This window comes from Hyaena hyaena, unplaced genomic scaffold (genome assembly GCF_003009895.1).
Source record: "Hyaena hyaena isolate Hyena2069 unplaced genomic scaffold, ASM300989v1 scaffold_645, whole genome shotgun sequence".
NCBI lineage: Eukaryota > Metazoa > Chordata > Mammalia > Carnivora > Hyaenidae > Hyaena > Hyaena hyaena.
Genome location: NW_024081272.1, coordinates 894,505 through 1,153,302, shown reverse-complemented (window position 1 = coordinate 1,153,302; position 258,798 = coordinate 894,505). Strand labels below are relative to the sequence as shown.

Genomic DNA, 258,798 nt, shown 5'->3' with positions numbered 1-258,798 from the left:
CCTCTCTCCTCAACATATTGCTGAATTCTATTTGCTAATATTTTGTAAAGATTTTGCATCTATATTCATGAGGGGTATTGGTCTGTAATTTTCTTTTTTTGTATTGTCTTTGTTTTCTTTTGTCAGGGAATACTGGCTTCAAAAAATAAACTGGAAAGCATTGCATCCTCTTCTATTTTCTGTAAGGCATCCTGTAGAATTGGTGTTAACTTTTCTATAAGCGTTTGTTAGATTTCTCTAATAAAACCATCTTGCCCTAGAGACTTTTTGGAAGTTATAAAATTTATAAATACAATTTCTTTAATAGTTACAGGAGTATTTAAAACATTATTTAGTTGGGTTTTGGGGGGGAAGAAGTCCATTTTACCAATGATATTAAATTTACCTATACAGAGTTGTTCATATTATTCCTTTATTTTCTGATATATGCAGAATCTGTGGTGATCTCCCCTGTTTCATTTATGATAATGGTAACTTGTGTCTTTCTCTCCTTTCTTTTTTAAGTCTTCCTAGAGGTTCTCAATTTTATTTATATTTTCAAAGAATTAGCTTTTTGCTTTATTGATTTTTTCCTATGGTTTTTCTGTGTTCAGTTTCATTCACTTGTGCTCTTATCTTTACTATTTCCTCCCTTTGCTTGCTTTGGTTTTATTTTGCTTCTTCTTTCCTAGGTCCTTGAGATGGGAGATTAGATAATTATTTGAGAATTTTCCTCCTTATGATATGCATTCAGTTGCTATAAGCTTCCCAACTGCTTTAGTTGCATCCTATGTATTTCGGCATGTTGTATTTCGAATTTTATTAAGTTTAGTGAATGTTTTTTATTTCCCTCTTTTACCCATGGATTATAGTTAATTTCCAAGTGCTTGGATATTTTTCTGTAATCTTTCTATTATTGACTTCTGTTTGACTTCACTATGGTCAGAGGACACACTTCATATAATTTCAATTCCATTAAAACTTTTCCAGGTTCATTTTATGGTTCAAGATATGATCTATCTTGGTGAATAATCCATGCACACTTGAAAAGAATGTGTATTACATTATTGTTGGATGGCGTGTTCTAAACATGTCTGTTATGTGCTATTTGTTGACAGTATTCTTGAGTTCTTCCATATCCTTGCTGATTTTCTGTCTAGTTTCTCTAATCAATTGCTGAGAAAGGGGTGTTTATTATTTAAGAAATCCAACTATAATTGTGGATTTGTCTATTTCTCTGTTCTATCAGTTTTTTGCTTCACATGTTTTGCAGCTCTGTTGCTTTGTGCATACACATTTGGGATTGGTATATCTTCCTTTTACCAACTTGCCTATGTCATTATATTTGAAGTGAGTTTCTTGAAGACATCTTTTTTTAAAATGGTTTAAGAAGTAGAATTTAGTGATTCGTTACTTACATATGACACCAAGTGCTCATCTCAACAAATGCCCTCCTTAAGGCCTATCACCCATTTATCCATCCCCCCACCCAACACTCCACCAGCAACCCTCATTTTGGTCTCTGTATTTATGAGTCTCTTACGGTTTGCCTCCTCTGATTTTCATATTTTTCCTTCCCTTCTATGTTCATCTGTTTTGTTTCTTAAATTCTATGAGTGAAACAGACATATTTTAAGGCAACCTACTAATATCTGTCTTTTAAATGACATATTTAGATTGTTTTCATTTACTTTCATAAAAAAATACATTAGGGATTAATGCTGCCATTTATTTTTTGTTTTCTGTTGGTTCTTAAAATTTTTTTTCTCTATTCTCTTTTTCCTGCCTTCCCATGCGTATGTGGATGTTTTTAAGAAATCCATTTTGATGTTTCTATAGTGATTTTGAATGTATAGCCTTAGCATTTTTTAGTGGTTGATGTATTACATTAAATATACATAATGAAACTTTAGTAGTATCATCATTTACCAGTTTAAGCAAAGTGTAGACACTTTAGCTATCTTTACATCCTTCTCCCTTTCCCTGTTTAGAATGTTTGTCATAATACCTCCTCTGCATACGTTGAGAATGCCAGATATTATTATAATTTTTGCTTCAAGTATCGAACATAATTAAGAAAATTCAAGAGAACAATGAAAGCCTATTATATTTACCCATAGTTTTGCATACATACCTATGTATTTCCTTTCTTCCTGGTGTTCCAAGGTTCCTTCTTAACTTGCTTCTTTACTGTTTAAAGAACTTCCTTTAGCCATTATTTTAGGATGAGCTTTTTGACAATAAATTCTCTTAGTTTTCCTTCATCGGAGAATATCTTGATTTTTCCTTAATTATTGAAGGGTATTTTTGCTGGATACAGGGCTCTTTTTATTCAGCACTTGAAAATACTGTGTTACTTTCTACTGGTCTCCATGGTTTCTGATGAAAATCTACTGTTCTACTTGTTTTTCCAGTATAGGTAAGATACTGTTTTTCTCTGCTGGTTTCAAAAACATTTTGTTTTTAGTTTTAGTTCTCAGAAATATAATGATGATGTATTTTGGAGTGGATTTCTGTGCATTTGTCCTATCTTGCTATTCTTCCCCTTTCCCAATCCTCTGGCTAAGAGGGCAGACTTTTTGTTTGGGTTTCCTTTGTCTGTGCTTTCTGGCATTTCAGATTTCTGGCTACTTCTTCTCCAATTCTGGGACTTACAAGACCAAAAAGAAAACAGAGGAAACTCACCATCAATGTTGTTTCTTGGGTCTCAACATACCTAGCTGGTCTGTCCTCTTCTATCTACCTTTCAAAGTCTTCTTATGTTTGTTTCATATTTAATCTCCAGAGGTTTTAGTTGCATTTAGTGGAAGGAATAGGGAAAAGTACCACTGCTGTATCTTCCTGCAGGTGAAAATATATATCTCTTCATTTTTCATTAAAAAAATAAAAGTAAAAATAAATCTTGAAGGTCACTTCTAAGAGCTGGGGTTCATGGGAGTAGTCTCTCCTACCTCTACATCCATTGCACACATCCTAGAAAAAAATGTGTGGTTGGGTCATAAAACATACCAAATGAGTTATCAGTCAATATGGTCAATGTGAGGAATACTGGGACTGAAGTAGGAGAGACATGGAGTGGAGAACTTGAGAGCCTAGATAGCAACTCAGAGTCGTGAATAGAGAGTGGGATGGCTTAATTTTGAAGATGGAAGACAAGCTTTTAGGGGCTTCAAGTTCTCCTTTCATGGATAGGCAAGGTGTTTTTTGTTTTGTTTTGTTTTGTTTTTTAAAGATTTGAACAGCAATAAATGCAAGCCCAGGCTCCGGGAAGCACCATCCATAATGCTGCCTTGACTCATCCTTGCCAAGAGCCAAACACACATCTTAGCCTGGTCATTGTTCACTTCTAGCAAAATCATATAATCTACATCCCCCAAAGAATGAAATCAGGTATCCCAAAGCACACTTGGGCTGTACCTCCCTGGTTTCCTCCCACCTCTCCCTGGCATCTTCATCCAACCTCAGTTCAAAACTTGACACCTACTTGAATCCCTTCTTTTGGATTGAGAGTTTTCACTATATCTGTTTTTCTAAAGAAACCCTAAGTATTTATAGTGATCTACTGATCTCAAGATACAGAAAACTCTATGAGAGGGCAAACAAGCAATGTTCTTGTTAGGCATTGTTAAATGTATTTTGGGGACTGCCATGCATCCTGATTCACACTTATGGGCATTCCACTCAGCTTAATTGACCAGTTCCCCTTCTTAGGTTAACCCTGTGACCGTTTCATATTATGAAATGGAAAGATGAGGTGCAGAAGCCAGCCAGACATCTGACAGTGCTTGCAACAGCAGGTCTTTAGAACATTACTTCTCATTCCATGTTTTTCCTTGGTATTAATGGTTTTTCCACTGTCTTCTCTAGATGTGAATACCTCATAATATCACCATAACATGGCTTATGCTATCTCAATATTTGCCTTATTCTGGAAGTTTCTTCATCCAAGTGTTCTTAGTACCTACAACCAAGGCAGCTCTTGCTCTAGAAACCTCTGCTGAAGAGATGGGACCTGGTTAATGCATTTATTGGCATTCCTCCCTTAATAAGCCAGGAAACATTTTCCCTCTGAACCTGGGATGCAGGCATGGAATCCTTCTCAACACAGTTCTCAAAATATACTTTGCAAGTTGATCTGCATTGCAATTCCTGCCCTTTGAGAGCTACAGTCTTCTGCTTCTAACAATATCCTAAGAAAGTGCCCTATTCATTGATGTCTAAGCTTCCAAAATATCTAATCTTTTTACCATTCACTCCATTTGCCATATCCAAATTGTATTTATCAATGGAGATCTCTCCATATGGAAAGATATCCAAAAAGCTCTCCTAGGAGCAAAATAAATACTGATGTGTAGAAGAAAGTAAAGAATTCAAATAGATAAGTAAGTCAGTAAACAAACAAACAAACAAGATTAATTTATTTCTTCTAAACCATACTAGGCTGTTTATCTACCTTGCTTATTGATTAGACTGAGTTGGGATAGCAGATAATAGCAGGTATTATGGATGGAGACAAGGTGCTATTGTGGACAGGGACAAACATTCTGCTAATGAAGAAGGATCTAACTTTCTATAATTCTTCCTTGCATTTACCAAATGTATTCTTATTTTTATTTTTTAAAAATTTTTTGATGTTTGTTTATTTTTGAGAGAGAGACAGAGCATGGGGGAGGTGGTTGGGACAGAGAGGGAGACACAAAATCCAAAGCAGGGTCCAGACTCCAAGCTAACAGGACAGAGCCTGACACAGGGTTTGAACTCCCAGACCATGAGATCATAACCTGAGCTGAAGTTGAATGCTTAACTGACTGAGCCACCCAGGAGCCCCTGTATTCTTAATTAAAAACAAACAAACAAACAAACATACAAAGATTTTCTTATTAGGTTTTGTATACACTCTATAATAGAAACAAATGTTTACATACTGTCTTAGTTCAGGCTGAATAATAATATACTGTATGGACATGCCACTGTTTGTTTATCCATTCATCAGCTAATGGACACTTAAGTTGTTTCCACTTTGGGACTATTATCAACAATGTTCCTATGAATGTTCATGTACACGTTTTTGTGTAAACATATATTTTCAGTTTTCTTGGATATATATTTAGAAATGGAATTGTTGTGTCATAGGATAGCTCTAACCATTTGAAGAACTGCTAAACTGTTTTCCAAAGTGGCTGCACCGTCTTAAACCCCACCAGCAGTGCAGAAGGTTATCCACATCCTTGTCAATACTTAGTATTTTTTTTGATAGTGGTCATCCAAATAGGTGTGAGGTAGTATCTCATTATGGAGTTTTTTTAATTTTTAAAAATTATTTATTTATTTTGAGAGAGACAGAGTGCTAATGGGGAAGGTGCAGAGAGAGAGAGAGAGAGAGAGAGAGAGAGAGAATCCCAAGCAGGTTCCACGTAGTCAGTGCATAGAGTCCGGCTTGGGCTCGAACCCACAAAACTTCTGGATCATGACCTGAGCTGAAGTCAGAAGCCCAACCAACTGATCCACCAGGCACCCTTCATTATGGTTTTAATTTGCATTTACCTGATGGCTAATGATGTTGAGCATCTTTTCATGTGCTTTATGGGCCATGTGTGTATTTTCTTTGGAGAATTAAGTACTCAGATCTTTTGCCCACCTTTTAAATTGAGTTGGGTTATTTATCTTTTTATTATTGAATTGTAGGTGTTCTTTCTATATTCTAGATGCAAGTTCCATATCATATATGATTACAGCAATTTTTTCCCATTCTGTGTCTTTCCACTTTCTTGATGGTAATATGTGTTTCTTAGGTAATTATCCATTTAAACCAAATTGTTATTTATTATTTGATAAATTTAAAGTTAGTGGAATAAGCTATATTAATAAATTTAGCTTAAATAAGCATTAATTAAATATATCTAATTAAATATTGGCATAATCTTCTTATGAAGATATTATTGATCAATATAGGATCTGTAATGATTACTTCCCTTTCTGTCTCATACTGGTAATTTTTGCCATCTCTCTCTTTTTTTAATTAGTCCTAAGTGTTTATCAATTTTATTAATATTTTCAAAAACTTAACTTCTTCAAATTACATTTGTTTTCTATTGATTTCTGCTTGTAGCTTTATTTCCTTCCTTCTACTTTCTTTAGGTTTCCTTTGTTGTTCTTTTTTATATTTCATCGGAAGTTTAGAAAATTGATATTTAATCTTTCTTCTTTTCTGAAATGCATTTAAAGTCATGAATATTCTCTAGGCACTGCTTTAGCTACACTCAACAATTTGGGTAAGTCATGTGCTTGGAATTTTTTTCTCTTAACCATAGGTTTCCCTTTCACTGCCTAACTCTTTTTCTCTCTTTTCTTCTGCTATATTGTCACTCTTTATTTTCCCCTCCAATGGCATTATGGCATTTGGCATATTGCAAGATAAATTTTTACCTTTACATTTTTTAACATTTATTTATTTTTGAGAGACAAAGTGAGACAGAGCATGAGCAGGGGAGGGGCAGAGAGAGGGGGAGACACAGAATCTGAAGCAGGCTCCAGGCTCTGAGCTGTCAACACACAGCCCAACACGGGGCTCGAACTCACCAACTGTAAGATCATGACCTGAGCTGAAGTTGGATGCTTAACCAACTAAGCCACCTAGGCACCCCCAAATAAAACTTATTAATATATTTTTTTTGCTTTTCATATTATCAGAATTTGTCCAATAGGAATATTTAAAAGACTCCAGATTTTTGTGTTTAGTTTTGTTCTCCAATAAAATTAATCAGGAAATCTTGGAGAAAAGGAAACATCAGGAAGAGTCTGATACCACTTATTAAAATGAAATGTCTAGTCATTGCTTAAAGTACAAAAGAGATATTCCAGGTCTATGTGGAAGTGGTGGGGATGCTAATAAATGACTGATAGAGGAGTCTAAATGTCTGGCTCCCTAAGCCTCAAGTTGAGAAAACTCTCAGTATGATTTGTACCCTAGAGCGCCCACTTCCATTATTCAGGCACAAGTCAGATTTAACCTGAGACCACATCACTGAACAGTCTTTCCCTTTCCCTAACCTTCTTCCTTCTATTTCTTTTAGGTTTTTCCTGAAGTGCATTCTTTTATTTTTTTCCCCAAGTTTTTATTTAAATTCCAATTAGTTAATATACATTGTAATATTAGTTCCAGGTGTAGAATTTAGCAATTCATCACTTACGTACAAGAGTAAGTGCTCATTACAAGTGTACTCTTTAATCCTCATCACAGATTTAACCCATCCCCCCACCCACCTACTTTCCTTCCAGTAACCATCAGTTTGTTTTCTATAGTTAGGAGTCTGTTTCTTGGTTTGCTTCTCTTTCTTTCCTTTTTAATTTTCATGTCTTTTCAAAAATTAATTAAATTTTTAAAATTTACATCCAAGTTAGTTAGCATATAGTGTAATAATGATTTTAGGAGTAGAATCCAGTGATTCATCCCCTACATATAACACTCAGAGCTCATCCCAACATGTGTCCTCCTTAATCCCCCTTGCCCATTTAGCCCATCTCCCCACCCAAAATCACTCCAGCAATCCTCAGTTTGTTCTCTGTATTTAAGAGTCTCTTAGGGGCGCCTGGGTGGCTTAGTCGGTTAAGCATCCGACTTTCACTTAGGTCATGATCTCGCGGTTCGTGGGTTCGAGTCCCGCATCGGGCTCTGTGCTGACTGCCAGCTCAGAGCCTGGAGCCTCTTTCAGTCTGTGACTCCCTCTCTCTCTGACTCTCCCCTGCTCACGCTGTCTCTCTCTCTCTCTCCTAGAAATAAATAAAAAACATTAAAAAAAAAGAGTCTCTTATGTGTTGTCTCCCTCCCTGTTTTCGTATTATTTTTGCTTTCCTTCTCTTACATTCATCTGTTTTGTATCTTAAATTCCACATATGAGTTAAGTCATATGACATTTGTCTTTCTCTGATCGACTTATTTTGCTTAGCACAATACACTCTAGTTCTATCCACGTTGTTGCAAATGGCAAGATTTCATTATTTTTGATTTCCAAGTAATATTCCATATACACAATGTATACATGCACACATATACACACATACACACACCAATCACATCTTTATCCATTCACCAATCAATGGACATTTGGGCTCTTTCCATGCTTGGGCTATTGTCAATAGCACTGCTATAAACATTGGAGTGCGTGTGTGTTTTTAAATTTACTTTGAGATGGGGTGGGGAGGTGGGAGCAAGCTGGGAAGGGACAGAGAGAGAACCCCAAGCAGACCCCCCGCTGCCAGCCCAGAGTCCTACGGGGGGCTCATACTCACAAACTGCAAGATCATGACCTGAGCTGAAATCTAGAGACAGAGGCTTAACTGACTGAGGCACCCAGGCACCCCTCTGGCAAGGATCTTGACATTTGGTTCTAATAAGTTGCTGGCATGGTCCTTAGAATCTTGGAAAAAGCAATAGCCTGTGCTAAATGAAGTGGAAAATTCAACAGCTAATTATGTTCCTTGTATGGCCCCAAGGACATTCAATTTACCAAGATAATAAGAAATGCATCATTGGTGAGGTGGCCAGCAGCAGTAGAGAGAAGCCCAGTAGTGTCTGTCCTTAATAAGAAGGGGCTGATGGCAAGAGACTGATGCAATAGGCTCTTTAATAACAATGGTATGACCAGGGGTGCCTGGGAGGCTCAGTAGGTTAAGCATCTGGCTCTAGATTTCAGCTCAGTTCCTGATCTTGCAGTTTGTTACTTTGAGCCCTGTGTTGGTCTCCATGCTGACAGTTCAGAGCCTGGAGCCTATTTTAGAATCTGTGTCTCCCTCTCTCTCTGCTCCTCCCCTGCTTGTGCTCTGTCCCTGTCCCTCTCAGAAATAAACAATAAAAAATAACAATAGTATGATCTTGTAATAGTAGAGGCCAGGTGGAAGCACCTAATTGTCAGAAGCAAGGGCTGTGAGGATAGAAAGGTAGCCAGAGAAGCCTGACCATGATAATCTATGGAGATGACTAACAGAGCATGTGTCCAGGAGCAAGACTGATTGAGACCCAACAAGGGTGTTGCTTAATATATACAACAATCAATGATATACGTCACTTGATGAAAAAAAGATTGAGGTCACCTACCCCAGTGGGACGATATAATCCTTTGTGTAGTTTCCAGACCTGAGGCAGTTGTCAAACTTAGAACCTATTAATTAAAAGAGAGGCCAGGTCCCTTAAGGAAGAATACTAAACATTGCAAAATGATAGCAAATGTACACTATCGTGATCTACCCAGTCATTCTCCCAAAAGACTTTCCTCAGGTATTATAAACTGAAGAAAGGGAATACATAAGAGTTTTTGAGGGATATTGGATACAAGATCTGAATGAATATGGAGTTGAATATCCAATGACCCAAAGTGTTATCATGACACATCTGTTAAAATAAGGAAGGAGGTCAGGTAATAAGTGGAGTATTGGCCCAGATCAATCGCAGTGTGAGTCCATTAGTTCCAAAAATAAAAGTAAGTAGAGAATGACTTAATGCTCATTTCCCTGGTACCTAAATACATAATTGGAATGGACATACCCTCACATTAGCTTCCTGACCTATGAAAGAAGATCCGTTATAATAGAAAAGGCCAATGGAAACCTTGGGAATTACCCTTCCTACCCTTGGAAGACTGTAAAATCAAAACCAAAACTGCTTCAAGGGAAAATGGCAGAGATTATACCATCTTCAAAGACTTATATAAGCTTAATGGTATCCATCATAACCTTACGTAATTGTCCAGTCTGGCCTCTAAAACACAAGGTAGATAATATCTCAAATTTAACTAAGTAGTAACCTTACATTGTAGCTACTGTGATGGATGTGATACCTTTGTTATAGCCGATGAACAGTCCCGATAAGAGGTATGAAATTAATGCAGCAAATGTGTTGTTTTCAATATCTAGCAGGCAGGAAAAGCATAAGCAGTTTGCCTTTACATTGGAAAGACACCAGTACCTTTAAAGTCTTGCTGCAGAGTTAACTGTCCTATATTCTGTTATTACATAGTGGAAAATACCTGGGCCATCTAGACATTCCACAGAATACACTGTTCTATGACATTAGTGACATCATGTTAGCTAGACTTAATGACTAAGAAATGGGCAATACACACCCCTTGGTGAACTACTTCAGAGTATAGGAGACAAATCCTATGAAAATTCAGACCTACCCATGTCAATAAAGTTTTTAGGGGTCCAGTGATCTGGGCCTTGCTGAAGGATTCCATCCAAATTAAATACTGACATCTATTTCAGGTATGGGTTTAGTTTACCTGCCCAAAGTGCCTCAGCCAGTACCACTATATAAGAGGTCGCTGTATCTGCCCAAGTGAGCTATTTTACAAATGAGGTGTGGCAGCACACCCATGACCGTGGAATTTACTGGTTTTATCACATACTGTAGCACCCAAAATCTGCAGGCTTGATAGGTGGAACAGACTTTTGAAAGCACAGCATTATGTGAGGCTGGAAGACTACCTTTTGGGATGGGCTTGACACTTTAAATTAGTGACCATTGTATCGTGATATTTTTCAAACAGGGGAACCAAAAGGTTGGCAAGTAGGAGTGGCTTTTCTCAGTAGCATTCCAAGCTCTTCCTGTCACCGCAACTACATGCTTGCAGGCCTAGAGTTTCTGGTTTGCATAAAGGAAATGCTTCTGAAAGGGGACAGAGTAATAAGAATCTCATTAAACTTTAAGCTACCACCTGGTCATTTCAGATTCCTTTTGCCAAGAGGCTATCAGACAAGAAAAAGAGTCCCCATGCTGGCTGGGAACTATCTCAGACAAGGTAGAACTAACTGTTACACAACGCAGGAAAGGAAGACTATTTAGCACTGAACTGATCCACTGGAATGTCTCTTGATAACTTGCCTAAGCAATTTTGATGGCAAAAGGACAAGTGCAACATCTATATGGCAACTAGAGGCTCAGATCCCTGAAGCCCCACACACAAGCCACCCAGCCCAACAGAAGGGCTAGTTGAATGTTTTGGGTTTAAATTTTTTGTAATGTTTATTTACTTTTGAGAGAGAGAGACAGAGAGAGAGAGAGACAGAGAGAGAGAGAGTGAGCACGAGTGGGGGAGGGGCAGAAAGAGAGGGAGACACAGAATCCAAAACAGGCTCCAGGCTCTGAGGTTTCAGAGTGGGGATGGAATTCACAGACCACATGATCATGACCTGAGCTGAATTTGGATGCTTAACCGACTGAGCCACCCAGGCACCCAGAAGGGCTACTTGAATGTTAAGGGGATACAGAATGTGTGGAAGAAGAGAGAGATGATTAGTGGGTTCAAATGCAATGTCAGGATTTGGAATTTTTCGCACCAACCTTATAAATTTCTCCAGGAAAGAAAAGAGTAACCAAAATCCAGGATAAGCTGTCTGCAAATGAGGTGAGATTATGTTTCTTAGAATGTTTCTGAGACTACTCCCTTTTAAATCTCCTGCATGCAAATCTCCATCTCAGTCTATTTCCCAGGAACTTAAGACAATATCACACCCACTGAACAAGTTGAGATCATCGGGATATGATGTGTAATTTGGTACTGTTATAAACTAACAAGTGACAGGTATTCTAAGGAGAAAAGAAAGTGCTCCAACTATATAACTCAATGTGGGAAGGCATGATGGCTCTGAGCTGGAAGTACTCAGCTAAAATCCAAATCCATATTCATAAACACAAAACAATGGATCCCAAGTGGTAGTGGTGTTAAATAACACACATGAAGTTGAATGTCTGTAACCAAAGTGGCTGTATCTTGTAATAATCACAAGATATATTATAGTACTTTGAGTTCAAACTTACCTGTACTAAGTAATATTTCTGAACTGCAAAGCAAGCATGAATAATCGGCATTTGAATACATAGCACTCTTCCCTACAGTTTATATCTTGTAAGCATTATCATAATAAATATATAGTCAAGTGGCAAGTGGACCAGGTATAAATTCATTGTTCAATGAAACTGAAATAAAGCATTTCCCTTAAGAATAGCAAAAACCAGGAACAAATCTAAATGTCCAACCAGGGAATTAATTAAATAAATTATGTTATAGTATATCATCATTAGTGATGACATGAGTAGATTTATACTTATTGGCATACAAAGATGTGATATATGGTATTATTAAGATCAAAGCAGTCTGCAAATCAGTATCAAGGAGTGACATTTCTATGATAATTTATATTCAAGTAAATATATATACAGAAAAAATTCTAAATGGAAGTACATCAAAATGTTAATCTTTAATAATTATAATTCTCATTATCTTGCTTATTATCTCAGATGTTGTCAGTGTCTCGTGTAACACTCTAACCAATTTCTTTTTTTTTATGTCTATAATCCAAAACTGTTGTCAATTTATTTATTTATTTTTTTTACAAATAGTTTATTGTCAAATTAGTTTCCACATAACACTCAGTGCTCATCCCCACAAGTGCCCTCCTCCATGCCCATCCCTCCTCCCCCCCACATCCATCAGTCCTCAGTTTTTGTCAGCATTCAAGAGTCTCTCATGGTTTGCCTCTCTCCCTTTCCCCCACCATTTCCGCCCTTCTTCTCCCCCTTGTTCCTCCGTCAAGTTCCTCCTAATCCTCCTATATTTGCAAACATTTGTTATTTGTCCTTCTCTGCCTGACTTATTTCGCTCAGCATAACACCCTCAAGGTCCATCCATGGTGCTACACATGGCCAGATTTCATTGTTTCTCATTGCCATGTAGTATTCCATGGTACAGATAAACCACGTCTTCTTGATCCATTCATCTGTTGATGGACACTTAGGCTCTTTCCATGTTTTAGCCAATTTCTAATGGCTTCCACTGTCCCTGAAAGTTTTTTATTCCAGAACTATGGAAAACAGTTCTGTGAGCAGGCAGAAAATGCTGAGGTAGTAGCTCACCCCTGAGGTAGCATAATTCTGAAGCACTTATTTTGCAGCATTTTCCAGGGGTTCTTCAGGAGACTTTTCTCGAGTTTCCTACTGCGATAGGTCACTTAAAACACACCCTTCATTGGCTGGATTCTTTTCCTTGTATTACTTCTCCATTATTCTAAAATATTCTGCATTCCCCAAATAATCTGCTTACACTCAAATACTTGTCCCTTCTCTTTCTGGGCACGCTCAAACTATGATATTTATCTGTAATTTTCAAATAGTTTATTTAAAACAGATAATTTATGTAAAAAGTTAATAAAAGCTTTAAAAACATTTAAAATCAGATGTATAACATAATCAGAAGAAAAATTAAAAGTTCATTCGGTGTTCTTCAATAATGTTTTTGTTTTAATGCTATGATTGGGGGGCATGGAAACTACTTTGAAATATCAAAAGGGCTAGAGTGCTCCTGGGTGGCTCAGTTGGTTAAGCATCTGACTTCGGCTCAGGTCATGATCTTGCAGTCCATGAGTTCAAGCCCCATATAAGGCTCTGTGATGACAGCTCAGAGCCGGGAACCTGCTTCAGATTCTGTGTCTTCCTCTCTCTCTCTGCCCCTCCCTCATTCACACTCTGTCTGTCTCTCAAAAATGAATAAATGTTAAAAAAATTTTTAAAGGAAATATCAACAGGGCTAATAAGTAAAAGAAAAAATGGATGTACTCATCATGATGCCAAAGAAACCACAGAAAAAGAGGCTAGTGGGTGGAAGTAACAAAGAAAAGGATTTCTTTCAAATAAGAACTTTCTAGCAGTTAAAGTTACCCAAAATTGGAATAAATGGTCTCTGGGAAATGGGCATTTTAGTTAGTGACAAGTGACATTTTAGTTAGTGATAAGCAGAGGCTGGATGTCCCAACAGAGACAGTTGGCTTCAAGGATATTTTACACCCCTTTCGGGGCGCCTGGTCGGCTTAGTCGGTTAAGCGTCCGACTTTCACTTAGGTCATGATCTCGCGGTTCGTGGGTTCGAGACCCGCGTCGGGCTCTGTGCTGACTGCCAGCTCAGAGTCTGGAGCCTATTTCAGAGTCTGTGTCTCCCTCTTTCTCTGACCCTCCCCTGCTCACGCTGTCTCTTTCTCTCTCCTAGAAATAAATAAAAATATACATATATTTTAAAAAAAACTTAAAAAAAAAGGATATTTTACACCCCTTTCAACTTGGAGAGTCTCAGTTTTTTTAGTCTTATTCACCACGTTATGTGGCTATCACAGAACCATTTATAGTTTCTCACTCATGATACCTGGTATGTTGGATTATTTGGCACGCTATGTTCACTTCTAGACCTTTAGACATGAGTGAAGGGATTACTCTGGCACCTTATATTAAGGGTAAGTGCACATTCACAAAGCAGAGGTGGAGAAAGATTAGGACTAAATTTAGATTCAAAAAATGATGATTTACAAACTGCCATTATTCACACTGGCTGTAGGCAGACCATGAAATGGTCTTGTTTTATGTATTTTTCCAGCAGTTGAAATATCTTACATGTAAACCAGAGATCATCAGTAAGTGGTCAGTATGGACAAATGGGAAAAAATCATTATGCATCCTTTAAACAAAAGGAAACACACTTCTTCTGTGGGCTATATTATGGGAGAGTATAGATATGGAAAGAAAGAGCTAATGTGTAATACCGTTGAATCCCTCAATTTTACTAATGAGTAACTTCTTAATGTGGTTAAAGATTAGAAAATACATTATCAGTAAAGTGGGGAAATACATAAGAAGGGAGTAGTAAGACAGCTAAAACTAATGAGGGAGTTTTGCTAAAACTTTTGAAATTCAACATCTTCTGTCCTATCATCCCCAAACTTTCTAGATCACATACTTCCTGTGCTTTGGTTGGGAATAGATGGCTCTACTAATGTGGCTTTGAGACTTCTGGGTCATAAGATCCACAACATACTTCTGTCTTCACCACTAACTAGCTTGAGCATTAATTTGAGAATGTAACAATCTTTCCAAGCCTTAACTTCTCCATGTGTAACATGAAGAAGCAGACTACATGATTTTAACTGTCCTTTCAGGATTAACATCTTGTATTTCTACAAGGAAGTATTCAATACATTGAAGGAGAGATCACATACTCATCTACCAATGAACCAAAGACCTTATAAACAGACTATCTTACCTGGTGTATTTCCAAAATGACTTAAGCCGTGTGATTATTCCTGATTTTAGGCTCTATTGGAAGCTTCTGATGGTTAGAGACAAGTAGGGGTTATCAGTCTCTTCCTCTATAATTTATTACGTGGTTTTTATAATGCAATCAAGTTTTAGGTCAAATTCTGCCACGCTTAAACATTTTTATTAGTAAGCACGAATAAAAATATTTATACAACCTTAAGTGTAAGCTTTCTAAAGCCTCAGCTTTTTGTTCTTTTACCCCTCCAGCAAGTCACTTACATGAAAGACTCACTCAAGGCAAATGCAATATGATTGAGCTACTCTAGTCAAAGCCAAGCCACAAAAGACTTCTTAAGTGGCTTGTATACAGAATGAATTAAAATTCTAAGCATAGAGTACCATTTCAAGGGGTGGAGACTAATGGGTTCACCAGATTTTTATATCCTGTCCCTGTAACTGTGGGAGGACTAATACAATATTCTTAGCCAATCTACTTATCTTGAATACTACTTACTTTACCAATGAAAACTAATCTCTAACATGTGTATGCTAACAAGCCCTCTGTGTTGATTAAAGATATCAGGAATGTCACCTTTGAGGGGTGCCTGGGTGGCTCAGTCGCTTAGGTGTTGGGCTCTCGATTTCAGCTCAGATCATGATCTCATGGTTTGGGTTCAGTTCATGGGTTTGAGCCCTGCATCAGCCTCTGCACTAACAGTATGGAGCCTGCTTGGGATCCCCTCTCTCCTTCTCTCTGCCCCTCCTCTACTCACTCATGCTCCCCTCTTCTTTTTATCCCAAAATAAATAAATACACTTTTAAGAAAAAAGGAATGTCACTTGTGAAATGTGAGTTTGCTTTGTTTGGTATTTGCTTCTGGACACACTATTGATGTGTATACACCCAACTCAATGTTAATTAGCCTGCCTGGGGTGTAGATTAAAATTAAATATCAGGGGCACCTGCGTGGTTCAGTGGGTTAAGCGGTTCAACTTCAGCTTGGGTCATTTTTTCACGGTTCATGAGTTTGAGCCCTGCCTCAGGCTCTATGCTGACATCTCAGAGCCTGGACCCTGATTCAGATTCTGTGTCTCCCTCTCTCTCTATGTATCCCCCACTCACACTCTGTCTCTCTCTCTCTCTCTCAAAAATAAATATTTAATAAATACATACATAAATAAATAAAATTAAAAATCATGCTATCCATAATTTACTCTAAGGTAAATTATAGATATGAAACAATATAATGTGAGGACTTCCAGGAAGAACTACTCTCCAAAAAGACGAGAAGTCACACCAGTCATGATTTATTTTTGTTAGATAGTACTCTGTAACATTCTTCGTGTATTCCTTCTTTCTCTCCATCCTTCTATCTTCTGTCTATTGTCTGTCATCCTATTTTTCTTTACAATTCTTCATACTGTCCTCGTACCATCCTTCAAACCCTCCTCTCTTTATCATGTGATTTTCTATTATAATAGGCTTATGTACTGCACTAAGATATTAATAGTTTAGTGGGAATTATGGTAAAATTATTTTGACCCCTTTGTTCATTGCTTACACATCTCTGGCAAAACCTTGACTCTCAGTTAATTAAATCATCTTCCTTCTTCATTCATACACCTGGACTTCTGAACATTGCTAGAGAAAATGATATAGTCAAGTGTTTTCAAGCCACAAAAAATTCCTAGTCTCCAGCCTCAGCTAGCGTTTAAGTTGTATAGAAGCATTTCTGTAGGTACTATAATGTTTATTTAAGGCCCAGGAGAATAAGAAGTCCTAAGATAGTATTAAGTATATCATTGCAATGATGAGCCAGAGATGGGATTCTGGCCAGGCAAAAGAGCAAAGCTTTCCCTCTCACCCATTCTGTGCACACTGAAGTCTTCCTAAGTTACCACCATTTCTATGTAGTTGTAATGGCTTTTTGCTTCCACCCTTACCCCTAAATGTCTACTCTCCATACAGCAACCAGGACAATCTGTTATTTATTTTTATATTTTTTTATTTAAACTCAAGTTAGTTAATATATAGTGTAATAATGATTTTATGAATAGAATTCAGTGACTTATCACTTACACATAACATCCAGTGCTCACCCCAACACGTGCCCTCCTAAAAGTCCATCACCTATTTAGTCCATTCCTCAGCCAGCACCCCATTAGCAACCTCAATTTATTCTTTATATTTAAGAGTCTTATGGTTTGTCTCCCTCTATGTTTTTATCTTATTTCTCCTTCTCTTCCATTCCATTCATCTGTTTTGTTTCTTAAATTCCACATATGAGTGAAGTCATATAATTGTCTTTCTCTGACTTATTTTACTTAGCGTAATACACTCTAGTTCTATCCGTAGTTGTAAATGGCAAGATTTCATTCTTTCTGATTGCCAGGTAACAGCCATTGTATATACGTACCACATCTTTTCTGTATTATCTTTATTTTTTAATATAATTTATTGTCGAGTTGGCCAACATACAGTGTGTTAAGTGTGCTCTTGGTTCGGGGGATAGATTCCCATGATTCATTACTTTCATACAACACCCAGTGCTCATTCCAATAAGTGCCCTCCTCAATATGCATCAACCATTTCCCCTCTCCCTCACCCCTACCTCCCCTCAACCCTCAGTTTGTTCTCTGTATTTTAGAGTCTCTTATGGTTTGCCTCCCTCCCTCTCTGTTTGTAACTATTTTTTCACTTTCTCTTTCCCCATGGTATTCTGTTAAGTTTCTCAAGTTCCACATATGAATGAAAACATATATCTGTTTTTCTCTGACTGACTTATTTCACTTAGCATAATACCCTCTAGTACCATCCATTTTGCTTCAAATGGCAGAATTTCATTCTTTCTCATTGCCAAGTGGTGTTGAATTGTATATTTAAAAAAAAAACACATCTTCTTTATCTGTTCATCAGTTGATGGACAGTTAGGGTACATCAACTGTTATAAACATTGGGGTACGTGTGCCCCTATGAATCAGCACTTCAGTATCCTTTGGAAAATTCCTAGTAGTGCTATTGCTGGGTCATAGGGTAGTTCTAATTTTAAATTTTGAGGAACCTCCACACTGTTTTCCAGACCAGCTGTATCAGTTTGCATTCCCACCATCAGCACAAGAGGGTTCCCATTTCTCCACATCCTCACCAGCATCTGTTACCTGAGTTGTTAATTTTAACCACTCTGACTGTTGTGAGATGGTATCTCAAAGTGGTTTTGATTTGTATTTCCCTGATGATGAGTGATGTTGAGCATCTGTTCATTTGTGTGTTGGCCATCTGGATGTCTTCTTTGGAAAAGGGTCTCTTCATGTCTTCTGCCCATTTTTTTAGTGGATTACTTGTTTTTTGGGTGCTGAGTTTGAGAAGTTCTTTGTTCTTTTTGGATACTAACCCTTTACCTGATATATCATTTGCAAATATCTTTTCCCATTGCGTTGGTTGCCTTTTAGTTTTGTTGATTGTTTTCTTTGCAGTGCAGATGCTTTTTATCTTGATGAGGTCCCAATAGTTCATTTTTGCTTTTATTTCCCTTGCCTTTGGAGATGTATTGAGCAAGAAATTGCTGCGACTGAGGTTAAAGAGGTTGTTGCCTGTTTTCTTCTCTAGAGTCTTGATGGTTTCCAGTCTCACATTTAGGTCTTTCATCCATTTTGAGTTTATTTTTGTGTGTGGTGTAAGAAAGTTATATACTATATCTTCTTTATCCATTCATCAGTTGATGTACATTTGGGCTTTTTCCATATTTTGGCTATGGTTGATAGTGGTGCTATAAACATTGGGGTGCATGTGCCCCTTCAACTCAGCATTTTTGTATCCTGTGGATAAATACTTAGTAGTGCAATTGCTGTGTCATAGGGTAGTTCTATTTTTAATTTTTTGAGGAACTGTTTTCCAGAGTGGTTATACCAGTTTGCATTCCCACCAGTAGTGGGAGCAATCTTTTAAAAATGCACATCAGACCAGATAATTCCCCTGTTTACTCTCAGTGACTTCCAGCCATACTTAAACTAAAACCTCTTCTTAGTAAAGCCTATCAGACTTCTTATGATCTGGCTGCTCCTCACCTGTTGCCTATTCCTCTCTATCTACACTGGCATTTCCACCAATTATAAAACCTATAGTATGTGCCCACCGCTTCTCAACTTGTGTTTCTTCTGACTGGAACACCCTTCCTAAGAGCTTGACATGGTTCACTAGCTCACTTGTTTCAAGACTCTGTTCATATGTCCACTTTCCTCCACCTCCATACCTGTCCTCTTATACCATTAGCCCAAATGTCAAGAAATATCAGTACTCAAGGTTCTATTCACTACTGTGTAAGGCATTTTTTAATACTTCTACTTATTCCATGTAACTATTCCCTTTTCTATTCCTACTGTGTCTTTGGACCAACAACAGGTCTACATATAAAAAAAGACAAATATATCTTTGTACCCATCAGAAAGATATAAACTTGTTAAAGCAACAATTTAGAATGGCAAGGAGGATGTCAGAGGAGAGATTGTTTATCTGGTTTTACCTATAAAGTCCTGGATTCTTTTATTTTTAAATCTCTTATTTTAAAATTTGCATAAAATTCATTCTTTGTGATGTAGTCTTCTATGAATTTTGATATATATGTATATAGTTACATATTCACCCCAATAATCAAGATATAAAGCACTCCCCAAATTCCCTTATGCAGCTGCTTCATAATCAACCTCTTCTCCCACCTTCCCCCAACTCCTGTAATCACTTATCTGCTCTCTCTCTCTCTCTCTCTCTATCTTGATCTCTATCTCTAGCCCTGAGAATTTTGAGTGTAACCATTATTCAAAGTCCAGTTAGTCCTGATATTTGCAGGCATTATTCAAATCCATACTTGATAGCAAAATAATTGGTTGAGCATGACTGAAAAAGTGTTAACTATGGATATAGATAATAAATTATACATGAGCTTTTGTGGAAATGTGATATAGATTTTCAGGGCAATACCTTAGCTGGTATGGTTAGAAGAATAATTTCTGTCGTGGTCTGGCTTAGCCCAGATTCTTCCTCTCCTATTTTGTCAGGATTCTGCTAATTCCCTTCATCAGATCTATTTTTGCCCCTCAAACAGTTGCTTCTGTATGTAATATTCTTAATACAGATTATGATTTTTCCCTTGAATTTACAAATGCCCAAAGTTTCCTTTAAGAAATCTTTTAAGATTTTAAATCTTTTAAGAAAAAACAGAATCACTGCCACTGAATTGCTAATGATATCCATAAAAATTTTCTTCAGCCTCTGTCTCTTTCTATCTGAGTCCTGCAGTGAGTCTGTGCTCCCTAGCTCAGGCAGCAGTTCCTTCTTAATCTGAGTGCTTTCAGCTCCGCAGTTAGCTCTCTGGTTTGCCATGTGTGTGTTTAAGATGTGCCCTGGTACTTAGGGTTTAAGTGCTAACGTCCAACACAGAGCCTGGTTACTGCAGCCCTGGTGTACTCCTGTTTACCATTTCATACCCACTAATCATCCACATGCATGGAGAACCCTGGCTATGAATTACACAGGGAAATTGAATTTCCCAGGAGTAGGAATAAGAAGTAGGAACAACAAAAAAGTTCACAGGTTTGTTACTGTGCCTGCTGCACCTGTTGCATCAACTCCAGGGGTAACTTCAGGCAGGCTGATGGCAAAGTAGCTTCAATAACCACTCATCACAAATCTGCTTAGGCTTTACCCTGTGCATATTAAAAGGGCTACAATGGGTCCTAGCTCTAAATTCACCCTGGAGACCTCTTCATTTCCTACTCCCAGCCACTCCTCCCCAGACTCCAGAGGGAGATACATGCCCAAATAATAAGGACAATGGAAAATCAAGTAGCACTTTAGTTTTAGACTAGTAGCACCATATGGCCTGGTTTGCCAGGACAGTGCTGTATGTCCAGGTGTAGTTATTGATAGCACTGTTTTTTACTCTTAAAGTGTACCAATTTTGACTATAAACTATATGGCTACCTTAGTTATATGTAGCATATACGCACAACATATAACTCTCCCCTCCCCATCAGGAGGGAATATGGAGCCATTAGAAAGTAGGCAGACCAAGAGAAGGGTATAGGGTCAAAGAAAGAAATCAAAATCATTCCTGGTATTGATAAGTCAAATTGGCAGACGGAACTTTGTAATACCTCTGAGAATGAAAGCAACATACCCATAATGGCAGTTCTTAAGAGGGAGTTTGAATTTTCACAGATATAGAGATTAATCAGAAATATTCAGGCCCCTGAAACTAGGGAGTGTCATCACAAAAAAAGAATGTGGTCATACAAGAAGGAGATGCAGGAAGCCATGAAGACTGGACTAGAACAGAGACTGATTTCTTTACCAAAGTGGGTGAAGGAGGGACTGAAAGATTCTAACATGAGTAACTATATGGCAGGGGTCCTTTCATTGATAGACATTGGGGTCTATGTCACTTTTGTGAAGTATTACTAAAACTTCCTGTACATATAAAATTTTCTGGAAGACCTATCCATAATTTTCATCAGATTCTCAAAAAGGTCCAAAAAGTTAAGAACCATTGTTTTATGGTGTTTTCGGTTTTAATATATATTTTAAAATATATTAAAAGGTTATTATTCCAACACCATTCTATTTAGTCATTTTCAAAACATCTGCCATTAGTTTCACAAAACCCTGGGTCAGGGGCCACTGAGTGTCTCAGTTGGTTAAGCGTTCAACTTCGGATCGGGTCGTGATCTCAGAGTTCATGAGTTCAAGCCCCGCATTGGACTCTGTGCTGACAGCCTGCTTCAAATTCCATGTCTGCCTCTCTCTCAGCCCCTCCCCGACCCGTGCTCTGTCTCTCTCTTTCTCTCTCAAAAATAAATAAACATTAAAAAAACACCTGAGTTTAATAAGCCTTCACTGGGCTAGGTGGGCCCTACCTGAGTTTTACAATAATGATTCCAATATCCAGGGTAGAAAACAAACAAACAAACAGATAAACAGCATCGTTAACAAAATGCTCTCTTAACATAGCTTATTTCTCTCTAGGCATGTTGTATATTACAGAAGCCCTTGGTAATTCCGTAATTCCTAGGGTAACATAGAGGCAGTTTTGCAGGTTAAATATCATTTCATATAAAGATATGAGAGCTATGTCATGTATAAGAAAATAGAGTGGTTCTGCAGTGCCACTTAAGGACACTTCTGTTCCTTTTGACTTTTGGTTTAGTTTATTCCTTCTTGATACTGCATTTATGTGCCAGGTGAGCTAGGGTGTGATTGGTTTATATAGTTCTTATTTGTAATAAAATACTGAGTGGTAGGCCACTCTACTTCTGCTACAGCAAACCCCACACTTGTTCTGAATATTAAGTATCTGGATGCCCTTGTGAAAAAAATGTAACTTCTCTGGGCCTGGGGTTCCTTATCTCCAGACATGAATGAGAGTATTGGCGTTCATTAGAAGTTATCAGAGGTTTCCTCCAACTGTGTAATTTTATGGCTTTGTATTTCTAGGAAGGCATCTGTGTTTATCATTCTCAAGTTTATGCAACAGACTCCTGAGGAGGAGAAGCACTTCATGTTCATTCAGGATATCTAAGACAAAAAGTAAATAAAAGATAAGACATTGATTGGACAGCTTGGGAAAAGGCCTCTCAAGAAAGCCATACTTCTCTAGTCTCTCTACTCCATGAAAAGACTGATTGGCCAAATTCTAGGAGTCCTATCATAGTGCACAGAACCATCATATCATGCATTAATGGTCAGACACACACGTGCACAGCGCACATATACGCACACACATGCACATACACATGCATGCACACAGGTGCAGCATGAATTCTCTCTCCCTTTTTATACCTACGAGACTTATCCTAGCTGGCTCTTTTGTATCACCTTTCCCACCATGCAGAAAGAAGTGAAAAACGAAGCCAATTGCTACTTCTCACTGGCAGGAGTCCTGGCCTTTGCCCTCTTCCTTCTCCTCACCACAGAAGTTCTTCTTGCAGAACTCCGGTCCTTCTGGCCTGATTTCTGAAACATGAGAAGGTCCTGGTATTCAGAAGTAGGTCACGTCCCCCTATTGAGAGTACCAGAACATGGCAGGTGGGAGGGAGAGGAGCATGTGAGGTTGAAGGGTTACATATCGGGTAACTCTACCCTAGTTATGGACAACATGTTAGAGACAACATTCCCCTGAGTCGAAAGTAACACTTCCTGGCTACAACAGAATTGAAAATGGATCACCTGACAAGACAAAATTATGAGGCTTTCATAATGAGGCCTTAGCTAAGCAATGGCCATAAATAAGCATTATTATTTAATCATATGCAAGTTGTTTTCATTATGATGGTTGTGATGGACCTGAGGAATATTACCCCCTTTATTCTTATCTCTAATATCATCTTAGGTCATGTCTCTTGAGGTTCAAAATGCAGTATATTTCACTCTAGAAATATAAAATTTTATGTATTTGACTCATATGCAGAATTTAAGAAGCAAAAAGATGAACAAATGGGAAGAGAGGGAAGAGGAGAGAGGGAAACAAACTACAAGAGATACTTTTTTTTCTTTGTTTTTTTGTTCTGTTTTGGTTTTGTTTTGTTTTCTTATTTATTTCTGAGAGAGAGAGAGAGAGAGCGAGATTGTGAGCAAGGGAGAGTCAGAGAGAGAGGGAAACGCAGACTCTGAAACCGGCTCCAGGCTCTGAGCTGGCTGTCAGCACAGAGCCCGACGTGGGGCTCGAACCCACGAACCGTGAGATCATGACCTGAGCCAAAGTTGGACGCTCAACTGACTGAGCCAACCAGGAGCCTCTTAAAATTTTTTTTAAATGAGAATGAAAACACAACCCAAAGAATGGGAGAAAATATTTACAAGTCATGTATCTAATAAAGGCCTAGTATCCAATATATGTGAAGAACACTTACCAAACAACAACAAAAAGATAACCCAATTAAGGATCATGTATCTAATAAAGGCCTAGTATCCAAAATATGTGAAGAACATTTACCACGCAACAACAAAAAGATAGATAACCCAATTAAGGAATGGCAAAGGACTTGAATGGACATTTCTCCAAAGATGACAAATGGTCAATCAGCACATAAAAAGATTGTCAGCATCATTAGTAATCAGCATATGTAAATCAAAACCACAAGATACCATTTCATACTCACTAGGATGGCCATAATAAAAAAGATGGACCATAGTAAGTATTGGCAAGGATATGAAAAAAATTGGAACCCTCGTACCCTGCTGGTAAAATATAAAATGGTGTAGCCACCTTGGAAAACAGTTTGGCTAAACATAGAGCTGCCATATGACCCAGTATTTTCATTCCTAGATGTACAGTGAAGAGAATTGAAAACTTGTGTCCACAGAAGAATCTGTATACAAATGTTCAGAGTAGTAGTAATCATAACAGCTAAAAAGTGGAAACAACCTAATTCCTTATCAGCTAATGAATAGATATACAAATGTGATGTATCCACACAACAGAATATTACTAGGCTATAAAAATAAATGAATTACTGATACATACAAAGGATGAACATTAGAAATATTAGGCTAAGTTAAAGAAGCCAGACACAAAAGGCTATATATTACTTCCTTTACATGAAATATCCAGAAAGGCAAATTCATAGAAACAGAAAGTGGGGGAGTGGTTTCCAGGGAGAGGAGAGTGGTAAGCATATGCCAATGAGTATGAGGTTTCTTTTTGGGGGGATAAAATGTTCTAACATTGGATCATGGTGATGACTGCACAATTCTAGAGACCCTAGAGAATTATATACTTTAAAAGGGTGAATTTGCTGTGGCAGCAGGCATGTCCTTGACTTAACAGAACAGCACTGTTGAGTTCATGGACCTGTACCTGGGATCGAAAACGCTCTGCCACCAACCGCATCATTGGTGCCAAGGACCACACAACCACTCAGATGGTGGCTAAAGTGACAGGCAAGTTCAATGCCCAGTTTAAAACGTATGCTATCTGTGGGGCCACTGGCAGGAGGGGGGAGTCACATGACTCCATCCTCCGCCCAGCTAAGGCCCACGGCATCATTTCAAAGAACTTCTAACTGCAGAGGATCACAGATGTGGAATATCTGCCATAAATAAATAGCAATCAAATAAATAAATAAGTAGCAAAAATCAAAATAAAATAAAAGTGTGAATTTTGTGGCATGTGAATTATATCTCAGTGAAGCTGTTATTTTTCAAATGCCTGGCACACAGTATGAATGTAATAAATATTGTTGAGGGGCACCTGGTGGCTCAGTTGTTGAGTGTCTGACTTCAGCTCAGGTCATGATCTCACAGTTTGTGGGTTAGGGCCCCACGTCGGGCTCTGTGCTGACAGGTTGCTCAGAGCCTGGAGTCTGCTTCAGATTCTGTGTCTAAGATCTTCTCTCTCTGCCCCTCCCCTGTTCGTGCTCTGTCTCTCTCCATCTCCCAATAATAAATAAATGTAAAAAAATTTAATAAATATTGTTGGTTTCATTCCTATCAGCTTAAATTCAGGTAACAGAGCTGAGGCTATTTCCTGCCCAGGGTTTAACAACTTTTGTCTCCTTCTGCAGCATCAGGTGGGAGTGCCTGAGGGCTGCCAGTGAAGGTAATTGGAAACAGCTGTCCAGGTTGTTGCGTTGGGAGGAGGAGCTGGTAAAGAAGGAAGAATCCAAAATTAGGTAACAGATGCAGATTCTCTCACCAGAGGCCATTCCAGACAAGAAACTTAAGGGAAAGTAGAAACTGAGATAAGAGACCAGTGGCTTGGGATCAGAGGGCAACTTAATTCAATTAACAGCTTCCTATATCCACCTGAGTTTCTTTTGGCTGCCTGCTGGATTTCTCATAGAGCAAGGACGGGGATCCCACTGCTTATATACTCAAGTTGATCTACTCATTTTACTGCCAGGAAACTATATCTTTTCTTGTTTCACTGAGATGTAGTGAACATATAACTATTCATTTTAGGTGTACGACATGATGTACATATTGTGAAATGATCACTGTAATAAGTTTAGTTAACATCTATAACTTCACATAGTTACAATTTTTTTTTCTCGTGATGAGACTTTTAAGGTCGGCTCTCTTGGCAACATCTAAAAGTACAATATGTTAACTATAGTCATAAAGATGTGCATTTCATCCCCAAAACTTATTTACTTTAGATAAATAATTGTATTACTAAGCATGGCAATGAAGAACAACAAATGAGAGTTGAATTTCTACAATATTGGGTCCCCTACCCTGGGTATAAGTGAAAAACACTGTGGCAATTTATTGTGCTGTATTAGCAATAGGTAACCAGATGTAATTGGACTGCTTAAGTTTTCAATCAATGAAATCTTTTATGCAGATAAATAATATTATGTATGTATTAATTTAATTAATACCATTAAACAAATCCTTGTGTGAATAGAACTTAAATATATTCAGAATCGATTGTTTACCAGCCGCTGTGTATTAAGCACTGTAACAAATGTGATCCAGAAAGATAAAGCCTTAAGAGAGAACCTCTGAATCTTATGAATGGATAACAGCAGACTTTGAAAAGCAGTTTCATTAGAGAGGTGAACCAGAATTGGAAGGATTACAATGAGTGCAGAGTGAAAAAGTAAAAGTAATGGTGTGAGGTCCTTTTCTCAGTCTAGCAGTAAAAGGAAGAACAGATGAGATAGCCTGAGGAAGAGGCAAGGTAAAAAAAAATTATAGTAACTTATTTTTCTGATTATTTAATATGGGCCCAATATAAATAGTTTGGAAGAACAGAGTATAACAGAAATAACAGTATAACAGAAAAATAAAATAAAATTATTTGTGATCTTTAAAAATAAACAGACTACAAAGGTACATTTTCTGGGGTGCCTGGGTGGCTCAGTCGGTTAAGCGACCGACTTTTGCTTGGGTCATGATCTCACGGTTCGTGGGTTCAAGCACCACCTTGGGCTCTGTGCTGCCAGCTAGCTTGGAGCCTGTTTCAGACTCTGTGTCTCCCTTTCTCTCTGACCCTCCCCTGATCATGCTGTCTCTCTCTCAGAAATAAATAAAACATTAAAAAAAAGCTACATTTTCTGTGTAAACTCATATCAAAGAAACTTGAATAATAAATTATTTAAAAGCTAGTATACAATTTAGATTTCTAACTAATCAAAATATATTTCTATTAAAGTTAAAGAAGGAAGGGTGCCTGGGTGGCTCAGTTGTTTGAGTTTGACTTTGGCTCAGGTCATGATCTTGTGGGTTCCTGAGTTGGAGCCCTTACTGCTGTCAGTGCAGAGCCCACTTTGGATCTTCCGTCTCCCTTTCTCTGCCTTTCCCTCAGTTGTGTGCTCTTTATCAAAAATGAATAAACATTAGGGGGCCTGGATGGCTCAGTCGGGTAAGTGTCCAGCGTGGGCTCAGGTCATGATCACTGGTTCATAGGTTCAAGCTCTGCATCAGGCTCTGTGCTGACAGCTCAGAGCCTAGAGCCTGCTTCAGATTCTGTGTCTCCCTTTCTCTGCCCCTCCCTGGTTGCACTCTGTTTCTGTCTCCCTCACTGTTTCTCTCTCTCAAAAATAAAGAAACACTAAAAAAAATTAATAAAAAATTAATAAACATTAAAAAAATAAAGACAAAGAAGGAAAGGACCACAAGTAACTTTTCTTTTATGGAAGATGTTTAATTTGAAGGATAAGTATGGAAGTGACTGAAGCCATTTGGTACTGCTTAGAGATTATTTTCCTTGTTGACAACAATAAACTTTTGTTGACAGAAGTAGATCTCCTCACAAGAAAAAAAGTTTGTAACTCTGTGGTGATAGATGTTAACTAGACTTACTGCAGTGATCTTTTTGCAGTATATACATATCTTGAATCATTATCTTCTACACCTGAAACTAACAATGTTATATCTCAATTACATCTCAATTTTATTATTATTTTTTTAATGTGTATCTATTTTTGAGAGAGACAGAGACAGGGTGCAAGTGAGGGAAGGGCAGAGAGAGAGGGAGATACAGAATCAGAAGCAGGCTCCAGGCTCTGAGCTAGCTGTCAGCACAGAGCCTGACACGGGGCTTGAACCCATGAACCGTGAGACCATGACCTGAGCTGAAGTCGGATGCTTAACCAACTGAGCCACCCAGGCGCCCCTCTCAATTTTAAAAATAATAAAAATTTTAAAATGTAAAGGAGAAAACAAAAAAATTCCATTCCCATATAATAATCAAAATTATGAACTTTGTTTACATTTTAGTCTTCTCCTCCCCACATCTGGCTCAGATCTGCAGCACCCATGGCAGCCCACAGGCAGAGAAGCCAGAAGTCAGAGAAGGGAATCACTTCTTCTTTCCCTTCCATTACCCTTCTACTGCTCCTCCCACAGCTGGAGCGCAGAGAGCAAGGAGAGGAAAGCAAGACAGAAAAATTCTCTTAACTGATGCTGAGGCTGGCTGTTCCTGGCTCCTGTTAGACTTGGCAGATGTGTAAATCTGGTTTTTAGTCACCTGGAAGGTGTTTGGGGTATTCTGCAAACCCTGCCACTACTGCTGCTGGGGATCTCAAATCCATCTCTATTCCAGCTAGTCATTTGTGACTTCTTCTGAGGTATCCACTTTGGGCCTTCTGTTCCTGAGGGTTCCACTTGCACAGGAACTAAGGCTGACTTCTGCCATGTTATCCACCTAGGCCTGGGCCTCAGGAAACATGGCAACCCGTGCACTGTGACAGGCTCTAAAAGGGCAGTGCCTTCCCAATGGCCACGTCAATGACCACTTCCTCTAAGCTCTCATCCTTTAGATTTTTCAGGAATAATTCTGACACCAGCCTTGTGTTTCCCCAACTGTGAGAGACTCATATTAAGCTCTTTATGTGGTTTCCCTAAGTTCGTCTCTCTTGCCTTCAGCTGAAAAGTAAGCACCCATAATGTCACCCTCTTCCCACTATGTATGGTATCACCATACTTATAAATTTATATAAAATTATATGTGCATATATTTACATTTTAAGTAAAAAACAAATAAGACAAGGTCATAAGAGTCAAGCACACTGTGAGGAAGATAGTAAGCATGAATAGTTAGCTCATAACTCATAGTTAGCTATGAGTGCTAAATATTAGTTTTTCTGAAAGGTCATCTATACGATTGTTAAGAAATGGAAAAAAAGAGTCATCTTTAGAAGACCTGACTAGCTACATGCCAGAAAACCAATTCCCTTTGTTACATTTTTACAACAAAAATGGTATAGCATAGTTAAGAGAGATCAATACATCTGCAGACGTAAAGAAAGTTTTACGAAAACATGAAGCACAAAGAAAGAAAAACTAGACATATGTGGCACAGCATGTTGAAAACGGTTAGGATTTAAAAGAAATAATTTTAAAAAAAAGCAAAGTAGTACAGTTAATAGAGCAATTTTGGTGCCATCTAAATACTTTTTTTTTTGTAAATGAGGTGGAATATAAAGGAAATAAATTACAATAGCTCTAATTGTTCCTTGCACATTAGATAATGAACATGGTAGAGGTAATTTGGTGAGGGATTAAAATGGCTGAAGTGATCAGATTACCATGTTCTTGTTATACAGGGCATCCAGACCTAGCCAGACATATTCATTCATTCAGTATCCATGCCTTCATTAAAAAAAATATGCACCTACTACGTACGAAATGTTCTCCTTAGAGCCTGTGATGGATATAAACAACTATGACATAATAACTGGCCTTAAGGCATGTACAGTCTAGTTGGAAAAGATAAACAAAGCAGGCTGTCTTTCAATTTAGAAATTTGTGGAAAACTAAACTAGCTAGGTAGCGTGTCAGGTATTTATCATTAGAAGAAACATTTGCTGTTACTCTCAAATTCTATGTATTTTCAAATTCTAGGTGCCTGTTTTTAAGTTTGTAGCTGTTGGGTAGTAGATAAAAGATGCATATGGTAAAAAAATGATTCAAATGATACAAGAGTATTGGTTTTTAAATATCATGTTTATATGCATTTCTTACATACTAGGATACAAGAAATGCCCTAATTTTCAAAGACAGTAGTTTTTATTTCATTAGCCTATTATTTTTTTTCCTTCTCTAATTTACTTCAACCCTCATGGCATGCAATACGCAGAACTTGACAGGTTGTATTTCAGGACAGCACAACACTTGGCCAGAATTCATTCCCTGTTCTCTTTAAATGTTTTTTTTTTCTATGATATAATCTATCTTCCTTTTTTCGTTCCCTCCATCTCTTTTCTTTTTTAACTCTAATCACATAAACCAATAGAGATCTAAAAATCTTTATTTCAGCATCTTCTAAACTGCTACTGAATTCTTCCCAGACCCATGATTTAACATCTGTGTTCAATGCTCTGATCTACCAAAGATGACTGAAGCTCAGCTTAACTTGATTCTTTCAACCTTGGAGAGCAAGGGAAAAAAAAAAAAGGCAGAGTAACTGAACTCATCAGCTTCCTCATTTGAGATTTTTATTATATAGCTTCATTATTTTGACATGAATCCCCTAGACATCAGACTCACCCATATTCAAGTTTAAGGGCAAAAGCATCCCAAAGACAAATATAAATTACTTTTGGATTATTCAACTTCTGCTTCTCCTGATACAGACAATTGAGTTGACACTATATTTTACATAGTGAAAAGTGATACCTTTGGCTAGCAATTAGCTTTTTATATAACTTTTGCAATATTGTATCCCAAAGAGATAGAGTAACTCTTTTAAATGTTACATTTAAAATAACTTTAAAATTGGGTCATAATGAGAGATTCTTGAAAAATTCCCAGCTAATTTTAATGCCCTAGCTTTAAATAATGCTGAAACACAATGGCTTCATCTTGAAAATTTGACAACCAAATTGATACTAATTAAAGCAATGTGTGCAATTTTCCTAGGGCTCTAAAACAAAATAGAATTTGAAGCTCAGTAACAAACTAGAATGACTGTCAGAAAATTAGATAATTAAAAGATTTTAAAAGTAGCACACATGTAATACAGTAGAGAATAGGTAGTTCTACCTATGCAATTATGTGAATGCAATTTATGTGATTCTTTTAAAAAGATAATACCTGAATGCATTTGGCAGTGCTGACACTTGTATAAGCTTGACCCTCAGGTATAACTGGGGCCCTGAATCAAGGATGGGACAGGGGGAAAAACAGAGCCAGTCATAGAGTTGGGTCATGGGGCAGCAAGACAGTGTACAAATTCACCACTGACTCGGACTGGCATCGAAATTTGGTCCATTCCAGTGGTTAAGAGTACAGAGAGTAGAAAATAATGAAGTCAGTGGAGGCACTGGTTTTGGATTTCAGGAGCGGAAGTCTAACAAACCCTTGAGTTCCTGGAGCACAAGATTCAGTCGCTCAAAAACAGGCTGTTAGGATCCCTTTCTCATGGATTTGGTTCAGTGTTCCTGATCCAAAGGGGAGCTTGAATTCGCAAGAGTTAACTGAGGCAGAAATCCAGTCAAATGGCCTGGAATAACACAGAGGGATGCACAGAGGCTGTAGTTTGGGGGCATATAAGAAGCCAGGGTTCTCCCTAGGACACAAAACGGTGAGAATAATCCCACACTCCAATGTCTCTGGTTTGAGTCCAATAAAATATTGTCTCTTAGATACTAAGACCAAAGCAATGGCTGCATGGAGCCAGGAGGGTGGTGAGGCTAGACTGAGGATGGCTGTGACTTAAAAAGAGCAGGAGCAGTGAAGGCAAAAACGAGTAAGGGCCTCATCCTCAAGAAGTTATTCACGATATAGAAACAATAGAATACTAAAGAGGAATGGTTTGTACTTGGATACATTCAGTATATGTGCTGCCGAAGCGAGCACATGTACTTGGATACATTCAAAAGAAGGTGCAAATAGGCTTGTATTATGGAACCAGTTAACTTAAGCAAATAATAATAATAATAATAATAATAATAAAGATTGGTTTTATAGTCAAGCTTACTTTAATATATTCATACATACATAGCAAAATGACAATGAAATACAAGCTTTACTACTGTGAAGTTCTAATGCTTACTGGCCCTTTCTCATTCAGATAGTAGTGAAATGTTTAGATGTTTACTGTCCTCAGTCTCTGCCTGGGTTTTCTTAGTCCCTGCCTTTTTACTCCCCTAGCTGGTCTACAGATACATTCCCACAGTTTCTATGCTAACCCTAAGTGAAATGGAACTTTTGTTTAAAGCCTGCTGGTATTTAAATTCCAGCTTATGTTTCCTGCATGTCTTCAGATCACACCCAAATATTACCATGGAGCCTCCTCCCAGCCACTTACAAGCAACTGACATCAACTAACACCTGATGACAGGAAAAGCTAAGGAATGAGGTACTATTTTTGCAAGGATAATAAAAACTTATTTATTTTATTTTTATTTTTTAAGGAAATAAAAATTTTAAAGAAAATTACCACAGACTCTTAAAATTATAAAGAAGATTTTATGGATGCCAAGCTACATCTATTCACCAAGAAGTTTCATTATAAAGGAACATTTATAATTAAATGTAATATTAAGTAGAGAAAAATTTCCTGAGATAAAAATATGATAATTGTAATATGTAAATATGTGCATCACATAAAGAAGGCTGCAGTACTAACATTTCACTGATATCCAAGCAAAATCATGTCAGATGTATCAAATCAGAAGAGTACATTGAGCATCTGAGGGGAGAATGAAGATCAAGGTTAGGGATGGGAAGGGAATGTTCCCTGATGCAGGGAAGAGAAGAAAAAAAAGTAGCAGCATTCACAGTAATTGGAAAGGAGAAGAAGACTTTCATCAAGAAAGGGCAGATTCGAGGTCCTAGAAAATGCTGGTGACAATGAAACATCTTTTTGTCAGTCTACCCCACTAGTTTCCCTCTCTCCTATCTCCAATCAAATTTATTAGCAGACTGTGCTCGACTTATGTGACCAAAATGATGGCTCCAGATGAGGAGATGAGATACAAGCCAGGTGTGAGGGTTTAGCCAACCATATAGCTAGGAGGAGCAGTGTCCACACAAGACTACCCTCACTTATGATGCCAACTACATATTTGGGCAGTTCCCCAACTATCCTCAGTTTTGATAATTTGCTATAAGGACTCAGAACTAAAACTAAAAACTGCTATAGCCACAATTGTGGGCTATTACAAGGATTATAATCAGCCAAGAGAAAAGACGCATAGAGCTAAGTCCAGGAGGGGCCAAAGGAGAAGCTTCAAGTTCCCTCAACATGGAGCCATGGACAGCATTAACTCCTTCTAGCCACATGTGAAGATATGCACAGCCAGCAGAGAAAGCTCACCCCATATTTGATACTTAGAATTTTACTGGGAGCCCATCACATACCACCTGTGCGGCTGAACTTTCAACTCCAGACCCTCTTGGAGGTTGGGCTGATATCTTTAGTCTCCAGGCAACTTCTGGAGGCAAAACTGATACCGAGTGGCCCAAAGCCACCATCATAAATCACATTTTTAGACTGATACTGCATGGGTCAAAGCCTCCAGGCAAAGATACTCCTAACAGCAGGACATTCCATGGGCCTAGAGATCACCTCCTGTTAGTTTGGGGGCAAAAGCAGACCTCCCTTTGGGTAAGGTTAATTCTTTACTACATACCAGGTCAATCAAAATTCTTTGCCAGGAACTTTCTTTTTGGAGACAGAGGAAAAGGAACTGTCTTAGGATCTCCAGAAGCAGAGCTTGAGACAAGATTCTTAAATTGATTTGCTAAAGCGGTGTTCCCAGGAGAAAGCTATCAGGATGTGAGTGAAGCACAATAGTACAGGGGAAGATATTAAACAGAAGAAACAGTTTCAGCTGAAGTCTAGTCATAGCCTAATTCCACCAGAAGCTCTTGAGCATGACTGATTGCACCTCAGAAATCACCTACCTTGAGAAAGTGCTTTGTACCCTCATATCATGTCAGCCATTGGCTTTGGGCCACCAAGGGGGTGGGGCATTATTTCTCAGGCATTTCTGAATGAAGCAGGAACTAGTGGCCCAAGGCAGTTCTCCAAAATTTGGTGCAGCTGTAAGCCAGTATCACTCAGCCACACTGGCAACAGCTCAGAGATAGATGAACTGACCTCAAAAAGGGGGAGGATGAGTGAGCTACCCAATAGCATTTAATATAGTCCACGTCTTGCACTTGCTCAGGTCAGCTTGTCTGTCACAGTTAGTTCACTATATCTCGTCACAGCTTCTCCAGGATTCTGGCTGATCACAATTTTGGGGGAAAGTTACAAAAGGAGGGTCAATAGGATGGACTTCTGCCCCCTGCTGCTATATTTGATTACAAGGCCAGATACTCATCATGTCCCTCCTCTACTGTTTACTATTAAATATTCTCCCCATTGACAAGCATTTCCACTGGTCTAGGTCTGTGTGGTGGAATAGCCCAGACCCCAAGTGGAAATAGCACCAAGACCTTTCTCAAGCTGTGGTTGTTCTTTGTCTATTTATAGTTAGAATCAGGCAGGGTGTACCAAGAGATGCCACAGTGCATCTGAATTTCCGGAATTTCTTCTCCTTTATGTATTTTTTAAAGCCTTTTTAAAAGTTTTTTATTTATTTCTGAGAGAAATAAATTTATTTCTGAGAGACAGTGTGAGCAGGGGATGGTCAGAGAGAGAGGGAGACACAGAATCTGAAACAGGCTCCATGCTCTGAGCTGGCTGTCAGCACAGAGCCTGACGCGGGGCTCAAACCCATGAACCGTGAGATCATGACCTGAGCCGAAGTTGGACGCTTAACTGACTGAGGCATCTTCTCCTTTATTAATATGCCCTTCAAACATTGAAGGTCAGTTACCCCTTCCAGTGTGGTAATTACTTTCTTTGCTTACCAGCTGCTGTAAAGGGACTAGAAATGCAAAGTGACCAGAAAGAAGCTGTAGCTTTATGTTTAGAGGTACTCTATGTTGCTTGGTGCAAAGACCCCCACTGCCATGGAAATTCAGAACTCTCAATCCACAGATTCTAAAGCTCCAAGGACAAGAAAACAAATTCTCCAAGCGGGTCATCGGGAGTGATGTTGACTGGGGATACTGACCTGATGTATTCTAACCACTGGGGACATGGCACCGTATAATATTCATCACTTTAACAAGTATACACCATTTTGAGGAATAGTACCCCTTTCTCACATGAGAAATATCTCTAATTCTAGCACCTCAGCAGAAGCTTTGAAAAGTCATTCCAACTGATAATGATACAATCAAATGGAAAGCTATTCCATGCTCATGGATTGGAAGAATTAATATTGTTTAAATGTCCCTGTTACCCAAAGCAATCTACAGATTCAATGAACTCCCTATCAAAATACCAATAGCATTCTTCACAGAATTAGAACAAATAATCCTAAAATTTGTAAGGAACCACAAAAGCCCCCAATAGCCAAAGAACTCTTGAGAAAGAAGAACAAAGCTAAATGTACCACAATTCAAGATTTCAAGATATACTACAAAGCTGTACTAATCAAAATAGTATTATACTAGCACAAAAGCAGAAACATAAACCCATGGAACAGAATAGAAAGCCCAGAAATAAACCCACAATTATATAATCAATTGATCTATAACAAAGGAGACAAGGATATACAATGGGGAAAAGACAGTCTCTTCAATAAATGGTGCTGGAAAAATTGGACCATTACATGTAAAGGAATGAAATTGGACTACTTCCTAACCCCATACATAAAACTAAACTCAAAATGGATTAAAGACCTTAATGTGAGACCCAAAACCATAAAAATCCTAGAAGAGAACACAGGTGGTAATTTCTCTGACATGGCTGTAGTGACATTTTTCTAGATATGTCCCCTAAGGCAAAGGAAACAAAAGCAAAAATTAACTATTAGAATTTTGTCAAAATAAAAAGCTTTTGCACAGCAAAGGAAAACATCAACAAAACAAAAAGGCAATATATTGAATGGGAGAAGTTATCTGCAAATGAAATATCCAATAAGGGGTTAATATCCAAAATATGTAAAGCACTTATATAACTCAACACCAAAAACCCCCAAATAGTCCAATTAAAAAGTGGGCAGAGGTCCTAATTGGACATTTTCCAAAGAAGACATACAGATGGTCAATAGATGCATGAAAAAAATATTCTCAACATTACTAATCATCAGGGAAATGCAAATCATCAGGGAAATGCAAATCAATACCCCAATGAGATATCACTTTACCCCTGTCAGAACAGCTAAAATAAAACACACAAGAAATAACAAGTGCTGGTGAGGATGTAGAGAAAAAGGAAATCTTATACACTGTAGGTGGGAATGTAAATTGCAACAGCCACCATATAAAACTGTATAAAAAGTATGAAAATTCCATATAAAGAGAATGAAAGTTCCTCAAAAATTAAAAATGCAAATATTATATGATCCAGTAATTCCACTATATGGAACTGCCAAAGAAAAAACAAAAACACCAATTTGAAAAGATATACACACCCCTATGTTGATTGAAGCAGTATTTACAATAGCCAAGGTATGGAAGCAACCTTAGTATCTATTGATAGATGAAGAGATAAGGAAAATGTGCCATATATATATATACATGTACATACATATATGTATGTACATGTATATATGTATATATATGTATATATATATATATCACATGGAATATTACACAGCTACAAAAAGGATGAGATCATGTCATTTAAGACAATATGGATGGACCTAGAGGGTATAATGCTAAGTGAAATAAATCAGACTGAGAAAGGTAAATACCATTTGATTTCACTCATGTGACATCTAAAAAACTTAATAAACAAAAAGCAGAATCAGACCCACAAATACAGAGAACAAACTAATGGCTGCCAGAGGGGAGGGAGGTGAGGTGATAGAAGAAATGGGTGAGAAGGAGTGGGAGATACAGGCTTCCAGTTATGGAATGAATACATCATAGGGATAAAAGATACAGCATAATGTAACATTTATGGTCAATGGTATGGTAATAGCATTGCATGGCAACAGATGGTAGCTACATTTGTGGTGAGCACAGCATAGTGTATAAACCTGTCAAATCACTATGTTGTACACCTGAAATGAATTCAACAACATGTGTTAACTATACTCAAATTAAAAATAAATAAACAAGGGGCATCTGGGTGGCTTAGTCGGGTAAGTGTCCAACTTCAGCTCAGGTCATGATCATGTGGTTTATGGGTTCAAGCCCAGCATCTGGCTGTGTGCTGACAGCTCAGAGCCTGGATCCTGCTTCAGATTCTGTGTCTTCCTCTCGCTTTCTGGCCCTTCCTCACTCACACTGTCTCTCTCTCTCTAAAAAATTAACAAAAAATTAAACAAACCCCCCCAGCCATTCTACCATATTATCAGTTTGATAGTTCCTGAGTTGTGTTATATATGGTAGAACCAGTGGATTCCATTGTCACATGCAAGGTACATCATATCCTTTGCCATAAGGTGCATCCGTTGTTCTGACGAGATATTATGTGGGATCTCATGTCAGTAAATCAGTCTGTGAATCATCAAAGAGTACAGTTAGACTCTGTGAATAAGAAAAACACACCATACCCAGAACCACAATAGTAAAAATGAATCTTTGCTCTTTCAAAGGTGGACATTATCTCATGTAAGCAACTTGCCACCAAATGATGGCAAGGAAACCAAATGGTCTTTTCAATGGAGGGCAAATGCTACTTGCAACTATCCCAAGCAAAAAACAAGCATTTTGGCTCTTTAGTTCAGTACCATACTTCATGGTCATTGTCAAGGTCAACAGGACCCCTTTTCCCCTGCTCAGATTGCAACATTTCTGACCAGGAGAAATTATTTCACATATGTGTTTAGAAAAGTATCCTTGGGGCCCCTGGGTGGCTCAGTCGGTTAAGCGTCCGACTTAAACTCAGGTCATGATCTCACGGTTTGTGGGTTTGAGCCCCGTGTGGGGCTCTGCTGACAGCTCAGAGCCTGGAGCCTGTCTTTAGATTCTGTGTCTCCCTCTCTCTCTGACCCTCCCCTGCTCATGCTGTCTCTCTCTCAAAAATAAAACATTAAAAAAAAATAGAAAAGTACCCTTATCTATATTACATTCTATATAAATGAAGAATTCTAAATTTATGCAAAGCATGGAGGTGCTTTAAGACCAGTTTCTCACTTATCAGAGGTTTCCATTCTCTTTCCACTTTAAAGTTAGCTTTACCTTTTTTTATTTTTTAAATATATTTTTAAAGTTTATTTATTTTTGAGATAGAGTGGGGGAGAGGCAGAGACAGGAAGAGAGAATCCTAGGCAGCCCCCGACTGACAGTACAGAGCCTAACGCAGGGCTCAAACCCACGTACCCTGAGATCATGACCTCAGTCAAAACCAAGAGTCTGATGCTTAACCCACTGAGCTACCCAGGTGCCCCAAAGTTAGTTTTACTTTTGAATGCTATTTGCTATATAAAATGGAGGAAAATAAGAGTTACAGTCATGTCTTCTTTAGTAAACATTGCTTGTCCTGCCTAAAATAGCTAAATGTGCCTTTTCAATTATTTAATCCAATAATTTAAACATCTTAAGGGAAAGTAGAGTACACCTGAAACTAATGTAACATTATATGTCAACTATACTTCAATTTAAAAAAGCAGTAGAGGGGGCACTTTTCTTAAATTTTGCATTTTTTATTCATTAACATTCCTGCCTTCCAGTTTTATTTATTTAAAATTTTTTTGATATTTATTTATTCTTGAGAGACAGAGGATGAATGGAAGAGGAGCAGAGAGAGAGGGAGACACAGAATCTAAAGCAGGCTCCAGGCTCTGAGCTGTCAGCACAGAGCCTGATGCGGGGCTTGAACCAAGGAACTGTGAGATCCTGACTTGAGCCAAAGTCAGACGCTTAACTGCTGAGCATCCCAAGCACCCCCAGGATTCCAGTTTTAAAGATTCATGGCACATGTTGCTGTTTGTCTTTTAATTATGTGCCATTCCCTCTATTTTTTAAAGATCATTTCAAAACCTGACCTTATCACAAAGTTCCTTATGTAGCTAATTTTGTTTCCTTATGTGCAGGTTACCTCACTTTCCCAACGAAATAATTAATAATGGAATAGTGATAATTTCATATATATAAGAATATCTTATATATTTTAAACCATAGTCCTTTGCAAGTATTCTAGCCCTAGTACCATAACTCATTTTTCTGTATTTAAAGTAAAATAATTTCTGACTTTGACAATCCCATTTTCAGGTCCAAAGCCAGCGGAACCAGAAAGGACATGGTCTCCTCTTCAGAGATTCCAATCACACATTATCTTCAGCTCTTTGTTAGTGAGATTTAAATTCATAGCTGTATTTCCCTTTACTGCATTATCTACCTTATCAGAGAAGAATTTTTCTTTGGGGCTGGCATGTATCTTTAGAAATCTCTCTCTTCATTAGAGTCCATAAAAATGTCCAAACTCAAGTTATTTTCACCACTATCATTAATTTAATTTTGTTTTCTTCACACTTTTCACATAACATCATTTCCCTCCAGAAATCCTGTCCTCTTTAAAATTGCATAATATTTTCTGAAAAATGGATTCTTTGTTCCAGGAGTTTGCAACACTCTCTAATCAAAGAGACAAAATAAAATTCCAACCTGATCTACAAGCTCTGGAAGTTCAGAGGTAGGAAAAACTGGAAAGAGAAATGGCTTTGTAATTAAATCATGGATAGGTTGTAACCTAGCCATGCATGAGATGGAATGAGGAAATGTATTTCAAGAAAACAAGAAGAACTGGAAAAACTCAAGGTGTATTCAGAGGACAAGTGAACTAGTTTATTTGGAGAGTTTGGAGACTGAGACATGAGACACATCTGGAATGGAAATGTGGAGGATTTACATGCCAAGCTAAGAATTATTATCCAAAGAATTAAGATATTATTCTAAACAGAAGTTCTGGACGGTGTTTAAGAAGTAAACTGATGTTTATTTGGGGACAATGTGTGAAGGTATTAAGCAGAACTATTAGGAGTTCTGCTAATACCAGTAAAGAATTTTGAAGTAATTCCAGTAAAGAATTGTGAAGTAATTCAAGCATGAAAGAATAAACACTCATATTGATGACAGCAAAAAACGGAAATAATGTATACATAGGAAAACCATTTCAAAACACAGGACTTGTTTACCTGTTCCTGAAACAGTTAAATACAGACTTACCATATCACCCAGCAATTCCACCCCTACGTATATTCTCAAAAAAATTGAAAACAGGTATTCAAACAAAAACCTGTACACATGCGTTCATAGTAGCACTACTCATGATAACCAAAAACATGTAGCCAACTCAAGCGTTCAAATAATGAAAGAATAAATAAAATGTGGTATATTCATATGATGAAATCTTATTTGTTGAATAAAAGGAATGAAGTAATGACACATGTTACAACATGTCTGAACCTTGTAGGTATTATAAAATAAGCCATACTTGGGGGCCTGGGTGGCCCAGTCAGTTAAGCGTCCAACTCTTGATTTCAGCTCAGGTTATGACCTCATGGTCTTTAGATCAAGCCCAGCTCTGTGCTGACTGCAGAGCCTGCTTGGGATTCTCTCTCTCTCTCTCTTTCTCTTTCTGCTTCTTCCCTACTCTTACACACACCCTCTCAAAATAAATAAACAAAAAAATAGCTATAGACAAAAGTACAAATATTGTATGATTCCATTTATTTGAAATATCCAGAACACTCAAATCTATAGACACAAAAAGCAAATTAATGGTTGCCAAGAACTGAGGAAAGGGGATGATTGGGGACTGCCTATTTAATGAGTACAGGGTTTTTATTTTGTGACGATTGAAATGTTCTGGAAGTAGAAAGTGATAATGACTACGTATCATTGTAAATGCCACTGAATTGTATATTTTCAAGTGGTTAAAATGGAAAATTTTTTGTCGTGTATTTTACCACACAGTACACACACACACACACACACACACACACACACCCCCCAAAAAATAAAAAAACACAGGGCCTGCTAACTGAATGGAAATGTCAGGGAGAAGGGGTAAGCCACGATATTGTCATTTAAAGTATAGTTGATTGCTAGGGACATCTGAGTGACTCAGTCGGTTGAGCTTCTGACTCTTGATTTCAGCTTAGGTAATGATCCCAGGGTTATGGGATTGAGCTTTGCCTTGGGCTCTGTGCAGAGTATACAGCCTGCTTAAGATTCCTTCTCTCTCCCTCTGCCCCTCTCCCCCACTTGCATGCTCTCTTTTTAAGATAGATAGATAGATAGATAGATAGATAGATAGATAGATAGATAGATAATGTTTGATTGGGATATTGATGTTACCACTAATTGAAAGATGAAAATTAATTAGGGAGCTTATTTAGGAGGAAACTATGTGGCAGTTACACCCTTATATGACAAGGAGGTCATGGGCTCGACCTTAGGTTTTCTTTCTGTTTTTTAAGGTATCATTTACACATAATGTTACATTAGTTTTGGGTGTACAACTTAGTGATTTGACAAGTTTATACATTATTCTATGTTCACCATAAGTATACCTACCACCTGTCCCATTACATTGTTATTACAGTATCATTGACTGTATTTCTTATGCTCTGCTTTTTAGTCCTGTGACATATTTATTCTATAACTGGAGACTAGTTTCTCTTATGCTTGTTCACCCATTTTGTTCATCCCTCACCCCTGTCTCCTCTGGCAACCATCAGTTTGTTCTTTGTAATTTATAGGTCTGATTCTGCTTTTTGCTTGTTTATTCACTTTTTAAATTTCATTTATGAGTGGAATCATATGGTATTTTTCTTTTTCAGTCTAATTTATTTCCCTTAGCTTAGTATCCTCTAGGTCCATCCTAGGTCCAACATTTGAGATGTTGTCTCAAATGGCATGATCTCATCCTTTTTATGGGTGTGTAATATTCCATTGTGTATATATACCACATTTCCCTTATTCATTCGTCTCTTGATGGACACATAGGTTGCTTCCATGTCTTGACTATTGTAAATAATGTTGCAATAAACATAGGAGTGCATATATCTTTTCATGTTAGTGTTTTCATTTTGTCTGGTAAGTTAAGTACCCAATAGCGGAATTATTGCATCATATGGTATTTCTATTTTTAATTTTTGAGGAACCTCCATACTGTTTTCCACAGTGGCTATACTAGTTAACATTCCTACAAACAGTGCACAAGGGTTCCTTTTTCTCTATATCCTCACCAACAACTGTTGTTTCTAACATTAGATTAGAATGACTCATTAAGAGGGGGGTATAAAGTCCCCCATTTGGGTGCAACATAGGAAAACTATGACGAGCCAAACTTCTCCATGGGTTCCTTCAAGGCTATCATTAGGGACTGCCACACAGCTCAACTTCTCCATCTGCCGAATCCTGCTTCTTTGATCACAATGGCACTCCCTAATAAACATCCTGCACCCTAAACTCCAATCCACTGTGCTTCCAAGAAAATCTAATCTGCAATAATTGATGCCAGGAGAAGGCTCAGAAAACGGTTAAGGGGATTTAGAGCTAGTTCATTCACTACTGGCTTGGTAAAGAAGATACCATTACTGATGGTAAATGAAGTAATGACAGCCTCTGGCTGCAGAGAGCCATGCAATTGTTCAAATTTCCACTAGTAGTGAGCTGGAATGGCATAGTAGTGAAAAGAAATACCATAGCTGATTTGATATATTAGACATTTGAAAAATATAGATACAGTAGTAACTAAAAGGACAATGGAATTCCATAGCTAATGCCAAGTTGGATTGATGCTCTAGAAAAAGATAAATTACTAAAAGCAATTAATAGGCAATTGAAAGTCAAGTGGAAAACCTGAGGGCCTTTTGGTAACATATAAAGTGGCTCTCTGTAGCAGGGAGGCAGAGAAAACTCAGGATCAGACCTAGCACTTAATTGTCAGAGTAGGTACTTTCCAAAAAAGTTTAGCTTTCAAACAAGGTAAGTCTGCTATACTAAGGTCTAGACTCTGAGAAAGAATTGGACCTTAACACTTGGAGGGGGGACATTTGGATTGATACCTCCGAAAATACTGGATTCTTAGATTTCCCTGAGTTATGAGCCTGCCCAAGTAGCCCAACCTTCCCTTTTCAGAGCTACCACTTCCTCTTGCTGAAGAAAATGCAGATTTCTACCTCCTGTAAGACAATGTGTGCTCCTCTCAGAATCTGTGAAGTAGGTAGTTGGGGGAAATTTTTGAAGGGGGTCATAGCAGAACCAAGCTGGGGACATGTTGGGACATGAAAGAGGACAGAAAGGAGATGCAGGACATGGACAGCATGTGCTGAAAAGAGCTGGGAGTATGCCTGGGGCTGTGTTCTTTGAGTGCTTGATCAAGGAGATTAGAACAAGAGAAGAGAAGGACTTTTTTTTTACTAACTCCTGAGATACATGATTTAACACCTTTAACAAGGATCTCAAGAGAAGGGATCTCTGTGAACTCTCTGTGATCTCTGTGAACTCACCAACTGGGTAACACCTAACAGCATGGAAAAAAAAAAATAATGGTCCATAATAAGAGAGGTCAAAATGCCAGAATTCCTATGACAGATGGAAAAGGAAATTGAAAGATACATAAAAATGAACATGTTAGAGGAGGTATATCAGACAAAAATAACCCTCTAAATGATTATGTTCCATGGGAAGACCTGAAAGATGCACAATTCAGCAAGACCACAGGGATGTGCTAGGAGAAGGAAGACAAGCATCACTAAAAAATTCAGCTTTAGTTCTCTTTTGTATGTCAGGGTTGACAGCAAAAGAGAAGGTTACAGTTACGGTAACAGGAATGATAAGGCCCCCAAAAGATAGAGACCACATGGTAGCACTTAATTAGATACTAGTTAGGTGCAATTATTGTAATGAGTGGTAAGTTCAGACTGGTAGCCAAGGGGACTGACCCACACAGAGTTATGGAGATGGTTAGGAAAATATGAACTTGTATTATTCGACTTGTACCCTTAGAAGAAATGAAGGATGGCAAATTAGGAGGCTGAGTGTAGTTGTTCCAGTAAAACTTCATGATCTTTTGCCGTTTTGATCAGAATTGAACTCATTTTTTTTTTGGACCCAGAGGATGCCATTTCTTAGAAGGAAGAGCTAGCTGTACAACAGCAGAACAAATGTATGTGGTAAAATCCTTCCCCAGTGGGACCTATGGCCATTTATGCAGATACATACATACCGGGAAAAGGGGAATATCCAAACATTTCAGAGGACTATTGGATATCACTTTAAGATGAATGCAGTTTCCTAAAGAATAGTGTGTCTATCTCATACAAGATTTATGTCCAAAAAACAGCAGAGGTGCCAGCTGAGGATGAGAGACATCTGAACGAGCTGGAATTATGGAAGCTGTAGTTCATCTCATTAACACTCCTCTTCAAAGTTTTCCCCAGAAGGGCAGGCCAACCAGAATCCTAGCTGAACTTCTCTCTGGACATATTTTAAGAAGTAGATTTAAGCAACACAGTGTGGATAAGATAGTGGTAGACATGAAACTGATATCCAGACCCTCGTGCAAAGAAGGACTTGCTGTCCAGTCACTGGGTTTTTTTGGAGTCAGTTCTCAACTTCTTCCAGGATTGCCTGCAGAAAGGTCCTTCACCCAAGGACACACCCCTTCCAAATGGTACACATTCAGTGACTGATTGACACTAAGAGAAAAGGCTCCACCATTTCCACCCCCAAAAATCAACACTGACAGGCCAATTTAGCTCCAGAGCTGGCGCTGGTGTTGGCAAACTGTCATCAGGCCTGCACTGCAGCCCATCTTTTCTCTCTGCCCCAACCGGCATTTCTTTTCCCCATAGGTACTGATCTTGAGGAGATTCTGTACTAAATATCTTGCACTCTAAACTTTCTCTAAGTCTGCTTCCTAGTGAACCCAGTCTGCAGCACCCACCTTCCCCAAAAGAAAGAGTGTAGATATTTTACTGAAATTCTGGTGGAGTGTTTGGCAGTAGTAAAAAGTGTGGTATTAAATCTTTGGTTTTGAAATGTGCTCTCTTTTTTACATGAGGCTTCACTCTAGATCTTCAGGTGTTAGTTAAAAGTTCTCTTTCTTGGGGCACCATGGGTGGCTCAGTTGATTAAGCATCTGACTTGATGTCAGCTTGGGTCTTGATCTCACGGTTTATGAGTTCCAGCCCTGTGTTGGGCTCTGCGCTGAGAGCTCAGTGCCTGTTTGGAATTTTCTCTCTCTCTCTGCCCCACCCTTGCTCACAATCTCTCTTTCTCTCTTAAAATAAATATATAAACTTAAAAATCTTTTTCTTTAAAGTTCTCTTTCTCTCCTTCACTTTGAAAAGTTCCCTTCTTTTAACCTACTTTACTTCCATCTGCACATTTTGCAGCATCTGCCTCCCCATTTTGTTGGGATTTGTCACCTGTCCCTACAGCAGTCACCAACTCCTAACCCCTTTTTGGATCTTGATGCATATTTACTGCATGTGAAAAATTTATCTGATGCCACCTGTGCATCACTATCGTGGGACTTTGATGATAAAGGGGACAGATAGAAACATGAAGCTCAGGCTATCTGCTCTACCATGTCTCTGACCCAAGAGTCAGGAGTCTTGTGTCTTCTGCCGACACTCCTGAAACTGTGTCAGCCTAACTTGTGGCATGCAAGTAGGGTTCAATCTCAGATCCTTCACTGCCCTACACATTCTAGAAGTTTTGTCCTATGAAAAGTGGAGAAAGAATAGGAGTTGGAAGTTTCCATTCTCACTGTGGCTGGGATTCTTCTAAGTAGTCATAATCAAACACCCATCCACCTTGAAGTTTAGCTTTCTTTAACAGCATCTCTCTACATGAAAGCTTCATATACCTTCTAGTGGTAGAACTTTGATTTTATTTATTACAAACTTAGGCCGTGCATTTAAAGAGCATAACAGCATCCGTGACTTGGGCTACATACAAAGCATTTTAACAAGAAGACCCAATAAAGGACAGTGCTGAAATTGTTTTTCTCTATTCTTTGGTTTCTCCCGATTACAAGATGGATAGTATAGAGGTAATTGTCTCAGTTGGTTCTGCTTCAGTGGAAATATTTGTAATATGGTTATAAATATGCCAAATTTGAGGTGATGGTGGAACAGCCATCTCAAAATTTTCAGTAATCACTTTCATGGAGCTTGAGAAAAATGTCAGAGCTAGATAAAGATGAAGTAATTTGAATGTCAGTCACAAGCTTGACTAAGGTATGCCAGTTATTATTTTTTTCTACAATTCGGCTTACTTTCTGATCCTGACATATCCTCTGACTCTGTTCCATGGGACTGACAAGAAAATCATCCTCAGCCATTCTGGAGGATGCTCTTCTCCTTGGGTTGTATCATAATTTTAGGGTCTAATACAGTGCCAGGACAAGGAGAACTGGTATCATTATCACTGGGAGTCTGCTGTCCTATCTTCATAGTCCCTCCATTTTATTATTGATTTATTTATTAAAGTTTTATTTATTTAAAAAAAATTTTTAAATGTTTTATTTATTTCTGAGAGAGAGAAAGACACACAGCGTGAACAGGGGAGGGTCAGAGAGAGAGGGACATACAGAATCAAAGTAGGCACCAGGCTCTGAGCTAGCCATCAGTACAGAGCTGACACAGGGCTTGAACCCACGAACTGTGTGATTATGACCTGAGCCGAAGTCGGACACTTAACTGATTGAGCCACCCAGGTGCCCCATTGTCCCTCCATTTTAGAAGCTCCCTGCTGCTTCTGTGCCAATTTAGTGCCTGAGGATTGTTTTTAGATTGTTATGTTCTGTTTTTCTGGATGCTCCAAGAGCCATGTCTCTGTAGCTACTTTCTTTCTCTCTACTATCTCCCTGATAGCACTAGCTGAAAGTAGGACCTCCATGTCTAAGCTCTGGACCCTGCAGATCTCCTTATCTCCTACCCTCAGTCTAAGAGAATATCATTTTAGTCTGAGGTAGATATTTGTTCTTTCATATTTCATGCCATTTATACCTGGGAATTTAATTCTCCCTTTCTTCTAACTTTCCTTTTAAGTGTTTCTAAGGTCTTATATATCTCGAATGCAAAAGCCAAGGAGACTTGATTATTTCTGCTTTCCGTTCTGCTGCACACCTCCTTGGAGGCAATAATCACAGAGTCACATGCTTGAATGGGAGGTAAGGAGAGGGGAAACACAAGGATGAAACACTCCACAGCTTCATATCTCAAAATAGCTTCCAGCCACACAGATTTGATCATGGGCTGAGGAAAGGTGAATCCAATTAATGAGATATTTTTTATTCTGTTGCATCAAAATCCATTGCTTTATCCTGCACATGCGTGCGCACGCGCGCACACATCCCCCACAACCTTAGGAATCTATTCAGCTCATTCTAGAGTAACAGATGTTTAGTATTAGATTTTTTTGGTAGGTTACATAGAATGGAATCAAATACTATATGAATATTCAGTTGTAATTTTTCTTCTAATTTTTGAGTAGACAATACAATTTTATGTTTTTTTAAAATATAGTTGACACATATTACATTAGTTGCATGTATACAATACAATGATTCAACAACCTTATATATTATGCTATGCTCATCACAAGTATAACTGCCATCTGTTACCACACAATGCTATTACAATACCATTGACTATATTATCTATGCTGAAAATTCTCTTTATTCCTTTTATTCATTCCATAACTGGAAGCCTGTATCTCTCACTCCTCTTAATCCATTTTGCCCATCACCCTGCCTCCCTCTTCTATGACAACCATCAGTTTGTTCTCTGTATTTATAGGTCTGATTCTGCCTTCTGTTTATTTATTCATTTGTTTTGTTTTTTAGATTCCACGTATAAGTGAAATGATATGGTATTTGTCTTTCTCTGACTTATTTCTCTTAGCATAATGCCTTCTAGGTCCATCCACATTGTTGCAAATAGCAAGATCTCTTGTTTTTCTAATGGCTAAGTAAATTGGTACAGCCACTGTGGAAAACAGTATGGAAGTTCCTAAAAAATTAAAAATCCCAATAATACAATCCCATAATTCCACTACTGGGTATTTACCCAAAGAAAAAGAAAACACTAATTCAAAAACATGCATGCATCCCCATGTTAATTGGAGTATAATTTGCAATAACCAAGATATGAAAGCAACCTAAGTTTCCATCAATAGATGAATGGATAAAGATTACATATATATGGAATATTATCTTGCCCTTTAAATCACACTTCTGCCATTAAACTTATCAAACTGTTTCAGAGTATGGTGATTTCACTTTCTTCTGAAGTCACAGAAAACAAGTATCGCTATTTTCATGGTGGGGGGAGGCTAATAATCATGTACTATCTTGTGACTTATCTTGCTCTTCAAATAAACTGAGGTTTTTATCCCTATATTATTTTCTGAGGTGGGGGGAGAGCACCTGGGTGAATGCATGGATGTGGGCATACAAGAGGAAGGGGCAGAGGGAGAAGGAGAGAGAGAATTCTAAGCAGGCTCCATGCCCAGTAGGGAGCCCAGCAGAGGTGGGGCTTGGTCTCATGACCCTTAAATCATGACCTAAGCTAAAATCAAGAGTTGGAAGCTTAACTAAGCCACTCAGACACCCCACCCATATTTTTTTAATTACAAAACTAATATGTGTTCATTATAAAGAATTTGTTTAAGGACTTAATTTGGTGTCATGACAGGTAAGTATTTGAAGTATTGCTCTTACTAAAAACACCAAAAATGCTGAATAAAACACATATTTTTAAGTTAAGAGCAGTGAAGAACTGACACGGTCAAAAGGAACTACCAGGCCAAAATCCAATAGAAAGCTGAAATCCAGAGACTTCTACAAAATGAATTTGGTTTTGGTGAATTGACAGCATGGTGGGGAACAGATGTCAAACCCCAGGGGGGAGGTGGGGACATGTGTCAGAATGGCTAAAATCAGCAACATAAGAAACAACAGGTTTGGTGTTGGTGAGGATGTAGAGAAAGAAGAACCCTCTTGCACTATTGGTGGGAATGCAAACTGGTACAGCCACTCCGGGAAACAGTATGGAGGTTCCTTAAAAAGTTGAAAATAGAACTACCCTATGACCCAGCAACTGTACTACTAGGTGTTTTTCCAAAGAATACAAAAATACTAATTTGAAGAGATACATGTACCCCATGTTTACAGAAGTATTATCTACAATAGTAAAATTATGTAAACAGTCCAAATATCCATTGACCGATGAATGGATAGAGATGTGTTATATATGTAGACAATGCAATATTACTCAGCCATAAAAAAAAGAATGAAATCTTGTGACTGGCAACAATGTGGATGGAACTAGAAAGTATTATGCTAAATAAAATAAGTCAGAGAAAAACAAATACTATGTAAGTTCACTCATATGTGGAATTTAAGAAACAAAACAAATGATCATAGGGCGGAGAAAGAGAGAGGCAAACCAAGAAAGAGACTTTTAACTATAGAGAACAAATTGATGGTTACCAGAAGGGAGGTGGGCAGGAGGATGTGTTAAATATCTGATGGTGATTAAAGAGTGTACTTGTTGTAATGAGCACTGGGTGATGTATGGAAGTGTTGAATCACTATATTGTACACCTGAAACTATTATTACATTGTATGTTAACTAACTGAAATTTAAATTAAAACTTTAAAAAAAGAAAAAAAAATCACCAAGCAAACTGCACTAATTCCCACTGGCAAAGAACATTGCTTTGGCACTAAAAAGAAAAAGAAAAGAAAGGGATTAAATCTCTCATGAGAATTCTCCTTAATGGTTTATTATTTATTTTTGAGAGAGAGAGACACATCATGAGTGGGAGAGGCAGAAAGAGAGGAAGACACAGAATATGAAGCAGGCTCCAGGCTCTAAGCCATTAGCACAGAGCCTGACACGAGGCTCGAACACATGATGCATGTAATCATGATCAGAGCCAAAGTCAGGCATTTAACCAACTGAGCCATCCAGGTATCCCAAACTTTTCATGAGAATTTGTGACTACACAGTGTATCCTCCCATAGATGTGTTGCCTGGATTTATATCACCTGGTGGCCCAGAAAAATCTCCAACTATGAACTTGTTTTGAGATGGTCCTGGATTAAAGCCTGGCAAAAGAAACATAAATACTCCCTGAAGTGGACTGAATAATACCCCTTCCTCTCAAAACAAAAGGTATTCATGTTCTAATCCCTAGTGCCTGTGAATATGTCACCTTATTTGGCAAGAGGAACACTGCATATGTTTAAATTAAGAATCCTGAAATAGGAGAGTAGCCTGGATTATCCAGGTGAGCCCAATGTAATCACAAGGGTTCTTATAAGAAGGAGTCAGGAGGGTCAGAGTCAGAAGTAAGAGATGTGATGACAGAAGCAGAGACTGAAGTAATGCAAAGGGCTATGAGCCAAAGAATGTAAACAGCTGGTAGTGGCTGAAAAAGGCAAGGAAATAGGTTCTTCTCTAGAGTCTCTGGAAGGAAGGCAGCCTTGCTGCCTTCAGAAGTGAAAGAGAATAAAAGGTGTTATTTTATGCCATTAAGTTTGTGGTTATTTGTTATAGCAGCAATAGGAAATTTATACAGGTGCCTTCACTTTAAGTCTTAAAGAGTTCTCACCAGGGGCGCCTGGGTGGCTTAGTCGGTTAAGCGTCCGACTTTCCGACTTTCGCTTGGGTCATGATCTCGCGGTTTGTGGGTTCGAGCCCCGCGTCGGGCTCTGTGCTGACTGCCAGCTCAGAGCATGGAGCCTGTTTCAGTCTGTGACTCCCTCTCTCTCTGACCCTCCCCTGCTCACGCTGTCTCTCTCTCTCTCTCCTAGAAATAAATAAAACATTTAAAAAAAGAAAAAAAAAGAGTTCTCACCAATAATTTTCAAGAATGAGCTCTATACAGTCGAAATACCTAGCATAGAAAAATGCAAGATACAGTAAGTAAATATTAGTAGAAACAACAGAATAGATGCAGAAAGTATTCAGATGTAAGAATTATCAGACATAAATTTAAAAACCCTCTCTCTACATGCTGTGCTTGAAGAAATGAAAGATAATTTGAAATTTTCTATAGAGAATATGAAACAGACCTGCAATGACCAATTAAAAACTTCTGGAAAGAAAAAGTAAAATACCATAATTTAAAACGTAAGGGATGTATTTATCAGCAGATTATAGCCAGCTAAAGAAAGAATAAGTGAATCAAAAAATAAGTTAGAAGAGACACAGCATATAACACAAAAGGCTTAAAAATATGAAATCATTATTAAAGACATGGGGATAGCGTGACAGTCTAATATATGTTTACCTGAATTCCAGAAGGAATGAAAGAGGGAATGAACACAGGTAACATTTTTAAAGATCATGGCTCAGAATTTTCCAGAACTGATGAAAGACAACAATCCACAGATTCAAATAAAATAAAATAAAAAGAAATCACAATTATATACTTCATAGTGAAATGCAGAACACCAAAGACTCTCTTTAAGGAAACCAGATGTAAAAGATAACCTTCAGAAGAACAACTTTTATACTTATGACATACTTTTCAATAGTTCAATGGAAGCCAGAAAAATAGAATATCTTGAATATCTTAGTTAAATAATTAATAATTGAGGAAATAATTGCCAACCTAGAATTCCATGTACCAAGAAAAAACATTTTTGAGACTGATATACTTCAGACAAGAGGAAAATAATATCAAATGGAATAATACCAAATTTACGTTTACACTTGGGTAGATCTAAAGGAACAATGACTTAATAAAAAAAAGAGACAATAATACCTTGTGAGAGAAAAGAAAATTATAACATAGAATTTTAAAATTCAAAGTATACAAGTGGAGATGGGAAAATGAAGTTAATGTGTTCTAAGAAACTGGTATTGTGCTGGAGGAGAGTAAAGGTATTGATTACATTTTGATAAATAGGTATAAAACTTTTAAGTTTCTAGTGGTACCATTAAAAGAGAAACCTAATGTGTAACTTCCACTCTAGAAAAGGCATAATATAAAAAGATTACACAGTCCAAAAGAAGTCAGATAAGGAGACAAAAAAAAAAAAAAAACAAAAAAAAACAAACAACCAGACAAGTGGAAATCACAGAATGAGATGATAAATTTAAAACATATGTCAGGAATTGACATAGACTATGCTCTAGGAAAAAGACATATTGATTCAAGCTAGGTAAAATAACATAATATAACTACATGGTATTTATGCAAAACACATTTAAAACATTAAGATTCAAATAAAAATCTTAAAAAACAATATAGCTATTGCTATATTAGGGTCAAACAAATAAATGAAGATAAGATCATTTCATAATGAAAAGGTGTAGTTGGCCAGGAAGACATAAGCACTTTAAATTTGTATAATCCTAATAATATAGTCTCAAAATGTTTAAACCAAATTACTTTCCACTCACAAACATAGTGAGACATTTCTAATGTATCTCTCAATAATTTATGTAATAAGCAGACAAAAAATACATGTAAGATTTGAATAAAATTAAATTGATCTAAATAAAGAATTACTATAAAATAAACATATTTTTCAAGCACACATGAAGCATTATAAAAAATGGGCTCTATAAAGCAAGCCTCAATGACTCTAACATGATTAAAACTATATAGAGAATTTTGTTAATAGATTTTTATTTGTTTTTAGCAGTTCTGGGTTTACAGAAAATTGAAGTGGAAAGTACAGAGATTTCCCATATACCCCCCTTAATCTTCTCTCTCCATACCTGGTTTCTGTTATTATTAACATTTTAAAAACATTTTTAAATCAACACATTCATCACTTCACACAGTTATCTGTGTGTGTGTGTCTGTGTGTGTGTGTATGGTGAGAACCTTTAAGATCTATTCTCTTAGCAACATCCAAAAAATATAACAGCATTTTGAACTGTAATCGCCATGCTATATATTAGATCCCCCAAATTTATTCATCTTATGACTTAAAGTCTGTACCCTTAAGCTAACATTTCCCCTTTCTCCCCACCTCTCAGCCCCTGGTAACCACCAATCTACTGTATCTATGAGTTCAACATTTTTAGATTCCACATCTAAGTAACAGCATACAGCGTTTGTCATTCTCTGACTTACTTCATTTGACATAATGTCCATGTTGCTGCAAACAGGCAGGATTTCATCCATGCTGTTGCAAATGGCAGGGATTCCTATTTTTTTATTACTGAATAATCATAATCATCATAACCATAATATGAACATATACCCATTCATGTTTGCCTATCTATGTATCTATGTTTGTATCTATCTCATATTCTTTATCCATTTATCCAGTGACAGACACTAAGGTTGTTTCCATGTCTTGGCTATTGTGAAAATAATGTTTCAGTGAACATGGGAGTGAAAATGTCTCTGAAACAGTGAGATATCTCTGAGAAAGTGATTTCATTTCCTTTGGATATACATCCAGAAGTCAGATTGCTAAATTATATGGTAGTTCTATTTTTAATTTTTTGAGGAATCTCCATACTATTTTCCATAATGGTTGTACCAATTTAATTCCCACCAACAGCACAAAGCTTCCCCTTTTTCCACACCCTTGCCCACACTTCTTATCTCCTGTCTTTTTGATAGTAGCCATACTAATGGGTGTGAAGGGATATCTTATTAATAGTTTTGATTTGCATTTCCCTATTGACTATTGATGTCAAGAACCTTTTGATATACTTATTGGTCACTTGTATATCTATTCAGGTACTTTGGCCATTTTTAAATTGGATTATTTGGCTTTTGCTATTGTGTTTTATGAGTTCCTTATATATTCTGGATATACATATATACATATATGTTTGCAAATATTTTCTCTCTTTCTGTAGGTTGCCTTTCCATTTCATTGATTATTTTGCTGTGCAGACTAGTTTAGTTTGACGTAACCCTACTTCTTTATTTTTTATAATAAATTTATTTTGTTGCCTAAGCTTTTGGTGTCATATCCAAAAAATCATTGCCAAGACCAATGTCAAGAATTTTTTCCCCTATACTTTATTTTTAATTTTAAAAAATTAAAAAAAGTTTTTTTCTTCCATGTTTTTATTTAAATTCCAGTTAACATGCAGTGTAATATTAGTTTCAGGCATAGGATTTAGTGATTCATCATTTACATACACTGCCCAGTGCTCATCAGAACGTGTATCCTTCTTAACACTCATCATCTATTTAATCCATCCACTTGCCCACCTCCTCTCCAGTAACCCTCAGTGTGTTCTCTATAGTTAAGAATCCGTTTTATGGTTTCTCTCTCTCTTTTTCTCCCTATGTTCATCTGTTACATTTCTTGAATTCCACATATGAGTAAAGTCATATGGTATTTGTCTTTCTCTGACTGACTTATTTCACTTAGCATAATACTCTCTACCTCCATCCACATCATTGTTAAATGGCAAAATTTCATTCTTTTTTATGGCAGAGTAGTACTGCATTATATATACCCACAATTGTCTGTGTACACATGCACATGCACGCACACACACACACACTATATATATATATTTCTTTATTCATCAGTCAATGGACATTTGAATGCTTTTCATAATTTGGCTATTACTCATAATCCTGCCATAAACATTGGGGTGCATGTATCCTTTGAATCAGTACTTTTGTATCCTTTGGGAAAATATCTAGTAGTGCAAATGCTAGATTGTAGGGTAGTGCTATTTTTATCTTTTTAAAGAAACTTCATACTGTTTTCCAGAGGGACTGTATCAGTTTGCATTCCCACCAGCAGTGTAAGAGGGTTCCCCTTTCTCCACATCCTTGCCAACATCTAATTTTCTGTGTTGTTAATTTTAGTCATTCTGACAGGTGTGCAGTGATACCTCATTGTAGATTTGATCTGCATTTCCCTGATGATGAGTGATATTGAGCATCTTTTCATGTGTCTGTTAGCCATCTATCTGTATGTCTTTGGAAAAAATGACAATTCATATCTTCTGCCCATTTTTCAACTGGATTATGGTTTTTTTATGGTGTTGAGTATTATAAGTTCTTTATATATTTTGGATAACCCTTCATTAGATATGTCATTTCCAAATACCTTCTCCCATTCTGAAGACTGCCTTTTAGTTTTGTTGATTGTTCCTTCACTGTGCAGAAGCTTTTTGTCTTGATGAAGTTTCAATAGTTCATGTTTGCTTTTGTTTCACTTGCCTAAGGAGACATACCTAGAAAGAAATTGCTATGGCCAATGACAAAGAGGTTACTACCTGTGTTCTCTTCTAGGATTTTGATGGTTTCCTGTCTCACATTTAGGTTTTTCATCCATTTTGAATTTATTTTTGTGTATGGTATAAGTGACGGGCCCAGTTTCATTCTTTGGCATGTTGCTGTCCAGTTTTCCCAACATCATTTGTTGAAGAGACTGTCTTTAGTCAGTTGGATATTCTTTCCTGTTTTGTTGAAGATTAATGGACCATATAGTTGTGGATTCATTTCTGAGTTTTCTATTTTGTTCCATTGATGTCTATGCCTGTTTTTTTGTTGTTTTTTTTTTTTTTGTGCCAGTACCACACTATCTTGACCACCACAGCTTTCTAATATAACTCAAAGTCCAGAAAAGCTTTGCTTTTCTTTTTCAAGATTGCTTTGGCTATTCAGGGTCTTTTATGGTTCCATACAAATTTGAAGACTGTTTGTTCTAGCTCTGTGAAGAATGCTGGTGTTATTTTGATAGGGATTGCATTGAATATGTCGATTGCTTTGGGTAGCATGGACATTTTAACAATATTTGTTCTTCCAATCCATGAGCATGGAATGTTTTCCCATTTCTTTGTGTCCTCAATTTCTTCCATAGTGTTTATAGTTTTCAGAGTACAGATCTTACCAATTTGGTCAGGTTTATTCCTAGATGTCTTCTGGTTTTTGTTGCAATTGTAAACGGGATTGATTCCTTGATTTCTTTTTCTGCAGCTTTATCATTGGTGTAAAGAAATGAATCAGATTTCTGTACATTGATTTTATATCCTGTGACTTTACTGAATTCATGTATCAGTTCTAGCAATTTTTTGGTGGAGTCTTTCAGGTTTTCTACATAAAGTATCTTGTCTGCAAACAGTAAAAGTGTGACTTCTTTCTTGCAAATTTTGATGCCTTTAATTTTTTTGTTGTCTGATTGCTGACGCTAGGACTTCGAGTACTATGTTAAATAACAGTGGTGAGAGTGGACACCTGTCTTGTTCCTGACCATAGGGGAAAAGCTCTCAATTTTCTCCCATTGAAGACATTGGCTGTGTGGTGTTTTGGGTTTTTTTTTTTTTTTGTATATAGCCTTAAAGATATTGAGGTATGCTCTCTTTGTCTTTACTTTTTGTTGAGGGTTTTTAAATCACAAATGGATGATGTACTTTGTCAAATGCTTTTTCTGCATCTATTGAGAGGTTCTTATCCTTTCCTTTATTAACCTATCACATTGATTGATTTGTGAATATTGAACCACCCTTGCAACCCAGAAATAAAATCCCACTTGATCATGGTAAATGATTATTTTTAGTGTGCTGTTGGATTCAATTTGCTTGTATTTTGTTGAGAATTTGTGCATCCATATTTAACAGGGATATGGGGGTTCTGTAGTTCTCTTCCTCAGTGGGATCTTTGCCTGGTTTTGGAATCAAGGTAATGCTGGCCTCGTAGGATGAGTTTGGAGGTTTTCCTTCTATTTCTATTTTTGGAGTAGTTTGAGAAGAATAGGTACAAGCTCCTCTTTAAATGTCTGGTAGAAATCCCCTGGGAAGCCATCTGGCCCTGGACTTATGTTTGTTGGGAGATATTGATTACTGATTCAATTTCTTTGTTGGTTATTAATCTATTCAAATTTTCTGTTTCTTCCTGTTTCAGATTGGTAGTTTATACATTTCTAAGAACTTATCCATTTCTTCCAGATTGTCCAATTTTTTGGCATATAATTTTTCATAATATTTTCTTATAATTGTATTTCTGTGGTGTGTTTGTGATCTCTCCTCTCTCAATCATGATTTTATTTATTTGGGTCCTTTCTCGTTTCTTTTTGATAAGTCTGGTTAGGGGTGTACCAATTTTATTAATGTTTTTCAAAAAGCCAGCTCCTGCTTTCATTGATCTGTTCTACTGATGGTTTTGTTGTTGCTGTTTCTATGTCATGTATTTATACTCTAATCTGTGTTATTCCCCTTCTGCTAGCTTTAGGCTTCATTTGTTGTTGTTTTTCTAGATCCTTTGGGTATAAGGTTAGGTTTTGTATTTAAGATTTTTCTTGCTTTGAGGTAAGCCTGTATAGTCATATATTTCCCTCTTATGACCACTTTGGCTACATTCCAGAGGTTTTGGATCATTGTGTTTCATTTTGATTTTCACTTGTTTCTGTGTATTTATTAATTTCTTCATTAATTTCCTGGTTGACCCATTAATTCTTTAGAAGAATGTTCTTTAACCTCCACGTATTTATCATCTTTCCAAATTTATTTTTGTGGTTAACTTCAGTTTCATAGTGCTATGATCAGAATATATGCATAGTATGATCTCAATCTTTTTGTATTTGTTGAGGCCTGATTTGTGACAAATATGTGATCTATTCTCGAATATGTCCCATGTGCACTTGAAAATTTGCAGGTGTCTTTAGGTCTAAAATTAGTCTATTGTAAGCAGTATATCAATGGGTCTTGTTTTTTAAACCATTCTGACACCCTGTCTTTTGCTTGGAGTATTCAGTTCATTAATGTTCAGAGTAGTTAATGATAGATATGAGTTTAGTGCCATTTTATTTATTGTTTTGTCATTGTTTCTGGAGATTTTCTCAGTTCCTTTCTGTTCTTTGTCACTTTTGGTCTTTCTTTCCTACTTAAAAAGTCCCCTTCAATATTTCTCACAGTGTGGGTTTAGTGGTCACAAACTTCTTTAGTTTTTGTCTGGGAGACTCTTTATCGCTCCTATTTTGAGTGGCAGCCTTGGTGGATAGAGTATTTTGACTGCAGATTTTTCCCATTCAGCACATTGAATATATTATACCACACCTTTCTGGCCTACCAACCTTCTGTGAAAAGATCTGCTGCCAACCTTATTTGTCTTTCCTTGTAAGTTAGGGACTTCGTTTGTCTTGCTGCCTTTAGGATTTGTTTTTTTCTTTATCTCTAACTACAATAGGTCTTGGTGTTGGCCTGCTTTTGCTGATTTTGATAGGAGTTCTCTGTGCCTCCTCATTTTGGATGTCTGTCTTTTTCTCCAGATTAGCTAAATTTTCAGCTATGATTTCCTCAAATAAACCTTCTGTTCCCTTTTCTCTTCTTCTTCTGGGACTTCTATGAAACAAATGTTATCACATTTCATAGCATCACTGAGTTCCCTAAGTCTACTTTCATGATCCAAGATTTTCTTTCCCTCTTTTTATCAGCTTCCTTGTTTTCCATAAATCTTTCTTCTATATCATTTATTCATTCCTCTGTTTCCTCCATCCTTGTGGTCATTATATCTGGTCAGTTTTGAATCTCAGTTATTGCATTTTTCATTTTGGTCTGATTGGTCTTAAACTCTTTTATTTCTGTGGTAAAGGACTCACTGGTGTCTTCGATGTTTTTCTCAAGCCCAGCTAGAATCCTTATGATTGTAGCTTTAAATTCTGGATCAGGCATATTGCTTTTATGTGTTTTGATTAGATCCCTGGCTGTGGCCTTTTCTTGTTCTTCTTTTTTTTGGGGGGGGGGTGAATTCCTCTAGCTTTGCATTTTGTCTAGGTCTGTCATCCTATGTGTGTTAGGAAAACATGGTATGTTTCCTGCTCCTGAGAGTAATGGCTTTATGAAGAAGAGGTTACATAATGTCCAGGGCCTGGTACTTCAGATATTGTCTCTGGTGTATGCTGTGTGCACTCTGCTGCTGTGTTATTGCTACTCCATATCTCAAGTCAGTCCTTTGCAGTTTCTCCTTACCAGCAGTGGGGAGTGTTTGGACCTTTGGCATGTGTGGAATGTGACAAGTTTTAACTAGGTTTGCTCTGGTCTGCTTGTTAGAAGAGACTTGATGCTATTTCCACTAGAGCTGAAGCTTTGCAGAATTTTGTGATCAGTAGATGTTGTGCATGTGGGGGTTTGTGTTTATCTTCTGGGGAGAAGGCCCACTCCATTGGTCTTCTGGGGGGAGGGGCTGGTTTTCTGGGGAGGGACCCACTGCACTGGTTCTAAGGGAAACTTGTCCAAGAAAAGCATTACCAGCAGAGCACATTGGGGTGTGGCTTGTTGTAAACTATTTGGGCAGCCAGTGTTGGCGCTGAGCTATTCACTGAAGTTATTTTATGCTGAGGAGCAGGGGAGGGAAATGGCACCAGCCAGCTCCTTTGTTGCTGGAGAGGAGAGTTCATGCTCATTGCTGTCAGGGAAGCCCTCCCAGAAGAGTGAATAGATTCCTCTCATGCATCCCAGGTGTTTCTCAGATCACTGCTTACACATGTCTGGGTTACTTGTCTGTCTGGTGAAGGACACTGCACCTTGGGCTATATTCCAGTGAGGTTGAGTTTTAAAACTCCAAACTTCAGGGACCTGGTGTGGCAGGCAGGAGGGTCTTGCTGCACTGGGTTTGGCCCAGAAGCGCAGCTGCACCAGAGCTCACGAATTTGGAGTAAAGCACACTAAGCAGCCAGTGTCTGGGTTAGCCACCATTAGTAGGTGTCTCTGTGCCTATGCTTAGGGGCAGAGGAGGGAAATATCACCTGCAGGCTCCTTTGTCCCCAGGGAAGGCAATGCTACCTCTCTCAGACGCACTCTAAGAAAGGGAAACCATCTCTCCAGTGAGTCTCAGGAGATCATCAGATAGTGCTGTGCCCCCAGGTACCAACCTGCCTTCTGCACAGGAGCACTGCAGTGTCCTCAGGAGTCTATACCTGCCTCACCACAAACCTCTAAAACTACAGTCTTTGAGTCCTGCTGGTTGAAAAAAAACTCATGAAAATCAGCCCCTCTTGTTTTTCCAGTCAGTTGCTTTGGGAACATGTTTTCCTTGTGTGATCCCCTTCTCTTTCGCTCCTCTCCACTTCCCCCTTTCTCTCTCTCTCCTCTCCACAACCCAGGCTCACTCCCCTCTGCAGCACCCCTGATCCATTTCTCCCCAAACCACATCTCTGCCCCTTCTACCTTCTGCAGTGTGGCCTCAAACTCAGATCAATTTCTTGGGTATTCAGAATGATTCAATATTTATCTAGCTGTGGTCAAGGGATGAGACAAGCCTAGGATCCTATTCCTCTGTCATCTTATTGCCTCATATTTCCTATATTTTCTTCTAAGACTTTTATGGTTTTAGGTCTTACATTTAAGTCTTTAATGCATTTTGAGTTAGTTTTTGTAAGTGGTGTAAGGCTGGGGTCCAATTTCATTTGTTTGCTTGTGAATATCCAGTTTTTCAACATCACTTTTGGAAAAGATTATCCATTCCCCATTGAACATTCTTGACTCCTTTGTCAAATTAATAGTTGATTATATATGCATGGTTTATTTCTGGGTTCTTGAGTCTGATCCATTGGTCTATGTGTCTATTTCATGCCACTGTTAACACTGTTTTGAAATCAGGTAATTGATGCCTCCAACTTTGTTCTTCCTTCTGAAGATTGCTTTGGTTATTCAGAGTCCTTTATAATTCCATATGAATTTTATAAATATTTTTCCTGTTTTGTGAAAAAAATGCCATTAGAATTTTGACAGAGATTTTTGATGGGGATTGCACTAAATCTGTAGATTGCTCTGGCTAGTATGGGCATTTTAACAGAATTCTTCTGATCTGTGAACACTGAATATCTTTCCATTTATATAAGTCTCCTTCAATTTTTTTTTCCATCTATGTCCCAAAACTCAGTGTACAGACTCTTGGTTAACTTTGTTTAACCCTTCTTTGTTAAATTTATTACTAAGTATTTTATTGTCTTGATGCTATTATAAATGAGATTGTTGTCTTTATTTCTTTTGCAGACAGTTCATTGTTAGTGCATAGAAACACAGCTGATGCTTGTATATTGATTCTGTATAATGCAACTTTCCTGAATTTGTTAATTAGATCTAAGTTTTTGGTGGCATCTTTAGGGTTTTCTATATGTAAAATCATACCATCTAAAGACAGAGATAATTTTACTTATTCCTTTTGACTTAGATGCCTTTTATTTCTTTTTCTTGCTTAATTGCTCTGGCTGGACTTTCAGTACAATGTTGAATAGGAGTGATGAGACTGAGTATTTTTGTCTTATTCCTGATCTTCGATGAAAAGCTTTTAAATTCTCACAACTGAGCATGATGTTAGCTGTGCACCTGTCATCTATGGCATTTATTATGTTGAGGTATATTCCTTTCATATACAGCTTGTTATTGAATTCAGTTTGCTAGTATTTTATTGAAACTATGTATCTATATTCATCAGAGATGTTAGCCCGTAATGTTATTTTCTTGTAGTATCCTTACCTGGCTTTGGTGTCAGTGTAATGCTGTCCTTGTAAAAAAAGTTTGGGAATGTTAATTCCTCTTCAACATTTTAGAAAAGTGAGAAGGATTGGCATTAATTCTTCTGGAAACGTTTGGTAGAACTATCCCTGAAGCAGTCTCGTCCTGGGCTTTCCTTTGCTGAGAGGCTTTTGATTACTGATTCAACATCCTTACTAGTTATTGATCTGTTCAGATTTTCTATTTCCTCATGATTCAGTCTTGTATATTTCTAGTTTATCCATTTTTTTCCTTGTTGCCTAATTTGGTGGCTTTTACTTGTTTGTTGTAGCCTCTTCTGATCCTTTGTACAGCAGCCCCCACTTTATCCACAGTCTCACTTTCCAAGTCTCACTACCCGCAGTCAAATGTGGTCTGGAAGCGGATGATCTGACTTCTGAAGTATTGCCAGAAGGTCAGTAGTAGCCTATAGTTACATCACAATACCTCTCACCCATCTCACTTCATCTCACCATGTAGGTATTTGTCACCTCATATCACAAGAAGGGTAAGCACAGTACAATAAGATATATTGAGAGAAAGAGACTACATTCCCATAACTTTTATTATGGTATATAGTAATAAGTGTTCTATTTTGTTGTTATTGTTCTGTTCTGTTTTGTTTTAAGTAGGGTCCACACCCAGCATGGAGCCCAACACAGGACTTGAATTCATGACTCTGAGATCAAGATAGGAGCTGAGATCAAGAGTCGAATGCTTAATTGACCAAGCCACCCAGGCGTCCCTAGTTATTGTTAATCTCTTACTGTGCCTAATTTGTAAATTAAATTTTATCATATGCATGCATAGGAAAAAACATAGCATATATAGGGTTTAGTACTATCTGTTGTTTCAGGTAAGTATCAGTATCAATTGAAGTGTTGGTATTTTACCAAATTTGTGACAGTGCTATAAAATTGTGATTTTTTTCCTTCCAGGTTCATGTTTGTCTCTCCTTTTTTTAAATGTTTATTTTTGAGAGAGAGAGAGAGAAAGAGAGAGAGAGATTGAGAATGAGCAGGAGAGGGGCAGAGAGAGAGGAAGACACAGAATCCAAAGTGGGCTCCACACAGAGCCTGATGTGGGGCTTTAACTCATGAACCACAAGATCATGACCTGAGCAGAAGTCAGCCTGCCTGAGGCACCCAGGCACCCCTATGTTTGTATCTTAATTGTAATTGTGGTTTTCCTGTGGGGATGAATAGAAATTTTAATATTCACATAGTTAAATGCCTAATTCTTTCCATTACTTTTCAGTTGTCACCTTCCAAAAGTTTGATAAGTATTCACTTATGGTTTTTTTTCTGTTTTGATTTGTTTTTATATATTTAACTCAAGCCATCTGGAATTTATTCTGATGTTTGATGTGGGGTGAGAATCTACATGATTTTTTTCCAAACTGCTAAACAATTGCCCCAACAAAATTAATTGAACAATTCCTTATTTTTCCATTGATTAGTGATATATCCTTTGTATTGATTTCATATTATATTTAAATTTATTTCTGGAATATTTTGTGCCACTAACAGTTTCTTTCCATACTATTTAAAAGTGTCTATAGTTGTATGTTATAATATGCTTTAATACCAGATGGTTTTCAAAGATATAATTTTTTTCTTCTAGAAATATTTTCAGTGAGAATTATTTGCTAATTATGTTTAATACACTGATATAGAGAACTTTTAGAAATTGTAACCGCACAATATGGTCATAAAAATAATGCAAATGATATTGAAGGGTATACAGCAAACAGAATCTCTCTATCCCCATGCCCTATGTCCCCTTTAATAAGTGCCACTATTAACACTTTTTGTTTGTATTTTTCTGGAAATTGTCCATGTATATATTTATAAGAACCTACATAATATTTATTACCTCACCCCCAATTTTTACATAAATTGGTTCATACTATTCATTTAGTTCTCAAACTTGTTTTTTCCTTTCACTTTTCATAACAGTAGTACACTCCTTATCCAGAAAGAACTATAAAATAACTTGTAAAGTTCCAAAATATCCCATTGATGTTTTGTCTGGAATTGCATCAAATCCTATACACACTAACAGGCATACTGAATTTCCTTTACTTCCTCAGCCACCAAGTGCTTAATCTTGTTCCTTGGTCTTGTTTAGGAATTTCTCTTAGATAGAAAGAATACCCACATGTGCTTCAAGCCCTTTATTCGCATTTTTTCTTGTATTTAGTTCTTTAATAAAATCCTATTAATTCTATTTTTTTGGAAATTCTAATGAAATTTCTTGATGCCTACTAATACAATTAAAAACAATGAGATTTTATCTATTTCTGCTTCATCTTTATTAAACTAACAAGAACTTCCACTGCAATGTTAAGTAATAATAGCGATACTGGACACCCTACTATCTGTGTCTACTTTTAACGAATACTGTGTCCACTTTTAATGAGTATGTCTTTCCTCTTTTGTTTTCAAATATTGTCTACTGGTGGTTTGAAATGTGTACTAAGTCAAGAAAGTGATTATTTAGTCCTATTCTTTTAGAGAATATGGAGGAATTTTATTTTATTTAGTGTTCTTTTGACATCTGTTGAGATTATTATGATTTCTGTATGACTTATTTATATAATATACCACAGAAAAAGTTGCCTAATATTGAATCTTGATTGCTTTTGTGGGATACATTCCCTTTGTTCTTGTAGGTTAAATACGTATTATTGCTTTATTTTTCTTATATTTTGTTTAGCATTTTTGTATCTACATTAATAAAGTTAGTAATATGTTTTTATGATTTGAGAGAAGTCTCTCAGAATAAAAGAACATCAACATTTTTGTAATGTTTACTTTTTTTGAGAGACAGAGTTTAAGCAGGGGAGGGATAGAAAGAGAGGGAGAGAGAGAACCCCAAGGCAGGACTCCATCCCACAAACCATGAGATCATAACCTGAGCTGAAATCAAGAGTTGGACTCAACTAAGACATGTAAGCACCTCAGAACTTCAACATTTATAAGGTAGGTGGTCTATACTTATGTCAGAATGCCTTATATTATAAATGAACAAGAACTGGTATTCTGGTAGATAAAAAGAGCATCCTGTGAATTTGATTAGCAGAACCCATATAATTTCATTTTCCCTAGGTGAAACAAATCCCTCAACCTAAAGTGCTTCAAAGTGAATACTGTATTGGGAAAGAAATATGAAGTAATAGCCATAAGAACTGACTGGAAGAAGTCAGCACACCAATTCTCACTATAAGTTCCTAGGTCAAAGACCTTATTTTCAAAGCACAAAGACATTACAAAATAGACACCAGAGATTTCTTTTGCTTTTAAGTTATTTTTGACTCTGAGAGTTTGAACCTCTACGCCAGCCTCTGTTCACCAATATCTATTTAGGGATTTTCTTTTCATTTGCCTTAAATATGTTCTATTTTTCTCATTTCTGTTTTATGACACAAATATCTTTAAAGAGCATATCAAGTATTTTGTAGCCCTTATATTCAGAAATACTAGAACTTTTATAATGCTGAAGGTAGTATGCCAGTAACTCTAATGTCATTCAATCTCTTCAGTACAAGTTTTTGTCACACACAATAACTTTCTTATCAATCATTAAAAAAAAATCCCTAGAGTACTTTTAATATTTTAAGTTAATTTTTGAGGGACAGAGAGAGACAGAGCATGAACAGAGGGAGGGGCATAGAGAGACACACACAGAATCCAAAGCAGGTTCTAAGCTGTCAGCATAGAGCCTGATGTGGGGCTCAAACCCACGAGAACTGTGAGATCATGACCTGAACCAAAGTCAGACGCTTAACTGATTGAGACACCCAGGCACCCCCTCCCCTCCCCCCAGAGTACTTCTAAGTCCCTTTGAAGCTATAAAGGCCAACTTTGCTTTAGTTTCTGGTTCACTTACTAATACCCAAACACACATCTTTGGTTGAAATTATTTAAGCAGATCTATGTCAAACATTAGCTATTCATCTGGCTTTGTAGTAACATTTTTTTTCAAATTAATGCTCACTTTGGGTTGAGAATTTAAATGATTCAGCCAGGGGCTGACAGATGTGGAAATCATGCCCAGCTACACTGATTCTACTATGCTCCTCTTCAGATAATTTTCTTCATGAATTAAAGTCAATTCTCTGAGGGGCGCCTGGGTGGCTTAGTCGGTTGGGAGTCCGACTTTCGCTTAGGTCATGATCTCGTGGTTCGTGGGTTCGTGCCCCGCGTTGGGCTCTGTGCTGACTGCTAGCTCAGAGCCTGGAGCCTGTTTCAGTCTGTGACTCCCTCTCTCTCTGACCCTCCCCTACTCATGCTGTCTCTCTCTCTCTCTCCTAGAAATAAATAAAAAATAAATAAAATAAAAAAAATAATAAATAAAGTCAATTCTCTAAAATTAAAAGTATCCTAAAAGAGTTATGATACTGTGTATCTTTATTGTGGATGTAGTTTTGTTTTCTTATCAATCTGTTTGAAAATGGTTAGAAAAGACATAACCTTGCCTTTATTTGTAGCAACCACATTCATACATACATTGTTTAACTTGGCTCATGTAACTTATTCCTTATGCATAGCAATTACATCTATAATTACCCTTTCAATCTTTGCCTTTGGGTAGGATGTTCAGAAAATAGGAGGGCTATTGCTTTAGCAAAATTATTCCTGCATAATAACATATATATTTTTAAGGCTTACACAATGTGAAGGCTTAACAATAAAATATCTTCTAATTTCCAAACACCAAAGGCACTTCCAACAAGGCCAGCCAAAGTTGTTAGCAAGGATCACAGAGGAAAAAATGTCTCAAAATTATCTCTCAATCTTTATAGTCATACCACATCTTCTGCTCTTCTGTATACAAACAATATTTCATAGAAGTTTGCTTTGCATTAACAAAATTCTGTTAAGAGAAATGTTTTCATATTTGGAAACTAGGAAAAGGATGACTACATACCTTTTTTTAAGTCACTCCAAAGAACTAATGGCTCTTTCCAAGGATTATTTAACTAAATAGAGGTTTTTACTTTTGCTTGACTTACTATTCACCCTTGATTAGGGACTACTAGATTCTATAAAAGTAGGATTTAGATTTCTCTCTGGAATTAAGGTAACTCTTATGGTTATGGTTCTCTTGCCCATAATGCCATGTAGGACATTAACTAGTTTGCATCTGTTAGCAAATTCATTTCCCCTTTCCTTTTACAGGATAACTATTTATCTTGGTATTTTGAATTCTCCCATGAACCAGCTTTACATCTTCATGGTTCTCTCAATAATAAGTTAAGAAATCCTTGATACTTGCCCACTATAGTATTTGTGTAAGAAACAACTCTTAATTTATTAAACACTTGTACTTTGACAATTCTCATGTTTAACACTTAGTTCACTTTTAAGACCAGAGGCTACTAGATGTTATTCTCTCCTCTAGGTCTTCTCAACAAAATATGAAGGCAAGTGCTTTCAAATACTGTAAAACATGAGAAAACTATAAATCCCTGAAGCATATAGCTGAATGCAAACATCAATAAAGCATTTAAAAAAAATTCCCATCACTGGTACGTTCATGTGCAGCTTTTTCCCCGTAATTAAAAAATATATATGTATACACACATACACAAACACACACAAATTATGAGTAGAATAATAGGTTGCATCTGACCAATGTCCCAAATACAATAATTAGGGGGAAAATGGATAAATGACAAAAAATAACTTTTTTTAAGACATCAGAGTGATATGGATGCAAACTAGACAATATTCCAAAATGTGGAGAAATATTTCTAATAAGCTATTGTTGGCAAGCAATTTCTTCTTTGGTGGAACTAGCTAATTCTGGGTTTGGATTAAGGATTGGACTTGGTGGGGTACCTGCATGGCTCGACTAGTCAGTTAAGCATCTGGCTTCAGCTCAGGTCATGCTCTCATGGTTCGTGAGTTGGGGCCCCATATCGGGCTCTGCACTGATGGTGCAGAGCCTGCTTGGGATTCTCTCTCTTCCTCTTCTCCACTTCTCTCCTCCACTTTCTCCCTCTCTCAAAATAAATAAATAAACTTTTAAAAAATAAATAAAAGATAAAAGCCTTAAATTAAAAAAAAAAAAAAAAGGATTGGCCTTCGTGCCAGTAGAGGGATTAATGTGGGTGAAAGAAAAACTAGTGGCTCTTTTGGTGGTTGCAGAAATTGGCATGATAGATCAGAAATTTAAGGAAATACTAATCAAAAGAAAAGGATCATATGGCATTTCAATTTTTAATTTTTGAGGGACATTCATAACTCTTTTCCATAACGGATATACAGTTTGCATTCAAACCAGCAGTGCACGAGGGTTCCTTTTTCTCCACATCCTCACCAACATGTTATTTCTTGTGTTTTTAATTTTAGCTATCCTGGCAGGTGTGAGATGATATCTCATTGTGGTTTTGATTTGCATTTCTCTGATGATGAGTGATGCTGAGCATATTTTCATGTGTCTATTGGCCATCTATATGTCACACTTGGAAAAAGCACTCTACATGTGTTCTGACCATTTTTCAAATGGGATTATTTGGCTTTTTTTTTTTTTTTGGTGTTGAATTGCATAAATTCCTTGTATATTTTGGATATTAGCCCCTTATGGGATATATCTTTTCCCATAATATCTTCTCCCATTTATAGGTTGTCATTTTGCTTTGTTGATGGTTTCCTTTGCTATGAAACCCTTTTTATTTTGGTGCAGCAATATTTACACTAGCGAAGATATGGAAGGAACCCAAGTATACATACACAGATGAAAGGGTAAAGAAAATGTGTGATGTAAATGTGTGTGTGTTTTTGTGTGGGTGGATGGGTGGGTGTGCCCTAAAAAAGAAGATTTAAATCTTACTATTTGCAACAACATGGATGGATCTAGAGGAAATAATGCTAAGTGAAATAAGAAAGTCAGAAAAAGACAAATAACATATGATTTCACTCATATGTGGAATATAAAAAAAACAAATAAAGAGACAAAAACATGGGCTTACAAATATAAAGAACAAACTGGTGCTTACTAGAAGGGAGATGGGCGGGGGATAGGTTAAAATAGGTGAAGGAAATTGAGAGCATACTTGTGATAAGCCCTGAGTAATTTATAGAATTGTTGAATCATCATATTGTACACTTGAAACTAATGCAATACTGTATGTTAATTATACTTGAATGTTAAAAAATAAATAAAAATTAACAAAAAAGAAAGTTCGAGTGGCAATATTAATATCAAAAACTTGGACTTCAGAACAGAAATACTTCCTGAAAAGAAAAATTACATAATGACAAAGGTTCAGTCCACCAAGAATAAACAAAAATTGTAAGTGTACATGCACATAAGATCTTCAGAATACAGGAAGCAAAATCTGATAGAATTGAAAAAATACAGACATATTCAAAATTATGGTTGATGATTTCAAGATTTTTCTCTTTGTAATCTATTAAAAACTTAGACCCAAAATCAATAAGGAATTAAAAGACTTGAACAACATCATCAACCAAATTTACCTAATTAATATTCATAGAACACTTCACCCACCATAGTAGATTAGTCATCTTTTTCAAGAAAATATGAAACATTTACCAAGAAAGATGATATTCTGGACCATAAAACAAACAAAACACATTTAAAATAATTAAAGTAATACAAAATATGTTTTCTTATTATAAGAGAATAAAAGTAAAAAGAAAGATTTTGGAAAAAAATCTTCTGTTCAGAAATTGAAAACAATCTTCTAAAGAAGAAGATTTGGCAAAGAAAATTAGAGAATATTTGCAATTGAATGAAAGTGAAAATATAACTTATCAAATCTATTGGGATGCAGATAAAGCTGTCCTTAGAGGGAAATTTTTAGCACTAATGCTTATATTAGAAAATGGGAGGGGCACCTGGGTGGCTCAGTTGGTTAAGCGTCCAACTTCGGCTCAGGTCATGATATCATGGTTTGTAGGTTCGAGCCCCACGTCAGGCTCTGTGCTGACAGCTAGCTCAGAGCCTGGAGATTCAGATTCTGAGAGCCTGTCCTCAGATTCTGTGTATGTGTCTTTCTCCCTCTCTCTCTGACCCTCCCCTGCTCACGCTCTCTCTCTCTCTCAAAAATTAATTAAAAAAAAAAAGAAAATGATAAAGATTTCAAATTAGTGACCTAAGCTTTAAAGAAAGTAGGAAATGTACACGGAAAGTCATAGGAACTAGTACAGCAAAACCAAAATTGTAAAGAACAAAATTGGAGGACTCTTCCTACAAGGTTTCAAGATTTACTGTAAATAATAAAGTAATCAAAACAGTGTAATATTGGTGAAAGGATAAACACATAGATCAATGAATTCAAGCAGTACAAAAACAGACCCTCACATATGCAACCAATGCATTTTCAACAAAATTGCAAAGACAATTCAATAAAGAAATGATCAATCATCTTTTCCACAAATAGGGTGGAAAGCTTGGATATCCATTTAAAAAACAAGACAAAACAAATCTCAACACATAACACAGATTATTCATAAAAAATAAGTCAAATGAATTATAGGTATATGGAAAACCTAAAGCTATAAAACTATAACAATAAAATGCTCGATAAAGTCTTTGTGTCCTTAGGTCATGCAAATATCTCATAGATTTCTTAGTCAATAATTTCATGAACCATAAAAGAAAAAATTGATACATTTTCCCCCATCAAACTTAAAAATGCCAGCTCTGCAAAAAACCATGACTGGGAGAAACATATTTGAAAAACACGTATCAATTAAAGGTCTCGTGTCTTTTTTTATTTTTTAAGTTTATTTATTTATGAGAGATAGAGACAGCATGAGTGGGGGAGGGGCAAAGAGAGAGGGAGACGCATAATCTAAAGCAGGTTCCAGGCTCCGAGCTGTCAGCACAGAGCCTGACATGGGGCCCAAACTGACAAACCGTGAGATCATGACCTGAGGCAAAGTCAGACGCTTAACCGACTGAGCCAACTAGATATCCCAGGTCTCCTGTCTTAAATATATAAAAAGATAAGTGACAGACTGGGAGAAAAATATTTGAAAAACACATATCAGTTAAAGGTCTCATGTCCTAAATACATAAAGATTTCTTAAAACTCAATGAGACTAAAACAAACAATCCAGGAAAAAACTTGGTGAAATATTTAAGCGGACACTTTATAAAAGCAGACATGGATTACAAATAAACACATAAAATGATAGTCTACATTAGCAATCCTCAGGAAAATGCAAATTAAAACCACAATGAGATTCCACTACATACCTATTGGAATGGCAAACAAAAAGCCTGACAATACCAAGGGCTGATGAAGATGTGAAATCTTTATACATTATTTGTGGTAATCAAAAAGTGAGATGACTACTTTGGAAATGAGTGTTCAGTTTCTTACTTATCACATGGCACAGCAATCGAGTCCTAGGTAGCTACCAAGTAGAAAGGAAAACATGTTCACACAAAAACCTACACCTGAATGTTCATAGCAATGTAATTCAATCACCACAGAAATTGGTAACAAGTCAAAAACATTGTTCGTCACAGCCCTAAAGCAGAAACAACTCAGATAACTTTCAACTGGTGAATGGATAAACAGACTGGTATGTTCATGAAATGATATACTACTCAGCAATAAAAAAGAACAAAAGACTTTTATGACAACATAGATACAGATATAGGTATATAAAATATATTTATATATTTATATAAGTGATACATAAAATATATTTATATATTTATATAAGTGATATATAAAATATGATATACATATATATCATAACACTCAGCAACTGCAGAAAACACATTCAAGTACATGTGAAATATGTACCAAAATATACTATATGGCAAGCATAAAAGAAGTCTGAACAGAATTCAAAAGATAAAAATCATATAGGGCATGCTCTCGGATGATGGTAAAATGAAACTAGAAATCAATTAATGGAAAGATAAATTAAAAAACCCAGAAATGTTTGGAGATGAAGCAATGTTCTTCTAAATAACCCAGTAGTCAAGAAAATACAATGACAATTGGATAATAAAATTTCAACACACTAAAATTCATAGGATGTAGTAAAAGTAGTGTGTCTATTTAGTATTATTTTTGGCTTCTCAGCACCAAGTTCCACCTATAAGGCAGCTTTGTGAAAATGGGTTTGGGCCCTTTAAACACTTTTCCTTGCTAGCTGGAACTCTGTCATTAGAGGCACTGGAAATACATTGCAGGAGGAAACTGTTTTTGCTTCCTCATTCTGGTATGCTTGCTGGGCAAGCATCTCCAGGACACATTGGTTTCCCTAGCACTCAGCTTCTGTGGTTCACAGCTACCAGCAGCTTCCCCTGGACCTCCCCTGGGCAGCTTTGTAGCAAAGTCCTCTGCAAAGTTTCTTTGGCACCTCAGAAGGTGGATTTCCAGCACACTTTACTACTATGGTGCCACAGGTACTTCTCTGCCATCCAATATGCCACAGCAGCCTTCCACAGGAAGGTCTGGATCTCAGGCCTTAAGAGGGATTCTCTTTTGGGTGTGCTATCTCAGCAATAAGGGTAATAGCTGTAGAATCTTCTTTACTGTTTGCTGACTAATCCAGCATTACTCTAATCCACTAGTATGGTTAATAATTATTTATGTTAGGGGCACCTGCGAGGCTTAGTTGGTTAAGCATCTGACTCTTCATTTTGCCTCAGGTCATAATCTCACTGGTTGTGAGATACAGCCCTGTGTTGGGCTCCATCCTGGGTGTGCAGCCAGCTTAAGATTCTTTCTCCCTCTTCTTATGCCCTTCCCCCACTTGTGCACACTCTGTCCTTTTTAAAAAAATAAATAAAAATAAATAAAATTTAAATTTAAAAATAGGGCTTACTTATATTAAACTTTTTCTTTGAAATTACTGTGTGATTTGTCTCCTGATTGGACCTATTGATTCATAGTGCGTAAAGAAAAATTATTTTAAAAGCATATATTACAAAAGAAAAAAAGAGGGGCACTGGGGTGGCTCAGTCGGTTAAGCATCCAACTCTTGGTTTTGGGTCAGGTCATGATATCACAGTGGTTTGTGAACTTAAGCCCACATCAGGCTCTGTGCTGGCAGTAGGAAGCCTGCTTGAGATTCTCTCTCTACCCCTCCCCCATTCTCTCTCTCTCTCTCAAAATAAATAAACATTAAAGAAAAGAGATCAATTTCTAAGTTACCATCTTAAGAAATAAAAAAAGAATAGAAGGACATTAATAAAAGTGAATACAAAAATTGATAAAATAGAAAGATGACATAAAATGGAGAAAAATCAATAAGGCCAACATTTTTTCTTTTAGAACATCAATATATTTGATAAACTCTTTCCAAGAGCAACAAGAAAGAGAAAGTATAAATTACTAACATCAGAATGAAAGAAGGATATGATCCTATGGACATAAAAATATAATCAAAGCCCACTATGAACAGTTTTATACAAACAAATTTGACAACCTAAATAAAATGGAGGATTTCCTTTAAAATCACAATTTATCTTAGTTGACATAAGAAAAATCAGAAAATCTACATAGTTGTTAAATAATATTAAATTTATAATTAAAAACCTATCCCCAAAGAAAATTTCAAGTCTAGACGTCTTTACTGGTGAAATACTGGAGCATTTAAGAAAGAAATAGAACTGATCTTACACAAACTTTTTAAGAATCAGAGAAAGAACATTTATTCATAACTCATTTTATGAGGCCAGCATAACCCTGATACAAAAATGTAACTAGGAAATTACAAGAGGAAATTACAGAACAATATTTCTTACTAATAGACACATAGATTAGAGCAAAATATTAGAAAACTCAAACCCACAGAATATATTAAAAAGTTAATATTTGCTTACTCTAGGAATTAAAAAGTGGCTTGAATTTTGAAAGTTAGTCAATATAATTCACCTTATTAAGATAATGAAAGGGAAAGTCATATGATTACCTCAAGAGATGGAAAAAGTCTTCCAATTAAATTAACCACTAGTTTGTGATAAAAATTCTCAGCAAACTAGGAATAGAAAACTTTTTCAATGTGATTAAATTTATATACAAAAAGACTACTTCTAACATATTTAATGGTAAAACGTTGTATGCTTTCTCCCTGAGTTCAGGAACAACTCAAGTACTTCTGTTTTTATTCTACCAATCACTTTATTACTTAGCTAATCAGATCCTAATTAGTACAACAAACCAAGAAAAAAAATTAAATGGTATAAATATTATAAAGGAGCCAGTAAAACTCATTCCTGGTGATATTATTGTAAACAATAGAAAAACTCAAAGGAACATATATACTATTAGCGTTAATAAATGAATTAAGCTGCTCATCTTGTATTTCTATGTATTTGGAAAAAACAATTAGTACATTAAACTCTAGCAACAATACAATTAACAATCGTTTTAGAAAATATCCACGAATGAATTTGATTAAATATGCAAGATCACTAAACTGAAAACTATAAAATATTGACAGAAAAATTAAAGAAGACCTAAATAAATGGATAGCTATACTATGTTCATGGATTTGGAGACTCAATATTGTAAAGATCTCAATTCTCAAATTAATGTATTGATTCAATGCAATCTCAACCAAGATCTCAGTAGGCTTTTCTGTGGAAATTTTTAAGGGGATAATAAAATTTATATGGAAATGCAAATAGCCTATAAAAGCCGAGAAATCAGGTTGAAGAAATTGTTAGAAGATTTACATTATCAGATATCAAGACTTAATATAAAGCAGCAATATTTAAGACAGTGTGATATTGCTACAGTGACAAATAGACCAGTGGAACAGAAAAGAGAGTCCAGAAAAAGGCCCACATATATACAGTACACTGATGTACAACAAAGGTGCCATTGAAATTTTATGGTATAAGATTTTTTTTCAGTAAGTGATGCTGGAGCAGTTGGATAATCCATATCCAACAAAGGGATCTTAACCCTATTTTACACCACTTATGAAAATCTATTTCAGTTGGATTATAGACATATGTGAAAGGAAATCAGTAATTTGCTAGGATAGGGGTTGGTAAATTTTTTCTGTAAAGGGCCAAATATTCAATATTTTTGACAATGGGTGACATAGTCTCTGTTCCAACTACACAACTCTGCTGTTGTAGCACAAAAGAAGTCTAGACAATACAGAAATGAATGGGAATGGCTGTATTCCAATAAAAATATATTTACCAAAACTTTTAGAAGATCATATGGGTCATAATTTGCTAACCCTTGTTCTAGAAGATAACATAGAAGAATAATTTTATGACTTTAAGGAAGGCAGTGATTTCTTACATAAGATCCCACCAAAAAACATGAATCATAAAAGATAAATTAAAGTTCTGAAATTCTATTTCTCAAAAGACACAATTAAAAGAGTTAAAAAGAAGACACAGCCTAAAACAAGATATTCATGATATATATGCATATGTACCTCTGTATGCATATGTACATATCATATATACAACATGTGTATCCAACAAATAACTCAAAGCCACAATATCTAAAGAATACCAACAAGTCATTAAGAAAAAGATAAATAATTCAATGAAAATAAACAGCTCAAACAAAATGAACAATAAACTTGAGATATTTTGCAGAGGAGACTATTAGTATGGACTTAAGAATCTGAAAAGATGTTCCTCATGATCAATCATCAGAGAAATGCAAATAAAAATAAAGCCATAATAAACTGTCAGTACATATTCAGAATGGCTAAAATTAAAAAGACTGGTAATATGAAGTGGAAGCCAGGATATGGAGCAACTAGAACTGGAACTTTCATACATTACCAATGACAGCGTAAATTGTTACAACCACTTTGAATCACTGGGGTCTACTAAAACCTCCCCTATGAACCCAGGAGTTCAAACACTAGGTACGTAAGAGAAAATGTATGACTATGTCGCATAAAAAGGATGTACAAGACTATCATAGCAGATTTCTTCATAATAGTCCTAAACTGGAAATAAATGTCTATCAACATTAAGTGAATAAATTGTGGTAGAATGGATTACTTCAAGCAGTTGAAAAGAACTGATAACATGGATGAGTATAACAGACATGATACTAAACAACAACAACAACAACAACAACAAAAACTCGGGTACAAAACTAGAACAAATTGTATAATTCTATTTCCATGAATTTCAGACAAACAAAATAATCTATGGTAGGGAGTACAAGTGGGTGCATTCTGGAGGACAGAAATATTCTATATCTTGATCTTGGTAGTGGCTATATGAGTAATATACGTGTAAAAGTTCATTGGGTTGTATATTTACAATTTGTGCACTTTAGTTTCAGTATGTCAAAACTCAAAAAAATTGTTTTAAATCATAGAAGTTTACATGAATATATTTTCACTGAAAGAGTCAAACAACACTGAAAGACAGAGTAAAATGCTAATCCTACCTTTATTTCTTGCTCCCCCATTCCTGCTGTCCTCTCTAAAGAAATGAAGTCAATTTTTATGCATTTACATGCATAAATATATGTCATTGTATAATAACATTAAAAAAATATATTCACGCTTTACAATAATTCTATAATTTCTACCCTAAAAACACATCTCAAGTTCTTTCTATATCTAATGCAGATCAGCCTTACTTTTTAAAGCAACACAATGTTCATAGTATTGATGTAACATAATTAATACAGTAATCTTCTAACTAGCGGAAATTTAGATTATTTCTAATTTTTCAATATTCAAAACAATGCTGCAACAAACATTCTTAAGTTTCCTTAGTGCACACAAACAAGTATTTTGTGGTGTACTATGAACAATTAATTTCTTGTGGCTAAAACTATAGAAACAAAATTGCAGAGTAAAAGAAAATTGTGCAGTAAAAGTTTTGGTAAAGTCTGCCAAATTGTTTTCTCACAAAACTTTACAAATTACACTTTGATCAAGTGTACATAAAATACCCAATTTTTCATATTTTTATAAACACTAGATATTATCAACCTCTTAAAGTTTTTATTTAAATTCCATTAAGTTAACATACAGTGTAATATTAGTTTCAGGTATACATAATATCTATATATTATCAATCTTCTAAAATTCTACCAGTTCTAAGGGGGAGAAGAAGAGCGGAAATGGTGGGGGAAAGGGAGAGAGGCAAACCATGAGAGACTCTTGAATGCTGACAAAAACTGAGGACTGATGGATGTGGGGGGAGGGGAGGATGGGCATGGAGGAGGACACTTGTGGGGATGAGCACTGAGTGTTATGTGGAAACTAATTTGACAATAAACTATTTGTAAAAAAAAAAAAAAAAGGCAAACTGCCAAAAATAAAATAAAATAAAATAAAATTCTACCAGTTCTAAGGGCCAAATTAAAAAAAGGCAATTCAATGTTACTTCATTATATGTCTTAAGTCAAAGACAAATAATAGATTATTTCACTTATATGTAATCTAAAAAACAGCACAAACAAAAAGTGGGAACAGACCCATAAATACAGAGAACAAACAGGATTGCCAGAGGGAGTGGGAGGTTGGTCAAAGTTGGTGAAAGGGAGTGGGAGATACAGGTTTCAGTATGAAATGAATAAGTCATGGGGATGAAAGGTATAGCAATAGGCAATATAATCAATGGTAAGGTAATAGTATTGCATATGGTGACAGACTGTAGCTACACTTGTGGTGAGCACAGAATAAGATATAGAGAGATGTTGAATCACTATGTATACACCTGTAACCAATGTAACATTGTGTGTCAGCTATATTTCAATAAAAAATTGTATTTCTATTCATTACTTATATTTCTTCCTATTGAAGTGATTATTTATATCCTTCATAGATGTTTCTATTATGTTGTTTATATTTTCCTTATTGAATTTTAGGTGTTCATTATATATGATAAAATATATTCAAAAACATATGTTGAAAGTACTGTCTCCTGGTTTGTCACCTTTGACTTTTCTTTTCTTATCACATGGCATTGGCTAGGACTTTAAAAACAACACTGAAAAAACTTCAGTGTGAAAACTTCTAATATTTTATCATTAGGCTTCATGCTTGTGTATGCAGACATCTTTCATTAAAATAGAGAAGTTTCTCCTACTTCTGGTTTGCTGAAGTAGTTTTCTTTCTAATTATATCATTTTTTCTTTGAGTATAATGGTTTGCTTTTTATATCCTGAATTTTGAATCAGCTTTAAGTACCTTGGATAAATTCCACTTAGTTGTGATTTTTTATACATTTCTATGTAAATGTATTCATTTAAAAAATACATTTCTGAGAGCACTTGTCTGGTTCAGTCAGAAGAGCATGCAGTTCTTGATCCTATGGTCATGAGTTTGAGTCCCATTTTGGGTGTAGAAATAACTTAAATAAAACTTTTTAAAAAGTAAAATAAATAAAAATATATTTCTGGATTCACTTTGCTAATACTTAGGATTTCTGTATTTGTGTTCATAAATGAGTATATGCTTTCTTTGTGCAGTTTTAATATCCAGACCATGTCATCCCCAATACAAATAAATGATAAAAACTTTCTATTTTTCCTATACTATGGGTTAATTCATTAATATAGCATAGGGATTATTTGTTCTATGCTTATAGAACTATCTGTGTTTGGTGACTTTTTAAAATAATTTTTTTAACATTTATTCATTTTTGAGAGAGAGAGACAGAATGTTAGTGGGGGAGGGACAGAAGGAGAAGGAGACAGAATGTGAAGCAGGCTCCAGGCTCTGAGCTGTCAAGTACAGAGCCTGATGCGGAGCTCAAAGTCATGAATCACAAGAACATGACCTGAACTGAAGTCTGATGCTTAACTGACTGAGTACTCTCTTTTTATAAGAGTTTTTTTCAGTGTCTTTGCTGTTTCGTAGTTATTTGTTCCTTTAAGGTACATATCTGCTCTGGGATCAATTTTGATTTTTATATTTTCTAGAAATTATTTTCATCTAGATTTTTCTAATCTCTTATTTTAAATTCCGTATTTATCTCAGACTTTTTAGAATGTACTCCATACCTGTAGTTATGGCCCTTCTCATTTCATTGGTTGATAATTCTCTTATTTACCTTGATCACACATTCTACATTTTCGGTTCTTTTCAAAGAATCAGATTTTAGTTTATTTAAATTTACTTCACTCCATATTTCATTCATTTTTTACCTTAGTAATAGTTTCCTTACATAAAATTTTCTTCCACTAGCCTCTTGAGCTGTGTGCAAGATTTACTTCTGTTCAATCTTTTCTTATCATCTAATGTATGCATTCAAGGCAATATGTTTTCTCTGAGTATATGCAGATTTTTGAATTGTATCTATCTCATTATCCTTCTTGTAGTGGTTAAATATACTGGCTCCAGACCAAACTCTAGATTCCAATCCCAACTCTGTCATTTATGGACTGTGTGCCTCTGACCAGGTTATTTAACAGAGCTTTGTGTTCTAGTTCCTCATCTGTGAAATAAGATGATAATAGAATCAACCTCTCAGGAATATTGTGATTTAAAAAAATGAGACAATCCTTGTAGAACATGTAGCACAATGCTGGTTGTATAGTAATGTTTAATAAATCTTAGGTATTGTTATTTTTAAACAATTGATAGTTTCATTTAAAAATCTTTTCTACTAACGTTATTCAAAGTTAAAGTTACTTGAAGGAGTGGCTTTTAATTTCCAAGTTTATAAAACTGTACCTTTTTATTAATTTCAGATTTTATTGCAGTACAATAAAAAATGTGATCTGGATGATTTATTAGCTGGGAATTTATTAACATTTTGTGTTTTAGCAGCTAATGTTGCATATATAATTATAATAATATAATTATTATATAATAATAATAATGTAGCTTTCATCAATATGAATGTTGTTTACCTCATCAAATTCTCTTTATATTAATTTTTTGGTCTAACATTGTTACCACACTTGGTTATTTTTAAGAATTGCCTGATACATCTTTATATGTGCTTTTATTTTCAACCTTTTAAGATATATTTCTTCTAAACAGGTAATAGCTGAATGTGTTGTTATTTTACCAAATTTGAGATTCTCTGTCTTTATTGAAGAAATCATATCTATTTGTCATGTATTGTATTCATTGTCATATGATTATTGATGGTTTGACATTTTGCCTGCCATGTGTAGTGTGTATGTGTGTTTTTTTTTATCATGCTTTTAGAACTTCTCTTTTATCTCTTCATTGTGCCTTGTCTCTGATGTCTTTGTGTTGCAATTATTATCTAGAACAGGGTTTGGCCTGTTGGTCAAATTTGTCTGGCTATTTTGTAAATAAAGTTTTACTGGAACACAGTCATGCCCATTCAATTACATATTATCTATGGCTGCTTTCACTGCACAGCAGTAGAGCTGAGTAGTTGAAACAGGGACTGCATGAACCACAAGCAAAAAATATTTATTCTCTGGTGTTTTACAGAAAAAGTTTGCCAACATCTGATTTAGATTTTAATTTTATGTTATTGATTTTTAAACATATACCATATTTAGATGACTACAAGTTAATTAATTTTTCTTTTTTTTTTTTTTTAATTTATTTCTGAGAGAGAGAGACAGTGTGAACAAGGTAGGGTCAGAGAGAGAGATACACACAGAATCCAAAATAGGCTTCAGGCTCTGAGCTAGGTGTCAGTACAGAGCCCGATGCGGAGTTTGAACCCACGAGCTGTGAGATCACGACCTGAGCCGAAGTCGGTCACACAACTGACTGAGCCACCCAGGCGCCCCAAGTTAATTAATTTCTTTTCCCTTCATTGCTCCTTTCTTGGATTCATCTTTCTTGGATTACTTATTTATTTTGTTAAAGTTTATCCTATAGTCATACATTCAAGGATATTCAATGATACATAACTGCTGAGGCTTTTTACTTTAAAAATCATGTTTGTAATCTCTAAGATCACTGTTTGCTTCATCTTTATGGATGTAATAACATCCTGACTCTCTTGAGCATAATTATTTTATTTGTAATACCTGTTACTATATATTTTACTTTAATATTTTATTTTTCTTAAAATTGTAACATTTATAAAATAAATTTATACTTATCCTTTAATTTTATTTATCAGTTCTCTTTCCTCAGGTTATTATTTCAGAATTTACGGAGTCCAAAAATGTGGATTAGTCTTGTTTGATTATTCTTGTATTTTGCTAAAGAGAATCCTTGTTAACACTTTATTTCTGCTTAATGTAGATTGACTCTGGTTATTATAGGGAAAGGGAAAGACATATTGCTGGGCAGAATATTTTCGGAGTAATGAGTATCCCTCTCCCTCTTGAGATCCATTTACTATTCTGTTCTTTGGCTCCCATGGCCCCAGGCTCACTGCTTTAATATACAGACCAATATAAGCAGGAAAAGGGAAGGAGATCAGCAGTACAGCTGTTCCATGTGCAGTGTCTCAATCCTTCTGTCATTATTTCAGCACCTCCTATTCACTCAATCTGTTTGGACCTTCCCTGAAATTGCTTCTACTTTCTTAGCAGTCTTAAGCTTATGTGTATTTGAGGTTCAGTTGTTCTAGTTTGTTCTTCCAAGGTCTGATACCATCTTCTAAAAATTTCTGATACCTTGACGATCCTTTTTGTCCCCCATCCTGTTACCAATTATTTCCCTCCCTCTCCTCCCCTCCCATCTCTCAATCTTTTCTGTCATTTCATAAGCCTTCTTAAAGATTAAGTTTCTTTCAGGGGCGCCTGGGTGGCTTAGTCGGTTAAGAGTCGGACTTTCGCTTAGGTCATGATCTCGCGGTTCGTGGGTTCGAGCCCCGCGTCGGGCTCTGTGCTGACTGCCAGCTCAGAGCCTGGAGTCTGTTTCAGTCTGTGTCTCCCTGTCTCTCTGACCCTCCCCTGTTCACGCTGTCTCTCTCTCTCTCTCTCTCCTAGAAATAAATAAAAACATTTAAAAAAAAAAAAGATTAAGTTTCAGTCTGACATCTTGACTTAATTTTAATATGTGGAATTCTTTAATTAGCTCTTTCAAAACACCATTCAATACATTGATTTCTGGGCAATAATTTATGATCTTTCCATTTTTATATCAAAACATTTTAATTTGACACAGAAAGAAAACTGAAGCCCTACTTCAACATCTTTGAGAGTATTCGAAATGTTAACATGACTTTCACCAACTATAGTGGAAAGGGGCATTTAGTCTTAAGTCAGTCACCTTCAAAAATAGATTGGGTAGTCTACTTAATTAAAAAATGTTCTTTCATAGGGAAGGGAGACACTGGTGGCACAAGAGCCATAAAAATTTAGCCACTTTTTCCAGCTGAAAACAAAACTTGACACATTAGGCAGCAGCAATCAGTGACATTTGTGACATTTTCAGGCAGAAAAATGTGGCTAACAAGCCCATCCTGTTTTGGAATTCTACATTCATCCTGCCGCACAGAGTCCCTTGCCTCCCGAGTAGTCTGTTCAGAATATACTACGGACAAACTTTAACAGTTTTTAATGGTGATTCAAGGGAACTCTTCCTTGAGTAGCTAAAAAGCATAAACACTGATCCCCCAACCCTCACATACACATTATCTGGGTTTTAAAGTCCCTGAAAATCAGAGTAGCTGGTCTCATTTGGCTTTCTTTAGGGCCCTCAGAAGGGATGAATATATGTTTGAAATTCTTACAATTCTAAGATTTTCCAAGTGATTATTAATACCTTCCTCTCTCCTTTTTCAGTCCTGGGGTTGTTATTTGCAGGAGTTTGCTGTCAGATACCTCTCTATACCTCCAGAGCTTTCTGAGATAGCCTTTGATGAATCTCCTAACTTTCTTTGCTTGTTGTAAGCAAAAATTTTTTCCTTGCCATGATTGCTGCTTATCTTACTATTTGCTGTGCTTCAATTTCAGCCTGGCAGGGTATGAATGTCCTCCCATGCTCTGATCAAGGAATGTCCTGCAGTAGCTGCCTTAGGGGCAGTGTGGCTTTTGGTAACCACAACCTGTACTTTATCAGATTTTAAAGTGGTGGCACATGGTCACCAGGCTGCTGTAACTTTTGTTTTTCGGCACTCCAAACATCGTTAGGGCCCTTGCCCTCTACCATCATCCTTTGTCTTCTCTTCTCTTCCCCCACCTCCCCAGGAAGAGGGAAAGAAGGGAAATTCACATGTATTTGGCTCTTACTACGAGCTCACTGTGTGCATTATGTTAGGTATTTTCAGAAATATTTTTCATCAAACCCTCAGCATAACTACACAAAGGGGTTGTCATTATGACCACTTTTACCAATTGGTTAACTGAGGTTCAAAGAGGTGAGGAAATTGCTTGGGACTACTAAAGTGGCAAGGGGTAGGGCTAGGATTAGGATCCTGGACTCAAAGCTTTAAAGCCCAGACGATCTCCCAGAGAATGAACCTCAAGCCTGGCCCACCCAAGAGTATAGATCAGAGTTCAGATGAGAAACTGGTAAATTGTAGGGACTGTGTTGTCCGTATATGTTGAAGATACAGAGAAGAATGAAAACATACTTCCTGACGTCATGCAGTTCACAGTACTGAGAGCCAGGGGAGGAGAGGGCAGATACAAGCAACTGCAAAGTAAACCTACAATTAACACACAATCTTTGCAAGGTAGAGAGCTAACTCAACCAGGGTGGGGGTGGGGTGAGGAATGGATAAGGGAAGACTTAGAGAAGATGCAATTCCTGATATGTGATTGAGCTATTCAGATAATCAGGACCATAATTGTACGTGTAAAACTCTCTTAGAAAAAGAGAGATTCACATCAAAGTAAGGGAACAATGGAAACCTTTTCAGGAAGGGTCTGAGTAGATAAATTAGTTGCTAGCACTATATTGGAATCTAAATGAACATTTAGTTCCTTAGCTGTCTTCAAGTTTCTATGCGGTCACTTATATCTGTTTCTGGGTTTCTGGGTGGTTATCCTGGATTTCCCCAAGGCCTGGTCAATAATCTGTTCTTCCTCATTTGTGCCTCCTTACTCTGGAGCTCTACAAGGAAATCTACTAAGTTCCTCTCAAACCCTGGGCTTATTGCTCCTACCATTACTAAGCAACTATCTTATCTTCTGGAAACCTTTCCAGCCTGTTCTCATGATTTTAGCTTAACTTAACTGCCTCTACTAGTTGCCATGGTCTAACGGTTTCTGAGGGCTGTCTTCTCATGTGTGTCTTTCAGCTACTGTTTTTAACGCCACCGCCTAACACTCTATCTAACATAGTCATATTCTTGATGAAAGGAACCAGTTTGTTAATAATTACTAACCTCTTCCTTTGGCAAAGCCTCATATTCCGCTAACTCATAGGTCCATGTCTAGCCAGGGGATTGGTTGTTCTGGTGTTGGAGCTGAGCTCCGTTCCAACACAGGGGCCCAGGGTTACAAGTGACAAGGATGGAGGCCTACAACAATAGAGCCATTTACAAGGCAGCTATAGAAGGCAGTCAGATATGGTAGGCAACCTGAAGCTAGGCTGACTGAGGAGAATGATGCTATAGATATCAGGAGCCACTATAAATGGAAAAAAAATATGTACTGACATTGACCATAACATGTCTTGGCTAACTTCAGGTAATAGTAAGGGGGAAAAAAGGATGAGAATCTGGGAATAAATATGTACAAGAAAGAATACAGAATATAAGTATATCCAAAGAAAGGAGACATATTGGCCTACTTCACAGGAAATTATCTTTCCTGAGGTCCATAAAAAGAATGTCCAAAGACTTCTATTTTCAAATATAGCAGGTGGGAAGCAATGTTACAATGATGACGACATAAGTTATTACTGATTTTGCTCCCACTCCCAAGAATAACTAACATCTACTCAAGCACAGGATACCATTGGGATAATCCTAGAACAAAGGGTAAGGCTGAAGCACCCCACTGTACCTCAGAGACCAAGACAGACTACATTAGAAGGGCAAGAGAAGTGCCTACACACTGACAACATTTCCCTCCCCCAGGCCAGTGCAGCACTATGCAGAGAGGTTTTTCCCTGAGCCTCTGGTTCTTCCAGTGGGAAAGGAGAATCCCGGGGGGCCAACTAGTGCATGCAGTACTGTGAGTTGCTTTGTGGGAACACCTACTCTGATCTCACCTCATGGGGATTGGAGAATCCAATTCTTGGGAGTTTTCTTTTTCTTTTTTTTTTTTCAAATTAGAAGTTTTCATAACCTTAAGCCCAATTTACCCACACCCAGACAAGGTGGTGAGTCATAGCTCCACCCACTGCAGAGTGCGCCTTCCAGCCCCATCTGACCAGAGGGGCTGGCAACAACTCCTGGGAGCTATGTGACCCAGCAGCACTCAAGCCAAGGGGCAGGTAAGCAGAGCTGACCATCCAGAGAGCAAAGCCAATACCCAGCATGGAGAGTTGTGGTGCTACGAACAGATAGGGGGGTCAATTCATAGCTAAGGCTGAGTGGAGCTCCCAGCCCTTCCCAACTGGAGAGACTTTGGGAAACTGAACAGCCCCTCCCCCTACAGCCCAGGCAAGGAGCTGAACCACAGCATCACCTACTATGGTGAGTGTCTTTTGGCTTCATCTGACCAGAAGGGCTGGCAAAAACACCTCTCAGCACTTGAGCTGAGAGGTGGGTGAGCAGAACTGATACTTTACGGAACAAACAGGGGCCCTGTTTCAGTCAGGGAACTTGGGGTGCGGGTTGGCTTGAGTTAAGACAACAAAGAGCTTTGCTGGCATTACAGCTGCTTCTCCTGCTGTGCCCAGGCAAGGAATCTAATTCATAGCCCTGCTCATCACTGAATATAGTCTTTGGCCTGTCTGAACAGGGAACCTAACCATAGCACATGGAATGCTGCATAGCCCATTCAACAACCCTATACACAGTGGCACTTGAACAGCAGTGGCCTCACCCAACTGGGGAATTCAGTGCACACTCTGGCCTGATTTGAGTCCCCAACAGTGAGGTATAGAAGTCCTAGGCTCCATCCTGCTGTCCTGACAAGGCAAGGAAGTTAACTCATAGCCCCATTCACTACTGAATATAGCACCCAGTTCTGACCATCTAGTAAGCCTCATTGAAAAGTCCAGGCAAATGCAGAGCCCATTCTACAACCTCACTTGGATAAGATACAAAGCCAAAACCCCTACCCAACAGTTCTCAACCAGTGATGCACCTCTTCACCCCTGTCCTCAGAGCTGAAATAGTTGCCTTGCCCCACAAAAGACCATAATATCAGACCACACCTGCCAAAGGATATTCCCAGCAGACACACCCAGACACCCAAACTAAACTGACTGGTGAAGAACTACGTCTGCCAAAGCAAACCTGTAAAGTCTGAAGAGGAGTCAAGTTACTCAAATGCACAGATGCCAGTGTAAGGAATCAAGGATTATGAAAACTCAGGTAAATACGAACTAAAAGAAATAAAGACCCTAAAGAAATGGAGATTCATCAACTGTTACATAAGGAATTCAGAATAATTCTGTTAGGAAAGTTTAGTGACTACAAGAAAACAGAGACAGATAATTAAGTGAAATTAGGAAAACAATACATGAACAAAATAAGAAGTTTGACAATGAAACCGCAATCATCATCAAAACAGTAAAGCAAACAAATTCTAGATTTGAAAAATATAACAACTTAGTTGAAAAATTCAATAAAGAGTTTCAAAAGTAAACTCGACCCTGCAGAAAAATCATTGGCTCGGAAGTAATAAAACACTGGAAATTATGCAGTCAGGGGAGGAAAAAAAAAATGAAAAATAGTGAAGAAAGCCTATGAACATTACAGGGCACAATGAAAAGAATCATATTTGCATTATGGGAATTCCAGAAGGAGAAGAAAAAGAAAAAGGGACAGAAAGTTTAATTATTTATTTATTTATTATTTACTTTTTTAGAGAGAGAGACTGGCAGTGGGAGAGAGGAGCAGAGGGAGAGAGAGAATCCCAAGTAAGCTCCACACTCAGCACAGAGCCCAAAAATAGGACTTCATCCCACAATGCTGAGATCATGATCTGAGCCAAAGTCCAGAACTGGATGTTCAACTGACTGAGCCACCCAGGTGACCCCAGAGAGTATATTTAAAGCAATGACAGCTCAAAACTTTCCAAACCTGGGAGAGAAATGGCCAGCCAGACCCATGAAGAGTAAAACCTCAAACAGGTTGAACCTGAACAGGACTATACTGAGACACATTAAAATTACATTGTCTATAGTCAAAGACAAAGAAAAACTCACAAAAAGAGTGGTGAAGGAGGGGTGCCTGGGTGGCTCAGTCAGTTAGGTGTCCAACTTCGGCTCAAGTTATGATCTCACGTTTCATGTGTGTTGGCCTCTGTGCTGACAGCTCAGAGCCTGGAGCCTGCTTAAGGTTATGTGTCTCCCTCTCTCTGCTCCTCCCCGCCTGAAATAAATAAACATTAAAAATTTTGAAAAAAAAAAAAGAAAAAAGAGTGGTAAAGGAAAAGAGAAGTTACATGTGAGAGGATTCCATAAGATTTTTGATGGATTTCTCAAAAGAAACTTTTCAGGCCAGTAGAGAAAGGAACGGCATATTCAGAATATTGAAAAAAACCCTTGTCAACCAATATTCTATACCTGGCAAAACTGTCCTTCAGAAACAAAGGACGGATAAAGACTTACCCAAACAAATGAAAACTGAGGGAATTCTTTGCCATCAGATTTGACTTACAATAAATGCTAAATGGGGGAGGGGGTGCCTGGATGGCTCAGTCAGTTGAGTGTCTGACTCCATTTCAGCCCAGGTCATGATCTCATGGTTTGTGAGTTAGAGCACCACATTAGGCTCTGTGCTGATGGCACGGCACTTGCTTGGGATTCTCTCTCTCCCTCTCTCTCTGCCCCTTGTTTTTGCTCTCTCTTTCTCTCTCTCCCTTTGTCTCTCATAATAAATAAATAAATTAAATACCATCAACAAAGTGCAATAACCTATGGAATGGGAAAAAAAATTGCTAGCCATATAGCTCATAAGAGGCTAATATCCAAAATATAAAAAACTCATACAACTCAATAACAAAAAACAAAACAAAACAAAAAAGCACCCAAAAAACCAAACAGAAAACAATTTAAAAATGGACAGAGGACCTGCATAGGCATTCCTCACCGGAAAATATATGAAAGATAACAGGTATATGAAAAAGAGGTTCAACACCATTAATCATTAGGGAAATGCAAATTAAAACCACAGTGAGATATCACCACACGCCTGTTAGAATGGTCATCACCAAACAGACAAGTTATTACATATGCTGGCATGAATGTGGAGAAAAGGGAACCCTTGTGCACTATTGGTGGAATTGTAAATCAGTGGTAAGGAGGGGGGGCGCCTGGGTGGCTCAGCTGGTTAAGCATCCGACTTTGGGTCAGGTCATGATTTCCCAGTTCGTGAGTTCTTGCTTCACGTTGAACTATGTGCTTACTGCTCAGAGCCTGGAGCCTGCTTCAGATTCTGTCTTCCTCTTTCTCTCTGCCCTTCCCCTACTCATACTCTGTCTCTCTGTCTCAAAAATACACATTAAAAAATAATTTAAAAAAACATTAAGGATTCTCAAAAAATTTAAAATGTAACTATAATATGATCCAGAATTCTACTTCTGGGAATATACCCCCAAAGAAAGCAAAAACAGTACTTTGAAAGATATCTGCACCCTCATGTTCATAGAAGCATTATTTACAATAATCAAGACAGGAACACCCTAAGTATTCAATAACAGATGAATGAATAAAGAAGTTTTGATAAATATATATATTATATATATAATCCAATATATATATAATTCCAATTTCATTGGAATATATATCCAATGAAATATTTCATATTCAGCCATAAAAAGTAAGGAAATCTTACCATTTTCAACATTATGGATGGATGACCTTGAAGGCATTATCCTAAGTGAAACAAGTCAGAAAGAGAAAGACAAATATTCTATTTTCTCACTTAAAGGTGGAATCTAAAGAACAAAACTCTGAGAAAAAGAGATCAGACTTGTTACCAGAGACAGAGGGTGGGGGAGGGGAAATTGGAGGAAGGTGGTCAAAAGGCACAAGCTTGTAGTTATGAGTACTAGAAATGAAATGTACAACATGACTATAGCTAGCACTACTACATAAAGAAAGTTAAGAGAGCAAATGCTATGAGTTCTCATCACTAGTAGAACATTTTTTTGTCTTCTTTGTTTTTTTTTTATTATATCTATATGAGAAAATGGATGTTAACTGCCTTATTGTGGTAATCATTTCACAGTATGTGCAAATCAAACCATCATGTGGTATACCTTAAACTGCTATAGTGATGTATTTCAATTTTCCCCCAATAAAACTGGAAAAAGGACACAACATAAAGTGTGTAGTGAGTATAATGATAGTTTTATGTTCAACTTGGCTAGGCTCAGGTATCCAGTTATTCACTTAATCTAGGTATTGTTATGAAGGTAATTCTGTAGGTGTGGTTAACATCCATAATCCATTGACTGTAAGTAAAGAAGATTATCATTAATAATCTGGGTGGGCCCCATCCAATGAAATGAAAGGCCTTAAGAGCAAAAGTGAAGTTGTCCTGAGAGAAGAAGAAATTCCAACTGTGGACTACAGTGTCCATTCCTGTCCAAGAGCTTCTGGACTGTTGGCCTGCCTTACAGAATTTTGACTCAGCCCCCACAATCATGTAATCTAAATCCTTTAAATAATATAATAAAATAATTACAATAAATGTTATGATAAATAGTCATAATAGATACTATAGCAAGTTACTATGCTTACATATACATTGTGTGTGTAAATGTAGAAGTATACATATATTCTCCTCATTGTAAGAGACAAAACCTTGATAGAACCCTGCCTTGCCAGTATTAAGCACAGACTTGGGAATTAGGTACTCCTATAACCTTTATCATCTGCTGTTCCCTCCAATTAGGCCAGTCTCCTCTCTCTTTATACCCATGCTCATTTTCCTACTTCTGTTCACATAACTTTTCCCTTCTAATTTGTCTCCACTCTTCCCACCTTACAAACTCTGTCCCTTTCCTTACACTCTAGCTCTATCCCAAGTCCTCCATGAAGCTGCCTCTTTTTGCTCTTTTCTTTCTTGAAACTTCCTCAGCAGTTATTAGCTGTGCTAATCACTGTGATTCCTAATCTTACATATCTTACCTAATACTGTTTTGTATTTAGTATCCACCACTAGTAGATATAAATTGGCAAATATAAATCTGGGTGTGCAAGAAATTCCACATTTCTTTGCATTGTTTTTATCAAATTAAATTCACCTCAGACATGAGTGACCCAGCCTCAACTCTACTGGAGTAGAAGGAAATCTAATCTCAGTTATCACTGGGCTCTCCTCCTTTGGCATGCACTCAAACCTCAAAGACTTATGTTGAGTCTAGATATGGGGGGAAGATGGAATTTGACATCCTCATTGTTAAAGGATATATGGTCCCTAAGCCAAGTAACAGCTCTGCTCATGAACCAAAAGCAGTAGGGAGATTCAGCCACATGAGGGTCTGAGGTTTGGATATCTCCTGGGGTGCTTCTAGGAAGCAAGGCTGGTATTCTCCCTATTGGAACCTTGAGCTTTGACTCCTTTCCAGTTTGGGGAAATTTTTTCTTCTCTACAATTCCATCTACACACACCTCCTCCGTCCTTCTCTCTTTCTTTCTTTCCCTTACTTCCCAGATGGCTCCCCTTCTTTAATCCCGTAACAACATCTCCTCAAGGAGCAAGGAAACTGGAAGGTAGATTGGTGGGCACAATTCCAGAGATAACACTGACATTTCACTCTAAGATGGTCTAGGAAGCTTCATTAATAATGTGAATGGCATCCCCAGAGATGTCTACGAAACGGTTCCTGCCATACAATTTTCTGCCTACAAACACAAAACTTCTTTTTTAATGCTTATTATTTATTTTAGAGACAGAGATAGAGAGAGACAGAATGCAAACAAGGGAAGGGCAGAGAGAGAGGGACACACAGAATCTGAAGCAGGCTCCAGACTCTGATCTGACAGCACAGATCCCAATGCAGAACTTGAACTCACAAACTGTGAGGTCATGACCTGAGCCAAAGTCAGATGCTTAACCAAATGAGCCACCCAGGTGCCCCTACAAACACAAAACTTTCTTGAAGACTGGAATGAAGGGAAGGGAAAAATGTAAGAACACAAACCAAATTAATAGCCCAATCAATTATCCTGGTACACACCTTCTTTTGATTTGTCTCTGTATTTTTACACTTTTAAAAATATACGTGGGCTGATATGTCTAATCTTAAATTATACACTTATTGAAAATTCAAACAATATTTTTAAATCTTCCTGATGTCCTAGCATTAAAAATAGGTACTTAAATGTGCCCTGAACTGAACTGAGGAATGAGACAGTTCATGGATCAGTGATTAGGCTCTGCCAGGTCATACTGCACAGGTGCAGATCTTCTTATTGTAGGATTGGCTCCAGTGTCTTTTCATTGTCACTTTTAGGATTAGTTAAATATGCTTTTTCTTTACCTGATTCTGTTCATAGCTGCTGCTAGCCTGAATTTCCAAGATATCAAATTTCAACTTGGGACCTTTCTAGCTTCAAGTAAAAGTAAACACTTCCTTTAAAATTCAAGCAGATGATATTAACTTGAACCTTCTTTAATATAAAGAGAATTGCAGGTCACAACACAAACATGTATGGTAACAACAGTGGAAATTTTCTAAGTGAAATCAAAGCAGTGCTTGGCATTTATTTTCATAATACCTTTCACTTGAAAAGCCAAGTACATTTTGAGAACTTTATCCCATTAATCCTTAGAGATAACCTGAAAGAATGGCTTGCAGAGATAGGGTCACAGAGCCAGGTAGTGACAGTGTTAACATCCTGATGCCTTGCCCAGTATTTGAATAGTTAGGCTATTCTATTTTCACAAACCATTGTTTTAATGACATAATGGAATATTACACTCTAACATGAGAATTAAAATTTTCACATCATACTAAGTACAGCATAAAGAAAATTTATCCACATTTACCAATGTGCACTTGGTTTTGAATCCTCTGATCTCCCTCTTCTATAATCTTACTTTTTCTTTATTGTACTCCTTCTCACTTCCCCATCCAACTCCTTCCCTCTAATGCTATTAAGACTGAAAACTCAATTACATTACAGAATTGGGATTTACTATATCAGGTCCTCTAAAACTATATGAATTTTGAAAGGCAACAGCTTAGCCCCAATACATTAACCATCACTTTCTGATATGGAAAAAGAGTTTTTGGAGGTGGCAAGCCTTCCTTCATTGTTCCCATAAATAATAATATGTGGGTGATTACATATTTTACTTTCAACTCCTAGAAGGAGAAGCTTGCAATGAAAGAGGCAGAGGAAGTAATGCTTAAGAGAAAAAAGATGAAGGAATACTTTGTTGTTTTTGTTTTGAGAAAGAGAGAGAACATGTGTGCATGCGTGAGTGGGGGACAGGCAGATAGAGAGAGAATCCCAAGCAGACTCCATGCTGTCAGCGAAGAGCCCAACATGGGGCTTGATCATGATCTGAGCCAAAACCAAGAGTCAGATGCTCGCCACCCAGGTGCCCCTACTTTGTTATTTTTTAAATATCTTTTTTTTAATGTTTATTTTATTATTTTTGAGAGAGACAGAGACAGAGCATGAGAGGGGGAGGGGCAAGGAGTGAGAGGGAGACACAGGATCTGAAACAGGCTCCAGGCTCTGAGCTGTCAGCACAGAGCCCGAGGTGGGGCTTGAACTCTGCAAGGGTGAGATCATGATCTGAGCTGAAGTAGGATGCTTAACTAAGACACCCAGGCGCTCTCCTACTTTGTTACTTTTAAAGAGGAATAAAAGAATAGGGTAGAACCTTATCTTTTTCATTATTGTAAACCACCATAATTTGTGGAATGAAATGTACACTTTACTATTCATGAAGCCTATTTTAGGACTTACCTTTTGTCAGAACAATTATAACTAATAACGCAGAGTAACATCTTGTAAAATGGGATGTGTCTCCCTCTCCTTCCTTTCCCACCCCTTATATGGTCCATTAAGGATCTGAACACCAAACTAACACTGACTGATGTATTATTCACTCATCCCATGTGCCCTTTCATGGCTTCACACCAGTGCTTATGCTAAAATCCTCTTCCTCGGTGCTGTCTATAGAACTTCTATTCATCCAATGAGACCCATTTCAAATGCTAGCCAAGAGGCCTTCTCCAAACAGCTCTTTTACCCCAAACAGGACCAATACTTCCCTCCACTAAGTCTCGGTAACATGAGTTGAGATGCTTCCATTTTAGCTCATCATCTTGTATAATTAATATATGTTAATATGTCTTTCTGTCCCAAAGAATGCAAACTATGTCCAGTTGGGACCAGGTTTTTATATACGTATGTATGTATGTATGTATATATTTTTGGCCCAATAGTATTATATATCAAGCATGATAAACATATGATAATTATATATGATGTATACTCTGGACAGTATAAGAAGTCTACAGTTTCATAAAAGAGACAAGGTTTACAGACGTAAGAGTGCGAGATGGTATAATGCACTGGGATAAGAAATTTAAGGTTAAGTAAATACTATATTCAACAAATATTTACTAAACACCTAGGAGTAAAAGAAATTGTGTCCCAGGACTACCAGAGTATATAAAACATAATCACTACCTTTTAGGTGTTCACAATCCACCTTGTTGATATTCTTTATATGTATATACCACTTCCATGGTTTAGATATCATTTTACATGTTGTCCCTCACAACAACTCTGTGAAGTAGGTCACTATTTTCATTTTTATAGAGATGGAAACAGAGGGTTTGAATTCCCAGGTCTTTTGACTCCAAGACCAGAGTCTTTCTTCCCTACTACATCAGTGTTTCTCAAAAATTTCCACTCGAGTACATTTTCACAAAAAGAATAGACTTACACTCCTCACGACTGGGAAATATAAGCTCAAAATCTAATGTTATCTTAAAAATTCATGTTTACTATAATGTTTTCCATTACTTCTCACTGAGTCAAACCATAGGTCTAAGAAAATGAGTCACATTGATTCTGGGGGATTCAGGGATCATAGTATAGGGTTTCATAACCACAGGGGTACACACACAATTTCAGAAGCACATGGCTACACTGCTACCTTTACTCAGTGCCTATGTTTGGCTTGAGTCCCTACCCAGGATTTTGGGTAACTTGGTCAGCTTTCTTTTAGGTTTCTAATGGCATAATTTTATTTATAGCCCTCTCTGAAGATTGCAATAAAACACACTACTCCCAGATGTTAAAGGAGCAGGGGGGACAGATCCTTTCCTTCCTGCAAAAGGATCCTTATTCTAGCAATTAGGTCTCTTCAGTCTGATGCTATCTGCTACCCCACTCATTGCTGGTTGAATCTAAGAGTCCCAGATGCCTCCTCCTACCGCCTCTTGGTTCTTAAAGGCCCCAAAGGCTCAACAATGGCCTCTAGACAGCACTGCCCTTTGATCCCCAACCCAGGGCAGTCTCAGGGCTGCAGCTCTGCTGAGCCCTCTACTGGCTGCTGGGGTGACATGGCTCTTTCATGGAACCGATCAGAAAACTCAAAAAGTTGTTCTTGGGAAGCCTGCCCGTGTGACACCTGCTAGCATACTTTAAAAAAAAAAAAAAAAAAAAAAAGTCTTGTTTCTCAGCTTCCTTTTCTTAGGGCCTTTGTCAGTTCTTAGATACATCTTTCTTGAATGAAATCCCCCATCCCTAGTATCTCTTCCACCCAAGGCATGGCAATGTGGAGCCATCATGCTTTCTTAGCCAGGTAAAAAAATTAGAATCTGGAGGACTAGGCAACTTTCCCCACTGCTTTTCTTTACTCCTCCATCTTCTCTTTGGACATGGAGTTTATACACACATTCAAGATTTTTTAGTATTATCTCATTTTCAGCATCGGTTGCATGCAGATTGTGGAATTATTAATCCCTCCAACCTCCTGTTTTCATTTGTTTAATAGGAATATAATAGTACCTACATTGTATATAGTTTGGGAAGGAAGAGCTATGATAATGTATGGAAAGTGCTAGGTCTGGCATGCTGAAAGTGCTCAGCAAACATTAGCTATTTTTATTCTTTTTCAAAGCTTCTATCTAAAGCTTCTATCTAGTGCATGGAACGTCTATCAGTTTGGTACAGAAAAATACCATCTATATAGGACACAAAGGTGCATATGCCAAATGAATTCATAAACAACCTATATTTTCCTAAAGTGGCTAAGCTAATAGGGACCTTTGGTTATAGGAAAGGGAAATAATCTGTGTGGAACAGTCAGTGCAGAGTAACAGTGTGCAAAGGAATCCAAGTGGCCTGAAATCTTCATGGAGGAGCAGTGTTTTGTACACAGGTGTCCCTCCCACTTCACCAGCCCTGACCATCTACAAACATTCAGGGTGAATCTGGGAGCCAGGCCTGAGGGCACAGTGGTGCAAAAGCAAGAGAGTTCCAGGGCAAGGCAGGGCATAAACCACTCAAAGCCAGGAAGCCCAAGCCAATCAGATTCTCCACCCAGGACTCTAAGAGGTGGCAGAGCCTCATGGCCCAAAGTCCAAGCAAAGCAGGAAAGTGGCCAGAGAACCTGATAGGTAGAAACCTGATAGAAACTGTTAGAAAAGTTAAAGCTGAAGAGCTCACAACACCCACAGGCCTAGAGAAAGGTCAGTGTGAGCTGAGCAGCTGTTCCATCTGGTGCCAGAGGCCTTGGCGGTTGTCTTCTACAGCCAGGCAGTTTAGGCCTCACAGATGAGCCCCACCTAGAAAAGCCAAGTCTTCTGCTCTTAAAGGGGACTTGCTTGTTTCTAGCAGGGTCTTATTCCTAGTGGACAAAACTGTCTCTTAAGTATGAATGGGAAGAAGGGCACAGAGACTGTGTCCAGGGGTTCAACTGGCTCCAAAGGTAGGAGCTTATGGCTGGAGCCTGAGCCTCCATGTTGCCAGAATTGCATGTGTTTCTTTCAGAGGCAGGCAGGGGCCTTGGCTGCCAAGGGACCCTGACAAGCCGCGACTTGAGCTGTGCCTTGGAGCCTGGGTTGGCTTGAGAGCGGTATAGAGGAGGGAGGGAGGGCATTCCTGGAAAGGGGGTGGGGTGGGGAGGTGAGGGGAACAGCATGAGCAAAGGCACGAAGGAAGAATGAATCTGCTGCGCGTTGAGAATGGCATGGAGACTTCACTGATTGGAGCCGGGAGTTCTTGCAGGGGGATGGAGGCAGCTATGATTGGATAGCTAAAGTGGGGCCAGATTTGGAGGGCTTTGAATGCCCGACCGAGAAGCACTCAACCCAGCTACCGACTTGCGATTTCCGTTCAAGACTGAATTACCTAAAGGGTGGTTAATTCCAACGGGTGTTCTTCTTTGGGGGCTTCTGAAAGTCAAGCCTATCTTCTTACCTGCTTCAATTCTCTTCACTTACCCAGGGAGAAAGCAATCCTCACTTGTGGAGGGGAGGCGGAATAATGTTGATTAATTTCACTTTCCTTGATTTGAAGATGCTAGAAAATAAAAGCCGAAATTCTATTTCCACGCCAAGTATTATATTTGGTTTCTCCTCCTCCTCACGCAAGTTCTCTTTCTCTCGCCAGCACCTCCCCCACGTTTTCCTGCTCTCCTCCACCAGCTTGGCCAGTCCCCTCCTCGGCCCCGGCGGCGCGCGTTCCGGGCCGCGCTGGCCCGCGCCCGCCCTGCGCACCCGTGCACCCCCCTCCCGGCCCCCTGCGCCCGAGCCCGCGCCCGTAACCCGCACACGCTGGTCCACGCCCCCCCCCCCCGGCGGAGCGGTAGGTGTTTAGCCGTCTGCGCCGGGCCGCAGTGCGGCTGCGCGCACTAGGCTGCCTCCTGGGCTGGCAGGGCAGCGGCGGCCGCTGTGGCGGCGGGGCCGGGAGCGAGCGGCGGCGGCGGCGGCGGCGGCGGCGGCGGCGGCGTGGGGAGTGGCGTGGACCCGAGCCTGGGGCTGCAGCAGCGCGGGCCCCCGGAGTAGAAAGCCCCGGGGGCAAGAAAGGAAGGCCGGGCCGCGGAGTCCCTGAGCAATCGTTCTCGGATTTGGGGGAGCCTTGCCCCCCCCCGACCTCGTCTTCATACGTCCCCTTCTCATCCCCCTCAGCCCCGGCCGCTGACGGGAGGAGGCAGCGGCGGCGGCAGGGGGCTGAGGGGCGCCGCCATGCCTCTCCCGCGGTGAAGCGTCCCTGCCGTGAGGAGCCGCTCGGTCTCCCCGGTGATGTCCCCCAGGCGGCAGGCGAAAGCGACTCACTCGAGCCCTGGGGTAAAGGCCTAGCTTATTCAGCTTCCTTCCTCCTCCTCCTCCTCTTCCCCTCCCCCCTCCTCCTCCTCTCCCCCTTCGTCCTCCCCTCCCCGTCTCTTCCCTCACCCTTCCCCGAGCCCCCATCTTCCCTCCCTCCCTCCCACCCCTCCAGCAGCGATGGCAGAGGAACAACAACAGCCGCCACCACAGCAGCCTGATGCCCATCAGCAGCTTCCCCCCAGCGCCCCCAACTCGGGGGTGGCTCTGCCAGCCCTTGTGCCTGGGCTGCCAGGGACAGAGGCCAGCGCGCTGCAACACAAGATCAAGAACTCCATCTGGTAAGAGGATCCTCCATCGCCGGGGTGAAAAAGCCCAGGCACATTTCTGCTGCAAAGGGGGTGGGGGGCGGCGGGTGGAGGAAGAGGCTGAAGCATTCATTGAATGTGGGTATCCAGAGTCGGGTGCATTTTTATAGGACCTCTGGAGGTGTGGGGACTCTGCATCAGCCTCTGGTCTCCATAGCCCCCCCCCCCCAAAAAAAACTGCTTTTACCCCCTCAATTGTGAGTGTAGATAAACAAGTTATTTGTGTTGTTCATTTATGTGTAAGAGGAATATGGGACGAAATTAAGTCATATTGCATGATGGTGGCATGAATTTGGGACTGAGGAATGTGAAATGTGTTTACTCCTTTTTGCAGTCATACAGGGAGGAAGAAGTGTATTGTGAATTTTCACCAAACAGACATTGTGCGTAAGAATATTAACATGCAGCACAAAACCTAATGTGTCTCTTCCTTTCGGTTGGTTTAGCTGCTATTTCTGGATGTTTTTGCCTTCTTTATTCTGAGATTAAATTTCCTTTCCAGGGAGTTTATTTGCATGATTGTGAAGAAAGGGCTTTTTTAGTGTATGATATTTTATGGTAGTTTACACTGTAAATGATTTTTTAATTTAAAAAGATGTTTTAATTTAAAATGTCTTGCCATTTCGTACCTTTTTCTTGTTTTTAAGAAACCATAGATGATACATCCTTTGCTATTTCTGTGCTTTCTTGTATGAGAATTTACATTATTTCTGCAGTAGGTTAAACTCTGAAGGACTGGTCTTTTAATAATTAAATACACTGAGTTAAGCCTATCCTCTGTTAGAGCCATTGTAAATATTCTTTGGACATGAACTTGCATTATTTTTGTTAGGATTTTTCATTAACTGACATTTAAAAAAAAGTAGTGCCGTTTTAAAAGTGGAAAGCAATATTTGGAATTTTGTCTAAGAGATTGCTTTTAATAGATGTTTTAAAATAGAATGTGGTGTAAAACAAGCTGATTTTAAAAATGAAGTCTCACATGTCCATCATTGAATATGACTACTAAAATATTAAACCTCCTTACTTTTATTGCAATTTAAAAATAAATGCATCATAAAAACACATTGCAGTACAATATTATGCATTTTAAAAACAGTCACAATTTTTAAATACAAAATTAAGGTTTGTTTTATGGTAATATTTATTATTTCTTGTCGTACATCCATATTGTCATGATGCTAATATGAAGTAGGTCAGTGCAGGCTTTAATAGTTTCTTACTTCACAGTAGTTGGCAGCTGAGTGTCTTGCTTTCAGTTTTAATTTTAAAATGAAGTTTAAATATTTTAAAAGAATTTTTTGGCTTGATGATAGTCATGTTTTGGCAGCTTGAATAGGTCAGAGAAGTAAGATTGTCCTCTGTGTGGGTGTGTGAGAGAGAAGCCTTTATTCTTGGAGGGATACCCTCACCCCCTTTTGAAAGCTGTAATTTAAAGGGAGAGATGGTTAATCTCCTGCTTACCATCAAGGTTTCCAGAAGGTAGTGGGTTTTTCCCCCCTGTTAATTTAATGTAACTAAGTGTTTCTGAAATCATCATTGAATTGTATTAGCTCCTTGGTTTTTACATTTAAGGTAAGGGACATCCAAATTAAAGAACTAAAATCTTTAAAGAAAGGCACATTTTAAAAGTTGAATTATTAATGTATATTTTAATTTATTAGGAGAACAGTAGGGGAAAGGAAACTCCACTTTATGTTTTTAAAATAGGAGTAAGTTATATAGCCAGCTGACTGAATAAGAAATGATAGTGGAGTGCTCTTTTTGGAAAATCATGTGATTTAATTATCCTTTCATTGATAATTTGTATTTACACTTTCATTACAACTTAACTGCACTGACTGTAATGTGAGAAAAACTTATCCTAAAGTAGAGTGCACTTCATTTTTTGCTGCTGGCTCAGAAAAAATAATGGGGAACAAACACCTTAATCCCCAAATATATAATTTTACATCTTTATTTTAAAATTGTAAGGGCACACTTACTAGTGTTTAATTCTCAAGTGTAGAAATCCTATTTGCAAAAATGATTATATTTAGAGCTTTGGAATAGACAACATTAGTGGGTCAAAAACAGTGTTAGTGGATATAATTAATATATAGTCTCATATTCCCTGCCTCACAATACTGGGTTTGTATTATTCATCAAGTGACTTCAAGACATTGAAAAAAGTGAAAGCCTCTTCACCACCATCTCCTCTAAGAACTAGTGTATATATGCTAAATTAAAATAATTTTTAATAGATGATAGATAATTGCAATTCTTTAGGCACATCTCCTTTCACATTTTTTGAGGAAACAATATCTTATCTATTACTTTATAACTTGATAATGCTCTGAGAGATCAGTTTTGTGCTACTTTCTACATCAACCTTTGGTATCATTACTAATGAGAATTTAAAATTATATTAAGCCAAAATGTGGCATTTAGAAATTATCAAATGGGTTTTGCATTTAGGTTGATCACAGTTTCTAAATTATTGAACTTGCAGATCACAAACAAGTCCGTACTTGTCTTCCTGTTCAACAAATACACATATAGTATGTGAGGCAGGCCTTAAGTTGGACAATGAGTTATTTATTATTTCAGTTCATAATTATTCTGTTTATTAAACTAAAATGCTATTTGATAAAGTATGTTCATTGTAATTTCAAGCATTCAGTGATAATTTTAAAAAAAAATGTTAAGTGTTCAAAGTTGAAATCATGGTACCTGATGAAATCAGAAATTATTTTATAAGAATTGGAAATAAAATTTTTTAAAAATGTTAAGGTAGTTCTAGAAAACAAAGATACTGCCAACTTGATAGTGTTGTAATATTTGTTAATATATTTATGAATATCACCAACTTAAGTCCAGGTTTACAAGCTGGCACTTCTTTACCTTCCTCATTCCCACTCCATAGACAAAGGTCCAAATCACTTACTACTTTGAGAGGAGATTTATTTACAGAATGTGTTTTAGTATTGAATATGCTGTGAAAATGTTATTTTCTAAACAATAAGATTCTAATAAAAACTTTTCATTAAAAAAATGAAACTAGTAACCTATGTCTTTTTTCTATAATAAAATCTGTTCTGGCAACCTAACACGGCCACAGCTAACCTCATTGCAAACTGCTTGAACTTAACACTGTACCCCAGTTTGGTTATCTAAAAAAAAATCCAAAGCAAGTTTTTCCTTCCTCTTGTCTCCCAGTATCTTTATAGTTAAAAAAAAAAAAAAAAGAAAATTTGTGTTTAGTTAAACACACACACACACAAAGTGCTTTATTTTCCATTTTAAAGCAGTTTTACTTGAAACCCTGATAGAATAAAATTCTTATGGAAAAAATAGGATAGAAAAAAATTACATTTGATATTCTGTTTGTTTGTGATTAGTTATGAGAATAATCATACCTACATGGGTGGAAATGATTAACATATTTGCAATTAGGCTGTAACATAAACAACAATCCTTTACCTAGAAATTCAAAAGAAATCCTCATGTTTTATTTTAGAGAATGTTCTAATACTGTATTTACTCAACAAATGAATTCAGGGATTCTTGAGAGAATTGGTTATCAATTGTTATCTCTGTTTATAAGCCTTTATTTGTAAGACCTTACAAACCATTTCTTAAACAGTCCTTAAGATGTGTCATTGTTCTACCTACTTTTTGGAAACATATATTAAATGACAGGAAAGATAGGATTCCTCTCATTAGCTATCAGACCCCCAAAGCAGTGGTGGGGCCAGAGTTTCTTGTCTTTATTAAGTCCTGTAAATCATACAGACTTCTGAATCTCATACATTTTAGACTTAAAATTGTAATCAAAGTGGAATTATATAAGTGGACCATTTGGATGTTTTCTAAATTCAATTTAAACCCAGTTTTGTTTTGCTTACTTATATATTAGTTATAGTGGGCAAAATATGATGATGATCCACAAGGTTTATATGGTAATGCCATATTAGACCTGATTTCTGTCCCATATACTTGAACTCAGCAGTTCCATTTTGTCCTTGGTTCTGGGTCAGGGCATTTATGAGCTCTGTCTGAGAAATAGTTATTGTTCGCTCAACTGCAGTGGGAAACTTTTACTATAAAGTTTATAACTTTGGAGTTTACTTTAACCCTAAATCCCTTGTCTTCATTTTGCTTAAAAATTAGAGACTGACTCGTACATCACCAGGCTTTCATATATTTTTGAATAGTTGGTTAAACATGCTGCTTGCCCTGTATAGTGGCTAGCTGTGATGGTTGCATATCAACACTGTTTGTGACCTCAGAAAGAGGGCAGTTCCTTGTTCTTCTCTGTGATTTGAAACTGATAAAATTGTCTTCCCTATTGACCAGGAAGGCAAGTAACGCAGTTTCAAGCCCCTGGCCTAATGTTTAGCTCTTAGGTAATAGACGTGTGTGTGTGTGTGTGTGTAATTTACCAATCTGATCACCCTACTGGGACGTGTCTTGAATGTTATATGCAGAACTGATTTGGTTTCTATCTCACTATTAGTTTTGGTATTATTGGGGAAAATGAACTTCACAGTGGTAGAAATGACAGAAGTATTTTATGTTATGAACAATAGTGCTTTGAGTAAAAACTTGTGTTAGATCGCTTTATATTAGAAAAACAATGTTTCACACTAAAATTGTACAAATGAAAATTATTAAGATGAGCAATGTCATTTACTGGAATTTGAACACTAAGCAAGAACAGTGTGTCAGTATTCACCTGACTACCTGCTATATACAACTTACTATGCTAGAGACTGGCATTTGAGGAATGCCCATTCACTTGTAATGTTAACCTAAGCAAAAAGTGCAATAAAATGTCTCTTATTTAGTTAGGGAACCAGGGAAAGAGGTGACAAGTGCCAAAGTGTTAGTTGTGAGAAAAGTAGACCTTCATTTCCTTGTCTGTAAAGTGAAAGGTTTATACTAGATGACCTTGCAAGTTCCTTTAGCTTAACTTTCTATGACTGTGTTACTAAATTAATATTGACAGCAATAATAAAACATACCATAAGCACAGTGAAAGACTAACAGAATTAACTAATCACAGGCAACCAACAGAACATTTTCAATGGATGAATTGTTAGGATTTGTCAGTGTTTGCTTGGGTGTTAGCCAGGACTTTCTGAAGGTGTTATTCACTTTTTGTTACCTTATGCAGGAGTTCTGTTATGTGAGATTCAGTCTGCAAATATTTATTGAGCATGTATTACACTTAAAGTATTCTAAGAGCCGTTGTTAATCATGCAAAAATATGTAAGCCTATGCAGTTATCCCTGTTGTTGAGGAGTTTACTAGTTGAGAGATTGTACAATGGGGACTATTTGTGTGCTTGTTTTGTTTTGCTTATAAAGAGGTGCTCAGTACTTAAAAAAGCACCTCACATAGGAACTTTTTCCTGTAGTAAACATTGTAACATTTTAAGGCAGTAGTGGATGATATATGATAAATTTGGTTATGTAAATAAGAAAGGCATGTTTTCTTTTCAGAATAATTTAGTATAGGGTAGAGCTTCACAACTTCACCTCTTCACCCAGGGTAGACTTTCTGTGTTTATATATTGAGAGAGAGAGAGAGAGAGAGAGTGAAACGGAGTACAAGTGGGGTAGGGGCAGGGAAAGAGAATCCCAAGCAGGCTTCACGCTCTCAGTGCAGAGCCTGACGCAGGACTCCATCTTACAAAGCTTGAGATCATGACCTGAGCTGAGATCAAGAATTAGAGGTTTAACCAACTGAGCCACCCAGGAGCCCCTAGGGTAGACTTTCTAATGTGTTAGTGTGATAGTGTTCTTTCTAAGTGTAAAGAAGAAGACAGTAACTTAGTCCACATCTCTGTCCAAACTAAACCAGTACCTCTTTTTCCACCAGCCTCTGTGTATTTAGTTGCTTTCTCTTCTGCTTTATTGGGAGTTCTAAGACTTCAGGTTAAAGATGAGCAGCATGAGCCAAAAGGAGGAAGGATCTTCCTGTCCTGGGCAAGATAATAAATAAGGAACAATAAGCTCCGAGGCCTTAATGCATTTGTGCGCTATGAGATTAAAATAGTTAACATTTAACTTTAACCCCTATGAATAAAAACTTTTAAACATTTAAGTTTTCTTTCTTTGTTTTTTAAAATTTTTTAATGTTTATTATTTTGAGGGGGGTTGCAGAGGGAGAGGGAGACACCGAATCTGAAGCAGGCTCCAGGGTCTGAGCTGTCAGCTAGGATCCTGATATGGGGCTCGAACTCCCAGACCAAGAGATCCTGACCTGAGCCTAAGTCGGACACTTGACCAACTGAGCCACCCAGGCACCCCTAAGTTTTCTTTCTTAAGAAAGCTTTTTTCTGTTTATGGACTATAATACCTCCTGTTTATAAGAGGAAATAGAAAACAGTGAGGTTTGGTTAATTATGCATAATACCATTATCAGACATTTATTACAATAGCTTCTCTATATATTATGAAAAGTTGTGTGGGAGGTGAGGTTTTATATTCCTCATATCTTAGAACAAACTGAAAACATAAAGATAGTCCTTACTGGTTTCTGAATTCAGAGAGTGAGAGGTTAGAGACAGAGATTCCAATCTGTTAGGTCTTGGAATTTTGGAAGGCAAGAGTCCATGAAAAAGGGATGAAATACCATCTCCTCCAAATAGCTTTATCTTAAAAAAACAAACAAACAAAAAAATTACCTGAAGCCATAGCCTGAGCTTGGATAGCAAAGGATACCTTTACACTCATTCTAACATGGGATTAACAAATTGATTTGAATTTATATGCTAAATCTGATTACTGATACCTTCCAAGAGCATGAGGATTGACATGAACTATTGATTATCTTGGAGGGTATTTAAGATACAGACCAAGCATCAAAAGCACTTGGGTTTGTGTTTTTCTTTCTGTACTTCTATTCTTTTTATTTTTCTGTGGCTTTCCTGCTTTGATCACCTTGTACTGTCAAGTAGCTACAAGATGAGAACGGGATTACTCTATTATTGGCTACTGCAGTTTACACTAACCCTTTTTCTTTGCTTTTATTACCTTGTTTCTCTGCGTATACCTGTGCTGGTCTCTTAACTTGCTACTTTAAAAGTCTTTTTGTTTTTTTTTTCCTGCTGATAACAAGGGTCTACTAACTTTAAGATTCAATTCATGTTCTATTGTTTTCATGAAATTTTTCTCAGCTCTCTGGGACAATGATCTGAGTTGTGTGAATTAACTTTTTTCAGTGATTTAGATTGGCCTTACCTGAGGTGAGCCCATTGTGGTGAATTTTTACTGAATTTAAATGAAACATTCTCATTTTCTAATATGTAAGGTTCATAGGAATTCAGAGACTGAGTATACGTAAAACAAAGCAGTCACTGCATAATAAATAACATATGACAGTAAGATATAAATGGGGTAGCCAAGTACTTGCCATTGTTTTTACAATATATATGAAATTTTAAAAATTTAATTGCTAAGAGTGTGGCTTCAGTGACCTCTTGCTTGAAGTAAAGTTGGTACTTCTGGGATCCTGGGAAATGTATTTGAACAAGATGCTTCAGTTAATTTAAGAGAATCACATTGCTAACTTGATTGCAGTTATTAGATCTATTAATTGCATATGTTATCAGTCTATGGTCTAAAATGTAACTGTGATATTATTAAATGCATGATATCTTTTTCTGAAGCAGGAGATATTAACAAGCAGTGTTGGGCCAAATTCTGTATATACAAGTTTTCAGAGAAGTGAGGTCAGAAACTAGTTCTGCATTTACAGAATCAAGTGTTTAAGGGAACCTGAATTCAGTATACCTTTATTTTAATGTACATTATATATAGTCAGGAGAATTAAAAAGTAACAAGACACTACTCTGCACTTAAAACATTCACCCCTTTGTGGTAGTTGCGTGCATCATTAATTGAATTTAACAAAAGTAAGATTTTGTTAAATGCAGTGATGGTATGGTGTAATCAATGCTATTTAAAAAAAATAGAGAGATTGAATAGGATATAATATTCTTATTGGCAAAATTCAGGATGGTGACCTTAACAAAAATCAAGGGATGAACTGTTGATCCAAATACACATAATCATGTGCTTACTGGCAAATCTTTATTCCCACTAGCAGGAATTAGAGTCACAGTTGTTGATGACAGTAAGCCATACCAATAATGAGAATAATTAGAGGAAGATAACTTAGGTCAAAATTTGCTTATTTGGGGAGAGTGGGGTTGCCACCAATCACAATTCCCCCATCTAAATTTTAATGTGCAAAGGTAGAAGAAAAAAAATAAAGTAATAATAGAGAAGAAAAGGATGGGTATGTTGAGAACTGGGGCAGAGGACCAGGAACTGCTCTGTTAGTACTCTGAATTGACTCCCTTTGAATAATGGCCACTTCATGAAAAGGATTAGAATACTACTTATATGGGGCGCCTGGGTGGCTTAGTAGGTTAAGCGTCCGACTTTCCGACTTTCGCTTAGGTCATGATCTCGTTAGGCTTAGGTTCGTGGGTTTGAGCCCCGCGTCGGGCTCTGTGCTGACTGCCAGCTCAGAGCCTGGAGCCTCTTTCAGTCTGTGACTCCCTCTCTCTCTGACCCTCCCCTGCTCACGCTGTCTCTCTCTCCTAGAAATAAATAAAACATTAAAAAAAAAAAAAAGAATACTACTTATATGTGGGGTCCTTTGCATACCTCACTTAGTCCATATTTTGGATCCTGTGTCTTAGCATCTGTATCTGTATACTTTTCCATTATCAGATGAAATTTGTTTTCCCCTTTGGATTCATCCCTTTCCGTATATTTAGGGAATTTGTTCTAATACCTTTTCTGTTAGCATCATCAAACTGTTCATTTCCACAGGCTGTTTTTCCTGTGACTTTAATACGTGCTTATGACTTCTTAAAGCAGGAGCAAACAACCTTAGAAAAAAGTTTTTGCAATAAAACAAAGAGTTGATCTTTCAGTGACCTAAAGAGCTCATTCATAGACTAAGAAAAAAAGTCATTAGGTAAGTGAATGAAGAATGTAAATACTCATTTTATAAAAATAATAATATAAACAGTTAACAATGCAAAAACCCTTACTCAATAATTAAAAATACAGCAGAAAAATGCTTTTATTTTTGATTGCTAAGAAACGATTTAAGAAATGTGGTAACCATTGCTAGCTAATCTCATCGCTGGTTTTACTATTTTCTTTAGTCCTTTCTCTCCCCTCCAGTCCCTTTTTTATTATCCTGTTGTTTGATGTGTAAGCCACTTACATATTTGGAGGAATAAGTGAACATACATTTTAAAAGTTTAACCAGTTTTGCACTTAGATGGTGGAACAAATGTATGCTTCCCTCCCTTTATATATTCTTGAAAATTTCTTGAACGAGCAAGTATTATTTTTAGTTTAGAAAAATATCCAAACAAGTAAAATAATGCTTTTTGTCTACCCTGCTGCTCTTCCCTTTAGCTGCCATCTGTCCATCAGCCCACCATCCCCACTCTGCTACATCTTCTCTCTGCTCTTGTCCTTTTTGACTCTTGCAGTCTGGCTTCCTGTTCTTGCCAACTCAGTGGCCTTTTTTCAGTCTTTATCTTTCATTGTGCCTTCAACTCTTCTTTTTACTATGATTCTTTTGCAGTTTGGAAATAATCTGTCATTTATTCCTTTTTGAGAGCTGCCTTTGTGTCAGCTACTCTGCCAGGCATTGGAGATTCCACGGGCAAAGATGGAAGATCCTAGTTTCCATGTACCTTACCTCTGACTAACTAACATTTTGTTTTTCTTGCTTCTTTCTTCTAGATGCCCTCTAATTGTGAATATCCAGGCACTTATTTCTCAACCATCCATTTTTTTTCTCTGTTCACTTGTTTGATAAAGTCACAAATAGATGGGCTGGCCAGACAACTCTGATCACATCTAGTGATTCATTTGCTAGAGTACACATAGCTAGCTACCGCTGTCTTTGTAAACTTGGCATTTTCACAGTAATCCTTCTGTGCCATAGTGCCTTGCTCCCTCAGTTTGCTTTCATTTCTATTTTACCTCTTTGGGTAGTAGGTGCAACCTTTTCTTCATTCTGTCAGGCTAGCAATATTGGTTTCATATTTGATTTTTTTTTCTTATCCTTATGCCCAATATTTTAACAGGGTGCCAAGTTTGCAGTGGCATTTAACGTTTCTCCCTGTCTTCTACTCCCTAGATTTCCACTGCCAGGACCATAGTCCAGTGCTTTGCCATCTCATTCCTGGATTGTTACAGTGGCACCATAGTTGCCTCTGCCCCTGGCCTTTCCCCTCTTTGAACTGTGCTATTTATTGGTGCCAAAGTCTTCAAAAATATCCTTTTCCATGTAGTCTCCTTCTCATAACCTATTTCATGTTGCCCACCATATCATATCTAAAGATTTCCATCAGGTTCAAAGGTCTGTATGTATAATCTGGCCCCATACAATCAGTGCAGCCCAGTTCTTTCTGTTCGTCAGCGTTGGACTTCCATCAGGCAAGCACTTGAGTGTCTGTCTTATATTTTGTGGTCCTCCTTTTATTCCTGCTCTGTATCTTTTTTGGAATCTCTGTTTGCGTGTATCCAGATCCTACTTAATCATATTGTAACCATTTTTAAAGTCATATATCAAATCATTGAACTAACTCAAATTATTGTAGGATAAAACATTCTTTAGCTACTCTAGTCCATGTTGACCTTTTCTTGACTTCATATTGTATATTGATGTTTGCACAGTTAAGCACTGAATCACTTTAATTTTTGTCCTATGCTGTTTTAATAAACAGCAAGTTCTTTGAAGCTAGGGACAACACCTTTTGCATCTATTTCTCATCCAGCAGTAGGTACTAGTGAATACTATTTTTGTCTACTACTTTCTCAGAGGCACTTGATTTTTTTCTACATATTAATGTTTCTGTATTTTATACATTTGAGGTGGTAATTTTCTGCTCAAATAAGTTATTAAACTAAAGCTGCATTTTATAGAATAGAGGACTTACACAGTAGATTTTTTAAAAATTTGCATTGGTGAAACTGAAGTAATCTTTTATTTAGTGTTTCAGTAATACTCATCAAATATTTTTCACTATATGTCTGGATTAAAAAGTAATGTATGTCCCAAGTAAGAGCCATTGTGTCCCTCATTTTAAAAATATTGAGCCATGGGTGCATGGGTAGCTCATTCTGTTAATCATCCAACTCTTGATTTTGACTCAGGTCACGATTTCATGGTTTGTGGAATTATTCCACTGATAGCACAGAGCCTGCTAGGATCCTCTCTTTCCCCCTTTGTTCCTCTCCCACTCATTCTCTCTCTTTCTCTCTCTTTCTCTCTGTCTGTCAATAAATAAACTTTAAAATATATTTTAAAAAATACTGAGCAAATGACTGCTACATAGTTTAGTAACCTTTTATGAGTATACAGTAGTATTTTGGTTAGGGTTTTGTGGACTAATCAGCTCCTTGTGTTCCAGCCTCATTCCTAAGGAAAAAAGTTGGAATTTTGAAGAACCCTTTAACATTAACCTAGAGATAGCTTCTTCAAAGTTTGGTTCTGGTGGAGGATTTAATCTGCTTGTTTCTGGAGCCAAGACCCAAGGCTAGAGTAACTTATTGAGTCGTGGCCACAGCCTGCAGAGGGCACATGAACCCTGGGAGTTAGGGCAAATAAGTGAGGAAGGTGGATTTATTGGGGAAGTAACAAAGGAATAACTAAAACAAGAGAGCAATTCTGAGGGTCTAAATTGTTTCAGATTCATAAAACAGGTTACAGTCTGTTGGACCTTTCTATTTATCTGACAAAGAGACTTTTTGGTTTTTTAGTCTGATACTTTTTCTCAGAGGTACCGCAACTAATTTTATCTTTAAAAGACCCTTTTAGGGGCACCTGGGTGGCTCAAAAGCGTCCTGACTTTGGCTCAGGTCCTGATACTGCCGTTCATGGGTTTGAGCCCCATGTTGGGCTCTGTGTTGACAAGCTCAGAGCCTGGAGCCTAGCCTGCTTTGGATTGTGTCTCTTTCCTCTCTCTCTTTTCCCCACACCCTTCTCTCTCTCTCAAAAATAATTAAGTGTTTAAAAAATAAATAAAAATAACTTTAAAATAGCTTTTAGCTTTAAAAGTGTATTGATATAATGCTACTCGGTTTGTTAGAGCAACTATTCTTTATGTTAGCATCATACTAGTATCATCTTGGAACTTGTTAGAAATGTAAAGTTTGGGGCTTCTCAGATTTACTGTAATGGAAACTCTGGGGATATAACTAGCAACTTTTGTTTTACTAGCCTTTCAGGTGATTCTAATATAGAAGTTTGAGAATCAGTTGTGTAGAGGGTGTATCTTCTATTAAACAAAAGTAGCCCAGAGTCCTTTGTAGCAAAATTCTAGTATTTCAAACTTTGAGTACCCCCAAGTAGAGATAATAACTCCTTTATTTTGATTTTTCATAGTATTTGAGTGTAACTGTTATTATGTATACCGTGTTGCAAAAAATTTCCACTAAACTGAATTCTTTAATCTCAGCAATTGTATATTAAATGAATTGATGGATGAGTCGGTGAATACACAATAAAGAGAGTTCATGGTCATAACTGCCCTCTGCCTGGTCAACAGTTTAAAGACAGACACACAAAATACCAGAGATCACATGTGTAACCCAGAGCCAGCAAGCTCTTCCTTTGGAGGGCCAGGTGGTAAATATTTTTGGCTTTGTAGGATGTAGGGTTTCTGTTTGCAACTACTTGACTATGCAATTGTTATCAGGAAAGTAGCCAAGACAATATGTATACAAGTATATAAATGGCTAGATTAGTTCCATTGCTGGCAGGATTTGGCCCTTGGGCAGCAGTTTGTGGACCCCTGTATCCCAGGCTGCAATAGTGGTTCTCAATCTTCACTCTTTTATTGACAAACAATGGATGACAATCACCTGCTTGATATTATCGTATGATTCTCCCTTAGGTAAACACAGGATTATGTGTAAAGCATATTAGAATGCAAATAAGTAAGTTATATTCCAGGGATAGTCTTACCTTAGCTCTTAACGATAATAAAGTATATTGACTTACCGTTTTTGGTGTGACACATAAGGAGCTGGGTGGCAGAAGCCCAGGAGTAGAAGCCTCACTTCTGAAGCCACTATAGGTAGGAACACTTAATTGATGAATTAAATGCTGGAGGCTCTGGGTGGGCTAGCTTGAGTGTTGAAAACAGAGGATGCCCAGCGTTAGATGAGTATCCCCACACTTTCCTGAGTCTTACCTCCAGGAGCCCTACCGGGTTCTCCCTGTGAGGATCAGAGAAAAATCTTTTACTGCTTGCATAGTGAGAGGGATTCAGGGGGTGGGGAGTTTGCAGGAAGGATCAGGGAGGGAGGAGGAGAAGAGTAATAATTTTGAAATATACCCAGAGTTCTCTGTTCTCTTTAACAGGCCTGTTTCAAGGGAAAATATTTTACCAGAGCCTAACAGGGGCTTTGCCAAAGCTTTCTTGACCTGGGGAAAGGGAAATATCCACCATAGGCTCACTAAAAGAGACCTAATTATAGGACAATAGAATGCCTCTCTCCAGCTTTACCACCATGTCAGTATAATAACAAGATTGCATCTAAAACAAGAATAAGCCTCACACCTAATTTAAAGAGTCTTTAGGGATATCCAAAGAGAACATGGGAGACAAAATCAAGGACATTAGAAAAAATTTTAGCCTTAGACACCACAGCTACAGCAAACAGTACACATAGCCCAACTCCTAGTAGATAAACATAAACCTTAACAGTAAAGGCCTGTCGGCTTGAGTTGCTTTTACCCAACATTATATCTGGCTTTCAAGAAAAGACTACAAGGCATGCTTAAAGGCAGAAAAACAAAAACAAACCCACAATCTGAAGAGGTAAATCAGATATGACACAAATTTGGGGATTATTATCCTATGGATTTAAAATTATGAGTAATACACTACGAGCTAGTTAGACATCATGCAAGAATGGATGAGTCATATGAACCCAAAGATGGAAGCTCTAAGAAATAATCCAAAGGAAATACTAGAAATCAAAAACACTAACAGAAATGAAGAATGCCTTCGTTGGGCCCATATAGTAGACTGGCCATAACTGAGGAAAGAATTGGTGAACATGAAGATACATCAGTAGAAAGTTCCAAAACTAAAATGCACAGAGAAAAGAAGTGAAAAAGACAGAACAGCGTATCTAAGAACTGTGGTATAATTACAAAAGGCCTATCACAAGCAAAATTGGGATATCAGAAGGATAAGAGAGAAAGAAACCAGAAGTATTTGAAGTATACCAGGTGAGAATTTTCCAAAATTCAAGATCCCAAACTACAGATCCAGGTAGGCTCAGACATACCAAGTAGAATAAACAACAACGACTTTTTGAGGAACTTCCATACTGTTTTCCACTGTGGCTGCGCCAGTTTGCTTTCCCACCAACACTGCATAGGGGTTTCATTTTCTCCACATCCTCTAAAATGGCCATTTTTGTGTCCAGTTTTTGTGTATAAACTAATTTCCTCTGTTTAGAATTAATTTTACAAGTAATTTAGTGAGCACTTCTTATGTACATTCTGATATTTATGTATTTATTTATTTATTTATTTATTGAGAGAGAGAGGGAGAGTGTGAGGAGGGGAGGGGCAGAGAGAGAGGGAGACAGAATCTGAAGCAGGCTCCGACATGGAGCTTGAACTCCCAAGCCGTGAGACCATGACCTGAGCCGAAGTCGGACGCTCAACCGACTGACCACTAAAACTTAGGTTCTTTTTTTGGATGAGGTGGAAGCCATTGGAAGACTCTGAGTAGAGGTGTGACATGACCTTACTGGTGGTGAAAAAGGTTCACTGGGCTGCTGTATGGAGAAGAGACTATAGAGAGCCAAAGGCTGGGTTACTGACATTTTACACTAGGGGTGTGTGTGCATGTGTGTGTATGTGTGTAAAAGATGAAGTATTTTAAATATTAGTAAGTGGTGGTCTCAGGGTGTTGCAGATAGCTGTGAATGATTTCATTTTCTTTATACTTCTCTGTTTTCCAAACAATTTTAAAGAGTACTTTTGTAATTACAAATGTAACTTACCATTTTCTTTAGGGTAGAACTGTGATAATAACAAAAAATTATGCTGTATATTAGGCTTTTTGATTATAGGAACATACTTCCATATTAAGTATAATATCACAGGTGCTGTTGCTAAAATTTTAAAAATTTGCCATCAAAGAGACTACATGTTTATAATGTGTCTATTAGAATATAATGAAGGACCAGGAGTTTAGAATAAATGACCTAACTAAATTAGTAAAAGCTGAGAATTAAATATAGAACATTTTACATATAATTCAGTTATTTTAAATAAGTAAAATGAAAGTATGTATTAATAGTAGAGATACTGTTTTAAAGAACTTACAAATGATTATCATTATAACAGTCCAGTAGCCTTATTACTATTACCAATGGTTTCCTCTTGTAGTGGAGTTTTGTATGTTACTATTTTTGAAGTCTCAAAGTCTTACTTCAATGATTGCATTTAGGTAGTATTTTTAATAGACTAGAATGCCATTCTGGGATCTCTAATTGGTTTTGTTTTCCTGCGTTCCCTCACCTGCTGTTCTCTTGCCTGATCCATACTCTTGGAACCCTAATCACCACCCTCCCCCACCTTAAGTCAATTTCTACACATCCTTCAGAGCTCAATTGAGTACAAAAGGAAAGAATCTTTCCTGAATCTTTAACATAGTTAGGTTCTTAAATCATTCTCCTGCTGGGTTCTAATTCTTGTTACCACACATTACAATTCAAATAAAATAATTGTATAATTTTATAGTCTCCTCTTTGGGAATATCAACACCACAAAGACAGGAATTGTAACTCTCTCACTTAGAGATTATTTCCCTAGTGCAGGATGAATGTATGCATGAATGCATGAGCAAACTCCGAAACTACCAGACTTCTTTTAGATGTCATTTGGAGATCTGGTGCAGATTTTCCTGCTATTCTTATTCCATGTCACACTGTCCACCCCCTCATGTGTTTAGTTATAAGTTACTAAGTATAGCAGAAATTATAAATAAAAAATAGCAAACTTTAGTGTTTTACCAGTAAAAATCTTCTCTGTACACCATTTCCAGCAGTATAAAAGGGGAGCTTATTGTAAATTTTTGTTTACAGATGACCTTTTGAATGTATAATATATCAATGTAGACAGCATTACCAAAGAGAAATTATATCAGAATTCAAATTAGTATGTGTAATACCACGTTGTTGGGTTATTTTATTTTTTTTAGCTTGAAGCATGAAGCATTTTTCTGAAATTCACCTATATCCTTTCCTCCTTGTATGATGGGTTTTACTGGTATATGTTGTGTGCTTCTTTACTGAATAGTGTACGATATGCTTACTAGAGATTTATTAAAATTCTTTACAATTTTTTACTGGTGACATAGGGGAGGAGAAAAACAGCTTTGTGATATTGCTGCCACACTTTTTTATTTTTAACCTCTGGAAATTATGACATGTCATCATTGGTATAACCTGATTTCTCATTGAAAATAAAGTATGAGGGAAGCTTGGCATAATGTTTGGCACTTAGCTGTAATCCTTAAGGCTTAATTTTGGGGGATATGAATTCTTTCTTGAAGGCAGTATATTTCCAGAGAATACAAGATTAAGTACTTATATTTTTTTATGTCTATCACTTCTTTTAAAAAAAATCTTTCTGATCACTTTTGTTTTCTTGGACAGTCTTTTATTTCTTGCTTTTAGGGGATTTTTAAAGTTTTTAAAAAACAAAACACAGAACTCCAAAACTTTTCTCCTACAGTAAACAGATGGGAAGAACCTCCAGACAGAAAGAAAGCTCTCTTTTGTTCTTGGCTGGTGGTTTACCACTTCTACTCCCATCCCTGTGTTGGGTGTCACTTTTCTTTGGGGCTGCAGCTTTGTTCTTATGTTCTTCCTCTCTGGAGGGACATACAGTATGAGCAAAACTATTTATATATAACATTACATATATTATCATATATATATTATCATGATAAGGAAAACTTTGGGTACACACTTGAATACAAGTGGTTAGATTACATCAGAGTCACACTTTTGTTGTGTTAAAGTGGCACATCTTAACAAAGTACTTACTAATAGTTTTCTCTATGAATTACTTTCTTGTTTCATCTTTGCTTCTAGCCCATATAAGTCCAGGTTTTCTTTCTCACTTTCTTTACCACCTTTTGTCTTTTTTTCTCCAGTTCTGCCTCTGAAGTGAGCATATAACATCTGTTAGTGACCCTAACGCTATTCCTTGCTTTCTGTACTTCCCTACGTGACTTCCCTCTGGATAACTATGTTGGATTCTTACACCTGTACTTCCTCTTAATCTTTATAGTTAATCACCACTTACTTACCTCTCCTCCTAGTCATTAATCTAGACTACACTCTGCATTTGTCTGTTACATCTACATCTTTAAACTTGTGTTAAATGTGGATCATCCATTCTAAAGCAAGACACAAGATAACTTTTAGTAAGTTGTGAAGAGGAGTATTTCCTTACAGCATTCATGTTAATATACAAGATGTTTATAGCAGGTAATTCACAACCTTCTGGTTTGTCTCTCTGAATTTTTTCTCCATCTCTTTTTTTGTGGATGGTTGTTCTTGTTCTTATCCTTTCCACCTTTCACCTTTTTTTTTTCACTGCCTTCCTCTCCTCAATATAAAAGGAAAAAAATTTACCTGTGTAATTTGTTATGATTTTATGTCTGGTGTTCTTACATTTAGAATCTGAGAAGTTGACAGCTTTATATTTATCAGGTTGTTGGAAAGCCTAGTGAGGTTGTTTAAGAAAAGATATAATGAGCCTTTCCTATGAAAAAGATTATGTAAAATCATTTAATAATGTACTATAGGGAAGGTGTGAATCAGCAGGCAAGTTTAACAGAAGGAAAGGGTTGTGCTAGGCTGATTGCTTGCTTGCTTTGGTCTCCAGATATAATTCCAACCAGTTGAAGGTGGGGAGGAATGAAACTAAAAGGACACCTTGGGATTCCTAACTCCTGAAATGAGATGTAAAATGTTGTGAATTCGCTAAAGTTTCAGCCTGTTTGGATAGAAGTACAGCTTTTGGCTTACTTTATTTGAATAATAGAGTAAGTTCCCCAACGTTATTTAAATTCACTTTTTTAAAGTAAGTTGGAATGTGTGTTCCAGCATTGGCAGCCCAGTATGAAGAACTTAGATGTTGCTCAGAAAACTGCTTTTCTGGATAAAGACAGTGAACCGTGAGGGACTATACTCAAAACACAGCTAGAAAAATCAGTTTTAAAGGAAATTGTTTTGGGGATATCAGTGCTACAGTGTATTTGCTGCTTGATTATATAGCTGAAGTTACATGTGTTTAATCTTTGTGATGACTTAAAGAGATGAATGGACTTTGGAGTGATTGTGACAGATTAAAAATCAAAACAAACCTTTATGTTTTGGACTAGTATATTTTGGCTGTTTTGGATTGTAGCTCGTCCCTTGAGTTCCATACAAAAAACTGTTACATTCAGTAATCTTAAATAATGAAATCTTGTTTGCTACTGTCAATCATGTTCTTTTTTAAAACTTAAAATCATAACCAAGTTCTATTTTAATTTAGTACAAACATATGACACAGGGTCATCACAAAACCAGCAGGAGGATTATTGAAGAAATGGTATTAGTGCATTTGCTTAGCTTTTTGAATAAGGGAGAGAATACATTTAGAACCTCAACAGCAAGTCATCATAACAATTACAGATGAATAAATGGTTCAGTGGAAAAAAAAAGTAAGATGATTTAAAAAAAAAACTAAAACAAGATAGAAATGAACTTTTGGTGGAGGGGAAGATTTTTAATACAAACAAGATTTTACTACTTAAATGAAAAGAATGTCTTTAGGTATTAACTTTCTTAGCCATACCTTTAAGTCCAAATTAAAAGACAAATCAGACAATATAATTTTTATGGTTATGCTGCCATTAACAATTTTTAAAGAGAGTATGTCATTACATGAATAAATTCTTTTGATAGAACATGAGCGGGAGAAATAAAATTACAGTGTAGTCACACAGTTTCATACAGCCAAACGTACACACATGCGTGTACCTGCACACACAACTCTAATTTTAGAAAAAGAAATAGAATAAAAACCCACCAGAATCTTGTCTTTCAGTAATGTTGGGATTGGTGATATGGATGATTTTCAAAATAATTTTGTTTTTTTTTTTTCTGAAATAAGCAATTTACTTTTAGAAACGTTTCTTTTAAATTGCGTACAGATTAAATCTAAACACTTCCTAATTTGTTTCCAGCTTGACTTTCCAGCTTACCTTCTTTGCCCTTCTTTCTCTGACATCCATAAACTAGCATTGTGCTCTTTACAAAATTTTGCAAAACTTATAATGTGAATGCCTTGAACTTGTTCCATTTCCCTGCATGACCTGCTATATCACATTTGTATTAGGTCCAGCTGTATCACACATGTAGGTTATTTGCCCATCCCTGAAGGATATCCTTTCCTTGCACCCCTTGCCAATAGGTATTTTGTAGAATATAGCGTTCTTTCTTAAAGGTCTGGGGTTTGGTATTCTATCTTTTTCCCTTGGCTTTGGCTTAACCTTTAGCGGTAATGCTTCCCTCTTCCCTTTGCATATTTAAAGACAGATTTCAGGACTATAATTAGGTCACCCCAGTTTATCATATTTTGTCCAGTCTTTTTTCACCCCATTTTCCCTTGTACTTTCAGTATAGCACTTATCATAGTTTGCACGTACTGTATTTTCTCCCGTGTATGTCTTTCCCGGTTGATGTTGAGGCCCTGATGGGTAGCATCCATGTCTTATGCATCTTTGTATCTCCCACAGTGCTATGTTAGCAAATATTTATAGTCTTATGTTGGTTTTAAATAATGATTTGTCACAGTTTGACTCACTAGTCAGAAAGATGTTTTAGCCCATTTCTACCGATATATATTTCTTCTTGTTTGATATATAATCTTAATGCAGCATCTTTTTTAAAAAGAACGTTTAGTTTCTACATTATAAAAGCAAAGGGTATTATGGAAAACTTAAAAAACAAAATAACTTGACAATAAACTATTTGTAAAAAAAAAAATAACTTATTTCCACCATCTGTATGAAACATGTTTCTTTTTATTTTTTTTCCTACATATAATTTTTTGTTTGTTTTGGTGTCACAAATCATGTTTTAAGGTGTCTCCCTCAACATTCATTCATTACAATCATTCATTTATTGCAGTAATATTAAGTGCCTAATATTAGGCAAGTATTCTTTTAGAACTCTGGGGTTATAAAGCACTAAACGAATTTATCAAAAAGATCTCTCATAAAGCTTGCATTATTATAGAGGGAGACATAATTAGCATAAAAATAAAAATATGTATGCTATGTGACATAATGGAAATTCTGAAGAAAAGCAAAGCAGGAAAAAGACCAAGTTGTATGTCTGGGAGAGGATTACAGTTTTAAATAGGTTGGTCAGGGATCCCTCACCAAGGTAGTATTTGAATAAAGTCCTGAATTATAGAGTGAGTCATGTGGATATTTGAAGACAAAGCCTTCATTTATAATGGTGTGACCTAAATATTCAACAGTAAGAGAATGCTTATTATTAGTTATTAATTACTATCAAGATTTTTATATTTATATAGCCATAAAAGATTCTGTTTTCAGTTAATGTATAAAGACTTGGGAAAATGCCCACAATGCAATATTAAATGGAAAAGGAAAATTAAATAACTAGTTTCACCCTAATTTTAAAAAGATCTTATACACATGTATATGTACAAATGTCTGAATTTAGCTAGAATTAAAAACAGCAGAATTTAGCAAATTCTTTGCTGGATATGGTCTTGGGTGGTTGTTGTTTTTTAATTTTTATATTTATCAATTTTTTACTATGTTAAGATAATCTTAAAAAGTACTTAAATATAATTTTGATACATCTTAACTTCCAGGTCCTGCCATAATGGGGTAATGGGTATTGAATTTATCCTCTTTTCATAATCATCCATAAAACTGTATAAAATATATGTAGCACCTGAGGTTTTCTTAGCATTAGATAGCAGAGCATAGGACAGTCAATCTTGAGAGAAGGAAAACCCAGGAGGTGAGGTCACTCTGGCTTTCCAAACTGGAACTCAGTCAAGGAGAGCTCAAAGACCAGAGATTTAATGCAGTGGGGAAAACAGTGATTGGAGTTCATGGTTGGTGAAGCACCTGGTATTGGGAAGGTGGGAGCTTTTTAGAGAAGGAGCTTTAGAAATCTCTACAGGGTCCTTGGATTCTTTGGCTGATACTGAACTCCACATGTGCAGGGCAGGTCTCTTTTCAGAGAACAAACTACGGGGCCTGTAAGTCAAGAAAAGATTCTAGAGATCATACAGAATTTTGGCCAGCCAGATGGGAAGGCGCTAGTTGAGCACTTTGTACATTAATGGAGACCCCCAGAAGTTGTATATTTTAGGACTAAGGTTGCTTTACCCATAGAGGAGGAGCTATTTTACACCCATTCTGAGCGTCTAAAACTAACCCGGAAAAGTATCAGGTTGAACTGCCCATAAATTAACTTCATGCCAGAACAAAACACACCTTGAAGGAACTCCAGACACTCAACATAGTACCAACAATTTCCAACTGTATAAGAAATTACTAAACATATGAAGAAGTGGGAAAATGCAACTCTAATCTAGAGGAAAAAAACAATAGAAACAGAGTCAGGGATGAAAGATAGAGAATTAGTTGGCAGATACTTTAAATTGTTTCTGATAAGATGAGGATTATCCAAGCCCAGATAGGGAATCTCAACAGAAATGGAAATCTACATAAAAATCAAATGGAAAATCTGAAACAGAAAAATCCAGTACCTGAAATGAAATATTCACGGGATATGTATAATGGCATGTTGAAAACTGCCAGAAGAGGGGCGCCTGGGTGGCTCAGTCACTTAAGTGTCCAACTTCGGCTCAGGTCGTGATCTCACGGTTCATGGGTTCGAGCCCCGCGTTGGGCTCTGTGCTGACAGCTAGCCTGGAGCCTGTTTCAGATTCTGTGTCTCCCTCTCTCTCTAACCCTCCCCTGCTCACTCTGTGTCTCTTTCTCTCAGAAATAAATAAAAAACATTTAAAAAAAAAAAAACCTGCCAGAAGAACACTTAAGTAAACTGAACCCAGACGGGGCGGGGAAGAATAAGCCTCAGAGATCCATGCCAATATTGAGTGGTAGGACATATGTGTAAATGGAGTCCCAGAGAGAGATTGGAGCAGAAAAAGATTTAAAGCTATGTTAGTTGAAAGATTTCCAAATTTGATTAAGATTTGGACAATAAATTGTACAGACCAGTGGAGGTCAAAAAACTCCAAGCACAATAAACAAAACCATACTAACACATCAAGTCAAATTACTGAAAATGAAACCTAAAGAGAACATTTTAAAAGTGGCCAGAGGGGGGAAAAAGATACATCGTATTGTACATAAGGGAACAGTAATAATAATAGTAATACTTTTCATAAATAATAGAGACTAGAAGACAATAGAATATCTTCTTTAAAGTGCTGAAAGAAAAAAGTTACCAACCTGGAATTATAAATAATCAAAAATATCTCTCATCAATGGAGGCAAAATACATTTTTATTTGAGCAAAAGCTAAGGGAACTCTTCATCATGAGACTTCACAACAAATAATACTAAAGTAAGTTCTTCAGGCTAAAGGAGACATACTAGTCAGAAACATACTAGTCAGCTCTAAATGAAGGAATGATGAGAGCCAGAATTAGTCTTTGTATATAGGTAAATATAAATGACATTTTTTCTTGTTTCTTACTTTTTTCATAAAAACTATATAAAAAGATGAATGCCTCTTTTAAAAAAATGTTAATGTTGGGGCACCTGGGTGGCTCAGTCAGTTAAGCAGCTGACTTCAGCTCAGGTCATGATCTCACGGTTTGTGGGTTCCGGTTCGTGGGTTCTATCAGGCTTGCTGCTTTCAGCTTGGGGCTTGGAGTCTTGCTTCAGATTCTGTGTCTCTCTGTCTCTCTCTGTTGCTCCTCTGCTTGTGTTCTCTCTCTCTCTCCCTCTCTCCCTTCCCCCTCCTCCCTCCCTCCCCCCTCTTTCAAAAAATAAATAAACATTTTTAAATGTTAATGTATTGTAGGTTTATAATATGTACAAGTAAAAAAACACGGTATAGTAGCAAGATAGCTAGAATTGCATTGTTGTAAGATGTAAAGATATAGTATTGACTGTTAAAGATTAAGGATCTATAGGGGCGCCTGGGTGGCTTAGTCGGTTAAGCGTCCGACTTTCGCTTAGGTCATGATCTCACGGTTCGTGGGTTCAAGCCCCGCGTCGGGCTCTGTGCTAACAGCTAGCTCAGAGCCTGGAGCCTGTTTCAGAGTCTGTGACTCCCTCTCTCTCTGACCCTCCCCTGCTCACACTGTCTCTCTCTCTCCTAGAAATAAATAAAAAAACATTTAAAAAAAAAGATTAAGGATCTATATGTCAAATCTCAAAAGCAGTCACTAAACAAAGTGGTATGGCTAAAAAGTCAATAGAAGCAATGAAATGGAATACGAAAAAATAGATGAAACAAAGCCGACCATAATAATATTTACCTTAAATTTAAATGGGCTAAACACTACAAGTTACAGATCAGATTTTTCAGACTGGATAAATATGCAAGAGTACATTAGATACTGTCTACAGGAAATGTACTGTAAGTATAAAGATACAGACTAACTGTAAAAGGAAGGAAACAGACATAGTACACAAATACCATGAGAAAGCTGGTGTGGCTCTAATGATATCAGACAAAGAAGTCTTCAAGACAAACGTTATTACCAGTGAAAAAGAAACATTTCATGATGATAAAAGCCAATTCATCAAAAAGACATCCAATCCCAAGTATTTATTTGTGCCATATATGGGAGCTTGAGTATACATGACGCAGAACAGATGACACTAAAGGAAGAAATAAAAGCAAATATTGTAGTGTTGCCAATTAGCAGCTGAGAAATTAACTATATTTTTTTAGCTTTTTATAATAAACTTCAGAAAGATATTAGTGGTATGTTATTAACTTCTTTTTCTCCCAGTGATATTTTGCTCATAATTGGAATTCCTTCACTCATTTACATTTGTTTATTCACTGTTTTAATGTGCATTAACCCTCTAATTGTGCAGGCAGTTCTTTCTGTTATCTGGTATCAGTAAAAAGAATACATACTTGTAATAATACAAATCTCGATCTAAATTGTTTCCTCTTCAAGATTTGTATTTTTTTTGTATCTCATTTAATAAGCAATGTATATGAAGTATTATATATTGGCAGTCAATACACAACAGTATTATATCTGGAAGAGTTCTATTATTTTGTTTTTATATTTTTTGGTTTGTTTTGGATGGAAGTGATTAGAACCTTCTTTTTGCTCACTGCATATGCTGTTAAAGTTGGGTCTCTACTTCCTTCCCCATTAAAGAATAACTGTACTTTACCTTGTCATCCCCACCTCTAGAGGTCCAGATGCTATATATCCATAAACTAGGCTCACTTTGTTTTCTCCCATCTCCCAGGTTATCTGCCTGGCTGGCGGTGCATTGCCCCAGCTCTAGTTTTCCAAATGGACCTTTCGCAAAGTAGGGACACTGTGAGTTTTCTGTTTTGGATTTAAAACCAAAGACCCTAACGATGTGAAATAGTTAGTGGTCAGTGAATTACTGAAAGATTCCTTAGGACCCTTCTCTTGGGGACAGTTGAAGGAAAGATAAGATTAAGTCTCAGTCATAACTGTACAAGAGAGGAAGGCAGAAGGAACAAGGAGTATTAGATCTCTTAATATTTGAATAATTGAATGTCAGGATTAAACTCTTAAGCTGTTGTTCCTATGTAATAGATGTTGTTGGCTCATTACTGGAGAAGTAATAAAAATGAAAAAACTATGACAAGTTGGTTTGGTTGAGCAAAAGAATATTGACTATTATCATTTATATGAGATATTTAACAATTGTACCTTAATACTTTGCCACACAAAAACAACTGTACATATCATTAAATTTGTATTAGTTATAAATCAAACTTAATATCATGCAATTTAGTTACTGTGTACTCTGACAATTGGTGCTCAAATTATATGGACATTGACTCATAAGTTAATGCTTAGTGGAAAAGATAAAGCATTTGCTTTAGAATATTCCATACATTCACTTACGACATCAAGAGGAAGCAATCACACAAATCCCAGAGTATGTGAGATTCTCAAGTACTCTACTCCAAAAAGTGAATATCATAGGGAGGAAAAAGGTGGAAGGACTATTTGAGACACAGATGTTACAAGAGACATTCAAAATGCTTGAACTTGGATTTGATCTCATTCTCAGGTAAAAGCTCTGGATATTCTTTTGATAATTAGAGAAAATGTGAATGTGGGCTACATGCTATATTGTGAAATTGTTAATTTTCTTAGGTGATATAATGGAATTGTTATTTAGAATTTGTTTCTTGTTAGGAAATGCATGTCAGACTATTTAGGGATCAAATGTCTTAATGGCTACAACTTTTATATGCTATAGCAAAGTACACATGTTAAATATATGTGTGTATGTAGAAAGAGAAAATAAACTGGCAAATAATTATTGAATCTAGGTGAGGCCCTGTACAGTTGTTCTCTTCTTTCAAATTGCCTTTGCTTTAAAAACTATTTTAATACTAAAAAGTTGGAGAATATTTGCACGTATTTGGCAATTTTTAAAACACCTTCAGAAAAGAAATCATGGTGAAAATTAGAAAATTCTGAGAAGTGGATAGTAATGAAAAGATTTTCTATCAGAATTTATAGATCCAATAATTGGTACTTAATAGAGATATTTGTAGCTTTCCTGGTTTACACTAGGAAAAAAGACAAGTTGAAAATTAATGAGCTAATAAGCTTTTAAGATGAGAAATTAACAACAATTAATCCAAGGAAAATGGAGGGAAGTAATAAAGGTAAGGCTAGAAAATGAATAGAAAACTAAGATGATAGGATCATCTAAATTGGTTTCTTCGTTGGGGTGCATGGGTAGCTTTCTGTTAAGCATCTGACTGAGGCTCAGGTCATGATCTCATAGTTGGTGAGTTCAGATTCTGTCTCCCTTGCTGTCTGCCCCTCCCCCACTTGCATTCTGTCTCTCAAAAAATAAATAAACATTTTTAAAAAAATAAGTTGGTTTTCTGTGAAAAATCTTAGTAAATGGTCAAGACTTTAGAATGATGATGGATCAAGAAAAAAGGAGATGTAAATAATAGTAAGAATGAAAAATGAGACATAACTATGATGCAGCAGAGATTAAAGTAAGGGTATATGTAAGCAACCTTGATGTCACTATTGAATGCAATGGATAAATTCCAAGAAAACTTTAAATTACCTCCATAATAGAAAATCTGGTAGCCCTTTAATCACTAAGGAAGTTGAATTCAGTTCTTCAAAAACTGCCTGCAAATAAACTACCAAGTCCCAGGAGTTTTATAAGTGAAATCTATACAAGTATTTAAGGAACAGATAATTCCAGTCTTACACAAATTTAGAAATTAGAAAAAGAGGGAATGTCCCATGGTCTTTATAAAATATATTTAAACTCTTGATACTCTTCCCTTCAAAACATAGAAGTCTAATTCCCTCACCCTGAGTGTAGGGTGGACCCAGTAACAAAAAAAAAAAATGACAGTGTGGGACTTTAGAGAATAGTTTATAAAAAGCACTGCAGCTTCTTCCTCATTCTTTCTTTTGGATCACTTGTTCTTGGAGAAGCCAGCTACTTATCATGAGGACACTCAAGCTTATAGAGATACTTATGTGGTGAGGCACTGAGGGGCGTCTTGCCGACAGCATGTGAGTGGGCCATCCTGGAAGTGAACTCTCTAGCCCCTGCTGACATCCTGCTTGAAACCTCATGAGAAACCCTAGAAGCCACTCCCAAGTTCCTGACCCACAGAAGCCATTATATAATCAATGTGTTTTGGTTCAAACCACTGTGTTTTGGTGTGATTTATTACACAACAATAACTAACACGCATTCCTGTGCATTGTGAGGCTAGTATAATCTTGGCACCCAAACCAGGTAGAATATAAAAAATGGCCTTTAATTTTACTATCCTGCTCAAACATTGGAATAGAAAGTCCAAAACAAAAACTGGAAAATTGAAGCCAGAAATGTATAAATAAAGGTTATATGCCTTAGCCAGCTTGAGTGTGTTACAGAGTGCAGAGTTAGTCCATTAGAAAATCTGTTCATATAACTTACCACTTTAAAAAATGAAGGAAGACAAATTATTTGATTATCTGAATTAATGTAGGAAAATAATAACATTTGATATGTCTGTGATGAAACTCTTAGTAAGCTAAGAATAGAACTTCCATAATTGGTAAAGAATGCCTACAAAGAAACCACAGAAAAACATACCAATTAGTAAAAAAGATCTAAAACACCTTTTTAAAAGTTAGAAACAACATATTGGTGTTTATTATCACTCTTACCCATGTTGTCCAGAGTCTTAGCACATTCAGAAATTTTAAAAGTCGAGTAAATGGAATAATTAGAAGAAACAAACATCATAGTTAACCTATATAGAAAACTCTCCATAAAAATTGAAATAATTAAGATAGTCTAGCAAAAGCCATTTGCATTTGTATATAAAATAAAATTTTTATATAAAATATATAATTTAAAAGCATTTAGTAACAAAAATAAGTCCTTGTAAGTGTTAATAGAGACATGCAAGCATTTATTTTAGAAGATCTTAAAAGCTTATTGAAAGATTTTTAAGTAATTTAGAACTAAATAAAGGGAGAAACATACCACTACCATAAAAATTTTTTCATGTCTTATCAAATAAGTCTACAGATTCAGTGTGATTTTAACCTAGATAATGTTTTCCAGAAAACCACACAATCTAATTTTAAGCTTTTTGCACATAGGAAATGGCCTAGAATAGCTGAGATGTTCCTGAAGGACAAATTAAAGCTCTTTCACTATCAAATGCCAAGATTAGTTATGACTACAGTTATTTATGGCACAGAGTTCTAGTTTCTCCATATCCTTTGCAACACTTGTTACTTTGTTGTGTTTTTTGAATCAATCCATTCTGATGGCTATGAGCTGCTATCTCGTTTTTAACCTATGGACATTCAGTTGCTTCAGCACCATTTGTTGAAAATCTGTCATCCATTGAGTTGCTCTTGTATCTGTCTAAAGTCAGTAAGACATATTTGAATGGATCTGTTTCTGGGTGTTCTGTTGTGTTCCGTTGATGTTGTATAGATCATTGCCAATACACGATGGTCATAATACACGTCAGCTTCATAAAATGAATTGGGTAGTTCCCTTCTACTTTCTGGAAAAGATTATGTAGAATAGGTGTTCTTAAATGTTTGATAGAATTCTCTAGCATTTTTGAGCATTTATATTTAATTCTAAAGTATTGTTAATCTTGCGTCAACCTAATGAAAGTGAAAGCATAAGTCACGCACTGAGAGAAGATAGTTGTAGGTCACCTGCGTCTGACTTCAGCTCAGGTCATGATCTTACGGTTCGTTGGTTCGAGCCCGCATGGGGCTCTGTGCTGACAGCTAGCTCAGAGCCTGGAGCCTGCTTCGGATTTTGTGTCTCCCTCTCTGTCTGACCCTCCCCTGCTCACTTACTCTCTCTCAGAAATAAATAAAACATTTTTTTTTAATTAAAAAAAGAGAAGATAGTTGCAGCACAGCTGAAAGAAGATTAGTATTTGAAATATAAAGAAGTTTTACAGGTTACTACGAAAGAGAAGCAAATAGAAATTTGGGCAAAAACCATAATTTGGCCTTTTGTTAAAAGGATACATGGTTTTAAAAAAGAACACTAAGACATGCTCAGGCTTGTTTTCAGAGAAAGGCAAATCAAGACAACCATTTTATACCCTCCATACTTGGCAAAAATTAAATGTCATCTGCTGCCTATTAAAACACCCCTGAGTGTTACCTTCATTTTGTGTTCTCTCCTTTGATCCTGTAAGGGAAGCATTTAATCCAGATTAAGGATTTAGAAAGATCACAGTATTTTTTGGAGTGTGCTCTTTATTTTGCCCATGACATCTTCTAAAATCCCTCTTCTTAGAGGAAATAACTGTCTTTTTGCTTTTGTTGTCTTAGTTGGCACCCTTGTATGTATTAAAAAATTTTCTTTTCATGTTTATTTGGGTGTGTGTGTGGGGGGGGAGAATTCAGGGAGGGGCAGAAAGAAAGGGAGACACAGAATACAAAGCAGGCTCCAGGCTCTGAACTGTCAGCACAGAGCCCACTGTGGGGCTCAAACCCATGAACCGTGACATCATGACCTGAGAGGAAGTTGGATGCTTAGCTGATTGGGCCACCAAAGTGCCCCATTTAGATCCCTTTTGGTTCTAGAAGGTGTTATTATTTTAGATGTTTCTATGTACATTGATTATTCTTTTGCTTGGTTACTTCTTTAAATTTTGTGCTGTTCACAGAGTTTTAAGCATGTCTAGTTGTAATAGCAGCAGCTGTAGAATCAATTGGATGAGTTTTTGACTTTCCCATTTGATTCATAAGGTTTCTTTTTTGATCTGTAGGAGTATAAGGCCAAAGTGAGATTTTTTAAAATTAATCTTGTATTTCATAGCCATTATTACTTGAATTATGAATGGGGGAGAATAATATAGATAGTATAGATTCTATATATAGATAAATACAGATCATTGCCTTTTTCACTTGATCAAATCAAAAAGATGTACCTGATCATTTAGTCCTCAGCATTCCCATTAGAATATTGTTAGGAACTAGACCCTGAAAGCCTAGCTTAGCAGTATACGCTTCTTAAAGCCCTTACCACTACTCTACCTAGCATTGTTTCTTCCTGGGGTTATAAGAATTGTCTTATCTGTGTTTCTAGATCGTCATTTTCCAGTTTGGGATACTATTTCCTCAAGATCCATGAAAATAGTTTCTTCACTAAATTTGTTGGGAAATGCTGTGTCTATAGCTGTTTCTTTTATTTATTTATTTATTTTTTTTACAAATAGTTTATTGTCAAATTAGTTTCCACATAACACCCAGTGCTCATCCCCACAAGTGCCCTCCTCCATGCCCATCCTCCTCCCCCCCACATCCATCAGTCCTCAGTTTTTGTCAGCATTCAAGAGTCTCTCATGGTTTGCTTCTCTCCCTTTCCCCCACCATTTTCCCCCTTCTTCTCCCAGTTGGTCCTCTGTTAAGTTCCTCCTAGTCCTCCTATATCATATATCATATAGCTGTTTCTATTAACCCTTCTCGAATGGACACTGTTCTTATTGGCATATTAAGATCCTTGAACAGTCAGGTATTACAGGGATGAAGGAACCTAGAATATGTTTAATATTGTTTAATTCAGCAGTTCCTAAATTGCGTGAATATTGGTCACTTTTCCATGGGATACCTATTCATATTAGGAGAAACAGTCCTTATAAAATACAACTCTAGAACATTGGTAATACATATATTAACCTTGCATTGCAGTTCTCTGCTCCCAATGGTTACATGGCTGGCTTCTGATATTTTCTTACACCCTTTATATTTGACACTTAATCTTTTGCCTATGGTATGTTACTGACTGTGCTTTATCATCTGGGACTGTGATTCTTGGTTTTAAGTGAAGGGCAATGGGATATTAAGTAAGTCACTTCTTTTTTTGGAGGACAGATGTGGGATACTGATACTGCTCTAGTAAAATCTAGAAAGGAATTATTCTGCATGTATCATGATTGAGGGCAGTCTAAGAGATTTACATTTCTATACATACTTTCTAAGGAGAAACCCTGTAATTAAAGAGTAACAGATGACCTGTTTTTTTTTTTTTTAATGTTTTATTTATTTGTGAGAGAGAGAGAGAAAGACAGCGTGAGCAGGGGAGGGTCAGAGAGAGAGGGAGATACAGAACCTGAAGCAGGCTCTAGGCTCTGAGCTAGCCATCAGCACAGAGCCCGAAGCGGAGCTTGAACCCACGAACCGTGAGATCATGACCTGAGCCAAAGTCGGACACTTAACCAATTGAGCCACCCAGGTGCCCCTCAGATGACCTGTTTTGTCTCTGTATGCTCCCCTCTGAAGGAGTCATCACACTTTTCTGATATTCTTTTAAGTATAGTCCATGAGATGTACTATGCTGTAGACCTAAACTGTCCAGTACACAAGCCACCAGCTACATGTGGCTGTTGAGCACTTGAAATGTGGCTATATAGTATTAAAATATGTTCAGTATCAAGTACATACTGAATTTCAAATACTTAATATCTAAAATATGTCAGTATTATATTGATTACATATTGAAGTGATCTTTTTGACGTAATAAAATATTTTATTAAAATTAATTTAATCACTTTTGCTACTTAGTGTGACTGCTAGATAATTTAAGATTACTTATATGGCTTATCTTATATTTCTATTGGATAGTGAGACATTTTCCCTGGGAACTGACAGGTCTTGGAGACTGAAACTCATTATTTAGGTTTTTATGAAGTTTTCTGGCCCAGGAAAGAATTCTGTAGTTTTTGTTTTGGAAAATTTTGGTCTAGGACCTTACGATCCTTCATTTCATAAGTCTCTTTGAAGTATCTCAAGAGATTACTACCAAGCCTACTACATGGAATTGTGGTTTAGGCACAGGGAGAAAGGTGGAAAATCTAGAAATTTCTAACTACATAATTAATAAATAATTTTACCGGGGTACCTGGGTGAGTCAGTTGGTTGAGCATCCAACTTCAGCTGAGGTTGTGAACTCAAGGTTTGTGAGATAAGAGCCCTGCATTGGGCTCTGTGCTGACAGCTCAGAGTCTGGAGCCTGCTTTGGATTCTGTGTCTCCCTCTCTCTCCCTCCCCTGATCACACTCTGTTTCACTGTCTCTCTCAAAAATAAAGAATCTGAAAAGATTAAAAAAAAAAAAGCTTTACCTATTTCAATTGATATTTTTATTCTACCTTTAAGATATGTTAGTCTTGGGACACCTGGTTGGCTCAGTAGGTTAAGTGTCTGACTTCGGCTCAGGTCATGATCTCACGGTTCATGGGTTTGAGCCCCACGTCAGGCTCTGTGCTGACAGCTAGCTCAGAGCCTGGAGCCTGTTTCAGATTCTTTATCTCCCTCTCTCTCTGACCCTCCCCTGCTCACGCTGTCTCTCTCTCTCTCTTTCTCTCTCTCTCTCTCTCAGAAATAAGTAAAACATTAAAAAAATATATGTTAGTCCTGATAACTTCTCTCTAAACCATCATTTGAACATTGAGTATTCTTTGATCTTTTTAGATAGCCTTTTACTTTATAGACCAGAACATCAGGCTTGCTGCTTTTGGTCTTTTTAGTGTGTTTGGAGAGAATTTTAGTAACAGCTATCAAATTGTTTTTCTTGGTTTTTGCCTTTCATTATAACAAAAGTCCTGTGATTCTTGGGGCTAAATAGAGGACAAAGACATTGAACATGCTGGCTACATTTTTTTAGAATAGATCTTGGGATACTGAACCTTTTATTCCCCTAATAGAGTCTAGAAGAGAGTAGTAAGCTATGTCTTAAGAGTGAAGGCAGTATACACAAGAGTCATTTCAACTACGGTTTTAGTTTATATGAGACATTAATATTTTTTGTTTTTTTAGAGAGATGGCACAGGTGAGTGAGTGAGGGGCAAAGAGAGAGAGAAGCGGGACTCACCAGGGGCTCAGTTTATTTTGTTTTTTGTGTTTTACCTGATGTGGGGTTCGTCCTCACCAGAAGTAGGGCTTGAGCTCACCGGCAATGGACATTAGTTCACCCCCATGCTGGGCTGGAGCTCACTGGAAGTGGGACATAAAGTTCACCCAAAGTGGGGCTCGAGCTCACCAAAGCTGGGACTCCGCTCACCTGATGTGGGTGGGGCTCTAGCTCACCGGATGTGGGATTCGAAGTCCCCAACTATGAGATCTTGACCTGAGCCAAAGTCAGATGCTTAATGACTGAGCCACCCAGGCTCCCTAAATAATAATTACTATATTATTATTATTATTATTACTTTATTTTTTGAGAGAGAGTAAGGGAGGGTCAGAGAGAGAGAAGGAGAGTGAGAATCCCAAGCAGGCTCTGCACCATCAGTGCAAGCCCCTAGTGCCGGGCTTGAACTCATAAACTGTTGAGATCATGACCTGAACCACAATCAAGAGGCAGATGCTCAACTGACTGAGCTACCCCATTACCCATTAGACTTTCTGATCTACATATCAAGCATCATTGCCTGAATCTGCCAATTTAGGAGATAACCTCATTTTAACGTTGGTCCTCTACAGCCATTCCTACTTCAGTTTTCTTGTTTTGGGATCTCAGTTAAGAATCTAATAAGCATCTGATAATAATAGGTTGGCTTTATGTTTTCAGTTTAAAAAGACTTACATGTCACCTATTGGTGACATTTAAGGTATGTCCAAAGTAAATGAGGGCGCTTACTTTTCTCCCCACATGGTCTTCATTTTAAAAATCTGCCTTATTTCTGACCTAGCTTTCTCATAATGTAACACAAGAAGATACTAAGCTGCATGGCTGTGTCACACTTTTTTGGAAGCTATACAGTAGAGGAAGAGGAGTAATTCTCACTGGGCTATCCACATGATTTTGTCCTGCCTTGTGTGTGTTTGTTTTTTAAAGTTTTATGTGTTTATTATACAAATTCAAATAAGAACAAAAAGTTTACAAAGCATTTTGAAGATCTGAAGAGTAAAGCCTCTTTAGAATTTCATCTTTCAAAGAAAACAGTCATCCTTATAGATAGATATCAGCGTTGCCTCATGTTTATTTTTATGGGCATTGTTAACCTGTTCTATAGACCAGGTAAATTTGGAACCAGAGGCTGCCTCTGCAAATCAGCACTAGAGGGCATTGAAGCCCAGCAGAAAGTGTATGACTTGGGAGCTAGCCAGAACCTTCATGGAGCTCACTTACTGGCAAATACCTCACGTTTTCTGGAGAAGCAAGTTCCAAAATGATAGGACTGGGACACAATTGTTCTTTCTTCTTAATTAAAATCCCTGTGTAGAATAGAGGCGTGATTATCTGGTATAATAGTAACATTTTTACTGGATAATGTGGTCAAATAAAAAATCAATGTGTGATTTTGCACAAGTCATTTAACTCCGATTCTCAGCTCCCTTACTGTAAATGAAAGGGTTACATGAGATTTAGTTTCATTTCACATTTATTAAGAATCTATTACTTGCTTGTTATTGCAATATATGACTTCTATATAGGTCATCTTGTTTAATCTTCACAAAAAAACTTTGGAGGAGGTATCCTATACCTCAAGAGAAAAAGAAGTCATTTAAGTAAAGGGCATATAGCAGAATTGGAATTCTTTCTTTTGTAATCCATGTATTTTTCCCTGCTACATATACCATGATGTTTCTTACTAAATTTATTCAAACCGTTCCTTTTAACTTTTAAAAAGTATATTGCATGGGGCACCTGAGTGGCTCAGTTGATTAAGTGACCGACTTTGGCTCAGGTCATGATCTCACAGTTTGTGGGTTTGAGCCCCTCATCAGGCCCTGTGCTAACAGTCTGGAGCCTGCTTTGGATTCTGTGTCTCCCTCTCTCTCACTCCTCTTCATGCTCGTGTGCTCTCTCTCTCTCTCTCTCAAAAATTAATAGAACATTAAAAAAAATTAATATTAAAAAAATAAAATGTATGTTGCATGAACACGTGCTCTCCTGTCATTTGAACTTTTATTATAAACCTAAAATTCTGCACATTGGAAAAAAAGTGGGCAGGTACACAGATTGAGACTAAAGAGAATAGCAAAATTTGTTCAGTACCCTGCTCCCCAAATTATAAACTTTTCAGTCCTTTAAGTGAAAATTTTAATATGTGTTTGGACTAACCAGCATTCATATAATAAAGATACCAATATGTGGAGAACAACAAAACAAGGAAAATAGCTCATTAGAGAGTTTTTACTAAAGTGATTCATAGTCTAAACTTTCAAATACTAGTAATATACTCTGTATCACTAAATAGCTGTTAAATAAACATTGATTAACCCAGTAGACATTGGATATAGTGGATGAATCTGTGATTCTTTGTTTTCTCTATAATTTTTTAGAGTTTAAGTCCTTCACAGTTTTAATCCATATCAGATTTTTAGATCTAAAACTACCCTCTTGGCTATAGGACCTGCATATTTAATGATGTGCTTTTCTTTTGAAAAGAATCTGCTAAGCATTACCCTTTTTAAAACTTTTTATTTTGGGGCACCTGGGTGGCTCAGTCAGTTAAGCGTCCGACTTCAGCTCAGGTCATGATCTCACAGTTTGTGGATTTGAGCCCTGCGTCGGGCTCTCTGCTGACAGCCAGCTCAGAGCCTGGAGCCTGCTTCAGATTCTGTGTCTCTCTCTCTCTCTTACTCTTCCCTGCTCACATATACTCTCTCTCTCTCAGAAATAAATAAAAAAACATTTAAAAAAATTAAAACATTTTATTTTTAAAAAATCAGTTGTATACAGAAAGAAAGAAAATACAGTGTACTGTCATGTCCTTATTTAGCTTCAACAACTAGCCTCATAGCTAAATATATGTATGTATATATATTTAACCTTTAATTAAATTAATAAAATTAATTTAATATATATGAAATATCCATTGATTATTTTGGAGGAAACTCTGAAATCATATTATCTGCAAATAAATATAGCTGTATCATTAATCCACCAAAAAAAGTAATAGTCAGTCCTTAATATCTACAAGCATACAGTTCATACTCATATTTTCATGTCTCATTCTTTTTTCCTTTGTAGTTTGAATCAGTATCCTTATATTGCTGTTGGTTGATATCTCTTAATTTATAGGTCATCTTTTAACATTTTTCTTGTAGCTTTTAACTGTTGAAGACACTGAATCATTTGTCCTCTGGAGTTTCCCACAGTCTGGGGTTTGCTGATTTCAATCCCTTGCTGCTTTTTAGCATGTTTCTCATCTGCTCTATTTCCTATATATTGGTAGTTAGATATAAATATGGTTTAATATTAGATACCATTTAATATTTTGGCAAGAATACTTTGTAGGTGGCTTTGTATACATCCATTAAGAGGCTAAGCTCCCTTTTACAGAATGTACATCCTCAACTATACTGAGTGAGCTAGGTACCATAATCTTGCTAACTAGGGAGCTATTTTTCTGTTTAGGACTACTGAAACAAAAGTCCTGTAGGTCCCATTCTTCTTCCCTTTATTTCTATTGTGTCCTTCCTACCCCCCTCCCCTCGCCCTCCAGTTTGACCTTAAGGTTAGGAATTATTGGGAAGAGACTGTCTACCCATCTGTTGTTTGTTCCTAGATTTTTTTTTTAAGTAGGCTTCATGCCCAGTACAGAGCCCACTGTAAGGCTTGAACTCACGACCCTGAGATCAAGATCTGAGCTGAGATCAAGAGTCAGGCACTTAAATGACTGAGCCACCCAGACACCCCATGTTTCCAGATTATTTAGTTAAGGACACAGAAGCCAAATGACTTTTCTGAATAATAGTAAATGCAGCATATCTTTAAACTGCTTTTTCGATCTCTGCAGATTTTCTTCCATGCATATAACTAACTACCTTCAGGAAAAGTTCAGTTAGAGTTGCTGTAGCAGATGTGTGATAGATCTTTGCCCTTTATACGTAGGCTTTGATTAAAATTCTGCAAAGACTTAAAAGTCAAGTGATAGTTCTAAAAGATCACAGTTTTCTGGATATTGAATCAACTCAGCACCAGCAAGGCCACATTCTCATCCTGGGAGAGAGAAAGCAGAGTTGTTACCCAGTTATATGATCAATATCTTTGCCTCGAGCATTCCAAACTTCTGGAAAGTTCATCTTCCTGCAGCCCACCCTCTGTGTCTGCTTTTAATATACTTTAACGTGTATGTTTCTGATACCTAAGTTTGTGCCCAGTACCATAATCTGAATACTCTTTCCCACACTCCTATCCCTGCTTTGCCTCTCTCATCTTTCTCTATCCCTCATTTTATTGAGCATACATTGCCTACACATTGGTACAAATTGTGTACAAGCAAAAGTGCTAGACTTAGGAAACACAAGACCGCAGCCTTGTCTGCAATGAAGAGGGTGGACCACTGGGACCTTTTATTATGTATATGAAAAAATAAATATATTACACAGAATCCAGGGAAACTCATCATCCCAAATGTGAAAAGCAAATATTTAAAAGAAAATACATCTCTTTGTGACCTCGTAATAAGGGAGAATTTAAAAAAACAATACACCAAAAGCACTTTTCATGAAAAAAATACTAATAAATTTGACTATATTAAAATTAAAGCTTTTTGTAAAACAACACCATAACAAAAAGCTGCAGATGGGGAGAAAATACTTGTAATTCAAATAATTGGCAAAGTACAAAGAGGACTCCTATAAATAAATATTATAATAATAATAATAGCAAATAACAAAGTAGAAAAATGGGTAAAGGATATGAGTAGGCAGTACACATAAGAAAGCTTAGCGGCAGGGCGCTTGGGTGGCTCAGTCAATTAAGCATCCAGCTTCAGCTCAGGTCATGATCTTGGGGTTCGTGGGAGTCCCGCATTGGTTTCTGAGCTGACAGCTCAGAGCCTGGAACCTGCTTTCTGGTTTCTGCTTTCCTTTCTCTCTACTGTTCTCCCACTTGCCTAGCCCCCCCTCAAAAATAATAAATATGTAAGGATGTTAAACCTCATTCATAGAGTAATACATATTAAAACAATGAAATATTTCACACACATTGCATTGTAAAAAGTCTGTCATTACCAGATTTTGCAGATTTTGCAAGAAGTTGAAAGCTTAATTTTAATAATATCGATGATTAAATAGTAGGCAAAAGTTACCTGGCAATAGAATTGATTCTTCTGGTTGAAGTTAGTTTTAATTTTCTGTGAGTTTTATGATAAAATTAACAAACACCTTTAATATCTTACGTTTTTTAAAAAGGCAAGAAGTTCACTTTTCGTACCTAACAAAGTTTAAACTTTTGAAATAACTCATTTGTAGAGCACTGTATTGGGTATATTAGGGAACTTCTTATGTGAGTCAACACATAGCATATGAATGAGTTGGTTCTCTACATTCTAGAGTGGTAACTCTCAACTAGGGACATAAGGTAACATGTGGGGTATTTTTGGTTGTGAGAATGTCCACTGACATTTAGTGGGCAACATCCAGAAACACGAAACATTCTATAAAGCATAGGACAAACTGCACAGTAAAGGAGGATGCCAGTAAAAACCAGCACTCTATCAAGAAACATTTGTCTACAAGCTAATTTACTTTCAGAGCAGATCTCTAAAGTTTCATAAGATCAGGCAAGAACTCTGAACAATGACTATTTTTGAAGCATTTTGGGGAAGAGTCATAATGGTGTCTGTATGATTTCCAGAGGCTGCTACATCAGACCTCAGCGAATTAGAAAAGATGACAACAGCAACTAGGCCAGCTTTTGAACCTGCAAGAGGTGGGAGAGGAAAAGAAGGTGATTTGAACCACCTCTTAAAGCAATATTCAAGTAGAGACCCTCTCATACAAAGATAAAATATAGACAAACTACTTAGGATGCCCCTGAAGAAGTTCAGAACCGTGCTGCAGGACAGAGCTGGAAGAGAGAGAGAGCTACCACAAGAGAGAAAACGACATCATCCGACATGAGTACATACAACCTCCTCTTCGTTGTCAAAAAAGCCTTGGTTAGACCAGACTCCTGCTGCCAACCTGGATGCAGATGATACTCTAACAGATGAGGAATGTGAAGTTGAAGAGTATGAAGAAGAGAGTGATGATGTTGATATTGCAGCTCTTCTTGCAGAACTTGAAATTTTTTTAAATTGCTGAAGAGCGAGCCAGGAAGGAATAAGAACAGAAGGCTGAAGAGAAAAGAATAAGTATGAAAAACATGGAGTGGAAACCAGCTTAATCTCACTGGCCCATTCCAGCCTCAGGCCGATTTCAAAGTTAAAAGAAGGTGGGATGATGATGTTGTTTTCAAGGACTGTGCAAAAGGTGTAGATGATCAGAAGAAAGACAGAAGATTTGTAAATGATACATTGTCATCTAAACTTCACAATCTGTGTGTGCAGAAATAATATTAAATAGTACAGTTTTATGTGCTTGCTTAAAGATTGTAAAATGTAAATGATCAAAACAAAATAAAAGCATTTGGGGTTATAAAAATAAACATTGGTACTTTGTCGACTGGAGTGTAGTATCGAAGTGAGTTTTTCTTAGTTTTATGATCACAGTTTGTTTTTCATTACTGTAAAATTTATGTAATCTAAAATTAACCACTTAAAGTGCTCAATTCAGTGACATTTATATTTACAAGGCTGTATAACCATTACTTCTATCTGGTTTCAAAATATTTCATCACCTCAATGAAACCCCATGTGCTTTAAGCTGTCACTTCCCAGTTTCCTGTCCCCTCAACCTGTGGCCACCACCAGTCTGCTTTTTATGTCTGTGGATGTAGATACTCTGGATATTTCATATACATTATAACATACAATACATGATCTTTTATGTTTGCCTTCTCTAAACATAAATTTTTCAAAATTTATCCATGTTTTAGTATGGATAAGTACTTCATTCTTTTTTGTGGCTGAATGATATTCCATTGCATGGATATACCACATTTTGTTTGTTCATCCATTGATGGACATTTGGGTTGTTTCCAGCTTTTGACTCTTAGGAATAGTGTGTCTGTGAATATTTATGTGCACATTTTTATTTTAATACCCATTTTCATCTTGGGTATATACCCAGGAGTCAACTTGCTGGGCTTTGTGGTAATGCTGTGTTATCTGAGGAAGTAACAAACTGTTTTCTGCAGCAGCTATATGGTCTTACATTCCCATCAGTAGTATTTAGTAGTTCTAGTTTCTCTACACCTTCACCAACAGATCCCTGTTATTTTTAAGAAGACATAGTAAATATATAAATAAATATTTCTGGATAATGGGATTAAGGGTAGTTTGCTTTTTAAAAATATTTTACGTTTCAAACTTTATAGAATTAGCCACTATTACTGTGGTTATTTTTAAAAATGTAAAATTCTGTTTGTTCCTATTTGAGCAAACTAAAAGTCTTCACATTCATTATAGATAAGTATAAGGCAAAAATATATTTTACTTTGATGACTGTGAAATCAATATATTTATAATAGAATTAATTATTTTACAGGAAGAGGACACTAACTAAGAGTTTGACTTGTCCTGGCAAGGCTAGAATGCAAGAGCTTCTTACACTGTGCCTCACCTACCTCAAATTTTCCATGAGTGAAGTCTAATATCTAGCATTCATAGATCACAATTTCTGCAATACGAGAATTTTGAATCGAGTATTTAGGAACTGCGAGTCACTCTGAATTAAGACTTAAGTAAGTGTAGAAAAAAATATTGAACTTTTGGATGAAGGCCAAACATGTTATTGGAGAGGTGAGTCGGAGTCTCTTAGTATGATATTATCTGTAATAAATAGTTTATAAACAATTTGTAGAAATTGGGGAAACCATTTCTGAAATGTTTCTAGCAAGTGGTCTCTAATTGTTCTTTCAGGCATCCTATTACTTACAGAGTATTATATTCATTGTATGTTTGGCCCATGACTGCTAATTTATTGTATCATATTTAAGTCTGACAAAAAAGGAATATTACACAGTTATTTTTTTGAAGTATTTTTGTGAGTTAAAGTAGGCTTAGACTATAATTTTTTTCTTAACACATACTTCCTAAAATTACTGTCTGTTTTGTACAACCCCACTAGCATGAGATAAGAAAGTTTTCTCCAGCTTCACTCTCATTTGATTTAGGGAAAACAAAATATGCTTTCTCAAGCTATATCTCTCTTCCTTAAATTAGTATACGATCTTTTTGCGAGTGTGTTTCCCTCTTTTCCCTACTCTGTAGGTCTGGGATTTAAGTTTTTACTTCATAAACATTGTGTTGATCTGACTTGACATGCAAAGCTTAACCTGAAAGATGTTGAAGATGAATGATTAGCATGTTCCCTAACCTTAGTAGTTACAATACCACAGCAAAATTGTGATACTGATATTTTATTTTTTCTAATACCAATTACCACATTGATACTACTTAATTAAAGTTTTTACAAAACTAACAATTTTTTTTAGAAACCAGTGAGAACAGAAGTTTAACGCATTTGAAATATAATAAATTATCAACAATTTAGAAAATGTGCTCGCTTCAGCAGCACATATACTAAAACTAGAAAATGTCAAAAAATATAGAAAATATTCATGTTAAACATATTATCATTTGAACATAAGTTATTTGTAAATAAAATTAAAAAACTAATTTTATTCAAAAATAAAAATGAAGGACACTTAAACCATGAAATATTAAGAAGTTACATGCTATCTACCTTTTTTTTAAATGCTCACATGTGCATCAGTGGTTATTAGAGTGGAGAGCATATATTTATGTATATTTTTCCTGCTACTGAAAAATTTTCTTAAATAGTAGAAATAATAATAGAAAAAGTAATTATAAGTTAATTCTAAATATATCAATAGATAATCCCAGTTCTTGTTTGATAAGTTCAGGACTTTTTTAATTTAAATTTTTATCTATTTAATTTTCAATTTTGATCAAAGTCTTTGATGCTTATAGCTTAATGAGTTCAAAAAGGTCTTCACAAGATTTGTTAAGAAGTTCCCCAACCACTATCTCATTGCCTGTCAGAGAGAAAGCCAAGAGGAATAAATACCTTCTGTCTCTTCTTTGCTCTCTTATCCTCCAGTGACTAACATTGGCTCACTGGAAACCAGTGCATGAGGCCAGCCTCCTGGGTTATTGCAGAGGATGGGAACTGGATCTGGAAAGCAAACAGAAAATACCCAGCCCAATCGTTTTGATTTTAAGACATCACTTTTTATTTCTATGTTTTTAAATGTATATATAGTATCCAATTTTTGTTCCTTACTTTTGTGAAGATTTGATTATTTTTTTTCTTCTTGCATAGCTTTCTTCTAGGTAGGAGTTTCATACCCTCTTTTTAATGGGAATGTTCTGCTTTTCATATTAGGGATTTCTCCCAGTTGTATAACTATTTGAGTATAGTTAAGAGTGAGGCACAAAAAGCAAAGGAAACTCTTTATAGGTGGTTGGGGCTTCTGCTTTCTGATTCAGTAGGTCTAGAGTGGGGCCCACAAGTTTGCATTTGTAACTACTCCCAGGTGATGGTAGTCCCAAGAATTATATTTTAAGAATTGCTTCTTTAGGGAATGTTCTTGAGATTGACATTTATGAAAATAATGGAAGAAAGCAGGCGGAAAATTAAAGTGTAGTGCTGGAGTATTCTGAAGGTGGAATGATCCATCAGAGTTGGCCCAAGTTGGAATAAGGAATTGGGCCTTTATATCCCCATGTTGATCAGCCTTTGGGTGTAGATTGTTCCTGGAAGGATATATGACTTTGGGGAGTGAAGTTTTCTTCAGCATAGACAACCTCCAGACAACAGAGGTCTTTCTGCTGGAAGCACTACCAGCAGCTTAAGGGCAAAGTTCTTTCCTCAAAGGGGCAAATGGGGCAAATAGAGTTCATACATTTTCCTTCCAAGTCAGCCCCAATCCTCATCCTAAGACATTTACTTTTTCTAATTTTTCTTTCACCATAGATTAATTTTTAATTTGCTAAATACTATGAATATACCATGTTTTTATCCATTATTATATTGACTGCCATTTAGATTGTTTTCAATTTGGGGCTGTTTTGACTAAAGATTCTATGAATATTATTGTACAAATCTGTTTTGTGAATACAGAGTTTCCTTTCTTTTAAATTAATACCTAGAAGTAGAATTTTGCATTCAAAGATAGGTATATATTTAACTACTAAATTTTTCAAAGTGACTTTACTTTTTACATTTCCAACAGAAATCTATGACAGTTGCAGTTGCTCTAAATTCTTGCCATTTTTTGGTGTTTTTTCAGTGTTTTTGATTTAGCCATACTAGTGAGTATATAATAGTATATCATTATGATTTTGATTGCATTTCCTTGATGATTACTAATATTGAACATCTTTTTGTATGCTTATTGGACATTTGTATATCCTTTTTTGTTGTTGGTGGTGAACTGTCTATTCCAGTAATTGGCTTTACTGTAGAGTTGAAGGAATTTACTACATATTCCAAACATAAGTTTTTTGTTAGGTATACGTTTTACAAATAATGTTTTTGGTTGATGGCTTGTTTATTTTCTTAACTGATGTCTTTTGATGAATAGAAGTTGATTTTCATTTTGATGAAATCTAATTTAGTTGTTTTTTTTTAAAGGTTATTGCCTCTGTGTCCTAAGACATCTTTGCATAAGAAGAAGTCTATGACTTCTTCTAAGCACTTTATAGTTGAAATTGTTATAGTTAATTTTAAGATCCAGTTCAAATTTAGCTATAGAATGAATTATGTTCATTTGTTTATAGATATATCCATTTATTCCATCAGCCTTTGTTGAAAGGATTTTCCTTTATCTCTTGAATTCCTTTAGTACTTCTGTTGCAAATGAGTTGACTATATAGAAGTCAGCTATCATTTATACCACTTTTTTCCTGCATTTAATGCTAACTTTACTCCAGCTGCCTTCAGAATTTGTTTTTTATCTTTGTGTTTTTATCTCTTTGACTGTGATTTGTCCATGTATGATTTTCTTAGTGATTATCCTGGTTGTAGTTGGATGAGCTTGGATATGTAAGTTTGTGGTTTTTACCCAATTTGGGGAAATTTTGGTCATTTATCAGGTATTTTTCTGTCTCATTCTCTCTCCTCTCCAACTGTACATAGTTAGACCACTTGATGTTGTCCTAGAAATCTCTGAAGATCTATTATGTTGAAAATCTTTTTCTTTCTCCTTTAGATTCAGTAAGATGTATTGATTTATTTTCCCATTTAGTGACCCTTTTTCTGCTGTATCTGATCTCCTGTTAAGGTAATCCAATGAATTTTTCACTTTAGACATTGTACTTTTTTTAGTTTTAGAATTTCCATTTGATTCTTTTTTATAACTACCATTTCTCAGCTGAGATTCTCCCCCCCTCCACACCATGTATACATTCTTATGACCATATTTTCCTTTTAGTATTTGGACATATTTATAAGAATTGCTTAGAAATTCTTGCCTACTAATTCTGACATGTAGATCATTCAGGATTTGGTGTCTGTTAACTGCTTTTTTATCTTGCCTAGGAGTGTCTTTCTCCTGTTTCTTCTTTCTGGTAAATTTTGCTTGTATAATGGGCATTGTGGATGATTTGTTATATGCTTTGGATTCTGTTATTTTTCTCTGACTGTTGTGGGGGTTTTTGTTTTTTGGGCTTTGTTTTTGTTTTTGTTTTTTATCCTGGTACACTGCTAAAATACTTGGATTCAAACACCAACATTATTACTCCTGTAATAGGCAGCAGCAAGAAGGCTCAGCTCAGATCTTTCCACCTTCCAGCTGTACTTTTTTCTGGAAGCCTTGCTGTCATTCCCAGAAGAAGGTTTTCCACACGTTTGGGCATAGCTTACATAAAAATTTTGTGGCACCTTCCTTTCTGGGATTTCACCTTTCATGTTATAGTGGCTCTGGCAACCATACTGTTCTCTATGTCCTCAGCTGGCCAGACAGCAGATTTTTGCTTCCTTCTTGAGTGCTCAGTGCTGAATGGGTGGATAAGTGCCCTCAGGCAACAGCCTTATAAATACATATCCTACCCAGTGCAGTTCCCATCCCTGGAGGATGTCTTTCCTCCACTTGCTACCTGCTTTTGGTCACTCTCTCTAACTTTATTTTTATATATTGTCCCCAGTATATTATTGTTATATGTGGGAAGTTACCTTGTCATAATCTCAAGCAGGGCATTAGAATATTGAAGCATTATTTTCTTTTAATCAAATAAACATCAAATAATTCAGGAATATTGTAGTAAATTATAAAATACTCCCTAAATGGAATATTACAATACATCATATTAGAACTTTGAAACAAGGGGTGCCTGGGTGGCTCAGTTGGTTAAACGTCCGACTTCGGCTCAGGTCATGATCTCACGGTTTGTGGGTTCGAGCCCCGTGTCAGGCTCTGTGCTGACAGCTAGCTCAGAGCCTGGAGCCTGCTTTAGATTCTGTCTCCCTCTCTCTCTGACCCTCCCCTGCTCACGCTGTCTCTCTCGCTCTCAGAAATAAATAAAACATTAACAATTTTTTCTTAATTAAAAAAAATAAAACTTTGAAACAAAAATTGGAAACAGAACAAGGATGTCTGCTGTCACTGCACTCTTCACCATTAGACTAGAGATTTTAGCCAATGTAATTATTTAAGAAAAAGGAGGAGAAAAAGAAGCATAAAGACAGAAAAGGAAGAAAAATATTTTCATTAATTGTACGTGAAATTATCTACAAGAAAATCTACATACAATTGGAACTGATTAAGTTGAGGAAAGTTGCTGGATACAAGGTCAGCATGGAACTAACAGTTTTGTGCACATCAGCATGTACATTAGCAAGAACCAATTAGAAAACATAATAAAAAAGTTATAATTTGTAGTACACAGTATAATTCATCTATAAAGCAGCTAGGACTTTTTCTAACAAAAGTTATAGGGAAAATTATAAAACCTTTTTAAACACAGACAAAAGTAAATCCAAATTATGAATCAGCTCCCCCTCTTCAGTCTATAACATCAGTACAGCTCAATATAAATCTTAGAAAGATTTTTGTGGAATTGAAAAAACCGAAAAACTCACTTGGAGTATTTTAAGGCCCAAGATTTATCAAGACTGTTAGGAAAATGGTCAAGGAGGGTCATGGAATAACTAGACCTAATTTTTAAGGCACTAATAACTTAGAGTTGTGACTCAGAGATATATACATAGATTAATAATAATAGAAAATAATAGAAAAAAAGCCAGTAGTAGGTTCAAGCATACATAGAAACTTGGCATAATAAAATAGGGTACAGTTGGCCTGCCAGAAAGAGAATGTGTGTGTGTGTGTGTGTGTGTGTGTGTGTGTGTGTTATACCATACCCTACAAAAGAATAAATTCTAATTCGAATAAAAATCAAAATTGAAAAGTTAACTTGAAAATTTTTAGAATGAATTATGTCTTTAAAACTTGAGATACGCACCTGGGTGGCTCAGTCAGTCAAGCATCCAGTTTTTTTCATGATCTCACAGTTTGTGAGATCGAGCCCCATGTCAGGCTCTACACTGCCAGTGTGGAACCTGCTTTAGGATTCTCTCTCCTCTCTGCCCCTCCCCTGTTCATATGTGCACACACGTGTGCATGTGCTCTCTCTCAAAATAAACATTTAAAAAACTTTAGATAGGATGTCTTAAGATCAAAACGTAATCATAAAAGGCAAAAAATTGATAAATTTGATTAAATCAAGAAATTTAACTTTATTTAAAAAAAATTTTTTTAATGTCTGTCTATATTTGAGAGAGAGAGAGAGAGAGACAGAGCATGAGCAAGGGAGAGGCAGAGAGAGAAGGAGACACAGAATCTAAAGCAAGGTCCAGGCTCTGAGCTTCCAGCACAGAGCTCAATGCAGGGCTTGAGCACACAAACTGAGATGAGGACCTGAGCTGAAATCAGACATTTAATCACCCAGATGCCCCCCAAAATTTTACCTTTAGTAAGGTGTCATCAAAATACATCATTAACAAAGTTAAGTATACATAAAAGAGAATTAGTGTCCATAATGTATAAAGAACTATAATAATTTAATAAGAATTAATCAACTCCCGTTAAAAATGGGCAAAGAATATGAACCAGAAATTTACAGAGGAGAAAACCTATATGGCCAGTAAGCAGGTGAAGAGGTACATAGTATTACTAGAAATTGGGAAATGATAAATTTTAAAAAATTTATATTCATTAGAATAGTAAATATTAATGTATGTTTACATATCATGTATAAGTGGCCTATATTTGTGCAAGGTAATAAAATAGGGACTACCATGTATTGCTGATGGAAGTATAAATGGATGTAACTGCTTGGGAGAAGAATATGATAATATATAACAAAATTGAATAGATACATCCATGAGCCCCAGAAAATTAACTTCTGAATTCATAACTGAGAGGTTTTCACATGTATACACCAGGAGACATGTATAAAGTTTATTGCAACATTGTTTGTAGAAAAACTGGAAAGTACATAACTGACTTTCAGTAAATTTGAAATGGATGAATAAACTTGATATGTTCATCGAATGGAATACTTTTCAGCCATTAGAAAAAGTGAATGCACTTTATCAAACTGTAGATATCAAAGATAATGTTGAATGAGAAAAGGTAGTTGCAGAATATATATAATATAAGGGCATTTATATAGATGTGTAAAAGCTTCTTGGAGCAACAGTGTATGTTGCTTGTAGATATTTGTATATCTCATACAAATATTGAAATACCAACTGGGAAAGTTACACATCAGATTAACAATGTTGTCTTTGGAAAGGTAGTAAGGTATGATATGAGACTGGACAGAAGAACAAAGGGGACTAAAAATCTATATCCTTCTATTATGCTTGGGTTAAATATAAGGTAAAAGTAACCAAAAGGTTAGATCATGTGATTGCAAAGGTTCATATCTAGTTTAGAAGCACTTTTGTTTTACTTTTCAAGTTTATTCTTTCAAAAGCTATCTTTTATACATAATATTTAATGATTTGCCAAATTGTTTATGATAAGAAGACATAGTCATCCTCTTCAGATATCCCATGGAGCAGGTTTCTGATGCAAGAGGAGTATAGAGTGATGGTTTAAAAAATAATTACATTTTCAATTTCATATTAATTTCCCTACAATCCCTTTTTCAGATGGTCTGTCTTTCCAAACAGTTTTCTTCATATGGGGGACTGAATGTCATTTATTCATTTAACAGGTTTTATTGAACACCTAACATGTGCTAGATTATAATACAGCAGTGAGCAAAACAGATAAAGCCTGCTTTCATGGAGTTTAAATTCTAGTCAAGGAAGATAGCTGGTAAACAAATAAATTAATAAAAATACAAAATGACTGACGGTATGTGCAGTAATGAAAAGTGAAGCAGGGCAAGGATAGAGAGTGATGGAGAAAATTTTATCTGGGAAAGTCAGAGAAGAGCTATCTGTAAAAGATAACGTCTAGTAAAGTCATGAAGAAAATGAACAGATAAGTTATATGGGAGAAGAGACTTAGAAGCTGACAGAAAAAGCCAGTATAAAGGCCCTACACCACCCTTGAGGAAATAGCACAGAGGCTAGGCTGGCAGGAGCTGAATGAATGAGGAACAGAGGAATAGTAGGAGGTGAGATTAGAAACCTAGCAGAAGGCTGGGTCTTGCAGGGCTTTTTTGGCCATGATCAAGACTGGAGCAAAGAACTAATGTGGTTTGGACAAAAGAATCACTCTGGCCATTTTGTTAACAATAGCCCACAGAGTTGTTGGAGGCAAGGGGGGTTGTTAAGGATAGAAGCAGGGAGACCATTTAGGTTACTGTAACACTTTGGACAGGAAATGTTGGGGTTTGGAAGAATGTGGTGAACCATGATTGGATTCTTTAATTTTTTAGGAGTTCTTAGTTTGTAGATTAGTCTCTTATCTCAGGGAACTGTAGGAGTTACTAAGAAGAGAGGGAAAAAAATAGACTTGAGCTGCTAATGTGTTATAAACTATATAATGATCCCAAAAGATTTGGAAACCTCTAAAAAGTCTTCTGTGGGATTGTGGGAAGAGGATGTCATTTCCTCTTAAGTGGAGGTATCATTTGCTTCTCCTGTTCTTTTTAGTCATTCTGATTTTTGCAGTTGAACTTAATCTAGTCATACTTTGTTCTTTAGAAAGTGAAATTAGAAATACAAGTGAAATACAAATGAAAAATTTTGAGGGTATTGATTGCATTGACTGTAATGAGATTTAAATGTTGACTTTTACTTTATAGATTAACTGTAAAGCTGTATTAAGAGGCAAATAACCTTTTTTAAACATTTATTTGGTTGTAGAATCTTTTATGAGAGATAATTTGGTTTGTAACATCTTTTAAGATACAAACTATTTCTGAACTTATACGTGATTTCTCATTGCACTTGAACTTTTAATGTGTTATAGCAAATCCAGATGACAGTTAAATTATTTTAAACTGACTTCATTTGTATTCTGTATTAATAATTCACTTATTCAGTAGTTCAGTTAAATTGATGTATAGTGGCTTTATTTGGGTTATTTATTTCTAAATACATTCTCCCATTCCAATTTATTACCATATTAGTTAATCCTTATTATTACTTTTATGTCTATGGATTCCTTTCCCCAACCTGTGCTCCTGTGCGCGAATATACATCTGTATGAGTGGGAGGGAGGAGAAGAGAATCTGCCTTATAACAAGTTTTTAGAACTACAGATAATATTACACTATTATGGCTTTTAAATGCCAAATAGATCATTTTCCAGAGTGGCAGGCATACAGTAAAAATCAACTCGTTATAAACTATCTGAAAATCAACTCATTATAAACTCTATCTGCTTTTTTTTTTAATTTCTAGGAGAGAGAGAGACAGCGTGAGCAGGGGAGGGTCAGAGAGAGACGGAGTCACAGACTCTGAAACAGGCTCCAGGCTCTGAGCTGGCAGTCAGCACAGAGCCCGACGCGGGGCTCGAACCCACGAACCGCAAGATCATGACCTAAGCAAAAGTCAGACGCTTAACCGACTAAGCCACCCAGGCGCCCCAAACTCTATCTGCTTTTTAATATGTCTCTAAAAACTTAAATTGTTTATTCAAAACATCTGTTAGAATGATACATTATAACACTAGTAGGTGGACTGTAGCAGTGAACTCAAGATACTTTGATCATGCTTTAGGGCTGAATTTAGTACAGTGAATGGGAAATAGATGTTTGTTTTGCTTTGTGAAAGCTGCAGTTTTAGGGTATTATTCCTAATGTTAAAAAAAGAATTTTACTATTTTAGATATTTAATAAATCTATCATTTTTTTTAACCTAAATTTCTTTTTCTTTTAGCAAAACTGTACAATCTAAAGTGGACTGCATTTTGGTAAGTAAAATAACTAATCTTAAAGTTCTTTTGTAATAGGCTTTTACCACTATATAAAATGTATTATTCTAGAGTAAATATTTATTTTAAATATAACTCAAATTTTAGCAAATAAAATTTGACATTTAATTACAACCCTATTGGTGAACTGGATATAAGCTGTGTAGATACTTTTCCTATATCTCATCAATAATGAAATCACAATCTGAGGCTATTGCGTGTTTTTGAAGCTTATTGGCTTTTACTTAATATGTTTGATGGTTTAGTTTTCTGGATTGCAAATTTTTCCTATTCAGGTTGCTAGACTTTAGGAATTAAGTGCACAATAATAGTTCTAATTTATGTTGCAGTTAATAGAACTCTTAAAATGAATTTAAATGAGAGCTTTTTAAAATGCTTTATGGATTAATTTTTGTTGGTATAGTTTTCATGTTTGGTTTGCTGGACTTCAAGAATTAAAACCACAACGATAGTTTAAATTCAGATTGTATTTATACTTCCTTAGCTCCTATCTTGAACATGTGAGGGTAGAATCATGAAGCTACTGGGGCTAATGTATACAAGTAGACATCTTTCATGAAATCTCAGCTAATGGAATACAACCTAGGCTCTAGAACACTCAGCGACTGCACTGTTAGATTTCCCCAAAGTGTTCTTGTAGTTAGTTCTCTTCCTACTTGTTTGTGGCATCAGAACTTTCTTATTCACGTTTAGGTATTCTTATAAGTTAACTTTTTTGTGGGATAGTGTCTGGTGCTGAAATATGTAATATCTTATTAGTTTTTGAAATTATTATTACCTTATGATATTATTAGCTTTTTAGCTTCTAGGTAGGTGAATAAATGGAAAGAATATAATTTGATCAGTTCTCCTGTGCTTTTCTGACCTAATAGTTGAGACTAAGGACTTCATGGGGATCCTTTCCCTTTTTCTTTCACTTATCCTTTCTTATTCTTCTTTTTTTCTTTATTGGCCTCACAATAACCCTCTGAAGTAGGTAATCTTGTTACCTTTCATAAATGAAGAAACATGCTATTTACTTCAGAAAAATAATTATTGAAAACTTTCTGTCTGCCAGTGCTAGCTAGATACATGATACAGAATAAAAAGGACATATTCCCTTGCTCTCAAGAATTCACTGTTGATCCAGTGTTATATTCAAGAGTGCTGTTAAGACCTAAGAAGGTAGTAATTGGGAATGGAGGGATGACTTTGGCCCCAGAGGACTTCCTGTCTGTCCCAACTCTCAAGAGACCCATTGTTTATCACTCAGTAGTTATGGCATATTGCTTTCTTTTCAGTACCTGAGATAGTGTTGGGGGATTATTCAGCTTTTGACACAGAAGACTGATAGAATTTGTAAGACACAACATTTGTAAAATACTAAATAAGAAAAAGGCTTTTAAAGAATCTTTGAAGAGTTCAAAATTGTTTACATATTAGTATAAGGTTTAAAGTTATGTATATTTGATTAACAAGATAGTGAGATCTCTGCCTCATAAACCTTACAATTTATTGAGTGAGGTACGTATTAGATGAATAGTCAAATAAATGAACATTATAACTTCAGATAATGATAAATGCTATTTATCATTATAAAATTTTTGAAAGGAAGAAGGAGGCAAGTGATGGTGGGTAGGGTAAATTTAGATTGGATGACTAGGAAAAGCCTCTGAGGAAATGGCATTTGAGGGGAGACTTGAATAATAAGAATCCAGCCTTGTGTGATGATTTGCTTGTGACATTTACTAGGCAGAGGGAATAATAAGTACAAAGATTTTGAAGCAGGAAGGAGTTGGGGATATTCACAAAATACAGCGTGCAGTGATCTGGAACTTACAGAGGGAGGAGAGAATGATAGAAGAAAAGTTCACGTAGGGAGAAGTTTTCATAGGGCATATTTAGCCATGGCAAATAGTATAGATTTCATTCTCAGTACATAGAGAGCCAATTAAAGAGTTTCAAGTAGGATAATAGTATGATCCAATTGTTTTTAAACACTCTGGTTGACGTTGAAAACTGGGTTTGTAGGGGGGTTAAGTATAAGCAGGAAAACCATTTAGGCTATGCAAAAATCCAAATGAAAATTCAGAGCTCTTGCTCATGTGATGACAGAGGCAGGTAGAAAAAAGTGTATAGATTCAAGGCTTATTTTGTATAGAAAGCTAATAGACCTTGCTTGCTCATGCATTGAATGTGGAGGGAGAAACAAGGAGGAATAAAGGATAATATCTTTCAGTCTAAGAGATTTCTTTTAGTATTTCTGGTAAGGCATGTTTGCATGTAATGAATTCTCTTGGTCTTTTTCTGTGAATGTTTTTATTTGCCTTCAGTTTTAAAGGATAGTTTTGCTGGAAACATAATTCTTGATCAACAGGTTTTTTCTTTCATCACTTTGAGTATGTCATTCTGCTGTCCTTAGCCTTTGTTGTTTCTGATGAGTGTGAGTAATTTATCATGTTGTTTTCATATGCATGATGAGTTGTTTTTCTCTTGTTGATACCAAGATTTATTTAAATTCATTCACTTGCTCGTTTGCTCACCCACTTACTCTTGCTTTCAACACTTTTGGTATTACATGTATATGTATGGATCACTTTGTGTTTATCCAGCTTGTGTTTATTTGCTGAGCTCACATCTACAGATTATTCTGTTTGGGAAAGTTTTCAGCCATTATTTCTTCAACTATTTTTCTGTTCCTTGGATTCCCTTCTCCTTCCAAAACTTCTATTACATGTATGTTGAAATGATTGATGTTATCCTTTCAGTCTCTGAAGCTTTGTTCATTTTTCTCTGATTATCTTTCTCAGTATTTTAATTTCTCTGTCTTTATTATCAGTCCCTATATTTGATTCATTGTCATGTTTTCCTGTGTATGTTTAAACACAAGCGGCCTCATCCTGGCAGTACTACTGTCCAGATCGTGTGGGATAGTTCATGGGAGTGGCCACAGGCAAGAATGACAGACTTTCAACAGTTAGTAAAAGTTCCATTTTTAATGGTGAAACATTTCTTAACATGTTGTTTGCCATTAGTGCCCAAAGCCCTAAAATTGTTCTTTTTGACCATTTTGTCGTTATATAGTTATTTTAAGGGGAGGATTTGCTGACCTATTTGTTTCACCTTTTCTAGATTTCTCAACCTTCTCACAAAGACTTTATATGTTTTCTTCTAAAAGTTTTATGATTCTAGCTTTTTCTATTAATCCTTGTGATTTAGATTTGTGTTTTGTATGAGGTGAACTGCAGTCTTCATCTTTTACCATATGAATGGATATCTAGTTGTTCCAGCACCATTTATTGAAAAGTCCACCATTTCCCACTCACCTCCTATGTCAGAAATAATCATGTGTGTGGATCTTCTATTCTCTTTTTTTCCCATCTGTTGCTATATCTTTCCTTGTGACATCACCACACTGTCTTGTTTATGGTAGCTTTGTAGAAAGTCTTGATATTAGGTAATATAATGGTTGAAATTAATTTTAGCATTTCCATAGAAATTTAGAATAAATTTGTCAATTTCTTTCTTTTTTTAATGTTTATTCATTTTTGAGAGACGAGAGACAGAGCACTGGCAGGTGAGGGACAGAGAGAAAGGGAGACACAAAATTTGAAGTGGACTCCAGGCCCCATGCTGTCAGCACAGAGCCCAACTCAGGGCTCGAATTCAAGAACCCTGATATCATGACCTGAGCCGAAGTCAGGTGCTTAACTGATTTGAGCCACCTAAGTGCCTCAAATTTTTCAATTTCTATCCAGACAAAACTCCTAAGTCTACTGGGATTTTTTATTGGGATTTTAGTGAATTTATAGATCAATTTGGGGTCAGTTGACATCTTAACAATAAATCTTTTAATCCATGAGCATGGTATATCTCCATATTAGTTGGTTCTTCTATAATTTTTCTCACAGTGTTTTGTAGTTTTCTATGTGTAGAGTTTATATGTTTTTGCTTAAATCACACCTAAATATTTTAATACTTTGGATGCTATCATGAATTACTTTTTAAAATGTTTGTTATACAATGTTATACTGCTAATATTTGTGTTGACCTTGTAGTCTGAAAACGTACTAAGTTTACATATTATTTAGATGCTTGTATGGAGAGTCCTTTGAATTTTCATACTCAATCATATTGTCCATAAATAAAGGCTTTTCATTTTATTTTTTTTTAAATGTTTATTTATTTTTGAGAGAGAGAGACAGACAGACAGAGTGCAAGTGGGGAGGAGCAGAGAAAGAAGGAGACACAGAATCTCAAGCAGGCTCCAGGCTCCGAGCTATCAGCAGAGAGCCCAATGCCAGGCTTGAACTCACAGACCGTGAGATCATGACCTGAGCCAAAGTCGGACGCTTAACCTACTGAGCCACCCAGGCAGCCCTCTTTGTTCCCAATTTTAGAGGAAAACTGTTCGTTCACTTTATAATATGATGTTAATGTTACTTTTTTCATGGATGCTCTTTTCAAACTGAGAATGTTCTCTTCTGTTCCTGTTTTCCTAAGTTTTTTTTCTTTTTTATCAAATGCATGCTGTATTTTATCAAATGATTTTTCTGTACTCATCAAAATAATCACAAGATAATTATCCTTTATTCTGTTAACATGGTCAATTATACTGATTGATTTTCCCAAGTGAAAACAATCCTTGCATTTCTGTGATAAACTCTACATGATCCTTTATACTTCAGGTATTGCATCATACTTTTATATATTACTACATTAGACTTGCCATTTTGTTAAAGACTATTGTCTGTATTAATTACAGCTTTGGAAGTATTATTTTCTTATAAAATCTTTTCCTGTTTTTGGTATCTGGGTAATGTTGACTTCATATAATGAGTTTGGAAATACTCTTCTCCATTTTCTGAAGGAATCTATTTAAAATTACTATTTCTTTAAATGTTTCATAGATTTTACTAGCAAAACTGGGGGAAAAGTTTTAGTTACAAACTTAGTTTCTTTCATTATCACATGGTTATTCTTCTGTTTCTCTTGATACGGTTTTAGTATTTTAGTCTTTGGAGAAATTTGTTCATTTCTACTTTATTACTGAGTTTGTTCATGTAGTGTTGTTTATAATGTTCCCTTATTATCTTTTACTGTCTGTAGAATCTGTAGCAGTTATCTCTGATTCTTGATAAGGGCCCTTTATATCTTCTTTTTTTCTTGATCAGTTTAGGTAGAGTTTTAATCATTTTATTGATCTTTTCATATGAATTGAGTTTTGGCTCCATTGATTTTTCTCTCTTGTTTGTCAGTTTTCTATTTTGTTTCTTTCTCTTCTAGTAAGTATTCTTTCTTTCTTTTTGCTTACCTTTTTAAAATATATTCTTATTTTTCTAGCTCCTTAATATGGAAACTTGAAATTTTTCTCTTTTCTATTGTAAGCATTTTAGTGCTATAAATTGCCCTATAAGCACTGGTTTAGCTGCATCCCATAAATTTTATGTTAAGTTTTTATTATCAATTTTTTTTTATTTTTATGTTTCCATTCTCATTTATTTTTGTACCCATGGGACACTTAGATTTATCTTGATCAGTTCCCAGATAGTTGAGTATTTATCAAAACTTTTTAATTGTATGTCTTAGTGAATGTTTCATATATATTTGAAGAGAATATAGGGTAAAAACTTGGTTTGCAAGCATAATGTGTTCTGGAAACATGCTTGTAATCCAAAGCACTTGTATATCAAAGTCAATTTCCCCATAAGAAATAATGGAAACTCAGATGATTCATTCCACAATCCAAAAATATTCATATAAAAATGATTACAATACTGTAATATAACACAAAATAATAAAGAAAACACAAAATGTAAAGAAAAATAAGCAAATTAACCTGTACTTAACTTTCATAACCTTTGTGGCTGGTGTGAGGGAGACAAGAGAGACGATGGTATTGTGTAGGACAACGTTCACTGTTAGTAACAGAATCACTGCTATCTGTTGGCTCAATAGAATCTTTTTCTTTTTGTGCAACTTTAACAAGGAACCTATCCAATGACCTAGAATGAAGCAAAACATTCCTAAGCTTACTGTTGTATGGAAAAGCAGAGGACTGTCCATAGGTGCTTTGAAGTGACAAAAAACACACTAGGGCCAGATTCGGGCACCTTGCAGTGTTCTGAAAAATCACTGATTGGCAAACACTGTGGCCTGAGGCCAAACATCTGAGTATGAGAGACAGTCACTCACAGTCCCACAGTGAGCCAGCGAGTGAAAGAGAGAACCATTGGCTCAGTTGTGATCATGTCATGTTTGGCATCACATACTACTCATATCGCAAGACATCGCTTGTTTATCAAGTTAAAATTTATTAGAAATATTTGCCTGTTTTGCAGAACACTCACAGAACAAGTTACTTGGAATCCAAGGTTTTGCTGTATATTCAACTGTCATCGGATGGAATGTTCTTAATCTAACACTTAGGTCCAGTTGGTTTCTTTTCAAGATATATTTATCCTTTTCTTCCTCCCTTATTGCAGCTATAGAGAGGGATGCTAAAATGTCTCTCTTGTGATTGTAAATTTTTTTTTCTCTCTGATCCTGTCAGATTTTGCTTCATGTGTTGAAGCTATTATTGGAACATAAATACGTAGAAGTATTATGTCTTCTTTGTGAATTGGTTCTTTTTTTATTATATTTCCATTTTTATCTATGATAACATTTGTGCTTTGAAAGTCTGCTTTGTTTGCATAGCCTTCCCCTCTTATAATTGGTGTTTGCTTGTAAGACGTATCTTTTTCCATCCTTTTACTGTTAAGCATTATAGGTCTTTATGGTTAAAGTGGTTTGTTGCTGTTGATGACATCATATACTTGTAGCTTTCTTATCCAGTCTGACAAGGTTTGCCTTGTTACTGCTTACTTATATATTTGAGTGTACATATACAATTTTGCATTTTATTTTCTTGTAGGTCTACTATTAGTTCTCCTAGTTATAGTTTATCTGAAAAAATAATCCTTTAATTGGCCTTCATTTCAGAGGGTACTTTTATTGGATAAAGAATTTTAGTTTTTCTTGCAGCATTTTAGCAGTAGTGATCCACAGTATTCTGGCTTGCACAGTTTCCATTGGGAAGTTTGTGGTTATTCTTGTTTCTCTATATGTAATATATTCTTTTTTATTCTCCTTTGATGTCTTAGAAGATTATTTATTAGTGGTTTTCAGCGGTGCTATTATAAAAGCCCTAGTATGATTTTCTTTTTTTTTTGTCCTGCTTGTGGTTCATTGAGCTCCTCAAATGTGTGAGTTTTTATTTTCACCATTTTTCAAAAAATTCCTAACCATTGAAATATTCTTCGTTGCCCCTTCTATCCTGGGACTCAAAATAGGTCACTAAGGCTATGCTTAGTTATTTTTTTCTCTTTTTGCTTCATTTTGGATAGGTTATATTTCTTTATTATCACATTCCCTAATATTTTCTGCTGATGTAAGCCTCAGAATTGATAATTGAGTGAATTATCTGTTTTAGATCTTGAATTTTTCAGGTCTAGAAATTCCACTTGGGTGTTTTGTATTGTTTTGTTTTGTTGTTCATTTGTCTTCTCATTTTTATAATACTTGCTTTGAAGTCATTGCTTGCTAATTATTTTATCTATAAGTCTGTTTTATTTACTGACTTTTTTGTTGTTACAGTTATGGATCATGCTTTCTACTTCTTGCATATCTATTTTTAATTTAGTATTTGTTTGTTTATAGTGTCTAGGTTGTTTTTGGGTTTTTTTTTTTTCTCTTCCTTTGAAGTCTATTAAAGCTTTCTTTGGCCAGCAACTAAATTACTTGTAGGATAGTTGGATCTTTTGCTGGGTTTAAACTTTTTTGGGGCAAATCTGTAATAGCATTCATGTTAGAATTTAGCTTTTATGCTAAAATATTACTTCTGTGTCTATACTGCATTCCTTGGGTGTTAACTGAGATCTCTCAATTCTGTCTAATTAGAATTTGAACATGTCATAGACAGTTATAGTTATCTGGTAGTTCTGTATCCAACTTCATGGAGTTTTTCTGTACTCACACAGTTTAATATTCAGCAGTAGATTCCAGATCTACATAATTTGTGTAGATTTTGAAGATACTTCAGATCTTCCTTTTGGTAGTTTGCTTTCTCAAACACTGATCTCTGTCACTTTAGTGCATCAGTACTGCCATGCTCTGCTTGGGTTCCCCCTCCCTATACCAGTTTACAGGTTGCCTTCAGATAGAATTATTTTATTTGTGTCTTTTCTCTAAGATGTAAGAGTTCTGTGCCCTCTGTTCAGTTTCTGAAAACAGTTGCATGTGTTTTGTTTAGGTTGGTAAAGCTGGGAAAGATGCTCCAGTGTTAGGTACTCCTGTGTGGCCACTCGGATAAGTCTATTAATAAATATTTTAAAGATTCAGTAAAATGTACAGGCCCCTTCAACCCCCTTCACTTCCTAGTGAGTTGTCATTCACTCTTCTCCACAAAAACGGTTTCAAACTTTTTAAACTAAAGTTTCCAAACTCCTGTCTCTCTTACTGTCAGCACATGATCTCACCTCCTATTCCTCTGAGAAAATAAGACACAATGAAGGTATTCCACAAAATTAACAGTTTCTTATCCCCGATTCAGTAGTTGCTCACTTTGGTACCCATTGTATTCCTTCTCTTTTCTCCTAATAGTAGAAGTACCTTTCTGCCTTTCTGAAAGTTGATCTCTCTCTAGGCTCTGATCCCATACCTTCCTATCTCAGAATTCATTTCATTTATTCTCTTCTCCTGTTTTTGTTTTTTTCTCATTTTCTACTAGCTTTTTCCTGTTAACAGTTAAGTGGTTAATCTTTATCATCTATTAAAAAAAATCCTCCCTGAAATTCACAACCTTGATCTAGCTACCACAGTCTTCTTTCTTTCTTTTGAAACTCAGTCTCATCCCTTATCTTCCATTCGCTCTTCAACACCGGCAACAAGTCTTCCAATAACCACTTCTCTGATACCTGTGCTTACCAAGAATACCATGAATGATCCCTTATTGCTAAATATAACAATCTCAGTCCCTAATTTCACCACCCCTTTTCACTTGACTATTGATCATTCCCTAACCCTCCTCGTTTAGTATATGTTATTCTTTTCATTCCTTAGATACCACACTATCTTGGTTTTCTTGTTACATCTTAGGCTGTTCCTCCCCAGTTTCCTTCACAGGCCTCTAGTATTTTTCTACCTGATTTGTCTGCATTCTGTCTGTATTTGCCCATGATGATTTCATCTATTTTGATGGTTTCAAGTAATGTAAATATGGTGATGTCTGCTAATTATACATCTCCAGTTGAAGGTCTAGATTCTTATATCCGACCAGTTTACCAGGATATCCCATAGTCACTTCAAACTCATTTTTTCTGAACCAGTCTCATTGTATCATACCCCCATTCTGAACCTATCTATATTAGATTCTTATTGGTGCTACAACAAATTACCATAAACTTGGTGGTTTAAAACAAAACAAATTTATTATAGTTCTGTAGGTCAGTAGTCTGACACATGTCTCACTAGAATAAAATGAAAGTAGCATCAGGACTATGTTCCTTTTGAAGACTGTAGGGGAGAATCTGTTTCCTTGCCTTTTCTAGCTTTTAATGGCTGTATCTTCAAAGCCAGCAATGGCTGCTCAAGTCTGTCTTACACTCCATTACTCTGACACTTCTTTTTTTTGTGTTTAGAGCTCCCTCAGGCTCCTTTTTATCTGGACACTTGGGATTACATTGGGCCTACTCTATAATCCAGGACTATCTCTCCATCTCAAGGTCCTTAATCACATCTATAAAGTCCTTTTTGCCATGGAGGGTAACAGATTTACAGGTTCCAGGGATTAGAGGATTAGGATATGAACATTCTTTGTACCATACTGTTTTAGCGGATGTACTCATTCATGGATCCTAAAAACCTGGTAGTCGTTCTTGACTTCATTCTTTTCCTGGGCCTACCTCATATTGGTCAGTCACCAAGTCCTATCAATTCTGCCTCCTTAATTGCTCCCTTTTTGTCCATCCCTGCTACTGCTGCATTAATCCAGATCTCCATACTTGTTAGAAATACTGCAGCTGTTTCTCTTCTTCTAGACTCTCCACTTTCATTCCATCCTCCACAGCACCATTATAGTCAGCTTTATAAAATGTGCATCTGTTTATTCTATACCCTTGCTTAAAAACTCTGACTTGCTCCCCATTATTCTCTCTTAAGGCATGGGAGACCTTTCATATTCAAGTCTTACTTCTCTTGTTTAACCTTACCTTTCTTCACTCCCTTCACAGGCTGTCATTTAGCTGTAGTAAACAGTTGTGAAATAAGAGAGTATATGCTCTCTAGAATGGTGCTGTCCATTAGCTAGTAAACACTTAAAATGTGACTAGTGTGACTGAAGAACTGAACTTTTATTCTATTTTAATTAATTTCAAGTTAAATAGCTACATGTGGCGTGTGGCAGCCAGTTTGCATTGTGCAGGTCCAGAGCAATGGTTCTCAACCAGAGGCATTTTTGCCCCCTTTGGGACATTTGATAATATCTAGAGACAGTTTTGATTTTCAACAGAGTGTGTGGCCAGCAGCAAGTAGGTGGAAGACATGGCTCTTTAAACATTCTACAAAACAGGCTGTTACATCACCGTGTAACAGACTTATCAGCCCAAAATTGTTAGTAGTGTTGAAGTTGAAAAAACTCAAACCTAGACCATCTCTTCTTTTTTTTTTTTTTATTCTTTTTCAAGTTCTTTCTATTGGCTGTACCTTCTTGTATTTTAAGATTCTTAGGTATCACTCCCTTTGAAATACCATCTGTGATTTCTCAGGTCTGAGTTTGATGCATTTTGTTTTCCAGATTATCATATGCTTTAGGATAAGATTTATTTTTTGGAATTACTTCACAGTCCAATAAGAACAGAAACTTGTTTCATTCTTTTGGGGGAAAAGAACATTTTTTTCTTTTTCTGAAATTTTCCCTTTTTTCTTGTTCTACTCTGCTTACATATACCTCTTCCTTCCATACTTTCCTGTTAAGAGGTAACCAGCCTGAGCCACCACCACCCTCCTCTACAGAGTACAGATGGGGAACTAAAACTTTACTGCATAGATGCAGGAAGGATTCAGGCAAATGAAGTGGAACTAACAAGCCAGAAGCTAAAGAAACTGACTAGCAGTATAGCAGAATGGCTCGGAGCTGAGGCTGTAGAATGAAATAGACCTGAGTTTGAATCCTAGCCCCAGCCAGTATTACCCTTACTGTTTGATTTGGACTATTTTAATCTAAATCAGTTTTGTAACAAAAGACATAATAATAGTACCTACCACACTGAATTGTTGTGAATATTAAATGAGATAATTAGTATAAATACAGTGCCTGGCACATAGTAAGCACACATGGCAGCTTTAGTTGATGGAGTTTAATGTGTAAATTGATAATGTGGATCTAATTGACTTAAATTACCATAAATTTCTTTTTAGAAGTCTAAACATTAAAGACACATGTTCATCATCACAGAACATACAGTTTAGAATGAATGTTGCCCATATGGAACATCTGAGAGGAGAGTATTGAATCCTTGAAACCCTGTGATTGGAAGATGGAAAAGGTTGGGAATCTCCTGGCTAAAGCCTTCTGAGAAGCCAGAAGGTGCATATTGTAGAACAGATGCCAGGATCAACACTCCATACTCTCTCCTCCTCCAGGCCTTTGTAGATGCTATTTCCTTTGCCAGCTGTGCCCTTCTCAGGTTTTTTTCACTTGGATAACTCTGCTCCTTCTTTTGGAGTCAGCTCAGAAACCTTTTCAGAAAGTTTTGTTCATCTACTAAGAGTGAATTCAGCTGCAGATAACAGAAAACCCTATTGGTGGCTTATAGAAATAAGAGTTTGTGTTATCTAACAAGTGAAAAATTAGGCATTCAAGAGTGGTACAATAACTCACCAATGCCACTGGAGTCCTAGTCTCTCTTTCTCTCTTTTTTTTTTTTTTTTTTTGCCGTGTCATTTTTTGTTCTAGTCACATTATTGATGGCTGCTGCCTTTGTCCAAATGATGAGGCAGGAAGAAGGGCGAAAGAGCTTTCTTCTAGAGAAGCTCTGTCTTTATTTTAGGATACTTCCCTTCTGAAAACCCACTTCAGAAACTTCAGCCTCCAGAGTAATGTCATTTGGGTACTACTAGCTATAAGGGAAACTAGAACATGGAAGATTTTTTTGTTGTTGTTTTCCAGCCTCTATATTAAAGGAAGACAAAGAAGAAAATGATTAGCAATTTATGTATGTATATATACATATATATAAGTTTAATCTGTCTGCCTTACCTTCTCATTTATGGGCCCCTGCTTTCATGCACCCTAAAAAACTCTCTGTACCCCTATTAAAATTTTTACCACATAGTATGCTAATAACCAGATTAATTTGTTTTCTTCTCCAAAAATAAGCTTTTGGAAGTAAAAACTATTTCTTATGGTCTTTGTATTCATAGTGCTTAGCATAGTTAGCACATTATTAGTACAATTATTAGTATAATATATTCAGTAAACATTTGATGAATGATTATTCATAAATGGTAATTATCAAAAAAAATGTAAAATATGCATATAATATCCCTAGAGAGTTTCTTTGTTGTTGTTGTTGTTGTTGTTGTTGTTTATTGAGTATGTATTACCATATGCCAGATGAGTACTTTACATGCCTTATCACTCCATCTTCTTAATTTGCTTATGAGGTTAATCTTATTTTCATCTTCATTTTACAGATAAAGAGGGAAGCTCAGACAGTTTAAGTAATTTATCCAAGATCATAAAACTTGATAATTGGTAGAATTAGGCTTTTAATCTAGGTAATCTTACTCCAGACCCTAGGCTTTTAAAAACTGTGATACACTATATCATGTTTTTAAAATATCTGAAATAGGAGTTTATTTGTGAACTTTTTGCAATTCTGTTTCTTATTATATAATCAAGAATTATTTCTGAAAATAACTTTCCAACTTGAAAATAAATCTGGAATGAAAAAATTAAAAGCTGACTTCATTATTTTACTGAAATTTAGTGGTCAGTAATTCTAAATGCTATTTATTTTTTTGCATGCAGGTTGTTTGAATGCCAATTAAAGAACTCATAACATTTTCACTAAAACAAAATAGCTAAAAGTATTCTAATTATTTAAATCAATTATAATTGCAAAGACTATCTAGAAGTGAAAATTTTTAAACTGTATCTATGCTAGTTTTAAAGCCTAGCATTTTGCCTGTTTATCAAGTTTAATTCATTTACATGAATTAAAGATATCATGTAAAGTAGTGGTATAATTGTGAATAAAGCATTTTTTGTTAATGTTTTAATACTTTTGGAATTAAAACAGTTGATCTTTACTTGATTTTAATAATAACTAATATCTTAAACTAAATTTCTCATGAGTTATAACACTTTGAGATCTATAATGTCATTATACATTTGTAAAGTTGATCCAGTTACATTTTTTTAATGTTTATTCATTTTTTGAGAGAGAGAGAGACAGAGTACAAGTGGCGTAGAGGCAGAGAGAGGGAGACACAGAATCCGAAGCACACTCCAGGTTCCAACCTGTCAGCACAAAGCCTGATGTGGGGCTCGAACCCACAAACCACAAGATAATGACCTGAGCTGAAGTCAGAGACTATCCAACTGAGCCATCCAGGTGCCCCCCAGTTACATTTCTTATAACCAACTTAATAGTTGACACTAAATCTTACCTTGCCATACCCAGCACCAGAAGATTATCTGGACTCCAGCAGAATTTGAAAGCTACCTTAGTTCAGTTAAATGGGCTACCTGACAGCTGTAGGAAGGCCTGAAATGTGAGAGAAAGAACCATGAGTGTAATTGGTGCAGAAAAAGCATGTTTTGGTTAAAGTCCATCATAGCAAGTTGGGAAATAATAATTCATATTTCCCAAAATATGATCCTTGGAAGAATAGTCCCATAGGATGTTAAAATGTTACGCAAAAAGTTTGAAACGTCAAAAATGTTTCATGAACTTTGGATTAAAAAATATCTTAAAAGCTATTAATATGCTGTTATATGTGATGAATCTTAAGTATTCAGAGTGTTCCAGACTTTTTTCCCTCATAAGACTTATGAAAATGGTTTTATAGGCCACACTATTTAGGAAATGATTGGTAAAATCTTTAAGGCAAGTTTCTAGAATAGAGAGAGAAATTATTTCCCATATGTTATCATTCAGAGCTACAAGGATATCGAGAACTTCCTACTTATGTTACTGTGTTTTAGGTGTTTGCACCACCAGGAAGCAGTATTTCCAGCAGTTCTAATGTTCAGGTCCCCTAAATGATTAGTCCTGCTTTGAAATTTTTAGAACTAATAATGGTTAAGAGGGGGAAGGGGACAGAGGAAAGACTATATGTTTTGTTTCTGTGTGGAAAGGCTAATATAAATATTAAACAGCATTCATTTTGTCAGGAAATCAGTCGAAGCAACAAGAAAAATATATATCTCATGGATTAAGCAATTCAACAGCAATCCTAGTAAGAACATAAATGTACGATTAGACAACCTTTGCTTACCTTTTTTCTCATTAGTTGGAAGACAGAAGAGTTAAAATCAAGAGTAAGGGAAGGTAAGGGTATACCTCTCAGGAGGAGTATACTGCCTTACTTCTAGGGCTCACTAACTAAGTTCCAAGAAGGGACTCTTACATATTGCCATCTACTTCCGAATCTAAAAACTGCTGCATTGATTGGCCTTTTTTGGTGACTTAGCATAGCCTATAAAAGCACTGTTTTACAGAGCCATGCTATAAACCTTGGGGTAGGGTTTATTCATACGAAAGTTGACAAAAAGAGGACTTTGTAGGATTATCATTAGAAGGGAGAAGTGGAAAGTGATGTGGAATTGCCAGGAGAAACCTGAAACTGGTTGACAAATGCCATCACTATACCATTCAAGTAGTGAGATAGGTTCCCTCCAGAGGAGAGCTTTCAGGAAGGTCCTCTTTCAAGGGAGTACAGTAGAAAACTTGAAAAAGTGAACTTGTGTTGAATCTGTATTAAGTGTGTCCTAGGTTCTGAATATTGATTCATTAATCCTTTAGAGACTCTGTCTTCCATTGTCACTGGAGTGGTGTTTGTCTTCCCTAAGGAAATGAACAAAAATTAATAGACTAAACTATGGTTTAAAAAACTTTACCTCTTGGGGCGCCTGGGTGGCTCAGTCGGTTAAACATCAGCTTCGGCTCAGGTCATGATCGTGTGTTTCATGAGTTCAGTCCCTGCATTGGGCTCTGTGCTGACAGCTCAGAGCCTGGAGTCTGCTTTGGATTCTGTGTCTCTCTTTCTCTCTCTTCCCCTCCCATGCTTGCACTCTGTCTGTCTGTCTGTCTCTCAAACATAAACATTACAAAAATTTTTTTAAATAAAAAATTTTACTTCCTTTGTGAGCACCAAAGCCTATTTCCAGGTAAATCAACCAACTTTCTGGGCACACATGAGTTGTCCATTACAAAATCTAAAATCTAAAAATAGAATCACAACAAAGGTACCAGATAAACCATATGAAAAATCCTGTTTAGCATAGTAGTAAATTTGCTAGAACAGGCAAAGAGAAAGCAGAGCAATAAGTCTGCCTGTGGGATGTCTGTTCATTTATCAGAGATCCCTATGTGGAAGTTCAGCAGTACCAAGATCCTCACCAGAATGATATTTGGAACACTGCAATGGAGGATATTTCCCTGGTTATTCTAATATAGTTTCATCTTGGCTTATAGCATCTTATTAATATGGCTTGTTCTGAATCTAAGTATATTCTTGGATTTTAAAACATATGCTAACTCAGATATGGACCGAATGGTAGTAACAAGCAGGTCTTCCCAGCAAATCAAGCTTCCTAGTGCTTATGGCCCTGAAAGGAATCAGCACTTGACCCTGTGGACCAGAGAAACTAATCTAGAGAACCTCAGTCTAGATCTGTTCCACAGAGGTGTTTTGTTTGGCCCATATTGACATTTTTTAAGTTTTCAGATTGGTTGCCTAATTTAAAAATTGGGAGAGTTCACAGAAAAAAAATTGTATATTTGGATTCTCTTGAAAACTCAAGAGAAACACTCTTTACTTCCATATGACAACAGTTGGCTGACGTTAGGTAGCAGTTACCCCTTTCAAACATGATCTGTATTCTCCAGTCTTCTCAGTACCCACCAGGCTTTTTGCTTCTCAGATAAATACATTTCTTCCCTATAGTTTGTTTTAATCATTTGCGTTACCTGACTGACATTTTAATTTGTGACCCCTGTGTTAGATTCTTTTGAGGCAAGGTTCTTCTGGGAGTCATTCTTTACAGGGTTGAGGGAGCCATAATGATATGTATGAGGACAGATAGTGAGAAGGCACCCTCTCTTTTTGTTTCTTAATAATGTGGGCTCTCTTTACTGTCAGTTCTTGCAACATTACAATGGCTAGTCAATGGAAAGCAAAAGTAGGGTAAAACAAAGAATTATGGTGGCTCTTTTGATAGTCTTTCCCATTGGTTAGCCATTGTGTGAAACATTTTCTCGTCTTACTTCCCAGTGAAATTTTCCCTGACTACTCTAGTATAAATTGTATTCCTTCCCAAAACTTTTTCTTCATAGCATTTATCATAATCATATAACATTTGTTTTATTTTTAAATTTTGTTGATTGTCAGAGTGCCTAGGTAACTTAAGTTGAATAAGCATTTCACTCTTGATTTCAGCTCAGGTCATGATCTCATGGTCTGTGGGTTTGAGCCCCACTTTAGGCTTTGCACTGTCAGATGCTTGGGATGCTCTCTCTGTCTCTCTCAAAAATAAATAAATAAACTTTAAAAATAAGTAAATAAATCTTGTTGATTGTCTCTCCCTTGTATTAAAATTTAAAGCCTAAAGTATAGTAGACACTCAGTGCAGGATGAAAGAATGAATGTTCTCATTTAATTTTTAAACTTTTCAAGTCTGTCTCATGGTTAATGTCTTTAGTTAGAAGCCAGTTATTTGAGTGTGCCTGTGCTGAAGTGAGTGGGCAGGAACTAAAAGATAGATGCAACATGAGAATGTAGTATGTCTGCTCCCTGAGAACCAGACTAATGCTTTTAGAGTGGGACTGTCTAAAACAGACATAATACTGTGCTGGACATAATTTTGAGTAACTCACTCAAGGAATAATTTATTTTTTTATTTTTATTTTTTTAAATGTTTTATTTATTTCTAGGAGAGAGAGAGACAGCATGAGCAGGGGAAGGTCAGAGAGAGAGGAGTCACAGACTGAAACAGGCTCCAGGCTCTGAGCTGGCAGTCAGCACAGAGCCCGACGCGGGGCTCGAACCCACGAACTGCGAGATCATGACCTAAGCGAAAGTCGGACGCTTAACCGACTAAGCCACCCAGGCGCCCCATGGAATAATTTTTAAAGAAGAGGCATATGGGGGTGCCTGGGTGCCTCAGTCAGTTAAGCATCCAGCTTCAGCTCAGGTCATGATCTCACAGTTCATGGTTTCGGGCCACATGTCAGGCTCTGTGCTCATGCTTCTGTACTGAGGCATGTATGAGGTCGATATAACTGGAAGGCTTCCTTCCTTCTTTCCCTCCTTTATAGGAGAAAGCAAGCTTTCTCACCCCAGATCCTTGCTGTGATGAATGCTAAATGATGACCAAGGTCAATTACCAACCCAGACTTGATTGAAACTAAAAACTTTGTTTGCAGTATCTAATTAAAGTACATTGTAGCTTGAAAAAGGCTCATTGTTATAGGGTTTATCTTGTGATGTGGCCCTAAGGTTACTAAGCAAAGACCTATTTCAGAATCTGACTTTTTCCTTTCAGTCACTTGGTAAAGAAATGGGTAACTCAAAAGAAAGCATTTTTGTGTAGAATGTACTGGGGCAGGGTAGAAGACTCACCAAAAAGTCCAGATTTAAATAGCTGGTTTTGTTTTTTGAGTATCATAAAGAAATAATCTATACAAGCCCAGGTCATTTAGAGGATATTGAACTTTTTCTTCTTCTTCTTTTTTTTTTACATTAATCATGAATTACTTTATCCTTTCTTTGTATGGAGAGGACAATATGGTCATAGTGTGTTTTTTTTTTTAACTTTTTCCTCCAGTTAAGGACTCAAGTGGACCAAATTGCCAATAAGGCCCACATCATGAGTTTTAGTAACTCTTCTCTTTCATAATTATTAAGAATGCTCTAACCATTGTCAGCTAGTTTTCAAATTCATTTTATTGTCACAAAGAAAAATAGGAAAGAATAATGACTATCTCTCACCATTACCTGAAAGAAACACAATTTTTCTTAATATCTTTATATTCATAAGAATGGCATAACACACAAAAGCATAGTCTCATAGAAAACAAATGAATTGTTACAGGATTCTAGTTTTTCTGTCTTTGCCTTTTAAGTCATTTCAAACTTGCAGAAAACTAAGGAAAAAAGAAGGAAAGTTTATTAGCAACAGAGATAGCAATTACAGAACTGAATTTTCGTCTCTATGGCCTACACCTTTGCTGAGGGTAAAGCTTTAAAATCTTGGAGAATCAGTTAGAAATCCATTTCAGGGGGAACATAATAGCTGCTCTCTTGGGGACCATTCTTTCCTCCCATGCTGAAAAAATTAAAAATCAAGTGACTAGAAAGACCTAAACCTTATCCTTCTTGTTAGTACCCCCTCCCAACCCCAACCATTGCTAGAACCCTAGAGTCTTTTTGTGAGAGATGCAGAAACATTGATAATAACCTCTGCCTCACTTAAGTGAACCAGAGACGTATTAAATGATCATCCCGTGGTGGTCACTTGTTTGTATAATTTAACAATGGGCAGTAGTGTGCTCCTCTGAGTCCTGTATCAAAGGGACTCAAATCTATCAATTTATGTATGCTCTGCCTATTTACACCCTAGTACCTACTATATGAATATTTTAGCAATATGCCCTTGTCTCAGCATTTTGTTTAGTCTTTGGTCATCTGGGCACATATGTAGCCATGATACTTGCTACCATGTTATTTATTATTTCAGTTTGAGAGATGCAGGTTCCTTCTTTATTATTAGCCCCTTAAGAAACACACAAAAACCAGTATATTTTAAAGTACGTTAATTAAAATGACCACTGTTAGGTAGAATTAGATGTTTAGATGTCCTTGACAATGTATTTGACTCTTTTCTTTCATAATTTAATCTGTTCCCAATTTTATGTACAGAACTTTCCTAATATATGACACAGAATCTACTCAAATACCTTACTTACCTACTTGGAATGTGAATTTTCCAGTGCTTACCCTGCGGCCCTTCCAGGCTTCTTTATGTTAGAAGTTTTCTGGGTTTGATTGTAGTTGAGGCAAACTGAAGGAGGTTTTTTGTTCATTAGTCTGTTTTCAGATGGCCATGGATTCTTTAGATAACCCAGCAGAATTAGAAGAAAGTAAGAAATTTTGGGTTTCACCGAAGCCTGCTTGTCCGCGTTGCTTTGTTTTTTCTAAGCTGTCCCTTAGTAGTTGATGTTTTTCAAATGAACTCAAATCACATTTCTTATCTCAGAGCAGAATATTTTGAACAAAAAACTAAAACATTTTCATTTTATATCTATATCAGTAAGTTCACAAATAGAGTAAATTCTCTTAATAATACAAATATAATAAAAATTAGTCTTCCTATTTGATTTATATTTTCTAGGACTGAGACTAGAAAAACAATTTCCTCTTACGTTGTTTAAAGCAGGTAGCTCAAAAGAAGATCACACCCTGACCCCACGTCCCATGGTTCTATCATAGCAAGTTAGGAAACTGAAAATTAAGAATTCTAAGCAATAAGCATTGAAAAATAAGAGTCCTCATACCTTGACCTTTTTCTCTGTCTTCCTTATTATCCTGTGGGAGGACAGCTTTCACAACTGCTCAGGCCTGAGAGAATATAATAATCAGGTATGTTGATTGTGTCCATCAATTTAAAAAAGCTATAAAATAAGCTTCCACTTTCCCCTTTTTAGTCCTTCTGTCAGTGATGCTGGTGAAGAGGACTTTTAGTTCTGTGCTCTTGAATTAGTGTCACCTGAGGGGTAGAAATTGGAATTTTTTTTATTACGTTTTGTTTTGTGTTTTGTTTTGTAGTTCATAAAATCAAAGGCAAATTTAAGCATGATTATCCTGTCAGTGTATATATTTTCCCTCCATCCATGATTAACTGAAGAAACAGTCAAGCTTGGAGAATTTAGGTTTCTGGATTTTAAGCTGACTGTTCTAAATATAAATTTAAATTAAAGCTTTTTAAAAAGACCTTTTTCTGATACCAGTTTGAAAGGTAAAGTTTAAAGAATAATTACAGACATGATACCCTGGCTGGTCATCTTCCACCAGAAGTGTCAGATAAGCCTTTAATTGTTACGGTCTTTGTAAGCATCAGCCCTTTCCCAGTTTTGTGACCTTATTAAAACAAAACATAACCGTGAATAACACCTGAGAGGGAAGTTTCATAACAGGAAACACATCACTGTAGAGAATTGATTTCAAACAGGAGAAATTCCTTCTTTTTAACATGAAATTATAGAGCAAACCTGATTCAAGATGGTCCCTAAAAACAGGAGCAGATTTCTCCATTCAGACTACCTTAAAACTATATCCATGATAGTAAATACTTGAGACATATTTCCTTACCATCTGCTTGAAGGGCTTTAAGTTCTGGTAATCAGACATTTGAAATTCTACCTGGTTCTCAGTAATCTATCCTGTAAGTATTGGTAGTTCAAAGGCAGATGTCCTGAGTATATAAGCAGAAACACTAAAAATAAACTCAGTTTTTGAAATATAGAATACTTTTTCAAGTGTTTTTTGTGATAGAACACAAGTGGAAAGTTACTCATTTTGTCCAAGTCCAACTTAGGAAGAGCTTTTATTTCTGACCTATTCTGCTTAAATTGATTCCTTTCTCTCTAGTAGCACAGTTGTTGTCAGAAGTAATTTCTAACCTCTATTTCATCTTGATGGCTTAAGAAGGCATAATATCCACTCTATTCTGCATTTACCCAGCAGAAAGTCAGTGCTAGCAAAACATGGTCTTTAATAACTTATGGGCAAATGTGTTGGTCACATATAAAATCTAGGAGCCTTGCTCTTACAGTGTATGTCCCAAATTAGTGGAGGTCACCAGGCTAAATAATTCCTAAATTTCTTAAGATATCTGGCTTTTTCAAATAAAAATTATGTACTTGTTGATAAAATTTGAATAATAAACTCTTCCCAAGATCTTTTAAGCAATCAAATTAATTCAGAATAATATTTGTATAATAATAATATCTATTATAAATGTATTTTATAAATTGCTTTTAATCTTCATAAAAATTTTATGAGCATTTTATCTCTGTTTTACAGATTATGCAGCTTGAACAGCTTGCCTAATATAACAAAGCTAATGAGTGCAAATCTGGAATTTGGCTCTAAGCCTTCTAATTCTATATTCTACACCTTACTACTCTATCTTACTGCTTTAGATAAATTGGACTTGAAGGGTTAGTCTATCAAGCTCAAATAGCAGCTGCTTCTTTCATTTATAACATATAATATAGGTCATATTCATATTAGTTATTTATCAATAGGAAATGTGCCTTTTAAACTCAGATTTATAAAAGCTCTATCAAAGCTGCTTTATTACTAAATTAATCAGTTACTGGGTGATACTGTTATATGAAAAGTCTCTGTGACACAAGTTGCAGAACAATCAGTGAATCATACATTTTGCTGTATTACTCTTAAAGATAAATTGGTTTTCTCTAAATTAAATTCCACCTCAGAAAAGGTGATTTTAAATGCTGAAAGTAAAAATTGCATCCATTTTTAAACCTTTGAATAGACAAGAATCCCATAATAGATGGGGCATGAAAAATAAGGAAATTGGTGAATTATTCAGTAAATTATACTGAACATTTAGCCATCCTTGTGGGAAATTTTTAATTAGAATCCTGCCTTATATGTTATAGAAAAATAAATTCCAGGGGAATTAAAGACCTAAATGTGAAAAAGAAACTTTAAAAAGAAAACAAGGGATGTCTTTGTGACATTGGGACAGGGAAGGATTTCAAAACAGGACACAAAAAGCACAGGTTATCAATGAAAAGGTTGATATATTTGACTTCCTAGAAATTAAAAACTTCTCTGCATCAATGACTCCAAAAACAAAATGAAAAGACAAGCTACAACTAGGAAAATAAAATAGCACTTATAGCCAATGGAGGATTAGTACATAGACTGTGATAAATATCTTCATTTTTAAATATTCCTTGAACCATAGTTCTTTAGATAAGATTCTCTTACTAGCAGTTTCAGCATCACTAAACAGAATGTATTAGAAATCAGGATTCTCTGGCCCCCAATCAAGACTACTGATCAGAAACTCTAGAGCTGAGGTGATGCAGTCTTTAACAGGCTCTCCAGGTGGTTCTGATGCATGCCAAAATTTCGTAGTCATCGTTTTAGAGTAAACGCAAATGATAAATAATTGAAAAGATCCTCAGTCTCACCTCCAGTCAGAAAATGTATGACAGTGAAATACTTTGTCATATCTATAAGAGTAGCTAACATTTAAATCTTAAGTTTTAACAGGGATGTAGAAAAATTGTAGCTTTTCTGTTGAAAATATAAATTGGCACAACTGTTTTGAGGGAACAATTTGGAAATGCCCAATAAAATTGAAGATGTGCATTCTTTATAGCCTAGTATTTCTACTTTTAAGTATGTACCATAGAAAAAGTTCTTACACAAAGATACAGCAGTCACAAAGGATCTTTCTTGTAGCACTGTTTGAAATAGTGAAACTTTATGATAACTATCAATAAAGAAATGAATAAATTGGTTTTTATAAATCCATGCAGCTGTTTAGAAGTCAACAAATTTTGTAGCAAATGTGTCAAAAAGTTAGCAGCTTTTAAGTATGGCTAGTGATGTATGTGTACCTACTTCCTGTACTTTGTTTCAAATACTTTATTTAAATTTAAAAAAATTAAATGGAATATTAAAGTATTAGAAGGACTCCCATCTGGCTCTGTCTTATCTTTCAAGATTCTGCTTCAAAAGGTGTTTGACTTTGGGCAAACCAAAATCTTCAGTCTAGCTGAGGGGGGAGGTGTAACAAGACACTGAAAATCATTTTTTAAATAGTAAATGCAAAAAAAACACAGTAAATGCAAATGAATTGGGTATAAATTCTTGAATAATTGCTGTGGCCCAAAGTAGAGGACAGAGGCATATATTACAGGATCATGTGTCCAAAATTATTATAGTTGAAATTTTAACTCTAGTTTTTTATTTGTTTGTTTTAGAAATAAAAGTTAAGTGGAAGATAGGATGAAGGCTGTATCTTCTAAAGTAGTGCTTCTCAACCATTTTTTTTGTTTATATCCCGTTTTGATGAATATAAATATATTTATGGTTAATTTAATTTGAAATTTCACAATAAATACTACTTTTAAAATGATGGAGTAAAAGATTTTGTGATTACAGAAAGGAATCCTTTCTTCTTCCTCACATTTTTAATCTACATATAAAATGTAGAAAAGAGATCTTCACTGCTTTCAAAAGTGCTAGAGGGAAAAGTCTAACTCAGGATGGGCTAGTCTGTGCTGCCGTAACAAAGTAAACCTGAAATCCCAGTGGCATAACTGCAAAATTTTACTTTAATTCACATTATATGTACAGCACAAATCATTGGAGGCCCTTGCTCCACCTAGTCCTTTGGGAACCCACATTGAGACATTGGCATGTTATAGCTTCACCAGTGAAATACATGGCTTCTAAGGTGCACAAAGAGAGGAAAAGAATGGTGTAGACACATTTATTCTTAATTATGTCAGCTGAGAAATGAAATATATCATTTGTGCTCAGTTCATGGCTGCTAAGGAAGCTGCTCAGTGTAGGTGAGCAAATGGAATGTTTGAAGAGCACGGTCTCTGTCACATGTTCTTTTTACCACTTTACTTGCACCTCATAGAAGGAATTAAGATAACTAGCTCCATGCTGCTGGTTCCTGGTGTCAATGAGTATTTTTTGTCAGCCAAAGCTTCAGAAGGGAAGGGGATTGAATGGTAGGACTTGAATACCAAACTCCACCTTGAACCTCCAAAAGTAACTTGATTGTGTGTATCTTACATTTACACCTTTACTCCTCCCCTCTGGATCACACGATAGCAAACTGAATGCTGAATCTGATTGTTTGCTGCAGGCTTTTCTGTTCAGGATGTGAAAGATCAAACCACTAACTAGGTCATGTGCAAAATTAAGTTTAAAGTGGTTTCCTTGAAGGTTTTTGACATCTAAATCATAACTTTAGTTCAAAGATTTCCTTTTGTATGTCTTAAAGGTGTGAGAGAGAGGTCCTCATAAGCTTTCAGAAGAAACCTTCAGTCACAATAGTGGGAAATTATCACCGTAGTTCATTCAGCCAACTAGATAATATTTGAAGTTCCCCCTAAACTTGAAATCATTTTCAATAACTTTGCTTTGAAAACCTAACTTCTTCAACTCAAGAAAATGAAGACTGTAAAGCCTAATGAATAAGGATGTTGATTGTTATTTGAAGTTTTAAGTCAAATATTCAGATATATCTGCCAAATATGTCAAGCTCTTGAAAATTGTAATTTTTTTATTGCTTTAAAATACACAGCACAAAAAAATTCACGTTTAGTGATACTGACTTAATTTTTAAGTTTGAGAGAGAAGAAAGAGAGTGCTCGTGCATGCGCGGGAGAGGTAGAGAGAGATGGAAGGAGAGAATCCCAAGTAAGCACTGTGCTATCAGCACGGATCTGACCTGAGGCTTGACCCCATGAACCATGAGATCATGACCTGAGCCAAAATCAAAATTCAGACGCTTAACCCACTGAGCCATCCAGGTGCCCCTGTGATACTTACTAAGTATAGTCACAATATTGCATAACCACCCCCCCATCTAGTTCCAAAACATTTTCATGACCCCAAAAGGAAGCCCTTGAGGCAATCAGTTCTCATACTCCTCTCTCCCAGTCCCTAGTTGCCACTTATCTTTCTCTGTGGAGTTGCCTATTGTAGATATTTCATAGAGGTAGAAATCATCTGTGACCTTTTGTGTCTGGCTTCTTTCCCTTAGCATGATGTGTTCAAGGTTCATCCATGTTGCAGCATGTATCAGTACTTCATTCTTTTTCAGGCTAAATTTAAAAATTACAGTTTTTAAAAGTTTAAGCAGTTGGTCTTTTTTCTACTGCTCTAAAAATGGAGCAACTTTGCCCTTCATTTCATAAATCCAGCCAAACATACTTTTGACAACCAACGAATCTCAACATGGGACAGAAAACATTCTTCCTGACATTTAAATCTTTACAAAGCACATCAAATAATCTTTTGTTTAACATATTTGCAACATGACATTTTTGCCTTGATTATCAAGCAAGGTTAAATCTTCTATACCACTGGTCATTGTTTTGGAAGCCAATGATTATCTTTAAATGACACATTATATCTGAAGCCAAAATTATTTATGGTGAACTCATCCTTGCTGGACTTGAATGCTATCACTACACACTTGATTCATTTGTTCCTATTTGCTTCACAGAATTTTGATACCAGTTTTAAACTCTCCAAATTTTTTCTTCTGTGTGTTGAGTCCCACATGACAGATGAAATAGGAATCAGTAGTTTTCATTGAATATAAAGGCAAAAAAAAAAAAAAAAGGACAGTGAGTTTAATCTTTTTTCAAAAACATTTTTCTGACTTCTCTCTTTAAATCACTTCTTTGGCACTTTCTCCTAATTTGGATTATCTTCTGAATTCCTTGTGGAATTTCTCCTTTATTCTGGAATTTCTTCTCTTTTTTTTTCTGTAGTATATGTTAAATTTGCAAATTACAGAATCCAGGGTTTCTCAAACTCTATGAAGTTTTATTCTTAGTCATCAAAAATGATATGTATTCTTTTTTTAATTGAGGTATAATTAATATGTCATATTAGATTCAGGTGTACAATATAATAAGTCATCATTTGTATATATTGCAAATAAGTAAGCCCAGTTAACACACAGTGAGTAAGACCATTTGACATTCATCACCATATATATCTATAAAAAATTTTTTTCTGGTAAGAACTTTTAAGATCCACTTGCTTAACTACCTTCAAATATGTGATACGGTAGTATTTTTAAAAGTTTTTATTGAGGGGTGCCTGGGTGGCTCAGTCAGTTGAGCATCTGACTTTAGCTCAGGTCATGATCTCACAGTTCGTGGGTTTGAGCCTCACGTCGGGCTCTGTGCTGACAGCTAGCTCAGCCTGGAGCCTGTTTCAGATTCTGTTTCTCCCTCTCTCTCTGACCCTCCCCTGCTCTCTCTCTCTCTCTCTTTCTCTCAGAAATAAATAAAACATTAAAAGAAATTTTTTTAAAAAGTCTTTATAAGTAATCTCTACACCCAACGTGAGGCTCAAACTCACAACCCCAATATCAGGAGTCTCATGCTCTACTGACTGAGCCAGCCAGGCACCCCTGTAATACATTAGTATTAATTTTTGTCACCATGCTTCACATTGCATTTCTATGACTTACTCATTTTATAATTCGAAATTTCTTCTTTTGACTCCCTTCACCCATTTTGCCCAAGCCCTGCCCCCTGCCTCATGTTATTGCCAAACTATCTCTGTATCCATGAGATTGGGTTTTTTGTTTTTGTTTTTGTTTGTTTATTGTTCAGATTCCACATATAAATGAAATCATATGTTATACCTTTTTCTGTCTGACTTAATTCACTTAATGCCTTCAGGGTCCATCCATGTTATCATAAATTTATGACAAGATTTCATCATTTTTTATAGGCTAAATAGTATTCTGTTTTATACACGCACATATACCGCATTTTCTTTATCCAAAAATGATTATTTGTACTGCCTTTTCTCAGACTTTGCCCATAATGAGGTTTTTGGTAACATAACCTTTGGATTTAATATGATAAGAATTGTTGAGATTAAGTAGGTGATAATAATATTCAACAAAAAGTATTTTAGGAACTGTTTTTTAGTTTATGTATTTTGAAAGAGAGCGAGAGAGATCATGTGCATGAGCAGAGGAGGGGCAGAGATAGGTGGAAAGAGAGACTCCAAACAGGCTCCATGCTGTCAGCACAAAGACTGATGCAGGGCTTAAACTCACTAACCGTGAGATCATGACCTGAGCTGAAATCAAGAGTCAGATGTTCAACCAAGTGAACCACCATGCTGCCTCTAGTGTTGTACTTTTTAGTAATTACAAATCTTTGTAAGTTCCTTAAGGACAAGGACTGTTGTGTTGTTCTTATATGTATCTCTAATCTTTGTATTTTTCCTTGTATGTTTGTATTTAATGTAAATCATTTGTGAAGCATGGCAGAAAATAAAACTGGCAAATAAATGAGTGAGTAAATGAGTCCTCCTTTATTGTTAAAAAGGCAGACAACTAAAGACCTGGACTAATGTAGTGGCAGGAAAAATAAAGAGACTTGGAAGAATATGGGGGAAAGACTTAGGAGTACTAAATAAAGGCTTAAAGTGGAGAGCATGACAAGGAACAAAATTAAGCATGCTCTAAAACTGAACACTGGGTGGGTATCTGGAGAAAAGAAAGTGTTAAGTAACAGTTGGGAAGGAAATGTCTATTTGTGTTTTGGTTTTTCCTTTGTTGAGAGGAGAGTTATACATGGTATTGCTGGTGAATCTATTAGATTCTATTAGAGTGATAGCTAATTGGAAAAAAAAAAACATAGACAGTAGAATAAAAAATACATAAATTTTGTTGATGATTTCTAGCATTAAACTATTTTATAGATAAATTCTGATAAGAATAGGCTGTTATATCATTTTAAGCTTTTTTTAAAATTGAATCTGTGTTTAAGGTGTGCTTTATTATGTAAGAATAAATTCTATTACCACCAATGCCAATTATTTGTCCACATTTTCAGTTGCAGTTGACTTTTGTTAGGCTACCAAAATTTCACTATAGTTTTTGTAACAGAGTTTGGCACATTTAAAGCTACTTTGTTGCCAACTGAGCTGGGCAAAAAGTTCTACAGTCCTCTGTATAGCAGAAATTATTTTAAAGGGTAGGTTTAGAGACAACATGATGTCTATGCAGAATAGCTATAGAGTATCTTACAAGTAGGTCCTCCAAACAGCAGTCACTGTTGCAGCTCTGTGAATAATTACATCTGCATTGTGTTAGAAAGGTTTGTTGGTAGTACTTCAGTATTTTTAAACTTCACTTCTGCCCCTGTATGAAAGTAGCATCATCAGTCACATGTTATAGGTTTTTGAGAATTAGAAAAGGATCATAGAAGTCACCTCATCTGTTTTACAGTTGTAAGGAAAATTTGCTGGAGCACTGAAGCTTCATAGCCAATTACATGGTTAGGTTAAGACTAACTAATGAATATTCTTTTGATTTCTAGTCTAGTACTTTTTGCATAATACTATTTTATCTAAGCATTGATTTTCTTTATACCTAGAATATAAGAATTAATAGGAAATTACCTTTTTAGCTTAGTAACTTTTTATATGCAATATATTTATCAAACAACTTCTCTTATTATTTTACTGATGAGGAAAAAGCCTAAATTTTCTCTTTGGTGGGTGATTCATCCATCTGGTTTAAATTTAGATGGTCAATATTTTTTAATTGTTATTTTTTTGTTGAAGTATAGTATAGTTAACTCACAATGTTGCATTAGTTTCAGGTGTACAACATAGTGATTTGACAAGTCTATAGGTTACACTATGCTCACAAGTGTAGCTACCCTCTGTCACCATGCAATGCTAATAATGCCATTGACTGTATTTTCTATGCTATACCTTTCATTCCTATAACCTCTTAATTCCATAGCTGGAAGCCAGTACTTCCAGTTCCCTTCACCCATTTTGCTCATCTACCTCCTCCATTCTAGCAGCCACCAGTTTGTTCTCTGTATTTATGGGTCTGTTTCTGCTCATTTTTGTTTGTTTTATTTTTTAGATTTCACATACAAGTGATATCACATGGTATTTATCTTTCTCTGACATATTTCACTTAGCTTAATACCTTCTAGTTCCATCCATGTTGTCACAAATGGCAAGATCTCATTCTTATAGCTGAGTAATATTCTATATCTTGACTATTATAAATAATGCTGCAATAACCACCAGAATGCATATATCCTTTGGAATTTATAGTTTCATTTTCTTTAGGTAAATACCCAGTAGTGGAATTACTTACTAGATCATATGATATTTCTGTTTTTAATTTTTTGAGAAACATCTATATTGTTTTCCACAATGGCTGTACCAGTTTTCATTCCTACAGCAGTATACAGGTATTAGTAAATTTTGTTGAGGAATAAACAAGTGTTTTTAAAATGATACTTCTTTTTAATCTTTTGTAACCAGAAAGAAGTTGAGAATTTCACAGACCTAGAGAAACTCTACCTCTACCTTCAGCTGCCTTCTGGTCTCAGCAATGGAGAGAAAAGGTATGTCTCTTGTTTTTTTTCTTAATTATAGTGTTTGTAGGACATTCCTAAGATCTGTGGTGGAAGTATGTGTTCTGGTTGTTATTGTTATATGCTCTTCCCAAATAATCAGGAAACAGAATGACAAAAGAGTAGATCTTTTTTTTAGTCTTTGATCATATTTGGGTAAGTATTTACCTATAGTTTTTTCTGATTAATTTGTGTACCTGGGTAAATGCTATGAAATACAATTGGGGTTATGGATTTTAAAGGCATCAATATATTTATGCAGTGTGAGGGATTGTGAAAATTGAACAGAAAATCAGAAAATAAGCCTAAGTATTGTAAACAATGAAGTTGCAGGAGTTTTTTTAGTTACTGCTAGGTAAACAGATCACAATATATAAGAAGAAAAAGTGAAATTACATATATGGGACATGAGTTTATTTTAAACCTAAGCTATTTTAAGTGTATTTGAGGACATTACTGTATTTTCATTATTAAAAATATTTAATAGGGGCACCTGGGTGCCTCAGTCAGTTAAGCATCTGACTCTTGATCTCAGCTTAGGTCTTGATCTCAGGGCCATGATTTCAGGCCCCATGTTAAGCCTCCATAAAAAAAATAATAAAATAAAAATAATAGTTTTATCCAGAAAATAGAGAAATTGTTGCTTCATGCATTCTAGTCTTAAGGGTTTTTTTACCCTTTTAAGTATTTCTCAAAGTGCATTTCGTTCATGTAAGTTATACTTAAAACTCTATTACTTTAAAATTGTATATAAAAAGAAATGGCATGAAAATTGTATTCCTTTTACCTCTTCTCCTTTTAACCAAATTTTATAACCATTTTAATCATTTTTTTGTCCTAGAAACTTGTTTAGTATCTTCTTTAAAATTAAATAATTATAGGTAGCTGGGATGAATGTCAGAATCAATAGAGGAACTTCCTCATGCTATCTTGGGTGTCCATTTTATGGACTTAGTTTATAAATGATGCTGCCATGTAGTAAAAACTGAGGGTATTTAATGGAAGTAATAGCCAGATGGGGCAGTTAGAGGAAAGACTGTAGGGGGAGATTTGTCCTCTCAGGATCCTTTTGATGTGAATTGCATTCTGGAGTATAGAGTGCTTAATAAGATTTCAGAATATGTACTGGAAAATGCCAAGCAAATAGAAAATAATTGTTTCCATAACTTATTTTAAAAGTTTGATGATTAGGTAAGGTAGGCAAATGAACAGGCAAGTAAGTGAGCAAATACCACTTACAAGTAATTTTCACCAAAACAAATACCTTATGTTGTCAGTGCTCCATTACCTGTGCCACTATAGAGACCATAGGAAGGGATGGAACAGGGCAATAACTTTAGTCAGTCACTAGCTGTACAAAATGGCTCCCAACCACAGGTGAACAATTTATATATAGATTCATCTACTATATGGCCTGAGTTTGGTTTGGTCATTTTTATTGTATTTACATGCAGTTCTTTGGTGGAACTTATAGGCTCGCTCAAAAATTATCAATGAATTGCTGTCTGGTTCAGTTAAAACATATCTTTGTCTTACGATTAGTGATCAGAATGCCGTGTCATCTAGTCGGGCACAGCAGATGCATGCTTTTTCCTGGATTCGGAATACCCTAGAAGAACATCCTGAGACTTCATTGCCCAAACAGGAAGTCTATGATGAGTACAAGTAAGTATCATTTGCATATATTAGGCATACTGTTGTGTTAAAGAGCTTAAGCACTATACTTAACTACAGTGTTTTGTGTGACCATTAGTGAACATCACTCTGGTATAAGGGAATTTAACTTAGAGATTTCCAAGATTCTTCCCATCTCTAAGCTTCTCTGGTAGCGTATATCATAAAGGACAAGAATATTGAATAAAAGGATTCCTCTGGAGTTCTTCTGGTTGATAGGAAGGATGTTGGAGGGTAGCATGATAATGTTAAAAGATTACTGAATAAAAGGGTTCCTATAGAGTTCTTAAGGATGACAGGAAGGGTCTGACCAGGGCTAGAAGGACATTGGAAGGCAATAAATAAGTCAATGTATAAGGGAAAATTAAAACATGTTTTTTTATTTAGACTTTTTAAAGGCCTTTTTCATGTATCCAAAACTTTCCTAATCTTTCTCTGTACCATCCAAAAAAAAAAAAGGTCAGTTGCTGGAATATTGTGAATTACTTATTCATGAATGAGTGAGTTCAGTAGCTTGTACATATTACATGCTCAAATAATGTTGATTGTACAGATAATTTACTTAAATACAGGAAACAGAAGTATAGACTATTGGGCCTTTCTGGTTAAAAAAAAAAAAAACCAAATAGTTCTAAGTCTAGTTTTGTTTAATATTCTTTATAATTGATATGGAAGATGGAATTTATTCTGGCAGAGTAAATAAAATCAACATTTTCTGGGTATTTAAATGTCAAACCACCAACCATTCATTTGTTGTACAGTTTGAAAGAAAATTGTCAAATAAATGCTGTTGTTAACCAGTGTAAAATGATGCAAAGGGATTACACTACCACACTTACTATACTTTGTAGAAAGGAAACTTAAATCTTCATTCAAAATTCTGATTCTTCACCTTAAGGAACATGATAGAGCCAGAGAAAGTCTAGAGAAAAATGTCTGAAATTATCAAGGGAACAAAGTTAAACTGAAGAGCTTTAGATTTTTTTTCTCTTTAAGAAAAGCTAAGACCCAAATATAAAGTTCAGTCTCTTAATTTATAACAACCTGTCAGTTACCTGCTGTGTGCTAGGGCTTGTATTAAGTTCTGAGGATATAGTAAGATACAGCCTCTTCCACGGGTGAAAATTATGTATGTATTTATAGTAAGTATTAATTTTTCACTAAATCCAAACAATTAAAACAGATGACCCTATAAAATTACAAAGGAGCAAATATTAACTCATTAAAAGGTTGTTAATACCAACAAACATGTGATATGTTGAAGAAATTCTGGACTGAGGATCAACAGAATAGATTCTGTCATTAAATTTGTGACCTGGACAGGTATTTTCACCACTGTTTTTGTCAGACTTGTTATATATAAAATGAGGCAGTTGAAGGAGTATGAGGTCTCTTATAGCTCTAAAATTCTAGAAGTTGTCTGAAGTAGAAATTGTCGAGGGACTAGTTACCCAGAGATATCTTCCTGGTTGCCCAAAAGGTAAATTGAACAAATTAATGTATGACATTTTCATAATGAATTATTAAGAGAACTTGAGACGTTCGTATATTTTTTGAAATATCATCTTATGTTCCTAATGGTTTCCTGCCTTTGGCAAAGAACAGTTATATTTTCTGTATTTTTCTATTAAATCATTTTCTGAGATTCCCACCAATCTTCATAATTCTTTTCATTATGAAAAGCTACATGTTAAAAAAAGTCACAGGTTTTGCCTCAACAAAATAGAAATAAAACATTCCATCATTTTGCAGGAGCAGTGGAAGCTTCAATTTTGAGCAATTAATGTGCAGTTATAGTAGATAGCAGCAAAAATAAAAGGAAGGTACTTAGTTGAAAATGGAAGTAAAGGTAAGGGAAATTTTCATAATAACATGAATAGAAAAGAAATATCAGTTCTGTTCATGGAATGTGAAAGAATTGTGCTAATGAATATGCCTCTCTTTAGTATATAGTACTATACCTTCATCTGGGTGGTTTAGTTCAAAAAGCATTTTGCTAAGAGTATGTTTTATTTACTGTTGTATTCCCCACAGTATTTCCATGGGGTAGACACTAACTTAATATTAAGAGCAATTAGAATGGACTCTGCTCCCTAACATTGTTAATAAGAGGTCAGTGTTATAAAAGACTTGTGTAAGTGTTTTAGTACAATCCTGTCCTCATTGTATAGATAAAAATACTGAAACCTAGAGAAGTTACGTGACACTCCTAATGTCACAAAACTAGTTAGGCGTCCATATAGGACTAGAACTCCGATTTGTTTCAGAATGTGTGAAAAGGCAAAGTTGTTAAATTTGAGTGATATCATACAGTGTGGGTAGAGAAGTTTGGTCAGGTAGTTAGAAATAAAGTTGGCTAGCACTTCCGCTTAGTGTGAATAAATAAGCTGCTCAGAATAGGAGTTAGTACAGATGTGTACAAATAATACAGTAACATGTATTAGCACAACATGGGCTAAGAAGTATGTATAAAAGCATGTTTCTGCGTCCACGGTATCACAGCAGAAGATACCGTGGGAGCTCCAAATTATTCTCTCATTTGATTGTGCATTGCCTAAAAGCATAAGTTCCCATATGGGTTTAAATAACTTGAGAGAGATGAAAAATGTAGGACTGTGGACAGGCAAGAAGTACATCAAAGTATTAGGAAAGAGCTAGTTACTAAAGAAAGCAAAATGTGGCATAACTACATTTTTTTTTAAAGTATAAGAGTTTTAAATCACAGAAGAGATAATACTCTTCTCAGTAAAGACTGAGAGAAATTTTGTCCTTTCCTAATGTTTTTTTTTAGACTAGTCATCTTCCTCTTTGGAGTACCATACTGAGGTTTCCTACATAAAAACGACATAGAATGACCAGACTTAAATTGATTCTGTTTTAAATATTCACTGAAAAAATATTATGAGTATGAAATATACTTTTATTTTAAGCTATTCCATTACACATAGACCCTGGTAGAATTCATTGCAGTGGTGCTCAGATGTAATTTTTGTGAAATTAATCCCTTGAATAGTCACTAGAATAAAAATCTCTGAGAGAAAAATTTAAAATAAAATCTAAGACAGCATTGAATGACTTCTTTTAACTGTATTTTCATGCTACATTAAGAAACTAATAGAAGCAGAAAGCTTTAAGGGGCTTTCACCATGCAAAGATAGTTTAATTTACAAATGATTGTGAACCTTTCTATTTTGTGAAACTTTTGAATTCTGATAATTTCATGTGTTTATGAAAATGACCATGAATGTGTTTATTTTTATTATATTATTTTTGAATTACAAAAGTAATTTATATTTATCATTACAGTTTTGGGAAATAGTTATAAACATATGTTAAAAAATAATCTAGTACCAGTAAACCTCACTACATAAAATTAACCACCTTGGTTTATTTCCTCATTTTTTCTAATGCATTCTTTTTGTGTATATGTTTTGTTATTGTTTAACCAAAGTTGGCCCCACTGTTTACACAATTCCTGAAGTGGAAACAGTGACAAATAACACTGCAGTGAACATTCTTGATGATACAATTTAATGTAGATTATCAGAATTGGGATTGTTGGTTTTATGGACCTTTATGTAGTAAGGATATTTACTATTAAAATGTAAACATATTTTCAAGATTGCTGTTTATTATTTAATTTTAGTTCCTTTTTTAATAAGTAGCCTGATCTGGCTACTTGCTTTGCAGCTTGTAGCATTGTTCTTATGCTTAGAAGTTCCTCAGCAGCTGAATGCTATATATTTTCCCTAGACTTTTTAAAGATATTTCTTATTTCACTTTTCATATATGATCCTTTAGTCTGTTTGATATTTATTTTGCCATATGTCATTAGATAAAGCACTGGTTTTAATTTTTTTCTAAATGTTTAATTATTCCTGCCTCATTTATTGAATAATTTTTCTTACCACAGTTATCTGTAATGTAACTTACAGGGGTTTATCTTACTAAAGCCCTTTGGACTCAGTTTTCTTTCTTTATATTTTCTATTCTTATTCCAGTACCATACCATTTTTAATATTTTAACTATTAACTATGTAAGAAACTGGTAGGTAGGACCAGACTCTCCTTATCTCTCTTCTTAAAAATTTCCCTTGGTTTTATTTTCAGACTAATTAATATTTTTCATATGAAGTTTAGAATCACTTTTCTAACTTTAAAAAAGGAAACCTCAAAGGAATTTTGATTCAAAATATATTAAATGTGAAATTTCATATTAGAAAAATTAACTTCAAAGCCAGAAGTATATTTCTTAACTTACATCTTTCTTATGCTCTTCAGTGAAGTTTCAGTTTTTTCCCTTCAATTAAGTCCACTTATTTTTCTTATTAAGTTTTTTCCTTGGTAATTTTTATTGGGTTATATATATTAAAAGTATATTTTCTATTGCTTTACTATTGATTTCTTTAAATTTATAGGCTATCTATAGACTTGTTATATTTATGTTGTACGTTTTATATTTACTGAACTTCATTTAATTCTAATTTTTCACTTGTCACTTTTGACTCTTGAGTAGAATTTATTCTGTATATCTTCCTCATTCTATTTTATTATATTTAATAGATTTTCTTTCTGGTTTTAAATCATAATGATAGGCATCATTTCCTCTTATAGTTCTTTGATGTTAAGGATGAATCATTTATAGTTGACCAAGACTTTATTTTCTGCTTAATGAGAAGTGGATATTGAAATTTATCAAATGCTTTTTGGGCATTTATTGAGATTATTATGAACATAGTGTTTTTTTCTTTGACCTATTGATGCACCATATAAAGGTATTACCTAATATAAACTCTTCCTTTAGCCCTAAACTTAATTTTCTCTTCATATCAAGATGTGTCATCTACTGTTGATTTCTGTTTTCAAGAATATTATTTAGGATCTTTGCATCTATATTTATGAGTGAATATTTTGGTCTGTAATTTTCTTTTTTTGTGCTATCTTTGTCAGGCTTTGATATCAGGGTTAGGCCAGCTTCGTAAATGCATTGGAACTCTTTCCCTAAATTTCTGTGCTCTGGAACCGTTTATATGGCATGAGACTTATTTGTTCTTGAAAGTTTTAAAGAACTCAGCTAGAAAACCATATAGGTCTGGAACCTTTGTTCGAGGTAATTCTTTGACAGTTTTCTGTGTTTTTTTTCTGGTTAGGTTTTTACTTCCATTTAGTCAAATTTGGTAATTTGTTTTTCCTGGAATTCATTCAGATTTTTAAATGTTGTTTAGCATTACATATATTATTCTCTCCTAAACTAAATATCTTCTATATCTCATATCTATTTTCATATTTCTAGTTTTATGCATTTGAATTTTCCTTTTTTTCAATTTATACTTAGCTATAGTTTATTTTTATTGGCTTTCTTTAAGTAAAAAAATGAAGCTAAGCTTGATATTGGGGCTTTGTTTTTTTGTTTTGTCTGTTTTCTTACTTATTAGGTGCCTTTCTTTTTCTTCTCCTGATTTTCTTGAGATTTTTTTCTTATTCTTTAAATGGAATTCTTTGTTTTCATTCTTTTCATATTTAAGATATGAGCAGTTAGGGGCACCGGGGTGGCTCAGTTGGTAAAGCATCCCACTTCAGCTCAGGTCATGATCTCACAGTTTGTGCTTTCAAGCCCTGCATCGGTTCCTGTGCTGACAGCTCAGAGCCTGGACCTTGCTTCAGATTCTGTGTCTCCCTCCCTCTCTGCCCCTTTCCTGCTCATCTCTGTCAGTCAGTCTCTCTCTCAAAAATAAATACAAATTAAAAAACATATATATATGAACATTTATATCTAAGAGTTTGCCTCTGATTGTAGCTTTGGCTGTTTCCTTAGTGTGGATATGATTTGTTAAAATTATTATTTCCAATAGTGTGAAATTATAGCTCTTATTTCTTCTTTGACCCAAAGTAGAGGTCTTTTTCTTTTTTAACTTTTCATGTGCTTGATGGAGTTCTTTTGTTCTGTTTTGTTTTTCACTTTATTAATTTGTAGTTTTATTATATTGTGGTCAGAGAATGACCACATTCAATTTCTGGATTTTTATATGTGCTGAGGTCTACTTTCAGTCTAACAAATTACCAGTTTTTATAAATATTCCTGGATATTCTCTTTATTCACTGTATATTGAAATTTACTAAGTCTACATTCCTATGTTTTTCAAATTCTCCTAAACCTTTTTTATTTTTTGGTCTGTTTAATCAGTTGAAAATAAGTAGTGTATTTATAATCTCTTACAAAAGTTATATTTTTCATTGTTCCTCATAGTATTTTTATTCATTTTTTTAAAATAGATCTCTGGGCTGTTTGACTCAAGAAAAGTCCATGATTTATATCTTTATTATAGTTTTTGCTTTTTGTCAACAAAAAATGGTACTGTGTCATATTGAACATATTTTGCCTTATCCTCCTTTGATATGAATATTTTTGACCCATTCTAGTTATCTTGTATATATATTTGCCTGTCTTTTTTTTTTAACCATTTATATCATTTTGTTTAAGCTGTTTATATTATAATGTTTCTAAAGTTTGTAATCGAAAATTGTTCCTGGACTTAAAAACTGACCAATAAGTGAAGCAGATGGAATGAACCAATCTAGATAAAGTCTGATGTGTGCAACACTTAACAACAGGGCTGGCAGCAGCTCCAGCTATTACTGCTTTTTCCTGCCACCTGATGGAGAAATACAAGCATTAATCTTAAATGGATTTCTTACTAAATAACGTATGGCCTATGTGGGCAGCCCTGGAAATCTGCTTTCATTCTGGGAAGAATTACAAACTTTAAGATTTGTAAACTTGACACCTTTGACTACAGTGTTTTCTCGTACACAAATGTTCTGTCCAAATCCCTTTTTTAAAAAATCTAATATTTTAAGGAATGTGATTATTTTAGTTTTCATATATAACCATTTTGTATATATAAACATTAATTTAATATGCATGATACTTTGGTACTTACCAGCCAAGGTTATGATTTCTATCTATTAATCAGTATAAATGAAACTCTCAGGGCAACTTTGAAGGCAGAAAATCGATTCTAGAAACACTTCTTATAAGAACCTTATGACAGTGAACACTTCATAAGTTAAATGACATATAAATGTTTCACACCTATCTAAAATCTAGGGTAGACCTATGCATATGTACATAATTTATAAATTTCTTAAGTTTATAATATATTGTTTAATGTTATAGCATCTGTATAAAGTAAGTGGAAGCAAATACATCCCTCCCATTAAGGGTGACTCAAATAAATGTATGTCTAGATATAGACACCCATTTGTCTGAATGGTTTTGTTATTTCAGCGCTGGTCTTTTGCAGTAATTTATATTACCTCTGGAAACTTACTCCAAATGCCATTCTTTTTAAAAGTACATTTTTTAGAACAGCATTTGCCATGCCTTAATTATATTTTAAATAGTTTTAACTGATTGGAAATAAACTAAAGCATAAAAGTAAACTAAAGCATAAAAGTCATCAGTTTCAGCATTACTTCTCGTTCATAAATTGGGATATTAAGTGCCTTAAGATACAAATTGAAGATTTTTATGGTTGAAGTTTATTTTAGTAGTGTCTGAATTACTCCCCTAAATACATTGTCTAGTGTTTATATTATTTTTCAAGTAACATTCCCCCCCCCCCCACTTGCTTGGTGTGGCTTATTTCATAGAAGTTTTTTTTGTTTGTTTAATTTTTATTTATTTTTTTAATTTATATCCAAGTTAGCTTATAGTGCAACAATGATTTCAAGAGTACATTCCTTAATACCCCTTACCCATTTAGCCCATTCCCACTCCCACAACTCCTGCAGCAACCCTCTGTTAGTTCTCCATATTTAAGAGTCTCATGTTTTTGTCCCCCTCCCTGTTTGTCTATTTATTTTTGCTTCCCTTCCCTTATGTTCATCTGTTTTGTATCTTAAAGTCCTCATATGAATGAAGTCATATGATATTTGTCTTTAATTTCGCTTAGCATAATAACCTCTAGTTCCAACCACATAGTTACAAATGGCAAGATTCCATTCTTTTTGATTGCCGAGTAGTATTCCATTATATGTATATACACCACTTTATCCATTCATCCATCGATAGACATTTGGGCTCTTTCCATACTTTGGCTCTTGTTGATAGTGCTGCTATAAGCATTGGGGTGCATGTGTCCCTTTGAAATAGCATACCTGTATCCCTTGGATAAATACCTAGTAGTGTAGTTTCTGGATCATAGGGTAGTTCCATTTTTAATTTTTTAAGGAACCTGCATCCTTTTGTTTTCTAGAGTGGCTGCATAAGTTTGCATTCCTACCAGCAGTGCAAAAGCGTTCCTCTTTCACCATATCCTCACCAACATTTTTTGTTTCCCGAGTTGTTAATGTTAGCCATTCTGACAGGTGTGAGGTGGTATCTCATTGTGGTTTTGATTTGTATTTCCCTGATGATGAATGACATTGAGCATTTTTTCATGTGTTTGTTGGCCATTTGGATGTCTTCTTTGGGGAAGTGCCTGTTCATGTTTTTAGCCCCATTTCTTCACTGGATTATTTGTTTTTTTGGGTGAGTTTCATACATTCTCTATAGACTTTTGGATATTAATCCTTTATCTAATATGTTGTTTGTAAATTTCTTCTCCCATTCTGTCAGTTGCCTTTTAGTTTTCCTGATAGTTTCCTTCGCTGTGCGGAACCTTTTTATTTTGGTGAGGTCCCAATAGTTCATTTGTGCTTTTGTTTCCCTTGCCTCTGGAGACATGTTAAGTAAGAAGTTGCTGCAGCCAAGGTCAAAGAGGTTTTTGCCTGCTTTGTCCTTGAGGATTTTGATGGCTTCCTGTCGTACATTTAGGTCTTTCATCCATTTTGAGCTTATTTTTGTGTATTGTATAAGAAAGTGGTCCAGGTTCATTTTTCTGTATGTCGCTGTCCAGTTTTCCCAGCACCACTTGCTGAAAAGACTGTCTTTATTCCATTGAATATTCTTTCTTGCTTTGTTAGAGATGAGTTGGCCCTATGTTTGGTGGGTCCATTTCTGGGTTCTCTGTTCTGTTTCCTTGATCGGAGTATCTGTTCTTGATCCAGTATCATACTGTCTTGATGATTACAGCTTTGTAATACAGCTTGAAGCCTGGGATTGTGATGCCTCCTGCTTTGGTTTTCTTTTTCAAGATTGCTTTGGCTATTTGGGGTCTTTTCTGGTTCCATACAAATTTTAGGATTATTTATTCTAGCTCTGCTAAGAATGCTGGTGTTATTTTGATAGAGATTGCATTCAATATTTAGATTTCTTTGGGTAGTATTGACATTTTAACAATATTTGCCCAAAAAAGCATAATATAATCTAAGAAAAGAGATTATTTTGAGGAGTGTACTCAGTTTCCTGTGCCTCAGACAGCTCAAGTAAAAGGAAGACAACCAAAAAGTCCATGTTATATATCCGTTAATAGCCCACTGGGATGTATTGCCAGAGCAGTTTCCGTATTGTATTGGGGAATGAAGCCTGATTATAATGCCCTGAAAGGTAAATAGGTGGTCGGTAAGAATCTTGAGTAAAAACTGTTTTTTAAGAGATGGAGAAAGAAAAAGTAGTTGGAAGTTGGGGGGGGGGGGAGGAGGAAGTAAGAATAGATTTTTTTTGGAGACTTATTCAGTAAGGATTAAGTTCATTTGTATATAACAGAACATCCAATAAAAGTAGTTTTCAAAAAGGAGGCAGAATTCAGTTTTCCTTTTGGCAGTTCTGTGATAGCAGGGAACCCAGGCTCCTCTAAATCCCCACTCTGCTACCTCTAAGTCTAATTAACCTAGTTTTACTTGTTGCCCTCTGAAATGAGCTACTGTGGCAGATAGGAGATGTAAGTGACTTAGAATTCAGATGCATTAAGGAAGGAAGGGAGAAAAAAGGTTGAAAATCACTGGTTTATGTTAGTTATATAAAGTCAGTCATTCAATCAATAAAGTTAGTCATCCTGTCATATTCTGCAAATTTTCTAAATTGTCATTTAAATACAGTGTTCCTCTTCCCAAATAGACAGGATACTATTTTTAAACCTTGCACTGAGCCTTTTTAAAAAAAATTTTTAATGTTTATTTATTTTTGAGAGAGAGAGGTCAGAGTGGGGGAGAAGCAGAGAGAGAGAGAGAGAGACAGAATCTGAAGCAAGCTCCAGGCCCTGAGCTATCAGCACAAAGCCCAATGTGGGGCTCGAATTCACAAACTGTGAGATCATGACCTGAGCCGAAGTCAGACACTTAACCAACCTAGCCACCCAGGGGTCCCTAAGCCTTTCTTACAATAAAATCACAATATTTTCTGTTGTTTTTATATGTGGTAAAATACATAAAATTTGCCGTCTTAACCATTTTTAAGGGTGTAGTTCAGTAGCATTAAGTACGTTAACATTATTGTGTTAGCACACCACCACCTATCTCCACAGAACTCTTTTCTTTCAGAATTGAAACTCTGTACCCACATTCTCTTTTCCTTCAGCCCCTGGAAACATCCATTCTATCTACCTCTATCTCTTATGAATTTGACTAGTTTAGGAACCTCATATAAGTGGAACCATACAGTATTTGTCCTTCTGTGCTAGCTTATTTCACTTAGAGAGAGAGAAAGAGAGAGCACAAGCATGGGAGGGGCAGAGAGAGAGGGAGACACAGAATCCAAAGCAGGCACCAGGCTCTGAGCTATAAGCATAGAGCCCGACACGGGGCTGAGACTCAGGAACCGTGGGATCATGAGCATAAGTCAAGACACCCAACCAACTGAACCACCCAGGTTCCTCAACAATTTTCTTTTTTAAAGCATGTGATCTTTCTAGCATATTTGGACAGATCCTTTTTTATTTATTTTGGCATTTTGGTAATGCAACACAGCATATTTTTTTGTCTTTCAGACTGATCTTAACTTCCCATCGTAACCTAGCACCTAGTAGACACTTTGTCAGTATATTCAGCCTAAGGCTGCATAACTTTTAGATCTCTGAGATAGTTCTGTCAGTAGACAGGGGCCCTACAGTAATGATGTCTTTCTCACCTCTTCTTATTTACTTTGCAGCTCACTGCATTCTGTCTTCACCCAACTTTTTTTGGGCAGAGATTATTAAGTTCTTTAATAATTTAAGTCAGTGAGTGGCACCTGGGTGGCTCAGTCTGTTAAACGTCTGACTTTTGCTCAGGTCATGATCTCATGGTTCATGAGTTCAGGCCCCACATTGGGCTCTGTGCTGACAGCTCAAAGCCTGGAGTCTACTTCAGATTCTGTGTGTGTGTCTCCTTCTGCCCCTCCCCTTCTCACTCTCTCTCTCTCTGTCTCTCAAAAAAATGAAAAAACGTTTAAAAAAGAAAAAAAGAAAAACACAAAACTAACATGCTAACATTCATCTTTTATAAAACAATGGTTTTGCCAGGTAATGCAGCCTGAACTTTGCCAAGCAGACACTACACAACCTTAACAGATTCCTAGTTTGGGGAATATCATTACTCTTTTAGTTGTCTTCACTTACCATCATCATCTACTTTGAAGAATAGCTTTGTTTTCAGGACAATTTCTCCAACATCCTATTATAAAAATTTTCAAACATAACAAAAGTTGAAAGAATAGCATAAGAATATCCAGGTATTCTCCACCTGGTTTGAATAGTTTTTTTCCTATACCATGTGAAAGAAAGTTGTGGATAGACTTACGGGTATAAGGACAATAACTTGCAAACATAATACTTTTATCACATCTAAGAAAATTAACAGTTCTACAATCTATCTATTCTCAGGTTTGGAGCTATTTTTAACATAGAAAAAAACTTTTTTTGTCATTTTCAGAGACTGCATGTGTCTTAATGATTTGAGAACAGTGAAGCCTTACTGAGATGCAAATAGCCAGCTCATGTCCCAGCAAATGAGTCACTACCACTTCTTAAAGCATAGGATTCAGATTTATGCAGCAGTAAAAAAAAATTTCAATTTACTGCATGTCATAGATAAGAAAATTATTCACAGATGGACAAAACTATAAATTTTTGTTTTGCTTTTTAGATTTTATCTTTTGAGATATAAATCAAATTATAAAATTCACTGTTTTAAAATTGCACAATTCAGTGGTTTATAGCATACTTATAAAGTCATGCATCATCCACCAGTAATGTCAGAATATTTTTGTTCTTTCCCCAAATTCTTTATCCATTAGTAGTCATTATCCATTCTTTCTTCCTCCCAGGCTATAGCAACAATAATCTACTTTCTGGCTGTATGATTTTACCCATGCTGACGTTTCATATAAATGAGATCATAGGTTTATGTGGCCTTTCCTATCTGGCTTCTTTCACTTAACATAATGGTTTCAAAGCTTATCTATATTGTATTATATGTCATTCCATTGTGTGAATATACCACATTTTCTTTACCCGTTCATCAGTGATGAACATTTGAGATGTTTCACTTTTTGGTATTCTAAATAATACTGCTGTGAAGTTTTGCTGCTTATGAGTTCTCTAAGTTTTTGTATGGGCATGGGTTTTCTGTTGTCAGGGGCATATACTAAGAGTAAAATTGCTGAATCGTGTTATTTTTGTGTTTTAAGTTTTTGAAGAATTACCAAACTGTTCTGGAACAAGGGCAGTACCATTTTACATTCCCACCAACAGCATATGGTGGTTGCATTTCTCCACATTGTTGCCAACACTTGTCCATATTTCTTTATTATAGCCATTCTAGTACATGTGAAGTAATCGCTCATACTTTTGATTTGTGTTTTCCTGGTGACTGATGATGATGAACATCTTTTCATGTATTTATTGGGCATTTGTATATTTTCTTTTGAGAAATATTAATTCTTTTCCCATTTTTAATTGTTACTGTTCTTTTTTATTTAGTTATATTTTCTTTATATGTTTTGGATCCTAGAACCTTGTTGGATATATTATGATTGGCAAATATTTCTCCCATCTGTGAGTGTCTTCATTTTTTTTTGAGTGTCCTAAGAGGAACAAAAGTTTTTAATTTTGATTAAATCCAATTTATTTTTTCTTTGGTTGCTTGTGCTTTTAAGTATTATATCTAAAGAACTTTTGCATAATCAAAGGTCCTGGAGATTTATACTGTTTCCTCCTAAGTGTTTTATAGTTTTAGCTCATACCTTTGGGTCTGCATTTTAAGTTTATATTTGTATACAGTAGGAGGTAGTTACCCAAATTCATTCTTTTGTTCATTGATACCCAGTTGTCCCAGCATCATTTGTTGAAAAGACTATTTCTTCCCCCATTGAATGGTTTTGGCATCATTGTGGAAAATCATTTGACCATATATGTATGGGCTTACTTCCATATTCTGAATTCTGTTCCATTGTTACATATCTTTCTTTATGCTAGTCTTGTGCTGTCTTGATTAGTTTAATTTTATAGTAAGTTTTGAAATTGGAAAGTGTGTGTCTTCTAAATTTATTCCTTTTCCAGATTATTTTGATTCCTCTGGGTCCTGTGAATTTCCATGTGAATTTTAGCATCAATTTGTCAGTGTCTGTAAGGAAAGCAGTTGGAATTTTCATGAAGATTGCAGTGCATCTATAGATCATTTCAGGAGTTTTGCCATCTTTAACAATATTCTTTTAATACTTGAATATGTGATATATATCTATTTACTTAAGTCTTAATTTTTTTCAAGGATGTTTTGTAGCTTTTATATAACTTACCCTTCTTAATAAGTTTATTCCTAAGGTATTTTTAATGATAATGTGAATGGAGTTGATTTTTAAATATCATTCTGGATTGTTGCCAGCATAGAGAAATAATAATTTTTATATATTGATATTGTATCCTTTAGTCTTTCTGAACTAGTTTGTTAGCTCTGTGATAGTTTTTTAGTACATTCCTTAGGATTTTCTATATATAATGTAATGTCATCTGAGAATAGAGATCACTTTATTGTTTTCTTTCTTATTTGGCTTTTATTCCATTTTCTTGCCTAATGCCCCTTGCTGGAATCTCTAGTACAGTGTTGAATAGAAATGGTGAGAGTAGAAATCCTTCAATCTTCTGCCCACTTTGAAAGAGGAAGATATCAGTGTTTCACCATTAAGTATGATGTTAGCAGTCAATTTTCCCCAAAGATGACTTTTATCAGGATGAGGAACTTTTATTCTATTATCACATTGTTGGATGTTGAAGTTAGTCAAATTATTTTTCTGCACCTGCTAAAATGATCATATCGAGATTTGCCCCTATGCAATTAATACAATATTGAGTTGATAAATTTTTGTATGTTGAATCCTGAGATCACACCTGGTCATGGTGTATAGTTCTATATATGCTGATGGATTTAGTTTGCTAGTGTTTTGTTAAGGATTTTTGCATCTATATTCATATGGGCCTTTATTTTTCTTTCTTGTGATGTCTTTGTCTGATTTTGGAATCAGGGTAATGTTGGCCTTACAGAATGAACGACTTTGGAAGTTTCCCTCTTCTATTTTTATGAAAGAATTTATGAAGGGTTGGTATTAATCTATTAAATAAATGTTTGGTAGAATTCACTAGTGTGAGACCATTTAGGCCTAGGTTCTTCTTTGTAGATACTTCTTAAATTACTAATTCAATCTCTTTTTATAGTCCATTTTATGTCTTATTTCTTTTTGAGTCCATTTTGGTAATTTATATCTTTTTAGGAATTTCTCTATTTTGTGTAGGTTATCCTATCTGTTGACATACAATTTTCCATAGTATTCTCATACAGTACCTTTTATTTCTCTAAGGTATACCTATAAAATTAGTAGTAATATTCCTCATTTATTCCTGATTTTAGTTATTTGAGTCTTTTTTCTTAAATCTTAGATTAGCTAAAGGTTTATTAGATTTACTGATCTTTTCAAAGAATCAGCTTTGGGTTTTGTTAATTCTTTTCTTTCAATTTTCTATTTATTTATTTCCACTCTAATCTTTACAGTGCCCTCTTTGTGCCTGCTTTAGGTTTGGCTTCCTCTTACTGTTCTAATTTCTTAACATGGAAGATTAGGTTATTCATTTAAGACCTTTCTTCTCTTTAAACGTAGGCATATACAGCCATAAATTTCCCTCTAAGCACTGCTTTCACTGTGTCCCATAAGTTTTAGTATGTTTTGCTTCATCTTTGTTCATCTCAAAGTACTTTCTAATTTCTCTTGTTATTTCTTCTTAGTTCTATTCTTTGTTGAAAGCGGAGTATTGAAATCTAAAATTATTGTTGAAATAATCTATTTCTCCCTTCAGTACTGTCTATTTTTGTTTTATGTGTTTTGGAGCTCTGTTTTTAGGTGCATAATAAGTTTTAATTTTATATCTTCTTGATGAATTAACCCTTTTATTGTGAAATAATGGCTTTCTTGGTCACTAGTCACAATTTTTGTCCTAAAAGCTTTTTCTCTGGTGTTAGTATAGGCACTTGAGTTCTCTTTTGGTTAGTTTTGGCATGCTGTGTCTTTTTTGTCCTTTTAATTTTAACTCATTTGTTTCTTTGACTTTAAAATATATATGTAATATGTAGACAACATATAGTTTGATAATATTTTATTCTAAATCCATTTTGCCTCTTCCTGCCTTTTAATTGAAAAGTTTAATTCATTTACATTTAATGTAATTGCTTATGAGATAGGATTTCCATTTGCCGTTTTTGCTATTTCCTGTATGTTTTATATTTGTTTTTGTTCTTCAGTTCCCCCATTACTGACTTCATATTAAATGGATAGTACACAATGAATCATTTTTATTCCCTTGTTGTTTCTTTTACTATATATATTTTTAAATTATTTTCATATGTGGTTATCCTGGAGATTGTAGTTAACACCTTAATTTATTAAAAAAAAAAAAAACTAGTTTGGATTAATACCAGTTTAATTTCAAAGGTATGCAAAATCTTTTGCTCCTGTATATATCTGTTGTCTCCCACACCCTCATTTATCTTATGCATTGTGTACCCATCAACACAAATTTATATTTGGTGCTTTGTGCAGCTGTCTTTTAGATCAGATAAGAGAATAAAGAACTTAGAAGAAAAAATACATTTAAACTGAATTTTATATTTACTCTGTAGTTACCTTTACTGGTGCTCTTTATTTCTTGTGGATTCAAGTTACTCTTTGGTGTTGTTTCATTTAAACCTGAATGACTCCCTTTAGTATTTCCTGTAGAACCAATCTGCAAGTGTTGGATTCTGATGTTTCTATCTCGCCATTGAAGTCTCTCCTCAGTTATTTTAGTGGCCAGCTATTGATTGGACAGAGATTTCTTTAAACAACTTTAACCAATAAATTTCCCAGTCTTTACCAAAGGACTGTGTATGTGTTGCGTCATACCATAAACACTCAAACAATTGACAGCCCTTTTTAATCCTCCACTTCGTGCTTTTGTGGAGCCTCGATTTAGCCAGAAGTGAGAGCTTGGGGCCTTCTAGGGTCTTTTGATGCACACAGCCTTTTGTATGTGCATGGTCTTCTAGATTCCCAGGTATATGGTGGAGCTTTGAAAATCTCCTGTGGATGTCTTATTTACCAGTTTTTCCTTTTAAGTTTTTTGGTTAGTCTGTTGTCTACCCAGCTGTTATCCACTGTTTTAGGCAGCCATAAAGTTAAGACATTTGCCTACAATTCTTTTTAACAGTTTCCCCTCCCTAGCATTCCCATCCCCTCAAGGGAGAAAACTTTTCACAGTGGACAAGCTTCAAGACAGATCAGATATAGCCAGAAGTGGGATCATCCGCAGAATCCACCACTAAAGACAAATAATAACAGTTCTTTGGGATGTGGCTTTGAGCGAGCTCCAGCTGTGTTATGTTTATTCAAGTGATCACTACGCTGAACTGGGAATGTTGGGCCATTACTTTTCAAGGTTACTGCTATATCTTGAGGGAATCAGATTAGGGCAAGTTAAAATGATACAAAGCAGTTCTTACTGAAAATCATCCAGTTTTCTTGGATAAATGCTCTCTAGTTTACTGCAAGCTTTGGGTTAATTTCCAGAGTTCTGAAAAGTTGATACTGACCAGCTTTGCCAGTTTTTCCACTGTTGTATGGAGAAGTAGGTTTCAGTGGCCCTTTTATTTGATGTCACCAAAAGTATAAAGGTGAAATCCATGAATGTTAAAGGCCCAGAAAGGTTATTTGCAGTTCTAACTGCCACACTTCATTGAAAAGTTAAGTGAAATGAACCAGCAAGTGAAATAACCATTTCAATCATAAGAAATAAAAACTGTTCACCGGAAAGATGAAAACCTCTATAAAGACTTTCTTTAAAAGTCTATAAAAACTGTAAACTATAAAAAGAACTCCTTCCAACTGTATTTGATATTTCCGTTTGCTATAGGATGAAGTCCAAAACCTGTATTTTTCAGAGGAAGGCATAATTATCAGTAGAAAAAGATTAGACTTTGAAAATAGCCACATCTAAGTTAAGTCCTAATTTAGACATATGCTGGGTTTTGTAGTTGCAGGCAGCTTGTAAATCATCTTTACCTCTCTGTTCCTTAGTTTCCTCATCTACAAAATGGTATGATTATACAAGATGATGTTGGAGGTTATTGGTGTGTTTTTTTTTTAAGGTAGACAACCTTGTTCTCATCCAGATTTATCCTCTTACTAACAGTATTTTCAGAAATGTTTGAAACTATTGAAGAACTATTAGTATAGTAAAATTGGATTTGGATGGAAATTTTGAGAAGATGGTTTATCAGCAATTCATTGGGTCAAGGCCCATTACTTCAGTGTTTTGTTTGTTTTTTAAAGTTTATTTGGGAGAGAGTCAGAGAGAGAGAGAGAGAGAGAATGTGTGCGTGAGCAGGAGAGGGGCAGAGAGAGGGGAAGAGAATCCCAAGCAGGTTCTGCATTGTCAGCGTGAGCTGGATGTGGGGTTTGATTTCATGAATTGTGAGATCATGACCTGAGGTGAAATCAAGGGTTGGTTGCTTAAGTGGCCTGAGCCACCCAGGTGCTACATGCATCTGTTTTTGTTCATTCTTAAACTGTAGGCGGTTACTATCTATATTTGTATAATCTGAACATTTTATGTTAGGTTAATTTAAAACAAAGAACTGAGACAATTCAAAAATAAAAATAAGGGTACCAAAAGAGCAATGCATACAGAATGTTATCAGTATATGTATGTATGTATGAGTATACATTTGTTACTTTTATATTTATTTATAGTCTTTATTTTTTAAAAAAATACAATACAAATTGACCAAAAAAATAGTTATTTTTAAATGGCTCCTTCATAGACAACAATGAGAAATCAAGCCTTTCTTAAGAAATAATAAAAGACATATTTCCTTTTTTACTATGATTAAATAGTTAAGGATATGAATTTCTTTTTTTCTTGGTATTATTGTCTAAAATCATGGGTAATAAGCCCATGAAAAAGGAAAGGCAAGTTGGAAAGCAAGACCTGGTTAATAATAAAGTCCTACATGATTATTTGCTTTTTACATACATTATAATTTAACTCTTCTTAAAGTTAACTTTGTTGACTTCAAAGTAATCTTTTAGCTTTATTTTTCATTATGTAGTTATTTACTACAAAAATAAGGTTACCTGAATTTCAAAAGTGATAATTTATCTTAGTCTAAACTTGGCTTACTAGTGCTACTAACAACTCTAAATTCTCTCCAGGGTGTAGATTAGAAGACATCGTAACTAACCCAACAATCTTACACAGTCCTTCTCCAGCTCTGCTGTCCTCGGGGGCACCAGACCCTTGCACTGTGCACTTCTGCCCTGTTCTTCAAGTGTTCTTGCCAAATGCAGAGCCCAGTGGACTTCACTTGAGCCTCAGACTTAGCTATGTAGTACTGTTCTGCCTAGACTATGGAACACTAAGAAAAATCAAATCTGTTTATGGTCAAGTTTAGGCACTTTCAAAGAGTTTTCTCTCCAGAAACTAATTCCTCTCCAGGAGCTAATTGTACCTTAAAAATATTAGAGAATTTTAACAACTGTTCCGCTTTTCAAAGGCTCAAGCTAATTAGATGTTTGACCATATTACGTTTACCTCATTTGTCTTCCAGATTACCAGGCAAATATATTGTGTGATTAATACTTTTAAGGCAGTATAATTCTACCATGTATTTGGGACCTCTATAAATTCCTCTGCCTTTTGTTATCATCTGTAATACATGAATGTTAAGCCTTGCCAAAATAATAGTGTATATCTTGTTAAGAGAAAGGGCTTTTAGTAGAAAATTTATAAGTTTTTAATAAATTCTTCTCTTTGGACGTATCTGGCTGGCTCAGTCTCTAGAGCATGTAACTCTTGATCTTGGGATTGTGAGTTTGAGCCCCACATTCAATGTAGAGATAACTTTTAAAACAAAAGTAAAAAATAATATTTCTCTGTATAAATGTTGGAAAAAAAATCAATGACATAACTTTGGTTGCCTTCCAAGCATTCATTCTACGTATAGTTACTAATTAACAGTATTTCTCATCTGTAAGATCAGCTGGGTAACTAAATTCTTTCCAGATTCACCTCTCTTTAGAAGTTCCTCATCTCTAAAATGTGTATAATAAAAATAACTAAGGAAAATGATACATGGTGGTGATATAGGAAAATCCTGAACTCCCCTCATCCCGCAGGCACACTGAGTCTACAGCTACATATGAAAAACTTTCCTCCTAAGAAAACAAAAGACTGGCTGAGTGATGACTACACATCGGGCAAATGAGAAGAAAACCACATCAAAGCAGGTAGAAGAGGCTGGAACAGAGTCTTACCATAAACCCAACTCTCAGGCAACCTATAATCAGGAGGGAGTTCAAAACCCAGAATTCTTCTTTGAGGAGTAAAGGGTTTGAGTACCACATTGGGCACCCTAACTTTTAAGACTTAAACCTGGGAGATGAGCTCCAAAATATCTAAGTGTGAAAACAAACAGGATTTGTGTCTCAAGATTCCTAAACTAGTGATCTGAGACACGACTTTTTCTTCAAATAAGACATAATGGCTGAAAACCTTCCTAATATCCGGAGGAAACATACCCACATCGATGAAGCCTAGAGAGTTCAAATTAAGAGGAACTCAGAGACCCACCTCAAGATACATTATAGTTAAAACATTTAAAGACAGAATTTTTAAAGCAGCAAGACAAAAGCAACGTGTTATGTACAGGGGAACCACCATAAGACTGTCATCAGATTCATCAGCAGAAAATTTGGAGGCTAGAAGAGAGTGGCAGGATATATTCAATGTGCTGATAGAAAAAAATTTTCCAACCAAGAATAGTCTACCTGGCAGAATTATTGTTGAGACTTGAAGGAAAGATAAAGAGATTTCCAGGGAAACAAAAGATACAGGACTTTATCACCACTGAATCGGCCTTATGAGAAATATTAAAGGGACTTCCTTAAGCTGAAAAAATACAAACTAATAACTAGAAAATGTACGAAAGAGTAAATCTCACTGCAAAAGTAAATAATATAGTAAAAGTAGTGGAATAATCACTAGTGAAGTTTAGAAGACAAAAGTAGTAAAAAATAACTGGTTATAATAATTAGTAAAGAATACAGAAGACAAAAAGTTGAACTTAGAAACATATAATGTGGAAGGGGAGAGTAAAAATAGTGAGTTTTAAAATGTGATGAAACTGAAGTTGTAATAAACTTAGACTATTGTAGATATAAGCTGTTATATGTAAGCCTTCTGGTAACCACAAAGCAAAAACCTATAATAAATGCTTATATGATCAAGAGAAAGCAGTATAACCATACCACTAAAGAAAGGTGAGGGAAGAAGAAAAGAACAACTACAAAAACAGAAAACAGTTAGCAAGATGGCAGTAAGTACATATCTATCAGTAATTTATTTCAGGGATGCAAAGATGATACAGTATCTGCAAATCAATCAACATGTGATATGCCACAATAAATTGAGAGATAATCCTATGATTAACTCAGTAAATACAGAATAATCATTTGACAGAATTCAACATCCATTCATGATTAAAAAAAAACCCAACAAAGTGGGTATAGAGGGAGTAATAAAGGCCATATTTAACAAGCCCACAGCTATCGTCACACTCAACAGTGAAAAGCTGGAAGCTTTTCCTGTAAGATCAGGAACATGATGTGATTACCTACTCTTGCTCCTTTTCATTGGAAGTCCTACAGCAATTAGGCAAGAAAAAGAAATTTAAAACATCCCATTTGGAAAAGAAGAAGTAAAACAGTTTGCAGATGATGTGATAGAATATCACCTCACTATATAAAACCCTAAAGACGCTGTCAGTGAGCTGTTAGAACTAATAATGAATTCAGTAATGTTGCAGGATACAAAATCAATACACAAAAATCTGTTGTGTTTCTATACACTAATAATGAACTATCAGAAAGAAGTTAAGAAAACAATCCTATTCATAATTGCATCAGAAAGAATAAATACCTAGGAATAAACTTTGCTAAGGAGATAAAAGAGCTGTGTACTGTGAACTACAAAACATAAGGAAAAAACTGAAGACACAAAAAGAAAGATATTCCGTGCTCATGGATTGGAAGAAATAATATTGTTAAAACGTCTGTACTACCCAGAGCAATCTTCAATTTTCAATGCAATCCCTATTAAATTTCCAATGGCATGATGGAACTTGAGGGTATTATGCTAAGTGAAATAAGTCAGGCAGTGAAAGACAGATATCATATGTTTTCACTCATATGTGGAACAGGAGAAACTTAACAGAAGACTGGAGGGTAGGGGAGGGGGGTAAATAGTTAAGGAGAGGGAGGGAGGCAAACCATAAGAGACTCTTAAAACACTGAGAACAAACAGGGTTGATGGGGAGTTGGGGAGAGGGAAAAATGAGTGATGGGCATGGATGAGGGGCACGTGTTGGGATGAGCACTGGGTGTTATATGGAAACCAACTAGACAATAGACTATATTTTAAGAAAATGTCCAATAGCATTTTTCACAGAAATAGAACAAAGAATCCTAAAATGTATATGGAACTACAAAAGGCCCCAAAAAGCCAAAATAGTCTTGAGACAGAACAAAGCTGAGGGCTACACACTCCCTGATTTCAAACTCTGTTAAAAGTATAGTAATCAAGACACTATGGTATTGCCTTAAAGACAGACACATGGACAGAACATAAGACCTGAAACCATGAAACTTCTAAAAGAAAATACTGGTCTTGGTGATGATGTTTTAAAAATCTGACACCTTAAGTAAAAGCAACAAAAGGAAAAATAAACAAGACTACATCAAACTAAAATAAAGGAAACTCAGCAAAATGCAAGAGCAACCTACTGAATGTGAGAAAATATTTGTAAACTATGTATCTTATAAGGGGGGAAATATCCAAAATATAGAACTCATACAACTCAATAGCAAAAGGCAAACTGATTAAAAAAACAGGTAGAAGATCTAAACAGACATTTTTCCAAAGACTGCAGGTGGCCAACAGGTATATGAAAAGTTGTTCAATATCATTAATCATCAGGGAAATGCAAATTAAAACCATAATGAGGTATCACCTCCCACCTGGTAGAGTTACTTTTCTTAAAAGGATAAGAAAACAAGTGTTGGCGAGGTAGTAGGAAAGGAGAGAATTCTTAGTACACTGTTGATGGTAATGTAAATTGATGCAGAGTCCTCAGTATGGAAAACAATATGGACAGTCCTCAAAATGTTAAAAAAAGAACTACCATATGATCTAGCAGTTCTGGGCACTTATCCAGAAATGAATTCAAAAGGATATATGTACCCCCATGTTCATCACAACACTATTTGCAGTAGCCAAGATAGGAAAACAGCCTAAGTGTCCATCGATGAATGGATGAAGAAATTGTGGTATACACACACAAGAATATTATCTATTAAAGAAACAAGTGAAACCTTGCCAGTTCAGGCAATATGGATGGACGTTATGGGCATTATGCTAAGTGAAGATAAAGAAAAATACCATATGATCTCTCTTATATGTGGAACCTTAAAAAGTTAAAAAGAAAAGAAAAAGTTTGTACATTCAGAAAACTGACTGGTGATTGCCAAAGGCAGGGGTTCAGGAGGGTGGGAGAAATGGGTGAAGGGGACCAAAAGGTTTCAAAACAAAAAGAATGGATCAAGGGGCACCTGGGTGGCTCAGTTGTTTAAGCGTCTGACTTTGGCTCAGGTCATGATCTCATAGTTCATGACTTTGAGTCCCATATCCGGCTCTGTACTGACAGCTCAGAGCGTGGAACCTGCTGCAGATTCTATGTCTCCCTTTCTCTCTGCCCCTTCCCTGCTTGCTTGCACGCACGCTCTCTCAAAAGCAAATATTAAAAAAAAATTTTTTAAGTATGGATCTTGAAATCATGCATGAAGACAGTAGTATGCCACGAATTGTAGCAGTTCACTGTAGCAGTTCATGGCTGAGCATATGCCAGTGAGAATTTTTGCTATGCAAAGAAATGTATCTTCTTATAAATAAATAAAGTAGTTATATGTTATAACATTTTATACACATCTAATGCCGTCTCTCTTGATTTTCTACCTGGTAGTGTAGGATGACCTTTTTGCATCACACTTTATTATAGGTAGTAATGTGCTATTGCAGTGAGACAGCCTAAGTGTGTTTTAAAGACTGCTGTACACCATCCTCATCAATTGACATTTATTGAATTCTAACACTATAAATAATGCTATATTTTACATGTAGTGATGTAAAATAAAATATATTTTACATATAGTGAAATATATATACATGTTTTCATATAAATTATGCTAAGACCATTTTCTTTTACATCTATAAGAAAACAGGAGTTTCTGTATAATGGTTTGGAAACTTAGTTTCTTACTAGACTATAAAAACAACTCTGCTGGGGAAAGAAAAAATACCTGCCTCTAGGTTAATGGGAGAATTAAATAATGTAATGCTTACAGATCACTCAAAAAATGTCCAGAATGATAAGGTATCCTGAGGCTGTATTTTTGCCACTAGTTTTTTATGACTTTTTTTCATACTTTTGTACCTTTAAGCAAAGTTTAACTTATATAGTTAATTTATAAATGGTATGAATAAACATTAAAGATTGAGTTGCTACCAAGGATTTTGAATGATGTGCTGATGATTTTGTTGAATGTTAGAGTTAATTTCAAAGTCTAGAAAGCGTATTTTAAAAAAAGAATGAGACCCCCAAAAAATCTCATTTTAAGAATGGTATTACAGCGTTATCCTATGAACAGAACATTGTTCTTTCTCATTTTTTAAGTCTTGGGTAAATATAATCTGACACTGAGTTAAATGTTAACTGACCCCATATCTTGCTTGATCAACCTGCAATTAAAATTATGAACCAGGAAAACCAGATGGAAACTAACCAAAATCTCCACATGGGCTAGAATAACATATAGCTTGTTACATAACTACTGGTTTCAAAATTATGAATAGGTAACCTAATAATATTTACTCAGATTAAAGTGAAATCATTGAATATATCTTCCCAGTGGAGAATGGGCTCTAGTAATGAAATTCTTTTTCTTTGAAAATTAGAACCATTTAAAATTGAATAGGCCACCTCACAGTATAGAGTCCTCTCTATCAGGGGAAATGTTCACACTGATGTACAAGTATGGCCATTTTCACATCCAGCAGGAAATTGAACCATACAGCTTCTGAATTCATTGCCAGTTCTGAGATTTCATAAAATTAAAGAAATTGAGGACCTATTCCCAGTATGGTTGCTTTCAATTGGGACTCTTTGTGTTCTCTTTGATGTATAAGATATCAACATGTAGAATTTTTAATCATTAGCAGTTTTATTCGTAACATTATCTAGTATTTGATTCAGGAGGATTAATTTGAGCTGTTTATGTCTACAAGGTACTGTTTTATTATTTATCCACTAAAGAGTATACTAAAGATCAGGTCGTTGTAAAAAAAAAAAAATCAATCTTCTAAAAGGGAAATTCCTCTCTTTTAATGAAATAAATAAGAATAAAAAAACATGAAATGGGGTGGTCACATTCTGAAGTCACACTCAGGATTTGACAAGCAAATTTTGCATTGATCATCTTGATAACTTAATTTTGCCAACCTTTCACACATCCCTTCCACCAAAGCAAAAATTTGGTATACTAACATAATGAAAAAGACATTAAAACCTAAGTCCTAGAGGGAGAATGGAGTGGATATGTTACATCTCTTATTAGACTCATTACCCTGCTTTTCTTTATTTGGTGTCAGTTCTTTTAGGCCTTTACATATGCCAGTGCTGTTACAGGAGCCTAGTGGGCAGTGATTTCTTTATTGCCTTTTTATGTGTTTCTTTAAGGTTTCTTGTTTTAAGTGTGATGTACTTAATGTCATATTAAGACTTAATGGGGCTTCCTAAATCTTCTTAATGCTGACAATACAGAGTGAACCAGATAGATATGGTCACTGTCTTGGTTGAACATACAGCCCTTAATGAGACAAACGACAAGTAAATCAGCTGTTACATAATTGTTATAAGTCATGAAAAGAAAGAAACAGAGCACACTCTTAGGCAGTAACGGTGAGGGTGTCACAGGAGAACACTGCTTTAGATAAGGTAGTTGTTAGAGACACTTTTGAAATAACATTTCAGCTGGGACATTAAGAATAAGGAAAGTAACAAGTCCCTGAGATGCAAAAGAACCTCATTTACCTTTTCTTTCTGTGCTGACTTAAACCATTAAAATGACTGATTTAACTTGCTACTGAAATAGTTATGATTTGATGCAATTCATTTAAGTTGTCAGCACCCGAAAATAGTCATCTCTTCACTTTGTACCTTAAACCTTGACTGCTGAACCATTCAGAGTGTAACATGTAGTCTCAAGTTAAATATAACATTATATCTAATACTTCCTGTTAAGGGAAATTCTCAGTACATGTTAGCTTCTTTCCCTTCTCCCTCCTCATCAACACTGTGGGGAATGTGTTTGGTGTTGGTATAGGAAAGGCACAATCAAGAGCAATACCATGTCTCCATACCTGCTCCTAGTCTGTTAAGGCTGCCAGAGCTCCCTACCTCCTCCTAAGTTTCTGCCACTTTGACTTCTTGAATTCAGGTCACTTTAGGAATGTTGCCAGTATATTCAGCAGTTTAAAGAACTGAAGTCCCAGTTAACATTATACCCTGTTCACAGTCCTTCAATTGTTTTCCTTTGTTTCTTCTTCCTAAATCTCTTTTTGGCTCTGTGCTGCATGACTTCATCAAGAAACTGCTCTGGTCGATAATGAAATGAGGGGTGAGGTGGGGAAATTTGATTGGATTACTTCAGAATTCCTCTGACTTCCTCTTTGGTGTTTCTCAGGTAATGGTTCTCTCCAAGGCCAACAGTAATGAGGAAGGCCTCGGTAGCCAGGACAGGATGTGGCCTTGACCTGCTGCTGAACTGGTGGAGGAGGGATTGGTTTTGTACCTATGACTGGCATGTCCAAAGAAAAACAGAATACCTGATTCCAGTAGTAGTTAAGACTTGGCTTGTTTCCTTGTTCCCACTTGAAGTTACTGCCTTACAAAGTGCTTTTTCCTGGCAATAATAAAAGTGGTGGGGGTGAAGAGAGAACACTGGACCTTTGGAATCTCTCTGTGCCTTCATTTTTTTCCCTTATCAGTAAAATAAGAGTGTTGGTATAGATGATGCCTAAAGTCCCTTTTAATATATATCATGTTTCTATTTTAAACCGTATAATTTTGTTTCTGATGTCTGACTTACATAATGTATATATTGGGAATTATCTCCATATATATTAACTTGATCCATATGTGGAAATGTCCAGCCCTACTGATTGAGCTGGATATGCTCATTTCAGAATTCAGGGTTGGATTGTAGTTGGAAAACTTTGTACCACCAGTATCTCTTACTGCAAGTTTTTTGAATGCTGTTGAAAGCATTGGTACCCTGAGGATGAAACAAGCTAACTAAACCTGAGTTATCTCCAAATTATTAGAATCAGTGAATATTGTGGTGAATATCATTCAAATGATTGAAGATGTGGTTTTTAATTTTGTCAGAGTGGTCAAATTGTATTGAAATAGCACTGTCCCATGTATTCTGAGTTATTTTGCTCTAAACCGATCCTTCTTTCTTTTGCAGGAGCTATTGTGACAATCTTGGTTACCATCCTTTAAGTGCTGCTGATTTTGGAAAGATCATGAAAAATGTCTTTCCAAACATGAAGGCACGTCGTCTGGGCACAAGAGGCAAATCTAAATATCCTTTACCAGAATGGTTTTAGTAATCTCTTTAGTAATCACTTATAACTGAACATCTGCTGTTGTAGTTCAACTAGCAACTATATTTAGAAATAAATGTAAGTCAACAGATATAAACAACTCTAAAGTTCTTAGTAGAATAATTTCAAACATTATTTTCCTGGCTATATATCAAAACTGCAAGAGACATAACAAATAGTGGTTTTAAGAGTATGATAGATTTCACCTTGTTCTGTCACTCTTACGTTCTTACTGGTCTGATCTCCTTTTCTTTAGCAGTAATAATTAACTGAGACATGCCACAGTGCAGCAGTAGTAAGTCATATCAATAAAAGTGGAGAAAGATGTTAGCTCTCTTCTTCCTGTAATTTAGAAACGTAGGGATCTCCTTGGCAAAATATGCAACATGCAAGAAAAATTTTTGTGGAGCTTGTACTGGAAGATTATATTCTCTTTAAAGTATTTTTCAGCCAACCATTTAAGGCCATGTTAAAATTAAAGCCAGAGCATAGGAAAGGTCCCTCTTGTGACAGAAAAACGCTTAGTAGCAAACAGAAGGAAATGAAGATTAAGAATTTAATAAAGTCCTTCCTTCTCTTAGAAGAAGATTGTAAAATAGAGGGTCTCTGTATTAGAAAAACAGTATTTCTCATTACTTAGCCCTTGGCCTTTTTCAAAGCACAGAGGCTCGCTCCTTTGGAGAAGGCGGGAAGGGAAGTGCTGTTCCAGGTGTTCTCTCGCCCCTTGTTGCACGAGCCATCCTTGTTCCCTGCATACAAACAAAAATGTCTTGCTGGGCCTTTGGCATGTTACAGGTGATAATCCTGTATGTTTCAGTGGAAAAAGAACTGAAAAGGTTAAAGCCCTTGTGACACTCTTTAAGAGTTGTTTTTGTCCCAGTGCCCTGGGCTAAAGTTTCCCTGTGCTGTGCCAGCTTTCCATCTGGATATTCCTTTCCTTCTGACCTGTTTGTTGCCGGTGGTTGGCACAGCTTATTAGGAACATTTATTCATAAAACTTAGAACAGATGAGAATCATTTTGTTTCATTTAAGACAGTAACATTCCGCAGACTATTCCAGTGTGAAAAGAGTGAAAGTGTCCTGACTTTATAATATTAAGGTTGCTCTTACTGAAGAATTCTGAAAGTAGATGTTATCTCTTATTGATTTTATTGTCATGTATGGTTACTTCTCAAATGCTAATTATATAAGCAGTTCATTTAATTTAGTGCTTTAGACCTTAACTGTTTGTTACATATTGCTACAGTGGACTAAGGAAAAAAGCCTTTGTTCATATGCCAACACTGCCCAATCTTGATTTTCACAAAACTGGAGATGGGGTAAGAATTCTGCCTTTTCTTTTTACTAAGTAAAATCGTACCTTATTTTCAGCATTGAAATGCTTGCTTCATTGTCTCATTTGGATAAAACCAGGGACCAGGAACTATACCTTTTACAAAATAAATAAGACAAAAAAATAATGTAACAGTGGCTGAAAAATGTTAGCATATCTGACTGTGTCAACATGGCTCATGAAATTAGGGGGAACAACAATCTAAACTGGTTTCTAAATATATCAAAGATATATTTAGAATATATATATATATATATATGTCAAGAGGAGAAATTAACTTGTGGGGTAATATATATAGTATGAATGTCTTTTTTTTTTCTCTTTGATTTACTTACATATTTATCTCATACCGCCTTGGTGTACAAAAGACAAAGTAGCCAAAAGTACAAAAAAGACAAAATACAGCTAGTGACATAGTTTGTTTTATTGATGTCAGAAAAGGCTTTTAGAAAGATTCACTATATCTCTTAGCCTTCATATATGTTTAACAACCATTTAAATGTTGTATTCACAGTGCTGCTGGGAACCGTGCGCTGGTGGGGACAGGGATAGGCCTCTTCTCTGCAAGGCTCTCCTATGCCTGCCAACAGGGCATTTATACGACTTTGACCCGACCGATATAGATTGCATCTTCTAATTAAGAATACATGTGTTCGATGTGCTTCAGCTTAATTTCTCTGAGTTTCCTTTTATATTAACTTTTCCTTTTTCCTTCGTTTAGTTGGAAGGAGCTGAACCTTCTGGGCAGCTTCAAAATATTGATGAGGAAGTTATCTCTTCTGCTTGCCGTCTTGTGTGTGAATGGGCCCAGAAAGTTTTAAGCCAGCCATTTGACACAGTCTTGGAATTAGCCCGTTTCCTTGTAAAAAGTCATTATATAGGCACCAAGTCGATGGCAGCTCTAACGGTAATGGCAGCGGCACCACCAGGTACAAAATTACCGTTAACAAGCTAAAATGGATAAAGATATTACTATGTTTTAGAGTTGGTAGCAAACAAAGAGTTTCGTCAAAGAACTTTTGTCTTTTTAAATGTCTCATTTCAGTCATACCTTATAAACCTAAGGAAGAGTGTAAGTTGTTACTACTCTAGGAAATTACAGTTCGTGAAAAATGTATTAATGTGAAACTTGTTTTCCAGAGATGATTCTTCTGATTGTTAAGTGTAAATAATTGTAAATCTACAATAGATTTATCCCAGCCAGAATTATAGTTCCTTAGGTAACTTCACTTTTTAAAAAGGTTAGTAATTTTAACAATTGTTTTCCTTTCAGTCTGTCAGAAGATTTACATATTTGTAGGAGGGGTGTATAATTGTTCTGTCATTTCATTTTATTGTCAATTGAGGACTCACTTGAGCAAAATAATCTCTTACTAGAGCCTTGTCATGATTTCTGTCTAGATTGTAAACCATATGACCTAAATCTGTTCACTTACACTTACACATGCGCAGGATAGTGCTTGGAGAGCCTTAACTCGCTAGGTAGCTTGTATATGTTACCTCATTTCTTCCCTCCAGCAGTCCTGGGAGGCATGCGATATTCATTCCCATATTACAAATCAGAGAACAGGCTTAAGGATGTTAAGTAATTTGTCCATGGCCAGATAAGTAATGGGGCCAGGATTTGAATTCCGATTTGTCAGGTCTCAAAAGCCCAGGCTAGCTGCATTACATTTACTGTCTTCTTCTGGCAAAATGAGGTTTTAAAAGATATGGGCCCTTCAACGTACTGTGTTCTCTTTCTCCTGCCTCTGTTGATACCCAGATAAGTACTTTAACAAGCTGAGGACTTAGGAGGTATCATGGGCTACAAAACATTTCTCTCTTCCTTATTTTCACAAAGTCCGGTCGAAAGAAGTGTTGAGTGATTGGATGAATGAATATTTAAAGCATAGGTGGAAAGAAAAGTGTGTTTTTAAACAAAAATACTAAAAATTTTATGTATAAATCTATATTTCACTTTGTGCAAGTAGTCCCCTTGGGAAGTTGTTACTTTAGCAATTATATTATTACTCAGAACATTTTTAGACTCTTAAAATTTTGTTCTCAATCACTGCCATATTTTTTAAATACCTTTGGTAATGATTAATGTTCAATCCTTTGAAGGTGAATTTGGTTTTTTATAAATATAGTCTCCATATTAAGAACAGGTTGTGTTACAAATGTCCTTTGGTAAGTCAGCTGCTTGGAAGTCATTCCTGTCCAGAAACCCTGGCAGGAGGGAGACAGCTGAGCTTTGAGCCATTGGCAGAGGCTTTTGGGTGCAGGTGCTGAGAAGCCAGAGCTGAGGCTGGGGGCCAAGAGGGGGCAGTAACAGTCTGAGATGGATTTGTAGACCAAAAAAAAAAATGGCTCTAAGGGGCTCAAAAGATGAGGGTTTTGAGGAGTGGGCTTGTGAGAAAGAGTTTTCAGTCACTTCTTTTTCTCCTTCCTGTCCCCCCTCCCCAAGCTGTTGATGAAAAGCAGAAACTAGGCTAGGGTAAGGCAAGGCAAGGTGTACCAGCAGGATGACGTGGTCCTCCCCTTTGCTCTTCGCTGTGTTTACCAATCACAGCTTAGTTTCTAATGATTGTAATGCTACACTATAAAAGTGAAGAGAGCTTTTTAAAAATTTAACTATCACATCATCTGTTGTTCTTAACCTAAAATTTATCTCTTGCTTAGTTTGTCATTTGTCTTTTCTCAGTGTTGCTGTTACTACTGCTTTAAAAAGTTTTTTCAGTAACACATTTTCAAAATATCTTAACCTCAGTTTTATTCAGAAGCTCTGCTCATTTCTCCTGTGTCATACTGGAATAATTGTGTAGTAGCAGTTAACATAGTAGTCCCTCTTTTTGTGAATTTCTGGTAGAATTAAAGACTTGTTTTCCCTATACACATTTTTTCTAAATATGATTTGTTTCAGCAAATTTTTATTGAATGCCCCTCATGGGCTGAATATTTAAATCATGAAAATATATGAATTTCTAATTAGAGAAGGAAATTTCTGACATCTGATAAAATGTGAAACTTGCTCCCTTGGCATTTATTTATCTTAGCCTCTGCATATTTATGTCATAGCTACTACTCTTTACAAAACCTTCATCTTGTTACTGCTGATTTAATTGAAACTGTAACCTGAGTTGAATCATATTTTAAGGTGTCAATTAAAACTGTATTGACAAATGTTTATAAATTGAAAGTGCAACCCTTATGTTACATTAAGAGATTGGGAGTTAAAATTTGCTGGTTTTGGTTGCTTTGTCCAGTAGATGGCTGCATATTCAAAGAAATTGAGTTGTAACTGCCTTCTGTAAAACAGAGTATTTATTTTAGCTTTCTTTTCTGTTTATTTTCAGGAATTAAAGGAATTACCCAGCCATCTGCTTTTATACCTACAGCTGAGAGTAATTCTTTTCAGCCTCAGGTGAAGACTTTGCCTTCTCCTATTGATGCGAAACAGCAATTGCAGCGGAAAATTCAGAAGAAGCAGCAAGAACAAAAACTACAGTCCCCTTTGCCAGGAGAATCCCCAGCAAAAAAAACAGAAGGCGCTACAACCAATGGAGTGACTAATCTTTCTAATGGGAATCCTGCAATCCTTTCTCCTCAGCCTATTGGTATCGTTGTGGCAGCTGTCCCTAGTCCCATTCCGGTAATATCATTAAATAGTCTTTGACCTCATTGGGCTGGTGGGAGATCATTTGTTTAAGTAAAAGTGGCACATGAGGGGTGCCTGGGTGGCTCGGTTGGGTAAGCATCTGACTCTTGGTTTTGGTTTAGGTCATGATCTCTTGGTTCCTGAGATCAAGCCCCACATCAGGCTCATGCTGACAGTATGGAGCCTGCTTGGGATTCTCTGTCTTTCCCTCTCTCTCTGCCCCTCCCATGCGCTCTAAATAAACAAATAAATGAATAAACAAACAAACAAGCTTAAAAAAAAGTGGCACACGAGAAGGAGGTAAGTATAGGTACAGATTCAGTTACAGACTGATTTTGTGAGCACAAATACATCCAGTCAGCTTTAGTCATTTGTCTTTTAGTCACAGCATACGATGTTGATTACAAAACAAGCTATATAATGAACATAAGTGAAAATACAGAGATTTAAGACATGGAGAGAATGCACACATAACCATTCAGATCTTTATGTTAAAGAGAGGAGTCGTTTTCAGAATTGTTTCATCCCGAACTCAGACTCGATGATCAGTTGCAAACTTCTTTCGGTTTTTGTTTTGAACTTTTCCTCTTTTTAACATTCAGATGGAGCAAAGTTGTAATATACATTGATAACACTTTAATGTAGACCTGTGGCTGAGGTTTGCTGGACATAGGACCTTGGACAAGTCTCCCGTAGCTATTCTGAGACTATTTTCCTATTAAACAGATTAGAGTATCCTATCTCACATAACTGAGGTTATGATAAAGGGGCTTTTAAAATGAGAGTGCATCATGCTACAACAAGGAGGTATTTTATGTTATTATTGATATTATTAAGGAGATATTTTATCAGATTTGTTTTTCTTATCATCATCATCATCATGTCAGTAAAACATGTTATACCTGGTAACCACACTCTTGTGCTATTCACTATAGAGAAAACTTGTGGAGACAGCAGTTTTATCTGAGACCTTATTCACAGTGGTTTAATTACTAGTGTCCAAAATAGATACGTTTATAGAACAGTCACCCCATCCCCGATAAGTGAGTCATTTTCTTGACCCAAAGGTAGATACCTTCTATTGCATGTTCTTTTAAGATTTTATCTTCTCTTCCTATAACCTCCTTAAAAATGATTATTTTGGCAAGTATTCATCACAAATGTGAAGTTTTTAGTCTTGTTTATTGAAAAATATCTTAATGTTTTCCCTACGTATTTTTATTTTATAACAATGTTGCACTGTGTTGCATTTTTTATAATATTTGTGTGTCTGATAATATAGAACCTGATCTAACAGGTATATATAGAACTCTAGTCTGAGAGAGGAACTGTTTTTTTCTCTTTTTAGCATTACATTTATTAAATGCCTTAATACTATACAGATATGTGAATTACTGTTTATATCCTAGACCCATTAAATCTGACTTTTTTGTTTTCCACCTTTTAACAGGTCCAGCGGACCAGGCAATTGGTAACTTCACCAAGCCCAATGAATTCTTCTGACGGCAAAGTTCTTCCCCTCAATGTACAAGTGGTCACTCAGCACATGCAGTCTGTGAAACAGGCACCAAAGACTCCTCAGAACGTCCCAGCCAGTCCTGGTGGGGATCGTTCTGCCCGGCACCGCTACCCTCAGATCTTACCCAAACCAGCCAACACCAGTGCACTCACCATTCGCTCCCCGACTACTGTCCTCTTTACTAGCAGTCCCATCAAAACCGCTGTTGTGCCCACTTCACACATGAGTTCTCTAAATGTGGTGAAAATGACAGCAATATCCCTCACGCCCAGCAACGGTAGTGCCCCTCTTAAACATTCTGCCTCAGTAAACAGTGCTACAGGAACAACAGAAGAATCCAGGACCATTCCGCAGATCAAGAATGGTTCTGTCGTTTCACTTCAGTCTCCTGGCTCTAGGACCAGCAGCACCGGGGGAACATCTGCTGTAGAAGTAAAAATGGAGCCTGAAGCATCCTCAGATGAGCATCCTGCACAGTGCCAAGAGAACGCTGATGGGGCAAAAGCTCCCAAAACCACACCTGGTGCCCTTTTGGGGCAGAAAAGTAATACAGATGGAGTAGTGCAAAAACCTTCAAATGAAGGTGTCACTGAAGTAAAAGCAACTAAAGTCTGTGACCAGAGGACCAAATGTAAAAGTCGCTGTAATGAAATTCCGCCAGGCACTTCAACAGGCAATAATCAAAGCACTATCACTCTCTCAGTTGCCACTCAGAACTTACCTTTCACCAGCACCAGCTCACCAGCTAATGGTGACTCAATAAATAAAGACCCTAAATTATGCACTAAAAGTCCAAGAAAGCGACTGCCGTCTGCATTGCAAGAGTCCCAGGTGCCTCCCATAAAGAAACCAATTGTGGAACAGCTTTCTGCAGTTATCACAGAAGGTCAGAAACCAGGCAGTGTTGAGAAGGACCAAAAGGTTCCACATTCAGGGAAAATAGAAAGTTCAACAGCCGGTGCTCAGATTCCTAGCAAGGTATCAATAAATGTCAATTCACACATAGTGGCAAATCAACCCTTGAATTCTGCTCTCATTGCCAGTGATTCAGCTTCAGAACAGCAAACACCATCTTCATCTCCAGATATCAAAGTAAAACTTGAAGGGAATGTCTTTCTTGTGGACAATGATTCAAAACCAGATGGCAGCTTTAATTCAAACGAATGGCAACAGGTCAGTAAGGATTCTGAGTTTATATCTGCTGGCTGTGAACAACAGCAAGATATCAGTGTTATGACAATTCCTGAGCACTCTGATATCAATGACTTAGAGAAATCTGTTTGGGAATTAGAAGGAATGCCACAGGACACATATACCCAGCAGCTGCATAGCCAGATACAAGAATCTTCTTTGAATCAAATACAAGCACAGTCTTCAGATCAGTTACCTCTACAGTCTGAACTGAAAGAGTTTGAGCCTTCTGTTTCCCAGACAAATGAAAGCTACTTTCCTTTTGATGATGAGCTTACACAAGATAGTATCGTGGAAGAGCTGGTGCTCATGGAGCAGCAGATATCAATGAACAATTCTCATTCTTATGGTAACTGTTTGGGAATGACCCTTCAGAGTCAGTCAGTAACTCCAGGAGCTCCGATGTCATCTCATCCCTCCAGTACCCACTTCTACCATCCAATCCATAGCAATGGCACTCCGATCCACACACCCACACCCACTCCTACCCCCACCCCCACCCCCACCCCCACCCCCACTCCAACGTCTGAAATGATTGCTGGCTCTCAGAGTCTGTCTCGGGAGAGCCCTTGCTCCAGGCTAGCCCAGACCACACCTGTGGATAGTGCTTTAGGAAGTAGCCGACACACACCCATTGGTACTCCACATTCTAACTGCAGCAGTAGTGTCCCTCCCAGCCCTGTTGAATGCAGGAATCCATTTGCATTTACCCCAATAAGCTCCAGTATGGCGTATCATGATGCCAGCATTATCTCAAGTAGTCCTGTAAAACCAATGCAAAGACCCATGGCCACACACCCTGACAAAACCAAGCTTGAATGGATGAATAATGGGTATAGTGGGGTTAGTAATTCATCAGTTTCTGGCCATGGCATTCTCCCAAGCTATCAGGAACTCGTGGAAGACCGTTTCAGGAAACCTCACGCTTTTGCTGTGCCTGGACAGTCTTACCAGTCTCAATCCAGACATCATGACACTCATTTTGGTCGTTTGACTCCTGTCTCTCCTGTGCAGCATCAAGGTGCCACTGTAAGTAACACCAACAAACAGGAGGGTTTTGCGGTCCCTGCCCCTCTTGATAATAAAGGAACTAATTCATCTGCCAGCAGCAACTTCAGATGCCGGAGCGTGAGCCCTGCTGTTCATCGCCAACGTAATCTTAGTGGAAGCACCCTGTATCCAGTATCTAATATCCCCCGAACTAATGTGACCCCCTTTGGAAGTCCAGTAGCCCCAGAAGTTCACGTTTTCACAAATGTTCACACAGATGCATGTGCCAACAACATAGCTCAAAGAAGTCAATCGGTTCCATTGACGGTCATGATGCAGACAGCTTTCCCGAATGCTCTTCAGAAGCAAACCAACAGTAAAAAAATAACCAGTGTTTTGTTGAGTAAACTTGATTCTGACAATGATGACGCAGTGAGAGGTTTGGGCATGAACAACCTGCCCTCCAATTACACAGCCCGGATGAATCTCACTCAGATTTTGGAAACTTCCACTGTTTTTCCTAGTGCCAATCCGCAGAATATGATCGACTCCAGCACTTCTGTTTATGAATTTCAAACACCATCTTACCTCACTAAAAGTAATAGCACCGATCAGATCAGTTTTTCTCCTGGAGATAATCAAGCACAATCAGAAATCGGAGAGCAACAATTAGATTTCAATAGCACTGTTAAAGACCTGTTGAGTGGAGACAGCTTGCAATCCAACCAGCAGCTGGTAGGTCAGGTAGCATCTGATCTCACTAATACTGCGTCTGATTTCTCTAGTGATATCAGGTTGTCTTCTGAGCTCTCAGGCAGCATCAATGATTTGAACACTTTAGACCCAAACCTACTGTTTGATCCAGGGCGTCAGCAGGGACAAGATGATGAAGCTACACTGGAAGAATTAAAGAATGACCCATTATTTCAACAAATTTGCAGTGAATCCATGAGCTCTATGACTTCATCAGGTTTTGAGTGGATAGAAAGCAAGGACCATCCTACTGTTGAAATGTTGGGTTAAATAGTGTTTTATAATATGTAGCACACTGTATCTAAAGACATATGTATTGTATTTGTCTTAATGGAAGTGCCTCCCGCAGCAGAAACACTTACTATTAATTGTGACATTTTAAAAGAGTTTGCTGCAGAAGTGGTTTCTTCTTCAGTAGGAAATGGTTAGACTTGCCTCAGTTCTTAACAAGTTTCTGAAGACAGTAGGCTGTAGGAGTACAAGTATTAGGTTTTAAATTTTACAACGTTCCCCCATTTAATCACATTGTTTGCTTGTAAGCGGTTGACTAACCAGCTTTTACAAGAGCAGTCTAGATCTTTATTTTGTGTAAGTTCATTTTAATTCATCAGTTGATCTGCACAGAATTTAGAGGAAACCATTGATTTTAGGTATAGGCTATTTTTTGTTATTGTTGGCATTATCTTTTAGATACGAAATCATAGCTAAGGTAAACTGTATAGAAGAAGGTCTTCTTTGAAACAGGGATAATATTCAGGTTATTATCGGTATTTAGGCTTGAAGCATAGAGCTACTGTAGAATGAAAAAAATCTCTGTAGGACTTTCTGGGACTTCAGTACCATTTGCACCTGCATTTTGAAGGGCTTAAATAGGAGAAAATAATGGAAAATCAAATGTTAATTTAAGGAAAGCAAAAGCTGCACTAAAATTTTTAAAAGGAAAAACTAGTAGCCATTTATATTTGTGACCTTGCATTAGTCTTATTTTAAAATTTAATTTTAATATGGAGCCAGCACACACGCAGAGACCTGCATACATGTGTGAGTGCACGCGCACACACACACACACACAAGAACTCCAAACATTGTAACTTAATAGAATAAGTACAAGCATGTTAAAAAAATATTTTATGCTTTATTATTTGGAAATTGAGACAGGGGAATTTAGAAGGAATAAAAGCATTTTCTTAGTTTCATCACAATGGCTACCTGCACATACTAAAATTTTATTTAAGATTTAATTAGAAGTTTTTTAAGTCCTCAGTTTAGTGACTGACTCCTTCACTCCTGAATATAGTAACACAAGTTGATCATGGGATCCAAGTAAACAGGAAGGAGATGACATAAAAGAAAAAAATAAACATTTCGCCACCTAAGGTCTGAAGCCACAAATCTTTAGGTCTCTGATAAAGGGGACATCAATAGTACTTGAAGAAGAGGAGCATTTTATTACATGCTTAATTTATTTATTGTGATAACCACAATTGCAAAAGAAGCACTCAGGATTTGTTTTAAAATGTTTCTCTGTTTGGCTCCCATTTTTTTTATGAATAATTATTTATGAATTTCTTATTGACACAAATCTGCTCACTAGTGGTCAGCTCCGTTTGAGTGATTTTAGGATTTCTTTCAAATAGATTTAAAAATCACCATTAACTTTTTAAAGATAACATTAAACCATTGCTATGCTACCTTGAGCCTAGGCTAGCTAAGCTTTCCTTTACCTTAATTAGCAAGCCAATCAGAAGACTACAATCAGTGAATATTTAACAAATGTGATGAAGGGTTTAATTTAATAAGGTTTCATTGTTCAATAAATTTGCAAGGTAGGGTATTAACATATTTTGATAAATAAACGGTGCTAGGGTTGGCTCAGAGGTTTATATATTAATATGTCCTAGTTACTGGCATTTGTGTGTGTTTGCTGTTATCTGATTTAATGATCTGTTAGATATTTTTTCTTGATGCTAGTTATTTCTTCACTGTACATTGAGACACAGCACTACTGCACACCAAAGTATGCAATACCCAAAGGAAACTGTGTGATTTCTTTTAACAAATGATGGGAGCCTTTCTATATGAGATACTCTGAAAAGGAGATTTTGAGGCCATTCTAATCCCTTGTTTACATTATTAGCTTCCTACTAATATAAAAATAATGGAAATCTTTTTTTATAAAACTATAAAGACTGGAGGATTTTTAACCCTCTGTACAGTATTGCAGCAAACACTTTAAATTTGGCTGAATTCGTCCAGCAAACTTTCTGGGGTTCATATATTGCACTAAATTTGTTGAACCTGTGGTAGGCACATCTCTTAGGATAAATGCAACCAATACAGTCCACAGATTAAACTTTTTAAATGTGTTTCATTATGAAAAGACAAAATGTCATCAAAGTGACAGATAAAATTGTCTTATGTAGCAATGTGCATTGATCTCAATGAGATATTTCTATTTCTTATTCTCTTACATGAGAATATTACAGCAGGAAGAATTAAGTTTAGTTTGCTTCACCATGTTAATACATGATCACAAAATGTGCATGAGTGTTATTGACTTATCTTGTACAGTACTAGGTATTCCTGTAACCACTTTTTTTTTTCTTGGCTGTATTGAAACTGGTTCAGTGTTAACCAGGCAAGCATAGTTATTCACGAGTTATTTACTTTTTTCTGTTGACTAATTCTGCTTAGTTATTGTTGAATATGTTCTTTTCTCAGAGTATTTTCATTGTTTTCATGTTTAAAACATTTTTCATACTGTTTATCATGATAAGACTTCATGAAGTAAATAATTTTGCATATAATTGCAATAAGCACTGACTTTTGAACTGAAAAGAAGGAAAGTGTTTTTTTTTTTGTGCAGTGCATCTGAGGTTCATATAATAGTCTTGTACTATAATGTGCTTTACTACACCATAAATGACAAAAAAACAAGCCCTGTTTCATGTTTTCATTTAGTGCAAAAAGTCAGATTTCCCCAGTGTTTTGTTGTCTGTTGTACCTGCTGAAACTCCAGTAGTTGAATATTACAGTAGCATTTCAGTTCTCTTTTTTTATTGAAAGTGCTCAAAAATTGTTTTTTAAATGTTTTCAAAAGCAATTAAAAACATTTTATATTAAACTGACTGGGTCTTAAGGTGATTTGTGTGATTCATCCGGCATAGGCAGTGTGCCATTTTCAAACAGACCTGATGCCATTCTTCCTTTGATCTCATGAAATTCATAGAAATGGATAAAGCCAGCACAAGGCTGAACAGTGCTGCTAATCTGCTCTCTGTTATTAATCCAGCAGGATACACAGATCTCATTTTATTCATCAGAACTCTGCTATTCACTTAGGATCTATTACTGATGAGCGGTAAATGGCACAGAGCTTTGCGTTGTCCCCAAAAATCGTTACTTTTGCTTATTCACATAATGTTATTTTAAAGTGCTAGTCTGTGGAGTACCTAGATATGTATATTTTTGAAGCTTTGAATAGAAAACCAGTAGGAAAAAAGTGGAGAAAGTTCTAAAGCACAACTGTGCCCAAAAGCAGCATAAACATTTTGGTGAACAAGAAATACAAAATGCGCTGAACTTGAAAACTGGTACTTGAGTTATAGGTATGGAATCAGAAAGGACCATACAGAAGTTTCAACTCAAAAAAAAAAAAAAAGAGAGAGACATTTCAACTCCTGACGTCTACAGAGTAATGAAATAAGGGCCTGAGATGGAGTTTCTCCATTCCTGAAATAGCTGCAACAACCAGTGCCTGGAGCTGTATAACTTCTGTTGTAGCCAGGACCTGAGCCAAACAGGCCGTTCATCTGTGTGCTCTGTGACAACCCCACTATCACTGCAGGACTGCAGCTCTGACTGGACACGTTGTGGAAGCAATATAACAGGAAAGAAGAGACTAGCAATTGAGAAGGAGAGAGAAAAAAGCAGAAGATTCCCCGACAAAATAAGCCTGCAAACCAAAATTCTCAAGTACATGAAGGAAATGAAACTAATCCTAAGAAAGACAATCTGCACTTAAAAGTAATGAACCACCTGGATGTTAGCTTTAAAAATAGATGTCTTAGGATTCTCAGTGATGACAAAAAAAAAAAAAAAAGGTTGTTTTAATAAGAGCAGGCAAACCAGTAGGTGTAGTGAACCAATAAAATCTGGGGGGGAAATACTGTGTTTTTTGAGGTGATTTGGGCTGCACATAACAGAAAACCTAACACTGGCTTAACCATAAAGACATTTAGCTTAATTTTGAAGATAGGAGGTTCAGGGTTTCATTCAGTGGCTCAGTGTTCTCAAAAATGCTGAACTCTTAAGAACTCTTTCTGTTGTATCATTTTCAGCTTTGCTTTTCTATGTCTACTGGGTCACGGTCACAAGGTAACTGCCTTAGCTCCCAAGTTTTATGTCTTCATCCCAAACAAAGTGGTAAGAGCAACTCCCAGCCTTTTATCAAAGAGAAAAAATCCTTATCAGAATCTCCTGTTAGGCACTCCCTCCTCACCCTCCAACCCCTTATTTAGTCTTGTTGGGTGCAACAAGATCAGAGGTCCACCTGAAAGCCAATTAGCTTAGGTTTTGTTTTTAATGTTTGTTTATTTTTGAGAGTGAGAGTGCAAGGAGGGGAAGGGCAGAGAGACGGGGAGAGAGAATGAAACAGCCTTCTATCTGTCAGCACGGAGCCCAGTATGGGGCTCGAACTTATGAACCACGAGATCATGATATGAGCCATAAGCCAAGACTGAGCCACCCAGGCACCGCTAAAATGAATTCTGTAACCTAGTAAAGATACTAGGGACTCATGATCTTGTGCCCACATTTGAGGGCCTGACAGTCTTGGAAAGAACTAATTACATGTTTTTTGAGAAGTACCAATTTTAGATAGTGTCTGTGTGTGTGTATCCCAATACCATATATAGAAGAAAAGTGAGAATTCACACTTTGAGGAGCCAAGAACAGGGCAAAAGGATCATAGTAAGGACTACATTTAGAAATAGCTGTGTACTGGTGTAAACTAGCTCCCTGCCTTCCCTCTCTGAGTTAAACAATCAGGTATTAGTATCATAAATGCGCATTGCCTAAGCACCTATTACCATAATAGAACCAAAGTTTTTATTTTGCTAAATACATGAAGTAGAAATTGATTTTGATGTCCACTGCTGTAAATGACTTTTTTAATAGAATGGGATCATTTTTCAGTATGTGAAAAATTTTTAAATAGGTATATGACCAGCCCTGAAGCTATAATCTGCCTCTAAGGATGGAAGGGGGAAAACAAAAAGGCTAGTATTTTTAAGATAGATTTTATTTCTAAAAAGTACTTGATTTTGGAGAGAAGGGGGAATAATTTTACAAATAAAATGTATCATGAGATTGTTACTATATTATACATAGAATATTTCCTTCCACGAGAACTTCTATTAAGTATTTTGTGCATGCTCTCATTTCCTCATTGGAATAATTCTGAAAGAATATAATTTTTCCAGATGAGAGAATTTTAGCTTGGGGATAACTGGTAGGGGTAACAGCTAATAACAGGAAGAGCCAGGATTATGACTTGGTTCGAAATCCTAGTTCTTTACCATTGTGCTATACTTCAAATATTTGTTCAAACTATTGGACTTGGTGGCTGTTTTGAAATTTTTATTCCAGCTTGGAATTTAGAATTAGCTTTGATTTTGTGGGGATTTTATTTCTCTTAAACCTCCCATGCTTATATCTCTTACACGTTGCACTTTTGTTGCTTTGGAATTTTACCCGTATTTTGTAACTTAAATATTCAAGTTCCTTTTCCGCCCTTTTTCCCATGGAAATATATGCCCTAATGTATTGTAAGTCAAGGGAGAAATAAGACTTGAATACAAAATTGGATTTTACACACAACTTTTCAAGTACATTTCTTAGAGGTGTATCTAATCATTGATTTTTAAACCACTTTTAAAATTTCATCAGGAAATAAAAACTAGGCTGTTTGTTGAACAAATGACAAAGGTTCTAAACTATGTCAGTCTCTGTGCCTGTTGCTAGAGAAGACACCTGCCATTTTGAAATTTTACACAATATAATATGAAGACTCAAACAGGATTGCAGGATGCAATGAGGTCGCTGTAGCAGAGACTGCTGTTTGCCACTAACCATCCACATAAAAGACTACAGTTACCAGTTTCCCTTGTAGTTAAGTGGAGCCACTTACAAAGAACTCAGCCAAAAAGATGTCATCAAAAGGTTTGTATGCAGGTTTGTTTGAAGTGTACTTGCCCTCCTTCCTACCTGCTGGCTGGAATGCACACGTGATGAGTGGAATTTTAGAAGCTCCCTTGGTCTTTGAGGTAAAGCCACACAACGGATGATGGAGTAACAATATGGAAGGAGCCCAAGCCCCTGAGGACACTGAGGGAAGCTGTCCTGACTGCTTGCCCCTGAATGTGTTTTACATGGCAGAGCAATTTTCTTCCTGATTATTTTGACTGTTCTGTCACTCAACACAAATCCCAGTTGTCACCCAGCATAGCCACAGAAGGTTTCAGCAGCAGTGGGAAGTGTTAGATTAGCATGAGGATCACTAAACCATCATGGATTCCCCTGAAGAATGGCAAACTGCATCTCTTTTTCATTGGAATTGGTAAATTATGAGAGGATCTTAAGAAAGATTACTCTGATTTTAGCACAGCATTTGAATATGGCTTCATTGCTGTCCCCAAAAAAGGATAAAATTAGGTGGGTTATAGACTGCTTAAACATCTGAAGGGAATTAACGAGTCAAAATGAAAGGCATTACAACATTCTGGTCATTTGTTTCAGACCTGGTTTTAAGACTCAGCTCTGCCAATTAAACCGTGACTGGGCAAATTATTTGAATATGTGTTATGGTATCCATCTGGAGAGCATTTTCTAGTGGTGGGCCACATGACTTTGGCCTGTTTATTATTTGTCCCAATATCTTGAAGACAAAAAGTTTTCAATGTCAAATATTGTGGACTGGCTTGCTCAATTTCTGTTCCAGCCTCTTCCTGGTATGCAGGTCCTGGGGAGCCAAAAACTACATTTCTTTTTTTTTTACTTCTTCCTAGTTTAGTTTGAATATGAATTATATTCCATCTATTACATTCATTCCTGAAACAGCTGGAGGATGAAAATGAAGCAGAAGCTGTCCTACTTGCCTTCAGTGACTTCCTTGCGAACAAGTTCACCATGACAAAGTTTTTCAGCAGCCATGTGCTTGAGTTCATTCTTGAGATTCTTAGATATCAAGGGACCACATTACACTGCCCAGTCGCCAGTTCTGTGAATGTCAAGATGCAGTCAAGTGGTGGCAGTGATGGCAGCAGCAGCCGTATCTGCACCTTCCCAGTCTGGCTTCCTGATCTCTGGGGCAATTCCAAGTATGAGCTCATTCCTTTGATGGTCAACTACCATGTTGTTCTGGGATTCATTTTGGAGCCACAGCTTAATGTTTATGTATAAGCACCAAATTCCCCACATTAAATTCTGCTTCAAATACCTAGAATAAGCATTTCCTCCTTAACTCTTAACATACGCTTGCAGGCTAGGAGTCCAGAACATCTGAGATCTAGACCTAGTTGTGTCATTCTTTTCCCTTTTCTGTACTTTATTAAGAATAATGATCATTGTCCTAGTTATTTCCCAGAATCTTTTATGAAGTTCAGCAGGATATGATCATATTTTGTAAGCCCTGCATATCAGCTATGATTATGTAGGATTATTATGTCCTACATAAAAGGACAGACATCTGTCTAGGAGGGTGGGAAATTCTTTTTCTTTTTAGCACTTAAGCGCTATGTTGTACTTGAAGCCACAAACTAACATCCATCAGGAGTTAACATAAGAATGTATATTCAGACAAAGGGCTGAACTTTGTATTTAGGTATATGGCCATAAACAAGAAATTACTTAATAAGTTAATTTAGGCCAACCTGTTGTCATCTGATCACATTTGTTTAGTATCTACATAGATGATTATTTAAATCATGAGATTTCTTTTATTTGGATTTCACATATTTGAAATGCACAGTTTAAATATCCTACACAAATCCATGCCTAGTTGAATATGATCTTTTAATTTTTCACAATCCAATCTTACCTTCTGAAATGGCTATCTCAAAAATTACTGGTGATTCCATAATTGTGACACTATTCTTTTGTTTCTTTGACTTTGTATTCTGATTCACTTCCTCCCCCAGACTCTTTATTCTTGGTTTCTTTCAGGGATCAGCTTCCACTTCCTATTACTTAATATAGAAGTCCGTTGACATTCTATTATTGACTTTTCTCTTTTTATTCAATTACTCTCTCTCCTTGGTCATTTCAAACATTCCTACAGCTCTACCTGATGGCTTCCAAATCTAAATTTTCAGATTTGACCTCTCTCAACTATGACTTTCAGTCTTGATGTCTAAATGCCCCCAATTTGAAATTCACTCTCTCAGGGGTGCCTGGGTAGTACAGTCAGTTAAGTGTCTGACTCAGTTTCTGTTCAGGTCATGATCGCACCATTTGTGGGTTCAAACCCCACTTTGGGCTCTGTGCTGACAGAGTGAATCCTGCTTGGGACTCTCTTCTCTCTGTCTCTCTCTCAGTCCCTCCCCTGCTTGCTTGCTCTCTCCAAAAAATAAAGTTTAAAAAAATTCATTCTCTCTTTCCCCAGCCTTCACCTCTTCTTATTACCTATTAACGTTGCAGTCACCCAGCTGAAACTTCCTATGCCCTTCCTTTCATCCTCAAACAGCAAATTAGTTTCCAAGTCTTATACCTATGAAGTACGTGTCTTTTTGTTCCTTCCTTTGCCTCCTGTTCCTGCCCTGGTACACAGATGCATTTCTCACCTGAGAATTACTAAATTCTTTAATAATTTCTTTGGAGTGTCACCATAGAAATCTTTAACTCAAAGGCCTTTGATATTCATTAGCATTCTTCATATATATAAGCAATAACCAATTAGAAGATATGATGCAAGAGAAGACCCTTTTTATGGTAGCAGCCAAAGAAGTTAAATATCCAGGCATAAACTTTAATAAGAAACATGCAAAGTTTATATAAGGAAAGCTTTTCAAACTCTTTTACAGAAAGATACAAGGTAGACCAGAGCGAAGAGATGAGAAACTATGTTCTTAGATGGGAAATCTTAATATCGTAAAAAGAGAATATACTATGTATTGAATATATATCTGAACATGTTTATAAAATGCAACTGTTGAAAATGGAGGGGGATATGCAAACAATTTTTTAACTTTTTAAACACTATTGCTGGTGGTAGAATGGGTGATTTTACCGAGACTGTTGTGTATACGATGCACGACAATGTAAACAATAACTGATAGTCTAATTCTGTTGTTTTCTGGTCCCCAAGAGCCTGGATTCTCAAATGAAAGGGGATACCCATGTAAGACAGAAGATGTTAAGTAATAACAGTTTAGTCCTGACTTTGAATTGAAAGTATCAGAATGAACTCATGGAATATCTTGCTGTACAATAGCAAGGAAGCGACCAAAGACTAAGGCGCCAACCTGAAGAAGCTGCCACTGGCCAAAGATGGGATAATTGTTAGATAGGGATAATAATCTCAGTGGATTCAAACATTTAAGATATGTTTAAATCTATGAGTTTTAATGATCCTAAAAAAGTATTTGGTCTCCTTTTGAGATGATAGGCAACCAGTCACTATTTTTAACTTTGGGTAAAGGGAAGGAATCCAATACTTATTCTGCCTTCCCTATGTGAGCTGTACCAATGGATAACCAAGTAATAGATGAGGGGTGGTGGTTGCTCTATATAGAGATATTTTAGCTAAAAACAAAATGGAGTGATAAAATTGATGTATCATCATTTTGCAATTCGTAATGAATTGAAATGATCTGAACAACAAGCATCAATGGCTACTAATATCACAAAAAGAACAACAAAAGAACACAACCCACAATGAAGCAGTCTTGCCTTCAAGACTACTTAAACTGAATTCTAATCAATTGAATTGAAATCTAATCAAGTATCTATATCCAGTTACCAATTGACAGGAAGTATATAGATTTTGAAACACTGTATCATGGGGATACAATCAGTAAAATCCAGAGACTAGGAAACCTCTACAAATCAGTCAAATTTCTTTAACAAATTCTACAGAAAAAAAAGAGTAATGGAAAGAGAACTTGTAGATTTGAAGAGTCATATGAAAGTTTATAGTAAATAAAAAGTAGATGGAACTATAGTTTTTAGAGATGCACATTTAAATGAGAAAATATAAAGAAAAGGAAAAGATTACCATAAACATCAGAACAAGTGGACAGAAAGAGGGCTTTTGGGTGACTGCCAAATTTCTGTTTCTTTGCCTAGGTGGTGGTTACAAGGGTGTTTGCATACAGTAATTTATTAAAGTGTTAATTTATTTTATGTGGCTTTCTATATCTGTGTTATATTTTGCAGTTTAAAATTTTTTCAGGTACTATGTTAAAAATTGACAGTTATAAGGAAATTTAGGATAACCCAATAACTCCATATGACTCAGAAAATTTTTCTTTAGTGAAAAATTCCGGGTAATAAGTGTGGAAAGACTGATAAAATTAGAGAATCACCACCTTACATCCCCCAGTGAAATAGAAGATTCAGGCAAAGGTCATCAATGAATGAGACCAACAGGTAGTAGGTAGATAGGAACTTTTAGAGGGGAAGGATCAGGCTGTCACCACCTGAATGCACTGATCATTCTTAGGATTATTATTAATAAATGTAGGACAAGCAGACATCAGGTAACTTCCATTTAAAAGAAATTTGGGAGATAGAGAAACAAATTACCACCACAGGGAAGCAACTGGACCAATCCAGAATCAGGAACATTCTACGGGACAACTTACATGGTTCCCTCAACAAGTCAATGGCATAAAGAGAGAAAAACTGGGATAAGGAGGGTTGCAATGGATTAAAATGGACTTAGGAACTATAAAAACCACATGCCATGTGTAGACCTTGTTTAGAACATGATTCAAACAAACCAGATTGACATTTTTGAGATAATCAGGGAAATTTTAATGTGGACTGGGTATTAATCATTCCTAAGGAATCATTAGGTGTGATAATGGAATTTTGTTTGTGAGAAAATGTCCATACTCTTGAAAGATGCATACTAAAATATGTAGAAGTGAAAACACAGGATTCCAGGATTTACTCTGAAATACTTCAGTAAAAGGAAAATATAAGAAGAATGATAAAATCTTGAAAATTGTTTAGTCTGGATCTGAGTTTATATGAACTCACTGTTTTGTTTTTTTACTTCTGTATATGTTTGAACATTTTTCATTTACAAGGGTTTTTATGATTCTCCATTTTATTAAATAAGAGACTTAAAATACATAACTTTAAGTGAGAGCTCCCTTGGGTGGTATACACAGCATTGTACAATGAGCTCCTTCAAGTTGTGTGAGCTGAAAAGAGAGCAAGGGTAGTTTCCCTAAAGGAAAATCAAGGTGTTTTTTCCAGAAGAAGGGAATCAAAGCCAAACAAAAAAAACATAATACATGCTCACTATTGCTCCCATGCAACTTTTGAGCTCCATCTTAAATAATGTATCTAGCCAAACAGAACCACTTGCTATTTCCTGAATAGAGCACACACTCCTAAGCCTCTAAATGTTGCTCAGGCAATTCTTTTTTTTTTTTTTTAATAAGAGTCATTCATATTTGGGGTGCCTGGGTAGCTCACTCAGTTGAGCATCCGACTTGATTTTGGCTCAGGTCATGATCACGGGGTTGTGGGATCAAGCCCCACATCCGACTCCATGCTGAACGTGGAGCCTGCTTGGGATTCTCCCTCTCTGAGCTCTCTCTTTCTCTCTCTCTCTGCCTCTGCTCCTCTCCCTAGCCCACACACTCTCTCTCTCTAAAATTAAAAAAAGTCAAATTTCCTTCAAAATCCACCTAAACTGCCATCTGAGGGGAAGGTTTTGCCACCCATTCCTATAAAATAAGAAGACTCCTGTAGCACTAGATTCAGGCCTCCATGGTAGTATTCGGTCTTGTATGGGCAAATGTGTGTTTCCGTATCCCCCACTAGACTGGAGGCCACTTAAAGTCCCCTTTCATTGTATGCCTCAAAGCACAGAGCCCAGTGACTTGTAGGGGCGCTATCATTGCTGAATTGAATTGACACAGAGTTTCTCAAGAAGGCACAAAGTATCAACCTAAGAAATTGTCATCCTTCAGAACAGCAAATAAATAGAACACTTATTATCTAATAACTCTTGCCTTTTTAAAGACATTGGATATCCTTTTCATTGAATACTAAATATTAGATCTAAACTGTCTATATTCAAGATGCCTGCTTTAAGATCTGTAGGGGGAGAAGACTTGAGATGTATTTGCATTTCAAAATATGTTCATTTCTTTGCCAACCATAGCAGATGGCCACCCTTAGTGCTTGTAACAGAAATTTAACTGATTTGACAATAGCCTTATGGTCTTTCTGGTAGGAAGCCAAGTATTTGCATTAAATGAATCTTTGATTAAGCTACTATTTTATTATGTGGGTTTATGAGTGGGAACATCCTCAAATCCAACTGAATCAAAATATACTTTTATATTTTTACTTTTAATTTGGTGACTGGAGTCTATTGTTGTCTTTGTGAAATTATGTTATGCAAATATATATATTTTTAATGTTAATAAGCCCTTCCTTTGAAAAAAAAAAGTCTTGACATAGACCTGTGTTTGCATGTGCAAATCAGAAGTGTTTCTCTTTCTTGTCTGGTGAGGTGGTCCTACATTGGGAAGGTGGGCTTGCTTCACCTATAGGAAGGGAGCAGGAGACTAACATTCACTGAGCACTGTGGCAGATACCTTCACTTAACTTATTCCAAAAGGCCAAGGTCAGTTTGGGGCTTCAAACACAACTGCAAAATGAGGAACCATTTGCTCCTACTTCTAGATGATTCACTACCTACCTGGAGGAAGTCCTGGTTCTCCAAAGGTCCTAACTACAAACTCCTCCTAAATTTGTCCCTCTCTAATAGTCTACAAGTTTTTATCTTACCACTTTTTTATTGATTCCTGGACCTTTAGAACCTGGTATTTCAAGAGAAGTTAGACCACCTCTCTTCTTGTTCAGATGGGAAAGCAGTGTTTGGAAATTAGTAAGTCGAGACCAATACTCTGGCCACCTGACACTGGATCAGTGATTTTTCCACTACAAATATGGGGGATACCTGAAAATGTGCAGCTGTCTGGGAATGTGAGACTGAATGAGGCAACCCACACTTAACTGCTCAAATCGGTGTTGCTCAGCACCAAAAGCACCATGACTTGATATGCCCCTCTTACCCCAGGTTTCTTCCTCCATTTCTGTGTCTTGGCCCCTACTCCTTTGTATTTAGACAGCATTATATGAAGGGTATGTGTGAGCTGTGGGTGAGGACAAATCCTAGCAAAGAGATTTCCATTAAAACAAATTCGTGTTTGTTTCCTCATTTCTATTCCAGAGACAGAGATGCCCAACAGAATGGTCTTCCTGAATGGATTTGCCTGGTAATAAATCTGGGGGTCTTTAGGAGTAGGAGAGCAGTATCCCGCTACATCAGGAAACAAGCCACCTGATCTTCTGTCCAAAAACTACATCTTCAATTCCATGGCTCATTTGTGAGTAGCCTCTGTAGTTTGATGACTTTGACCCCATGGTCCTTTTTCCTTAAATGAATGCTCAGGATATTGCAGCCCTCAACCTAATATTGATTTTCCTCTAGTTCTGGGTGGAAAATAACATATAATGTTTAAAGGATGGACTTATTCCCTGGGTGCCTGGGTGGCTCAGTCAGTTAAGTGTACAACTTCAGCTCAGGTCATTATCTCACAGCTCGTGAGTTTGAGCCCCATGTTGGACTCTGTGCTGACAGTCAGAGCCTGCTTAGATTCTGTGTCTCCCTCTCCTCCCTTCCCCATTCACACTCTGTCTCGTTCTCAAAAATAAACATTAAAAGGATGGACTTATTCCTGAGCTCTTTAAGTCTTCAGACTCCTTGATATCAGAGATAAAGACACATTTCCTTTATATTTCCCCAGATTAAGACTTGTTTGGAAGATACACAATAATTTGAAGTCCCTTATTTATTGAATTCTGCCATTAGATGAGCAACTCCCTGGACTGATATCAGAGCCAAGCAAAGTGACTGTTAGCTTGAGGATGGCATATGTTGGAGCAAACTCCTGTGCTCCCTGGTTATTCTTGACCCAGGCACAGAACAGAAAAATTTGTTGCATCAGATACCTGCCTTGAGCAGCAAATCAAGGCAAAATGCCAGTGCTTATGTGAGCTTCTGCACTTCCCATCTCCTGCCTTAAGCTCTAATTAGCAGACAGGGAAATCAACAGGAGGTAGTGGAGTATGCCTTCAAAACTGAATGGAAGTCAATGGGGAAGTGATTTGCTTTATAGAAATCTGTTCTGTGTGCACAGTTCCAGGAATATCTTAAAAGGAGGTCTATTATAGGTTAAATACAACATCTAAATAAGCCTCAAATCATGTAGCCAATGACATTTCTAGATGATCTTTAAAATGTCTCCCTTCTGTCATATGAGGATAGAAACCTCTTTTTAAAAGAAATAGGAAAAGTGGGAATATTGATAAATTAGTTCATAGTTGTGAAAAATCTTCACAATCTTTCTAATAGTCTTCACTCCCTTAATAATCTACATGTAATTTTATTTATTTTTTATTTTTAAAAAGTGTTTATTTTTATAAGGGAGAGACAGAGTGAGAGCAGGGGAGGGGCAGAGAGAGACGGAGACAGACTCTGAAGTAGACTCCCAGCTCTGAGCTGTCAGCACAGAGTCCAACGTGGGCCTCAAACTCACAAACCGTGAGACTGTGACCTGAGCCAAAGTCGGACACTTGACCAACTGAGCCACCCAGATACCCCATAATCTACACGTAATTTTAAAACGTTTTGTTAGAGAAAGTTCAAACAAATTTAGAAGTTAAGAGAACAGTGTAAGGAATGAATTTACATGTACTCATAACCCAACTTAAGTAAACATCAATTCACAGTCAATCTCATTTCATCTGTACCCCAACCTATTTCCTCACGTTCTCCAGGCTATTTTTGTTGTTGTTTTGTTTTTGTTTTTAATTTTTTTATGTTTATTTTTGAGAGAGAGAGAAACAGCATGTGAGCAGGGAAGGGGTATAGAGAGAGGGAGACACAGAATCCAAAGCAGGCTCCAAGCTCTGAGCTGTCAGCAGATGCGGGGCTCAAACTCACAAACTGCCAGATCATGACCTGAGCAGAAGTCAGCCACTTAACTGACTGTTAAGCCACCCAGGCACCTCTCTCCAGATCATTTTGAAGCAAATTCCAAATATATCACTTATTTTAAATACTTTGGCAAGCTATCACAAATATTAAGTCTAGTTCTCAAGAAAGAATTTTTTGGATCACTCATGCTTTTTAGTAGTCAAGAAATATTTAAAATTTTGATATACTTCCTATAAAAATAAGAATATTTACTTATAAATTCCTTTACACTAAGATTCATTCATCCATCCATTTGTTTATTCATCATATGTTCAGAAAAATTTATTAAGTACTTATTTGAAATGGTAAGAACACAGCTGTGAACAAAGTAGACAAGATTGACTCCCCCCTCAACATCAGATCCGATATTTTGATGGGGGGAAGAAAAAGTGAACAAGTTAAAAAACTCAAGATCATTTCAGATGACAAGAAAGGAACTAGGTTGTAAGATACCAACTAGGTAGGAGTAGGTGTGATATTTCAGCTGATACTAGAAGACTACTCGTGATTCACATGGAGAAAATCAAAGCAAAGTATCTGAGGCAAGGCAGAGATTTCTGTGTCAGGGAGCAGCAAAGAACATAGTATAAGTTAAGCATAGTGAACAAGGGAGAAACAGGTAAGACATAAAGTTGGAGAATGTGTAGACAGTGATCCCCAGTGATTCTTGCCTTTTAGTATTCATGACCATGGTATTATGTCCCACATTGACTCTGCACTTTATTGTATGACTTGCTTTAGCCAACAAGACACTAGCAAGTGTGATGGAAAGAAACTTGATAGGCACTTGCACATTGGGGTGTGTTTTCTTGGAAGGCTCCCTGGAAGCTATCCACCATGCTGAAAAATGATGGTGGCTCAACCACCGAATGATGGGAGGCTGCGTGGAGAATACACTGAAGGACAGGAGTGCACATTGGGTGGTCCATCCCCAGCAAAATCCTAGATGAATACAGCCACAGAACTGCAGGCAAGCCACCAAATCGTGAGAAATGATAAATCACTTGTATTAGCCATTGCATTTGGTGATGGCTTATTACACAGCAGTAGGTAACAGAAACAGAAAGTAGTTACCGTTGATGGGGTGCTGCTGTGACAGAAACCTACAACAGTGGCTTTGAAACCAGGCCACAGGGTCTGGGCTGGGAGGGTGGCAAAGACAGTGAGAAAATTGTGATTGGGGGCTGGAAAGATTGATTTGTGGGTTTTGGTGGAACAATTAGTGGAGCATGACTATGGTAACATGAAAGAAAGGAAAGGCACTTAATGAACTTGAGGATCTGGCAAAAGGATATTTCCAGGTAGAATGCCAAACGGGCTAATTTGCTTCTTTTAGCTGCCTGTAATAAAATATGGAAGGAAACATGAACCAAAAGAAGGGGCAGTTCAGTTTTCAAGCAGAATTTAGAGAAAACATTTGCAAGCTTGCTGGGTTAGAACATAAATCTCTTTTCTTTTTCCCAGACTCTCCTTCCCCCAAGGGTTTTCAGAGTAAGAAATGGCCGGAGGGTGCTACCAGCAAAATGTGATCTTACTTAAGACAAAGGGTCCGTGGTTGTAATACTTATTTTAAGACCTCATAGTCCAAAGTAGAGAGGGCCTGTCTCCAATGGGGGGAGTGACTTTTGTCTATTGAAGTAGATTATAATTTAATGTATGGAAAATCCATAGTATTTTTAAAGGAATTGCACACACTTAGACTAAAGGAACAAAGATGATTCAAATGAAGAGACTTCTGGGCCCCTAACTTTTCATGAGTAAAAAGCAGACTGAGAAATTACTCAGCTGTACACATGCACCAGTTCTAATGGAAAAGGAAAAAGATATCTGAGAAAAGAGCCAACAGCCAAGAACAGTGGCTGGGAGCAGAAACAGGCTTCATCAAGAAACAGTCCCTGCCTCTAGATCAGGGGAAATGGCAACATGTATGTGGCTGGATTTTGCACTTGTTAAGGACCTGTGTTGCCATGTGCCTTCAGTTTCCTCCCCTTGGGAATGGGAGCATCAACTGCTGTTATCTTAGTGCTCTCTCACTGTTGTGTGTGGGGTTCAGGCAGGAGGGTCAGATAACCTGAGTTTTTAGTTCACAGGTTTCTAAGTTGAAAAAAAAAAGCCACACTCAAGCAACCACATTTACATCCACACCTAAAACAGATGATGAAGTTCTGAACACTGAGCTGCTGCCGTAATGGATGAGACTTTGGGAGATTTGGGGGGAGATTAACATACTTTTCATGAGGCGAAATACAAATAATTTATGGCCATAAGATAGACTGTGGCTGATTAAAAATTAAAGATGGCTTTTCTGTTCCCCCCATGAAGACATGGATTCTATTTCCCTTCTTGAGTCTGGGATGGCTGGCTTTGGTGACTTGTTTTGACAAATAAAATGCAGCATAAGTGACATTGTGCCAGGTCTTACAAGACTGTGCAGCTTTCTTTATGCCCTGTTGGAGCCTCAGGCCACACAGAAAGATGTTCAGCTACCCAGTTGGAAAGCTGAAAGATGCCTGGCTAAAGGAAAACAGTTTCTCTACTCATAGTAATTCTGACACTAAGTGTATAGGTTTTCCACACCAAGCACTTCTCCAATGATCTGTGAGCATCAACTGGGTGACCCACAGTTTAATTCAATTCTGACACTATTTACTTAGAGGTAGCACAGACCCCACAAGCTAAGGGCTCAGTCCCACAAAGCTGCCCCACCTTCAGATGTCAATCACAAACAGTACGGCCCCAAGTTATACACACTTCCGTCTAACTTGGCTGCAAATTGGGAGTTCTTCCAGCTGTCTCCTCAGGTTTGATGATTTTGTATAATGGCTCACAGAACCCAAGGAAATGCTTTAGTTACTCTTACTGGCTTATAAAGGATGCAAAGGATCAGCCAAAGAAAGAGGTACATAGGGTGAGGTTTGGAAGGGTCTTGAGCACAAGAACTTCTGTCTCATGACGTTGAGGTTTGTACCCTCTTGGTACATCAACATGTTGACCAACTTAGATGCTGTCTGAATCCCATATTTAGTCATTTTATGAAGGCTCCATTCTTTAAGTCATTAAATCATTGGCCACTGGTAACTGACTCAGTGTTCAGCATTTCTCCGCCTGCCTTGGTCAAAGCAAGTTAAATAGTTAACCCAGATTCAAGAGATGGGGAAAAAAATTAGCAGAGAAGTGAGTACTTTCCCTTCTTACTTTGTTGATGAAAAGAGCTGAAAAATGTTATTTAATCTACCACCATACCACAAAAATTATAGTAAAATCCTAGACATTTTTGCTTAGGAATTAAAAGTACTGAATAGAGCAGAACTAGAATGAATGTCTACATAATAAAATATATGAAATTTAAAAATTAATCTTATAAAAGTATTACGGAATCATTTTGTTTTAGCCCTAATATCAAAATGACCTTACGTTTCTGTTTTTTTCCTTGTTTTTAAGAACCCCATTTTATTTTTTTTAAGTTTGTTTATTTTGAGATTTTGAGAGAGAGACAGAAAGAGTGTGAGTGAGTGCTCAAGTGGGGGAAGGACAGAGAGAGAGTAAGAGAGAGAATACTAAACAGGCCACGCAGTCAACACAGAGGAACTGAATGTCCATTTAAAAAGAAAGATACCAAATGCTAAAGGGGTGTTTTCAAACTGTTTTATGAGTTACTAAACTTCTCAGGTCACAAGATCATCCCATGTGGATACCATTGCTGATGAGAGCTGTTATCTCCCGAAATCCCATTAAACCTACAGAATAGAGAGTAAGGAGAAAGTGTAATATAAAAGCAGCAAGCTGCCTGAAACTGTCAGGTGAGACCTATAGATCTTTCGGTAGGTCCTGATCTACTAGAAAGCCTACTCTAAAAACTTCTGTAAAAACCTATATTTCAGAGTGTTTATCTTAACTTTTCAGAACCTGTCCTCGAATGGTTAATAATTAGAATTGTACTGAGAACCAGAATTTGCAAAGAATCCTTTAGTTCACAAATTCTACAAATACAAACTATTAAGCTAAAAGAGTCTGAGATTATCTGTATTTATTCCAAGATATTTATATCATGGGTAATAAAGCAATGGTGACATTTATATAGACTTAATCATGGAGATTTATCCATTTAAAGGAATCTATATGATTCTTTGTTTCACCTTTTATCATCTAGAGAAACTTGTTAGACAAAGTGTTTTGATCAAACAACCTATAAGAGAGATTTATGTCTGAGAAATAGCAGAATGCATTCCTCAATACAGGTTAGAGCTAAAGTAATCTGTAGTATCAATGAGGAGCTTTTTTTTTTTAGTATCATAATCATAATTGTGTTAAAGCAAAAGTTGTATGCAATTGTTCAGTTTTGCCACTAGATGGAGAACTCACTTTCTCACCAATGCAGGAAAGAAAATTCCAGTGCTTACCCTGTGCAAAGAGGTAGGTCCTGCCGATGATCAAAAATAAGATGCCCCTGGGGATGAGCACTGGGTGTTACGTGGAAACTAATTTGACAATAAACTATTTGTAAAAAAAAAATAAAATAAAAAAAAAAAATGCCCCTGTAGTCTAGTGGGGATAAGACAAGAACTCAAGCATTTGTATTTCAAAGCAGAATGTAAATGTCAAAATACAGACAAGACATTCTATAGACACTCAAAAGAAAGAATAACTCAAAAAATTAGCAGAAGATATATGGATGAGGTAGTATTTGAGTTTTGAAGTTCAAGTAGCATTTCATCAGGCCAATATGTTAAGTGCAGCATAAACACAGGCAGAAAATCATGGTAGTGTGTTCAAGGAATCCAAACAGTAGTTTTCTTGGCAAAGATAAAATTGAAATCTAGTGTACGGCTACATTGTTTTAAATGTGGAGGGAAGAGTCTATAACTAATGCAATCAGTGATTGGGATAGTGGTTTCTTTGAGGCTCCAATCAATGAACCAGGTTCTGTTAGTCTCTATTTCCACCTTCAGGCAGGGATACCTTCCTCCCTGAAAGACACAGCACTCATATCTACTAGAATGTCTAGAATGCAAATGTCTAATTTTTCTTTGAGTCCCTAGCACTGTGCTAGGTACATGTTAGGTGCTCCATAATAAGATGCATATAAGAAACTCTGGGAGCCCAGAGAAATGGGAACTTATCTGAATGGTTTATTAGAGTTCATTACTTGGACTGGGATGGTAGCAATGAGAATACCAGAAATGTTTTTCAAACTCGAAGATGTGACAAATAAACATGTATGGGAGTAGTGAAAGTGACAGATAAAAAGATAAAACCAATTCATTTGCTCCACTTTTTCCCTGTTTATAAAAGCGATTCATGTTATTATTATTTTGGCTATTTTCAAAACTTTGGCCTACTATTAAAATAATGCATATTTCACATGAATGAGAATATCCAAAAGAATAAGCCAAGTTATAGGAGTAACTCTAAAATATCCATAAATGTTTTTGAGTTGAGACAGCATTATTTGAATTCATAATATATGTTGCTCCAAAGTATAATGTCCAGTTAGATGACTTGGGGTCCTATCCAGTGCAAGACATGTTTTTGTTGTTGTTGATGTTATTGTTTTTTTAATGTTTACTTTTGAGAGAGGAGTGTGAGCAAGGGAGGTGCAGAGAGAGAAGGAGACGGAGGATCCAGAGTGGGCTCCATGCTGTTTTTTACAAAAAAAACTACTGAGTAAATCATGTGGCCTAATATTGGAGGATGGGAAAAAGAGCTCATGACCTGAGCTGAAGTTGAACACTAAACCAACTGAGTCAACCCAGGTGCCCCTAAATTTGCACACTTTTAAATTTTTTGAGTTAGTTTAATATTACTTTACAAATCATGAGACTTTCACATGCAATGTGAAAATTTCTGGCTTCTCTTCAAATATAAAATTTAACAACAAGAGGTTCCTATTATTACATGGGAAAATCAGCTGGAGCTGGGTAGTGACCACTTCCCTACTCAATAACACAATTGCTCCCTGGTTTCCACTGCTCCCTTATGTAATACACAGGATCTACTCTCTCATTTATGTTTCCTGTCTGGCCCCACAGGCCCCCACACATTTGATTTGTGTGACCTCTGTATTTAGATCTGATCATTCGGACTGGTCATTACCAGTCATTACACCAGAGTTCTGAAACTTTCCTGTGTCTACATTTTGGTTAATGTATAAATTAACTTTGTTACAACTGAGCATATGAGCCAGTAAGTTGTATGACTTGCTAATGAATGAGGTATAATCTCTTGTAAGTGACAGATAAGAGTTATAGTGTAGGATCAAGAAAGATCATGAATATTGGAACACCTTAGAACTTGGCCTCATGAGTATATGAGGGCAGAAAAAATGTCTATTGCTATTCAAATAGCAATACAATAAATACAACAACTGTGGATGCTTTGGTACTTTGGTAGTGAGAGATTTTTAAAACTATTAATGTGTTATTTTTGCATTTCTTTGACAGTGACTTCCCCCATAATTTAGCCTCCATTGCCTTAAGAAGGATTAAGACTTTTACCACAGGAATGCAAAAAGTCGTTGTTTAACTTCTTGAAGCCCATTTCAAAAGCAAGAGTCTCAAAAGCTGGGTGTGCAGTCAGGATTTAACCAGGTAAACAGAAACCCCTCTAAGAATTTACAGCAGAGAAGAATTAACATAGATAATTGGATTCACATGGGGTACCTAGGTTAAGCACTGACTCTTGATCTTGTGGCAATGATCTTGTGGTTCGTGAGTTCGAGCTCTGCTTTGGGCTCTGTGCTGACAGTGCGGAGTCTGCTTGGGATTCTCTGTCTCTCTGTCTCTCTCTCTGTACTTCCTCCCTCCCCTCATTCACTCTCTCTCTCTAAAAAATAAATTAAATTAAAAACAAATAAATTAAAAGATAATTGGATTCACAGGAGATGGAGGAAGTGAGAAACCAAAGTCAAGTCACCCAGCAATGAACATCAGCAAGACTAGAGACAGGAGAGGAGACTGTGCCTACAGGGAGCTATGTCCACAGTGGAGTAAGGCAGTTCCTCCCAGAGACACTGCTGAGGCAGAGAGAAATAGACTTCTCCCTTCCCACCCAGCCCCACCTCCCGCCAGTGTTGCCCAGGGGCTGACCCTAGCTAAAATCAGCAGCCATGAGGGCCCGTAGGCTTGGGCGCCCAGACCAGAGAGGCGTAAGGGCAGGGCAGGGAACGACTGGAGGGCAAACAGGCCCAGAATCTGCACACCAACTACAAAGGCCGTTCATCTGAAATAGAACAAGGTTTTGTTCTGCTTTGTTTTGTTTTTAAATTCTAAAACATTCTCTTTAAATCTCTAGATCCAGAACATGTACGGCTAAGTTTAGAGTTTTTAATATAAACCATAGGGTTTAGGACATGAGGTCATGGCAATTTCCTGTCACACAAAAAGGCAATAAAAATTCTTCCTGGCTTGGGAAGGGGAGCTTGGGGAAAAGACTGAGGAGGGAGTGCAGTGAATGGGGATAGGTAGGGATAAAGAGCTTCAAGCTTGAGATTCCTAAAGCTGGGGGCTCACTTGCTATGTTTTGTCTGAAAATTTGGAAGGATGCCACCCTAGAGAATGTTCTGCATCACAGAGGAATGACAATAGAGTAGGGTGGGGTGGAGTGTTTAGGCATGGAAACAATCTGATTGTGGCCTTCTGTGGGTTTTCTGGGGTTGGGTGTGTCCTGGACAAGAGCCAGAAGCTGCTGCCTCCATATGGGGTGCAAAACTGCTGAGATGTTACTGGGAAATGACTGGATTCCAGCTGAGGATAGCGTGCACCTTGAGCGGGAAGATCAAGAAGTACCCCAGGCATCCAAGTAGGTGCTGGCAGGACCACACAGCAGGTGGTCCGAGCAGGTGCTGGCCAGTGGTACACACAGCAGAGGTCACCTTTGGCCAACAAGGCGCAGAAGCGAATAGATCTGCAGGTGAGCCAGACGCTCCCCCCTTCAACATAGCACTAGCTGTGTGCCACCTGTGCTCAGGGCACAGCACTGGGGAAAAGTGTAGGAAGATTTAGAGAAGCCTAAATATGGAGTTTGACTTTGAATTAACTAAATTTGAATCCTGATTGGTTATACAGGGGAGGAAAAATAAATTTCCTTTTGCCCTTCTAAATTCTTAGCTAGAACCCCTACCAAAAAAGACAGATTAATAAGAGAAAACAGATTCTTGACATATGTATCACACATGTAATACATGGAAGACCCCTTCCCAAGCAACTCAAAGGTCTAGTTAGAACTTGACTTTATATGGGGCGCCTGGGTGGTTCAGCCGGTTAAGCTTCCAACTTCAGCTCAGGTCACGATCTCACAGCTTGTGAGTTTAAGCCCCGCATCCAGCTCTGTGCTGACAGCTTGGAACCTGGAGCCTGCTTCAGATTCTGTGTTCTCCTCTCCCCTTCCCCATTCATGCTCTGTTCTCTGTCTCAAGAATAAATAAATGTTAAAAAAATTTTTTTAAAGAACTTAACTTTATATTATCTCAGCAAATAAACAAAACATTTTAGAAAAGTGACCAGATACAAGAAGAGGAACTTGAGTCTCCTCAGGTGACAAATTACGGAGGCAAATATGTAGGAAACTAATGGTAGATAAAGTCTGGGTGGTAAAGTTTGTTATATAGATTCCTCTGGAGACATCTCCAGGCTGACAGAGTCTAAAGTCTCCAGAGAGGAAGAGGGACATCTTTGTGAACAGATGTCCTGTTTTAGGCAAATAGGGGAAGGGAATGGAGCTTTTCTTAGGTCTGCTTCTTAGTTGCCTTCAGCTCAAAATAATCCTTCTGCCAAAATGCCATATTTAGGGGTCGGATATTCTGCCACACTTCAGGTAGTTTTGCAAAAGAGATGAGCTTTTATTATTTTTAAATGTTTGTTTTATTTGAGAGAGAGATAAGAGAGCAAGCGGTGGGAGGGGGGTGGGCAGAAAGAGAGGGAGACAGAATCACAAGTGGGCTCCCCACTGTCAGTGCAGAGCCTGATGCTGGACTTGAACCCATGAACTGTGAGATCATAAACTGAGCTGAAGTCAAGAGTGGGACACTTAGCTGACTGAGCTGCCAAGGCGCCCCAGAGATGAGCTTTTAAACTGGAGATGCCTGAGTTATCTTAAAAGGGCAGAATGAACTGTTTCCCACCATTTGTAGAAATAAGGGACTTTTTCTATTTTTATTGACAAATTTTAAAAAATTACATTTCTTTCCATCTGAGTCATTATGACCATAAACTTCAAACATATTACACGTGCAGGGTTTCAAGCAATTGTGACTACTCTGAGTTTTAACACACAGACTCCACATTCACACACATACAGAGAACACAAGCACACACGAATGTACATGCATATTCACATGTGCGCGCGTGCGCGCGCGCGCACACACACACACACACACACACACACACACACTACTTTTCAGCCTTTCAAGGGCCTTCTTTGTTCTAGTTAAATCGGCCTTTCCCTGAAGCAATGAGTGCCATTTTAATGAGTGAAGAATCACTGGGCAACATGTATCATTTGAAAACAAGTCTTCATTTATAATTTCCAAGTAGCATACAAAATTCCAAATTCATTTCTTCTCTTAGTGAATTATCCACAGTCCCCACAAAGTCACTTACTCTCATCTAATGTCCCCAGTTCCAAAAGGCTTCTGTGTAGAGTCTAATATCTTTCTTTACAAACCCTCTAGGTTTACCTCGGTGGTCTTGATCTTAAGTAAAATCCTCACATTCTTCATAGGTGGCTTTCCTTCATTCTCCCATTGACCTCCAGCTCCCAGGGAGCATTAGCCATGATATAGACAGACCTCCCTTGGTGGGAGACAAGCTTCAGGTCGGCTTTAGACAGGGACCACAAGCAGAGAAGTGCAGAAGGTGCATTATAAAGCTCTGGGCATCGTGTTTGTCCTAGTCTGTGTGCATGTCCCCCACCACTAATAGGATTGTACACTGCAGCCCTCATTTCACATCAGCAAGGCAAGCTGCTGTCTTTCCTTAAGAACAACAGAAAGTGTGGGCTGATTCTTTAACCCAAAGCCCTCTTCTCCTTGCTAGATGGCTGTATTCTCCTTAGCTTATGGCTGAGAAAAGGCTGTGGGCACCTCTTAGATAAGGCTCTGCCCAGATCAGTGTGACCTCGCCAACATGCCCCAGGTCTTCTCAGCTTTCATGTCACTAGCAATGGGCTCTCTTTCAAGCCTTTTTATAAAATCTTGTCTCTCTTCCCGATATCCCCTAGGCCTCCACTCTTATGGCCTGCCTTGTTTTGATTTTTCTTAATACTTCATCTTTATCTCACTGAAAATAGATTCAGTTTTTTGAACTATTCAGAGTCCAAGAAAGAAACTTTCCTTGCTCCACCCAATTTCCTGTGTGTACCTCCACTTAGCACACCTGGTCTGTGTGCCCTGGGTTACAGCTGCTCTAAGGAACATGGACCTTGTCCAGATCATGGAGGACCAACAGCTGAGGATCTCTTCATCTACCAAACACACCATAGTACCATTTTTACTCTACTGAGGCTATCCATGGTGGTGGGGCCCCTCTGAGGGGCTGTCCTTTTAGGGTCTCAAGTGGGAGTGGGTCATAAGCTCCTTCTGTTCTGATTACTGACCCAAGCTCCATTAACCTTTTCTCCCACCGCAGGTCCAACTACTCCCAGAAGGAGCTGGGATCAGGTCCCTTCAGACATTTTAGCTTTCTTGCTCTCCTCTCACTCTGTCTCTGATTCCTCTCTCTCAGCCCAGGAAGTCTCTTCTTTGATTTTCCAGCCTGGGGGATGAAGAACTGCCCGTGAGTCTTAGAGTGTATTGTTCTCCAGTCTGTGGTTACTTTTTATAAAGCCTAACTCTGATCCTCCAATCTGGTTCAAACTTTGGAACCAAGCCCTCTTTGAATTCAAACAAAGCCATTTCTATGTTAAAGGCTTGGCTCATACAAATCCAAAATGCTGTGATTTCAGACTCTTTTGCCAGGTATGAATTTAAAAACCCATTCAGCCCTTCAATTAAATTATTTGAATTATTTTTTTTTGTAGGTAGTATTTGCCCTCATCAAACAATCAATGCCATTATCCAACCAGTGGAGAAGTGTAGAATGATTTTTGAAGACAAGTCCAAGGTTAAAATCTCCAAATACTATCTCAGTACACCTTTATAGACATTGTTATACTTTGAAACTATCACTAATTGTATAGTTTTGTTTTGATCCTTTCTACTTCTTCGAGAATGACAACATGACTTTTAAAATACTTGATGAATCACTTTTTTAATAACATGTCTTGCAAAGCCACTATAGAAAGAGGGTGTTAAAGAGAGTCGTGGTTTAAAGGCTTTATCAAAATTTCTGGACTTAGAGATTTCCTTATCACATTTGGGTTATTCTGATTTACTTAAGATCTCTTTATAATCTGGTAGTAAAGAGAATTCCCTACTTAAACTGGGAGATCATTTTTATAGGAAAGACATGGATTGATTGGATTAAAATTTGTTTTGGTACATTTATGAGAAAACAGAATAAATTTAAGACTTATTTACCAGCCTGTCTCTTTGAATCTCCACTTTGGTCATAATGTTTAGTTACTCCTTGAGAAGAAGATTTGAAGAAGAAATATCTGTTTTTCTTCAAAGGGGTCTTTAAGTAAGCTATATAACCCTTTGTACTGAAAACCATATAATAAATCTCTGACCTAAATCCCCTAAATCTCCTGACCCTAGATATTCTCCATTTAGTATCTGTGACTGGTGTTGATTTCTGCAAGGGGCATAACCTAATAATGATGAAGCGATACTGTGTTTTTAAAGTACTTTTGAAAGAATCTTTTCATCCTATAAAGTTAATGAGGAAATAATGTATTTATCGAAGTCTTGCAAATATCTTTGTTTGCAGTATTCCATAGTTAAATTTATCTCCTTAGACTATAGCTCAACAACATTCTTAAACAATGAAGCATTTGAAATTCTAAGTATATATTTTTTAAGTTTTTACTTATTTATTTAGAATGCATGTGCATGCATTAGTGAGTCAGGGGCAGAGAGGGAGGAAGAGAGAGAGAATCCCAAGCAGGATCCACTTGGTCAGCACAGAGCCTGATGTGAGGCTCAGTCCCATGAACTGTGAGATCATGACCTGAGCCAAAATCAAGAGTTGGACACTTAACCGACTAAGCCACCCAGGCACCCTGAATTTCTATGTATGTAAATAGCCATTTACTGCAAAGATATCCAGGCAATTTAGAAAGAGTAGATACATCAACTGAAAGATATCCTTCTACTTCCCTTCTTTGGGTTCTAATATCTTCACAGAATTCTCTTACCCGGGAATCTCTTTATCTTTCATTAAAGAGTTAGCTCCTGTATGAGAAATGTTCTTAAAGAGGTCAATCTATTTCCTTTTGAAAGGAAACAGGGTTATTTTACCTATAGTGTATTTAGTTAAATTAAAGTTCCACTCTCAAAATTATCCACCGAAAAGAGTCTAATTTATTACTAACTGCATAGTATATCTCTCTCCTCAAAGTAATATTAGTCCATAGTTTTAAAATATTGTATAATTATTAAAGACATATAAGAAAAATAAAAATCCTCTGCCCTGTTTCATCTTGTTCTTCTCCTTGGATGTAACTACTTAATTCTTTTAGTCTTCTTCTAACATTTACTTTCATATTTCCAAATAGCATGCAAACTTTGCTATTTATTCATGGGTTATAGAGATTATCTAAATTATCCAGCATTATGGTAGAAAAAGAATTACACCCCCTCACTCTCTCCCAATCTATCCTTTCAATACAGTGTTTTCAGAAATTCTAGTTAAATCCATTGTTAGTATTTTACATTATTGGCTGTGACACTGTGATATACACATGCACACACACATATGATATATATATATATATTTACACATTTTTTCATATCTGTTTCAAGCAATATGAATGAGTAGTGCTTGTTGGTTGGTAGTCTTCACTCTGGGACAATCAAATGGCCAGTTGCCTTTTTCTGTGACACAGACATCTTTTCCTGAGGCTATCCATCCTTCCATCTCCTGCCAGTGTTTATAAAACTGGTTTTTGTTATACTGAAACTCAGTAGGGGAAAGAGAAGGATGTTTTGTCTTTAAGTGTGCAGAATATTACTTTTCTTTGTTTTAAATACCGTCTCATACTCATTTTGCTATATTCTTGATGTCCTCAAGTCCAGAGCCCATGATCTCGTTTCTTCAAAGCAACCCTTCTGTTGTAAATGTTGGGGAGGGTGGGGCCTAAATATTTGAAGTGTGGATGGCAACCTGGGATTCTGACTGTTACTTATAGAGAGTTTCATCAATCCCTCTGCTTTTGTTCCTTACACACACACACACACACACACACACACACACACACACTCACACTCACACTCACTCAAATACACACATACACACCTCATCCTCTGCCTTCTGAGGTACTTGGCACTTCTAATTTCTGAGCATTTCCCAGGCTTCTATGGAAATGGGGAGTGAATCAGCTCACGTCCCATCAATAGCTCCCTCTAGAGGTACTACTTCCTCTTAAAATTCTAAGTCAGCTGATTGCACTAAACATGTCACCAAATGGGGGGAAGTAGGAATTTGTCTTCAAATAAGCAATAAGTGAAGCATCAGCTGTGTTGGGTTCTTTGCAAAAATGTGATTAGAAATCATACTTTGCATTTAACCAGAATTTATATTCTAATATAAGAGTTCTAAGAGAGGAGTTCTCTCTATCCTCTGTTAGTTAGGTATGACATGTTATTTTTTAAACAGCAGTAAGTCTTGATAGATGAGAAAGGAACTTTGAAGAAGCACTTGCCGAACGCCCTAAGAGCAAATGACCTCACACTATGGGTGAGGTCAAGGAACCTTGACTTTAACCTTTGAAACATTCTAGTAACTCCAGGAACATGTGAGAGCTGAACTCTGTTTTAGGAGAAAATTGAGGTAGTAAAAGATTTCAGGCCAGGATTAACTCTGATGATCTAATTCTATCCTTAGCTAGGAGGTGTTAGAGATGCCTGGACTGGACACCGGGGATGCAAATAGTAAGTATGAACAATCAATCTATATTTTCTCTGTGCTCCTTGACTTCCTAGTGAATTGCCAGTAGGCACATATAGTTTATATTTGTGTAGTTACCAGATAGAACTGGGGAACAGGAATCTATTATTAATATGGCTTCCAGGATTGTTACATGTTTACTTCCATTCATATATGAAGATAACATGCTCAGGACATATAGCTTTTTAATTTTGCAGAGCATGAAGTTAATCATCAAAGCAATGTATTCCTTGCGTGTTTTTTTCATGATCGCTCATTTTTATAAATAATGGTATTATCCAGAACAAAATAATGAGCTATAAAAGATTATTAAGTCTTGATCATTTCCTTTTATCTGAAGACAATCTTAAAGCTCCATATAATAAGTAAATCCTCCTCTTTAAATCCTAAAAAGGTTGGGGGTATGTTAGATAATGAGTGACCCTTTTCTGGGAAAACACTAAATAGAGCCTTAAAACAGTAAAAGCAATCTGATGTAATCATTTATTGGAAGAATAAAATTCTAATATAGTTAAAAGAAAGCTCCAATTTTGAGGTGAAAAGTGGATGACCCCAGCAGTTGAGTTTACTGAGGTGACAATGTCATATTTATCACAGCTCATAGTGGGCATGGTCTTTCCAATAATGGGGCTCCCTGGAAGATTTACAAACAACTTGAGTACAAAAGGCAAACACTCTAACAGAGGCCTTGAAAAGAAGAGTGCTGCATTTTCTTTTGTGTGACCTACAGCAATTACACAGGATTTTTGAGTCTTAGTTGCCTAATCTGTAAAATGGGAAGCCTACCTCACAGTGGTGTTGTAAAGGTTAAAAGAGTAAAGTGTTTAGATGCATGTCTAGCATAGTGTAAATGTTAGCAATTATCACTTCACACATAAGGAAACAGATAAATGCTTTAAAAAGAAAAAAAGGCAAAATTAGCTAAAAGCCACACAGCCAGGTCCTCTCCCTCTGGTTCTAAATTGCATTTCAGTTCAGGAAATTCCAGGATTGCATCAGCCTAAAGAGATAACTGCCTGTCATCTCATACCGTTTGCCAGCATGTGATGCTCTTTGTACGTTAGTCCGCTATTCTAATGTGGGTCATGCGTGTGAGCTACACTTACTTTTGCAGATGGAATAAAATGTTTCATCAAGATACAGGAACTGCCTTTTCTCCCATTTTCTCACCTCTAACCTGAAAATCATGTGGGATTTACTTTCTAAGTTCAACTCTACAGTTAACTCCAAATTATCCATGCTAGTAGAGGGAAAGAAAGACAGAAGGTTCTGAAGGATAATTGCCTTACAAATCCCTCATAATTTATGACTTTTGTGTTTAAGAGTTATATTTGAGAATTGATGTCTATATGTTTTAGAAAAAAACTTCAAGCAAACTAAATCTTGCTGGAAAACTGATCTCAAAGAAGCCAGAAAATTTATCCCATTCTCCATTCCAGAACTCAGTTTTCCTCTTCTGAGCTAGGATGCACCGTAGCATCTAAATGAGGGAAACCTAAATGGTCTTTCACTGTTTGGTTTACCCAATTCCTGGGAATGAGGAAGATGTTTCATCATTCCTGACAGCTGAAACTAATTGTGAAAAGGGCCTCAATCTTTTTATCATTCTAGAAGATTGGATATGATAGAAAGAACTAACAAAGAAAATAATGAATCATCTGGGACTTTAAATAGGCTTTTTAAAAAAATGCACAAAGAGTATAGTTTATGCAATATGTAGAAATCAGCTCTTTGGCAGACTAGCCCTATATAAACTAGTTGATAAATGAGTCAAAAAAAAAAAAAAGGAGAGAGGAAAGAAAGAAAGAATAAGACTTTAAATCAATGGTATATAAAATACACACACACACACACACACCACATACATATATGCAGATTCATTGAGTTGTAATTTTTTAAAGTAAGCTGCACACCCAACATGGGGCTCTAACTCATGACCCCAGAGATCAAGATTTGCATGCTCTACTGACTGAGCCAGCCAGGTGAGCCAGCCAGCCAGTGAATTATAGTTTTTTAAAAGAACTCTACTGTGTGGTAAAACTTTGAATTATGATTTTCAGTAAATTCCATCCCAACTTTATATTTAAGTTCTACATGTAAGGGAGGGCAAAGTTTAACTCGACAACCTCAAGGGTGCAAACATTTTTAATGTTGAACTTAGATTAGAAATGCTTACCTGAACATGCAGTTTCTAAAACAGAAGATGATATATTCCTTATGAATTTGTATGTCCCACTTCATTATCTCTTTCTCCAGAGCATAAATTCATGGAAGACGGTTCCATAATGAGTTAGCTAGTTAAATCAGTCCTTTGACTTGAGGTTAGATGACTATATTTCCTCTAAGTACATACTTTGTTGTTGTCAGCCACAAAATTCTGGATTCGGGTGGAACTTTCTTTTCACATTTAGAAGCCATCCCAGGGCTAGTTTTTCATTTTTTTCCCTCTGTATTTTCAGCCTAAACTGCCTTTTTGTTCTTTGAAAAATAGAGATATTTGATCAATTAATAGTTGACAAGGGAGCCAAGAGAACTCAATGGGTCTCCTCAATAAATGGTGCCAGGAAAACTGGATAACCTCATGCAGACGAATGAAGTTGTACCCCTATCTTATAGAACTCACAAAAATAACTCAAAATAGATTTAAGATTTATGTAAGACTTGAAACTGTCAAATTCCTAGAAGGAAAAGTAGGGGAAATCCTCCTGACATTGCTTTTGGCAAAAGATTTTTGGCTATGACACCAAAAGTACAAACAACAAAAGCAAAAACAAACAAGTGAGACTATCAAACTAAAAAGCCTCTACGTAGAAAAAGAAATAATCAGCAAAATAAAAAGGCAACCTACAGAGTGATAGGAAATATTTTCAAACCATCTATCTGATAAGGTGTTAATATCCAAAATACATAATGAGCTTATACAATCAATAGGAAAAAAACCAAATAATCCCATTTCTAAAAATGGGCAAGGGACTTAAGTAGAACATTTTCCCAAAGAAAATATATAAATGGTCAAAAAGTATGTGAAAAGATGCTCAGTATCACTGTGCAAAGTACATCAGGGAAATGCAAATCAAAATCACAGTGAACTATAACCTGACACCTGTTAGAATGGCTATCTCAAAAAGAGAAGACACAAGTGTTGGTGAGGCTGTGGAGAAAAGGGGGACCCTTATGCACTCTCAGTGGGAATGTAAATTGGCATAGCCACTATGGAAAACAGTACAGAGTTTCCTAAAAAAAAAAAAAAAAAAAAAAAAGTACAGCTATCATATGATGAAACAATCCCATTCCTGGGCATATATCCAGAGGAAATGAAAACACTGTCATAAAGAGATATATGAGCCCCTAGGTTCATTGCAGCATTATTCACAATAGCCATCCATGAAAACAACCTATAACTGTCCATCAATAGATGGATGGATAAAGAAAATGTGAGACATGATAGATAGATAGATAGATAGATAGATAGATAGATAGATAGATATAGATAGATAGATAGATTCAACCACAAAAAAAAAAAAAAAGAAGAAGAAGCAAATCTTGCCTCTTGTTATGACACAGAAAAACCTTCAGGCTAAATGGAATACGTTAGAGAAAAACAAGTACTGTATGTTCTCATTTATATGCAGAATCTGAAAAGGCAAACTCATAGAAAAAGAGAGTAGAATGCTGGTTGCCAGGGGCTGGAGTGGTGGGGGTGGGGGTGGGGGGAAAATGTGATGTTGGTCAAAGGGTACAAACTATCAGCTATAAGATGAGTAAGTTCTGGGGATTTCATGTACATGACAGTGAATATAATTAACAACATTCTATTAAATACTTGAAAGACCTTAAGTGACAACTCCACACACACAAAATGATAATTATGTGAAGAGATGGAGGTGTTAACTAACCTTATTATGGTAATAATTTTGTAATATATACATGTATCAAATAATCATAGTGTACACCTTAAACTTACCTATGTTATATGGCAACAATATCTCAAAAAGCTGGAAAACAAATCCAAACCAAAATGGAGATAGTTTTATTTTAAAACAAAAAGATAACTATGGTTGAAAAACACTATGGAGTACTCCACTCCTCAGTGATAACTTTGTGTGTATGTTTGAATTTTAAGGAATATATAATTTGTTAATAAGTTTAATCATAGTCTACATATAAGGAAACTAATTTTTTCACCTGCAATGTATCATGTCCATCTTTCCTTTAGGACTGATACAAAACCCTCAAGTGGTTGTAAGGGTTAGGTGACTCTGAAACCTGACTTTGAAATCAGAATTACCTGGGACGCTTTTAAAGATATAAATAATGGGCCTCACTTTAGACCAAATAGAATCTCTGAAGGTGGGTCCTCAAATCATGATTTAAAAAAAAAATACTCCTTGTGATTGAAATGTACAGCCAAGGTTGACAATCACTGGTCAATCTTATTAAAAACCACAGGGAAGGGCACCTGTCTAGCTCAGTCAGTTAAGTGACTTTGGCTTAGGGCATGATCTCATGATTGGTGAGTTGGAGCCCTGCATTGAACTCTGCACTGACAGTGTGGAGCCTGCTGGGGATTCTCTCTCTCCCTCTCTCTCTGTCCCTGCTTCTCTCTTTCTCTCTCAAAATAAATAAATAAACTTAAAAAAAAAAAGAAAACAGGAAAAGGGGTGCCTGAGTGGCTGTCAGTTTAGCATCTGATTCTTGATTTTGGTTCAGATCATGATCTTGCAGTCATGGTGCGAGATACACTATAGTGTGTCATAGATACATGGAGCCCCAACTATCTATGATTCTCTCTCTCTCTGTGTCCCTCTGCCCCTACCTTTTTTGCTCTATTGCTCACTCTCTCTCTCTCCCTCCCCCTCCTCCCCCGCCCGCACACGCACCAAAAGCAAAACAAAACAAAAACACACAAAAACAAATGAAGAGGAGAAACGGACCCATAGACACAAAGAACAAACTTGCCAAAGTGGAGCAGGGGATGGGGGATGGGCAGAATGGGCAAAGAGGAGTAAGAAATACAGGCTTTCAGCTACGAAATGAATAAATCACTAGGATGAAAGGTACAGCATAGGAATACTGTCAATGGTATTGTAATTTTGACAGCGTAATTTTAATTTTAATGGTGACAAATGGTAGTAGCTACATTTGTGGAGAGCATAACATAATATACAGAGCTGCATAACATAATAGATAGATTCAAATCACTCTGTTGTATACCTGAAATTAACGTACCATTGTGTGTCAACTATACTTCAATAAAAACAAAATAAAAACAAATCTCCATAGCATTATACACATAATGTATTAACCCTCCTCTATGGATGGACACATAGAAGATTTTGAATTTTTTCTACTCTATGCAGTGCTGCAATTAGCATTGTTTTATATACATTTTGCCTATTTGTCCTTTAGGATAAATTCCTAAATGTGGACTATGCACATTTAAAACATTAATACATGTTGCCAGATACCTTTCCAAAAACATTGTACCAAAGTACTATCCCACCAATTTTGCCCACCGTGGGAAATACTGGTATTGTTAATCTTTGTCAATATGATCAATTGAAAACATTGCTTTAATTTTAATTTCTTTGACTTAAAGTCAAAGAAATTAAATTCTTAGTACAGTTGAGAAACTTGTTTATGAGCCAGTATTCTGTCTTCTAAATTTACTTTAAACAGTAAAGTACCCACTAAAGTGAAAGTTCTAAGTGGATCATTTACTTAGCAAGTGGAAGCTGGGGAGAACAGTTCTCCAAAGAATTGTGTGATTGTAGAGTCGAAAGGGGCCTTAGAGATCCTCTAATTTAATATTGAATAGTCCTATCCAAAAAGCGGTGAAAACTGAATGCTGCTAACACTAGAGAACTAAACTAAATGATACTGAGTTAAGGAAGAGAAGTGGCCAATGGGGAGAAAATCTAAACTGGATAGAAATGAAGATGAAAACAATGTTGAGGAAAGATTACAGAGAACAGAGAGAAATAGGCTGGTACTATTCTATGGTAGTTCTAGGTGAGTCTTAACAAAAATGAAGTTGGTAGGTACACTGGTAAGGGTTCTGGGTACAAGGGGCCATAGATGGGAGACTAGCTTCTCTAGGTAGGGATAGATTGGACCCTGTTGCTGACCCTGCTGCCAGCAACAAATGTTCTAGAAGCTATTTCCAGACAAACCAATGTTGATGTCCTAAGAAGAAATCAAGAAAGCACATCCCCTAACAGACACTAAGTACTCATGTTCTCAGATGTGGGAGGTACACAATTTTCAAAAATGGAATCCAACCAAACTGCTAGACTGACAGTTTTCAGTACAATTATATTTGAGGCCAGAGAAAGGAGTTCACCTCATAGCTCCTCAGATGGTTAGAACTGATTAAACCAAAGAAGCTTGGCATATAGCCTGACTTTTTTTTTTAATAGTTTATTGTCAAGTTGGTTTCCATGTAACACTCAGTGCTCATTCCAACAAGTGCCCTCCTCCATGCCCATCACCCCCCTTCCCCTCTCTCCCACTCCCATCAGACCTCAGTTTGTTCTCAGCATTCAAGAGTCTCTCATGGTTTGCCTCCCTCCCTCTCCCCAACTATTTTCCCCTTCTTCTCCCCCATGGTCCTCTGTTAAGTTCCTCCTAATCCACCTATAAGTGAAAACATATGGTATCTGTCCTTCTCTGCCTGACTTATTTCACTTAGCACAACACCCTCAAGTTCCATCCATGTTGCTATACATGGCCAGATTTCATTGTTTCTCATTGCCATGTAGTATTCCATGGTATAGATAAACCACATCTTCTTGATCCATTCATCAGTTGATGGACACTTAGGCTCTTTCCATGCTTTAGCTATTGTTGAGAGTGCTGCTATGAACATTGGAGTACATGTGCCCCTATGCATCAGCATTTCTGTATCCCTTGGGTAAATTCCTAGCAGTGCTATTGCTGGGTCATAGGGGAGTTCTATTGTTAATTTTTTGAGGAACCTCCATACTGTTTTCCAGAGGGGCTGCACCAGTCTACATTCCCACCAAAGGTGGAGGAGGGTGCCTCTTTCTCCACATCCTCGCAAGCATCTAGAGTCTCCTGATTTGTTCATTTTAGCCACTCTGGCTGCTGTGAGGTGGTATCTCAGTGCGGTCTTGATTTGTATTTCCCTATGATGAGGGACGCTGAGCATCGTCTCATGTGCCTGTTGGCCATCTGCATGTCCTCTTTGGAGAAGTGTCTGTTCATATCTTCTGCCCATTGCTTCACTGGATTGTTTGTTTTTCGGGTGTGGAGTTTGGTGAGTTCCTTAAGATTTTGGATACTAGCCCTTTATCTGATATGTCATTTGCAACTATCTTTTCCCATTCTGTCAGTTGCCTATTAGTTTTATGGATTGTTTCCTTTGCCATGCAGAAGCTTTTAATCTGGATGAGGTCCCAATAGTTGATTTTTGCTCTTGATTCCCTTGCCTTTGGGGATGTGTCAGGTAAGACATTGCTGTGGTTGGGGTCAAGGAGGTTGTTTCCTGCTTTCTCCTCTAAGGTTTTTATGGTTTCCTGTCTCACATTCAGCTCCTTTATCCATTTTGAGTTTATTTTTGTGTATGGTGTGAGAAAATGATCTAGTTTCATTCTTCTGCATGTTGCTGTCCAGTTCTCCCAGCACCATCTGTTAAAGAGGCTGTCTTTTCTCCTTTCTTAAAGATTCTTTATCATAATCAGTGTGGTGAAAGTTCTAGACTTTGATGTGTGTTTGAAGCTGCTTGCTTCAGCTCATGGGCTAGACAGGCCTCCTTGCTCCTGAACTTTAATAATATAGACATTCCCGAAACAATGCTGGATTGATTACATGATGAGTCTAACATTCTTCTTGTTCTTTGCCACTGACAGAGAATTGGGTGCTTCCACTAAGGGAAAAATAGTTGTGCGAGGCTTCAAGGACAGAGCTATAAAACCACAGTTCTTCAGTGAGATGGTTAACATCCCAGGGGGCTTATGTCTTTTAGATTCATCTGCCCCACCCAACCATAGTGAAACTAGCAACATTAAGAATGGGGCAACCCCACAATACCCAGGTGATCCTGGGGGAGAGGGATGGCAATGGGGCTTCTATTCTGACCTCTGACAGGTGGCAAGGCTTTGCAGTTCACCTCTGAGCCCTGCTGTAGGCCTCTAGTGATGAAGTGGGAGCCAGAGATAAGAGTACGTGTAGGGAACATGGTTCAGTTTACCTGCCACTTTTGGTCAATCCTGGGAGTGATCTTGAACACCACTGATGTTGAATCTGGGCTGCTGAGATTAATGCTCTCTAGCCAGAGACTAGCAGGAATGCCCCTGCAGCGGAACAGTTGGGTTTATTACTCCTACCAAGGGTGAAGGAGACAGCATACCATGCTGTGTGTCTCAGTAACCACAGGTGTTTGAAAAGACTTACTATAGGATTTGAGCTCTTGTTAGCTAATTTTAGGGACAATGGGAGTTTGCTCTGGATTGGAGGCTGTCAGGAAGCAGGACCTATCCTGTGATTAGGTATCTTAATGAATCTTCTCTAGAAGAAGGAAGACTAAATAAAGTAAAGCTAAAGCTGTCATTGATAAGGATGCAGCAGTCTTCCCTCTTAGCCAAGACATGTTTGGTTGGTCCCTTCTGTCATTTGGAAAATGTTGGTGGTCTTGTGTATGTACAGACATGATTATAGAATGGTCTTGTTTCCATCTTGACCCATCCTGGTCAGAGTAGCCTTGTGTGATGTGGTTGTTCTGTGGAATTATTTATGTTCAGCAGAGGAATGCCAAGGCCTAGCTCAACATAAGGCCAGCTCCTGAATATCAGGGGCTTCACATCTCTTCCTCACAGTCAGTATGCAGTGAGGAGTGGAGTTCTTAAAGACCACATGGGCAATATAAGAACAGGACTGTGTCTGGAAGGAGTGCCAGAGTGCTGAGTAGTGGGGAGCGGTGGCAGGAAGCCACAGACAGGCTGGAGCCTGCCCTGAAGAGTTGGACAAGCTGGTTGGGAACATAGGAAGCACATTTCCATGGTGAACTTGAGCCAGTATAAGATTTCACACAATCCAAGAAGGCACAAGAAATGAAGACTCTGAGAACCAGGAGGAAATATGGAACAAATGAATCCTTCGGCATATATACTAAGGATTGGGCCTTTAGTAGACATACCTGGGAATAATTAATTCAGTTGGTTCCAAGACAGGAACTTGGGACTTTTGATCTGATCTCTCTATATGGTGGGAAGTGTAGATTACAAGCCCCTGAATGCTTCAACAATATACTTTTTATTACTCGACCAGTCTCAAAGTGTTCACCTCTACTACCCAGCACATTAATTGTGAACTAAATATATCACTCAGACCAGAAAATAAAACTGTTTGGTAGTGTGTAGAGTAGGGGGCAGGGTCATCAGATTTAGGAAGATACTAGAAATACACACACACACACACACACACACACACACACACACAGTATGTGTGTATCCAGTTACAATTTGTATTTCAGGTAAATAACGAATGTGCAATACTTGAGAATAGTTACACTGAAATAAAGCATTTGTTGTTTATCTGAAACGCAAATTTAACTGTCCTATAATTTATCTGGTAACGCCAACCGTGAAGGTTTGAACCACAAAACAGGTTAGCTTAGAGGAGAGTTAGCATTAGCCTGAATGAAAATGAGCTTTTAAAAAATATTAGTAAAAAGAATTAACATGAAATCCTAGAGGTAACATAAAAAATAGGACAAGGATGTTTTGACAAGGATGTGGAGCAATAGGAACTCTCATTCATCACTGGTAGAAATGCAAAATTGAAGATAGTTTGGCAATTTCTTACAAAACTAAACATATTCATCATTGGATCCAGCAGTTGTGCTCCTTGGTGCTTACTCAAAGAAAAGGAAAACTCTGTCCACAAAACAAAAACAAAAACATGTACATGAATGTTTGTCGCAGCTTTGTTCGTAATTGCCAAAACTTGGAAACAACCAAGATGTCTTTCAGCAGGTGAATGGATAAATAAACTGTGGTACATCCAGACAATGGAATATTGTTTGCTGTTAAAAAGAAATGAGCTATAAAGCCATGGAAACACATGGAGGAAACTTAAATGTGTATTACTGAGTGAATGAAGCCAATCTGAAAAGGCTACATCCTGAGTGATTCCAACTATAGGACATTCTGGCAAATGCAAAATTGTGGAAACAGTAAAAAGATCACTAGTTGCTAGTGGTTAAGGAGAAGGGAGGGATGAATAGGCAGAACACAGAGGATTTTTAGGGCAATGAAACTATTCTGTATGATACTATAATGGTGGCTACGTCATGATACACTTGTCCAAACTCATTGAATGTACCAGCAAGAATGGACCCTAATGTAAACTATGGGCTTTGCCTGATAACGATGCATCAATGTAGGTTTGTCAATTGTAACCAATGTTCCACTGTAATGGGGGAGATTGATAATGGGGAAGTCTCTGCACCTTCTGCTCAATTTTGCTTTGAACCTGAAACTACTCTAAAAAATAAAGTATATTAAAATAAACAGAAAAAGAAGGAACTTAGTATAAATCCATGGGCTAAATCCAGCCTCTTTAGGTCCAGGGATAATCAGAGTAACAACAAGAATAAAAGTTTTTTTTATATCTTTATTTTATTTCGAGAAATAGAGACAGAGAGTGATTGGGGGAGGGACAGAGAGAGAGGGAGACACAGAATCGGAAGACAGGCTCCAGGCTCTGAGCTAGCCGTCAGCACAGAGACTGACACAGGGCTCGAACCCATGAACCGTGAGATCATGACCTGAGCCAAAGTCAGACACTCAACCGACTGAGCTGCCCAGGTACCCCAAGAATAAAAAATTTATCAGTAATAAGGACAACAAGTAACATTTTATTCAGAACTTACCGGATGCCAGGTTCTAGACAAAGCATCCTTAATGTAGTAACTCTTTGTAAGGTATTAACTAGCAGCTTACTACAGAGAGAAGTATAGAGAAAATCAAGAAAACATTCACATTTTTAGTAAATAAATAATGCAGATTAAAATAACATGTATTTCCTTACACTTAATGATTTAACGAAAGTAAATAGAATACTAAAACCTTATTTTGAGGGAGATATGACAAAACAGGCATTGGTAACTGTAAGAAATATAGCTCCCCAAATCACAAATGAAATATTGATAAACTGAATCTGACAATGAGGGGAGATGGAGGCAGATTTTGAGGCAAATATAAATAAAACAATAGTTCATTCATTTAATAATTACCGAATGATTCCTGTGTGCAGGCACTATTATAAGCCCCGGGGATATAACAGGGACAAAACAGGCAAACATCTCTGCCATCATGAAGATAATATTCTAATGGGGGAGAAACACAATAAACAATAAGCAGATACACAGTATGTCAGATGGCAATTACTGCTGTGGAGATGATGAAGGGAAGGAGGTAAAGGAATAAAGGAGCATGATCACAATTTTCCATAATATCAGAAACATCTCACTCAGAAGGTGTTGTCTGGGCAAAAACCTGAGACCTGAGGGGATATACATGCATATAGACAGATCTATATGTAGGCATCTATGTGTAGACATGTATATATGTAGACCACTACTAATATACATGTATATAAGAATATTGATGTATAGTATATATACATCTATTAGTGTATATGTATATATTACTATATGTAGTATATATGTATATGTAGTATGTATATATTAGTAAATATAGTATATATGTATATGTTAGTGTATATAGTGTGTATGTTGACATAGATATATATGTACACATCTGTGAGAGGGAATTTCCCTCATGTATATATGTATATATTAATATATGTATATGTGTATATATTAGTATATGTAGTATATATGTATATATTGGTATATGTTGTGTGTATGTATATATTAGTATATGTAGTATGTATGTAGACATAGATATATATGTACACATCTGTGGGATAGAATTTCCCAGGCATAGGTAGAGGAATCAGTGCAAAGACCCTGAGGTGGGAGTGTGCCTTGTGTGCTCAAGGAACAGGAGACCAGTGGGGCTACTTTGGAGGACATAGGAGCGGGGGGAGGGGGGAAAGTAGCAGGAGATGTGGGCCATCAAAAAGGCTATAGTCCTAATGGCAAGGAAGATGGGAAGTCTTCTGAAGTCTTGGACAGAGAGGGGCATAATCTGACTTGCATTTCAAAAGGATTATTGCAGTTGCAAGTTGAACATCAACTACAGAGAGGCAAATGTGGCGGCAGAGAGAATAATGGTTCAGTGATTCAATGGTTCAGTGATTTGATCCAGGCAACAAATGATGATGACTTTAATTCAGATGGCAGAGATAATTAGAAACGGTCAGATTAAGGATATACTTTGTTTTTTTTGTTTTTTTTTTTTTTATGTTTCAGTGACACTTTTCCTTGCTTTAATGTTTTTTGTCTTTTTCTGCTTTTGAAATGAGCTCTCAATTACAAAATATCAAACTACACTCAAAAATGCCAGCCACTGGCACACTATGGAGAAGCTCACAAGTAAGGACAGACAGCAGCGGCAGGTGGCAAGAGGAGGGAAGTGATCGAAGCAGTGGTTACAAATGTTCACAGGGAGCTAAAACTATCCAACAGGTTGTGCCCTAAGGTTAGCACAGGTTAGACTAGTCACTACCTAGGTGGGTGGCCTCAGTGTGTTTGGGTTCAGATTCTACACGGCAATACAATTTCTTCCAGTTAAGAGTTCCTGACTTGCACCAATCACAGGATGGCCGGAGGGCACCGGACCAGTCTGTTAGTTTTTCAAAATGCTGTCGTAGACCTGATAGATGTACTGAGAGACTTCAGGAGCTCTACACTTCAGCGACAGCGTATAATTTGGGTTTCCTGGCTGGTTACGTAGCTCAGCCAAAATCCAAATGCCATTAGTGAGCTTCAAGGATTGGTACAGCATGTCCTGCCCTTCCACATTCCTTTTGGCAATAGTATAAACATTGTTGTTTTGCAATTTGCTGGAAACAGTGTCAGCATTTAAATGACATTCCTTAATCTGAAACTGAAGTTCATTTTCATTGGGAATATCCTTCCATGTTGCGAGGAAGACCTGGCGTTCCATTTTGCCGTCTTCTACAAAAAGCACATTGAGTGGGATGAGGCAGCTGAAGTAGAAGACATCAATATTGTTTTTCACAGCCACCTGTAGGTTGTTCAGAGGTTCCATCTTCATGACTGGGCCCAAGGTGTTGAGAGGCAGGGAGACATCAATGCTCTGGTTTGGCATCAGTGGTGTATGGATGGCCAGAGGAGTGCTGGGGATGACACCAAAGCTGTTCTTGTTAAACTGGATTGCAAAATCTGTCATGTGCTGCAGAGCTTTATTGGTGAAGTTCATTTCCATATAGATGTGTCCTTGGCGGTGAGTAAATGTTCCGGAAATCTCCAACCCTTTAGCTTTTACTGCAGGCAGCCAGACAGCTTTAGGAGCCACATATCCACCAGGTGCCATGCCTATCCCTGTGGAGAGTTCAAATAGGTCGTTCAAACCACTGCTGACCACAGCAGGAGTAGGTGAAGGAGCGAAGGTTGCAGGCACTGATGATGGGATGAAGGACTGTCCCACCAGACTATCTAGACCTCCTCCCAAGAGATCCACTGCACCCATCTGCATGGAGGACACCTGTGGCACATTGACTGGGGGACCAAGGTCAAGGTTTAAAAGGTCTCCTAGAAGGTCACCTTGAGAGGGGATAACCTGAGGCTGCTCCAGGTTGGTGGCAGTGGTGGTGCCAACAGGGCTGTCACCTGCATCAGTGCTCCCATGATGTATTGGCAAGTGTTTGCGATGGATTCCATGACTTCCTTCCACAAAAGCATTGGGAGGTTTATGGTATACCGAGGCCAAAGACCCAATGTGGCATATTAGCTCATCCAGCAGAGTTGGCTCAATAAGATCTGTCTCCTCCGAGATCAGTGGCTTCTCAGACAAGACTACTTCTTTGGCTGTGACAGGGTCCGTTGAGAGAAGGCGCCAATAAATATAGCCCCGGTCTCGAAGGTCAGGATTATCAGAATCCTATGTTGCCAAACTCAAGACTTGCTGTACCAGCTCCTGTGTTTCGGATGGTTTCTTGAGAAACAGCTTCACTATGGCAGTAAGCAGAGTGAGCTGCACCTGGATGCTTTCATCATGAAAACCCTCCAGGAAGCTCTCCAGTAACTCATCTGCATTGTCAATTCTCTCAGCATATTCTCCCACAATCCAAATCATAGCTGCTCGAGCATCTGGTTCATCCAGCGAGTCTAAGTTCTCACACAGAGTGGCAATGATGCTTTCATACTTGTTGGGGTATTTCCGAAAGATGTCCCTGATGACAACAATTGCCTCTTGGACCACATAATTTACTTTGGTCTGGATGAGATCAAGCAATGTGCTCACACAGCGCTCTGCAGATTGCTCCACTTTGATGGCACACCGCCCAATGGCCCGTACAGCTTTGCGAACAAAGTCAACATCCACCTCTGTGGCATATTCCTTTAATTCTGCCAGAACCTGAGCAATGTTGGCTTGGGAGGCCAAACGAATCATGATGTCCAATTTCTCTAGTTTAACATAGATGGGATCATTGTACTTCACAAAGAAGACTTTGATTTCCTGCTTCAAGATTTCAGGCCTTTTCTGGACAATGAGATTGATATTCCTCAGGGCGACGTACTGCACCTCTGGCTCCCCAGACAGCAA

At 36.6% G+C, this 258,798-nt stretch overlaps 2 protein-coding genes and 2 pseudogenes across 2 annotated transcripts in view; 3 read left to right on the top strand and 1 right to left on the bottom strand.

The window, feature by feature from the left end:
• Positions 1-24,872: 24,872 nt before the first annotated feature.
• LOC120219706 lies at positions 24,873-25,107 on the top strand (annotated as a pseudogene).
• A 71,140-nt stretch (positions 25,108-96,247) lies between these two features.
• RFX7 (regulatory factor X7) lies at positions 96,248-217,816 on the top strand. The gene is made up of 9 exons (XM_039216568.1): positions 96,248-96,912; positions 146,984-147,017; positions 176,400-176,482; positions 178,034-178,156; positions 205,185-205,301; positions 206,559-206,643; positions 207,379-207,586; positions 209,996-210,291; positions 211,748-217,816. Exons 1-9 carry the CDS (start codon positions 96,752-96,754, stop codon positions 215,018-215,020), a joined length of 4,380 nt encoding a protein of 1,459 aa, XP_039072499.1. The 5' UTR covers positions 96,248-96,751; the 3' UTR covers positions 215,021-217,816.
• LOC120219711 lies at positions 96,868-136,140 on the top strand (annotated as a pseudogene).
• A 38,662-nt stretch (positions 217,817-256,478) lies between the features above and the next one.
• The window catches only part of LOC120219720 (AP-2 complex subunit beta-like), a 3,256-nt gene continuing 936 nt past the window's right edge, over positions 256,479-258,798 (bottom strand). Inside the window, 1 exon segment of the mRNA XM_039216580.1 lies at positions 256,479-258,798. This exon segment is cut by the window's right edge and continues 69 nt beyond it. Coding sequence (XP_039072511.1) covers positions 256,855-258,798 — 1,944 coding nt within the window. The 3' untranslated portion in view covers positions 256,479-256,854.

Excerpts from the sequence above, each read along its gene's own strand:
- RFX7 (XM_039216568.1), top strand. The coding sequence starts at position 96,752 with ATGGCAGAGGAACAACAACAGCCGCCACCACAGCAGCCTGATGCCCAT. Across the intron at positions 178,157-205,184 it reads GAAGTCTATGATGAGTACAA|GAGCTATTGTGACAATCTTG; the intron begins GTAAGTATCATT and ends TTTCTTTTGCAG. Across the intron at positions 210,292-211,747 it reads CTGTCCCTAGTCCCATTCCG|GTCCAGCGGACCAGGCAATT; the intron begins GTAATATCATTA and ends ACCTTTTAACAG.